This window comes from Thunnus maccoyii, chromosome 20, assembly GCF_910596095.1.
Source record: "Thunnus maccoyii chromosome 20, fThuMac1.1, whole genome shotgun sequence".
Taxonomy (NCBI): domain Eukaryota; kingdom Metazoa; phylum Chordata; class Actinopteri; order Scombriformes; family Scombridae; genus Thunnus; species Thunnus maccoyii.
Genome location: NC_056552.1, coordinates 27770931 through 28059288, shown reverse-complemented (window position 1 = coordinate 28059288; position 288358 = coordinate 27770931). Strand labels below are relative to the sequence as shown.

General features: G+C 39.2%; 3 protein-coding genes and 3 long non-coding RNA genes across 14 annotated transcripts in view; 3 read left to right on the top strand and 3 right to left on the bottom strand.

Annotated features, from left to right (window-relative positions):
• The window catches only part of slc16a3b (solute carrier family 16 member 3b), an 18603-nt gene extending 9621 nt beyond the window's left edge, over positions 1-8982 (top strand). Inside the window, exons 2-6 of the mRNA XM_042396300.1 lie at positions 2027-2282; positions 2362-2505; positions 3371-3972; positions 4416-4596; positions 6482-8982. Coding sequence (XP_042252234.1) covers positions 2060-2282; positions 2362-2505; positions 3371-3972; positions 4416-4596; positions 6482-6804 — 1473 coding nt within the window. The 5' untranslated portion in view covers positions 2027-2059 and the 3' untranslated portion in view covers positions 6805-8982. The remainder of the gene's footprint in view (positions 1-2026; positions 2283-2361; positions 2506-3370; positions 3973-4415; positions 4597-6481) is intronic.
• Positions 8983-11177: 2195 nt separating this feature from the next.
• Positions 11178-46344, bottom strand: csnk1db (casein kinase 1, delta b). Of its 7 annotated transcripts, none has more exons than XM_042396305.1 (10): positions 45848-46344; positions 29449-29559; positions 28906-29054; positions 22521-22749; positions 22188-22358; positions 21916-22064; positions 18838-19006; positions 17317-17450; positions 16754-16824; positions 11178-11439 (listed from the first exon to the last, which is right to left on the bottom strand). In XM_042396305.1, exons 1-9 carry the CDS (start codon positions 45921-45923, stop codon positions 16792-16794), a joined length of 1221 nt encoding a protein of 406 aa, XP_042252239.1. In that variant the 5' UTR covers positions 45924-46344; the 3' UTR covers positions 11178-11439; positions 16754-16791. The 7 variants fall into 7 exon arrangements, with proteins under 7 accessions (XP_042252239.1, XP_042252237.1, XP_042252241.1 ...); XM_042396303.1 differs by having other exon boundaries at positions 16754-16819; XM_042396307.1 differs by lacking the exon at positions 16754-16824 and adding an exon at positions 33225-33318 and having other exon boundaries at positions 45848-45930.
• Positions 46345-132377: 86033 nt separating this feature from the next.
• On the bottom strand, positions 132378-276086 carry rbfox3a (RNA binding fox-1 homolog 3a). 2 transcript variants are annotated; one of them, XM_042396425.1, is made up of 12 exons: positions 276047-276086; positions 268011-268259; positions 225933-226079; positions 195998-196051; positions 191678-191770; positions 187316-187397; positions 182347-182409; positions 154309-154441; positions 147781-147820; positions 147510-147574; positions 135340-135418; positions 132378-132753 (listed from the first exon to the last, which is right to left on the bottom strand). In XM_042396425.1, the coding sequence occupies exons 2-12, from the start codon at positions 268224-268226 to the stop codon at positions 132709-132711; spliced, it is 1017 nt and encodes a 338-aa protein (XP_042252359.1). In that variant the 5' UTR covers positions 268227-268259; positions 276047-276086; the 3' UTR covers positions 132378-132708. The 2 variants fall into 2 exon arrangements, with proteins under 2 accessions (XP_042252359.1, XP_042252361.1); XM_042396427.1 differs by lacking the exon at positions 191678-191770 and having other exon boundaries at positions 182347-182400; positions 187337-187397.
• LOC121886450 lies at positions 138216-141616 on the top strand. The gene is made up of 3 exons (XR_006092737.1): positions 138216-138254; positions 140938-141027; positions 141128-141616. It is a non-coding gene; the product is annotated as an uncharacterized LOC121886450 (long non-coding RNA).
• Positions 252259-257729, bottom strand: LOC121886449. 2 transcript variants are annotated; one of them, XR_006092735.1, is made up of 3 exons: positions 255772-257729; positions 254881-255007; positions 252259-253307 (listed from the first exon to the last, which is right to left on the bottom strand). It is a non-coding gene; the product is annotated as an uncharacterized LOC121886449 (long non-coding RNA). The 2 variants fall into 2 exon arrangements; XR_006092736.1 differs by lacking the exon at positions 254881-255007 and having other exon boundaries at positions 255772-255850; positions 255948-257729.
• LOC121886451 lies at positions 259279-261916 on the top strand. The gene is made up of 4 exons (XR_006092738.1): positions 259279-260620; positions 260707-260772; positions 261058-261123; positions 261252-261916. It is a non-coding gene; the product is annotated as an uncharacterized LOC121886451 (long non-coding RNA).
• Positions 276087-288358: the final 12272 nt, after the last annotated feature.

The window sequence follows — 288358 nt, the reverse complement described above, 5'->3', positions numbered from 1 at the left end:
TCAGATACTTTTAATTTTATTTGTCCAGGTTTGGATATTTCTATCTTTGAGATCATTTCTTCCATCTCAGTACTGTAGCTTCTTGAGAAACTTATTTAGGTTGATTTGCTTCCCAAAATATGAAGACTACAAATAGGCTAACTGTTGACATTGACAATACATGTAAATCTACAAAAAGTGTTAATATTAGCCTACATTATTTATCCAGCTGAAAAACATTTTATAAATGGGAAAAAAGACACAGTGAATGGTGCACAAGCATACCTGATCATTTTTTATATGTTGATTTGCTTCATTTTTGTTGTTTGTCAATACAAACCTATAACCTCCCGCCTCCCACCTCCCCTAAGAGAGACACAAGAGAATAGAACAAGAGAAAAAAAGATAAAGCCCCTGATGATCTTGGCTTAGGCCCAGATCTTTTCAAAACCTAAAAAAAACCTCTGCTAAGTGACAATGATTATAACCATATTTTGATAACGTACAGTAATGCAGAGCAACAATAAGCAACAAGACAAAAATAAAATACAACAATTTGCTAAAATGTTAAGAGATATAGTTTACTCTTGCATTTATCACAAATGGGACTGACTGCAGCATACAATTTGACCCTAGACATATGTATTTGATTAAAGGTATACCATGCAGGATTTGTTGGTTGGTGTTTGTAAACACACAGCATTCAAAGTTGGCCCCTCTTCCCCGGCTAAGTGAGCAAGCAAGAGAGAGAGAGAGCAGTGGTGGTCGAGTGAGCTAGAGAGTGAATGAATGGCGCGAGTGGTGCTGGTGAGAACAAAGCCGTGAATCAGATAAATAATTTGTCATTTTCTGATTGTTTCATGGCAGTTCTAAAGCACAAATAAACATGCCTACACCTCTGCACAATTTTGCACAACCCTACGGGGTGGTGCCACATTGCTAGATTCTGTGTGAATGCAGAGCTTCATCCTGTCCGCTGTGGCCTCTCTGCTCTGCATATGTGTAGCTCAGCCCCACCCTCAGTCAAACAGATGCACAGACCTGCAACTCTTTATACATCCATGACACAGAGACAGAGAGCAGAGCGGAGCAGGGGAGAGAGACAGAGACAGCCATGTAACCTTGTTGCTATGCTACAAGTCCTGATGTCACGATGTTAGGAAAATCCTGCATAGTATACCTTTAACTTCTTAAAACTATTAAACCAGTTATAGATCTAAGAATTGCATCCAAGATGTAATTTATCAGAGATGCCACAATCTTGCTTCCAGACTGATTTAGTAAATAATAATAATTAATTTTTAGAAAGATAAGTAAATATTACATTAAATTAACAATAAGAATAGTAATAGTAATATACAGTAATACAGCAGAAGAAATAAAATGTGTTACTTAAAAAGTTCCTAAATAAACACAGAAAAAATAAGGTCTGTTTTGCTACAAAGAACTGATACTTTGAATGCTAGATTGTGAAAGAATTGTAAAAATAGAATGTATGAATGCCATGTATGAGAGACAAATATGGATTATGTCACCGTACAGGCAGGGGTACATAGCAGAGATGAAAGGAAGCTTCAATTGTCTCAACAAGCTGACAACAAATAACCCTCAGCACTGCAATGAATATATCACATACTTTCCTACAAAACACACACACACTCCTACACACAGTCTTAAAATAGAAGGGCTGGACTGTAAATAAAAATAAAACTTCTCCTACAAACTGTATCCTCAAAACAAGTCTAGTGGATTGTGAATGTGTACAGTAACTTGTTCAAACATCATACTACAGTAACTGAATGACCAATACCTAATGCACTGTACTGCACTGATGAATGTATTTACCACACACACACACACACACACACATTTAGACTATTTAAATAATCATTGACAACCAACAACTATTAACCAACTATAGTAAGGATGAGTACTCTAGGACATGACCACAATATAAAAATAATTCTAAAAATCAACATGAACATATGACATGACAAAGCCATATGAACCAAAGTAACGATTTTTTTTTTTGCTTTTGTATTTATAGCCACTGACCTCAACACAGCAGTCAGAAAGCATCATGGGAGGAGCAGTGGTGGATGAGGGACCTACTGGAGTGAAGGCACCAGACGGTGGCTGGGGTTGGGCCGTGTTGGCTGGCTGCTTTGTCATCACTGGCTTCTCCTACGCTTTTCCCAAGGCTGTCAGTGTCTTCTTCAAAGAGCTGATCAGAGAGTTTGATGTTGGCTACAGCGACACCGCCTGGATATCATCAATACTCCTCGCCATGCTGTATGGCACAGGTAGACAAGGATAATGCATGTCTGCTAATATGGCAGTAAACAGGTGTATACTGTGTACTTATTGGTTGTTTTTTCCTAGGTCCTCTGTGCAGTGTGTTGGTGAACAGGTTTGGCTGTCGACCGGTAATGATGGTTGGAGGGCTCTTTGCCTCGCTGGGAATGATTCTGGCCTCTTTTGCCACTAGCATCATACACATCTACCTCTGTGCTGGAGTTATTACAGGTAGAGTCATAACATATATGCATACATAGGAAATACACAAACATGTAACAAGGATGTAGAAATGTACATGTGATCCATATCCCTTTAGCTAAGTCATATAATGAATAGCTGCTTCTTTTTTATAGCTCCTTTTCTTTAGAATACACAATATTATATATATACTTAATATACTCAATATTGATGAGACAAAACAAAAGGGGTCAATGAAAAAATACCTAATTACAGTGAAAGACATGAATCACCACATGATATAGAGACCATAAAAAACATTTTAGGTGCATATCATAATTGTGATGGTATGGTAAATAAGTGCATTTTATTTATGCATCTACAGATTCAAATTCACCTCCAGAGTTATTTACTTTTATTTACTTATTTACTAGACCCTGTTATCACAAATGTTACAAATTGTATAGACCCCAGAAAGAGTAGTTGTTTTCAAGGAAACAAATAATGGTATACCAAATAAACACTCACTAAATCACTGGAACTAGCACTAAATACAGTAATACTGTACTAAAATTTTTGTGTCTTTTTTTCTGCAATTATTTTGTCAGTTGCTCCAAGAAGTCTTAAGTACTGCACAACAGCAGTGGTAGAATCTGAATAAAAACAGTCAAAATTATGTGTAAGTCTTGTTTTCTATAGCTTTTTAACACATAACAAAACACTGATGAGAAAAGAGGAAAGCGTACAACCTGCTGCTAAAGATTACATCTCTGAAATTCACAAAACAAACTAAACTAAAAAATATATTGGCTTTAGAACACACAGAAGCATTTTACAGTGATGAGGAAGTAATTTATTTAATTCACAAATCTTTGCAAAGTGAATTATTTCTGTAACATTGTCTGTCTCTCATTAGGTCTGGGTCTGGCGTTGAACTTCCAGCCGTCTCTGATAATGCTCAATCGCTACTTCAGTGAGAAACGTCCACTTGCTAATGGCTTGGCGGCAGCCGGCAGCCCTGTGGCACTGTGCTGCCTCTCTCCACTGGGACAGATTCTCCAGTACCAGTATGGCTGGAGAGGGGGTTTCCTCATACTCGGAGGCATGCTGCTCAATTGCTGTGCTTGTGGTGCCCTCATGAGGCCCCTGTTGCCCCCTAAGAAGTCTCAGGAGCTGGAGGAGAGTACTCTCACAGAGGAAGAGAAGCCCCGGCCAAAGAGGAAACTTTTAGACTTCAGCGTATTCAAGGACAGAGGTTTTGTAATCTATACCATTGCAGCATCTATTATGGTGCTGGGCTTGTTTGTGCCCCCTGTGTTTGTGGTCAACTATGCTAAAGAGCTCCACTATGAGGACACTCACTCAGCATTGCTGCTCACCATATTGGGATTTGTTGATATGTTTGCTCGGCCCCTGTCAGGACTGTTAGCAGGCATGAAGTGTGTACGGCCAAGAAGTATCTACCTGTTTAGCTTCGCTATGATCTTCAATGGGTGCACCGACCTAATAGGATCACAGGTAACAATGCAGGCATGGATTCTATATTGCAAGGACAATGAACATGTCTGTACACCCCAAAAAACAACTCCTGTATAAAGGATTTGCTTTTGGATTTACTTCACAAATTCACTACTGTAGAAACCACGTTCATTGCCATCACACAGATCAAGAACTTGACCTGACTGACTCCTTCTCAGAGAAAAAAAAAGGAATTTAATAAATGAAAAGATTTTGTCCTCTAATATATATAACTGGTAAAAAGTAAATGATTGTTGTTACATAGATGTAGGTCAGTTAATTAACATTAACTGTGAATACTGTAGATGAGACCGATTGTATTAGGTTAGATTACTGTATGTCTGTAGCTCTAGTGTCTCCTGATCAACAAGGCCTCTTTGTTCACCTGTATGTCCTCTATAAACCAATTTCATGTTCAGAATACCTTGTCTCTCTCCTTGCAGGCAAACAACTATGCAGGTCTGGTGGTCTTCTGTGCCTTTTTTGGCATGTCATATGGCATGGTGGGAGCGCTACAGTTCGAGGTCCTCATGGCTATCGTAGGGACAGAGAAGTTCTCCAGTGCCATTGGCCTGGTGCTGCTGATGGAAGCTATTGCTGTTCTAGTGGGCCCTCCTGGAGCAGGTCAGAGCATTGGATTTGAACTAGGGATGTTGTGGTTCATGGTTACTGTCTGAGTCCCTTGCAGCAAGCGAGAAAATGTGAATAAGTTGCCGTGAGCCAGTGTCTCTCAAAGTAAAAGAAAAAAAAAGATAAAACAGTAAACATCAGTGTTTATACATAAATCAAATTTTTAGGATACTTTTCACACAGATGTTTGAATTATTGACTATTTAAGTAGTTTCAACTGATTAAAAAAATAAACACCAGATATTTTCAAATAAAAACTAAAAAATAATATCCCTACTAATTCTTGTCCACAAAACACATTTTCACGAAAAGGAATGACTAATGACAGTTAATAATGTTCCATAATGAGTGTCTATACCTGGAATGAGAAATCTTTATGGTAACTCTTTCAAGGAACATAGTTTTGTTTGTTGGCAGCTCTAAACTGGCCTTACAAAACCTGCCCAAATCTCAAGATTTTAGTCCATAAAACATCCACTGACAATTTAGCCTGGCAGATGGAAGACAGTGTAATTAGCAAACCAGTTAATACTAAATCTAACCAACTAAAATGAGCCAGCACTGTATTTTAAAGTCAAACACTTTATTTTGCAAAATCATGATAACCTGCTCTGTCAAGTGGTTGTCCTTTGGAGGGACAAAACATTTGATCAAAATGACAATTTTTGTTGGTGTCATTCAAGTGCTCCTGTATGCATAAAGTAGGCATGCCATTTTGTATCCATCCTTTATAAATGAAGAACTTCTTGGGCCCTATCTTACGCCTGGCGCAAAACGGCACCAAGCGCAGGCGCAAGTGTCTTTGTTAGTTTAAGATCGACACAGATGTCATTTTCCGGTCCAGCGTCCACGTTGTTTAAATAGCAAATGCACTTGTGCCCATCAGAGCGCCCATAGGCGTGTTGGTCTTAGGAGGTATTTATACAGACGGACAACAACAGATCAGACACAGATCGAGTTTCCTGCTGCATCAATACATGATGACATGAGGAACACATGAGGAAATAAATGAGGTGAAAACAATGATTAAACTAACGAAGGAAATCAATCTGCACAGCTTCTAGCTGCTGCCAGTAACAGGATCAGCACCTTGGAGAGCTGATCAAGTCCTGATAACTATGTTAATGATTCTTTACATGAATAAGATGAACATTTAATTTTTGAACACTATTTAACAAATATTCTTTAACATTTTTGAGATTACAGTGATCAGGTTTCCATACTTTCAGCAATTAAAACCCTGCTGATTTGACATGTTACTCCATGACTGAACAAAAAGATTTTAAAGACCAAAGTTGTAATTAAAAAAAATAAACCTTTTCAAAAACCAAACGAAAATACATTTGCAACAAATTAATGAGCAGAATCTTAAACTGGTGGTCTGGGGCTGACCACAGGAGGGTTCAGGAGTAGCAGGGGCCAGTGTGTTTGTTATGGATCGTGCGCTTTCACTTTGTGCATGAGCAGATCCGTTTCCTCTGCAGAGAACCATCCCTTCTGGCAAATGCGCCATCATGATAGCAATCCGCAGGCACACATGGCTCTTAAAGTGAATGGGAGATGACACTCAGATTGGTTTATTGCATGTTACACCGAAAACACACCCATAAGTAATTAGGAGACTATGGACAACCCCTTTGAACCATACGCCTGGCGCATCGACCATTTGGATTTGGATACACCCTAAATGCACTTGCACCATGCGCTTCAGACCGTGCGCTTTAGATCGTTAAAATAGGGCCCCTTGTTATATAGCCATTCAAACCACTTTTAATGTGTAGCCAATGACAAAGACACAAAAAAGCCATGGACTGTGAACTGCAGCTCACATGGTGAGAACCAGTAATGATCATACTAATATTACTGTACTCTCCACCAGGTCGCCTCTTGGATGCCACCAAACAGTACATGTACGTCTTCCTGTTAGCAGGCTGTGAGGTCACACTGTCAGCCATTGTCATCGCCCTGGGTAACTTTTGTATCAGAAGGAAACAGGATGATCCAGAGGCTAAGATGGAGATGGTTGTGACTGCTGCAGAGAAGGAGGGACTGAACCACGGCGTGGAGGGTGAGGAAGATGATGAAGGTGAAAAGGAGCCAAGGGAAAAAGAGAACGGAAAAGCCAGTGCTTTGAACACTGGGGAGGAGATGATAATGGTGGGGGAGGAGGGTGGAGAGGAGACCACTGAGACATCACTATGAAGAATAAGACTAGAGATGAGAAAAGACAAACTGTGCATCAAGAGGCCACACATAAAAAGTACTGATGATGATCTGTGGCAAAGACATGGAGTGAGGAGCCATGCAGAAAGTGAGAGGAGAAGTAGTGTAAGAAAAGATGGCTGATATTGCCCTCTAAATTAAAATCATAGTTTGATATAATGGATACAAGAACTTGTTTAAATCAGATTCTATACATTATTGTTATCCTGGATTTATATGAAGATTGACTTCAGTCGAAATGCTGCAGACAGAATTATTTGGGCATGAAAATGCCCCACTTTACTAGCAAAATTTTTTTTCTGGTAAGATAACTTGTCTATCTACTCAGACACACACAGTATGTGAGGCTATCCTATACTAATTAGTTCATCACCAAAAGGGTGCATTTTAGAACAAAGAAATTGACAGTTTTTTCCCCAGACAGATCCTGTCTTCTCCATTAGGACTTTATATTACTTTCAATTTCCCTAATGATGTCAAAAACTTTGACCAAACCCCCCCCTTTAACTCAAGGTCTACTTACTGACTGTTTCTAGAGCTTTCACCCACATCTCAGAACATAAATGATCGATGATGTCTTCTTACTTTGGCAAGGAGACATATCCCTATTAGAGAAGTTCTATCAGTATGTCTATTAAACTTTGCAGGCCTCAGATGTAAGTGTAAATGTAAGCATAGACACAGTAAAATTACAACAAAGTAGTTAAAAAAAAACAGCAGCAGATTGATCTGTACACAAAGTCTACAGATTGCAATACACACAAAAAGTTTCCATGTATTTTTAAAGAAAGCACCAAAACAAGACGAGAAGCAGATCTCCCCTCATGCACTGCACTACTTATACCCATAAAATATTTGTGAAAAAAAAATTAAGCACTGGCACATTTTACAAAATGACCCACAGATAGACTTTGAACAGAAAACCAATGACAACCTAAGAGAGGAAGGACCTTAAAGGACAAGATTGTCTAAATGGTTCCACATACTGACAGACTGAAAATTTTAAGTGTGGAAATTGTGTCAATTTTAAATTGAACAGAAACCAGAAAATATCATCCTTCCAGTCACAAGTGAGACTAGAAACATGAACAACTTCATCACCTGTAAAACAAAAAATACATGATCAGCTGTCCATGCATTAAAACATATGTTGGTGAAATGGAGTGCTCCGTTAAAGACAGGATGACTGAACACAGAGGACCCTTCAAAAGAGGAGATATAGAACACATATATCATTTGAATTATTTCATTTTTTGTGATGGTATTGTGACTGTATGATGTTTTTTTGCTATTTCTTCATTTTGTTGTGTACTTTTATTTAGAAGTTTCTGTGCTCATGCTTTGGAAGCTGGCCACCAATGTGTCTAGATCTCATTGGATAACTGATAAGGATTCAGCCTTCTTGTAGAGTATATATGTTTTTACACATTCTGTAAATCATGCTGATGATGGCCCTGTGCTGAAATGTGTTCCTTAAATAAAGATTCTTAGTTTTTTTAATAAATGTTATGACAGTGCAGCCCTGTAAGAGAGTCCCCCTGTGATGCTGGGAGTGGATAGCCACCTGTTATCATGACAACTTTGCAAACTCCATTCACTAGCAAGGACAGTGAGATACTCTTAAAAGCTCTGGAAAAAGCTAATAAATGGACCTTGTATTAAGAATATGTCAAATGATAGCTCTCAAGCTCAAGAGAACACTTTCACACTTTCACTTTCAAATGACGTACTTGTTTGTTGCACTGTTTGCTTTACTTATTGAAAGTATTTACTTACACTTTGTGTAACAAGAGAAAAGCTCAAATTCGAATACATGCACCCTGGCAGCTGAACTGCATACTGTAGCAAGTCCCATTTTGTAGTTTGCTCCTTGAGTGCTGTGTGCCACTTTCTGAGACTTCACCTAGTTGCTAGCTAATGTATTTGTCTGTGGGATACTTGAACTTGGATTGTCATCTCAGTGCAGCCTTGTATACTCAGCTGATTAATTATGTCCTACATTGTCTTTAACTGTCCTGTCTACTTAATGCTGCGGCACTGGTACCTGCTGTGTTGTGTGTTACAACTAACATTTAACAAACACTAGAGAGGGAGCATAAGTCCCTTGGCTGAAGAAATGTAGCACACATCTGCTGCACTTACACTATTTTTCTGAGTGGTGTCAAACACAATATAGACACATGCTGCATGTGTTTTGCAAAGATGTTGTCTATGGAGAAAAATGACTCAAAGATTCCCTCCACACATGCTTGAAAACAAAAAAAAACTCTTTGAATAATAATAATGATATGGTTTTCCAAAAAGCAAAAAACAAACAAACAAAAAACGAGTACCTCCTCAAAAATCCTCCAAATGACATCTACTCCTCCCTCAATGAAAAATCCAGAATCTCTCAATATGCAAATATTGTTCATGTCAAAAGTTTAACTGCTAGATATGAGATGTCTCCTTCTTCACTGTTAAGTCCATTGCTTTAAGTATCCACATCACATTTTGGGTAAGTTGGATACTGGATGACGATTGGCTCCAAAGTAGGATGAGTTCAATGTTGTTTTGGCTCTGCGTTTGAGTGGAGGGGGACTTCAAATTTTCCATTCAGCAACAGGCTTACATCCACATGAAATCCATGTGAGATCAGCTGAGCCAATTAGCTTCAGTGTACTATTTCACTGTGAACTGTTGATTGAAGTCCTCAGGTGATCAGTCTTATCTGGAGACAGCAGGGTCAGTTATCAAATAAATACATCTGATTTCCCAGTGTTATGTAAATGGATAAACCAATGAACCAATGAATTCACAGGCACTAAGAAGTCATGGCACAAAAAGGTACAAGGAGTTCATTTATTTACAGTTTAAGTACACAAATACAGTGGCAAATATAAATGTGAGAAAGTAAATCTCGCTGACCTGCTTGCTTACATGATTCAATAGGTGTGGAGTGGCTGATCAAAGAGGCCAAGGGTCAAAATCAAAAACTACTTAGAGAATGAGCAGCAGAAAGAATGAATTACAACAGACCCTTTAAATCTGACAGACTTGGCAGATCATCACAGCCACATGTCTCAGACATACACAGGTTGAGTTAAACTTCCCAACCCCAAAACACTGCGGCTGGAGGAGGTCAACTTTTCTTTTCAACAAAATGTCATTTCAAATATTATTAAAGGGGATTCATAAAGAATGCACTCTCAGTGCCCATGTCTCCGCAGTTTGCAACACCAGTAGAGGGATCACTGAACCTCTGCACAGCACCACTTTCGCGTAATAACTCCATGGCTCCAACGGGGGCAGTGTGATGGGAGATAACACTTAAAGCAGCCTAAACTTGCAGTAGCTAGGTTCCTGGACCAAGCTTAGAAGTCATGTTCAGACCCTTCCCTACATGTCAGTGAAAAAAAAACCAAGAGAAAACATTTACACATCTATATTTCAAGTATTTCACAGCTTCAAAATAATACAAATAAGAAAAATGTTTATCTGTACACAGTGAATAGACATCTGGTAAAATATGTCAGATGACACCCTTGCCCCCTACATAAAATGCACTTCTTTTGTACAACACTAGGAAGGGAGAGGGGCTCATTGGACAGTACACCAGAGCCTAGAGGTGAACAGACAGAACAGCTTGACTAATCAGGGAATTCACAACCTCCTGCATCCGAGATACCAAAGCATATTTTTGGTACTTTCATGGGTTCAACTAGCAGTCAAGCCTTCACACCTGACTTTGGGGACTCACCTCTAAAAACATGCAGAACAGTAGTTTCTTTTTATTTAATACAGATGGCTATAGAATTACTGAAAGGGCCATCATTGGCAGTCAGCTTGATACATCTTACTACAAAAAAGGGAGAAAAGCTGTTTTATTGAAGGCATGAATTAGCAAACAGTGACAGTGATAGGGTCATCAATGACTGTTTTCGCAGAGGAAGGAGGAACCAGCGGCATTAACTGTTTTGTCAGTCAGGCAGTGTCCTAGAAAAGACTGCTGGGTTGCCATGTTTGCCCTGGACAAACCACTGTCCATTTGGTATCTCTCATGCTTAGAAATGGGAGAGATCTGGTGGGGTGGGGACAGTGAGGAGGGTTGTACAAATGTCTCCTGAAAAAGTGGACAGTGAACAGTCCTGAGGTCCAACACTCATAAATGTTTTGGGAGGTCAGACCAAGACACAGAAAGGGGAAGACACAGAAAGGAGAAGAGAGAGAGAGAGAGAGAGAGAGAGAGAGAGAGAGAGAGAGAGAGAGAGAGAGAGAGAGAGAGAGACAGAGAGACAGAGAGAGAGAAAGATAGAAAGAAAGAAAGAAAGAAAGAAAGAAGGAGAGAGAGAGAGAGAGGGAGAGAAAGAGAGAGAGAGAGAGAGAGAGAGAGAGAGAGAGAGAGAGAGAGAGAGAGAGAGAGAGAGAGAGTACAGACCCTTTAAGTCAGTCAGAAAGCAGTTTGAGTCAGAGGCTGGTTTTCAATGGTAGCTGTTACAGTAGTGATTAATAGTGGTGGTGGTTAGTATGTCTGATCACATCTGAGTGAACACGGCTTGGTCCGCCAGGTTGCATTGTGGGGGCTCATCGAGGAGCTAGGGGATGGAGACCAGCAGGCGGTACACCAGACACCATCTAGAGGAAACACAGGACAGGAAATTGGAGGGTCAAACAAACAACCATACATGTGTCATAACTCACTGGCTGCATTAAGCTTCCCAGACACGCTTTCCTATACTGTCACTGCCTCAAGATATACATGTATGTAGACCTAATGCATTTTCAAGCCAATGTCAGCTAAAACATAATATTCATGTTCACCCCATAATCCACATAATCAAAAAACTGCACAATTTCTAAAGACAAAAAGAGCTGCAGGGCAACTAGTTGTAGCTGATTGGGGCTAATAACAATAGCCCAATATTTTCGATAATACTGCTGTGATGACAGGAACAAGCTTTAGCATAAGAAAGGAAATTGCAAAAATGTCTAAAATTGCACCACTGAGGAAAGGTTAAGAGTGTAATTATTAGCGGCAGAGCTGTGATGCAGCTGCAGGAACGTGATATACATGATGTGGTGAAATGAGCTTTACAGACCCGGACATATGGCTGCGGACTTGCACGCGCTTCTATGGATGGCTTTGCTGTCTTTAAACAATCAAACACCGCAAGGGGGTAGGAAACATGTTGCCAAAATGTCAGGACAGCTGTTATATGGACATTGTCAGTATTAAAAAAATAAAGCAATTTGAAGGAAACCAGTAAAAATACTGTTTAGAGGTGATTTGTATGTGACAATCATCCTTGCCTTTTCAGATTTTTTTTTTTTTTTAACCATATGTCACATTTGATAGACATCTGTCAACTCTGGCTAGCCAACATATGACACATATTCCAGCTACTAGTAGCAGTGATAATGCCAGTGCAAACTAAACATAGTTAACTTTAGAGGCAGTGACAAATTATGTCCCCCGGCACCCCAATCTAAACATTAAACAATAATGTTCCACATGTGCGCACTGGAAAACCAGTTGGTGACCTCACAACAGCAAGAGGAGGTTCTTTTGTTGTACAAATGTTAGATTGCGTGCAGACCTCTGAATATGGATGTCACTATTCATGTTTTTTAATGCCCATTCTCCAACCAATCCAAAATACATTTAAGTCATTTAGACTGTACAATAACATGATGGCATGGCTAAAAGGGGAAAACTGTTTAATGGGGACATTATGCTTTTTGTGATTTTTTGTTATTTTCTGTTAATTATAAATTGTTATGATGTTGGATATCTATGCTAAACATGGGGCGCCCTGGAGGCCTAGGTTAAGGCACATACCACATAACTGCAATGTCCATGCTTCGACTCCTGGCCGGGGGACCTGTGTTGCATGCCCTACCCCTCTCTCTCTCTCGCTACATTTCTGTCAAATATAGGCAAAAGCCTGAAAAAATAAAAAAAACATACGTAGAAATGCTCCCTGCAAGTCAAAACCCAGGGCTTCAACCAGATCTTAGTGCTTTGTTTGCAACTTTATTTTCTACCTTCTACCTTACCTTGCCCATAAACGAATGTCCATTCTGTAGCCTTTGTTGCTAAGGTTTTTCAGCGTGTTGTTCATGTTGTCCCCTCTCATATTTCCGATCGGATTTCAGCTTGAACATGAACGGATGTATTTGAGAAGTTGACATTTCGAGTAAAGAACAAGAGAAAGAAGTGAAATTCTACTACTACTGTTTGTTTACTTAGCCTCCCAAGCCACCAGAAGATGGCTGAGACGCAGCTTCTGAAAGCTGGTCAATCAGAACAGAGTGGGCTCATCAGGAGGAGGGCCTTAAAGACAGCTAAAATGGCCTGTTTCAGACAGAGGTTGAACTGAGGGGCTGCGTAAATGGTCAGTATGAGTTAAATAAGGTTTTTTAACTGTAAATGTCATGCAACTGTCATGCAAAGATATTCCAGTTGAGCCCCAAATTAAAAATATAGACCTGGAAATGTGCAGAATATGTCTCCTTTACAGACAGGGAAATAAAAAAATATTACATTTTCCCAGTTCTAATCCTGTGTCCCTGTGTTAATTGTTCAGTTACATCTAACTGAAAATCCTGACCTGTATCTGCATGATTTTATGCATCACACTGCTGCCAAATGATTGGCCGGCTGGATAACTGCATAAATAAATAACCAGGTGTACAGGTGTTCCTAGTAAATTCCTTGGTAAATGTACATCACAGTACAGAATAGGGGTGTCATGATATAGCGGTATTTAAAAAATGAAACATTGATATCATGTTAATGATACACATAACATAATATCATATAAATAATCCAGCGACTCTTAAAACCCCTTAACAATCTGATGGCCTATCCACAGGCTGTCACATCTATGCTATGGACACAACTCTTGTCTTTAAGTGGGTACTCATGCGACACATCTTTGGAAAGCTTTGGAGAGAAAGATTCTTGTGATTTGATTGATGCAAACTATCTCAAGATATAATCACAACAGGAGGTACAATCAATGGCTCTGTCAGACCACCAACAAACAAACAATTACAAAATTCATGCTACTCACCTATGAAGCCTCATATTACTGATGACCATGACTGATGCAACCCTGACAAAAACGGTGTTGTTACATTGGCAAAGGTTCAGTCGATTCAATCCAGTAAAATTTTTAGTCCAAAACACATTATTACATTAAAAAATATCCACTAACGGCTGTTGCATCAAATTAGCTGGCAGATGTCCTAATCTTCCAACATACATACAACAACATCTCCGTCAAAATGCATTGGCATGTAAACATTAGCCCCATCTTGGTATCAAAATGGCAACTGCACTCTGACCTTTTGATCGACACCTCACTTGACCCAATAGGAGCTTCCATGTCCTGTCCACAGCCTTCAATAGCCAATAAGAGTCCATGTTGAAAGGAGGTGCATGCCCCTCTTTTGTAAAGACCGAGCCAATAGGAACAGATTCTGCTGATGACGACGCTCTGAAAATGGCCATATGCTGCTTTATTGCTTTTTATAAAGCCACAACATGGAAATTATGTAAATATAACTAGTTTGCTGTGATTCACTTTTTATATGAACTGCTTTTCCACCATAGCACTTATTTTGACTCTTTTATATGTATAAAGTTTAGTCTCAACAGGGGAACAAAGCACTATAATGTGTTTATGCTTCAGTTACTCTGAAGCAGAGTAACAGGGTAACTTTATTTGGTATCTTTTTTGGAAGATGCCTAGACATACCTGTACAAAAACATGTAAAATATTAATTTTCTGTGGTATTGTTATTAAATTTGAACTTGGACTAGGTAAGGCTCATGACAGCCCTAGTACAGAGGACACTAACTTCAGATTCAGTGTGACTTTAAGGGATAGGTTTGGATTTTTTCATCTTAATACAATATTGACATGTCACAGGTATACTAAAAGAGTTATGGGTTGCTGTAACCATTCCTGCTCTCCATTACTGGCTGTGAAGAGATCCATTTTGTAGAGTGACTACAGTGTAAGTGATGGAGGACAAGATCCACACTGGTGTAAAAATGCATTCTTAAGTTCAACTGAAGCAAATATGAGGTTTCAGTTAGACAAATCAACTGTCTTTGGCCTGGTATGTGTAGGTTTATTGTCAGGCAACAATCTAAACATAGCACAAAACGTAAGGAAATTTGTGTTTGGTAGATTATTTCTTTGTTGTAACAATGCTTCTTGGCAATAAATCTTTTACCATTGGAAAGCCTGTTCATTTCCCTTTAAAATGGTGCCACATTTGTAAGGAACATGCATTTGTGGGATGAGCAGCAGAGCTGAGTATGTGGCTTGAAAAATATGCCAAATCTTCTCTGCCAATGCCAAACAGCTTATTTTGCGGTTTTGAGGTTCTGGTACCTGGGGGTACCAGAACCTCAAAACAACAGTCAATAGTGACAGCAAAATAAGCTGTTTGGCATTGGCAGAGAAGATTTGGCATATTTTTCAAGCCACATACTCAGCTCTGCTGCTCATCCCACAAATGCATGTTCCTTACAAATGTGGCACCATTTAAAAGGGAAATAAACAGGCTTTCCAACAGTATAAGATTTATTGCCAAAAAGTATTGTTACGACAAAGAAATAATCTACCAAACACAAATTTCCTTACTTGTTGTGCTATGTTTACATGCAATTACCAGGACATATCCCTCTACAGCTCAGCAAGGAAATACTGTCAAAGCAAACACAAAGGGATGTTTGTACCAAAAAGACAATCATTCTGGTTGATCTCCATCAAATCTTTAGATGGCACATTTGCCTGTTTTGTCCCGTGTCATGTGCTTTCGTGTTAGTCACTTATCTTGCACTGTCAATAAAAGGTATATTTGCACATAATGAGCAATGTGGATGTTAAGAAGAGATCATCACTTCATGAGATTACAGCCATCAATACATCTCTCAACATACAGCATGTGAATGCTCTATTAAGATAGATTTGAGCAAATCCAAACCTATCTTTTAATCAACATGAACAGAACATGCACTGATTTAAGTTATTTTAGACTCTTTTTTTCTTTTAAAACAACCTTTCCTCCTTCAAAATATAGAGCTCTCTCTTTCAGAAGAACTGGATGACATGTTTTCAGCTATAGACATGAGAAAGTTGTAAGCTGACTTGCAAACGAGTAGCTTCATATCATGCAAGTGTTTGATGTGAAAAAACAGGGAGGCAGAAATCTGCAGGTTAAGTAACATAAGACTGCACCAAGCAAGACTGGAGGGGTGGGTGTAGGTAGGCAAGATTCTTTGGGACACTTTAGCTGTAGGTCTGCTATATGATTGATGTGCCAACAGGGATCAAACCAACAGTGCAAGCAACAAGCCGCAGGCACAGAGCTGATTAAAGGGGCATTCTGTCAATCCTGAGTAGGCAATGACAGAGTTACATTCTTAGGCTATGATGCACTGTGATGCATTATCCACTCCAGTTCTTTGAGGACTGCAGCCTCCTGCTCAGAAAATAATCAGTATCCAACTGTTCAATGAAACTTTGTTAGTACAATGCAGCTACAATGTCACCAACAGCCCAGTAAATGTAGTATTTAATGGCTGTGATGGTATTGTGGCTGTTAAAGCTAAGTCTCATTCACATAGTGGATGTCTGGCTCACTGTTGAACAACTGAGCATCTGCTGTGGTGTTCACCCCTGATTCCAGGTAGAGCTACTTTTGTATTGACATGAACCTGTTAATGTTGCTGATCTGATTTTATACACGCCATGTGTTTTCTTCCTGTGCTCCTTGTCTATTGAGAAAATTTGTCTCAGATAAAATGGCAGACAAAAGGCTGAAGGTGAAACAATCTGGAACCAAGACTGAACACAGCACTCTGAGGCAGCCCAATGTAGAACTGGAACTTGGACCAATGCATCTCTGGTGCTTTGGGGATGGGACTCACCCAGTGTTGCCGCCGTCACACAAGGACGTGGCGAGCGTCTACTTGGCATGATGCTCGTAGGGAATGCTATTCTGAAGTTGGGGGAAGGGAGAGAGAAGGCCCAATATGTCAAGTCAGAACCAACATCATGCACTAACCACAGAACTGGAGAAAACTGGCTGAATAGCAGCACTTCACTTCTCGCTGACAGGAAGCATGAGACTGGTATGCTGTAAAAGCTAAGTATTGAGACTTTCTTTTGCTGTTCTGGATCTTGGCTCTGTGTGAAGTGCTACACAGGTCTACTGTAAATCTTGTAAACAAGCACTCCTTGAGAGTGCCACTCTTGAAGTAGCAAGATACACCATGAAGACAAAGTTTAAAGAACTTTAAAATATAATTGCACCGAATACTGATTACCATTAAGCATGAAAGCACAGCTTCCTCCTGCATATTCAGGAGAGGGCTTGTACTTCAAGCATAGCCTAGGTGGATAGAGTTTAGATTTTTTTCTTTCAGCCCTTGTGTGTGGGTTGGGAGTCACTATAAGAAGGAAGGAGATGTGTCTCAGGGATGTCTTGTACCTGTGAGGTGGACATGCGGGAGGTGTCTTGCCGTCCTGTTAGATCTGAGGATGACACATTGACAGGAGCACCGCGGTGCAGTCGCATGCTGACCTTTCGCTCACGCTCCATACCAGATGCTTGTCGAGGGGAAGCTGGGGAACAGAGACCACGAACTAAGCAAACCATCAGCATCATTTTTGAAGAAATAGATATGATTATAGATTTCACGTATACTTCCCTAATTGCATTAGATTCCTACTGTTTGCTTTGCTTCCAGTGCCTTTTGAGTTTTTTGCTCACATTGTTTTCCCCCTAACAATCAGTCCTCAGACTTAATTCATATAGCACCTTTCAAACAAATCAAATGCATTTAAAAGTGCTTTACAAGCGACTGACAAAATGTAGGATGTTAAAAATGGATTTAGAGACTAATGCAAACCAAAATAAAGTTAAAAGTTAATCGAATAAGACAATAAAAGATGGGTAGTTAAGATAAAAAATATTAAAAGATAATACAAGCAATAAAAATAACATTAAAAACAACATAATGAAATACTACACAAAATAAATAGATTGTAGTAAAACAGTAAAATGTTAATAAAATAAATGATGACAATAAGTATAAATAAAACCATAAAATTATAAAATACTACATAAAAGCCAGACTAAATAGATGGGTTTTTAGATTACGTTTAAAAATATCTATATTTTTAGCTCCTCTCAGATCCTCTGGAAGGCTGTTCCAGTGGCTTGGAGTATAACGGCAGAAAGCAGCATCACCAAATTTCTTGTGGAACTGCTAAAAGAGACGAACCAGTGGATCTGAGGGGCCTTCCTGGTTCATAAACAAAAGGTGTTCTGAGAGTTAGTCTGGTGCAAGGCCATGTAGTGCCTTAAAAACTAATAAAAGAATTTTAAAATCAAAACAAAAACTGACAGGTAACCAGTGTAAAGACTTTAAAATAGGCGTAATGTGTGCTCTCCTTTTGGTCCTAGTCAGCACTTGTGCAGCAAAATTTTGAATTAATTTTAGCTGATTTATTGTATTCTTTGGTAAACCAGAAAGACATTATAACATTACAATAGTCTAACCTGCTAGTTACAAAAGCATGCATCAGTCTATGTTGCTCAGAGAGAGAAATAAGAACGAGAAACAACATAAGACAAAGTGCATTAATGTTTAAAACAAACATCTACATAACTTTTTATTTACAATGACTATATCTAAATACAGTATAAAAACTGAAATCAAGCAACCTGTCAGTTTTTGATACTGCTGGCCTAAGAGTTTTAGTGTCCCTCAACCTGCCAGTGCCACCTTTACAGTAGTAAACAGACCTCAAGATTTCTGAATCCTACACTGAACATCCTACATATCTGGACAAAGCACATCTGTGAACTACTGAATTATAGCCTTGAAGTCCTGAAATTATTAAGTACTTCACACTACACTGATTGTTTTTTAAGCATTTGTTTCACTCCACAACTACTGACCAATGTGGAGTCCCTAGGAGCTGAGGAATGGTGGAGTGAACTGACCTGTGTGTGAGGTGGGTGTCAGCGGGGTGGGTGGGGCTCCATCTTGGGCTCCCCGTGGCCGTCCTGATGCAGCTGGTATTCCTCTGGCCCCTGGGTTCCTGCCATGTCTCAGCCTGTCCTCCCGGTCCCGGCGCTCTCTCTCTGCTTCCTCTGCTGCACGGTTGGCTCCCTTTGAACAACAATAACAATCAGTTAACAAAAACAGGACTAGTAGATAACAGATACAAGGCTGTAACCTTAGATGAAGTTCCTGATCAAAACTAGTAAAGATGCTTATTCTTTTATACCTCTTATGAACATTTACATCAGTCGGACATGACAATCATTGGGTTTTGACATGAACCATGGCCCGAAGGCCCATGGCCACAAAAAGTTACTCTTTGGCCACCAAATATTCCCTTTAGGTGGCCCCCAAGTTTTATCCCCATACTGTGAGCCGTCACCAACACAACTGGGAATCCACATAGGAAGTGAGACGTGAGTGAGCGCGTCCACACCAACTGCGATTTGTGCGTTCAGCTTCTCTGTCCACAGAACCAGCTGTCTGTCAGCAGCAGCTGCTGACCAGCAGCCGGCTTACCTGCCTTCACCAGGCTGACTGACAGCAGAAATTTACTGGAGCAAAACAGTTTCCACATCAGCTCCACAGGAAGTAATCAACATTTTCTGTACTTATTGATTGACTGATTTTATTTCCCCGCCCACCTTGGCAGGTGAGTATGCCTGTAGTGAAACAGGCAAGCTCACAGACAAACTGGGAGCCTTGATTAATCAACGTAGATACCGTTGATAGGTTCAAAAGACATATACAGCGGGATATTTGTATGATTTAAACAGCTGTCTGTGCAGATTACGCTTCACATTTGACACCCTTCTCAACAACAGCTGCCATCTTGCTTTAATACACGGCAGAGTTGTTACTGGGTAATGTGTGCCCTCTGTAAGAGCTTGTAGGCAGATACCTTGCTCCCCCTACTGGTGGCACTGTGGTATTGCATTAGAGCGCTGCATCAAAAGATTTTATAATACAAAAGTTGCAAGTCTCTGCTTACTCTAAAAAGTAAAATATTAAAAGCAGCAGCTCATGTGCATTCATGATCAATTATCCTTTAACTTTATATCCTTAGAAAACCAACAATATATAGTAGGGTCGAAAAGTCTGAGACTACATTGAAAATCTCTAATATTTTCATGTAAACCTGGAAATAATTAGAAAGTTTAGGGTTCAGAAACATTTAAAAACACAAGAAGTAATGACATGTAAAATGGAGAGGAAATATTTATGGTTATGCACTATTTCTAGGTAAGCAAACCTGTGGCACTGACCAACTTAACTTGTTTGTACAAAAGGTCAGATTTCCTTGAAGCATGCGTTCAGATGACTACTCATCAGAGGCTTGTTCAAGTAACTCAACTTGCAGCCAGAGTTCACCTGTTAATAACTATGGCGTTAAAATATAAATATTGTGGAAACCACTTATAGTGATCATCTCTGTCCGGGTCAAACTGATTATTGTTATTGGATAATTATAACCCATTTTGTTTCTTCTTCTTAATTTCTCATGCAGATTACCATCTTATCTACATTTGAATATTTATTACATCAATATAAAATAATGAAATGGGCAGCTTTGCTATTTACTGAATTTTATTGACTTTCAAAAGAAGCCTACAACTGTTTCAAACGCTTGTTTCGCTGCTGCATCTTGGTGGATCATATTGGCACTATGTCATAAGCTTCAAGGTGATTACGTTTTTCCATTGAGAGACAATGACTTTCTTTTTCGCGTCATGTTTTCAACATGCACACAGCACCAGCTCAGGTAACCAGTCCGAAGCGGGAGGGTTGTGCGTTTAGGCTTTGAGGGTGGGGGCCGCAGCAACCCACAGTGAGAAAGTTGAACCAGAATCAATTTTTGGAGAAATGCAACTCGTAACGCTATACAACCCTGCTATGAGGGAAGACAAAAACATTACTGTGAAGAGGGGAGGACATTTCTCTTTATTTGATGTTAAAAGTAAAGTTAAGTTTTGCTGATGGCTTCCTGACTCAGAGAGAGAGAGAGAGAGAGGGCAAGAGGGAGAGAGAAGCAGTGGTCGAGCGAGCTTGAGAGTTCATGAGGAAAGCAATGGTAGTGAGAAAGCTGGTGAATGAGAGGAATAAAACATTATTTTCTGACTGTTTCACAATGGTTACAAATAAACACACCCACAACCCCACACAACCATGCGGAAGTGCACAGCAACGCCTGATAATGCTGCCGCACCCGCTAAGTACATATCATATGTGTATCATGGGAGTAAGGTAAAAAAAAAGAATTACCCTAGTTTAAATTTTTTTTCTATATGTTTTCATGTATAAAAAGACCCCAAATGAAAACTGTAAGCGCACTACTTGTTTAATATAAGCGAATTATTTAAACAGCATTTGTACAGGAATGATTCTGTCCCAAGCTTTTTGATCTATATAAGTGGTTGATCACTGTTACTGTGATCACTATAAGCGGTTTCCACTGTATAAATAAATATGGTTTCTTCTAAATCTTTTCTTTGTCAACTTTTTTTTTTATACGGCATATTCAATTCTGTTCATTTAGTGAATTGTCACTTTTAAGGAAGGCTGTGTTAAATTGCCTTTTATGTGTTGTTTTAACATAAGTTTACATTTGGGCCACCAAATTTAGGGGTTTGGTGGCCCGTGGGGCCAGTGCTTAAAAATATTATTGTCTATCCCTGATCATAACAAAATATATGGTAAAATAACATACCATAAAACCATAAATGGGAGTATTTTTACTAAGATTGTCCCCTGATTACATGCTGTTTGAAAAGATTTCCCATCATAATAAATATAAAACCCTGAGAAAAACTGTATGAAGAAAACATGGAAATTATCAAACGCAAAAATATGGGCAAAATAATTTTAATCCAAAAATATCACTTTTGCAAATTGGAAAAAAAGTACAAAGGTGTCAACACAAGTTACTCCCCATGGATCAAGGCAGGTATCTACAAATACATTAGCATATACTGTAGCTGATGGCTTTGACCCCATACAGTTCAGATATTAGTACTTACAAACTTGAGCATGTTCCAGTCAAATACATAGTCATAAGAGAAGCCCTGTCTGTGGAACAGGTTCCTGAAAAGCTGCCGTAGGTATGAGTAGTCCGGCTTGTCATCAAAGCGCAAGGAGCGACAAAAATTTAGGTAGGTAGCAAATTCAGCTGTGACAAAGAGGGAAAAAACATTTTTCAGCTCAGACTGTGCTTGATTAATATTGGTCAATAGGGAAATATGAAATTAAAAAATTATTTTAAATGATCAAAGCCTAAAAGACGTTGACTTACACGGGTATCCCTTGCAAAGCACCTCAATTGGTGTGGACATTTTCTTCTCACTGATCCGTTCATACTTCTGCCTCTTGGTGGCAGCCTTGAGGCCCTGCCAAGGCAGCGAGCCCAGATTAAAATACATGAGAACGTAGCCAAGGGACTCCAGGTCATCACGCCTTGACTGTTCTGCAGAGAGAGACAAAAGACAAGGGGAAGGATGAAGAGAAGAGGAAAAAAGGGGTCATTATTGCACTCTGAAAAAAAAACAACAACTTCCAATTTACTGTCTAAAACATGCAGTTATGTGTTCATGTCAAAAATGTCTATTCAGAGTGTGTATTTTTGTACCAATCCCCAGATGTGTGTTGATTGAGGCGTAGCGTGCAGTGCCAGTCAGATTCTTGTTCTCGCGGTAGGGGATGTGCTGGTGTGTGCGGGCGTCACGATATTTTTTAGCCAGGCCAAAGTCAATAATGTAGACCAGGTTGCCCTTTTTGCCCAGCCCCATCAGGAAGTTATCAGGCTTCACATCTCTATGTATGAAGTTCTTGGAGTGAATGTACTCAATGCGACTGATCTGCAGTGGAGAAAACAAAACAGATAAAGTAGGTCACCACACCAAGAGCAAGAGCATGTTGCTGCATTCAAGCACTGAGTGAACAGCTGAGCTCTCATCCGTCCCACAGCTCCTTCTGTACACCAATGTTAAGTCACATTTTGGAGGAGGGCAGACTAATGAATTTACTGACTAAACTTGACGACGAAGCGGTTATTCAGAGCAAACCAATGGTTTATTAAGTGTTACTACATTCTTCTTCAAATTTTTTAGTTTTTTTCTTTTCAGGGGTCCAAGCACCTCCTGTTGCCTAACCCTAAACTTAATCCTGCCTGTAGACAATACTACATAAGTGAAATATTAATGCTGCAATACATTTACATTTTCATGAATATCAGACATTACATGTAGGAGATAACTATCAGTTTTCAAGCATCCTAAGCCCTTTAAAAAAGCAATGGCGTGGATGAATAATAATAATAAAGCTGCAAGCAGCGATGATTGGGCCCTTACACCTTCGTGCGCGTATGGTTGCGCCATAGTTCAAAGGCTTTTTATTGTGGGCATACAGATGTGTTCAGGACCAGGCTCTTATCAGACGTTGTATGAACCCGTTAAATGTCACTTCCTATGTGCACTATGTTTGCTAGAGAACACCCACTAATTGTACATCATGTTGTTGTATATCATGTGTAGACCGCACCATGTAAATTCACAAAGAATGGTTAGAGCAGAAGAAAGTTAATGTTTTGGAATGGCCAAGTCAAAGTCCCGACCTTAATCTGATAGAAATGCTGTGGAAGGACCTGAAGCGGGCAGTTCATGCAAAGAAGCCCACCAACATCCCTGAGTTGAGACTGTTCTGTAAGGAGGAATGGGCTAAAATTTCTTCAAACCAATGTGCAGTACTGATAAACAGTTGCCAGAAACATTAGGTTGAAGTTATTGCTGCAAAAGGGGGTCACACCAGTTACTGAAAGAAAGGGTTCACATACTTTTGCCTCACGCAAATATGTAAGATTGGATAATTTTCCTCATAAATTCATGAATATGTTTAATGCTTCTGTCTCTTTTGTTTAACTGGGTTCCCTTTATCAAGTTTTAGGACGTGTAAAAACTGATCACATTATAGGTCATATTTATGCAGAAATAGAGAAAATTCTAAAAGGTTCACAAACTTTCGACCAGCACTGTAGCTGAGGCGTTGAAATCGGCAGTTTTGGAGCGGGAGCTCGACATGACAAATAACAATCATCACCACTGTAATGAACAGACAATGCACGAATATGGACATAGTGAGAGAGGCTGGACTGTCCCCACACATAAAGTGTTTTACACACACTTTAAACCTTGTGTCACAAACAACTCTGAACATAGGCCAACATCAGCCGTCTGCTTGGTCAAGTGTGGTGTAGTAGCATTTTTTTCACCGCAGTTTAACTGCCACAGCTATGCTGGCCTCCAAACAGAGAATGTTAAACCTTCCAGTACATAAACTGATCGCGGATGTGGTCACACGATAGAAGAGCTTGCTCAACATGCCTGAGTGCTACCTGGAGCAACAACAAGCAGTCGCTGCAGCGCTACTGAGTGATGAAGTCAGGTGCATTGCATGTAGCATAGACACTCTGGACCCAGCAGACATCATAGATGCCAGGGACATAGTAAATCTTCTCACACCGCTGAAAAAAGCAACCACCATGCTGTACGATGAGTCTCCATCTACAGTCTCTGTCATTGTGCCCCTAAAGCACATGATAGAACAGGGCATGGGGCACAGTGCAATGAGGACTCTGCCACCATCACCCAAATGAAGAGAGCCATACTGAAGGACTTGACAGACCAATAACAAGGGAAGAAAACAAGTTTCTGCTACAAAGCACTGCACTGGTTCCAGAGCTCGCGCCAGCTAGACGACAGATGGAGGAAGTTTTCAACAGGCTGGAATTGAAATCAACACAGATGCAGAACCAGGAATTTATTTATTTAAATATTCTGTGTGTGTGAGAGACATGATCAGGTAACTTATAAGTTGTGTGTATGACACAGAGAGAGTGTGAGTGAGTGTGACTGTGTGCAGGGTTTGCCCCTGTTGCTTTTGTGAAAAGAAACAAGATAAGACATTTAGGAAGTTTTTTATACCTCTGCATACTTCTACAGAACCCTAGTGAAATAGAAGCGGAAAGAGCAGTGCCAGGCATCTCAACACATTCAGCAGGACAGCCTGAGACAGCCTGGTGATGGCTTGCCATACACAGCACATGGAGCTGCGGAGGAACAATCTCCTCCTTCCAAAAAGACAGCACTCGAAGATCTCATTGGGGAATTTTTTTATTGAAGGAACTGTACAGTGCAATGCCCAACACTGGGATCAAGGCTGAAATTTACTTGTACTGCAAAGAGACCTCTATTTTACTCTCTGACTGTCCTCTCAAGTGGTGGAGAGACAATGCACAGTTTTACCCACTGCTGTCATCCATGGCCAAAGCATATCTCACTGTCCCAGCAACCTCAGTACCAAGCAAGCAAGGATTTTCTATAGCAGGGGACATTGTAAATGCCCAAAGATCCCAGCTTTTATCTGGAAATGTGGACATGCTCATATTCCTCAAGAAAAAAAAGAGAAGCCTGTCTGATGATAAGTGAGTGAGTTTACTTTTTTTGTTTGTTTGTTTGAGTTGAGTTACTTAAAAAACTAAGGTGAAAGTTGATTTACACTAAGAAAATGCCTACTTTCTCTAAGTAGGTAAAAAAACACTGGATGTTCCTGTTCTGGTCTGTGACTAACTGTCTGACTTGAGTTTATGTTTTTGGCACTTTAAAATAAATGCCTGCCTAGCCTACTAGATAGGTAGGTAGGTACGTAGTAGCATAGGGGGTAATAAAAACACTGATGTTCAACGGTGAGTGTGACTTGTTTTGTTTACAAGATCCAGCTCCTGCAATGATACTTTACTTTATTATTTTTATTTCATAAAAGGACTGTTGCATTGTTTTGTTTTGCACTTGTACATAGTTCAATCATTGCCAAAGAGAATTCATGCTAATTTTTTGCACATGCTTAGGTCATGGCTGGCTACTTTTACTTTACTTTATTAAAAGGGGGAAAGCAGAAGCACTAAGTTAAAAGGAAAATTAATTTTATACAAATAAAAAATGCTGTTCACATCAGATTTATTACTTAATATTTTTTGAGTCGTCGTTTTTCTTCATTTTTAAAAAAATATTGTGATAACTATTGTGAACTTTTTATCGTGACTTTTTGGTATTGTTACATCCCTACCGCCAAGTGTAAAAAGGACTGGATGAGTGGTTCTTGAGATATGCGAAGGACAAACATATATACAGACAGACAGACAGGCAGATAGAGATTCCTTCCTTTTGTAGAGAGATGAAGTTCAGCTCATAATTTCCTTAGATAATGCAGTTCAGCTTCCAAATCTAGCAATTCATCTGACATGTCTGCGTTTTCTTACCTTGCAAGGCAGCTGGATTTGCGAGATCATGTCATCACAAGATCACAACATCACATGAGAATCCATCTTCACAGGCTTCAAGTTATGCGCTTGTGTCTGAACCACCAGTGGTTTGAACCAATAAGCATCCTGTGAGGATTCTCACATGATATGCGAATCCAGCTACCTCGCAAGGTAAGATGGTAAAAGACATTGATAGACAGATGGTTCATCCAATCACCTGACAAGTATTTTTTTGAAAGTGCCTACCCTTTACCAAACAGTTTCCAAGGGCGATTTCTCAGATAGTTCTATGTAACAAACCATCTGGTGCATCAGGTTATGCATTTTCAGCAATGCTTTGCAACTCTCAGCTATTTAGGCCAATGCCTGTTCTGTTCCAAAGTGTTTAGCAATTCACCACTCTTTTTGCAACTTAACTCCTTCCACATTTTTCAACGGTGAAAGCTCAATTAGGACATGTGCACTATTACTTTTCTCATTCATACTTTACAAAATATTCAACGTTTTCTGACAATTTTCCTCCATTCAAATGAATAGACGGAATGTTCAAAACTGACACATTTTTACACTTTTTCATGCATTTGAAACTCTTATCTACTCATTCATACTTTCAGCTAGAAACTGCATTCAAACGTCAAGGAATTATTCAACTTTCAAATCTCATTAAAACTTAACCTTTTTTTTTTTTTACCTTTTACATTAATGCGTATTGCGCGGAATGTTAAGATCTACTGTGCTAACTGACATCACTCACTCTAGGTCGAGGCACATTATCATATCTTACTCCCACAGCTTCCACTCTACAAGCACAATTTATACATCAAAATGTAAACAAATCTGTCTCTCATCCAATGTAACTTCGATTGATATAGAACTTGCAGTTTTTGAATAAATCGAGTGTGTCTAATAGTCCCATTGAGTCCAGTGTTATCTGAGCTCTGAAACTCCTTGTCAAAAACAGAGATGATGGTGATATATAAATTATCACAGTTCCTTTATTTTAAATCATACAGACACATATCATACATCCGTTTCACCAGTGAAGTCTCAGATTGCTTTCACCTTTGTATTAATGGCAGCCGCCTTTGTTGAAAATTCCGGCATGTGATGTTGACGAAACAAAAAAGGCGGAACTCAACTGCAAGGGCAGTGCAGCACAGTGTGCACACACTAGAGCTATCTTGTAGTTCATCTTCAAAAAAGGCAGGTGGTTGCAAGTATTTTTTGATTTAATTAATAAATAATCACCACTGTGAGACAAACGTGAAGTATATTGTGAACTTTCCACGCTGTCACTCAGAGACAGAGCAGAGCAGAGCAGCAAAGTAAAGCAGTAACAAACAAGACCGGCTGACCAACACACAATGCAGCATTTAACAACTTAAAAACTCTGAGGTGAATAAAATAACTTGAAATTCAGCCTGCTTTACCTCAAAAACCCTGCATCCACTCAGCGTCTTTTACAAAGATGGCTTTCCCAGTAGCTAATGGTGCAGCAGAGAGGCTGCTCCCCACTGCTGGAGATACAGTATAATGTTAATAACAACACAGTGGAGCACTCCGCCTCCCCCTCATTTTATCATTTTCATACAGGCAGGAGACTGTAAGATGCTTTCAAACTAATTAATTAATTAATGAATACGGTTAAGTTTCGTGTGTTAAACCACCACGACAGTCGGTAACATCCAACAATTAAAAATTGTTGTTACGGGACAGAGTGAACTCAGCAGCTACACACTTCTCCATTCTCTATTTCTCTGTTTAGCGTCTTCAGGTTAGGCTAACTACTACTACTACTCTTCCAGCAGTTGGGGAAACAACAGATGTGACTTTTCTTGGTCTTGACAAGCTGCAGAATTTATTAACTGACACACTGTAGCCCGTACTGTACATTTACTGCCAGACTGACAACTTACTGCTAACCTTTTCCTCTGTTCAGCTCGCATTCACGGACTATTTTCTGCCGCTCTTCCCGTCTGCTACACAAACATATTACGCAATACCCTATTCCTTAACCGAGCTACGCTACAAAGAGTTTCCCAGGCAGCAACACAGAGGCTCTCAAATACTATTGATTTCCGAAAGAATGAATATTTAGCATTATTTTTGGCATTAAAAATATTTTTATGGCCTGGTGGGAGTTCTTGTTGTTACAATCGTAGGAGAAATACTGATTCAGTAAACATTCAGTAAACGCTCAATAAACGTTGAGTACAGTTAGACCTAGCAGTCCCCATTAGGTTGAGTGAGTTCAAAGTTGTGAAAACAAGGGGGGTGTTTTGAATACACCCCCATATTCACAGGTAATTTATTACTCTGTCCCTCCTGCCGCAGGAAATAATGGATTAATCCTGGAAAGCTATTGACGTAGCACTTTTCTCCATATGAAAATAACATGGTGATTATTTGACCAATGAGAATTTGGTTGGAAGAGAATATATCAACCAACTTATAAACCAATCGACCAGGAGACTACAGCCCTAGACATAAGCATAACAGAAAATGATCTAAAAATTCTAGTAGCAACTGAACTGCATGTGTCTCAGTGACATGCCCATATAAACATGGAAGCCTTTTCTGCTGTCATTTTCAGCTGATCAACATTAGTGATACAATCTCAAAGGAGGAAATGGCATGAGTGTGGCCAGTGGTCAGAAGGTAAAAAACGTCTGTGTGGAAAGTGAGTGGGCAGTCTCACCATCTGATCCGCGAGCAGCAAGACTGTCTTCAGACTGAACTTGCGGGAGCAAAAGTTGAAGAGATCCTCCAGGCTGGGACCCAGAAGCTCCATCACCATCACATTGTAGTCACCTTCTGCTCCACACCACTTTATTGTTGGAATGCCCACTAAAAATGCATGGATGGAAAGGCACAATGGTAAGAACACAAATTTATAGTCTCGGACAGGGGTTCTCAACCTTTTAGACATGTTTTGATAGGCATAGCATGCCATGTATTTATCACATTTATTGTACATGGAAGAAGACAGCAGTGGGTGGGAGGGAGGACAGAGAATCAATGAATCCAATTTGGTGGGGGCAAGCAATAATGATCAAGTACCTACAAATATGTATGACAAGAGGAGAAAATAAATCTCATGGACAGAGACATAGAGAGAGGAAATAATGAGGAAATGGTAGCAGAGTGGGGAGCTTAGTGTAGAAGAGGCACACTGGGGCTGAGATGGAGAATAAGAGTCCAATGAGAGAGAAAGATTCCAGCATGTGAGCTGATAAGTCACCTCCTCCTTGCATCATCTTGTAGATCTTGCTCTCTATGTGGAGCTGGGGGTGTTTGGTCTTTACACATTCCAACTTGATGGCAACCTCTTCTCCAACTGAAATATCTGTACCTGGAAATGGACAAATGTCAACACACATTCTGAATTTAAAAGATCTTTTCACCAAATTACAAAAAAATCCATCTTACGAACCTAGTGGCATCTAGCTATATAGAAAGCTTCAACTTTATTTGCCAAGACCTTTGCAATGAAAAATTATCAAAATCTGGAGTTTTCATCAAACGCCCTCGACATGGTGATGTGACTAATTTCTATGTTTAGCCATGAAACAGGAAATTGTTGTAATTCGAATGTACATTGTCCAATCTTCCCAAAACTTCTCATGCTTCATAAGTGTCCCGACCTGAACACATCTGTGTGTCAATATTGAGTCAGTAATAGAGTCACCTACTGGCAACAGTAGGAAGTTACTGGTGCTGTCTAGCAGGTTGAACAGATCCAACTCAAATTTGGTCAGAAGTGCCTTAAGACATTGATGACGATATATGGCGAAGCTTGTGAGTTTTCATTGAACACTGTTGACGTGGTGACGCAGCGAATTTTGATGTTTCGCCATTGCAAAACACACTGTTGTAACTCGACTCCACATTGTCAGATCTTTCCCAAATTTCACATTTGATAAGAGTACTAGTCTGAAGACACATACAGGTCAATACTCAATATTAGTCATAGTGCCACCTACTGGTAACAAGAAGTCAAAAGCTCCATTCTTTTACTAACTACTCCTAGCAGCTTAACCAGATCCACCTAAAATTTGGTCAGCTAAGTTTTAAGACCTTGATGCTAAACAGTGAAGCTTTTGAGTTTTCATCAAAAGCTGTTGCCATGGCAACACATTATTTGCCTGTTTTTGAGGGGCTAGGGATGCGTTAAAACTTACGAAAATTGGCACACACATCAGAGGTCGCGAAACTTTATATAGGTCTTGGGCTTGGGTGTGGCAAAATGGCTCGAGGGCAAAGTCAAGCCTCCACCTTTTAATTTGACATAAATGAACAAAATTTGGTAGGCACAAAAAACAACTATGGGAGATAAAACAATTTACAAAACAAAGATTTCTCAACAACTGATGAAATGACAATTTAATTTATTTATCAAGCAAAAATGCCTAACATTTGCTTGTTTCTGTGATAAGTATTAGGGGCCTCAGGTATCAGATATTTTTTGCCCTCTTAGGCAAAAAATATCTGAGACTTTGAGAATAAAATCAAAATTTCAAGAAGAAAATTTGTAATAATGCGAGATTAAAGTAATGTTTCAAGAAAAAATTGTATTAAAGCAGCAAGCAGCAATGAACACGTTTTCGCACCTCACACTTGTCATAGGGAATAGCAGCTGTGGTATCACTACTGGAGGTCTGTTGACACGGTTCTAAATTGTCAGGATTATGGGACACTGTGTGAATGAATAAAATGTTATTTCCTGTGTACAGTACATGGTGCAGGAGACGATAGGCTATATCAAAATTGTGTGTACATTTGATGATCTATGTGTCATTTCTGCTTCACTTCCCATTGCCCATGGGCAATGCTACATAAGTGAGATATTAAAGCCGCAATACATTTACAAGAGGGCAACATGGATATACACTTTCATGAATATTGGACATTACATGTAGGAGATAACTATCACTTCCAGTGTCCACTATGTGGCCCTAGAAAACACTATGTTGCTGTATCATGTGTAGACCACACCAATTAAATTTCATGTAAATCAGATGATGTTTGTCACGTAAGGCTGATTTCCTGTCAGTAGGTGGAGCTATGACTATGACTCAATCTTGACACGTAGATCTGTTCAGGACTGGACTCTTAACAATCATGAGAAATTCGGGGCAGACTGGACAATGTAAAGCCGAGTTACAGCAACTTTTTGTTTAACAAATTTGTCTGGCACACCATTCCAAGGGCATTCCATGAAAACTTAAGAGATTCACAATTTAGCATCACAAAGGTCTCTAGGTATAACCTTCTAAATTTGAAGTCGCTTCAGTTAAAACTCCAGGAGGAGTTTGTTAAAATACAATGCCTATCAATGGTTTCACTTTGCAAAAAAACACAAAGCAGATTCAAAATGGCTGACTTCCTGTTGAACTTGGAGTATGGCTCCAAGGCTTTTTTTTAAATTCTGGGGATAGTACATCTGCCTACCAAATTTCATACACATACGTCAAATTTAAAAGTGGGGGCTTTGACTTTGAAATTTTGCCACTTCTGATGCAGGTGCAAAGTTTCATGAGTTTTCGAGCACCCCTAACACCTCAAAAATGCTAAAAGTAATTGGGAGGTGCTAAAGAGCTGAAATGCGACACCTAAGCCCAATTTTGATACTACTTGAAACATATATTAGTGCAAACATATATGCAAAGTTTTGTTAGTTTTCATGCATCCTAAAGGCCTCAAACGTGTTTGTTAAATGAAAATTGACATATGAAATCCAAAATGGCTGATTTTCTGTTTGAAAAAATATGTTTTATATTGAGAATGGTGAGAGCATTGCCCATTGGCCCAACCCTGCTTGTCAACTGCATTTATTTGCATCTTTTTTTTTTGACTCAGACGTTGCTTAACCATGTCGTGATATGCTACTTCAGTATACTTTGACAACAAATATTACTGAGACCACTACAGAAAATTGCAGACGAACATTTAATATCTACAAATTTACATTATAGACACTACCACTGCCACTTCCACACTATCCCTGTAACAAACTGGCCACAATTTCACACGCTGAGCCAGCCATATCCTAGGTTTTGAACTAGTCTTGTTTTGTGTAAGCCTATACAAACAAAATATATGCAACAAGATAATATATGGAAATATAAGAATATGAGAATCAGTGTTTCCCCTATGTTGACTGCTGGGGGGGGTCATATGTGGGGGCATATGAATAACTCAAGACAGAGACTCATCAGCCAGACATTTCTCCGCTCTCTGTTAAATAGCGGCTGAGATGCCTAAAATGAGAATTGCTGGTCCACCTTAAAAGTCAGTCCACCTTAAGTGAGCCTGGTCAAGTTAAGCTAATGCGGTTGTTGCTAACTTCGGGGCTAACCCCCTTCAATGGATGAGTATTTTCTTTGTCTTGAGGAGCTGCAGCATTTATTAACTGACACACGGCCTGTACTGTACATTTACTGTCAGATTGACAACTTACTGCTAACCTTTTCCTCTGCTCCACTCATGTTCATGTCACGTTTCTACCGCTCGCTCTCTGTACTCGCTCAACCACACACGCACATTTAAAAAATCCACAGTAATGTAGGGTGTTATAGTGCTTGCACAGTGTGCTAGTGAAAATTATAAGTAGCCCTTTGATATTAATGATCATCTGAAATTTCAGCAGTGGCGCTCATAATTTTGCAGCGGCAGTGCATAGGGGCAACACTGAGAATACAAGTCACATCACACAACCCTCCAACCCCCTCCAACCCCCTTCAAGAACAGCTCTATAAAAAAAACAACAACAAAAAAACAAAAAAAACCAACAAGAAATATATCTGGGAGTTAGGGCTGTGCCATATGACGATATATATCGTGTGATGAAAGGAAAAATGTCTCGTTTTATATTATGCTCTGTCGTTTATTTCATTGTGACGCAAATCACTCTTTACAGCAAAATTTTTCGTCATTTGGAGTCTGTCCATCTTTTGCGCGGATTACACTAATAAATTACTCTTGGCTTTTTACTTGCAAAGCTTTTAGTGCACTTACAGTAACGCAATGAGTGTAGCTGTCAACTCTCCAACTCTCCACTGCTGTCGGTCTCTCCTCTACTGCGCTGCACACACGGAGGGCTCAGCCCAGCCTGCGCTAAGACAGAGGAGAGAAGCAGCGAGGTGGCCACTATAAATGACAGCAAAACGCAGCAGAGACTGTCGTTATTTATGTATGTGCACTTGTTTAATTTCAGCTCAGTGTGAGTATTTCTGCTATGTTTTGCTGTCATTTACGGTCGCGTTACTCTCTGCTCTTTGGCATAAAAATGTCTTCTGCAATGAATTAAGTTCTATCTTATATCATTAGTGCCCGAGCACCGAGTGGTGCAGTTACCATCATGCCTTAGTCACAGGTTGTGAATATTAATTAGGCTGCCAGTCAAAACTGTTTCTGTTCTCAGCCTACACACAGTATTTCAGTTGAATCTTTGAGGTTGTAATTATTTAGAACTTTAGAATAGTTTCTTCAAAAGTTGAAGAGTGGTCCAAATGGATTCAATGAGGGATTTGAATGACTCAGATTTGATAGGCAGCCAGATTCAATATTCAAATCAGATGCAGTAAACAGATTCAATACCAAAGTCAGACTGGATAAAATGCTATCAAACCCCAAGCCTAAATGCAAATCTTTAAAAGAAGTCAGATTTTAACACAATTTCTGCATTATTTGAAAAGGGATGTACTAATGAAGTGCAATGCATTCCTGCCCGTTGTTAGGGCTGTTCTTCATGTTGAACAAGAGGTGCATTATACAAAAAATTGACCTGCCTGTGACCCTATAAATAAATAGATTCCTGCTAAGCATAACATATGACATTTTACTTTCAAAGCAACCCGCTTCATACTATTGAGACTTTTGTCGAAAAAGTACGACTTTATTCTTTTAATATTATGATTTTTTTCTAGTAATATTATGACATTATAACTTAATTCCCAAACTCTGACAGAGGATTATAAATCAGCTTGCTATGTAGAACACAAGACATAATTTAGTGATTATCTCTGATGGTCCCTCTCTTAAAAGCTTTAACACCTTGTGCAACAAAACACTGGATTAGTAATTTGTGCAGTGTTGTCAACTTAGCAACTTTCTTGCTAGATTTGGTGACTTTTAAGATCGTTTTAGCAACCTTTTTTCCAAAAAAGCACCTAACAACAAATACAGCAACATTTTGGGCGAGACTTAACTCATCTCCTTGAAAGGAATCACCAATATTTCTCAGTGAACGCAGTTGTGGCTGTGGCTCTCTGGACTGACTGTGTTCAGTAGATGGGACAGAGCAGCAGCACCTTCAGCTAACCAATCATCAGCCAGACAGAGACTTGAATGAGCTGGGAATGTGTGCAAAGCCACATGTACCTAACAACCACTCACTGATCTGCACTGTTTGATCAGGGAACTCCTTCACCTTTGTTTTTATTCTAAAACAATTTAACTTGTCTTGACTATTTAAGTTGGGTTTTTTTTGGTTTTTTTACCCAATTTTCAATAGAATTTGGTCCAGTGTGTTTTTTTCAAGTTTGACTCCATTTTCTTCACTTTCATTTCTAAATAATCTTTAATATATGTGGTTACATCATGACATCACATATATGCAAATTCGCATGACGTCATTTGGCGACTTTTCAAGGAGGCTTTAGCTACTTCACTGAAAATAGTTGGTAACACTGTGTGTGTTGTAAAACCAGCTTTATTAGTTTCAGCTACACAGTAGGGAAGGGAGTCATGGCAGGCTAGTAGGGTGTAACGGTATGTGTATTTCTCCCGAACTGTTTGGTACATGACTTTCCTCGGATCGGTATGCTCCATTACACAAACAATTACTGCCAAAATAGTTTAATAATCCACTTACTCCAACATACAGAATAATAATTCCAGAGTGCAATTTCCACCAGGAATGTTTGGCAGCGCACCACTTAGCAGTAGTATGCTCATGGATGTATGCTAGCTGGCTTAGCCAAGGTAGCCTGTTACCTTGTAGTGTCGCCGTCAGAAGTCAGTGTAGTGCAGTCAGAATGACAAATGAGAGACCCCTAACACTGACCAAGTGCAACACTATTATTAAAATATGTGCCATTATCTTTGTAGTGAAACAATATTGAATCTCCCCATCCCCCTCCTCTCTCTGTGATGGTCAGTTTTTCTCTCCGCCTTTGAGTGAAGCCATTCAGAACAACTATAAACAAATCTGATTTCTGACATGGTCAGACAGCATGTCATGAGAACCAGTTCTGAGAGAGAAAAATGTAGTTAAAAAGTATGAAAGTAGAAGCAGTGGTTTGGGCCCTCTGATATATAATATTATATGACATCATTAGATTATTAATACTGAAGCATCAGTGTGTAAGCAGCATGTTACTGTTGGAGCTGCTGGAGGTGGAGCCATTTTCTAGCCATTTTATAACTACTTTATACACAGACCACAAATCAGCATAAAACAGCTGTCAGCAGGTGGCCTGACTCCTTGCAAGAAACAGAAAGGTTGGTTTCCTTTTGCAGCACAACTAACCTGTTTCAGTAATAGTTATGACCAATGAGTCATTGTTGGATATTTACATTTTTCAAAATTAAAGACCAAAATGTTATTTTCTACCTTCCATTTTTTTTCTGCTGTACCAAAAATGTACCGAACCATGACCCCAAGACCAAGGTACATACCAAACAGTGAATTTTTTGTACTATTACACCCCTACTGACTAGAGCTCCCTCCTCTCTCAGTGTTTAGTGGCAGTCTAAGGGACTGTTCATCATTTATGAGAGAGAGGGGGGTGGTGCAAAACGGGGGAGGCATGTCAAATAATAAGCACCGGGGAAGGACCTAGGTTACTTATTTTGCCTTAGGGGAGGGACATGTAACTTTGAATGGTAGTATTTTGTATTTATTTTAAATATGTTTTTCTTTTCTTTTTTCCTTTTCGGGAGTCAAAACATTTCTGAGGAAATAAACCATTCAAACTTGCCTTTTCAGTTTGTGTTGGAATGTGAGGGGTTAAATGAAAGAAGCCCCTTTTGTCATCAGAATTTTGCGACTCCACAGTTGCTGGGAAGAAAATGCTGCATTCAGCTCTGTGATTGGTGGCCCAGCTATAATTCTACAGAGGCAAAGTAATTCAAATGACAGTAAAATTCACCAATCATTATCATATCTTCCCTCTTAATTGGTGGGCTTTGTTGTCACTACTTTATGACAAGTTCAGCCCACTGTGCGCTGTGAATGGTTCTGGATCATTACCAAGCTGGTACACCTGTGGTTCCCTGAGTAGGCAGAGTCTGCACACCATTTGACAGTCATCATAGCCAGAATATATGCCAGGTATGCCATGTCACCAAATTTCAGTGGTGAGAGCTGCGTTTACATCACCACAACTACATGGCCGATACAAACACAAACAAGTCAAGAGAGATTGCTAACAGAGAACTGATGAATGTCAGGCTTACATAAATTCATATTGTCAAAAATTACTGTCCATGCTGGCAACTATTTGTCAGCTAGGAAAGCTACCATGGCTTTTGCCCTGTAGGCCAACATTGTTGTTTGTTTTGTCAGCTGACAATTACATGGTTGCTACCGCTAGCTGACAGATTACACTCCATTTAAACAGTTTTCCAGCCTTCGCCGTTACCGCCGTACTGAAATGGCAGACACAATCACAAGCTAGCAGCTAGCAGAGAAAAAAACAGATAAACAAGCTGGGAGTAACCATGGCTAGTGAGGATTATCCATGCCTTTTTCAAGATTAACTTTTACTGAAAGGTTGGAGTTAATTGACAAAGGAAGACCTATACCAGATCTAATTTGGTGTGGAAAACCAAGGCTTTTTTCAACTCCAGGATTTCGTTTTCAAGTAAATTTCATTAATGTGATCATCAAAAGGTAAGTTTCTGAAATCTAACAACAGCCACTGAGCCAACTGATATTATTTTGACTGTTTATTTGGGAAAATGGTTATTAATATGCTAATGTTACTAATGTTGACAGTGTGTGTGTGTGTGTGTGTGTGTGCGTGCGTGTGTGTGTGTAGGCTTATTAAATTTTGTTGGTTTTGGGGGGGTGGGGGGGGGGGGGTGGCTGTCATGCACCTTTATTCTGCTGAAGGGCACACACAGCTTGTGTGATGATGCAATTATCTGTAAGGAGGATTTGCATTTTGCTTAAGAAATTTGCTGTTTGTTTTGGTGATCTTTTGTTCTCTCTATGCTGTTTGCTCATTGCATTAGCTGGACCAAGTTTGCGTCTTATTTTTATTTCAGAACTTGAATTGTCACAGGTACACTTTTGCAATACTATAAGAGGGGATGCAGTAAGTTGGGCTGGTAGTTTGCTTTTTCTCCCAACGAGGGGAGGGGGGGGGGTCAGAGGGTCAAGGTTTAAGAGTCACGGTTCGCTATTAAATGTAAAGGTTGGAAAAGGTCAGTCTTTGCTTTATGGTAGAGGGAGGGTCATGCATTTTCCCCCAGTCACTCAGAGAGGCTCAAGGAAAAATATTTGTAGCTCCGGAGAGGGTCCAAATAAAAAACAAACAAGCAAACAAAGTCACACCCCAGCCACGAACAGTCCCTGATCAATGTTCACAACCTGAAAGTGAGATTAGCAGCATAATATAAGAATGATTAATTCTGAGTACCTGACATATTTAATTAACAGCTATATCTTCTGCACTTCAGGAGCTACTTACTCTAAATGCAGAAGGTCCTGATTAAAAACCCATCAAAACTGATCAGACTGAAATGCTGATACAAATCAAAGAGCAAAAGTGGGGAAAAAAATGAAGATTCTTAAATTGATGGGAATGCAGAATGCCAGTGTCTTGCAACTGACATGCCTAAATGGATTGCATCCATTAATTTCATCATGTCAAAATGTTGTGAAAATGAACTGTTGCCCATGCTTCTCCACCCAGTAAAATGCATAAGAGGCATGTACTAATAGTTAATAGTGCTAATAGTGAATTGTTATAAACAAACTAAAACATAAATTGTACGTAACTGATTCGCCTAACTAGCCACGTATCTTAGAATTTGGCAAATTATGGTAAACTTACTGGCTGAGATGGCAGCCCTTCCTCCCTCTACCAGCAGTACCTCCCAGGCAATAGGGGGGCATTCAGGCAGCTACGCAGCCCTCCCATTCATTTGAATAGGGGGAATCGGGGGTCAACTTTTGCCACAACGCAACCCGATGTCATTCAGCAAGGAGCTGCATTGGCCAACAGTTGATAACTTTCCAGAGTTGTAAAATCATGTCTGTCAGTATTACAAACCAATATGCGGTGTTTTGGCATCTGATGAGCCTTGAAATGAAATTATCTGTAGCTCCAATTCGACTTCCTGGATCATATTTCGTTGTCTCACCGGTACCTCAAACACATCCCCCACCACTGCAGACCCCTGCACTGTTTTTACGAAGGGCTGTTGGGCTGCTGAACGGTCTGATGAAGCAGGCCTAAGAGGGAGGGGGACTGAACAGGATGAATGACTGATGCTGACAGATCAGACTCAGTCTTTTGTCAGAATATTATTTATTTTATTTAGATTTCCAGGAAGATATTAAGTTTATGTAATGATGTTGTTGTAAACATTTTTGTTGCTATTCGATAAACAGTATTTTGTTATTTGTTGTGAAGTTATTTTTTTAATTAAAAAATATTTTAAATAATAAAAAAAAGTATATAAAAAAAAAGCATAAATAAAGTACTGGACCAATAAGGAGTACTAATAAGACTTGTAGTATCAATAAAGTCCTACCAATACCCATCGCTGGTCAAGAAGTTGTGATATGTGTCAAAACTAGCTAGGAAGGACTGTAAACAGAACCACGTTCACATGCATTCACAGTGCCTTACAATGAACTACTCTGCGGAGACTGAAAACATGATTGCTGTTATTAGTCTCTGGAACGGTTCTAAACAAACTAGAGCAGTTACCCACCCAAATCCCCATAGAAACTGTGTCTGCCTCCTGACCACTTAAATCAATTAAATCTACAGCAAACAGAAGAGGAGTTATACCTAAAAGTCTAATAAAAATTAACACCACCACTACAACAGTAAAACAAAATAGGAGGAATTAAAGCTGCAAGCAGTGATGATTGGGCCCTCGCTCCTACGCACGTCGGGGTGTGCCGCAGTCGAACTGCTGTTATTGCAGAGCAACAGGATACAGGAATACATTTACCAGAGGGCACCTGACATGGATATACATTTTCATGAATATTGCATGTAGGAGATAACTAATAACTTCCTGTGTCCGCTATGTGGCACTAGAGAACACCCACTAATTATATGTCATGTTGCTGTATATCATGTGTAGACCACACCATATAATTTTGACGTAAATTGGATGACGTGTCACGTAAGGCCGACTTCCTGTTGTCAGTGGTTGGCGCTATGACTATGACTCAATATTAACATGTAGATGTGTTCAGGCCTGACCTCCTATCAAACGTGAGAAATTTGGGGCAGATTGGACAATGTAAAGCTGAGTTACAACAACATCCTGTTTAATGCCCCAAACATGTTTTGGGAAAAAGTGACCGGCACGCCACACCAAGGGCATTCCATCAAAACTAAAATGTAAGGGGGCACAATTCAGGAAATCTCACGATTCGATTCTGATTTTTGGGATCACAATTCCATTCACAATCGATTTGTGATTCAAAAGGATTCGCGATTCAAAATAGATTTGATTTTTGATTCAAAATCAATTCTCAATACATTGATTGATTTCATTCAAGATTGATGTTTTGAGTAAGTCTTTCCATTTGACTGCAGTAGACACTTTTAAGGGTCTCAAATAAAAAAGATCACACTAAATCAAATGTAAACATTTGCTACTCAATATCAACCCTGAGTAAGATTTCTTTTCCTTTAGTCCACTCAGTCAATAGGAAACCAAGGCGGCCCTAAGACAAAGACTGAAATGAATACTACACAAAAATAAAAATGATTGCAAAGATAAACTGCTAAGTACAAAACTTCAAATAATAACTTAAATTCGTACTTCAAATAACAAAATCAAATTTGATGAAAACTGATCAAAATTGATCAAATTGGTCAAATTGTTCACTGTAAGCAGATGATTATAACCAATTGTTTCTTTTTCTTAATTTCTCATGCAGAGAACTATCTAATTGACATTTGTATATTTGTTACATGAATATAAAGAAATGATATGGCCAGTTTCACTATTTACTGAATTTTATTGACTGTTTCAAAATACAGAACAGCTCTTTAAACGCTTCTTTCACTGCTGCATCTCGGTGGCTGGTTTTTAGCAATTTGTCATAAGCTTCAAGGAGACTGCGTTTTTCATTGAGATAAAATGACTTTCTCATTCCCGTCTTCAGGTAACCAGCTGGCAGGCTGACGAGTTGTGCGTTGTGTGTTAAGCTGCGGGGGTGGGGGCCACAGCAAGAAAGTTGAACCAGAACCAGAGCCATGGACACTTATAAAAGACTATATATATATATATATATATATATATAAAAATAACATAAGAGACAAGTTAAATGTTTTGACTGTTTAAGAATAAAGCCAGCACAATTAAGTAGAAACCTGATCCTTGTAGGTAGAATGGAGAAGTCCTATTAAGAAGGATTGGTGATGAAATGATTTCCTAAACAAGTATATTATATTTCCTTTGCTTATTGTCTGTAACCTCTGGTGTACTGTCTTTGTGTTGTGTATGTGTGTTGTGTATATTGGGTCTGTTTTTGTCCTTCTTCTTTTCTTTCGTAATTAAAAATCTAAATTAAAAAAAAAAAAAGCTGCGGGCGTGGGGGCCGCAGCGAGAAAGTTGAACCAGAACCAACTTTTGGAGAAACACAACCTGTAACGCTGTACAACCTGCCATGACGGAAGACAAAAACATTTCTAGAAAGAGGGGAGGACATTCTCTTTGTTTGACAATATTAAAAGTAAAGTTAGGCTTTCCTGACGGCTTCCCCACTCATTTTAAAAAAAAAGATGAGAGAGAGAGAGAGAGAGAGAGAGAGAGAGAGAGAGAGAGAGAGAGAGAGAGAGAGAGAGAGAGAGAGAGTACAGACCCTTTAAGTCAGTCAGAAAGCAGTTTGAGTCAGAGGCTGGTTTTCAATGGTAGGAGAGGCAGTGGTCAAGCGAGCTAGAGAGTGGATGAGGAGAGGAAGTGCTGGTAACGTTAGTGAGGAAGCGGGTGGATCAGATCAATAAAACGTTATTTTCTGATTTTTTCACAGCGGTTACAAATAAATAAGCCCACGAGCGCAAAAGCCTGTGGAGGTGCGCTGCAATGCCTGGTAATGGTATTGTCCAAAATATGTCCAAAAAATATGTCCAAATGATTGCCTTCACTGCTGAAGGGCAGCTTGTATTCGTTTTTCTGTCAGGTACTCCATGGCTCGCGGCCTCTCCTTGACACACACTTCACTTCCTTCTTGCCACCGGAGTTGGGTCCGTGCGAAAACCTGCGCAGCGTCATTGCGCCATCTATGGGATTTAGTGAGCTAACTCATGTCAGGAAAAAATGGAAAACAGTGTTGTAGCAAGACTGAAAAATGTGAATCGATTCTTGGAATTTCTGAATCAGCAGAGGCAGAATTGCGATTCTTATCTGAATCGATTTTTTTGCATACCCCTACTAAAAAGCTTCGCAATTTAGTATCACAAAGGTGTTTAGATGTAACGTAACAAATTTGAAGTTGCTCGGGTTAAATCTATAGGAGGAGTTTGTTAAAATACAACACCTGTTACCCATTGGGCCCCTGGCACTTTTGTGCTCGGACCCTCATAAATGCAGACTCTTAAACATTAGATCTCTGTTATCTAAAGGTGTATAGTAAACAATCTAATATCGGATTATCATATTGATTTTTTTGTCTTACTGAAACTTGGCTGTGCCATGAAGAATATGTTAGCTTAAATGAATCCACCCCCCCCCCCTCCCCGTCATATTAATTCAGTGAAAACCGCTTATAATGATCACAGTTACAGTGATCAACCAGTTATATGGATCAAAAAGGTCAGGACAGAATTGTTCCTATGCAAATGCTGTGTCCATTTTCGGTCTTGATACATGTATGCACCATGATACATGTATGATATGTACTTAGCAGCTGCAGCACCATTATCAGGCACTGCGGTGCCCCTCCATAGGTTTGAAACCATTAGAAAATAACGTTTTATTCCTGTCATTCACTGGCTTTCCTGCTACCACTGCTTGCTCTACTCATCCACTCTCTAGTTCGCTCGACCACTGCTTTTCAGTCTTGCTACAACACTGTTTTCCATTTTTTCCTGACATGAGTTAGCTCACTAAATCCCATAGATGGCGCAATGACGCTGCGCAGGTTTTCGCACGGACCCAACTCCGGTGGCAAGAAGGAAGTGAAGTGTGTGTCAAGGAGAGGCCGCGAGCCATGGAGTACCTGACAGAAAAACGAATACAAGCTGCCCTTCAGCAGTGAAGGCAATCATTTGGACATATTTTTTGGACATATTTTGGACAATACCATTACCAGGCATTGCAGCGCACCTCCACAGGCTTTTGCGCTCGTGGGCTTATTTATTTGTAACCGCTGTGAAAAAATCAGAAAATAACGTTTTATTGATCTGATCCACCCGCTTCCTCACTAACGTTACCAGCACTTCCTCTCCTCATCCACTCTCTAGCTCGCTTGACCACTGCCTCTCCTACCATTGAAAACCAGCCTCTGACTCAAACTGCTTTCTGACTGACTTAAAGGGTCTGTACTCTCTCTCTCTCTCTCTCTCTCTCTCTCTCTCTCTCTCTCTCTCTCTCTCTCTCTCTCTCTCTCTCTCTCTCTCTCTCTCTCTCTCTCTCTCTCTCTCTCTCTCTCTCTCTCTCTCTCTCTCTCTCTCTCTCTCTCTCTCTCTCTCTCTCTCTCTCTCTCCTTCTTTAAAATAAGTCTTGCTTAGTCGGGCAGAATAATCTTTAAGCAAATAGGAAGGCCTTCTGTAATGCCAGGACCTTCTCATTATAATAATGGAGTCATAACTCCAGTGATCTATGTATTCCTATAACTCTCAGTAGTAACAACTTCATTAAATGATAAAATCCTAACTATTACAGACAAAATTCATCACCTCCTGCCTTCAACCAGCACTGTTTTATCCTCAAACACAGGAACCTTTGAAACAGCTGTAAAACTTGATATAGATTAAGACTGTTTTTCTCCAATCATCCTTATCAAACAACTTTAACGATTTCTGCATGTAAACCATGGCCCTGTCTTTTAGACCCCATCCCCACTAGGCTGCTTAAAGAAGTTTTACCCTTAGTTACCACTTCTTTCCTTGATATGATCCATCTGCCTTTGTCAACGGGCTATGTATCACAGTCCTTTAAAAGTAGCTGTAATTAAACCGCTTCTTAAAAAGCCTACTCTTGGTCCAGGTGTTTTAGCCAATTATAGGCCTATATCTAACCTTCCCTTTCTTCCCAAGATCCTTCAGAAAGCAGTCGCCAATCAGTTGTCTGACTTTCTACATAATAATAGTTTGTTTGAGGATTTTCAGTCAGGATTTAGAGCGCATCATAGCACAGAGACAGCACTGATGAAAGTTACAAATAACCTCCTAATTTCATCGGACAAAGGACTTGCATGACTTGCAATTTTCTGCTACTAAACTCTGACAAACCTGAAATTAATGTGCTTGGCCCTTAACACCTCAGAAACACATTATCCAATGATAAAGCGACTCGAGATGCCATTGCCCTGGCCTCCAGAACCATCATCTGGGAGTCAAAAAGAGGCAGAAGAACTAGCCCACGCATTTGTTACTTCTAAGCTGGATTATTGCATTTCCTTATTATCAGGCTGCCCCAACAAGTCTCTCAAAACTCTCCAGTTAGTCCAGAATGCAGCTGCACCTGAAAACTTATTTTTTAATTCACTGATGCTTAGGCCCAGCAGGGTGGTCAACTTGAAATACACTGGTGGAAACCCTGCAAGTTATCTCTGATATGTTCATAACGCAACACTGTCAAAACACACCTGGGTTGTCAAGGTTAGCTGTATATAGCTGCATGCTATTTGCTATTAACTGCCACCACAGATAGAATCTAATTCTGGGAGATGCTGTAAGTGCACTAACGTGTACTGTTTTTATACCTGGGCTGTCAGACATACCAGTAAGTTGACAATTGTGCAGCTGTTTTAAGGCCACGTCATAATGTCATATCAATTGTATGCCACTAAGATAGCCTTACTAAATACAATTTAGTAAGACTACCTTAATATAATTGGTCCAGTTGACTCCATTTCTAATAGCACATGCATGCAAAGGGCCCTGTGTGAGATGAGCCATTTTTACAGTGTTACCAACTTAGCTACTTTGTCACTAGATTTAGCGACTTTTCAGACCCTTTTATTTACCTTTTTTCTTCTTCAAAAAAGTAGCTTGCAACATATCAAGCGACTTTTTGACTCCTCTCCTTGAACGGAGTTGCCAGTATTGCTCAGTGAATGAGTGCTAATGTGGCTGTCTGGATTGATTGTTCAGTGGGTGGGACAGAGCAGCAGCACGTTCAGTGGACCAATCATCAGCCCGACAGAGTTGTGAATGAGCTGTAAATGTGTGTACTTAATGACCAATCATTGATCCTCACTGTTTTTATTCTAAATGATTTAACTTTACTAAGTTTGATTTTGTTTTGTCAAAATAGACAGTTAACAATAATGAATATATTCCAGTGCATGATCATCTCTCTATTCATGATACTTCAGTTACAAAGTCGATACAACAGCTGGCATAAAGCAGTTTTTTAATATTAGAGGTAAATTTAAATGCACATTGAGGAGCTGCTAAAGAAAATAGCTAATGATATGGCTAGATACAGTCAGTTTAGTTTAACTTAATTTTCTTTTGATTATTAAGTCTTGTATGTATGTAATTACATCATGACGTCATAGACAAGCAAATTAGCACGTGACATCATCTAGAGACATCTAGCTACTTTTCCTGCAGGCTTTAATACTTCTCACTGAAAATAGTTGGCAAAAGTGTCTTTTTATGAGACTATGGCCTTTTGGCCGATAAAGGGGGAGGGGTGAGCGTTTGGTTTCTCGACCATTTGAATTTGCTAGCCGTGTTAACTTGGCTACTGGCAAACAACTGCAATTTTAGGCTGGGTCTGCCTCGATTCAGCTCTGTTCTGGGCACCCCAAAAATCTGCTTAATAACGTTACAGACTAATCTAACCACTAAACATTTATAAAGATGAATCTAGGACAGCAAAACCAGCTAACGCTAAATTCAACTGGTTTTGTATCATATTAACATTTAAACAAACTACACAAGTGTCTTACGTTTCCTGTAATGCCTGCAATAAACACAATTCGGTCAAGGTATTTCAGCTCACTCCACACATTGTCTGGCCATATCTTTTAAGCAGACAGCTCTTGGTAACTTAATTTGGCATAACAGAGGTAAGGAAAAGTAACAGTTAGGTAGCTAATGTTAGCTAACGTCAGCTGCGGTAACCACAAACATGACATGAGCTTACGGATGTCATTTCGACTCGATTGAAATATTTTGAAAGGTTGTTAATAAGGGGTTGGTAACAACTGATTGCTGTGAAGTGAACACGCGGGCAAGTGGAAGATAACATGTTTTACTCACCTAAATAGATGTCCCCGAAAGAGCCACTTCCGATTTTTCTGCCCAGTCTGTATCGGTTCCCCACTCTCAGTTCCATTTCGCGATGGGCTAACGTTATGTCTAATTCTTCGTTTGGACCTTGTTAACGTTGGTTGCCCCGAATGTTCAGCTTTTTGCCTTTTCTCCACGTAAGCTCCGCAAATATTCCAAGTTCCTTAATTGGTTTATGATCCCCTTAATTCACTCTCCACCTTCCCCCAGAATTCCTGATTTCAGTTCCTTCTGTAGAGATCCAAATTTCACCATCCCATTTGTATCTTTCTAGGGAGCGAAGACCTGTAATTTAGATATCGACAAATAGTGTCAAGCGCGTAGTTTATGTTCTTCGTATTTTGGGGGTCATTATTGCCCCAAAACAGAAGGATTAAGACGGATATTAGACTTCACTCCAAATCGTACACAGCTTCACTCCTCGGATTTTTTTCCGCCACCGTGAAAGCTGTTATTTGCAACTGACGTCACTTCCCCTAGCAACAACAGGCAAATATGGAAAAAAAAAAATTCCGTATACGACAGTATAACCTATGTCAACCAAAAGTTTGTCTTTTAAAAATTAGGCTATGCCATTCACATACAGTTACTTGCATATGGGAAATTCGAGTCAGATTTCAAGTCAGATTTACAATTTAACACTCTCATTACATAACACTGTGGCTGCTATAACACAATACATCAGGACTCTTATGCTTGGTGAATTTACTGTTGTATTTTACATACTGTTGGCATTAGCAGTAAAATGGCAGTATATTACCAAATCTCCCTAACTTCAATATAAAATACAAAATGTATGTTCAATTTGTGACAGTTTCTTTAATCATCCGGGCATTATAATAGCCCACATAACTTTTGTCCTAATAAAACAAGACAACATTAGCCTAAGTAACACAATCTGAAAAGGCTTATCAGAGCTATACTGATCATGATGTTTAGGGACAAAGTCCCCAGACATACTAATAACACTATTATTTATTTATTATAAGTTGTATTTAACAGTCATACTATGTTATGCATGATATTGCAACACACACATAAACAGCACTAGACAACACCCAGCCCTACATGACCAAATACAAACCTGTGTCATGCAGGGCTGATTCAAACAAAAATTAAACCTGTCTAGGCCCACATATGAGACAATTTTGTGTTTTGTTACAACATTCATAATCCACAGCATTTACACACACTCCCTCAGCTCAATGTCTTTGAGAAAAAAATACCTGTAACAAAAAATGTACTGTCTGTTGTTGGGCATAACTTAACTAGCATAACTTAATTCAGTATTAGCTGTGAATTTGTTGTTTTCAGGAATTAAAATGACTGGAAAATGACTGATGATTGACTTCATATTATCCATTTAGTGTGATTAATAATTAGGTACTCATTTCATTTTTATATGCTTAAATTCTGTTTAGAATGGCATATCAAGCCAGACAGGAAAATATAGATCCTAAAATCCTTATTCTGTGTACATAAAGTAATTAGAAATCATAATAACTACAAATATATCAATGAACCATGGAAACATATATTGTATCTGCTCAGCTTTCACAGGTAAGGACAAGACATAAGTGAGAAATTGTATAAACTAGTTCAGTACCCATTCAAAACGTGCCTGTTCAGAATGGGCCAATTGCTTAGCCTCCAGCCACTACTTCACTGCATAAAAAATTAATACAGTTGATGTGAGGAGTGAATGTTCATATACACCAATATCATGAAAGAAACTAACATTCTATTATACACAGATGTTATAAATAATAAGTACTATGATAGTAAATAAACGTTCTTTTCTCATTTCAAGTAGTCTAAAAAAAAAGGCTGCATTTAAAAATAAAATAATGTGCATCCTAAAATAAAGTGGGTCGATCATATTGGGCTCTTAGATCGTTCCGATTTGAGTGGGTATGTCTAGTCAGGATGCCTTCTGTTGCTCCTCTGTAAAGGTTAACAAGAACTAGTGATGGGAATTTTGCCTTCTTAAATTTCCTTAAGAAGTATAGTCAGTTTCCTAAAGAAGTATAGTCAGAGATTCTTTCCTTTAATAGAGAGATGTCAATATGAGTTCAGTATGAACAAATTTGATATGGGCACAAGTAAAATATTAAGTTTAACCTACAGCATGCACACATAATGTGCAAACATTTTCACATTGACATATGTCTATATGTACAGAGTGTGCAGGATAATAACTGAATTCAGATAACAAGGACAGACAGACAGAGAGGAGGTCCTACTCTTAACCAAATTAAGTCAGTCCCAGCTCTGTAGCCACACCCACTGATTGGTATTTTTCTGATTGGCTGCATACGGACGAGCCACTCAGATTTTTTCTCATTGGTCATCCATTGGCCAATAAGCATAGCCCTAAGGCAGCTCACATGGCAGACCTGTTGTTCTACAAATTGGATAACGGGGTGGTACATGTGTACCAATGCTCTTCATGGAGTCTGCATGCTGCATTCACATCCTGTAGGAATAATGACTTCACAGTTTAAGACAACCTAATTATGTTCAAAATATTGGAAACAATTCAACACTAGGAATAAAGCTTCTGGTGAAAATACTTTGAGTGAAATATAAATTAATATAAACAGCAAACCAAACAATTTCACTAATTATCCATGTAATGCATTGGAATTAATGAGGGTTTTGATGACAAAGCTAACGTAGTTATGAAGAATGACCAAGGAATCTGTCTGTCTATCTTTGTCAGACCAGTAAATGAACTCAATTCAGTTTTATTAATTTATATAGCACCAAATCATAACAAAGGTTATCTCAGGGCACTTTTCAAATAGAGCAGGTCAAGACCATACTCTTTCATTTACAGAGACCCAACATTCCCCCATGAGCAAGCACTTTGTGACAGCAGCAAGGAACAACTCCCCTTTAATGGGAAGAAACCTCAAGCAGAGCAGCCATCTGCCTTAACCGGTTGGGTTGAGAGAAGAAGACGGGAGAGGGAGAGGGGAGAGAGAGACACACAGAGAAGCATAATAACAACAATAATAACAATAACAATGATAGTAATAATAGAGATATGACTAGTAATAATAATAGCAAGCATGGGAGTTCAGGACATCCACAGGACCACACTGTCCATAATCTGGATTCTGGATTTTACAGGAAGCCAATACAGGGGGTCGAGGTCCCTCATCCTGTGAGATGAGAAAGCACAAAAACTCCGGGGAAGAAGCAAAGTTAGTAACATGCATTAATGGTACATGAATGCATAAAGATGGAGAGGAGGAGGAGGAGGAGGAGGAGGAGGAGAGAGGAGCTCAGTCCATCATGGAAAATCCACCAGCAGTCTAGACCTATAGCAGCATAACTAAGGGCTGGCCCTAGGCAAGCCTAGCCGGCCATAATTATAAACTTTATCAAAAAGGAAAGTTTTAAGCCCACTCTTAAACATAGAGAGGCCCTGTCTCTCATTCTACTTTTGGAGACTGTAGGAACCACAAGTAAGCCTGCATTCTGGAAGCGCAGTGTTCTAGTGGGATACGGGGTACTATAAGCTCTTTAAGATATGATGGTGCCTGACCATTAAAGGCTTTGTAGGTGAGATGAAGGATTTTAAATTCTACTCTAGATTTTACAGGGAGCCAATGCAGTGAAGCTAAAATGGAAGAAATATGATCTCTCTTCCTAGTTGTTGTCAGTACACATGCAGCTGCATTCTGGACCAGCTGGAGAGTCTTTAGAGACTTGTTAGGGCAGCCTGATAATAAGGAATTATGATAATCCAGCCTAGAAGTAACAAATGCGTGGACTAGTTTTTCTGCATCTTTTTGAGACAGGATGTCTGATTTCTGCAATATTATGTAGGTGAAAAAAGACAGTCCTTGAAATTTGTTTTATGTGGTTAAAGGACATATCCTGATCAAAGATAACCAGATTCCTTACCGTAGTGCTGGAGGCCAGGGTAATGCCATCCAGAATAGCTACATCATTAGATAATGTATTTCTAAGGTGTTTAGGGCCAAGCACGATAACTTTGGTTTTGTCTGAGTTTTGTAGCAGAAAACTGAATGAATGAAATAAACAATAAAGGTATACCAACTTTTTCATAAACCCTCAGCTCTGTCATGAAACGTATTTTTTGAGACCAATTCCAAACTGCATGCTTGTTATAATTTGTCTGAAGGTTGGAACACACATTCTGCTTCAACTTAGTGCAGAGCAGAGCAGAGGCTTAATTATCTTACTCTTTTCTTACTCTCACATTACAGCCAGAAAGAATTAAGAGAGAAGCAACATCATCATAATTGTCGAAATTGGTGGGTCCTAAAAGGGGCACTTTGAGCTTCTCTCACAGGCCTTACCTGATCACCATTCATAAATTATTAGTTGATTCACGTATCAGATTGTGGAGAGACAATAGATGTGGCTGGTACTAAACACTGCAGCAGGGAAGCCTGACCCAATTACTACAAACTGTAAGCCTTTAGGCCAAAGCTACAAAAGTAGTCTGTAGTAATAGGGCCAAGCTTATTACTACTATTACAAGATGCCTGGTGACACCAAGATTATGAATGCAAAAATAATCTTGTGATATTTCATATTGATAATTTTTACAGAGGTCATTCTTTGCCTTTCAGATTTGTCATTTTGTCAACTTGTGGGCATGGACATAATTAAAATAGTAAGTGTGTATAGCACAAGCACAAAATGTGGGAACATTTTTGCATTAACATGTCTACAGCATGTACAGGATAATATCAATTTAGATAACAAGAACAGATACAAAAACTAGTAATTCTAAAATGTATAAGATATTAGACACTATAATTCAATTTTACAGATTGAATAGATTGAAGGTCCAAGCAAGTTGTGTTCAATGAACAGGTAGAATAATGTATACATTACATAAAAGCAAATTATGCAGGTAGTACAAAAAAGAATAGGGTAGGGATTTACCATTTTTGCATTAAAATGTCTACAGCGTGTGCAGGATAATATCAATTTAGATAACAAGGACAGATACAAAAACTAGTAACACTAAAATATATAAGACATTAGACACTAGAATTCAATTTAACAGATTGAATAGATTGAAGGTCCGAGCAAGTTGTGTTCAATGAACAGGTAGAATAATTTATATATTACATAAAAGCAAATTATGCAGGTAGTGCAAAAAAGAACAGGGTAGGGATTTACCAGCGGAATCCTGATTATTCAGGAATTTTAAATCTTGGAACAGTCATCCACAAGTAACAATTCACTGATGCTGTGATTTACATCTCCATGGTGACATCTAGTGGATGTTTTGAAAAGTGCAGTAAATTGGTCCAGCAGAAAATTTGCAACTTAAGCGCTTGCTTTTCCAAGTAAGATACAGTCAGTGTCACCATGGACTACAGATATCTAATGACACTGTAGTGAATATTGGAGTGAATATATATATGATATGGACTATCAAACAATCAGCCGCTACTCTTCTGTTCTTGGGAACATTAGGGACTGACATTAGAACTTACCTTCTAATGGAGATTTATCAATAATATTCACACAATATACATACATAGAGATGTGTACTGGCAAAGCATTGCAAAATGGGATTTTGGCAACAATAATCAAGCCTATTGGGATGTAATGTACGTAATCGGGATGTATCCTAAGTTTAGGATAAAATACTGATTAATTTTGTTGCCTTTAAGGATTCAAATGTACTAAGACTGATGGTAAATACAAGTGGTGTGGAGTGATCAGTGGCTGGACCAAATGAAAATATAAGGAGGGTGTAGATTTCTGTGGTCAACATACAATAGAACATTTAAGTAGAGGTAACTGACAGAACTATCACAATTCCTATGATTAAATTTGGGTGTTCCGTTCTCCCTCAGTGTTCTCTCTGTGAGCCTATGTTGAGATAAACAGTCAGCTAAACTCTTAACCATACTATTTCCTCCAAGGAACATTCCAATGTTGTAGTTGGCAGACGTTTATATAGCAAAGTGTGAAAGTGTGATGTGAACTCTCATGCTGAAATCAACAACATCATTGTTGAGGTTGTTGTCATGAAACCACAAGAACTGTAGAACATCCCTCCTGTCATTGTTTTTTACTGTAAAGCTGTAGAATATCTGCTGGATGTCTGCAGTGAGAGCAACTGATTCTTTGCAGAATCTGATGAGGACTCCCAATGAGTTGTTATTCAGATCAGGTCCCGACAGAAGCACATTTTTGAGTGACAGCCCATCAACCTGTGCACTGGAGTTGAAGACCACCTGAATTTGGCTAGGCTTCTGGGGGTAATACACACCAAACATCGGCAGATACCAGCATTCCTGGCCTTCTTACAGAGGTGGTGCCAGCTCTGCATGATTGTTGTTGAATAGTACTGCATAAACTTGATGTAATGAGCTTTCATTTCTGGTTTCTTGTTGAGGGTGCATCTGAGTGACATCAATCGGGCAGGAGATGTCTCAGGGCTGTGAAATGGGAGAGGAGCAACCCAGCTGTTGTTATCATCCTTGACACATTCCTTCTCCATCATCTCCAAGAAGGTCCTGTCCTAAATGTAAGGTACAAGCTGGTTGTCATTTATACCTTGGCAGAAGACAGCTTCTCCTAGCTCTCTTCAGTAGTAGCTTTCACTGGCATAATTTGCATTACAGTCCATGGTATTACTCTCTGAATGCTTCTTAGGCTGTAGTCATTCTTGACCCTGAGGAAACTATCACAAGGGGTGAAACATGTTGGACACCCATGTTCCAAAATGTACGTTTTCAGAGCACTTTCTTCATTGGATTTATGTGTATTACCCAGGCACACGTCGCCCACCAGGGCCATGCAGTAACCTTTACACGAGCTGGTGCTCAAAGTTATAAAAGGGCACATGGAACAAGATTTTAAAACACCATACACCGACACCTGTTGAATTATAGCATCCCATATTCAAACAGAATGTAATATGGAATCTTACAACAAACTGTCCATCATACTATATCATTGTCCCGCACCTGATGAAATAAGAGGGGGGAGACTATGATTTGCTCTTTTTTTGTGTGTGTGTGTGTGTGTTCTGTTGGCACCTATTAAACATCAGAGCCTCACAGAGCCAAAGGCAACATTCTCTGCAGGCACACTGACAGCTGAGATACCTAATGGTATAGACCATTAGACCATAAACTGTGAGGACTAAGATTTTGTCACTGTAAGGGTAAATAAATGGCAGGATTAGCCCAAGGCTTCAACTACTTTTGTCTGGACCACTCAATTTATAATGTTTGACTGAATGGCTTTCAAAAACAAAAACTCCTGAATGGAGAAAAGGCTGCTCCTTTAAAGAGAGAGAGGCCGTGACCAATTCACATAGAAAATGTTTTCTCATGGAACAGATATACTTCCATTTTATTAAATGTATCAATCCAAACTGAATCAGAGACAGTCTCACGGAGACCCATGCATTTTTTTAGGTCTGAGTCTGTTTCTGTCATGTTCAGGGAAGTGTAATCTTAGCAGGTAGCTGTTTAAATCACACAAATATCCCGTTGTATATGTGTTTTCAACTCACTAACCATATGAAATAAATCAATAAATACAAACAATGTTGATTTCTTCCCATGGAGCTGACATGCAAAATATTTTGGTTCAGTAAATTTCTGCTATCAGTCAGCCAGTTTGGCCGGCTGCTGTCCTCTCAGCTCCCCAGGAGCTGCAGCTGACAGATGGCTGCTTCTGTGAACAGAGACGCTTAACGCAGGTCGAGTGAGAAGTGGGGAGGCTGCAGAAAGGCGGGGAGTGTAGATGGACTGTTGTGCTCAGATGAGACGAAATGTTGGTAACACTTCTTTGAAATTTCTTTTAAATCACCCCAAAATTTACCTCAAATTTCATGGTACTTAGGTGATAATTAGCAAGTAACCTCTTTGAAATTTTTTTGACATTACTCCAAAATGTACGTCCAATTTCGTGGTAAGTAGGTGATAATTAGCAAGTAACTTATTTGAAATTTTGTTGAAATTGCCCCCAAATTACCCCAGCATTTACCTTGAATTTCATGGTAAGTAAGTGAGTTGTTGCAACTTAATTTCCAAGTAGTTTCTGTCTAATTTCTGTTGAGCGGACCCCTAAAGTGAAGAGAGTTGTTGCAGTTTAATTTCCAAGTAGTTTCTGCCTAACTTCTGCAGGACAGTAAATTGAAGTATGATTTTTAACCATTTACATTCTCAGCCATTTCTGTATAATTTCAGCAGATCAGTCAAACCTTGTAACAAATTTCCTAAATATCCCTTTTTTAAAAATTGTAGCCACCATAAATTGCTAGTTATCGACAAGTACAACTTCATAATCAAGAATCAAGTTATAAATTGCCCAAGTCCTTGCTCGCTTATTGAGGCCTGATAATAATGTCTTCACACCACTCAACAAATGTCACTTTTATATTTTGAGACAATACATTAACAAAGAAATTAAGTTTATACAAGGTTTCTGATATGAAAACATAGCACTTATGTTGTGCTACTTTTACACCTAAAATAACACTCAATGATGTCTTTAAAAAAGCGTCCAACAACTCCATCGTGTTTTTTGGCCAACCGGTCGTTCCACTTGATGAATCTGAGGTTCATCTTAAGAGCTGGGCCATTCGGTTCCCCCGAAGTGGTAGATGACACCAGGCTCTCTCAATATGTTGTGTATGAGACCCTGTCTGTGATACAGAAAGTGTCGCCTATGGTTGACTTGATAGTGGATGGAACCATCTTGTGACAGTCTTTGATAAGCTCTCCAAAAATCTGTGATAAAAACAAAACTAATAAAAACAAACTACTGAAAATTAAACTAAAGCTAAACCAAATTCAACATGAAATTCAAAAATAGTATAGGATTAACAGGCCAATTCAAAAGAGAAAAATATAATACCTCTACAAAGAGAAAAGACCTCCAGGCCACACAAAACACACACGACAGCTGACTCAGGAAAAATAATAGAAAATATATTTTTAAAGGTGTTCTGTCCTTTTTCATTTTCCTGATAACCTCTTTTTATACATTCAAAGAAACTCTTTAGAAAAAACAAAACTTCTTTGTTTGATGAAAATCTTCAACTCAATTATACTACAAAAAATAAAATTAAAACCAAATGAATGTACAAACAAAATTGCAGTAAATTAGAAATTAAGAAGTATTCAACTCTTAGTGCTCGATACACAAATTAAATGGATCCTCTGTTGGACCAAAATGCACTTATTATCAGTTGTTGTGTTGTTGTTCCTTTAACGTTGTTTGTCAACTTTGAGTTTCTTTATGACATCAGTTGTGGTCAGTTTTTAAGTCTGTCTTGGGCCCAGGAAGAACAAAATAATCTGAGATCTCAGGAAAAATTCAAATAAAATAGAATGCTCCTTAGTTTGGTTCCCTTTGATTTGGGTCCTATTGCCCCCTTGGAACGGCGCATCAGCATGTCAGCATCCCGCCAAGATGAAGATATCCACGGTGGGATAGGATGCCATGCAGAGGACGGAACAAAACTGCATCAGAGCTGAAATGCGGTGCACACGCGCCCGGTAGGATCCTGGCATTGAAGTAACTTATAGTCACATTTTCATGCATTATGACAGTGATTATCAATGCATTATAAAATTAATGTATTACAACTAGGAGAATTATAATACACTGTGATCCTTGCAAAAAAATGTCAGTGAGTGACCTGCAATTATTAAATATTGTGATTATATACCTTGTCATTATAAAATGCTTTATAATGTGTTATGATTATTGTTATGAGTTATGAATATTTTTGAGTGCTTATAACTATGATTATAGAGTGCTTTAAGCAGATTATAACACAATATAAGAATGTTTATAATGCATTATGGACATGGGCTTCATAGAAAGTGTTAATGTTACCTTAAACATTTCTGAACTAAATTCTCTCCCTTTTTTATACATATACATTGCAAATGAATGCACATTTCTGGCCTTTATATTTTATAGTACATACAAATTAGCTTTTGAGCCCATTTCAAATATGCACAAACTGCCATATGTGCTTTCCCAGGGCTACATCAGCAGCTTAGCATGTTGCACTTAGCTTAGCTTCTAGGCCGCAATTAAGCGGTTAGCGACTAAAAAGCTTAGCACCATCAGCTATATTCTCATCAGGTCACACAAACATTATATCCTGACTGAGTTTTTGCTTCACCATACCTTTCAAGGTAAACTAACACATGATTAAATTATTTTGGAACAAAACCTTAATGCTAACCAGATAACCTCAAGTGGCTAACTCACCAGGATAATCCCTTAATTTGGAGGGAAACGCCCTGCTGGAGTCCGGAAGATGTTTTTTCCCACTGTGCAGTTAAGTAGTTTTCTCTCTCTGGCAACAAGCAAGCTCTACTCATCATTTATGTAAATCTCACATTAAAACGCTTTATTTTAATCTTGCCAAATTTACTGACTTTTGGCCACACTCCTGTCTGAATAGCGTGACCTGCAGTAACTGAAGGAAAACTAGATACTTCTCTGTGCTCAGCTGCCTAGCAAGCATCTACCGATGGCCTGTGTGAGGCGTTTAGGGAAGATCGGTAAATTGTAGCGTCTACCAATAGTCTTCATGTGATGCTTGTATACTGTACGTTTATGTTACATAAACGTACAGTAAAATGGAGTGAAAACTCTTACTGAAACAGTTTAGTTGTGCTGCAGTGGAAACTATTACTGACACAGTTTAGTTGCTACAATGGAAACTATTACTGAAACAGTTTAGTCGTGCTGCAGTGGAAAAGTAAAGCAGCCTTTCTGTTTCTTGCAAGGAGTCAGGACATCTGCTGACAGATGTGTTATGCTAATTTATGGTCTAAAGCATCACATGAAGACTATCAATAGACGCCACAATTTACCAATCTTCCCTAAACGCCTCACACAGGCTATCAGTAGAAGCTTGCTAGGCAGCTCCACACAGAGAACCCAGATAGCATACGGAAGTGGGCCACTTCAGGCAATGATACGGCACTGCTGGCCTTCTTCTGGCCCGGACAAAATGGATGTGAGCCTGAAGTGGCCTACATGTAAAATAATAAATATGGCCCAAATATCCCAAAACAAATGTGGGCCATTTTTGGCAAAGGTGTGGTGCTCTTGGCGATGTGTAAACTGGATGTGACCCTAAAGTCACCCATGTGATACATAGTGAATATGGCCCAAATATCACAAAACAAATGTGGGCCACCTTTGGCAAAGATCTGGCCCAGTCGACAATAGTTAATGTGGGTGTAAACCAAAAGTGGCCCACAAATGGTGCATCAAATGTGGCCCGGTTATCTTAAAACATACCAAGGCCAGTTCTGACAAAGATACGGCACAGTAAGCACTGGCTTGACATGATGTGAACCTAAAGTGGCGACACATGATATGGCAAATATGGCCTAAATACTATACAACAAATCTGGCCCACTTTTGGCAATTGTATGGCACAGTCAGCACTGGCTGTCATAGTGTGAGCCTAATGTGGCCCACATTTGAAATGGTAAATATGGCCCAAATATTGCTGAACAGATGTGAGCCTAGTATGGCCCATATTTGAAATGGTGAATATGGCCCAAATATGGTTGAACAGTACTGGGCCACTATAGGTAAAGATGCGGCACAATTAGTGCTGGCTAATCTGGAAGTGAGCTTGAGGTGGCCAACATATGATGCAGCCAATGTGGCCTGGTCATCGTAATACATATCTGGGCTAGTTTAGGCCAAGATATGGCGCACTCAGAACTGGCTAATCTGGATGTGATATATGATATGATGTGATATGATATGATATGATATGATATGACATATGATTTACTGTGGTTCTAAATTAATCATAAAATTTTAGAGGTGAAGCTCAGTGTAGGTGCATACACACCGATAATGTTTATAACTGGGAAGGTGAGATTCACTGGAAATGCTCCTGGAAGATTATTTTTCTACAGCAAAGTGTGCCCTGGCCTCCTCCTCTTATAAACATGGAATTTACTGTTCCATGTTAGTCCAGGGATCATTGTCCTAACAGTCCAGCCACAGTCCCCACCTCTAGTCTAAAACTGGTTTCCACTGCCTTGTTTGGTGCAATTAGGGTTGAACCCCACATGTACCCAACTGAACTGATTAACTGTTGGGGCTGCACAGCTTAAGGCAGCTGTCTTTCCAGTGACACACAAATGCTTTATCCAGGTCCCGGAATTTGCAAACTATGTTGACTGTGGTGCTAGGCCTATTGCTGGCAAACAGGAGTGCATTGCCAAAATGCCACCATTCCATGCAGGATGTGGGCAATATGAATATTAGGAATGTGGGCCAGTTCTTGGGCGGCTGTGGCTCAGGAGGTAGAGCGGGTCGTCCACTAATCGGGAAATCGGTGGTTCAATTCCTGGCTTCTCCAGTCCGCATGTAGATGTATCCTTGGGCAAGATACTTAACCCCAAATTGTTCCTGAAACCCAAATTGCTGTGTGTGAATGACTAGATTTCCTCTGATGGGCAGGTGAATGTGTGTGAATGTGATTCATAGTGTAAAAGTGCTTTGAGTGGTCAGAATACTAGAAAGGTGCTATACAAGTACAGTCCATTTACCATTTGTTTATTTCGTTTGTTCTTGAGGATATCGAATGCGGGCCCAATCAGGGCCAGAATAAAAATGAACTGTGGTCCAGATATGGCCCAGATGTGGTTTATTTGTTTAGTTTTTGGTTTACATGTGGCATTGTTATGGTTTGCTTGTGGCCTGGATCTGGCAAACAGGAGCGGACCGCCCAAGTGCCATCATTCCACACGGTATGTGGGCCACATGAAAGTGTGGGTGTGGGCCGGACATGGGCCACAGCAATTTTGCTAGCTGGGAAGTGTCTAGTTTTCCTTCAGTTACTGCAGGTCACACTACTACTTTTGTGGGGCCAAAAGTGAGTATGTTTGGAAAGAGTAAAATAAGACATTTTAATGTAAGATTTACATAAATGACGGGTATAGCTTGCGTGTTGCCAGAGAGAGAAAAAACTACTTAGCTGCAGAGTGAAAAAAACATCTTCAGGACTCCAGCAGGCGCTTCCCTCCAAATTAAGGGATTATCCTGGTGAGTTAGCCACTCGAGGTTAGCTGGTTAGCATTAAGGTTTTGTTCCAAAATAATTTAATTATGTTATGTGCGTATCTTGAAAGGTATGATGAAGTAAAAATGTCAGTCAGTATATAATGTTTGTGTGATGTGATGAGAAGATAGCTAATGGTGCTTTTTAGCTGCTAACCATTTAGGCTTAATTGTGGCCTAGAAGCTAGGCTAAGTGCAACATGCTAAGGTGCTGATGTAGCCCTGGGAAAGCAGGTAAGGCGGTTTGTGCATATTTGAAATGGCCTTCAAAGCTAATGTGTATGTACTATAAAATATAGATGGCCAGAAATGTGCATTCATTTGCAATGTATATGTACAAAAAAAGGGAGAGAGACAATTTAGTTCAGAAATGTTTATGATAACACTTTCTATGAAGCTCATGTCCATAATGCATTACAAACATTCTTATATTGTGTTATAATCTGCTGAAAGCCCTGTATAATTATAGTTATAAGCACTCATAAATATTCATAACCTTTATAATAATAATCATAACACATTATAAAGCATTTTATGATGACAAGGTATATAATCACAATACTTAATAATTGCAGGTCACTCACTTACATTTTTTTGCAAGGATTACAGTGCATTATAATACTTATAATTGTAATACATTATAATAATTTATAATGCATCAGTAATCACTGTCATAATGCATGAAAATGTGATTACTCTAACACCAGGTCCCACCAGGCGCTTGTGTGATGCGTTTCAGCACCGACGGGGTTTTGCTCTGTCCTCTGCAGGGCATCCTACCCCACCGGGAACGTTTCAGAGGCGGAGTGTTTTGTCTGCAGGGAAGCCATGTGCCTTTTAAATTCAGTTGCACTCCTACTAAAGTAATTACCACAGACTAGTCAAAGCCGAAGGAGCATCTTTAGGCTACCGTAATTACTATAGTAGCAGGGCAACTAAACTGCCTGATTTGGTTAACTTGCTCAGATTTCGTTGATTTGGTCATTTTCCTTGATTTTTGTACTATCGGTAAGTAGGCTACATGGTTTCTTAATTTGTCTCTTTTAATTGTGTTAATTATTGATATAAAATGGGGAGTCTGCACAGGGTGTTTTATTTTGAAAATTGACCGGATGCTCTATGTTACTGTCTGATTGGCCTGAAGAAACCAGAGGGTACATTATAATTTAACTTTAGAATATATTTTATTAATATATAAAACAGAATAACATAACAAGGCTGTACAGTGTGACAGTTTTGATGGCATATGCTATTAAAAATAATTCTGTGTGAAGAGAAATACGCATCCACTCACTGACTTGGATTAAGTTTTTACTAGCAAAACTTTTATTGCACTTAGGGTAACCAGTGTTTCCCGTAGGTTGGCGGGAGGGTTGGGGGTGCACTGAGTAAAAGTTGGGAGACTAAGCAGTCAGACATTTCTCTGTTCTCTATTTCTCTGTTTAGCGTCTTCAGGTTAGGCTAACCCATTGTTGCTCACTTTGGAGCTAACCCCCTTCACTTTTCCAGCATTTGGGGAAACAACAGATGTGACTTCTCTTGGTCTTGACAAGCTGCAACAATTATTAACTGACACACTGTAGTCTGTATTGTACATTTACTGTCAGACTGACAAGTTATTGCTAACCTTTTCCTCTGCTCTGCTCGCATTCACATCACTTTTCTGCTGCCGGCGCTCTCACTCAACCACTCACTCACCCACTACACCACATATTATGCACTGCCGTATTCCTTAAAAGGAGCTACGCTACCAAGAGTTTTCCAGGCAACGACACAGAGGTTAACTCACGTTTTGGAACAGTGCTGCACAGAGGCTCCCAAATGCTATTGATTTCTGAATGAATGGATATTTGGCGTTATTTTTTGCATTAAAAAAATATTTTTTTTGGCCTGGCGAGGGTTCACGTTGCCTGATGAGAGAAAAGCACTGATAATGCATTATAAAATGATAGATATAATACTTTAATTAAAGGCGCAAGCAGCGTTGAACGAGCCCTCGCTCCTTTGCGCACGTCGGGCCACGGCGCAGTCGAAGGGCTTCTGTCATCAAATCTCAACAGTAACAGAGATGAAAACACGTCTTACCTCGATGTCGGTGTGACCAAGTAGGAAGAGCCAAGCTCAAGCAGGCTGTTTTTGTAAGCTTGCATGATGACACGTCATCAGGCCATCACGACGCCCAGTAATCGAGCCACCAGTAGCACCAATCATGTCAATAAAATGGCGTTTTCTGGGACTTTCTGGAAGCTGATGAATCACAAAGCTTGTCTCCAAGGCTCTGGGAATCTGCCTGATTGCACTTCATGTCTCTTGTACGTTTAAATGTACAGTGCCACAAGTACATGCTGGACAAAGACGTGTAACTTTAGTTGTCTGTTATCTAACATTGCATGAAGGAGTTAAATATCATTTCCTGTGTCCACTATATGGTGCTAGAAAACAGGCATTAAATAAACATCATGTTGCTGTATATCAACTGTAGAGCACACCTTGAAAATTTCATGTGAATCAGATGATGTTTGTCATATAAGGCTGACTTGTTCACAGCTGTGTCATCAAAATTGTGCACTTTTAACACTTTTAACCCATATGACCTGGTCAAAGTTTGATTGAAATGTGTACTGTCACAGAACTCTACAGTGTGAGTATTTCACTCGCATTTGTACCTAAAAATAGATATGTGCGAAGTGGAAAAATAATTTACTCGCACACTGTGCGACTGCAAATTACAACCATAAGACTATATGAAATGCTAGACTAACTCTTTTTCTATTATGCTGGACAAGATCCAATGAGAAAAGGTCATTTTTCCACCATGTAAGTGGAAATATGTTTTTCTAGGGACAGTTTTTCCATGATTCTGGGCTATATCTGATGAGAAGGGCTCTTTTTTTCCACCATGAAAAGGGATAGATATTTTTCCATGGAGAAACTTCCAGAACACTGTTTTTGCAGAAGGAACAGTGGAAATAGCCAGAACTGAAGAAAAAAGATTTTCGTCTGTCTATTCTGAAACTCTCCAGACTCATTGTGTTTCTATCATTCTGGACTTGAGCTGATGAGAAAACGCTAATTTTACATGATGTTTTTTTAAGGAGAAGCTCCTAGAACACTGTTATAGAAGAAACAGTGGAAAATGGACAGAAGTGAAGAAGAAAGATTTTTGTTTGTCTATCCTGAGCCTGTCTCCAGAATCACTGTTATTCTATTATTCTGTGCTAGATTTGATGAGACAATGCTATCTTTTCACCATGAAAATGGAAAGGTAATTATCTATGGAGAAGCTCCCAGAACACCGTTTTTACAGCAGAAACAGTGAAAGAAGTTGTGAAGAAATGAGGTTGTTGTCTATCTTTCCTGAAACTATTTCCAGACTCACCCTTTTTCTGTCTTTCTGGACTAGATCTCTTGAGAAAATGCTATTTTTCCACCATGAAAGTGGAAAGATGTTTTCTAGGAAGAAGCTCCCAGAACACTTTTGACAGAAAAAACAGTGGAAAATGGAAAGAAGTGAAGAAGAAAGGTTTTTGTCTGTCTATACTGAATCTCATTCCAGAATCACTATTATGGGATTATAGTATTTGTAGGAATTCGTGCACTCAAATAGCTCTATGATTTTAGGGGGAATTATCAATTATTATTGTGCACAACTCCAACATGAAATTATTAATCCAATGACATAACTCATGTTAGAGTAGGTATAGTAGATGGGTCCACACTTGAAAAGTTCCCATTGGAAGAGAGCTCCTGGTTTATGCTCTCATGCCCTCCTAGGCTTGACCCTCAACTCTTGACTCTACATTCTGAGGTTTCACCTCCTATTGTTCTGAGTCACATCTTCAGACTAGCAAAATGCAAGCTTACCACCGGCAAGGCAGAAAGCAAGAAGACAAAGACAAAAGCAAGAAGAAACCAGCACCCAGCAGCCAGCAACCAGCAAAAAGCAGCAGCCCTCCCCCCAAAAAGCAGCCCAAAAACAAAAACACCTCAGAGTCTCAGATAAGATACTGTTTTAAAGTTTTGGTCTGCCCGCCCAGAAGTCAGTCCCCTCCTGTCCACTGACAGGTGGGTCCAACTCCTGAATATGGTTACTCCATTAGTCAAAGTATTTACAATTCACCAATTGCATGATTCTTAATTTTTCATTTTTGATAGTAGCTTTAGCATTCTGAAAGAGACCCAAACAAAATGGTACTAAACATGATGTTAGTGTTATCAAGGATGATGGAATTATGTTAGTGGTATATTTCTTGGCTTAAAGGCAGTGGAATAAAAGTCTAAGTAAAGCACATTACGACACATATATGATATACACACATATCAACATACAACAATAATTGTCCATAGACAAGTTCTAAAAATACATTTGAAAGTCCATGGGTTTTACAGTCCTCTGTTCTCCTTGATCTGACTGCAAACGGCAGGGGTCCATGCCATTTGAGGGTGTGTGTGTGTGTGTGTCTGTGTCTGTGTGTCTGTGTGTTACATATTGTGCAGCATGTCTTGTGCCTTATGCTGGTTTGCCCAGAGATCAGTTCTTGGGTCAGTCTTTCAAGTCCTGAAAATTAGAGTCCAAAGTGGGATTAAAGTTGGTGCCAGCTCATCTCTGTATGTGACTGGCTCTTAGAGGTGAGTTGTGATAACCAATGGTGGGGATCGTTTATCCAAGTGGTACTATTAATTTACACTGGGGTGTGAATTCGTCTTTCCATCTTGCTGGCTTTTGTAACTTGATCAAAGGTGGTTTGGGTCAGTGCTCTGGTTTGGTGACCATACAGGAGATGTGGGTTCCTTAACTGATCCTTTCTGTTTGCAGAAGGTTGTTTAGATGGTCATGTCAGTGAGGAGTTTCACTTATATAAACATAGCACAAAAAGTAAGGAAATTTGTGTTTGGTAGATTATTTCTTTGTTGTAACAATGCTTCTTGGCAATAAATCTTATACCGTTGGAAAGCCTGTTTATTTCCCTTTTAAATAGTGCCACATTTGTAAGGAACATGCATTTGTGGGATGAGCAGCAGAGCTGAGTATGTGGATTGCGCCCATGAAAAATATGCCAAATCTTCTCTGCCAATGCCAAACAGCTTATTCTGCCATTGACTCTTGTTTGGTGTTTGGTGGATTGGATGATTGAAGTTTGAAGAAACAAGACATATTGGCAATTTAACAATTTATTCATTTAACAAACAGGAGCCTGAGTAGCGTGTGGAAGAACCATACACAGCCACAACAGCCTGGCACCTCCTCCTCGTGCTGGTCAGCAGCCTGGTCACACACTGTTGTGGGATGGCATCCCATTCTTCAACCAGGTACTTCTCTGTGTATCCCAAAACACCTCATGGAATTGCAGTTTTTCTATGATTCTGGTCTGATTTGATGAGAAACCACTAATTTTTCCATCATTAACGTGGAAGGTGTTTTGTTAAGGAGAAGCTCACCAAACACTGTTTCTACAGTAGAAAGTAGTGGAAAGTGGACAGAAGTGAAGGTTTTGTCTGTATACCATGTAATTCTTTATAAAATCAGTTTTTTATATGATTTTGGGATAGATCTGATGAAAAACCATTCATTTTTCCACCATGAAAGTGGGAAGTCTTTTTCTGTGAGATCCTTCCAAAACACTGTTTTTAAGGGAGAAGAAGTGTAAAAAGGGTAGAAGTAATAAAAAGGGTATTTCTCTGTGCATCCCAAAACCAATTGGAATCACTGTTGTGTTGTATGATTTTTGGCTAGATCTGATAAGAAACCACAAATTTTTCCACCATGACAGTGGAAAGGCTTTTTCTAGTAGGTTGCTTCCCAAACACTGTTTTCAAGGTAGAAGACGTGGAAAACGGACAGAAGTGATAGAAAAAGATATTTCTCTGTGTATCCCAAAACAACCTCATGAAATCACTGTTTTTCTATGATTCTGGGCTAAATCTCATGAGAAACCACTAATTTTTCCACCATAAAAGTGGAAAGGTGTTTTGTCAAGGAGAATCTCACAAAATGCTCTTTCTATAGAAGAAACAGTGCAAAATGGACAGAAGTGAAGACAAAGTGGTTTTGTCTGTCTACAGTGAAATTCTTTATAGAATCAGTGTTTTTGTGTAATTTTGGGATAGATCTGCTGAGAAACCACAAATTTTTCCACCAGTAAAGTGGAAAGGTGTTTTGCTAAGAAGAAGATAGGGAGAAGCAACCAACCTCTGAAAGTCTGCTAGAGGATGTGAATACAGCACTACGTACTATCCCTACTAGGACCATAACTGAGACCAATCAGCTGATATACACCACAGCAACAGTGATCCTAGAGATGCTTGGCTACAAGATGAACACCACGAGCCACAAAGAACATTACCCTCCATGGAGAAGGAGGCTGGAGAGAAGTTAGTCAACTCTCAGAGCTACAGAAAGGTGGGGGACAAAAGGGATACCTAGGAAGTACAACCAATTGTCTATACCTGAGGTACTGGAGACTGCCAAGCAAAGGCTAACAGCTCCGGCTACCCGCCTGAGGAGATACACAGGAGAAGCAGAAGCCAGGAGAATATATAGGATGTTCTCCACCGAACCATCCAAAATGTACTCTCAGTGGCAAGGTAATAACATGAGAACAGATCCTCCCAGGGCTGAGACTGAACAATACTGGAAGAGCATATGGGAGAAGGAGGCATCACATAACACCAATGCTCAGTGGCTAGTGGATCTAAGAGCAGACCACCGCAATCTCCCAGAACAAGATCCAGTAACCATTACAATGGCAGACATCCAAGAACAAGTGTCAGGTATGAAGAGCTGATCCACACCACTGGCTAAAGAAACTAACTGCACTCCATCAACACCTGGCAGCACAAATGAACCAACTGCTGATGGATGGGACCCACCCAGAATGGTTAACCCAAGGATGGACAGTCCTGATCATGAAGGACCCCAAGAAGGGCACAATCCCATCCAACTAACAGCCAATAACCTGCCTCTGTACAACATGGAAGCTCCTGTCAGGCATCATAGCGGCTAAGATGAATAGGCACATGGCCCAATACATGAGCAGGGCCCAGAAAGGAATTGGTAGTAATACCAGTAATACCAGCCACTGGTCGATAGAGCGGTCACCCAAGACTGCAAGACCAGGCACCCCAACCTGTGCACCGCCTGGATTGACTACAAGAAAGCCTATGACTCAATGCCACACATGGATACTGGAATGCTTGGAAATGTACAACATCAACAGGACACTAAGAGCCTTCATCAAGAACTCAATGGGGCTGTGGAAAACAACTCTGGAGGCCAACTCAAAGCTAATTGCATAAGTTACCATCAAGTGCGGCATATACCAAGGTGATGCACTATCCTCGCTGCTGTTCTGCATAGGCCAGAACCCCCTCAGCCAGATCATCTCAAGGAGTGGCTACAGGTACTGGTTCAGAAGTGGAACAACCATCAGTCACCTCCTCTACATGGATGACATCAAGCTGTATGCCAGCAATGAGCGAGACATCGACTCACTGATCCACATCACCAGGATCTACAGCAACAACATTAGAATGTCATTCAGACTAGATAAGTGTGGTCGGATGGTATCGAAGAGAGAGAAGATGATCAGAACTGTGGGTGTTGAACTACCAGAAGGCAGCATTGCAGATGTTCAGGACAACTACAAATACCTTGGGATCCTGCAGGCAAATGGGAACCTTGAGGAGGCTGCAAGGAAGTCAGTCACACCTACACAGAGTAAGGCAGGTCCTGAGAAGTCGGCTGAATGGGAAGAACAAGATACGAGCCATCAACATGTACGCCCTGCCAGGCATCAGATACCCCGCTGTTATAGTATAAGTATAAGCTGGCCAAAGGAGGCGATAGAGGCCACTGATATCAAGACAAGGAAGCTCCTCACAATGCATGGAGGGTTTCATCCCAAGTCCAGCACCCTGAGACTGTACACTAAGTGGAACGAGGGAGGCCGAGGACTGGTGAGCGTCAGAGCCACTGTCCAGGACGAAACAACCAAGATCCATTAATACATCAGGAAGGTGGCCCCCAAAGATGAACTGCGAAGTGAATAGCTCAGACAGCAGAAATCTGATGATGCAGAGGAGGAGGAGGAGGTACCATCATGGAGGGACAAGCCCCTACACGGCATGTACCATCGACATATAGAAGAAGTGGCTATCAAGAAATCCTACCAGTGACTGGAAAAGGCTGGACTGAAGGACAGCACAGAAGCACTGATCATGGCAGCACAAGAACAGGCACTTAGTACAAGATCAATAGAGGTGGGATCTACTACACCACCCCAGAGGCAGGCTGTGCAAAGATGCTCCTGAGACAGTTCAGCACATAATAGCAGGGTGTAAGATGCAGGCAGGAACAGCGTAAATGGAATTTACACTACTTTGATCCTTACTGTATCTTTTGTTCACCATTTGTGCTTTGATCTTTACTGTATAAAGTCTTTCCATTTCTTCTGCTCTGGGTCAGTCTACTGTATCAGACCAGTTTTGTGTCAGTAAGCTCACCGCATTTCCGGAATGCTATTAAACCACTTCCACCACAGCAAACTTTGAACAAGGACTTGAGTGAATTTTCTTCAACAGTAGGCTAATGTGAATTAATATGATTTATTAATAGTTTAAATCTCTGTATATGTGTACCAGTGGACTATAGTAACGCTATAACTGTTGTATTGATAATTACTATATATACATGCTGCTTGTCGCTAGGCCCACTCATACCCGTGCATTGTTGCTTGTTTATTTATTTTGGGCCTCAACCTTGGGGTCAGACAAAGGCAGGCCTACATGTAAACTCTGAAGCCTGGCCATGAGGACACCTTTTTCCTTTGTTCCCTGAAACAAAGGAGAAGTGCAAAAACGCTGCTCACAGACTCCATTTCCCATGATGCTTTGCCAGTTCGCACCTAAGTGTGAACTCAGCAGGAAGCCGCAAGCTCTCGTCTCTGATCGGCAGAGACGCATCATCACAACCGGGAGTCACTGCCCCTTTAAGTACCGGCTGATCGAACTGTAAAAAGTAAGAGGTTGTCTGGGCAGAGATTGTATTAGATTTGTGTGTTTTATAAGCTTAGTGCTTGTATTTTTGTTGTGTGTTCACAATCAGACGATGTGCCTTCAGACTACCCCCCATACGCATGCTCTCTGTGGATAAAGCAACCGCTGCTCTGCTCTCACAGTCGAGGCACCAAGAGTCGGCTTTTCCTCCTTCTCCTTCCCCCTCTTGTCACTAACACACACACACACACACCTAAATAATCAGGCACTTTTTATACACATCTGGTGGTCAGACAGTGCCGCTCTGCCCCTTGTTATCTGCCATCCAACACGTGTGTGTTTGAGAAATCAGACACGTGTGCTATTGTTTAACCGGAACGCCAGGGCGACATCTGCTGGTTGGTTCTCATGTTATGTGATGTACATAACATGAGAACCAACCAACCAACTCCCAGGGTCACGCCATGTTGAATCTCATGCAACGTCATCTCGCCAGATCATGTCCACCATCGTAAGGTCACGTGACGTCAGCTGGCCAGATCACGTCGACTATCTTGTCACCCATACACACACCCACATACCCATATACACACAGATATACACGCACACATGCTTTTGCTTACATGTTTTGACCATTACATAGCTGCTGTTTTATGTATGTTGTTTGATTAGTATTAGTTGGTAGTATAGTATTTATTAATTGGAACATTTGTTGACTTTGTTAATTCTTGTGGAGATTAATAAACACTGTTATAGCTTTAAAGAGAAATCTTTTTGTAATTATTGTGCATGTTTATTGTGATAAGTGGCTGACTGAAAAAGTCAGAGCTTGAACCTTCACTATTCACTTGGTGGTGCTGATATCCCAGATATTAGCTCTCATTAGTGAATTAATTGTTTATGAGACTACCTTATTGTTTTGTTATTGCTCCCGGTTTCTGGGTGGTGCCCCGTATTATTAATTAATGTTAATAATTTCTTGATTTTATGATTCATATTATCTCTGATAATTATTAATTATTACTAATAACCAAATGCATTCCTTCCAAATCCAACAGTTGGTGCCCCATGTGAGGCTCCCAATATATCAGCCTTGTCATAATATTTATGCACAATAATTCATAATTAATAATTTTTGAATTATTAGTGATTTTTCAAAAAGTTCGATTTTTGAATTTTTGATTTCTCTAGTGCTCTGCCAAGCATATATACAGAGTGGTTGTGTATGGTATACAGTGTACATTTGTGGTTGTGTTAGCAGAGAGTTGTTAGCATTGCATGCTAGTTGGATAGATATTCACTTTAGTGCTAGAGTCATTACTGAGGTCCTGTTAGGACAGAGATAGGTTGCAGTGTTTTGAATAATCAACTGAGTAAGCCACAGGTCTAACCTGTGCACTTAGCAACGTATAAGCAGTAATCACAATGTTTATAGCCCCTCTAGAGTGTGCCAGAATGAGCTGCCAGAACCCCCACGTGGCTGGAGCTGAAACTCCACAGAGGATGGATGACCCAGACCTGCGGAATGTGGTCGCTTCCCTCGTTTGCCTCTCCATAAAGGAGAGGGACAATTTGGCTAGCTGTAGTCTCAGCTCATATGATGAGATGCTCAAGGAACTGGTGGATTACACCAACAACCGGGCAATGAGCATAAGGCTCAGCTACAGTTAGCCAAAAACCAAAAGCAGCGTAAATCAGGAAGCTGAACTAGCCTGAACGCAGGAAGGCTGATCCAAAGGATCCAGCAAGCCAGTGATGACAGCAGTGATGAGTCCTAGGCTGGCCAGGTAAGTACAGCTGCCAACCCAGCCCGCCAGGGAACTGGGAGCGCTGCCTTGGGCATCGGCTAAGGTCTGCCACTGTCGCCATACACCTCCTCATGAGAGAAACTCAAACTGGTGTGGAAAACAACGGCAAGAGAGGTCCATGTTTTCATGGAAATGCTGCTGGCTGAGAACAGCCAGCGGCTGAGGGAAGGACACGTGTCTAATAGCTGGATTGCTGCCACAAAATGGCCTTGAGCCGGGCCCCACTCCAGGGATCACCTTCCCATGGTCCCTCCTCCAGATGGACTGGATCGGTCCAGTCCCCAAGTCTGCCAGAGGTAACAAATACCTCTTGACATTGCCATTCATGCCATTCTTGCCATTCATGAAGTGGGTTGAGTGCCTCCTGGCGCCCAATGACAGCTGTGATGACAGCTGTCCTGCTGCTGAACCATGTGTTCAGCCGCTGTGGGCTGCCACTCTCCATTGACTCAGACTGAGGCACTCACTTCACTTCGAGTATCATGACCACCATGTTTGAAATCCTGGGAGTGGAAGTCAACTTCCATGTCCCATACCACCTCCAGTCATCAGGTCAGGTTGAGCATGCCAATTGCACTATCATCAGCATGCTGAAGAAATATGTCAGTGGTAGTGGCAAAGATTGGGATGTGAAACTCCCCCTGCTGCTGATGATGGGAGTGACTCCCTGCGAGATGATGACTGGGAGGGAAATGACTCTTCTGCCATAATCAATAACACTTTGCATGCCTTAGGGACACTGTCAGAGATAGTTAGGGATGTTTGTGTAGTTAGGGATCTGATACAGGACTTCCTCAGGGAAATTAGCTCCTCAGTTAGCAGTCTGAGTGGTAGGCAGATACCAGCCTACCTTGTTCCCCTGAGTCTGGTTGAGCAAACCCTCAGATCCACCATGACCACTATTGTACAGTCATCGCAGACCCATCTGGCATACAGTCTTGGCAGTGTAATTCCAATTTGCATAAACCCACAGAACCTAGAGATAGGGTTTATCCTCAACCTCCCAATCACAGAGCAGCAGAATGTGTACCAGTTGAAGTCAGTGCTGAATGTTGGTTTTTGGCAGGACAACACACTGCCCACCTCAAGACACCACCAGCACTTGCCTACCACGATGAGGACTCCTTGCTCTACCTTACTCCCAACCTTAATTTGTGTACCAAAACAAAGGATATCCACTAGATTTGTCCAGGCAATCCTTTCATTTGAGATGTTACTAATTATCTCTGTGGCCTGAGAGCCAGTCCCCTGAACAGAAGTGTCAGGATAGATTGTGTACATATGCAAAAACAATGTTGGACTCTGTAGTTTTCTCTGGGCCCCTGCCAAATCTGACCAGTGATGACATGTCACAATTCAACCGCTGGCTGTCGAAGTGGTGTCCAGCAAAGGGCTTCATAGATAATTGGCAGACTTTCTGGGGAAGACCTGGTCTGATTAGGAGAGACAGCATACATCCCACTTTGGATAGAGCTGCTCTCATATCTAGAAATATAGAGTTTATTAGTAGACCAAAACCATGACAACCCAGAGTTGAGACCAGGGGGCAGAGCTGCAGTCAATTACCAAAGTAAACAGAAGAGGATTCATTCATAAAAATCTAATGAAAATTAAAACCACTACTGCAATAGTACAACAAAATAAGATAATTAAATGTGGACTCTTGAACGTTCCCCCCAGTCATATTAATACTCACATTCCTTGAGACACTGGCCAAGGAGGTGGAATTGCAGCCATTTCCAACTCAAGCCTAATCATCAACCCTAGACCTAAATTTAATCATAACTCATTCGAAAGCCTTATTCTTAGTCTCTCTCACCCAACCTGGAAAACTTTACAGCCAGTTCTATTTGTTATACTGTACTGTTCTCCTGGTCAGTACACACTGGTCTGAATTCCTATCTGAATTCTCAGAGTTTTTATCAAACTTAGTCCTTAGTACAGACAAATTAATTATAGTAGGTGATTTTAATATTCATGTGGACATCGATAATGATAGTCTTGGCACTGCGTTTATCTCATTATTAGATTCAATTGGCTTCTCTCAGTGTGTAAATAAACCCACTCACTCTTCACCACACCCTCGACCTTGTTCTGACTTATGGGATCGCAACTGAACATTTAATAATTTTTCCACAAAATCCTATTTTATCAGACCATTACTTAATAACTTTTGAATTCCTATTACTGGATTACACACCATTAGACAAGTGTCTTCACTAGATGTCTATCCGATAGTGCTGTAGCTAAATTTAAGGAAGCAATTCCATCAGTACTGAATTCAATGCCATGTCTCAATATCACAGAGGACTCTTATGCTAATTTTAGTCCCTCCCAAATTGATAATCTTGTTGATAGTGTCACAGGCTCATTGCGAATAACACTCGACTCCATCGCCCCTTTAAAAAGAAAGATAATAAAACATAAGAAGTTAGCTCCATGGTATAACTCCCAAACCAGCAAATTAAAGCAAACATCGTAAAAATTTGAAAGGATCTGGCGTTCCACCAAAGTGGAAGAATCTCGCTTAGTCTGGCAAGATAGTCTTAGAACATATAGGAAGGCCCTCTGTAATGCCAGAGCCGCCTATTACTCAGCATTAATAGAGGAGAATAAAAACAGCCCATGATTCCATGATTTGTTCAGCTAAACCATCAACCTCTCTCTTAGACCCCATCCCAACTACGTTGCTTAAGGAAGCCTTACCATTAGTTAGCGCTTCTTTACTAGATGTGATCAATCTGTATTTAGTAACAGGATATGTACCACAGTCTTTTAAACTAGCTGTAATTAAACCTCTTCTTAAGAAGCCTTCTCTTGATTCAGGCATTTTAGCCAATTATAGACCTATATCTAATCTTCCCTTTCTCTCTAAGATCCTTGAGAAAGCAGTCTCTAATCAGTTATGTGACTTTCTACATAACAATAGTTTATTTGAGGATTTTCAGTCAGGATTTAGAGTGTATCATAGCACAGAGACAGCACTGGTGAAAATCACAAACGACCTCCTAACTGCATCAGACAAAGGATTTCTCTCCATACTTGTCTTGTTAGATCTTAGTGCCGCATTCGACACAATTGACCATCAAATCCTATTGCAGAGACTGGAACATTTAATTGGCATTAAAGGAACTGCATTAAGCTGGTTTAAGTCCTATTTATCAGACTGATTTCAGTTTGTACACATTAACAATGAATCCTCCATGAAGGCAAAAGTTAGACACAGAGTTCCACAATGTTCTGTGCTTGGACCAGTACTATTCACCTTGTATATGCTTCCTTTAGGTAATATTATTAGGAAACTATCCTGCCAGACTAAGTGAGATTATTCCAGTTTGGTGGAATGCCAGATCCTTTCAAATTTTTAGTTTGCTTTAATTTGCAGGTTTCGGAGTTATACCATGGAGCTAACATCTTATGTTTTATTATCTTCCTTTTTAAAGGGGCGATGAAGTTGAGTGTCATTCGCAATGAGCCTGTGGCACTATCAACAAGATTATCAATTTGGGAGGGACTAAAGTTAACATAAGAGTCCTCTGTAGTATTGAGACATGGCATTGAATTCAGTTCAATTCCTTAAATTTAGCTATGGCACTATCAGGTAGACACCTAATGAAGACATTTTTGTCTAATGATGTGTAATCCAGTAATAGGAATTCAAAAGTTATTAAGTAATGATCTGATAAAATAAGATTTACCGCTTTGAATTCACTGAGCCTCACCTTCAACACTGCAAATAAACTACATTTATTACACATACCGTTTTCACTAAAGGAGGCAGAGGAATAACTAAACATTTGACACACCGAGCAAGAGAGAGCAGGAGATCGAGAGGGAGAGAGAGAAGCCATCGCTAACTGTTTCGCTAAGTTTAGCTATGAGCTAACTGCTGAGCTTAAGATAACTAACAACTGTCGGATTAGTGAGAAAAGTCGGTAAAAGAAGGAGAGCTAAGAGTGCTTGAGTAAAACTAGTGTATGTTTAAATATACAGCAGGTATTTATCCACAGTTGTGAGAAGATAAATGAGCCGGGAGCAGCAAAAACACTATCAGTAACCACAGTCGGCAACCGGAAATGACACAATACGCTTACATGCACGTCAGCACCTCCTCCTCCTCTCCATCTGTATGCATTCATGTACCATCAATGCATGTCACTAACTTGGCTTCTTCCCCGGAGTTTTTTGTGCTTTCTCATCTCGCAGGAAACCTTGGGTTGCAGGCCGAGCCTTCGCGGTCCTTCGCAGTCCTGTTGGTGTCCTTCCCCGGCTATTGCTATTGCTATTGCTACGGTTATTATTATTGTTATGATTGTTGTTATTCTGTCCCACCCCTCTTCTTCTCCCCCTCCCCCTCTCCCTCCCCCCTCTTTTTTTCTCTCTCTCAACTCAACCGGTCAAAGCAGATGGCCGTCCACCAAGAGCTGGGTTCTGCTTGAGGTTTCTACCCGTTAAAGGCGAGTTTTTCCTTACCGCTGTCACCAAGTGCTTGCTCATGGGGGAATTGTTGGGTCTCTGTAAATTAAAGTACGGACTAGACCTGCTCTATGTGAAAAGTGCCCTGAGATGACTTTTGTTGTGAAACTGACCCTACCCATTTAGCCGATTTTACTTTCCCAAATACAGATGTGAAGCGAAACAGAGAAACAAGGGAAAAGAAAAACACACACACACACACACACACCACACACACCACCAGGTTGACATAAATACATTTACATTACTAGGGTATGCCATAGTTGGTTCCAATATTGTTAATTGCTTAGGACAAAGTTCAGTCCTGAGGGGTCCACCATGTCCAAGACTGGGTGCCATATCTTAATAAATCCTTTGACATTGTCATAAAGGGTATAGGTCAGTTTTTCCAGAGGGAGTATTGTTAATACCTCATACCAATCATCCAGTGCAGGGGTGTCCTTAGAAATCCAAAATTTGAGAATGGCCTTCCTTGCTGTATGAGTATTCCAATCAATTTAGCATTGTGGCTGTTCTTTGCACTGTCTACTTTAGCTGCCAAAATACACTGAAGAGGTGATAGTTCCAGATCATGTCCAATCAAGTTAACCAGTTCATCCGTCACTTCTCTCCAAAACTTTTGTATCTTTGAACACTTCCAGAACATGTGTGCATAAGTGCCAATTCCCATTGATTGTGACTATTAGCTGAAGGTACACACATCTCGCTAGCTGGAGCCAGTTCCCCTGAACCTGGAGTGACAGGAAATCGTAGGATGTCAGGAGAAGTCAACAGTAATTGTCAGTAATTCCCCCCTCTAATTGCCTGACGCTCACTAAAGAACACATTCAGCAGTTATCACCATTCAGTAATATCCAATTATGAATAAATTATAGAGCAAACAGAGCTGATGTAATTTGCAGGGACTTTAATTTTCTCCCTCCTTTCTGTGCTGGATTCGCAAATTGGAAAATGGACAGTGTGGGTTTTGGATAGAGCTCAAGCTGTTTGAGGACAAACATGAATGTGTTGCCCTCAGAGTATAAAGCGGTCAAAGTCAAGCAATCCATTATTAACTGTGACTTGTACTTTCAAAAGACTGCTTCTCTCATAAACAGAAAGTGTAACCGGGCAGTAAACTGTAGTACAGGGAAGTGGCAGCAGCATGGTGAGCATGACTGATGACGGACTGTCTGCCTGTATGTTTGTGTGTGTGTGTGGCATCTCTTAATAATGACACCATGAGATGGCTGACACATCTCTGCCTCAGAAGAGACCATTTTAGCGGGGATTTATTTTGTGGAATGAATTACCCAGTATAATTAAAAACCTTAATCTCTTTTTCCCCTCAACAAAACAATTTTGTTCAAACTCAGAGTAGCAAACCAAAATTAATTTACCGCACCACTGAGTAGTATTAATGCCCCCTCCCCCTGCCCCCCATTGCCTCAGCCACCCATCCACATCCTCATCTCTTAGGTTATGTGATATGAGATAATAGGCTGTGTGTTGTAACATGTTCCCATGTTATCATCAGGAGCAGAACAATACACAGAGGATGGTGGGTATTAACTCTAAGAAAGAGTCCTGTGCAGCTATTGTCTGAGTCTTTATGTCTCTGTGTGTGTGTTTGTTGAGCTGAAACTGTGCTAAATCATTAAGGACCATGAAGGAAACAAATCATGCTGCCTTACTGTGTGACTCTGATAGTTATAATTCTCTAGGCTGTATTGTTTTTATAATTTTATCATTAAATTAGTTGATCAGTCAATCAGCCCAAATCAAACAAATATGCCTATCCAAGGATTTTCTTGGTCTTTTGATTCGTAATGGCCCACTCATAAAAGAGTATATGTATTTACAAACTCACTCTCAATGATGTCACACAGGCAAAAACCTACATGTGATTCTTGTTTTTGCATGTGAAGACATTTTTCATGTTTCCATTCAATACACTTAAGGGTTTTGCCAATACACCCTTACTGCCCAAGCACCGACAGTGCGAAGGCCCTATTGGAATTCAAGGAATTATTAGGGCCCGAGCACCGAAATGCGAAGGCCCTCTTGTTCCTGAAGGGATTATTATTATTAGGGCCCGAGCAAGGAAATTCAAGGAATTATTATCCCTCTCCCTGAAGAACAGCATTTTTGAGGGGCTAAAAACTTATGAAATTTTGCACATTTGTCAGAAGTCATGAAAACTTTAATATTTTATGGGTCTTGGGTATGGGCATGGCAAAATGGCTCGACAGCACCCCCTAGAAAATTAAGAAAATTGAGCCCCTCAATATGGATTATCATAGAAGAATGACATTCGGTATGCATATGTATCATGACCAGATGCACCAAAAAGTGAGAGCCTTCCAACAGGAAGTCAGCCATTTTGGATCAAATTTGCAATTTTGATGCTGATTTTGCCATTTCCAGCCCGCATACTTTAACGAACTCCTCCTAGAGATTTGACCCCAGCAACTTCAAATTCAGTCAGTATCATCTATAGACCTTGGAGATGAAAAGTTATCAAAATGGTGAGTTTTCGACATTCCCACAGGGGCGTGGCCGGGTGGTGAATTTCGATCCTTCGCCATGAAAATTGAAATGGCCATAACTCCGGCATACACGATCCTATGAGACCCAAACCTTTTGTGCTTGAAAAGAGTCCCGCCCTGATCAGATCCATGTGTCAATACTGGATCTGGGTCATAGCACCACCTACTGGCAACTGGCAACAGGAAGTTACATGTTTTACACTTTGACGCCATCTGGAACAAACTCCCAGAAAACTGCAGGTCTGCTGCAACTCTCAGTTCTTTTAAATCACAGCTGAAGACTTTTCTGTTTGCCCCTGCCTTTTACTAAACCAAATTTGAGGGTTAATATTTTAAACTGCACTGTAACTTTTATTCTCTTGTTTTATCTGTCTTATTCCCTTTTAGCTTCTTTTTATTTTCAAATTTAACACTTTTTGATTGTTTTTATATGTCTTTTTACTTGTGTTGCTTTTATACTCTGTTTTGATGCCTTTTATGCTCTATGTAAAGCACTTTGAATTGCCTTGTTGTTGAAATGTGCTATACAAATAAACTTGCCTTGCCTTGCCTTGCCTTATATGACAAACATCATCTGATTCACATGAAATTTTCAAGGTTTGGTGTACAGTTGATATACAGCAACATGATGTTTACGTAATGGTTGTTCTCTGGCACCACATAGTGGACACAAGAAATGATATATGACTCCTTCATGCAATGTTCGATAAGAGCCCGGTCCTGAACACATCTGCATGCCTGCAATAAAAGCCCTTCGACTGCCCTGTGCTCCAACATGCGCAAAGGTGCGAGGGCCCAATCATCGCTGCTTGCTCTCCGTGAAGAAAAGCATTTTTGAGGGGATAAAGGTGCTCAAAAACTTATGAGATTTTGCACATTTGTCAGAAGTGGTGAAATATGTTATATTTTGTGAGTCTTGGGCATGGGTGAAGCAAAATGGCTCGATAGCACCCCCTAGAAAATTTCAAATTTGAAGCCCCTCCTTTCAGTTTCATGTAGATGAACAAAATTCGGTAGGCTTATGTAACATGTCCAGACACACAAAAAAGCCTCTTGGAGCCATACCCTAAATTCAACAGGAAGTCAGCCATTTTGAGTTTAATTTCAATTTTTGTGCAGATTTTGCCATTTCCAGGCAGTGTTTTTTTTTTTTTTTTTTAACAAATTCTTCCTAAAGATTTAACCCCACCAACTTCAGATTTTGTCAGTGTCATCTAAAGACCTTTGTGATAAAAAATCTTGGGTTTTCACAGAATGCCCTTGCCGTGGCGACATGGCGACCTGTTTCGCCATGAAACAGGAAGTTGTTGTAACTTTAACGTACATTGTCCAATCTGCCCCAAATTTCTTGTGTTTCATAAGGGTCCCCTCCTGAACATATCTCCGTGTCAATATTGAATCATAGATATTGCGCCACCGAGTGGCAACAGGACGTTACAAGTGCTATACTTTTAAGACCTCTACCCAGCAGGTTGAACACATCTCCTTCAAATTTGGTCACAAAAGCCTTAAGACCTTGATGAAGTTATCTGGTGAAGATTGTGAGTTTTCACTGAAAGCTGTTGCTGTGGCGACGTGGCAAATTTCGATGTTTCCCCACTGCAAAACAAACTGTTGTAACTCGACTCCACATGGTCAGATCTTTCCCAAATTTCACATGTTTGATAAGAGTCCTGGTCTGAAGATGTGTACAGGCCCATATTGACTCATAGCAATGGCACCACCTACTGGCAACAGGAAGTTATAGGCCCCATAGTTTTACTAACTACTCCTAGCAGGTTAAACAGATACACCTAAACTTTGGTTAGCTAAGTTATAAGACATTGATGACACTAAATGGTGAAGCTTTTGAGTTTTCATCAAAAGCTGTTGCCATGGTGACACATTATTCACCATGAAACAGGAAGTTGTGTTCAAGGGGCTTGGGGTGCTCAAAAACTCACAAAACTTGGCGCACATGTCAGAAGGTGTGTATTTAGATGTCTGATATGGTTGTTGGACTTGAGTGTGGCAATAAAATATTTCAAAGTCAAAGCCCCTACCTTTAAATTTGATGTACATGAACGAAATTTGGTAGGCCCGTGAATCATGTCCAGACGCACAAAAAAGCCTCTTGGAGCCATACCCTCAGTCCAACAGGAAGTCAGCCATTTTGAATTTACATTATAATTTTAGCACAGTTTTTGCAATTTGCAGCCATTGTATTTTAACAAACTCCTCCAACAAATTTAACTCGACCAACTTCAAATTTGGTCAGTGTCATTTAAAGACCTTTATGATGAAAAGTTATCAAAATCTTGAGTTTTCATTGAATGTAGTTGCCATGGCGATGCAGTGAACTTCGATGTTTAGCACTGAAGCAGGAAGTTGTAACTTGAATGTACATTGTCCAACAGTACCTTTAAGTTGTAGTTGTCACTTGTGGCCCCTGTGGTTGCTTTTCAAATATACATTTTCTCTCTTAAATGTATGTATGTGTGTGCACGTACCCATAGGTAACAGCAAAAGAGAGAATGCTAGATCACTCTAATCTGGTGTGGGTAATGCTATTGGTTGGAGTGGCCTCCTTAAAATGTCCTGCAAAATTGTGAGGAGAAAAAGGAAAATAGAGTTGTCAGTGTAATGCCAGTATCTAATATTTGACCCTTCAGGCATACTATTTACCAAACTTACGACTCCAATCAGTAACCCTGTGGTGGCCTTGGTTTTCACCACCATTGTCAAAAAAACAGAAAACCCTATTGTCTTGGACAGTGGCGACAGTGGGGATTGTTTATTACACAATAGAAGATGATGCTCCATAAGAGGATCAGTGCTATGAGGTGTACAAGACTGGTTGTCTCTCTGTGTGTCAATGCAGTGTGTGAGTGTGTGTGTGTGTGTGTGTGTGTGTGTGCATGTTGTTTGTGTGTGTGTGTGTGTGTGTGTATTCTGTGTCAGTCTCATGGTGCTTCGGTAGAAAAGGAACAGGGGGAATTTAAGGTGGAGAGGGGGATCGTTTGTTTAGGTAAATGATTGTGTTGGAGACGGACAGCAGTAGTTTGTCTTGTGTCCCTACAGAAATGGCTAACAATGTCCCATCATCCCTCTCTCTCTCTGTGTCTCTTGGACTGGCATCCATGGTCTGTTGAGTAAAGCAGGGAGCCATAGGTCGACTATAAAGGCATTCATTGTGTGTGTGTGTGTGTGTGTGTGTGTGTGTGTGTGTGTGTGTGTGTGTGTGTGTGTGTGTTTGTGTGCGTGTGCACATGTACATAAGAAGCTAAACTAAGCTGACCTTGAGCTAACACTGTGACATTAACATTACATTACATTAGTTGCACCTTTGATCTGAAAATTCTATTAAGGCTAAAAGGGACAGTGTGAAAGTCAATTTTAATAATTTCAGTCAGCTGTCTTTATGCAGATGGGGCTTTAAGCTCTACAAATATGTGGTGGCAGAGCTGCTCTGGAGGAAGACACAGTTTTATTCATTGATTAAACTTCAGTAACCTAAGAATAATGGAAAGAACCAAAAAAAAAGATAATACAACGCAAATGACATCAAACTCCCCAGTGTATCCATGTGAAACTGGGACAAATGCCAGTTCATCACTAATCCATGTGGACCATACAACAGTATATTGGCAGTAACCTGGGATCATGGTTGGATTAGCTGTTAGACGGTGTAATGTAATTGACATAGTTTTATCAACATGATTTATCTGCCACTTGGTGAAATTTGTTTCAGTGATGCAGTAAACCAAAATTTTCGTCATCTTCATGAAAACCATAAGGGGAGCTTGCCATAATATAACATGGTATCCATACTAACCATGCTGTGTGCCACTTAGTGTGTACAGGTCCCACCTGAGTAGGCCTACACTATGTGCCAATTTAGCCCACATTGAATTCATATAGAGCCCACATGGGTATATTGGCTGGGGACAGACGTGTAAGTCCACTGATAACCATTTGCAAGATCACCAGGCAAGCAACATGTTATAGCTCACATTGATAGTATCAAGATTCAAGATTCAAGATCCTTTTATTGTCATTCAGCAATACATCAGTGATGCAAAGCAGAATGAAATTATGAGCATGGTCCCATTAAAAACACAGATAAATAAAAAGAAAAACAGTATATAAAATGTATATGGCTGCTTTGAACATGATAAACTGACTAATCTGCTGTCAACTTGAGCACCTCAGTTTCCACCACAATAAATATGACTGAACTGATTGGAAACCTTAATTGCAGGAAGTGATGTGTGATTTTGGAGCTCTATGAGCTCCAAACATAGGCATCAATTAATATGCAACAAAACCACATTTTTTAATGTTATTTGTTCAAATGCATTATGCAAAGAAAGATAAAAAAAAACCCAACAACAACCTGACATTCTCAAATTTAGATTTTACAGCTTGGCCTTTCTAACATTTAATAAACATGTACACCTCCACATGGTCCAAATAATGACATGCTATAATCAACTGAATAACTATTCAGAAGTACTGTATCATTGTGTCACATGCAGTCCTTGAATTGTATTCAAAAAGTGCTCTGTATTTGAAATCAGCAGCCTGCACAGCATGTACATGCTGCTGTGATGGTGATAGGGTGTTCAATTTAATCAATGAGCAACAAGTCAGCCTATATCTCTCTATATAAAGCAAGGAATTTCTGTCTGTCTGTTTATCTGTCTGTATGTCCGTACATATGTGTGTTTGTCCTTCATGTATCTCAAGAACCGTTCATCCGATCTACTTCATACCCGGTGGATGGATTGCTGGGAAAATGGGGAAGTGCAATGTTGATGTGTGAAGCTGTTTGGAAGAGCAGTTCTCGAGAATATATATGTAAAAATACCTCACAAATTACATTGATAATGTTGAATTGCTTCTTCCTCTGCCCGTGGAGTCAATGATTGGAAATACGGACAGTGCCAGTCTGCCATTGCAACCCACATAGTGTCGTCGGAGGTGGGATTACATGTATAGTGATCATAGAGAATGCATTGAAAACAGAGAGTTTAGAGAGTTAAGCTCTACTCCTGCTCCTCACACTTTGTATGTATGTTCAAGACATAGTGCAGGATGTCTCAGGCATACAGTTCATCCAATCAACTTCAGCTCCAGATATTCTGCGTGTGAGGTGTTTAGGGAGCATCAGTAAACTGTAGCGTCTACCAATAGCCTGCATATGAGGCTTTTACGGAACATGGGTAAATTATAGTGTCCACTGATAGCCTGCTTGTGAGGCGTTTAGGGAACATCGATAAATTGTAGTCTACTGATAGCCTGCATCTCACGCTTTTAGGGAGCAGTGGTAAATTGTAGCGTCTATCAATGGTCTGCATGAGAGGAATTTAGGGCAGAGGCACAACTCTCTCTAGGTATTGAGAAATCAGCCCGTTTCGAACAGGCACATTTTGAACAGGCACTGCACTACCTTATACTAACTGATGATTTTAAGACAAAAAATATTTTATACTTGCATTTTGTTTTGAGAAAACTGCTTTTTGGATTAAGATGCAATTGTGCAAATGGAAGTAAGATTACAGCCTCAGTAAAACAGAGTTCACAGTATGGTAAACTGTGGATCACTGATTCTATTTTACTGATCAGATATGGAATTTGAACAATTTTCTTTAAACTCTAGCAAAAGAGTCTAAATACAGCCATATACACGACAATACTGACTTTATGTCTAGAAATTCAATCATACACATTCACAATATTGAATATATATACAATATATTGTGGCCATTTAAGCACCTATTCTATGGTTTTGATGGAGGATTGTGATGGAAATCTGAAAATAAAAAGCTGACAAAGACCAAGTTGTCTTTTTATCTTTTAATGAAAAACCTTGCAAGGGATCAGCGTACAGTCACAACAGAGTGGAATTACAGTCTGATGTCAGTTACAAAGTGTTCATACATTTATAGACAAGGAGTGTGGGAAACAGTATCAGGATGTGTGTGGGGTCCAGTGCCGGATCTCATCAAAGCTGTCAAACACTTAGGAAAATAACTGTTGCACGTCCAAGATGAAACTACTCCCTATTTGGAGCCAGACCGTGAACAAAACCAAAGATAAGCATAAACTAAATGGTTACATGTTGTTGGGACTACATGTGGACCACAGTTTACCACATGTTTCAAGACTCCAAGAAACCTGAGCCCTGCGGGTTTGCACCCATAGTGTGAAGCTCCACCCATGGATCCAGGTTATCAAAACTAGAGATTCCCCTCTTATCTTTCTCTTTTCTCCACGAGCTGCAGCAGGAGCAGCTCCTTGCTCTCTTTCTCCTTCAGCTGCAGGAGCAGCTGCTTGCTCTTTCACACCTCCAGCAGCTGCTGGAGCAGCTCTCTGCTCTCTTGTGTGGCCTGCTCACAGCAGACACACACAGTCTTCTTTACTGCAGAAGATGCGAGAGCCTGCCTAAGACTCAGAAACTAAGTTTCCTTGTGCCAGCAGCTAACACACAAGTCTGCTGGCCAGTTTAACAAGTACAGGAGCTGCAAAATGGAGTTAGCTTGCTGCTAACTCTACACAAAGGAGTGACCTGGGCCCTCTGCACGACTGGAGTGCTGTCTCCCCAGCAACGCCTGCATCTTTCAGCTTCAGAGCCAAAGCCTTCTCAGCCTGACTCACCCGCGGATTCACCGGCTACAAAGCAGAACGCCACAAAGCATCTCTTCCTTCATGGACTAAGCAAGAATATTTACCTCAAACAATGTACTGTACGTGTATTGATTTGGTCAAGGTTATACATTGAACTGTTGTTGTGATGTCCTTGTTGCTTATAGTCAAGTTACTGCATAGCCACACCGCTAGGGTAATGTTCGCAGGCTCAACACATGTTACATCCAGTAACTAGGCCTTGCATGCAACTAACCTCGTTTTAACCTGGCACTTTTAGCATACAGCAATTGGCCTTGAACAGAGAACCACACTGTTAAGAGGTTAAAACCTAATTTGGCAAACTTTGGTTCAGGCAGCACATGGTCTGGCCTTTTATCTCTGTAGTTCCCTTTATCAGCCAAATTGTCAGCATGCCATGTGCTCAGTCACCAGGTGACTGCAGCCATCTTGCTATTGTCTTCCCTACACACACACACACACACACACACACACACACACACACACACACACACACACACACACACAAACACACACTCACACTTGTATATAGCTACACTTAGCTAGATTAGTATTGTGTGTTGCTTTTACCCTTTGTTAAATAAATGCTTTTGGATATACCTGTTGTCTGTTTTAATGTTGCACAAGAATGAGTTTTGCCAAACCCTGCTCTGTAAAGAACTCCAAATCCTTCAACCATAACTAACTACTGATATGGTGATTTTGTTTATAGTTATTAAATTAATTATTTATCAATGTCCCAAATTCACAGATTAGTACACTTTGAGACTGAATTGGCTATTTTTTTCCCTGAGTCCAGGGTGGTGCCCCATTATTATTAATTCTGATTAATAATTTTATTGATTTTAATAATTAACAATTATCTTTGATGATCATTAATTATTGCTAATAGCCAAACTTGTAGCCACGGCCCAACAATGTTCAAGGTTATACAATATGAGCTTTTCCAAAGTGCAAAGTCTAAAATGGTGTAGAGAATACAAAGTGTTTTTTTTCATTAAAGGATTCTCTCTGAACAGACATTAAAACAGTGTCAAATGTTCATTTTTTCAGGTGAGCTTCCTTATCTAATGATCTTGATACCGTTTCAGAGCCCTCTCCATCATACAAGTATAACGTTCTGATGAAGAAAATATGGAATGTTTATTTTATGGTCATACCATAAAATGTTGAGTCTAGAATAACATCCCTCAAAACCCATGAGTCATAGATTCATAGAAGAGCTTCAAAGGATGTGTATAGTGATATGTGAGTACACTTAAAGTGGAATCAGTTTTACACATCAGAGGCTGTTTACAGGTATTGAGGAGTACTACTTAGGCATATATGAAAATTGAAAAAGTGAGCCACTTGAATCAATGTGAAAATTGAAAAATGTGAGCCCTTTGAGTCAGTTGCGGCTGAAAAATGAAATAAGTTCGAAAAGTTAAATGATCTGGGGCTGTGGAGTTAGAAAGAAGTGAGGCTACATTAACTGCTACCAGCGTAATTTAAAAGAGAATGTAGACTGACTGAAAGTACTTTTTCTGAGTGGGATGATGCAATCCCCTCTTGATGCACCTCTTGTGAACCCAAATGTAGTTGCTCTCATGTTGACAAACTGTCTGAGTGGAGGATAAGTTAAGCCATATATAATCTTGTACATAAGACAAACATCTACAAATTTAATCATGTTTTCCCAACTCAGCAAGTTATATTTTTTTAATATTGGTAATGGTTTTAGAGTAGTGTTGCTAGCTAACGAGGTTTGTTAAACAGTAATTGGTTTGGGAAATGACCATGGAATGCATGTACATCTTAGCCGCTGCTGTTGACATGTAATCTTGAATGAACTTGAAATTTGAAAGATTGAATTTGACCTGGTGACAGACCTTTTTCATCTGAGCCTTGAAAGAAAGTTTGGAATCAATCAGAACTTCCAGGTACTTGTATTCAGATACAACCTGTAGCCTCTCCTCTGAAACAAAGATATCTGGCTTTACACTAGAACTGTTTGTCTTAGTGAAAAACATGCATACAGTTTAAGACACATTTAGTTGCAAACAGCATTGCTTTAACCATGCTGTTAAATGAGCCATGGGGTTTGTGAGTTCATTAGCAACTTGTGTCATGCTACCACCATGTACATAAATCACAGTGTCATCCACATACATTTGGATTTTGGTGTCAGGACATACATCATTGATATATAATGTAAATAGCAATGGGCCCAGGATAGATCCTTGTGGGACACACAGGATAGATCATTGTGGGACACCTGTGGACAGACAAAGGGCAGCTGATTGATGATTCTTTACTCGGACATACTGAGATCAATTTAACAAGTATGATCAATCAATCAATCAATTTTTATTTATATAGCGCCATATCACAACAAAAGTCATCTCAAGGCACTTTTCACATAGAGCAGGTCAAGACCGTACTCTTTAATTTACAGAGACCCAACAATTCCCCCACGAGCAAGCACTTGGCGACAATGGTAAGGAAAAACTCCCCTTAAACGGGTAGAAACCTCAAGCAGAACCTGGCTCTTGGTGGGCAGCCATCTGCTTTGACCGTTTGGGTTGAGAGAGAGAAAGAGAGAGGGAAAGGGGGAGGGGGGACAGAAGAACAACAATCATAACAATAACAATAAGTATAAGTATCAATAGCCAGGGAAGGATGCCATCAGGACTGTGAAGGACTGCAAAGGCTCGGCCCAGAACCCAGGGTTTCCTGTGAGATGAGAAAGCACAAAAAACTCCGGGGAAGAAGCAAAGTTATTGACATGCATTGATGTTACATGAATGCATACAGATGGAGAGGAGGAGGAGGAGAGAGGAGCTCAGTGCATCATGGTAAGTCCCCCAGCAGTCTAGGCCTATAGCAGCATAACTAAGGGCTGATCCAAGGCGAGCCTGGTCGGCCCTTTATCAAAAAGGAAAGTTTTAAGCCTACTCTTAAACATAGAGAGGCTGTCTGCACCCCGGACCGAATCTGGTAGATGGTTCCACAGAAGAGGAGCCTGATAGCTGAAGGCTCCGCCTCCCATTCTACTTTTAAAGACTGTAGGAACCACCAGTAAGCCTGCATTCTGGGAGCGCAGTGTTCTAGTGGGATAATATGGTATTATGAGTTCTTCAAGATATGATGGTGCCTGACCATTAAGGGCTTTGTAAGTTAGGAGAAGGATTTTAAATTCTATTCTAGATTTTACAGGAAGCCACTGTAGCAAAGCTAAAATGGGAGAAATGTGATCTCTTTTTCTAGTTTTAGTCAATACACGTGCAGCTGCATTCTGGACCAGCTGGAAAGTCTTTAGAGACTTGTTAGGCCAGCCTGATAGTAAAGAATTGCAATAATCCAGCCTAGAAGTAACAAATGCGTGAACCAGTTTTTCCGCATCTTTTAGGGACAGGATGTGCCTGATTTTTGCGATATTACGTAAGTGAAAAAAGGCAGTCCTTGAGAATTGATTTATGTGGGAGTTAAAGGACATATCCTGATCAAAGATAACTCCCAGATTCCTTACGGTGGTGCTGCAGGCCAGGGTAATGCCATCCAGAGTAGCTATATCATTAGATAATGTGTTTTTAAGGTGTTTAGGGCCAAGCACAATAACTTCAGTTTTATCTGAATTTAGTGGTAGAAAATTGCAGGTCATCCAGGTCTTTATGTCCTTAAGGCAGGCTTGGAGTTTGTTTAACTGATTGGTTTCATCTGGCTTCATTGATAAGTATAATTGGGTGTCATCTGCATAACAATGAAAATTAATGGAGTGTTTCCTAATAATATTACCTACAAGGTGAATAGAATTGGTCCAAGTGCAGAACCTTGTGGAACTCCATGTCTAACCCTTGCCTTCACGGAGGATTCATCATTAACATGTGCAAACTGAAATCGGTCTGATAAATAGGACTTAAACCACCTTAATGCAGTTCCTTTAATACCAATTAAATGTTCCAGTCTCTGCAAAAGGATTTGATGGTTGATTGTGTCGAATGCGGAACTAAGATCTAACAGGACAAGTATAGAGACAAATCCTTTGTCCGAGGCAGTTAGGAGGTCATTTGTGACTTTCACCAGTGCTGTCTCTGTGCTATGATGCGCTCTAAATCCTGACTGAAAATCCTAAAATAAACTATTGTTATGTAGAAAGTCACATAACTGATTAGAGACTGCTTTCTCAAGGATCTTAGATAGAATTGGAAGGTTAGATATTGGTCTATAATTGGCTAAAACACCTGATTCTATCCATTTAAGTGTATCTGAAGAAAAACTCAAGCTAGATAACTTAGACATTAGAATTCTTTGACAGTATCAAATGCCCTCTTGAGGTCAAGAAACACAGTTCCGACAACACCACCTTTATCCAATAGAGATTTGATTTTTTTTCTTTGAAAAAACAGTTTGCTGTCTCATTTGAATAATTGGCTCTGAAGCCAAATTGAATTGGGTGCAGAGCAAATGAGCTACTATTCAGATGGCAGATGATTTCTTCAGCTACCAGTTTCTCTGCAACCTTTGATACTGTAGGTAGGATGCTACAGTAATTGCAGGTAGAAAGGGAATCTCTCTAGGGGATCTCCTAGAGTGAATATATAACCCTGAAACGCTGTGACCTGAAATAATATGCCCAATGATCTTGCATGTTGTGACTGGAAAGTATGTATGATTAGTTTTACTGCCGGTAACAATTCACTAATCATTTAATAACAACAGGGGGCATCACAAGGACTATAGAAAACTTGGCACTCAGCTTCTGGGTAGACTATATAATGGACTGTGAAGGTTTGTGAAGTAAAATACTGTTCTGATCATAAGATAATAAGATCTGCTCTTATAACATGAATGTAAATATATTTAATGACAGCTTTTTGTTTTACAGAACAAGGACCTGTGTCAGTGGAGGAGTTGTTTGCCACAGGCCTGAAGTCAATCCCACCTACAGGAATGACACCCCGTCCATGCATCACATTTTCACAGCAGTCCATGTATCCCATAGCAAACACCAAATATGAACTTTGATATTCAAAACTCACCAGGTTTTGGATGTCTGTGAAAAGTACAGAGATGAGTGGGAGGTAGAACTAGTTCTACTTAATCTGGCTTTCTTTTAGCTACCTGACCTACCTACCTAGCTACCTTTTTGTGTGAAACTTCCTTTCCACGGTATACAAGTCACAGTTTTACTTTGATGCTTGGTGCAGGTTTCTAAAAACATAACTTTATTGTGACTATAATTTTTTAAATAAACACTACACTGTTTCAAAGGGTTGTCATCTGTACATTTATCAACTCTGTCATAACATCTTAAAACATAATTTCAAGCATTATCTCCATTTAATAATTTTCAGAAATTCACAAAAAGTTGTATATCATTATCCACTTACAGTTGGCTGGAAGCTCTCATTAAAAAGACATGGCCTATTGCTAATGAAAAAAATAAAAAAACAGAATTGCACTGATTGAATTGATTGACTCATGCTCATATTGTAATTATATTTGACTTAAATAAGTACAAATACAAAACATTTTTATGCAGAAAGCCAGAAACCAATAAGCTACCATTATTTTCACTAGTATATCAAACAGTTGCAATTAAAAAGCTGGTCAACAACAGATGCGTTGGGGTGAATTGCACTATACATTGAGGTTAAAAAGAATTTAGTTTAACCTTTTTATACAAACTGAAAAGTGACACAGCTGCTTTGTTTCCATCATTTATGGTGGCACAAAGGTGGAGAAAAATCCTGAAATATATTTTCTTTGAAATATAAGTGGAATATGAAATATTAAGTGACGGTCAGGTCATTGATTTCACATAAAAATATAGGGATGGGGATATGAAAAGTTAATTTAGATGCCATGGAAATAAATCTATACAGTGACTAAGAGGTTTGTTTTCCATTTTTTTGAAGTTTGTGTTAACTACAAAATGCAAAAAATATACCTCTGAGGTAGTGAATAAAGTTAATCAGGAATTCCACCATTCTGTGCCTGTTCCAGAGGTGAACGCATTCATCCAGGTCTGCCTGAAGAACTCTCATGAAACAGAACCCTAGAAGGCACTCGTGCTCATGGGTGCCATTGAAATGACCATGGTCTCTTAGATCGGCAAATAGATCTATCTAGAACTGACCCCTTTGGATGAACAGGATGTTTTGTTCGGATAAAAAATAAAATAAACTCTTCCCATCCACAAATATGATGTAAGCTACTTGTACTTCACTTTAGTTTTAACATTTAATGCCACTTCATAATTACACTCCAGAACATTTTGATGCATACATTTTGCTCATAATACTTATGTTACTTTTGTAACATTTTCAAAACATGACTTTAAGGTATTTTTACATTCTAGCTAATAGCAGGGAGGGTAACAGACAATCAGTGATTTTTATGAAACCCTGCAATAAGCAAAGTATGTTCAACTTTGCTTATTGTGGGTTTTAACATTAAAAGATGAAATATACACTGTTTAGTTTAATTTAAAGATGAAATATACACTGTTTAGTTACATGCCTTTGTTTTCAGAATATTGACCACCGGGACTCTATGCACTGGTTACTCATAGAAGAACCAAACATATGGCTTCTGGCACCAGCATAATCTCTGTGGTGATGATGAAGAGTGCACTGGATGGCAGCTATTGTCCCATTCTATGTTCCACAGTCTGTGCGCAGTCTCATGGGAATAATTCCAACACTTCTAATTGGTTGGTTGGTCCACATTTGAGCCACATGATTCTGCGGGAGAACCCGTCTATAAAGCCAGACATTTCAGTGCCAAACGGTTTTACTGTAATTTGTCATACCCATCTACATGCCACAAGTAATTTGGACCCATAGAATAGTACATGCGTCTAATAAACCTATTACAGATCGACGACATGGTTCCGCATGGGTTCAGTTCATGAAGCATTCGCATTACCATCTCCCTTCTACAGTTTTTCTTTTACTATTGTTAAAACCCAATTTCTGAAACTAGGACCTTCTCTGTCAAAACTTTAAACAAAAAACCAAAAACATATAAACAAAACACAAAATATCTTACATCTCTTGCAAAAGCAAACACTTCATTCAAAACTACATAAACTCCTCTAAAAATTATATTTTTGCATCACAACTTTACACACAAACACCAAATAAATAGCTCTTTCCACATGCCAACTGCACACTGATGTGCTAAGTATAAAACACTATTATCTACAGACTTTGGAATTTTCATTTGTAGTATGCTGTAAATATAGACTATGAAAACAAATGCAATAGGGAAACAAATAAATTTATTTATTCTCAATACTCATATATACTTATAACAGTATCAGACACAATTACTTTAACTGAAGATGACATGAACATAGTTACTGTACTGTAAACAAAATACAGTATATCGCAAATACAGTCCATCCCATCCTCGATGTGCAGCTGTTTCATCCAAAGTTGATGCCACTTCAATAAACAGCCTAGTGTGGATAAACTAACCCTGTTTATGTTGTTGAATATTGTGTTGTCAGTTATGATGTGGTGTTGCAGTTGGTCTGTGCATTAAGTATATTTCATTTGCAATTGTTCACGTTGTATAATGAAAAACCCCATTTTGGGGGGTATTTCCTGATTTCATTGTCTTAAGAAGTGCAATACAATTCTGCATGCTAAAGTCTCCACTTGATCCATCATCCAACTTGTACAAAGAAAATTGAAACAGGAAGTTGAGAGCCAGATACAGAGACAGCTCACCTTCAAAGTAAAAGTTGTGCGTTTTGAAACGTGTTGGCTGCAGCTCAATTTAAGGAGAGCTACATTAAATAAATAAACAAATAGCCTAAATAATGAACATAATTCATTACTTCTTTTACACACTTTGGAGATAAAACTATGTAAAAAAAAGAAGCAGCGGCAGAACCAGCCCGGGGATTTTCAAAGTAAATGCAGCATTGTTACAGAGATGCACTGAGTCGCTGCACATTAACGTTACATAAAGGTGAGTCCAACTTTATGTTTATGGTCTTGTTGTGTGCATGACTTTATTGAGTTAACCTCTCCAACCAAACCCAGTTTAAATTGTTCACCTGCCCACCACCATAGCTAACTGTTAGCTTCAGAGGATAACCAACACTAACAATGCTAATTGATTTGTAGGTAACTAGCTACTTGTTGTAGCTAATAAACAGCTGTTGTATGCTAACGTTACTCGTTTATAATTATGACAAAGAGAATGTGATGATATTGTTGAAATTTGAGGAACTTTAAACAGTGATTATAATTTGCAACCTTTGATTGGATGTAAGACTTAATGTTTCCAAAACTCTGCTTTATTTTGCATAATCCTGAATACAACGTCACTAAGTGTGCATACTGCATACTTAAAAGATTAGTCATTCAGGTGAATGATGTGTTTATTGATAATGTCAGGTATGTTGTGAAGTGACCTACTAATACTAGCAATCTTACCCTGATTCTTCAAGATTCAATACAGTAAGTTGTTCTGGTAGAAGGCTGAGGCTGGCAGAATTTAACTTACTGGAAGTGAAATGTGGCAAAAGAGGGCAAATTCAGACTTCCTTAACCCTATCTGGGCTTCACAAGACCCATATATACTGTCAAGAGAATTATTGAAATTTCAAAGCCTTCCTAATGGAGCATGAGTAGCATTTTTGGAAACAAATTTAACAAGCAGATCACACATTATTATCATACATCATAGATCATACAGCAGGCCTCAAACGGTATAAGTAGTATAATACAACTGGCCTAATATTTCCCACATTTACATAGAACTTTAAACCAGTTTGTCATACAAATCAATTAATCATTCATTCTTAATCATCATTTTTTTTACAGACTCTGTTGTGTGATCAAACATTGTTCAAACTCACAATAGAAGAAGGTCACAAAGTGCCCAGTGATACATTCTACTGTAAAGCATGTTGGATTTTTATGTCACTAAGACTCAGTGAAGTGTTGAAACAATTCAATGTATATGTATATATCATACATACAGTAAGTGATACTATCATACAATTTGGATGTTTTTTTCCCTTACATTGAAACAAGTTTAAATGTCCCTGTCAGACCTAACCTCACTGACCCGCACTGAGACACCAGCTGGTTGCATCTCTGCAGTGAAGCGGGATCAGGGTAACTGCCTCTCTCCTTACTCAATGTACCAGACTCTCCAGGTCACACTGGACAGGCTGTGTAATACATTGTTCAAATTCACATTTCTTAGCATCTTATCACCTATTGTAATACATTACATACAACACATCTGATAACACCTAAGCAATATGATGACATATGATTTGATACAAGGAATTCTGAAAGCAGTCCAACAACCTCACTGTGACTCTACTGAAAATTGAAGACCTAGATATGGTTTTCATATTTTGAGTGTAGCCATGTTAAATGTGCTGTGTTCACAGGATTTGCCTCAAACTGAAATATTAGAATGTAAATGGACAACCTACAGTTCCTTTACAAGACATTTTCAAAATGCTTTAATGTGTTACTGAGCTAATTTAGTGAAAATTCCAAATTACAATAAATTAATTGTGCACTTACTGCAAATGTGTTGCATTTAATTACCACCATGATTCATAACAATACACATCCTTATTTGATTTTAAGGGGGAAAAAATATAGTTTAACGCATTATTTCTTTAAGTTAGTGGGTATTTATAATTCCCTCCACTTATTTAAGACATTTAGCATTTTAATAGGCAACAATGCCTATTTACAATGGCAGAAAGGGGGCACAATACACAAGTAAAATTAACTTTATTTCATGAATTGTTACATTTTTTACTGACAGAATTTGACCATGTTGTGTACTCCATCACTGGTAAATACAAATCCAACAAAACAATACCACAATGATTTATGATGAAGAATTCAATTTATGGGACCAGTATGAGCTACTGTACATGTTTCATGTGTGCACTGTACAAAGATTAACCATCTCTACTAATCATCCACATGAAAAAATGTATTTAATACACTCAGGACTCAAAGTGTCTTGGATTTTTTACTTGTTGTTTACCATTGTTTGTAATGATATCTTGTATCTTGTCATGCTTTGATAAGACATCTGGCATTCAACTATGTGGTGCCTCTCTTGATTGCTGCATTCCTTCAAAAAGGTGGATTGAGCCGGACTGTAATCACTGATTAACAAATGAATCTCAAATTCATTTATTTTTAAATTTCCAATAACTGTAAAGACCCAGCACCATGTGTGTCTAGTCCTTTGCACTGAAAAAAGTATGTTTCACTGTGAAAGCCAGTCTTGGTAGGTACAGTTAGGGACTCAGACAGCAGACATGAAACCCCAGCAAAAGCATACAAGGTGAGCGACACTCCATCTACAGCTGTCTTCCCTGGTGTCTCACAAGCTCTCCACTCTGGTCCTGTGGAAACTCTGTGATAAAAGAATGTCTTAAAAGATGTCTTAAATAAATTAAGCAAATTCGGTGTGAATCTGTTTACTTAAACTTTTACTACACATACCTCCATGTCCCTGAGTGCTGGTACGTCTTGCCAGCCTGTGACAGGTGAGCAAAATGAAGGAAGCCAGTGTGGTGATGCGAGTGAGTAGACCTGAAAAACATGGAGGTAAAATTCCCCCGAAAAAGTCCCAACATATTGTCTGTCTACTCCAGTAGAGCCACATATGTAATGCTAAGTTGTGCACCAGCAAAGGTTTAATAAGGGAACTGTAATACGACTGCTAAAACTGTTCAAGAAAGACTATTTTCACTGTTACACATATTTCTTAGTCCTGTTGTAATTTATCTGCACATTGGATTTGAAATGAAATCATGACTATGAGGTTAATCTTTCCACTTTACCTTGATGGTGTTTACATACACAGATGAACAGTGTAGGAATTGTAGCTGTAGTTTTTACTAACTAAAGTCCTCCAATTCTAGCAGACCAAAGATCATTTGGCCAATTAAAACAAACTTTATCATGATATCTAACATTTGGTGCCAAACTGTCTTCAGTCATTGAGTGTCTGAAGTCTGTAATCTCAGAGGACACTTATATCTCCCCTGGTGATTCTATGTCGGACCTGAACTATAAACTGGACTACTGCCTTTGGTCTGATTTTCAGCAAGTGATACAACTGCCCAGTGGGACTGAGGTCAGGTGAATCACAATGCCAGTGGAGAACATCCCACTGCTGGGTCATAAAAAACTCCCTGGCTGCATTTGCTGTATATTTAGGATCATCCTCCTCCTGCATTGTCCTACAGTTGGCAGACTACTGAAAAAAGTGGGCTACAGTTGCTTCACTATTCACCCAATATGGATGTAAACACAAAAAATTTAAAACCAAGCTTTAAAACTTTAACATATATATGTCTCACAAAACCTGCTGCCGACACCACTGAGTATCAAAACCCTGCAGTGAGGAGGCAGAGGTTATTCAAAACCTTCCAAACTGTCAATCATGGGACCTGAAGCTGAAACTGAGGGAGCTATTCAGTGGACATTTTAACATCAGAAGCATTACTGCAAAGAGCAATCAGCTAACTCATCTTCTGTGTGACTCAAATCTGGACTTTCTCTGTCTGACTGAAACATGGTTGAAACAAACAACTGCTGTGAATGTGTTCATGGTGCCCGGATACCAATGTTTCAGAAGAGACAGACCTGATGGAAGAGGAGGAGGGGTGCTTTTTTATGTGAGAGAAAACATCAAATGTGAGCGTGTGGTTTATAATGCTGGTAACACGTTAGAATATGTTGGGATTAAAATCATGTTATCCCAACAAATGTCTTTTAACATCATAGGCCCCTTTCTGCAGATGACACTTTCTATGATCAACTCACAGAAGTCTTGAAAGAGTGCAATCTCAACAAAGAATTGAAGCTACAACCAGCGTTCATCGGGACCTTGCACTCTGGCCCGTCGGGATAAGATCATTTTGCTTTTTAAAAATGAGGGATATTTATTACAAGTGTAATGGGCTTTTATTTTGAAAGACTGATTGACAGGATGAGAATTTTCTGCAGGGTGAGACATGTCTGTCTTGCTCACACCTGTGTTATCAAAATCATGCAAGTTTTGGGCCCATTCACTTGAATTTCAATTAGTAAATTGAAAACTCTTGATGAGTTTGTGTGTAAAACAAATTGTTTTCCTAATTTTCATCAAGTCTATTTTTAGAAAAGGAAAGAAGGAAGGAAAGACTTTTAACCCACATGACCTGTTCAAAGTTTGATTTGAATGGAGAGTGTAGCAGCCCTTGGTATCAATAAACAGACGTTGAGTTCAACTGGTATGATGACTTTTATTCTTTGAGTACCGTGAAACTAAAACACATAGCAGTGACGTCACTATTTACCTTTTTTCTCTCTTTTAAACTCTATTGGGATGTGCCAACGCACCCGGGAACATGAATACAAACATAATCGGCTCCGCTGGCCACTTACACTCCCACCAAATCGTGTTATGATTAATAACTTCCCAAATAAACAGTTATTCAAATTATGATTTCACAACTGGCCGCAAAGTAACCAGTTAAAATTTTTATGTCTGATCTGAGCGTTTTACACCATAGACTAGATAGATTATTAATCACATTCAAGTAAAAGCACCAGCTTTTAATGGGCCGTTCAATGATTGAGGGTTTTAAAGGACAGTCTTTGTTGTCGCCTTACGCTCTCCAACTTGAACTTTACCTGGCGAAACAATCTGTTGGGTCCCTCTGTGGTTTCCACCACTCGTCCCAAGTGCCTCTGATTTCTTGGAACAGTGTCTTCCTTAATAATGACAATGTCATTCACCTTCAAATTGCGCCGAGGAGCATGCCATTTCTGTCTCAAAGAGAGGTTCAGGAGATATTCCTTTTTCCATCTGCTCCAGAACTGTTCGATTAAAAACTGTACCCGATGCCATCTTTTTGCAGCATACAAGTCGTCTTTTACAAAGTTTCCACGAGGTGGAACTTGACTTCATCAAGATGAGATGGTTTGGGGTTAAGGACTCAAGTGACCTTGGATCATTGATTCCATCAACATTGAGAGGGCGGCTGTTTACAATAAACATTGCTTCATAAAACAGGGTTCTGAGCAATGCGTCATCAAGTCTTCCTGGACACTGGGCAACAGTAACGTCAAGGACACCGCGAATGGTACATATTTGCCGTTCCCAGAAGCCACCTGCATGACTGGCTGAAGGAGCATTAAACCTAAACTCACACTGTTTGTCTGCCAGGAAGGCCTCAAGTGCTCTGATGTCACATTGTTTGAGAGCATCTTTAAAGTCATTGCTGGCACCAACAAATTTTGTACCTTGATCACAGCGGAGTTGAGAAACTGCTCCTCTCAGACCAATAAAGCACCTCAAGGCATTAATAAAGGCATCAGTGGACAAGTCATCAAGCATCTTGATATGGACAGCTCGAGAAGACAGACGTGATGATTAGCCCATATCTCTTGATCTCCTTACGACCAGTCTTTACAGCGAAAGGACCAAAACAATCCATTCCACAAAATGTGAATGGAGCTGAGATTTCACAGCGTTCTTCCGGGAGACTGGACATTTTTTATTCCTCAACTGGTCTTCTTTGCTTACGGCACTGCACAGTTGCTCAACTTGGCAACTGCTTTGCTCTCACCTATTACCCAAAGCCCATTGACCCTGATCTCCATCAATGTTTGATTTCTACCTTGGTGGCAGACCTGGCTGTGAAAGTGGGACAAGATCAACTGGGTGATGTGACCGTCTTTAGGAAGAACAGTAGGATGCTTTTGTGCTTCACTGATGGTTGATCCTTTAAGTCTCCCACCAACACGAAGGAGCCCTTCCTCCAGGATGGGATCAAGACTACAAAGAGGGCTAGATTTTGGAAGACTGGCTCTCTGAGGTTTCCTTTGAAGAACCTTTAGCTCACTCGGAAAAGCCTGCTGCTGCAGTAGCTTAAAAATCTCCTCAGCAGCTCTATTACATTCCACCACACTCACAAGATCCACACACTTAACCTTTGACCTGAGTCTCTTTATCCTTGTGACCACCTTAATGAGTGTGGTCCAGGTAGAGAACCTTTCCAGTCGGCTCAGAATATCTGTATGCCTAGTGATTTCAATTGCAGCTACATGAGCTGACTTTAACTCAGGGTTGCCAACAAGCAGCTCAGTGGAGGGTTTGGTCAATGGGAGCACTTCTGGTTCCCACAGAAATTTGGGCCTGATAACCAGCCAGCTGAAGGGATGTCCGCAGCATAGAGACCCCTAGAAGCGAGGTCAGCAGGGTTTTGTGTTGTGTCAACATAATACCAATTATTTGGATCAGTTTTGTCTCTGATAAGTTGAACTCTATTTGCCACAAACACATGGAACCGTCGTGCCTCGTTATTTATGTACGCCAGCACAACTTGAGAGTCAGTCCAGAAACATTCTTTGTCTATTTTCACCTGAAGCTCTTCCTTTAACATGGCACTCATCCTGGCTGATGTTACTGCAGCTGAGAATTCTAATCTTGGGATGCTTGTGATCCTTGAGGGTGCGACTCTTGATTTAGCCATGACCAGACTACGATGAGTCTCATTCCTGTCATTTTTTAATCTCAGGTAGGAGCACGAGCCATATTACTACTAGCGTCTGAAAAATGGTGTAATTCAGTGCTTACAATATTACCAAAGTTTGGAGGATGATAACATCTGGGTATGGTAATATCCTTTACTGTTTTAAGGCCATTTTTCCACTCCTCCCACAGTGAACACAAGTGCTCAGGGATTGGATCATCCCGTCTGATGCCTTTGTGACACAGCTGCTGTAGGATGCACTTTCCACTCAGAGTAAAGGGGGCCATGAACCCAAGTGGATCATACAGAGAGGCTATGACAGAGAGGAGACCATGACGAGTTGGAGGATGATCTTTTGCATTGATGTTAAAGCTAAAGGAGTCGCTCACCATTGACCACTAAATGCCAAGTACATGTCCTTTATCTCTGGGTTCAGTTTTAAAGGATTCTGCTCTTTCTAAAGGAGGTACACATGAGAGAACATCTTTGTGGTTTGAGTTGAACTTGTGTAATCTTAGACCTGCCTGGTTACACAGCTCCTGTGCCTCAACAATTAATTCTTTGGCCTCTTGAACAGCTGGAACACTGATTAACCCATCATCAATATAAAAATTCCTTTCAACAAAGGCTGATGCTGCAGGATGGACAGTTTTGCATTGCTGAGCCAGATACTTAAGGCCAAAGTTGGCGCATCCAGGTGAGGAGGTGGCACCGAAAAGATGAACTGTCATTTGATATTCCTGTGGTTCAGCCAAATCTTCTAGCATAAAGGTAGAGTCACTCTGAGTGTTAAGAAGAGCATAGGTGAGTATTTCTCTCTGGGGGTCTGTTGTTGAAAACACTAGGACAGGAACCATGCTAGAAGTGGCAGAATCATGTTGAGTCAAGGCATGAGACATAACTTTGTGGACTTCATTATTTACATGGTCTCCTATAGCAACATTACTATATTCTCTGTAGGTGTTATTACATTTTCTCGATGCAGGCAGGTAGGATGACGTCTACCGCAGGTGCTGCAGGTATGTCGCCTTTTACAGTCTTTGGCTGAATGACCTTTTCATAAGCATCCAAAGCACAAATGATGTTCATGAATAAAGGCTCTTTTTTCATCTATAGTTTTTATCACAAAGACTGGGCATCTAGCAACAGCATGTGCTTCATTTCCGCAGAATAAACAAGGCGGCTTTGGCTTTGAGCTTTCCGGTGGTGTTGAGTTAAAGTCTTTTACTTGAGTACTCGTGTTGAATGTTTTGGCTCTCTTTGGCAACCTTTCATCTGATGTTTTCAAATTAAGCATTAAAGGGGAGGCAATAGGATTACAAGCAATTCGGGCTTCTCTCTGCATAAACTCTGAGAAATGTCGAAAGCTTAGATAATCACCAGATCAAACTAATTCTTCGACAACAATTCGATTCCATCTGCGCACTAACCATTCAGGCAATTTCTGCAGAAGTTTGTGATTTTCTTCACAGTCATTGGATGGACAGATGGATGGATTCGATGGATAGGCCTTTAACATGAAGCATAGTTTCACTACACCCTAAGAGAAAGTCTGCAAACTCTTGTAGTGCTCTTGGGTCATTAGCAGCTATTTTAGGCCATTTTGCAAGTCTCTCTCTGAAAGCCCTTTGAACAATAAATGGACTGCCATACCTGTCTTCTAAAACAGCCCAGGCACCTTTATATGCATCCTCTGAGTTCCGATAAAAGAAACCTTCCATTGCTCTGCGTGCCTCTCCTGCTAAATAACTCTTCAAATAAAGCATTTTTTCACTTACTGGGAAGGGCCTCTGGTCAATCAGGGCCATAAAGTATACTTTCCAATCTATAAACTTCAGAGGGTCACCTGAAAATGTTGTTAGCTCTGGGACAGGTAAGCGACTTAAAGCATATGAACTTGCTATTGTCTGAGTCAATATGGTTTCCTGAGCAACACTGGCATTCTCTGGAGTTAACTTTAGAGGTGCTGTATGCTGTGGCTCAAAAGGTGGATTGAGGAAAGGTTGGTATTCAGTGTTTAGGCTGTCCAAAGGAGTTTTGTCAGTCTCCTCAAAATTGTTGTATGCTCTCACACAAGCCTCTGCAACCTTTACTTCACTCTCTGCCTTCAGCTGTTGTAATTTTGATTTTTCCTCTTCTAGCTTTAATTTCCATTCAGTCTCCAGTTTCTCAAGCTTTGCTTGCTCTATCTTGGCTACCAGGTCTGCTTCTGCATCAGCTCGTTTGCTTGATGACATAGAAATGCTGCTAACTTGGTCATCAGATTCTTTAAGAGACTGTGAGACTACTGTTTCAGTGTTGGTCCTCCCAAAGACAGACCCGTACTCGTCTTTATTAAGTTGCTTAATCCTTACTCTCTCCTTTTCCAGACAGTCATTGAAAGTTTTATCAATATTCTCCATTTGTTAATTAACGATGTCGCAAATCTCAGATGATAAGGTGCTGCATGCATCCATTTTCTTGACAACATCTGGAGCACTTGTGTGGTTAAGTTGAATGGGCTCATAACATTGGCACACTTTGTCATGTTTAGCTTTTATGTTTCTTTGGATTTCCTCAAGCTCCTCAGGTGAACAGAGTGTCTTTTAGAGTTTAGCTCTTATTTCTTTAGCAGCCAATCTCCAAGTCTCATATGCCTTGTTAAATGCTTTCTCCTTTTTCTTTAGTTCCTGTTTTTGCAGCTTGGCCCTTTATGTTAATGTTCGCTCATGGGAGCTAGATCTTACTTGTTGAATCTCGGCGCGGTTCTTTATTTCTTCAGAGGGTGCTAACATATTGTTACTTTATGACTGTTTATGGAAAAATAGCTCTAGAGTATACTGTCTGAACTCAAATTTTATGACTTTGGTGGCTTTTAATTTATTTTCAAATACTTTAAACCACCACTCATATCAGACATTTACATCTTTTAGATAACAGTCAAAATAAACCATTTCACAGTAAAAATAGACCTTTGTAAAATTCACTCTCAAGGAAATTCACTATTAAATACCATTGATTTCAAAGTTAAAGTGACTATTGTGAACTTAGATGCACCTTCAACCTTTAACAAGCATTTCAGTTCAAACATTTATGCAGGAAATCGTCAACCATTTGTTTAGATTTTCTTTCAATGTCCATTGTCCTTGTGTGATTGAGGAAGCGAGCGGATGACTTCATATATTTACTTAAACCCGTTCAGTGTCTTTGCAAGTGACTTTACCACTTAGCAACCGAAGGTCTCTCAAAAACGTAGTCTCCATACATCAAAAGCATACATCACAACACGAATAGTATTTTAAAAAAAAACATTACATTTACCACGTTTAACACAGCATAACTATAATTCATTACCACAATTAAAAACACGTTATATTTATTACATTTACGTAAAACCACACTTCAAACATTACCAAAAAAACCCTAATAACGATACCATGAACATAACATGTCAAACCACATACCTCTTTCCAACAACCAAGTGTGCAAATATTGTGGATGAGGATAGTGCCCAAATGTAAACCCGGCCTCGGACAACTGCACTCCGTAAACAAAAACATTTGTACACACATTACATAACGTGTACATTATATACAGCATTACATTTTTAATTTAATTTTACTTGGTTAACTTACTTTGTATCTGCTCTCTCGACCAACAGTATCGACAACCTGCAACCTGTGGCAAACTGGCGTGTGACGTCACTTTTTACCTTTCTTGTCTCTTTTAAACTTTATTGGGGTGTGCCCACCCACCCGGGAACATGAATAAAAACACAATCGGCTCCGCTTGCCACTTACAGAGAGTGTGAGCAAACCCACGCCTTTTTGAACATTTACTGCTTCCACATAGTTTTAGATACAGACTTCATTTGAACTTTAAATGAGTCACGAGACTTTGACCTGCAAATCTTGAATTCACATGTTTTTTCTATCTTTTATTGTTTTTGAGATATTAGAGTGTGAGTTTTAGAGTCTTTTCTTGCTCCTCCTGTGATTTTATAATGAGTGTGTATTGCGGAATGTTTCACAGCACTGAGGGAGTGACATCACCAGGAGCAGTTGGAGCAGTTATTTGGGACCGAGCCCAAAAGGCAGAGGACTATTGTAAAACAGTAGTCCTCGCCTAAGGGCGAGGACCCTATTGTTAGGGCCTGAGCTCCAAAGGGGTGAAGACCCTCTTGTATCTGTTCTGTTTCTTTCTTTCTTTCTTTCTTTCTTTCTTTCTTTCTTTCTTTCTTTCTTTCTTTCTTTCTTTATTAATCCGCCAATTCAACCCTAAATTTGACCCCCTAAACATGCTCAAAAACTCATCAAATTTGCCACGCACATCAGGTCTGGTGAAAAATTTGATAAAATGTAAATATTATCCCCCATAGTGCTAAAAGGTGCTCTATAGCGCCATCTATGTATCTAATATGGCTGCCACGGCCCATAGGAATGTCGTAGAGTGATCGAACCAAAACTCAATTATTTGTCTCATCAAGACCTACAAATCATATGCTGACACCCCTGACCTATATCCAACAGGAAGTCCGTAATATGCCCATCAAAGTACGACTTTGCGCCAATTTTGGACCCCCAAGAAACACTATCTCCTCCTAGGGCATTAAACAAAGTCTGACCACTTTGAAACCTGTATCAATGGATTCGTGACGAAATTTCCTACAAAAAAAATGTGAATTTTAATGTAAGATTTGGCCAAAGTCATGGGATTTATGAGGATATTTCACAAGAACAGTGACATTCTCCTCTCCAACTGAGAGGGAGAGAGAGAGAAGGGGGGGGGGGGGGGGGGGGGGGGGGGGGGGGGTTGAATGGAGCTCAAACTAAAATTTGTAGCTTTGCACTGCAGTTTTTCCTTTATTAGGGCCCAAGCATCTAGCGGTTCGCTCACACTCTCCATTCAAATATATGACTATTTTTCTGTGTCCAGCTGCAGTTACTTATTGTCTCTACACAAAAAAGTAAGCAGTGTTCAGTGCTTACTTTTTTGTCAAGGAGTACATGTGTTCCTAAATGAAAAAAATTAGGAGCACACAGAAATTTAGGAGCACACTGAAAAATGTTCAAGTAACTGTTTATTAAAGGCAACAATTTATCACATACATATTTAAATGCTTTTTGTGTGTGTATGTAAATCAAAATTTATGTTCTCTTTAGGGGTGCTTGGTTATGGCAAAAAGCATGATCACAGTTATTTTTGCTCAATATTGACATCACAGTTAGTTAACACGATTACTTTTTGAATATAATTTTTGGCGATTGCCGATATATGCACATATTTTTTCCCACTTGGCTGAGGAAACTATTACACATGCAGGCATAGATTGTACTAAGTATGATCAAAAAAGACAATAGATGTGGGAAGAACTCAGGAAGACTAGAGTTAGCATTAAAACTTTAATGAACCTGCCAAGTGGGTGGAGTAGCAGTTTTTTGTTTTTTTTAGTTTATTAGACAGACAGGATTGATGTGTAGGATTTAATATTTGGTCTACAGTCCGAAGCGGAGGGTGGCGGTAATGTGCCTAATATGCTATAATTTAGCTATCGTTGAAGCATGTGGCCGTGGCGTGGTGTTAAGTTTTGATGTTTCGCCATGACAGAGGAAATTGCTATAACTTTAGTTCAAGTGCTCCAGTCTGCCCCAAACTTTGCATGTTTGATAAGAGTCCCAGTCTGATCATGTCCTCATGATAATATTCAGACAGTGATGCAAACTGGCTGAATAGCGCCCCCTATGAAATTGCAGCAAAGCAGCCCCAGCAGCGGGCAAAATAGTGGACAAAGGAAGTGATGTTTATCTCCTTCTTGCACTGTCTGAAAACAGCCTGGGTCTGAAGACATCTACATGCCCGTGACAGATGCCCTTCGACTACGCTGCGACTCGTCGTGCACAAAGGTGTGAGGGCCCGTTCAACGCTGCTTGCAGCTTTAATTAACAGCTTGAACTGGGATGATGTACTGTCCTCTGATGATCTGGACTATGGCTGTGATACTTTTACTCACAGAATCAACTCTGTGAGGGAAATATTTAATGTGAGGATACAAATAAAATCTAAAAATAAAAACAATTTACCCCGGTTTACTGAAAATTTTTGGAAACTAATACCATAGGAAGGCAATTAAAACTAGAAGAGACACCGACATGCTGATTTATAAAGGTTTAAGGAACAAAGTTATTCAACAGCTAAGAGAAGCTAAATCTAATTTTTATCTCAATATATTGAATGAGACAAGAGGCAACGGTAAATTGATCTCGAAAAACATTGATAATCTCACAAGGAGGGACCCAAAATGTTTAGGAGATTTTAAACTCAAAGTACAGGTAAAGTTAATTGAAGATCATCTTACTGTTATTTCTGTCTTTAATTGTCTTTAACATTTTTTTTCTTGAGTCTGTATATGAATTAGGAAAAAAAAATTACAAAAACGAAACTGGATATGGTTCCTATAGAGGCTACAGGCCAGGTTTTGGAGCAGTAAAGTAAACAACAAGTAAAACAAAATCATCAGCTCCTTAAAAAGCTCCAAAAGTAGAGATGCTTTCCATTTTGACACCATGTTTGTTAAATCACACAAAAATATTTTAACTTCGCCCATTGCTCATTTAATTAATTTATCTTAACACAGCTCCTTTCCTGATGACTGGAAATGTGTCATTGTCACGCCTATTTTTAAATCTGGAGACCACCTTGAAGCCAGTAACTAAAGACCAATAAGTATACTGCCAGTACTCTCAAAGGTTGCTGAGAAAGTTGTATTTGTATTTGTATTCAAATAAAAGTGGAATGAGGCTTAAAAATCCTGTTTTTGTATTTATTCCGCTTTTAATTTTAGAAATTAGTTGCAATAAGTGTTCATGAATAAACTACCTTACAAAGGAAGTCCCCACACCAGGTCTCAAACTGGAGTCTCCCAGATCATAGACGACTGCGCTACCTACTGAGCTAAAACTTTACTCGTCCACTCATTGCAGGCAGACCTTTGAGTATTTATACACCCATAACAAAGAGACAGCACACCATGTAACATGTAGAAGAACTTCAAAGGTGATTCTTGCTTTGCACTTTTCATTTATTGTCTATTTTTTACAACCTAACTTTGTGGAAAGGAGAAGGGAACAACAAGTGATGGAGAGTCCCTTGGGAACTGGTATTTGGTTTTTTTTTCTTCCCAAAAACAAATAATTTTTAAAATTATTTGTATGAAACAAATATTCATATAAAACTCACTATTTGTGCTTTGCCGAATAATGTATTTGTATTTGGGCATATCCCTAGTATACACATGCAAAAACAGCTGAGTTAGCTGCTGCTAAACTAACAATGGCATTGGAATGGATCACACATCGGCTTGATCAGTCATGTGTGAGTCTTAATGTACAAAGGGTATGTTTTTCTCTAAAACCATGGTACAACCTCCCAAGGCTGATATTCTCATCAAAGGTGAGAGGATTGACATAGTCACTGATTTTAAATATCTTGGTGTGACACTGGATCCAAATTTGAACTTTAACAAGCATGTTAAAAAACAGTTAAAACCATAAAGTACAACTTAGCAAATTTTAGACATATTAGAGACTGTCTCACTTTGGACGCAGCCAATATATTTATGCAAGCTATGATTCTTTCCCATATCTCTTATTGCATCACATGTTGGGGGCAAGCTGGAGAAACAGCCATAAAACCTCTTGAATCCTTATACAAACAAACTCTAAAAACTCTTGACAAAAAGCCAATGCATTTCCATCACTGTAGGGTACTGGAGAAATACAATTTACTGAGTTTTGAGAATTTTAGCTTATTCTCAAATTTGTGCCTAGTTTGTGTGACTTTGTGTACACTCGCTCAGTAAGTTCTATTAGATCCTTCAGAATATTCTCTATACATGATTGTATCATACCATTTCGTTGCACTGCATTTGGACAGTCAGCTGTCTTTGTGAAAGCCACAACTCAGTGGAATGTTCTGCGTGATGAGAGCTGCAGTTCAATCAGTGCATTCAGAACCAGGTTGAAGAGTCTGAAGAAACTGAAGGCTGTTCAGCTCTGTGGCCACTGAGTCTGGATTTGATCTCATGGTCTTCTCAAATAATCTTACTTTTGGTTTGACTGCACATCACATACAACATTCAATGTTCAAGCTCTGATTTCTAAGGGATCTAATTGGTTACAGGTGTTTTCACATATCTTTCTGGGTGCAGGTGATTGATAATTGAGTATGGTATTTTCATTGGCAGTGTTTAGGAAACAACACACACAGGCTTTTAATTTTGATGATGATGTTTGATGATATGTCTAATGTATATAACTGTGTGTAGTTATTTGCAAAAAGTGTGTAGAATTTCAAACTTAGTGTAAAGCATACAATGTGCTTATGGTTTAGCAAACCTGGTCAATAGATAGGTTATATGAATTAGTGGTGTCAGTATTTGTGCCACAGGTACCAGTTTTTGTGTCTTGCAAAATTGCAAAAAGCTGTAAAGTCAACCACATTGTTCTGTATCTAAACATCTGGCCAGGTCAATCTCCTCTTCCATTCTTTCAAACTCAGTTTAAAATTCACACAAGGACACTGCAGAGAGTGGTACACAATAGAAACAGGAAATGACATTGAATTGTCGCCAGGGACTTGGGTTCTGTCCAATCACAAACATGAAGTGTTGTCCAACCTTTTCTGTAATCTGAAATGTTGTTGTGTTTAGTGAAATGTAGTTGTGTTTTGTGAAATGTTGCTGTGTTTTGTGAAATGTTGTATTTTGAGAAATGCTGCTGTGTTTTGTGAAATGTTAATTTCACATTTCACAAAGCAAATTAACATTTGAAATGTTGAAATGTTGTGTTTTGTGAAATGTGTTTTGAGAAATGTTGTTTTGTGAAATTTTTTTGTGTTTTGTGAAATGCTGTTGTGTCTTGTGAAATGTTGTTGTGTGACCCTCAGGGCCACCATAAATATCTGGTTCTGCTTCAGAACTGTCTTAACTTAAAAACTAACTTAAAAACTGTCAATCATGAGCCCAACAATGTTATCAGGTTGCAATGTTCACAGTAGAGTACTCTTTTAACACTCCCTAGATTAGAAACCTTATCCATGAAAAATGCTTTGAAGTAAATATGCTGACACAGATCTCCCTCAGTACTCAGTACTGTTTACAGACACAAGCAAAAGTCTAAGAGCTTATCCAGCAGCTCTCTGGTTGAACTGAGCAAAGTCCTGGACCTCAGACACCGGGAGAGCAGGAGCATATTCGGCCTCATCTCAGGGTTTGTTTGGTCAGGAAAAGAAGAAATCCAGCCCGGTTCTTAAAATAACTACAAGTGTACCTACAATAAATTCATTAGCAAGTAGTGGTAAGTGCTGGATTGAAGCACTGGTAACATTTACTGTATTTAACAGCTGGATGGTATTGATGGCTGACAGCACTCTCTTTGAACTGTGCTGAAGTTGATGTGGATCTAGAACAGTTAACTGTGAAATCCACTCAGAAGTAAGAGAAAAGAGAACGCATACCACTAGAAAGCACATACCACTAGAAGGAGCAATTTATCTGCAGTATATATCATAGAGCATACAGGGAATAACACACACACACATACAGTCAGTAAAATTTGGAAATGTGTCACATATTGTTCATATTATTCTTTATCTACTTTCGAAAGAACCCCATAAAAATCTAAAATATGTAGTTAATTTTAAGTGACACTGTGGCTAATCATTATCTATTCTCTATTAAATTTTTAAGAATAATAATAATAATAATAATAATAATAATAATAATAATAATAATAATAAAGAGCACCTTTTGCTTTTGTTCCTGCAATCTTTCTAATGGTAACTTTAATAGAACTTTTTTTTTGTCCATTAAATGGTAAATGGACTGTATTTATATAGCACCATTCCAGTCTTCTGACCACTCAAAGAGCTTTACACTACATGCCACATTCACCCACTCACACACACATTCATACACTGATGGCAGAAGCTGCCATGCAAAGGTGCCTGCCCATCAGGGAGTTTCTAATCATTCATTCACACACACACACACACACACACACACACACTGATGGCCTTTGATTGCCTTTGGGAGCAATTTGGGGTTCAGTATCTTGCCCAAGGACACTTCGACATGTGGACTGGAGGAGCTGAGGATCGAACTGCCCATCTTCCGATCAGTGGACGACCTGCTCTACCTCCTGAGCCACAGCTGCCATTACTCTGCATTATGTGTGCATAAATAGACTTGTGTCTGCAGATCATGAGTGAAACAACTTTAACTTAACGCATTAACATTACTGAGGAAAGAAATGTTTATTAATAATAATCATGGTAGTAATAACTGTAATAATTGTGATAATAATGCGCCAATATTGTAATAAATAGCATTGTTTTTAAGCACATTGGAAGCATACAGAAATTAAAACCTGAAAAAAAGAAATACAAAAACAACTAAACCCAATACAGTACAAGTGCTGTACAGCTGAAATGTGTTTTAAATGTTTAAATGTTACTTACTTGAGTACAGTACCAGTCACAAGTTTGGACACAAGGTGTGTCCAAACTTTGAACTGGTACTGTAAGTATATGTATATATATATGTATGTACATACATACACACACACACACACACACACACACACACACACACACACACACACACACACACACACACACACACACACACACACACACACGTACACACACAAACATATATATGTGTGTGTATATATATATACACTGAAACTGTTTTGATTGCACAGGTTAAGTGAACCACACATGAAGAGTCTCTTTGTTATTCTAATATACAGTAATACAAGGTTCTGCTATTGGCAGAGAGAAAGGGAGGATCTGTACATAAAGAATACAAAAGCACATTGAAGCCTCAAACAGATAAAACAGACAGACAAATACAACAGTATGGAAGGAAATACATCTTTTTCTTTCTGCCTAACTCACTAGTCACCATTCAAACCTTTGTGCTTTGGGGATCTGCATAGGACAGCAAGGCTGTTGGGGTTTGGGGAGTCACGGGATAGTAAAGGCAACAGTATACTTATAGCAATATTCAAAATTGCCCAAAATAGAGACATGGCTGAAGATGTTGTCACATATAAATTATGGTTATTTCTTGGGAACTTATTACTGTACAATTATTTACACATCATAATGGGGACACATGAGAATTAAAGAGTTAACTGTAACCTAGGTAAATGGAAACTGTCCTTACTAGAATGATGACTGCTTTAGAACAACCTATGTTTGTGTTTTTATTATAAGTGATGAATAGTGGTCCTGAGAATGTTGTGAATACGTAGCTTTAGATGCCTAAACTTAACCAGACCTTTGCCATAGGGATTGCACAACAGAATATGCTAATATGAGTCCCTTTTTTAGCACTAACATAGGTGGTTTTGGAAGGCCTTCCAAACCAGAGAGAATTCCAAACCACATACTTAGGTATGAGGACTGGTAAATAAAGGTGGAAATAGAGGGCTGTGGTGAAGAAATTACATGTGATACTGAGGGATTATATGGACTAGGTTACAGTAGCATTTACATTATGACGACAATATTCCACATCCCGTTCAATTCATTTGATTGGAATCGTTGCTATCTCCAAGTTCCTGCAATGGCTTCATGTTGGGTTTGAGATACTGTGGGTGAATTTTCTCAGTGTGTGTCATTGTTTCCTCAGAGCAATTTGTTACACATCTGTAAGTTTAAACTTGGTGCATAGTACTTATATTTATCCTCATTGAGCCACATCTCACATGATATGAAAGACATATATGTACAATGTGAATGGTTGTTGTGGACTATATGGATTTGAGATGAAATCTTAGGTCAATCTTAACCAACACAGTTTAAAGGATAAGACTGCCAATTTTCTATATTTTTCTTAGTGTCAACAAATGTCATGTGCAGAGCCAAACCAAAAATGAACTCATCCAATTGACAAGTATTGTGTGTATGTTCAAAGCCTGATATATCTTATTCTTCTGTGCTGTGGACATCTGTTGTTGTCTAAAAACTGTTAAAAACACATCAATTAGCATTGCAGCGGGTGAAATTTTCCTTCGGCCCGAAGGTAATGGTTACCGTAGTTTGTTTAGAAACAGCTCTGCAGACTAATAATGGTGATAACAGCATTCCTGCACATGTGCAGTGGTGTCTGCCATAACAAGGAACTTCTCCCCTGAGAGTGACAATCACTTATCACTGTTATTAGTCTTTGAAGCTGTTTTTTAAAAAAACTACAGTAGCCGTTATCCAAGGAGGGTTGAATCAAGGGCAACTGGATTTCTTGGTTATAGATACTTGAATATATTTTGCCTCTCATCCAAGGGGCTTCTTCAGTTCTAACTGACTGGCATGGAGTCCCACGTATTTAACCTCTGTGGGGTCGTTGTCAAGGTCATTGATACCACCTGGTTTATTAGAACTATTGGATCTTGTAATGACAGTTGTTAGAGTCACTGGAGTCTCCTGAGGCCAAATGTAAACAACACTTGTTGGAGGTGTCACATGAGGCCAAATGTGAATGGTTGTTAAGTCTCCTGGGAAGGGATGAAAGGACAGCATTGTAGGTGTGGCATAAGTGGTGTCATAGACCTCCTCTGTTGAGGGATGGTTTCTCTACTTTGATGTAAATAGCCTCTTTCACTCTTCTTTCAAACTCTCTGTCCTCCCTATCCAAAATCTATACATTCTTGTCTTCAAAAGAGTGTCCCTTATCTTTCAGGTGTATGTGAAATGCTGAGTCTTGACCTGAGGAGTTGGCCCTCCTGTGTTGCACCATGCATTTGTTTAATGGTTGTTTAGTTTCGTCTGTGCATTCCTGATTGCATTGGACCACATCAATAGACTACTTTTCTAGTGTTTGGGTGTGTGGTGTTTCTGTCTTATGGCCGGGACACACAGCCTGCGTGAGCATCAACGGCCATGTTAACAGATTAGAGTAGCCACACAGACCATGTGACGCACGGTTGCTTTTCTCAACTCCTGCTCGCTTTCTGTGATATTAGTTCATACTTGGACTCCTGCCTGTTACCTGCTTCCGACGGAGATTTGGTGTTGTTATTTTCCTTTTTTGTCATCAGTTTCTCTCCTAACAGTTAGTTTGGAGGTTTATTTTTTTGGAATTTGGAATTTGGTGTCATCTGGACTTACTTGGAGCGGTGACAGCAGGGGTTTAACTGGTGGAATATAGTCAATTAAAAAAACCTGTCCTGTGTGAGGAGTGTATGTGGCTGACACAGAAGTAGCTCCAACCAGACCCCACCAAGCCACTTGAACCTTACACATAATTATTCATTTTTCATGCTTCTTAACCTTTTTCTATCTAAACTAAATATAAATTAAATTAATAATGATATTAAACATTCTATTATTGATGGCCATTATCAAAGCCAGGCTCTATGTAGAAAGATAGGGCTGGCAGGAGCAGCAGCGCCGCCGCCACAGCAGCAGCAGCAACAGCTGCAGCACCAGCAGCAGCACCAGCACCAGCAACGCTATCTGTGTGGACAATGCAGGCGTGCAAGTGACACAAACGCACACACACTAGGCTGTGTTGCCCAGGCAATATTGTGTTGCTGGGTTTGAAAAACACAGGAATATGGTGTTTGTTAAGAATCGTCATGCTCATTCGTATGGAATGACCATGTTGTTGTGAATATTCTTTTTTTCTTCAACATGTGCAGTGTTGGTGTTCTTCCTGGATCTTGTGGCTGTTTTCACAAAGGTCAGAGGTTAGGGTATCCACAAGCTTTAAGTGCATCCTTCAGGTGTTTGTGCTCCATCTCTTAGGCCTGGGTACTTGTTGGCAGCTCAGTGGTGCAGGGTTCTAATAATTCTTAGCTTATGCTCCAGTGGGTGGTGAGAGTGAAAGAGTAAGTATTGGTGTGTACTACTGTACACACCAAGGAACATGTCACCCAGTGCAGTGGTGTGGTGTTTTTAACAGTTTCTGGACAACAACAGAGGTCTACAGCACAGAGGAATACAATACCCCAGACTTTGAATACACACACAATACTTGTAATTAGGATGAGTTCATTGTTGGTTTGGCTCTGCACATGAGATTTGTTGATAATAATAATAATAATAATAATAATAATAATAATAATAATAATAATAATAATAATAATAATAATAATAATAATAATAATAAATAAAATATATAGAAAATCCCTAGCTGTATCCTTTAACCCAAATAATGTGCCCTGAGCCTAATTAACTTATTTAACAAAAACAAATTTGTAGTGCTGATATACAAAGCAGGACCTTTACTTTTCATTGTTCACAATTTTATATAAACATTACAAGTTTTTGGAACAGAATGATGGTTGAACAATAATGCTGGCTCATTTAAAGGGGACATATTCTACACATTCCCAGGTCTATATTTTTAATCTGGGATATTTTTGCATATTTACAGTTAAAAAAAACTCCACTTACTGAACTCATACTGACCCTTTACACATACCCTCAGTTCAGCCTTTGTCTGTTTTATGTTAACCTTAGGTTTCTGACCATGTTTAACATAGATATCCTACATCATAACAGTATATAAATAACAGAAAATCGCAAAAAGCATAATATCTCCCCTTTAAACAAAATTTTACTAGTTAGCAAAGAAATGCTGCTATGATGCTCTGAGATACCTTTAGACCAACTGCAGATGCATGCACAATAAGGGCTTATGTGGAAAGAATTTGTACCTGTTTTGTACATGTCCTAGTTTGAGCAAGCCTGTGAAAATGTGTTTCTGCAGCAAGTATACTGTGGCCTTTATGGTGGAGGTCAGCGGGTTACGAGGGGAGGTAGGTGTGGTTTTGGCTTATGGGTTGGAGCTGGGGTGCACTAAGGGGACTGAATGAGGTCTGGTTGCTGGGAAGTTTCAGGGAATAGCTGCTTAAGGGCTTGCATCTGAGGTATACACAATATAAAGAAATGGGGAAGTTTTGCAGAAGACCCACATAGGTTTTGGTAGGAAGCTCAAGGATTTTTCATATGGTATGTGTACTGTTGAGCAGGTGAAAAGGGTTGGGTATTTGCTATGGTAAGGGTACTTTTACCTAAAGGCAGGGTTTTCTGGGGAGAATGAGGATGGAAGGTTCAAGCTAACATGATAGCTTGAACCTTAACAGAAGAGTTTTCTCAGGGTTACAGTAATCAGCCATAGAGAATACCATGAAAGCTGCTTCACGCCTTTTTTAAAATTCCTCCAACCAGTAATGGGTGGACATCAGTTATAGTACATGTAAACAGGAAAAAGTCTTTAACCAACAACAGAAAGAACAGAAAAAATCAGAATTAGAAGAAAATGGCAGAGACCAGAGGAAACCTGGATCTCTGCTCAGATTGACATCGTTAGTTGTTTTTCATAAGTTTTTTTGTTTGTTTTCCATAAAGTCCCAGTCTGTTTTTCTTCTGTCGTCATGTTTTTTGCAGTCTTAGTTGTCTCATCCAACTGCAGGCGTGCTATCCCAGTTAAACTGCTCAGCAGTGGATAGCTGTGGGATGGTGGTGGACAGGCATTTGAAAAAAAAGATTATCCACGGGAAGCACCCACACACACTCATTTAGTCTCAGTCTTTGAAGTAGCTTTGAGACATTTGTCCAGAAAACAGCCATGTACTGCATGAACCCTCTGTCCTGTCTACTGTGCCACATGCACTTTGAATGACTGAGAGAGAAATAAATGCAGCAACATGGGAGGTATCACTGCATCCTTTTACACAAAAGCAAAATCTGTTTGACTGAAACACTAAGTCCTAATTCATTTGCAAAGGTAAAATGGATGAGGAAGAAAAAGGGTAGGAGGAGGAGGAGAGGAACAATGAACATTCTTCCTATGATTTTGGTTGCCAAATTTTGTGGCAAGAATTCTCTGACTTCTGCCTTAGATCAATAAAGCCTCCTGAATGTTGTCACAAATCCAGGAGGACCTCAGGTTGCTACACTTTCACCATTACACACTGTTCTCTACAGGAGGTGGACAAAATAATGGAAACACAACATAACAAAGATAGTTCAGAATAACTGAATTGCCACTGTAAAGACAGCTGCACAGGCCAGTAAGTAATCTATCAACTTTAAAAGATAACCAAGCAATTAAAACAAAAACAAATTAAAATATTTATTGATATGTTTAAAATAACTCACAGTACACCAAAAATGAAAATATTTCATTGGTGAAGAATAAGCTGTCATGAGGACCACCATGTTCACAGCCATTTTCAGTATCAGTCTGTGCTGCTTTCATTCAGCTGGCAAGCAAGTCAAGGCTGAAAGATCATTGTTAAAGTTTTCTGTCACATACAATGGAAGCATTTGACATAGGTCAAGATTAAAGAACAACAAGAGAATGAATATTGGCGTGGCATTTATGATGGAAAGCTCTGCAGATAGACATATCTGCATAAATATATGTATATATATATATATATATATATATATATATATATATATATATATATATATATATATATATGTGTGTGTGTGTGTGTGTGTGTGTGTGTAAGGGGTGGCAAATGCCAACTACACCATTAAGGGATGATAAATTTGCAGTTTAATTTGGTATCTACTATTTTTTTTTTAATTGATGTGCTGAAAAATATCCATAATTTAGCAGGATGTGAGCAGAGCTGTTTATCCTTTTCATTAAATACTATTTGATATTTCCTTTATTTTGTACAACCCCTATTCCCTGTACCTCCTTTCTCCTACCAGCACCTTAATAGCGCTAAGATTCAAGGGAGAAAGACATAGAGAGCACAAATAGACAAGGAGAAAAAACTGAAAGAAAAATATTTCAAAAAAGTTCTATTTATCTTTCCCTCCTCCCTCTGCCTTACTCTCTCACACAGTACAGGCTGCTCCCTGTCTCCTTATTCTTATCAAATTTGAAAAGCCTGGCTGAGAAAAATTCTGACTGATCTGGTAATGACTGCACATTTCTGTTTCTCCCACCGGCTTCCCACTGGCTGCAGGGTGCAGGTGTTCCTTTTGAATGCTTCCCTCATTTTTACTTCTAGTTTCCTTTCCTTGCTCTTTCTTTTTTGGCCATGGCATTACAGTCTGTCTGGGTCAGTAGAAGAAGTCCATCATATTATCATAAACGTTTTGCTATATCATTTACATGTGTATATAATTTACAGAGAACAACAACACCTACCTAAAAAGTTTCAGAGTAGTTTTTGAAGTTACATTCAGTAGCTGAACTAAAGGGAAACAAAATCAAATGAATGTCAACAGAAAAAAACATCACACAAGTAGAAACCTCATCATACATTGACAGTGCATTGAATCCTGCATGAAAGTTGAAAATCAAAGGCAAACTTATGCTCAAGAGTTGCAGATCACAAATAGATATATCTATATTCATATAGAAATGTTTTCCTCTTACTAGTAATACAATAAATACATTAGTAAATGGCTACAATTAACTCTCCAACCATGCCTGACAGCATGTTATTAGTACAACATTTAAATATAGAAGGATGTCACAAAGTAGAGATCCATATAAATAGAAAGGTTTAAAGAGACTCTTCATAAAACTTTGTTTTCTCTTGACCCTTTTTCATATAGGGCTTTTTTCCCCATCCCCCTCCCCCTCTGATCTCACCATCCCTCCTTGGTGGTGGGAGCTGAGAGCTGTGTTCAAAGGTGGATGGGAAAGTTTGCCGTGATGCTTTAAAGCATACAGCTCCCATATTTCTAATTTGTATGCTCTCTCAGACTGCATGTTTCACTCACCCCTACCCATCACGATGTACAAAAGCAGTTTACTACACAGCACAGCCACCTCAACCACAACACTACAATGACATGTTTGGTAGTGATGCCAGGGGCTGCCAGGTCTCCTGCAGACATGACCTACTGAACTCTCAGCTCTCACTGAGGACTTCAACTGGGCACATGAAATAATCACATAATTCCCATCCTTTCTTATTTCCATTTGTACAGACCAATGTAGGGACATTCATTTATTTTATTCATATTAGAATTTTTTTTTGAATTTACAAAATGCAGACTACTTAACAAAACCAACCAGAAAAGTAACAACTACACTACTGCAGTCTATTAGTGGAAGACGCAGGCTCAAAAAGCCTTTTATTATCTGAAAACTACTCCATATTTCCATAACGATCACATGTCTGCTGGACCAGCTACCCCCCACCCCCCAATGCATACGCACACATGTGCGCACAGGCACAGACACACAGACAGACATACACACACACCATGTCTGCACCCTCTCCAACACCCCTTTCTGACTCATCAGAGCGTGAGGGGGTTGGAGTGCAGTTGGAGACAATCAGGACGGGGGGGGGGGGGGGGGGGGGGGGGCTGGCATCTCATCACCTCACCTCCCTCTTCAGAATTTCTAAGACACATAACATAAGTTTTTCCTTTTTTTAAACATACCTATTATATTACACACGTACAATATATAATACGTATATACATACATTAGTCTTTGTTCTTTTTGGAAATCATAAACTTAAAAAAGTTTACAAAAATAAAATGTTTTATGGCGACCTGTCTAATTGGTCTCTTCCACTCAGCAAGGCTTGTTTTTCAGGGATAAGAGCCAGCAGGCTCCCCTCCCCCTGGACTACAGGCTCAATGGCTCAGGCCCAGGCCTCAAAACAGGCCCAGAAACATCCTCCGTCCATCCTTTCAGGTGCCTTTCATTCTTGATAGGAGTGCTCCTTTACAAATCTGCTCTTTTTGTATTAGTTGATCTTTTTTTGTGTCCTTCTGTATCCTCATTGTTCTTCTCTTTTTTTAGTTGATGTCCACCCGTACTCATCCCTCTAGACTTTCTTTTATTTACTAAAAAAGAGAGAACAAGCAGGTCAGTGTAAATAAGACATTCATCTACATTGTAGAATGTGGATTTGCTTTTATACAGTATGAATAAATATAAAAAATACTGTTTTCTTTTCACAGTAAAAAGTGAAAACAACTAAAAACTAGAGGAAGGGTTACCATTTACACAGTCTGACATAGACAACATCAAAACAGTTGCACCATTATTATCAATCATTAGAATTGGTATTCACTGAACAAATAGTATTCAATAACTGTACATTGATGATAAATTAATATTTCAGTAATTAGATTTTCTTGTGAAACAATATTATAAAATCACAACGTACATATCAAAAACAATTACAATAACAGCAGTGTATACAGCTTTGATGAGAACAAGTAATGTCTTACTACCTTCACCAGTCAGCAGCAGGGTTTGACAGAGAAGTTTAGCCTGATTTGTTTGTTGACTTGTTAAGAATGAGATCATTTTCAATCAGTGTGGTTAATCTCTTCTGTGATAAGATAATGCAGTGTAATCGTATATGTATTGTAATATTGAACATTAAACTGGATGTCTGTGGGTGGCCCTTACCATGGAGCATTTGAACTATACTCCACTTTGTACTTTATATTATCTTATATTATCACCTTGCAACCCTGTCTCCTAATGAGGAACTGTTTTTAATAAACATATCTGCAAAGTTGCAGAATGCTCCTACTGAATGTACTATACTGTCCAAATGATAATTTGGACAGTATAGTACATTCAAATGATAATTTGGACAGTATAGTAATCAGTTATTTCTGCTAACACCATTGTACATTGTTTTTTAGTCTCTCAGTATGTTTCTCTTTAAAATAAACTCTCTGAGAGACACATTAAAAATATGCATCCTGCATTCTATTCACAGTGTGTACTGATCAGTCAACCCACAGTGTGTTCAGAAACTGAATGACCAGGAGACATTTCAACTGGCAACAATACATTTTTGTAATATATTATATTATTATAGTATGCATTTATTGATATTTTGTTTGTAAATTCATTATTTAATAATCCAGATTATATTAAGAATGTCTTGTATTTTGTAAAAATCATTTAGTAGTCCAAATGTTTTAAAGAAAGAGAGAATTATGTAAATGTTTCTCACATCATAATACTTTCTACCCACTGCACAGGGATCAGCTTAACATGTGACTGAGTGAAAATTATGATAGACAATTTAAATGCCTTTATTGCTGAAAGACAAAAAGACTCAAAAGAGCAATATTTTGGTCTGATCAAACACTTGCTCAATCCTGCTTGCGGATACCTCTTCTTTTCTTGAGCCTCACTGCTCCAAACAGAAATAAGGACATTTGAACAGCTTTCATGTTGGCAGATTGGAACGATTTCCAGTGAAAGCAAGGATGTATGATGTACCCAGTCTTTAACAAAAACTGCATTCTTTTTCTAACCATACTGTTTTTTGTAGCATAAGCCTAGCAACACAGGAACACTGGGACACAGGAAGCAAAATTATATATCCTAACCAAAATATTTGAAATAAACCTTACAGCAACTGGCAAAAACTTATCTGAATGTAGGAAATTTACAAATGTAATTTATGGATGTGAGATTATGTTGGCTCATTTAGAAAATGTTATTAGTTAGCAAAGAGTTTCCAAACTTTGGAGTCATCAATCACAGCCCATAACAGCCTCCTATCGTCTCAGCTTAACAGGCTCACTCTCTCCCAGATGCGTTTCATACCAGGGCCGCTGCAGAGATGGAGCCTCAGAGGGGAAAGAAGGGAGGTGGGATTGGGAAAGGAAGTAGAGAACAGCAGGGGCTGAGTGAAGGGGTGGGGTTGGGGGGGAGGGTAATGTGAGCCCAACTCCCCAACTGCTGCTGGGTCTGAAGTATACACTTGGAGAACAGAGGATGCAAAGGAGAGCCTATCCAAGAGCTGAGCCAAGGTGACAAAAATATTAATCATGTTGGGCAAATAACTCCCGCAGAAATTAATGGGTTGAGGAGCCTGCACCGCAGATCCCCCCCCCCCACCCCCCCCACACACACACACCATCTACCAAATCATTATCCACCTCCACTGTACCCTTCCCTCCATCTCTACAGAATCCCTGCACGAGTCCCTCTCTTCTATTCACCTGCTGTACATCAGTTTAGGTATGTATGCGTGACATCTGCAACTAGCCCATCAGCTCCAACTCCTCGAAGAAAGAACAGAGACAAAGAGCTTTAGAGGTGAGAGATGAGGCAGGCTCATCACTCACGTTTCAAAAGCCAGAGTCTGATCACCTTGAATTACTTCACTGTGTGAGTGGGCATGAGCATCCTTGGGAAGAACAGACAAGGATGAAATTGACAGATGTCTCTTTAAAGAAAAAGTATATTGAGATTTGAGGATAAACAGTTAAACATGATATATATGTTTTCTTAATAGAGACAATGAAACAGAATAACTGCATTCTTTGACACTGGGCTAACAGGAGGATTTTGGTATGCCCAGCACAAATATGCAGCCTGGTACATATTCTTAAGATATTGGCACGTGAATATCAGAGAAAACGATAAAATAAAAAACAGAGGAAAACTTAACACAAAATTTTCAAATATTTAGCAAATACTTAGAGCAAACCACTTATCAAATAATTAGATACATTAGTAGATCATATGTAAAAAAAAAAAACAATTGGAAAAAAATCATGCACAGCATGTATTTAAACACAGAATTTGTTTGGTATTTTTTTCCTATAAAACATTTACCCTAAAAGTCCCTTGATATGTAAACCCATAACTTGAAAAAACCAAAGGAGAGCACAAATTTTAAAAACTGTGAAAACGCAAAAAAAGGGAAAAAAGTATCTGTGGTGAACAGACATGAAAAGCACTCTGGAGATTGCTGATGCAGTTCATCTCACATCTGCACCTTAACTCTGCTTCTGTTTGGAACATTGATCTGATGAGTCCTATGAAAAATATGTGGCCTTTAAATTGGCTCCCCTGTGGCTCCTTTGATAGTAGAAGTCTGTTCTGTTCATAAGTCTGTTGACACAGGCTCTGTCACCCACAATCCCACAGAGGAAAGTCTTTGTGGCTTTCTACTGGAGCCACAGTCCTCATTTACAACACATACTGACTATGGAGGTATACAGAATGTACCACAAAGGTGCAACTAACGCTGAACCTACTGCATATCTCGAAGGCAGTGGACAAAGTACCTTCAAAAATGAAGCAGTTAATAAGAAGACGGGCTAGATGGTGCTTGAAGCTTGGTGATGTAGTGAAAATGTATGTGATTATGAGGTGTTTGTATCGACTGCTCTCTCATGATGATTGTACACCATTATGCATCTATGTTGTGGAGGAGTTGATACCCCTTCAGAGACCTGCTATATAAAAGTGGAGGTGCCACATAGGTAATATGATATCCTCCCCAATTTTGCTGTTTAACAATTTGTCAATGAACAAGTAGGCAAAATTGAACACTACGCAAAAATTTGAGACTGGCGTCCAAAGAAAAACAACAGAATCAGTCATTTCAGCAAGTGCTCCAAAATGACATACTCTATGTTTATGTTCGAGTGACAGTGCCCTCTAGTGGCCGTAGTAATAACACAGGAGCAAATGAATTAACTCAGGTGAGATTATACTAAAGCAACAACATCAGGATGGGTCAAGGTCTAGACCTATTGGCTTTGCACAAAGTCACATAAGATGTTGAAGAAAGTGGTAGGTGCTCATCCACACAATTTTTCCTAATGAGCAACCCGTTTCTAGTGCTTGTGAGTCTGGACACACCCACAGCAGCCACTGAAAGGTAGCAGTGATGGTGTTGCATGATTTGTTTGCTTCCTTTGTGTCTTCAATGTTAGTAATCTTTACAGTTTTGTCTGTTGGTGAGCTTTCTCTCTTCAGCATATCTCATTGTGCTTGAGATATGCTGTCAGGATTTTACAGACTGTTCTCCTGCCTATGTAATTTCATAGAGTTTTATTCAGTACTATTACTTGTCTTCTTGGGAGTTGCTATATGTTGCTCAGTACTGATTTCCAGATTGCCTTAAATTGGAATTATGCTTCTGCAAGGATATACGTAAATGTCTCTGTGACCAGATGATGATTCATGTCCAGGTAAAAAGAATGGAGGAATAGTATTTAAATATATCATCTGTAAAGGGAGGGTTGGAGGAAAAAGAGAAATTTAGTGCACTTCAGTGACACTCACTCTACTATTGTTGTTTCATATTATATATAACAACCTTGAATAGAATTTAATTTTAGTGATGTCATAAAAACAAGAAACAGATTGACAGTTGTTTAAACTTGTGCTCTCCATTTTCCCAATTGAAACAAGCTCAAACTGACAAACTAATGACAATGGCAACAGATAGAATGGTCTTGACCGAGTTCTGGGAGACATAGTTATTTGGGAAACACTTATAGACAGAAGTAGGCCTATTGTTTAAGAAAACACACCTCACATAGTAATGTGACCACAGACATAGGAAGACATCAAATTGGAACTAAACAGACACAGTGGTAAAATCTTTTTCTTGTCATATAAAATGTTGCCATTGACTAACCCCAAACCACTGATATAACTATATAAAAGGAAGAACATATCATTTCTTCTCTTTTGATATGTTTTCTTCTTTTGTAGTATAAGAACCTAATACTAATATCACTCTAAACAATAGACTAATAAATTCTATGCTATTACACTTCTTTCTATGATACATAAGAACGGGCAAATTACTTTGAAAATCACAACCTTAGACAAACATACTTTAAAAAACTATAAAGTGCATGGAAGAGCAATGGATAAAAGAAAACACAAATACCAGAATTTGTATATACATTTATGGTTATGAAAAGCAGTCAATATCCCATCACCACTGAAAGCATGTTCTTTGAGTAAGAGTACCATCTGTACAAACTTCTATTGTAAAATTAAGTTTTGACAAGTATTGATTTTTTCTGCAACCAAATTCATTTGATTTATTACTGTTGTCACAGATGTTATACACTAGACCTTTAAGGATAAAGTCGTCACTTTCATCGTAAGTAATCCATCACCACTCTGGCCCCTGCTTTGGGGGGGCAGAGCAAAATGTGCTGCTGTGCCCCAATAAACCACATTTATATAGGAATATGTAACATACAAGCACAAAACTGACTTAATGGTCCTAAAACTTAGACACAGTGAGGCCCTGTTAAGATTAGATAATAAAGCAGGATCCACCTAAAGGCCCCTCTTCTGTCCTTTATATTGCTTTGTAATGCATATTTCTAAACAAATTTTCAGTTCAACTGGTCCAAATCAAAAGACTTTCGGACTAACCTTTGCTGCATTTCTGTGGATTTTGTCCATCTCTTACTGTGTAGTCTCATTCTGAGAGAATAGCTTCAGGGCCAGAGGGTGAGAATTAAAGTGACTGAGACCTATTTCCATGTATATATCAGCATTATTGTGTTAAGACATCCTTGAAAAAGCATGGTTTCTCATGCCACTGCTTCTCTGATGACACCCAGCTGTTCCTGTCCTTTCCCCCAGAGGATACCACTGTCCTAGCATGCATCTCAGCCTATCTAGTCGACATTTCTGCTGGGATCACAAATCGGCACCTAAAGCTGAACCTGTTCAAGAATGAGGTTCTTGTCTTATCCAGCTGTTCATCACAACCTCAGTGTGCAACTCGGTTTATCCCTGTTACTACCATCAAAGTCTTTAAAGACTCTTGGGGTTATATTAGATGAACACACCTAACACATTGCAGCAGTCTCCTGGTAATTCATTTTGTACAACATCAGGAGGATCTGGCTGTACTTAGTCCTAGCTGTACATAGATCTACCCATCCAAGCGCTGGTCATCTCACGACTGTTCAGTTCAGATGTTTATTGTTCCTTGAGGGGAAATTTAATTTGCAGTAGAGGGCAAAAACACAAACACAACATACAAGAGGACATGGGACATTGATCACAACAGTTACAGCAAACAACCCAAAATAAATAAATAAATAAAGTATCTGTTTGTACAAACCATCAAACCATTGGAATGGTAGCCATAATAAAGTGATGCTGAGCAGTGCAGTCAAGGTAAAACAAGATAGACCACTACTCCTTGTCGCTACTCACGCAGCGCCATCTGGACCACTGTTACTCGCTCCTGGTTGGACTACCGTCATTCACTGTTAAACCTCTGCAGAGGGTTAATTAAGAAACGCCTGAAAACTCAGCTCTTCTGGGAACACCTCAACACTTGAGCCCCTTTAACTTTTTACTTGGGGGGTTGTGTACAGCCATTTCTGTAACTTTCTGAAATGAACAAGCCGACATTCACACCCACTTCATGCAGCGATTGGCTGAGAAAGTAGTCAAGGTTTCATCTTCTCTCTGTAGCTCTTTTTTATTCATGACACAACTATGTCATTTTTCATGTGAAGAGCTGAGTGCAACACAATAATTTCCAGGAGAGACTGTAAGGGGCAGATCTACCGGGGTGGCATGGGGTGGCAGCTGCTAAATAATGCCTTGCCACCCCAGCTGCCAATATATAATTCAAAATTATATATTTAAAAAGTTGTCGCTGGTCAGATATTTACAAGAGCGAAACTCTACTGTCTGAGTGCAAGTAAATGCAACAAGAGATGAAGCCAGCTGCTGCTAGCTGTCCCTGCAGTAGACAGCTACTCTGTTTTCTTCTGGCAGCTTTCTGTGCATCCTCTCCCAATGACTGCTGATGGCTTTCCAGTTTTTTCTTGCAAAATATGTGTGTAGGGTTGCCAACTTCGAGAAGTACAAATGCAGAATGGCCGCAGATGGATAGTGGTGGGGTTGTTTTTTTGAAGCATGTTTTGTTATACTCCTCAGTCTTTGGTCTGAAGAGTAAAACCTCTCATTTTGTAAATAGTAAAAATAATAATGATATCATAATCCTATCAAAAACATGGTGTAGAGGTGATGTACCCACACACTGCCCTCCCAACTACAGAGAGATTATTGCCCCATCCCAGATATTATCTACTGTTAATGAAGGCAGAGACTCAGGAGGACTCATTATATGATACAAGTCAAATTTACACAATTCACTACAAATTCTCAAAATCAGAAAAAAAATATATTTGGCTGAAAATAAAAAGAGATCTTATCCCTACAGAAGAGGATATATATCTAGGTGCTGTGAGTCCCCTTACTTCTCTGATGACATGTTTCCCTGCCTTGAGTCACAAATATGTCATTACCAGGGGCAGGGAAATATAATAATATGAGGTGATTTTAATGCCTGGACTGGTGCACAACCTGAAGTCATCAGTAGTCAAGGAGACAGTTTTATCACCCAGCAAGCTCCTACTATTCACCTACATCTGCTTCCTAGAAACAATTTTGACACTCTGATGAACAGTAATGGGAGGGAGCTGTTATAACTCTGCAGAAGCCTCAGTCTGTATATGGTCAATGGTCAGGTAAGAGGGGACTCTTTGAGAAGGTTCACTTATTGTTCAACTTGTGGCAACAGAACTTTAAATTATATGATCACAGACATGGACCCTTTCTCTTTCAGCACATTCACAGTCAAGCCCCAAACCCCTTTATCAGACCACAACCAAATCACCCTCTTCCTCAAACACAACAATATCACACACGCAAAACCCAGCAAGCTGTTCAACATACCCAGGACATACAGATGGGGCCCAGACAGCACTGGGCAATACAAAGAGGCCAGCAATAGTGAGGAAATTCAATTATTACAAGAAGAATTTATAGAATACCCCTACCCTCCCACTACTGAAGGCATATGTGAGGCTGTCCAAAATATTAATTACATCTTCAAGAGAACAGCAAATAAAGCTAAATTGAAACTACATACAAACAAAAGAAAAACAACAAAAAGAACCATTGGTTTGACAAAGAATGTAAAACCTGAAAAAACAAGTTAGAAAATGATCTAACCTGAAACACAGAGATCCTACAAACAATCATATACACCCTCAGTATTGTGAACCACTCAAGACATATAAAAATACAATCAGAATCAAAAAGATAAACCAAAGTGAGAAACAGCTCTGCCTACTTGAAGAGAGTATAGAGTCTAACTCCTTCTGGGACCAGTGGAACTCAGTCTGTCAGTCTGAGCCTAAGGAGCTGGTCATACAGGACGGAGACATATGGACTCAACATGTTCACACTTTACTTGGGAACAACACTACAATTTGAAAACAAAACTGAAGACCCTCAAAAGCAAAAAAGCATGTGGACCTGATGGGATACTAAATGAAATGCTGAAATACAGCACAGAAAAATTCCAATTGGCTATTCTAAAATTGTTCAACCTAATTCTGAGTGTGGGATATTTTCCTGAGAATCGGAATAATGGTCTTATTACAGCTATATTTAAAAGCGAAGACAGATTTGACCCCCAGAGTTACAGAGGGATATGTGTCAGCAGCTGTATGGGCAAGCTACTCTGCAGCATCATCAACTCCCGTATAGTTGAGTTCCTCGATGAGCACAATGTCCTGCATAAAAGTCAGATTGGATTCATGCCTAACCATCGCACATCTGACCATATCTTCACCCTCACCACTCTCATTAACACACATGTACACCAAAAAAAAAAAAAAAATCATGTTTTATAGATTTCAAAAAGGCCTTTGATTGTATTTGGCATGAAAGGCTCTTTTATTGATTATCAGAGAGTGATAGGTAAAACCTATGATCTAATTAAATCAATTTATTTGAATAACAGGTGTACAATTAAAATTGGAAACAAAAGAATCAGTTACTTCAGACAGTACTGTGGAGTGAAACAGGGCTGCAGTTTGAGACCAACCCTTTTTAACATATATACAAATATATTTGCAGAACAACTGCAAACATCCACAGCTCCTGGTGCAACTCTGCAGGACACAGAGGTCAAATGTCTGATGTTTGCTGATGACCTGGTTCTTCTGTCTCCCTCCAGAGAGGGCTTACAGCAGAGCCTGGATGTCCTTCACAAGTTCAGTCAAACATGGGCCCTAACTGTAAACATCGAGAAGACGAAAATATTGACCTTCCTAAAAATATCCAACTCTCAGAAAAATAAATTCATATTAGGAAATATAGAAAATGAGCATGCAAAACATTATACATATTTAGGCTTGAATATCAGTTCCACTGGACATTTTGGCATGGCTGTGAATGGGCTGAAGGTGAAGGCAAGAAGGGCTTTTTACACCATCAAAAGAAAAATACCAATTGACCTTCCAATTACGACCTGGCTCAAAATTCTAAATTCAGTTATAGGGCTAATAATGTTACATGGTAGTGAAATGTGGGGTCCACTTACCAACCAAGACCTCCCAAAATGGGGAAAACACCCGCTGGCATGCAGAACTGTGCAAAAACATACTTAGGGTCCTATTTTAACGATCTAAAGTGTCTGAAGCGCATGGCGCAATTGCATTTAAGGTGTGTCCAAATCCCCTTTTGCTATTTTAACGGCGGTAAAAATGGTCGCTGCGCCAGGCGCATGGTTCAAAGCGGTTGTCCATAGTCTCCTAATTAATCATGGGTGTGTTTTCGGTGTGACATGCAATAAACCAATCAAAGTATCATCTCCCATTCCCCTTAAAAGCCACATGCACTTGCACCTTGGTGGATTGCGGATTGATGGTGCATTTGCCAAGTAGTAAGAGGAGTAGTAAGAATAAGAGGAAACGGATCTGCTCAAGCACACTGGCCCCTACTGCTCCTGGACCCTCCCGTGGCCCCAGACCATCAGTGTAAGATCCTGATTATTAATTTGTTGCAAATGTATTTTCGATAGGTTTTTGAAAAGGTTGGTTTTTTTAATTACAGCTTTGGTGTCTTTAAAGTTGTTTTGTTCAGTAATGGGGTAACAGGTAAAATCAACAAGGTTTTAATTGCTGAAAGTATGAAAGCCTGATCACTGTACTCTCAAAAATGTTAAAAAAGATTATTTGTTAAATATTGTTCAAAAATAAAATCATTAATTTTAATCATGTAAAGAATCATTAACACAGTTATCAGGACTTGATCAGCTCTCCAAGGTGCTGATCCTGCTGCTGGCAGCAGATAGAGGCTGTCCAGATTTAGTTCCTTCTTAAGTGTAATCATTGTTTTCACCTCATTTACTTCCTCATGTGTTCCTCATGTCCTCAAGTATTGATGCAGCAGGAAAGTCGATCTGTGTCTGATCCATTGTTGTCCGTCTGTTTAAATACCTACGTGTATTGCCACGATTTGGTCAAATAATTAGAAAATTTCATCTGTCATTACTGTGATTAGCTAATTCTGACATGTATTTTTAAAAATATGTTGATGTACACAATAATAATCTTTCACATTGTAATCCTTTTATTTGTAATCTTTTGCATGTTTGTGCACTGCTGCGTGTCCTGTGTGTGTATAACAAGCAGGGTTACACACGTTGTGCACCCGCCTATGTAGGCGCATATTACTGTCTTGATAATATACCCTTAAAATAACAGTGAAACACTGCGCCATTAACTTCACATTAACACTTCTCACCAGGTTTTTGTTGGTCAATAGCGCAATCGCTCTCTGCTGCCTCTAGATAGCAATGCTCCAACAATGCGCGTGACCACACCTCATTTTAAGACCAACACACCCATGGGTGCTCTGATGGGCGCAAGTGCATTTACTATTTGAACAACATAGGCGCTGGTCGGGAAAATGACACCTGCATCGGTCTTAAAATAACAAAGCCACTTGCGTCGCGCATGGCACTGCTTTGTGTAAGATAGGGCCCTTAGAGTTCTCAGACACACAGTCAATAATGCATGCAGGGCAGAGCTTGGTCTATAACCTTTAATAATTAAAATTCAGAGGCCAGCCATCAAATTTTATAAACACCTTCAATCTAGCGACCCCCACTCCTACCAGTACAAAGCCCTTCAGTGCCACAAGTTGAACAAAGATCAGAGTCCCCTCTGCCAGCTGCTGCTGAAGCTCTGCCCACACATACCAAAAACAATCTGGCCCAACCAAATTATCTGAAAACAAAAAGAAAATAATATCAAATATTGGAATGAAACCACAAAATCACAAAGTAAATTAGAATTCTATTTGACCCTAAACAGAGAGTACATGATGGCAGAGTACCTGACCACTGTGACTGATAGGAAAGCTAAGGAAAACACTGACCATGTACAGATTGAGTGGACACAGCCTGGCCATAGAAACAGGCCGTCACAGGCAGAACAGGCTCCCTAGGGAGGCCGGGCTGTGTTCACTTTGTCATAAAAGAGAAATTGAGACAGAATCTCAATTCCTATTATACTGTGACAAATATAAGGATTTGAGAGAGGTTTTTTTTCGAAAAAATAAATCATATATATCCTGGGTTTATCCACCTCCCCGATCCTCAGAAACTGTCCTATCTATGTGGGGAGAAAAGTCAATGTGCATTAATAGCTGCAAAATATGTTAAATCTTGTCATACTCTGAGAGAAACAAGCTCTGTAGTACATGTTTCTGTGTGAGTACATCTGTAAAAAAAATGCCTTTTATTATATTGTATTTAACATTATTGTTGATATTTGGATATTATTGTACAATTATTAAACAATCATCTGTCAGTGTTTATAATTTTCTGTACTGCTTTGGCGATATAGGTTTCTGTTCTGTCATGCCAATAAAGCTTAACTGAATTTGAATTTACTCTCAGAGGTGAAATATTAACACAGCACCAAAATGTATATATTGTCATACTGCCTACTGAGAAAATGCCCAGGACAATGTGCAAATAAATGACTGTACTCACTGAGGAAAAGGTGGATTTGCACCAGACTTTATGTGATGCTCTAAAAGACCTAAATACAACTCTTCACATTGATAAAAACAAAAATTCCCTGGTTGACTATGGAGTTATTCAATCACTGGGCATTTTTCTTTTTTGGTCAAATATGGCATGATGGTGACTTTACACTGCACCAGAAAGAAAAGACAGGTTCCCCTAAATCATATGATATATATTGTCCAGGCGCTTCTATGTAGGTTTTAGAGGGTTAAAGGCTAAACTTAAACAACAAAAACAAAAGTCTCCTATGTACAGTTAACAGATTACATGACAAAATCAAACATGACTGACTGCAGCCTAACTCTGCAAGATGTGCACTGATTTTGTTTTAATAGTTTTTGGACAACAACGGAGATCTAGGGCACCAAAGAATAAGATGTAACAGGCTTGTAAGTGGGATCAATCCATTATTGGTTTTGGTCTTCTAATAGGATTTCTTGACAATAAGAAAAATATCCTTTCAATGAAATGCATCTAAACTTCATAACATATAGGAAGGACTGTTTACATTCCAGGTTTGTCTGAAAATACAATGTAGCATGGACTGTAATGTAGCTTGAGTCTGGCCTCAGCCTCAGTAGCCTGAGGAAACAGTGGGGAAGTTTGAAGGCTGAGTATAAGGGCTTGTCTTAAGAAGTTGCAGACATGTTAAATTAAGGTCATATTTTGTCTGTGTAAAGAAAAAAAAAAGAAGACGTGTGGTTAGACAGGGAGTGGGAGATTTGTCCGATGCATATTTACTGCAACACTGGCCTTATCCTCATTAGAAACAGCAAGAGAGTGAGAGAAAAGACAGTCTACAGACAGACACAACAGTGACAGCAATAGAGCAACTAGTGTGAATGTGTGTGTGTTTGTGTCTATTGAGTCTGGTATATCTTCAAATGAGATCAGTGGTTATTGACTGAACTCTCTTATCTCTAATCTGTTGGGTAAATTGCCTCAGTTGTGGCTTCTCTTCACACTCCCTTTCCTCCTGCACTACGGACTCCCTTTTACGATCCCATCAGATACAGCAGGCACAGATGCTATTTACTGGTGAGAGAGTTTGTATGTGTGTGTCTTTGTGTATGTGTGACTATGAGAGAAGGAGTGAGATTGGTGAATGCTTGAGTGTATTAGGGAGTGTTGTCTGTGTTGCTTTTAGCACATCTCCTAAGCTAAAAGTTTTGAACAGACTGTATTAGCATTGTCAGTCATAAAAGTGGCATGCTGCTAGCCAGAGCAGTAAGATTTCAAATTTCAGCTTCAAAGCTGCAAAGACAATAGATTTCTTTTGTGAGTAATGTGATTATCATTTTGTTTTGCTAAACAATAATTTATATGGAGCTTGTGATCTTCCAATTTGATTCTCCTATACCACCTTTGATATTTTCTCCTGATTGTCAAGTGAGCCTGATGAAGCTCACTCTTCTCCTTGCAATTGGTTGATTAAATATTTTCATTTGGCGCCATGCTTTTTCTGGTGTTTCAAGCCTGTTTCAATGCTTTATGCATTGTCTTCTGGAGAACTTTCAAAAATTGGGTTTCTTAATCTTTTCTTGCCTGTGATCTCATATTTTAATTCCTAAAAAAGTGTCATGTGAATGTGAGCAGCGCAGCAGTTTTGCATTCTATTTTCAAGAGCATGGATTAAGCTTAGGTTAAGCAGGCTCTCTGTTGTCTGAATGACCCTCCAGTACTTGCAGCTGATAGAAAAGAGTTATAATTACACACACTGATCTGAGCATCTATGTGTGCACTGGCTTCACTGCTCTTCTTTTCGTGTTTCTTTCTTCTTCATTGGTCTTGAATTTGAGCTCTGGGTGATGACTCACAGAAAGCTTATCAAACTGAAATAAGTGAGAGATCTTGTGTTTACATTTAGGATCCATCCAATAACACGGTCAGAGGTTGTTTTTGTGGGTGAATTAGAATATCACAAATTGTTGTCTGTCTCTAACTTGTATCCTCAGAGTGAAGATAGATGCCTGGAGAAAGGGAGTAATCAATACTAAGCTACTCCCTAGACCTACACCCATTTCCATTACAGCCAATCTATACCAAATCACTAAAACATTCTCCTGTGAAACTCCTGCAGTAGATCTGAATGCTAACAAAAAAATCAAAGAAAAGTTTTTCTCTTGCATAAAATGGATATGGATTTAGAAGCCTGACACTTTACAGAACAGGGTTGAATGGAAATTGCAGTATTTTGTATTTTAATGAATATTTTTGTGCTTGAGAATTTACAAATAAATACAATGGCTGTATATTGTCCCTCAAATTGTATTCTTGTCAGGATGGAAGCCCCATTCATACCAATAAATTACACAAAAACTCTTCCTAATTGCAGATTTTTGTAGTGATGAACATCTACTTTAATGTAAAAGATCCAATTCAATTGCACTGTGATGTTATAGACTGTGTTCTGTGTTGTAGCTGTCTTTGTGCCTCTCTTACCTCTTTGTTTTGATTCTATGGACCACTTACTATGTGTCTCAGCTGCACTCAATCTCTGTCAGCAGCAGTTTCCTGCAAAAATGCTTAGATAAACCCACAACATGCTTTGCACCAAGTGATTGACAGGTAAAGTTAGTAATGGGCAGGTGACGAGTGGAACATCTAGCAGCTAAAGAGCCAAAGATATTTGGAGACCTACCCTGGTTCCAGACCTGTGAATCACTACTTACATCTCCACAAATGAAATGAGTCTGGTGTTGTGCTAATTGACAGCTGTTTTCCTTGACTGGCGAAACAACCAACCAATGAGAGCTTTGTGTGCAAGATTGAGAATAAGGACATGAACATCCTACATAGCAACCTTCTAAATTCATGTAAGGAGCAACAGAAAAATGTCCTCAAAAATAACGACAAGTGTGGAAGAGAAAGGACACTGGTGTACAGGCTATTCATGTTGTTAGTCTACTTACAGAAATAACAAATTGGCATGTTTCTTTGCAACTGCTATCACAGCTTCCATGTCCACTGAAAATGTGTGTAGTGTGAAGTTGGACCTACATCCATCCCGGTGGACACATTCCAAATGCAAATGCTGCTCTGTGTCTGCTGCATGAGAAAGTAGACACAATAGCCACAACAATTTAAACCTCTGATATGTGGTGGCAGGTTTTGCTGTTTTTCATGCCTCCTAGTAGTCAAAATGCAATTAGTGCAGCATTAACATGAACATGGTAAGAAGTCAAAAATATTTGTCAGTATCCCTCCATATGCATGTAACAAATGTGGGATTATTGCTTATTATGTGCAGGTCATGAGGAGACATGAAACCATAAGAAGCATTGTGTGGAAACAATGTGGCTTTCTCCTTTAAATCCATTCAGCAGTAATGGGATATCTCCTGCCCCTGGCACTATGCCAGCAATCAATTGGCTCTAACACACTGCAGCCCATTTTGCAATGGCTACCACAGCTCTTTCTCCACACCTTGCTTTACATCTCCTCATCTTGCATTCAGGTTCAGTATCACACTCTTCCTCTCACCATCTGGGTTTCATTATGCATCACTTCCTGGTAGGCATTTTGCTGCAGTTACATCTTTTGGGCTGAACAGTTCTGAGTCCCATCATTAAGTCACTCTGAAACTCAGCTCTAGTCATTGGCTCACTTAGAATGGAACCAGTTTTCTTGGGGTGCAATGGCTATATCATTTACTCAATAAATCCAATCTGATATTTGTTGCTCAAACTGAAATTGCACTAAGACTAATTGAAACAATAAAGGTAGTAAAATTATGTGGAATTAAAACTAGCACAGAACGCCACTCCAAGGGAGCTGAGTTACAGACCAACAAGAAAAAGAATGAGGGGACTAAAAGTTTCATGTTCGAAGTGTTTCCCCACATTGACGACTTTTTCCACTACAGACATTTCAATGCAAATACATTCAAGTCAATACAGAGTAACAAAATGTTCTTTTTCAAAATAATACATTACATCAATAAATGACCATGTATACACTCTGTAAATGGGGAAGCAACTTGGGAATGATTCTTGCATTTCAGAGTCGCATTTGTCACCTGGAAGCATTTTGTTTTTAGTTTTCCATGAAGAGGGTGGAGATGGTTATTTAGTGATTTCATTTGTTGTTGTTGTTTTTTTGTTTGTTTGTTTTGCTGGGGAAGGAAAGGGGGCGTGTCTCCCTCTTTTCTAGTAGGGAGTGAAGCGACTGCACCCTCCTCTGTAAAGGCTAGCCTGCAACATCAAAGATGAAAAAGCTCAAATCAGTATTCAATGTAGAACCTTAGTTTATAATATTAATATTAAAATTAACTTCTCTCTTTTGTCCAAAGAAACGTTCCTCCCTTTTTCAACTTGTCTCTTGTTTTATTGAGAGGAATTTTATGCATAAGCTAGTTAGGGAAGATTGTCTTTCTTTTTGACCCTTGTTAGAATTAAGCAATGTATCATAGATTATATTTAAAAAAACATTTTAAAAATCTCCTATGTTGATCTGCTATTTCATGACATGTCCCTGAACATGACATTGAATCCCTAACAGCTCCAGCTAACCCTTGCTCTCACTAATTGCGATAGCCAAGATCTCTCAGTTTGGGCAAAAAGGAGGAAGCCAGCAAGGCACAACCATCACAGTTATTTTGGTGTCACAGTTTTGGAGACATCTCAAGCAAAAAAATCTGAAAAACATACATCTCTTTAAGCTTTAATATCTCTTATTTGGAACAATGATTCTCTGCAAGGCATATCTGCAACTCCAAAACTATTATTTGGCATTTAGAACGCCAAATATTTGTCACCCGGAAGCTCTCCAGTGAACCCACAATCAAATAATAAGAATACACTATTGATTTTAACACTAAAAAATTGGAACCATTACAGCTTGGCCTTTACTGTATATGCAGTAGATCAACCAGATGGGCAATAAGAATTACAATAATTTCAGAAATAAACAAGATGGTTTCCCAATTCTAGGTGTCTGCCTCCTGCTTAGTTGAATAGGGACTGAAGAAAAGCTGGATCTGTATCACTCTCCAGGTTCCAGGTACTGAGGCTGTGATCAGATTATTTGCCAGGCAAGAGCATCAATATTGGAAAATTCCGCAAACCTCCAATTACTTGCAATGACAATATATATATATTTTTTTACTGTCAATATCAACCTTTTAACAATTCTTATTTTAAACTATGGTCAAAATGAGAAATTATTGTTATGAGCATTCAACTAAAAGACTTAGCACTGACAGACATTAGCATTGTAAGAAAATATACAGCCCCTGTGTTGACACAGTAGTGGCAGCAATGTTGAGGACTCCATTAAAAAAAACACATAGGGTCATCTGAAAAAAGTTGAACCTGGCTCTACTTTTATGCTTGGTAACCCAGACCTCCACATATATGAGTTTGAGCTAGACTGGCGGGACCCGATAGAATTACTAATCAATTTGATCCCATCTTTTCTCTTTGTGTAGAAAATAGAACTTAGGACAAGAATCACACAAGGCACAATGAAGAGATTCATTAACATTTAAAGTTTTTCTCATTTAGAAAAGTTGTGGGTAAAATTAGCCACTTATTCACCCATAATTCTACCTTTATCAATCTCATCATTATTACCTCGATCTGAAAAGTTTTGTTTTGCTTGAGGTTACAGTTCAGTATGTGATGCATGATAAAGTTTAACTGAGAATCAGTAATACAAATTTGTAGAGATGGGTTTGGATTACATGTGTGAGGATGGGGAAAAAGGGAGGAGTAATTTGAATAAAAAAGAGAAGAAAGTGTAAAGTAATAGAGAGGAAAACACAGGCCACTGTTTTAATTAAGTAAATGAAGAGGAAATAATGGTTGTAATTAATGAAGGCTTTTAGCTAGCAGCTGCACTAGGGGAGGAAGAGGGGTGTTTGGGGGACAAATAGGGGAGGTGGTGGGGCTTTCGATTTCCATCACCACAAGCATGTCAGCACTCAGCATCAATCCTCATCTTCCTGGAGTTCAAGATGCTGCATTTAGCAACAGCTTCGGTTTGGAACTTTAAATCTTCCTCTCCTTGTTCTTTCCTACTTTTGTGGTCTATCTTTTTCTCTTTCAACTTTAATATGCCATGGCACATCGAAGCATGTACTAGATGGTCCTTAATCTTTGGACAAAATCTCTACCCACACCCATGAAAGAAAACAAATTGTACTTTCTGTTTTCCCCATCATCTGGGGTGCTCTGTTTCTTTCTTTAGAAAGAATATTTTCATCTTTGATGTTAGCTGCAAAGCTAGCTAAAAACAAACATTAACCATTTGACTGTCTCCTCTTGAAAAATGTGAAGAGACTGTTTCCTGTGGGGAAGAATTCTCAGTCTCAGTTGCATTTCAAGCAAAAAGCTTCAGGTCAATGAAACTGAATGGAGAGTTTGAGAATAACGCAAAGTCCCTTTTTCATTTACTGAAGAGGCAAAGATTCATATCAAACATGAAAATGGGTCTCTCAGAGGGAAAGATGATTCATAGGAACAAGAAGTTGAAGAGTAAAATAGGCTCTTTTGTTAAAGATCTTCCTTGACTATTAATAAAACAATTAACAAATGATTGATTTGAGTTATTCATTTATGTTAAATAGTTCAGTTAGTTAAGTAGTTTGTATGAATAGTTCAGTAGACCTTTTCTTGTGTCTCCAGTAAAGTTAAACACCCATGTGTCCAGATGCTGTGTCATATGTTATCAAAGACAATAGTATGAGGATGCTGCACCAGACATAGTTCATATTGATACCTCATACAGTGGCACAATATTCAGACAGTCAGCAGCTAAGAAACAGGGAATAGACTCACCATAGTGCCCACACTGTATGTGGCTGCAGGACCAATTGTATGGTGATATGGGTCTGCTGTTGCATAGACTCTGCCATAACTATAGAAGAGAAGACAGACAATGTTTACTATGATGATATAGCAGAAAACATTAAAACCTACAGTAGCTTCACCAAGATGTTCAACAGACATACAGTACTGTGCAAAAGTTTTAGGCACTTTAGATAAGTTTAAATTCTTATCCATCATGAAATGCCATCAGAGAGGTGTCTGATCACTTCCGAATTTATTCTGCAGCATGACATCGACCCCAAATATACAGCCAGAGTCATAAAGAACTATTTGCAGCGACAAGAAGAGCAAGGAGTCTTGCAACAGATGATATGCCCCCCCCCACAGAGGCATGATCTCAATATCATCGAGTCTGTCTGGGATTACATGGAGATAGAAGCAACTGAGTCACCTAAATCCACAGAAGAACAGAAACTTGTTCTTCAAGATGGTTGAACAACAGACCTGCCAAGAACCTTGAAATATTGTGCACAAGCGTACTGAGGAGAACTGGTGCCATTTTTAAAGGCAAAGTGTGATCACACCAAATACTGATTTGATTTAGTTATTTTCTCTTTGCTGAACTTTGTTTGAAGCTGAAGTGATTAAAACTATACATAGCATTATTTTTGAAAGCATCCTTACTTTAATTTTGGTGCCTAAAACTTTTGCACAGTACTGTATGTATATAGCTTGTAGCTAAACACATGTCTATGGATATATTTCAAAGATCAGGGCATGCATTTATCAAGTCTGACAGTATCGCTTCAGGGCCCAATAGAAGCACAATTGCAGCACAATTGGATAAGGATTTAAATAATTCCCACCTCAAATTAGGACATGAGTTAGAAACTCTGTGAATGTGCCTTGACTACATACAAATTAAGCAATGATTTGATACACTACTCATCTCTTGTATTGTTTGGCTACAACATAAAGGCAAAGCTGGGTCAACTCTCTAAGGGATCCAGGGGAAAATTTGAGCTGATGACTGCTATTGACCCCCTACTTCTCCCCCTATCTTTGAATTGTGTGTGTATCTTGATAACTGTAAGTACCCTTCAGGTACACACAGCAGCACACAGCAGACTACACATGGCAGGATTTTAATATTTTGCCCGAGGCCCTAGAAAATCAAGTATTCCTATAATGTAATACTACCTGTCCCAGGTTTGTGTGTGTCAGTTAGTTTAATTAAACATATATTTATAAAGGGATATGCTCTATGGGACATAATTTAACAACTACTGAAATAATAATGGTTATAAATACAGACTTCGACACTAGGAGCCACTACAAGATGACCATGATGAAGGCCACAAGCCAAGACATGGTCTCACAATAAACTTGTTCTTTAAACTACAAGTGTTCCTGGAGTTTTGACCTCTTCATCCTCTACAAGATGGCCTCAAGCTTTGAAAAATAAATAGAGCTGCATTAAGGCCCTTATCATTTCAGCTTATATTTTGCTTTGGTGGTACATATTACCATATTTGTGCTTAATAAAATTATCAATAAATGATTGCCACACAGTGAACCTGGGGCATATGTCCACTTTGCCCAGTTGGTAATCCAGCCTGCTTTCAAGGATCATGTATCCATAACCAATTATATGTTCTAATACAGTTCCAATTTTGGGTGGAATGATTACATCCCAAACAAGTGGTTTTAATGCTATGAACAAGCTCATGATTATTTTAAATTTTGATTTTATTTTCCCGCAAATATACTGTATGTTATTTACCACCTGCTGGAGGCTCCTGGTAGGTCAGGGCGGCTCTGCATCTGAAGGAGGTTTTTGTTTATGAGGTAGTAGATCAGTATATTCACACTCAGTGACCTTTTGACTTGTTCCCTAAACATAAAATTATATGGATTCTTTGAACCAATACAAATCAAAGGGGAATTTAATCAGTTGGGAAATACTGTTAATTATTTTCCAACTTCCCAACTCAAACCAGACATGAACCTTGTGGATGTTAGCTTTGATTGAATAGGTTGATAATGGATAGAGAGTGCCAACTACAATGAGTATACACAAGACATATAAGGCATTGGGCCATCAATTCTAACTGTGGTCAGAAGGAGAGATCTAGAATCATTTTCCCCTCTCACTCATACTAAAAATTGGCCTATAGGATGACAATGCAATCGGTGTCCCCCTATAAATGTATGTTGTAAAGGTGAGAGTATGTGGTTGCAATGATTTGTTTTACCTGTTTCAATTTATGAGAAAAAGAAGATGAGTATTTAAAGGATTGCAATAAAAGTAATGTCAGCCAGTGAGGGAAAATAGAGAGAAAGATAAGAAAAGAAAAAGGCAGAGTGGTAAGAGTAGATGACTGTAGGGAGAGAAAAATAAGAACATCAAAGAGGACCTATTCTGCTCATTTCCAGCTCTAAATTTTTATGTTTGGACTCCACTAGAATAGTTTTGCATGATTCACTGTTCAAAAACTCCTTATTTATCTACCCTTTATGCAGCTCCTCAGTATACATTGTGTCTCTTTACAGTCCATTTGAGCTCCTGTCTCTTTAAGGCCCCCTCCCAATGAGCCCACTCTGTTCTGATTGGTCAACTTTACGTATCTGAGTTGTGTAAAGTTACTGCTGATGCATATCCAACATTTCCTGCTTTACTGCTTCAATTTAAAATCTTTTCAATGACTAAATAACAGGAGACTTTTATTGTCTATGTGTTCTTCACTGAATTAGCAGAGCTTTGTCAGCACTGCTAAAAACTGGTCAAAACAACAACATATTTGGAGCTGTTTGTTGCGTGGATCAGTTAGAAATAATGAAGGGAGGAATCGTACAAGCAGAAACAGCCACAGTGATGATGATGTCTGATAAAGAGCTGCAGACAACCAGCACACCTCCAACAGGTAAAATATTTATTTACTTAATTTATTTATTTACTTTGCTGTGCTGTGTAATGGAATCATGGCTCTGTGTGACTACCCCCAAAACAATGGAAAAATGCCATAATGTTAGCGGAGTGGAGTAGTGAACTTGCATGCTATGCGTGGAGTAGATGACCATATGTAGAAATATGTCATGAGCCGATGTCAGCTCAGACTGAAATTAGAAAAAGCTGTTGGAAAACAAGTGTTCAGAGCAGTCTAAAGCCGGTGCTTTTTGCGCACAGGGATTACTTCTGCATATGTTTACCTCATTATTTGACACATCGGCCACTTTTAACATGGACATCCAACATTGTGACATATATGTGATATATATATATATATATATATGTATGTCTGAAAATAAGGAAAATATTTAGAAGAAAGGAGGTTGAAAAAGAGGACACAGAGTTGGACAGCAGAAGAAACAAGGACAGAGTTTTGGAGAGAGCTAGTACTATTCTCTGATAGTGTCCCATTCTATAATCTCTTCTTCACCTCCATCTCTCTCCTCTAGGTTCCCCCTAGTTGCCGTCTCCCTCTGTATTTTTCTCTGTCTGTCTCCTGAGACTTATTTACAGTCTTTTCACCAGCACTGGCTTGGAACTAATCCCTTCCCACAACGCCCCTCTCTTTTCCCATTCTTCCCCTCCATCCCCCTTGCTCTGGAGCTACCAAACCGCTTCGTTTAGATTGCCCTTTAAGTGCCTTGTTTGTTGAATTTCTTCTAAAAGTTAAAAGAAGCTAACATAGGTCTGGACGACAAAGATAATAGGTTCCATGGGCACATTACTTTGTGTTAGACTGTGTTTAAGAGGGAGACCTAAAGAAAGGATGGTAGTGGGGGTGGATATGGAGAGTAAAAAAAAGTAATATGATGATAATTAATGATCATCATCACTACAGGAGTGAGTGCCCCAGTAGCAACAAGCCCTGACCCCCCATGTGGTCCCCCTTAAATGCAGTGTCTATTATAGAAACTTATTGTATTGTCACATCTTCATGTTTTGGTGAGCTGAAGAAAATTTTCCACCCTGGTGGACAATAAGGAGATATTTTATTCTGTGCTATTTCCCATTTTTCTTTAAGTTTCCTCAGATGTGTGAAACAGCACCCCTCTGGGTAGCACAAATGGAATTCACTAGAGCTACAAGACAGGTTGTGTTTGGAAAATTAAACGTGCATTAAATATAGGGTCCATACGTGAAGTATAATTAATTTGCATTGTATAATGAGAAACCCCATATTTCGAGGTATTTCCTGATTTCATTGTCTTAAGAAGTGCAGTATAATTCGCCTTGTCCGCTTGTTCCATTATCCAACTTGTACAAGAAAATTGCAACAGGAAGTCGAGGGCTGGAAACAGAGACAGCTCACCTTCAAAGTAAAAGTTGTACGTTTTAGGTATGTTAGCTACAGTTCAATTTAAGGAGAGCTACACTAAATAAGTAAACAAATAGCCTAAATAATGAACATTATTCATAACTTCTTTTACACACTTTGGAGATAAAACTATGTAAAAAAAGAAGCGGAGGCCGTGTAACCAGCCTGGGGATTTTCAAACAAAACGCAGCATGTGTTACAGAGATGCACTGAGCCACTGCACATTAACATTACGTACAGGTGAGTCCAACTTTATGTTTGTGGTCTTGTTGTGTGCATGACTTTATTGTATTAACTTCTCCAGCCATACACAATTGTTTACCTGCCCACCACTGTAGCTAACTTTTAGCTTCAGAGTCCATTGGTATGCCGATGCATAAACTCACCCTATGACTGCACCAGATAACCTGGAAACAGCCAGGGGGAAACTAGCAGCGGGTAAGTAGAGAGCAGAGTAGAGTCCTTCATTCAGACAGTGACACATTTAGGTTGTTTTGACTCCAGTATATTTGATTTGAAATGAAACAATGACTGAAATGAAAGTGCCGACTTGGTTTTAAGTAGTTTTTTTGTGTTTACATCCATATTGGGTGTACGGTGAAGCAACTGCAGCCCCCTTTTTTTAGGTAGTCTGCCAACTGTAGGACAATACTAAATATACAGCAAATGCAGCTGGGGAGTTTTCATGACACAGCAGTGGGATGTTCTCCACTGGCACTGTCATTCACTTGACCTCAGTCCAGCTGAGGAGGTGTGTCATTTGCCGAAAATCAGACCAAAGGCTAAAGTCCAGTTTATAGTTCAGGTCCGACATAGAATCACCAGGGGAAATATAAGTGTCCTCTGGGATCACAGACTTCAGACACACTGTGACTAAAACAGTTTGACACCAAATGTTAGATATCATGATAAAGTTTGTTTTAATTGGCCAAATGATCTTTGGTCTGCTAGAATTGGAGGACTTTAGTTACGAGTAAAAACTAAAACTACAATTCCTACACTGTTCATCTGTGTATGTAAACACCATCAAGGTAAAGTGGAAAGATTAACCTCACAGTCATGATTTCATTTCAAATCCAATGTGCAGATAAATTACAACAGGACTAACAAATATGTGTAACGGTGAAAATAGTCTTTGTTGAACAGTTGTATTCAGTCATATTACAGTTACCTTATTAAATCTTTGCTGGTGCACAACTTAGCATTACATGTGTGGCTCTACTGGAGTAGACAGACAATATGTTGGGACTTTTTCAGGGAATTTTGCCTTCATGTTTTTCAGGTCTACTCACTTGTATCACCACACTGGCTTCCTTCACTTTGTTCACCTGTCACAGGCTGGCAAGATGTACCAGCACTCATGGACATGGAGGTATGTGTAGTAAAAGTTTAAGTAAACAGAGTCACACTTAATTTACTTAAGACACTTAAGACATCTGTTTAACTTAACAAAACATTTTCTTTTATTATAGAGTTTCCAGAGGACCAGAGTAGAGAGCTGGTGAGACACCAGGGAGGACAGCTGTGGATGGAGTGTTGCTCACCTTGAATGTTTTTTCTGGGGTTTCATGTCTGCTGTCTGAGTCCCTAACTGTACCTACCAAGATTGGCTTTCACAGTGAAACACATTATTAGGAACACCTGTGCAATCTAATGCAATCCTATACAACAGCTCTGCCATAATATTGGTACAAAGCCTATACATATTTTGTCCACCTTGAGGGGGTAGACAAAATATTAGGTCAATATTTCAATATAATGCACTCCAGCACACCACCATCACCCACTACAACCTCATGTAAATAAGTAGAATTATCACCATTCTGACAATGTCAACAAAAACTGAAAATGAATTTAATTGAAATCAAACATTGTCTTTTAATGTAGTGGATGATTATAAGAGATGGCTAATCTTTGTACAGTTGATGTACAGCTGTATTAATGCTTCATCACCTTGTTTTTTGTCATATGACCTCTGTCTTTTTCAAAATAAATAAATTAAAAAATATATATATATTTTTGTTGTTGAAATTTTCATCCACTTCTTCCTGCTAATGGGCTATGCACTTCAGTGGCTTATAACAGTCATTACTTTAATATTTTCTTACTTCACCATTCTATAGATAGTGACAAAGAGAATGTGCTGATATTGGTTTATGAAATTTGAGGAACTTTAAACAGTGAATATAATTTGCAACCTTTGATTGGATGCAAGACTTAATGTTTCCAAAACTCTGCTTTATTTTGCATTATCCTGAATGCAACGTCACTAAGTGTGCATACTGTATACTTAAAGGATTAGTCATTTAGGTGAATGATGTGTTTATTGATAATGTCAGGTATGTTGTGAAGTGACCTACTAATACTGGCAATCTTACCCTGATTCTTCAAGATTTATTACAATAAGTTGTTCTGGTAGAAGGCTAAGGCTGGCAGAATTTAACTTACTGTAAGGGAAATGCGGCGAAAGAGCCCAAATTCAGACTTGCTTAACCCTATCTGGGCTTCACCAGACCCATATATATTGTCAAGAGAATTACTGCAATTTCAAAGCCTTCCTAATGGAGCATGAATCGCATTTTTGGAAACAAATTTAACAGGCAGATCACACATTATTAAATGTATCATGGATCATACAGCAGGCCTCAAATGTTGCAAACATCCTTCATTTTCTAATGAATTCTTTCCCATCTCCACTGCCCTACAGAGGATCAACAAGAAGCCTGATCACTGTAATCTCAAAAATGTTATTTGTTAAATACTGTTCAACATTTTAAATCATTAATTTATCATCATACATGGGACTTGATCAGGTCTCCAAGGTGTTGATCCTGCTGCTGGCAGCAACTAGGACCTGTCCAGAGTTCTTTCCTTCTTTAGTTTAACCCTTTGGAGTCGCCGATCACACCGGCGTGATCAAATGACGTGTCTGTTTCAGGACGTCGTAGCATAAAAACAAAGTCACATTAAGTGTTGCTGTCAACTTCTGTCAAAAGTGCTGGCTTGAAACTCTATGCCAGTTTTTGTTTGGTGTTGATAAACCAAGTAAAAACGGAGATACGTTGATATAAAAATCATGTTTACTCATGTGTAAAAGCGTGCGAGATGAGACGGGGCAGACGTCGCATTTATTCTATATCTTCGTCATTTTTTGTCATATGACGAAATGGAAAAAAATGCTCGAATGTGCTGATCGTGCTCCACAGATTCAACATTTCAGGAATAGAGGACTGCCAACTGTGAAGAGCACCTACGGAGGAGAAATGCGGGCGTGAGAGGGAAGCGGGCGAGAGAAGCGGGAGAGAGAGAGAGAGGCGGGAGAGAGAGAGACATATTATATTTGCACTATTTGGGAACCTCATTACACTCTGAGAATGCAAGGCCTGTAATATCGTTCTGTGTCTAATAGTTTACATCAACTATTTTGAAGAGTGGCATAACTAAAAAGTAAAAAACGCCTATTGTTACATCTGCTTTTTGTTGTAAATAGATGTATATAGATTGATTTTATCTTGGTTTTCCCATTATATGTTCACATTTGCAACCTGTGTTTACATTTGCAACCTTTAAAATGCTTTGTTGAACATGTTTGTGTTTCTTATGTTGAAAAAACTACAATTTTCCTGATCGGATTTTATGTATTTTGTGTGTTTTTTGGTCCAATATGATGATATAGTATGTCAAAGTGAAAAAATAATTGTCTGGTCAGATAGGTGATGTTGTGCTGAAAAAAAAGATACCAAACATTGGCATGTTAAACATTTTTTAAAGTGATATATAAAGGCAAATTCAAAAGTATGCAAAAACGGCCAAAATAGCCCAAGACTCCTAAGGGTTAATCATTGTTTTCACCTCATTTATTTCCCCATGTGTTCCTCATGTGTTGATGTAGCAGGAAAGTTGAGCCGTGTCTGATCCATTGTTGATATCCATTTGCTGGGTCTTGACAGACACCCTCAACCTGACGGGTCTGTTTAAATGCCTACATGTATTGCCATGATTTGGACAAATAATTAGACAATTTCATTCGTCATTACTGTCATTATGATGTATTTTTTAAAATATGTTAATGTAGCCTATAAAAATAATCTTTCACATTGTAATCCTTTTATTTGTAATTTTTTTTGCATGTTTGTGTACTGCTGTGTGTCTGTGTGTGTGTAACAAGCAGAGTGTACATGAGTGTGCACTCACCTATGTAGGCGCATATTACTTTCTTGCTAATGTGCCCTTAAAATAACAGTGAAAAACTGCGCCATTGACTTCAGACCAGTTGACCAACAAAAATGTTGGTTGCAGTTGACCAACAAAAATGTTGGTCAACTGCACAATCGCTTTCCGCTGCCTCAAGATAGCAATGTGCCAACAATGCACCTGACCACACCTCATTTTAAGACCAACATACTCATGAGCGCTCAGACGCTGGATGGGAAAAAGACACCTGCGTCAGTCTTGAACAAGCAAAGACACTTGCTTGGTGCTGTTTTGCGCCGGGTGTAAGATAGTGCCCAGTGTCTCTTGGTTCCCTGTCCACCCACTCTGTATAAGACATCTCTTATCCCACAATAAATAAAACTCCTCCACCACACCCACCCCACCACCCTCTGCCTCATCTCCTCTCAAACCCACTTCACTGACCGGACTTTGCCCTAAATCAGGAGAGCTTAAAAAATAGAATGAGAGAGACTCAGTATAAAAGATGAAAAAGGGTGAGAGTGGAGAGGGATACATTACACATCAGCTATGGAGGGAGAACGAATAATGTGAGAGCAAGAAAGAGGGAATGTATGAGAGGAGAAAAAGAAAGGGAATTAAATAAGTCTTGTGGAGAGATGTCCCTCTCACCCGCTCCGCTCTCCTCCACTGCTCTGTTCATAATTCTCCCGAGCTTGCCACTTGCTCCTTGCCTCTGATAAATCTTACATTATCAGAGGCCTACAGGCTCCGGCTGTGGCCGTTTCTTATCGGATCTGACATGCACAATCTCCAAGCACCTTCATACACACTTAGACAGCTATCTTTAGGCTTAACTCAGGTTTTCTGGTAATCCCAAAGCCATCTCACTGTTTACCAGGATAGATCACTGTGATAACCTTAGTTGAACTGCTAGAGTAGATTCAGAGGATCAGATCAAAACACTGTTAACAGCTTGATGACTGACCAAACAGATTACTGAAAAATTGAGTCATCATTCTTACAGGATCCTACCAGGGTCAAGAGTGCTGAGTTTACAATAAAGTGCCACAGTGACACATAATAAAGACCAATAGAGACATCATTATAGGTGAGTGTTTGATGAATATAATATAATTATAACAGACAGAAGAAGGTTTTTTTTACACAATCCATTCCATTCTGGGTTTATAACAGGACTTCTTACAGAGTGCACTAACAGACTAATAAATGGTAATTATTGCTACATATTAATTGAGCACACTGTTAATTAGCTCAGTAAATTCCAAAATCAACATTTCAGTAAGACAGGCTTTTCTTTATCAGGCCTGTTGACTGTCAGTACTTTCCCTGTCAGCACCAAAATGTCACTATGGAAAATTATAGATTTACTGAATTTTATTCTCATTCTAGAGTAATGAACATGATGAAAATGCCAGCCATATTTAAATACTTATCACACCATATGTAATACTTATCACACTTATTTATATCTTACTTTCTTTATTTGGACACCGTTGTAATTAAGAACTCTACCTCTCTCACATGAACATGGTCATGGCCAAACTGGAAAACCCAGAGTAAACTGAGCCAGTTGATAACTGGCCTAATGATACTGGTTATCCAGAATCACCCATAATAGGCTCAGTGAAGACTGGTAGCTCAAATAGAGCCAGACTAAGTTCAACTGATGTTGCAGATCCCTGCTGTACCTCTGTTTCTTGTTTTCATTTTTAATTCTTTAAGCCTCAGAGACCCATGGAGGCGTCTGTACCCTCTGCTGACATTACTGTCAGCATGCTAGCTTGTAAGGAAGGGGGCTAAATAACACTTCAAACTTAGGCTAAATTTTAGCAAGGGAAAAGCTGGCATGGCCATTTTCAATGGTACCCACCTTTACAGACATGCCCATTTTATGCTAATCCCATGCAGTTTTGGGCTAAAACCATGCAGTATAAATGTGTTATTTTAACCTATTCTAAAAATGGTGTATTTGAATGTTTCTAAATAGTCTTAACTGCCTTACCCAACTGCCTAAATTGGGCATGACTGGAAAGCTGAGACTCTTGTGGATTCAATGAGCCCAATTGTATTCATGTGTGATGATGTTAGTAGTGAGACCATTTTTTTTAAAACTTGACCTCACTGTGTAAAATGACCTATTGTGACCTCTAGGATAATCACAGCCTTGTGAAATGGTATAACCACAAACTAGAGACCTAGGGCATTTAGAGGATGTTTGGCTTTCCTAGGTATATTGACAATAATGGGGGGTTTCTGAACAATTTCCAGAACAGAAGTGCTTGCCACCCAATTGCAGAAAAATGCAATTCTTACAGAAATCTCCAAATGTCAGAAGTTTTTAATACCAAATCACAGCACAATTTTTTCTGTGGTGCTCCTCAAGGTCTTGGTGTCTTAATGTGGCATTATGGAGCAATTTTTCACCATTTTTATTAATTATCGAGTGGTCAAAAATGTTTAAATTTTGCACCAAATCTGTGTAACGAATGGTATCACCCCAATAATTGCTGCAACAACTTATGAGACATAACTGAGCATGGGGATGGCCATCATATACTTATATATATACTACATCATATACTATCATATACTTTCAAAATTTGAATAGGCGCCTAACCAAAACACAATGTTTATTATAGATTTATGACTAGAAAAACACGACACGTAGTGCTGAGCTGCATCCAAAATTAATCTTCAGGTTCCAAGCTTTCAGATACTGTATACTACTTCTACTACATATACATATACTGTTGATTGGCAATCTCCCACTAAAGATCCCCCCGCAAAAAAGGAGAAAAAAATTAGTGTATGGTGAGTCTCTAAAGTTAAATACATTTATGAAATGGAGTTTGACATATGTAGATCATTCAGCAGATTACAATTAAAGATTTATATTATTTTATGTTGCTAGTTTCCAAATGGTTGTATTATACTACCAAGGTTGTAGTAGTAGTAGACTAAAACATGTTTATATGCAGCAAACATTTGAGTAGTGTTTTCATCTGGTACAAAAGAGGCCATATATCATATTATATAAAAACAGGAGAATATTCACCCAACACTATCAAAAAAGGCAGAAAACTGTGCACAGCTCATGATGGGTTGAAAATGCTCAGCTTTAAACTTTTTGTCACAGGGATCTTAGAGCTTCTTTTGACACAGTTGACCACACAGTACTTTACAGAGTGGAAAACTGGGTTGGACTCTCACACAGCCCTAAACTGGTTTAAGTCCTGTCTCCAAGACAGGAGTAATGTTGTCTCACTCTCTCTACATGCTTCCCTTAGGTCAAATTTGGCTTCGTCCCTTAATAAATATGCAGACAAATAGACTACCCATGTTACCAAGCAACCACAATCCTGTCCCTGTAAGTTAATTGAATTTATTAATCAGTTACTGTATAAAAGCACTGCTGTTGGAGTTGTTGCTACTATTTTTATAATTGTGAGAAAGTTCAGTTTGTCCTGTTCCCTGAATGATCTACATTACATTGCACATGTCTAGCAAGGGTTAGGGTTAAGGTATGCTTTTAAAGGGGGAAAGGGATACAAACAATTCTTGTTGAGAAAGGTTGAATGTAAAATAAAATCCTCATTATTTAAACCTCCACAGGTTACCTTTAAGTGATCCTCAGAGGGAAAAAGGAAACCAACATACCTGTCACTGTACGCAGCTGCAGCAGTAGCAGCTGGCTGGGCATATCTATATGCTGCATATCCTCCCTGGGGAGAGACAGAAGGATTAAATATTGCCTCAAATTAGGAACACAAGACTGTGACCAAAAGTAAGGTGGAAATACAACAACTGACTTTAGGTGCAGCGCTGGATCAAATGCTTAAGACACCATGCACCACATGATTCTGATTGACAATAGTGAATAACTTTGTGAAGAGTAAAAAAAAATGCATATAAAAAGATGTCAACTTACATATATTTCTGCCCCATAAAAGCCATCCTGGTAGACCACACTGTTGACAGAAGACATCAAACATACTTTTTTTGGTATTTAAGTAAAATGAAATGTTTTAGTTAATAATTTCTTAACTAAACAAGTACAATATGAATGTTCTATCCAGACATTTTGGTGGACTTTCACTTCATCTAAAATGTAATGTGTAGGAGTTGGTGTTTCGGATCTCTGATACACTCCGTGAATGTGGAAATAGATGGCAGTAGACAAGTATCCACCATTCACACGTCTGCTGCAACATCTGAGACATGAAGGTAAGTGTTCCAAAAGTGAGGTTATTGTACTTTTGCACTATACACATTAGATCTGCAAACTATTTTTTGTAACTAGGTGCTTTACTAGATCATAGAGCAGGACAATGAAGAATGTCTCTTTTCTGTAGTATGTTGGCTAGAATTAGTCAGAGGTGAAGTTGCAGTTATTCCTGGTACTTTCTGAGGTATATTAACTTCTGTAATAAAAAGGCCCATCCAAAATTGAAATCCTGGTGCTGTGTCTGCTACTACTTTTTGATAACACAAACTAAACATAGCACAAAAAGTAAGGACATTTGTGTTTGGTAGATTATTTCTTTGTTGTAACAATGCTTCTTAGCAATAAATCTTATACTGTTGGAAAGCCTGCTTATTTCCCTTTTAAATGGTGGCACATTTGTAAGGAACATGCATTTGTGGGATGAGCAGCAGAGTTGAGTATGTGGCTTGCGCCCATGAAAAATATGCCAAATCTTCTCTGCCAATGCCAAAAAGCTTATTTTGCTGTTGCTACTGACTCTTGTTTTGAGCTTCTGGTACCCCAAGGTGGGGGGTGGCCTCCTGGGGGTTTCTGCCAATGCAGAAAGATATTGAGATGAGATTCTGCAACCAGTGGCAATCCCATATCTCCACAGTCTGGGACCGAACTCTATCCTCCAGGATGACAATGCTCGCCCCCACAGAGCAGGGTTTATCAGAGACTACCTCCAGAATTTGGGAGTGGAGAGGATGGAATGGCCTGCCAGCAGTCCTGACCTCAACCCCATTGAACACTTGTGAGATCAGCTTGGGTGCGCTGTTCCTGCCAGAGTGAGCAACACAACCATGTTGGCTGACTTGCGACAAATGCTGGTTGAAGAATGGGATGCCATCCCACAGCAGTGTGTGACCAGGCTGGTGACCAGCATGAGGAGGAGGTGCCAGGCTGTTGTGGCTGTGTATGGTTCTTCAACACGCTACTGAGGCTCCTGTTTGTTAAATAAATAAGTCGTTAAATTGCCAATATGTCTTGTTTCTTCAAACTTCAATCATCCAATTCACCAAACACCAAACAATGTCAATGGTAGAATAAGCTGTTTGGCATTGGCAGAGAAGATTTGGCAAATTTTTCATGGCTGCAAGCTCAGCTCAGCTCTGCTGCTCATCCCACAATTGCATGTTCCTTACAAATGTGCCACAATTTAAGAGGGAAACAAACAGGCTTTCCAACGGTACAAGATTTATTGCCAAGAAAGCATTGTTACAACAAATAAAATAATCTACCAAACACAAATTTCCTTACTTTTTGTAATATGTTTATATACTAATTTACTGATTTTATTCAAAAAACCTCAGGTGACAGTGTTCAGATTTGGTTTATTACACAAATAAAAATACCCCCTTTAGATAGTTTAGAACATCATATTGAATTTCCTTATGTTAAGAAGTAATGAATGTTTATATGGTAACCATGCAATGGTATTTTAAAAACACCTAAGTGTTAAACTTTTGATCTATTAACCTCATAGACAATCATATTTTTATAGTTAAATTAGATAAGTAGTGGTATTGAATTAATGAAGTTTCTTAAGTAATAGGAATGTAGAAATGTAATATGTAATATTACATTACATATTGCATTATAATTATATAATTATATATTATAATAAGAATTTCACATTTTCTTTATTATCAAATAATAGTCCCATTGAATGTTTTATATTATGAAGTAAGAGTTATGTTGAATTTAGTGCTGCTTTAACTCTATTTTACTAAGAGAAGTGTAGATGGTTTGAGAAAGTTGAACTTGACCTTAAAAGTCCCTGAGAAGAAATTAAACATTCATCAGTAATTTGGTGCTCAAACGTTTAAAACGCACCCAAGATTCTGCTTGTTTTGACTAAAATTATAAATAGAAAAGCCTGACTGAGCTCAGTTGAGCTGGTCTCAAGAAAGTCATGAACACAATTCTTATTAAGACGTCTCTTTTCCTTTGTTTTTCGACCAAGTATAAGTGTATTTGAGTCTTTTATTGAAACAAGTACAGTCAGTTTTTGTTTTATTTGTAACATTTCAAGTCTCGAGTACAGTAATTAGGGCCTGAGCACCTAGCAGTGCAAAGGCCCAATTGCAATTGATGGAATTATTATTTTTAGGGCCAGGGCACCTAGCGGTGTGAAGGCCACGCTACATAGTGGACAGGAAGTGATATTTAACTCTTTCATGGAACTTCTGATAAGAGCTTGGTCCTGAACACATTTGCATGCCCGTAATAAAATCTCCCTGACTGCAGCAAACCCCGACGTGCACGAAGGTGTGAGGCTTGATCGTCGCTGCTTGCAGCTTTAATTTGGGCCCAAGCACTGAACGGCGCCAAGGCTCTCTTGTAATTGTAAGGATTATTATTATTCTTCCAAAACAAATGCATTTTTGAGAGCCTAAATGTGCCAGAAGTTGTTAAACTTTTCATACATCAGAAGTGGTGAAAAATGTGATAGATAGATGAACGAAATTTTGTAGGCACATGTATCATGTCCAGACGCACAAAAAAGCCTCTTGGAGCCATGCCCTAAGTCAAGCAGGAAGTCGGCCATTGTGAATATAATGTGCAATTTTGGCGCAGTTTTTGCCATTTCCAGACGTTGTATTTAAACGAACTTCTCCTAGAGCTTTAACCTGACCAACATCAAATTTGGTCAGTGTCATCTCAAGACCTTTGTGATGAAGAGTTATCAAAATCTTGAGATTCTGTTGAACGTCCTTGCCGTGGCAATTCGGCAAAGTTTGATTTTTCGCCGTGAAACAGGAAGTTGTTATAACTTTAATGTGCATTGTCCAATCTGCCCCAAATTTCTCATGCTTCATGAGGGTCCCATCCTGAATACATGTATGTGTCAATATTGAGACATACTCATAGCGCCACCTACTGTCGACAGGAAGTTACATGTTCTGTACTTTTATGAGCTGTACCAAGCAGGATGAACAGATCCATCTGAAATTTGATCAGAAAAGCCTTAAGTCTTTGATGATTCCATATCGTGAAAATGGTGAGTTTTCACTGGACGCCTTTGCTGTGGTGGCACGGTAAATTTCCATGTTTCACCATGAACAAACAAAGTGTTATAACTTGACTCTGCATGATCAGATCTTTTCCAAATTTCCCATGCTTGATAAGGGTCCCGGTCTGAAGGCAAGAACAGGCTCATATTGAGTCATAGTCATAGCGCCACCTACTGGCAAGAGGAAGTCTTAAGCGCCACTCTTTTGATAACTACTCGTAGCAGATTAGTCAGAAACACATAAAAATTGGTCAGCCAAGGTGTAAGACCTTGATGATGATAGCTCCTGAGACTTTTTAGTTTTCATCAAGAGCCGTTGCCATGACAAGACATTGTTTGCCACAAAGTACGAAGCTGTTTTTAAGGGGCTAAACATGCTTGAAAACTCACGAAACTTTGCACACACAACAGGTCTTAAAGTCTGGAGTATTGTATAGGTGGCGGGTATGGGCGTAGCAGAATGGCTGGACAGCCCCTCCCACAACATTTCAACCAAGAAGCCCCCGCGCCACGTTAAAGCTACATGTATGAAAATCGGTACACACATGTAAAATGCCAGGGCACACAAAAAAGTCTCTTGGACCCATAGCTTAAGCCCAACAGGTGCTCAATTTTGGTGATTTTGCATGCCTTGTATTTTAACGAACTCCTCCTACAAAATTTATCATAATGACTTCAAAATAAGTGTGTGTCTGGTTTGTGATCAAAAGTTATTAAAAGATTTAGCTATCGTTGAAGTGTGTGGCCATGGCATGCTGTTGAGTTTTGATGTTTCGCTGTGACAGAGGAAATTGCTATAACTTTAGTGTAAACGCTCCAATCTGCACGAAACTTCACATGTTTGATAAGTGTCCCGGCTTGAACACATTTACATGACAATATTCTGTCAGTGATGCAAACTGGCTCAACAGCGCCATCTACAATATTTCAATAAAGCAGCCCCTGCCCCACGTTAAACCTACATGTATGAAAATTGGTATACACATGTATCATGCCAGGGCACACAAGAAAGTCTCTTGGACCCATAGCTTAAACCCAACAGGAAGTCGGCCATTTTGAATTTACTGTTCAGTTTTTGTGATTTCCATGCCTTGCATTTTAACAAACTCCTCCTACAGAATTCATCATTATGCCTTCAAAATCAGTGTGTGTCATCTAGACTAGTTTGTGATCAAAAGTTATCAAAATCTTGAGTTTTTGCTGCCTTGGGGTGGCAAAGCTGCAAACTGTGATGTTTCACCATGAAGCAGGAAGTTGCTGTAGCTTGAATGTACATTGTCCAACCTGCACCAAATGTCTCATGCTTGATAAGAATCCTGTCCTGAACACATCTACATGTCAATATTGAGTCATAGCCATAGCGCCACCTACTGACAACAGGAAGTCAGCCTTATATGACAAACATCATCTGATTCACATGAAATTTTCAAGGTGTGGTCTACACCTTACAGCAACATGATGTTTGCTTAATAGGTGTTCTCTAGCACCACATAGTGGACACAGGAAATGATATTTAACTCCTTCATGCAATATTCAATAAGAGTCTGGTCCTGAACACATCTGCATGCCCGCAATAAAACCCCTTCGACTGCAGCGCGCCCCAACATGCGTTTTTTGAAGTTTATGCCGCTAAAGACTTGAATATGCTCAGATTAAACTCTATTCGGCACTCAACTAAGATTACAAGAATCCAACCAAAGCCTTAATTCTCCACTCCATCTGAAACAATGCTTTGAAGATGATAGTGACACTTAAACTGGATTTCTGTCTGCTTGCTGAGAGCAATACTGCAACAAGGAGTTAAACTGAAAAGACTCATTCCAGAGCAGCCTGAAATGGCTTGACTCCTCTTCACTGCTGCCTCCACAAGACCTGCCCACAGCCCATGGCTTGATTCGGGCTACCAAACAGAATTGGTGACTCTACACCCTTGCTAAGTAGAGACTAACTCCAACTTGACCCAAAACAACACCAGACCTGCCGAGACAACATCTCTGCAGCAACAAAAATTGTCAACAGTAAGGCAGTAACATGGCTTTGTGATCAAGGGTTGATGTCGAATAACGTTAAAAAATTAAGATGATTTCTTTAGAGGTTTAATTAGCCTTCCCTAAGCATTCCCCTTTGCAATACGTTAGCCTGGTCACACACTTCGAGACACTATTTCTAAACAGTTTTCTTTATTTTATTATCACTTATAGGCCTTATTATTCTTTTTTATTTATTATCTTATGCTTTATCATTTATCCTCAAGACATTTAGCTATTAATAAATGTCTTCATCTATCCTAAGAAGTTGTAGTTGTGGTTTCTTTGAGCACAGCAGACAGAGGTCACTGCTTGGACAAGAACGTACAGTTATGAGACTGATTCATTGATTAAATTGAATAAAGGTAAGTGCTTCCTCCTGGCACTAACAAATTCTAACCAAAAAGAGAGGTGGTGCCCAGATGAGGTTTTATTTCAATAAAAGTATTAATATTCCAACATTATGTTCTTTCAATTTTGACATATTTATTCATTTTTCAAAGGAAAACATTACAAGTAGTTTTATTTTTTAGTTTTAAACAAAAATATCCAAGACATTAATAATAATAATGAAATATAATAATATCACCATACAGTAAATGACTGGTTCAGTAATTCCACATGATCAAACTGCACCATTCATTCATTATTCCTCTCTCAGCCAGCTGCCTTTACCCATCCATCTGCATTTCTTGTCATTCTTTTTTCAACCCTAACACAGTCTCTCAGACATCCATTTTCTTTCTCTCTCTCTGCATGTCTCCCCCTCTATACTAAGTCTCTTGCTCTCTCTGAGGCGGGCCCATTGGAGTGTGCAGGGCAGGTCATAGCAGTCCATTCACAGCAGAATAAAGAATGACACATTAGAAAAAAGAGAGACAAATTCAGCCACTCTGGAATCAAAGAGCAATTTTCTGCTCTATTAGAAGGCCTTTTTGTTTTCCACTCACCATTCTTCTATTACTGCATGCGTGTGTATATGTGAGTATGTATATATTTGTGGATGTGTGTGTGTGTTAGCGATAGCATGTATGTTTGAGTAACGTTTTGAAATAAATTTGTGCAATAGTGTGTTTTCAGTATTGGAGATCTGTCATACAGTGTTTATATGATTATATGTGTCTCAGTCTAAGTCATGTGTGTGTCGTGTGTGTGTCGGACACTCACGCTCCATAGGCAGGAATGGGTGGTGGAGGAGGTGCAGCGCGGAACGTGTTATAGACGGCGCGACCCCTCCCTCTCAAATGGGCCCCTCTATAGGCCACCGCTGCTCCTGTACTGGGGTATGGAAACCCTGTCACTGAGAGACATCCAGACACACAGAGAAAGGAAGAGGTGGGATGAAGCACAATATGTTACAATGCTAAATTTAATATTTTCCTTCACATAGAATCATTTTTAAACATTTAAATGAAATGGCTGCCATTGTGCTGTATTTTTCTTATTGTCAACAATTCCTATGAAAAGGCCCAAATCAACAATGTGTTTGACTCTCTTAATACTCTCTGACTTAACTACCCTGTTGGTGGCACTCATCCCAAAGCCCATGGGTTCTTACTGCTGCTGTACTAAGACAAAAGACAAACATCTTTAAAAATGACTCGCAAATATGTAGTTTAATTTTAAAAAGGCTTAATAATTTTCACCTGGCCATCATAGGTTTTTAGCAAACTTACTCAAAAAGGAGGAAACAGTGCATTTGTTGGGGACTAATTTCAGCTGAAGTTTAAGACATACTGCATTTGGAATATGTGTCTGGGCCAGAGACACAGCTGATGACCTGCTGAGATGACTTGTTTGTAACAAGGTATAAATTACTGCAGGAAACAATGACAAGGAGAAAGATCCTCTCTGCTTTTTAGAAAAAAAACAAAAAAACAAAAAACTAAACATCACGCCCCCACCAATGCAGCCACTTGCATTGTTTTAATGCAGGGCTTTTTTCAGTCCGAATGGGTCAGTTGCTGTAAAATACATGGACAACTGGCCACTTTGTACAAAAGGGCATTGGCCATTAGAAGGTTGTTTTAACAATGATAAACTGAAAGTTGTGAGAGCTGAAGTAGAAGAAAGGGCAAGAAAGTTGAGCAACAATAGAGAAGGCATTAGATTGGCAATTAGTTTATGGCAGGTTGAGATTGACAATAGCAATGTGAATAGAAAGAAGGAAGAAGCAGAAAGGATAGTCGAAAAGTTGAGGGATTTAAAGGAAGTGAATAAGAATGCAAAAATAAGTGAATAAGAGAGTTTGCGAAGAGAAGAACCTGCTATTGCACGTAGATTAGTTAGAAGCCCAAACACTGGTCTTTATCCAAGCCATGCAGTGTTTGAGAAAACAGAAAGCAGCCTTGATTCCTGCTGTGTATAGAGGTAGAATGCAGATACAGACACAGGTGCAGAATATGAGACAGAGAGAGGAGCAGGCTTGAATGAAACTCAGAGAAAAGAAAGAAGGAATATCAAGAAGAGAACCAGAAAAATAATTCTCAGATCAGGCCACTTGAGGTTTTGCTGATGATGCAGAATGGGAGAAAGTAGGCACAAAAATAAAAACACAAAAAAGAGTTAAATTGGCACCAATGTGTTAATGCACATGCAAGAAGGGAAGCATGTCTGTCTAATATTGCCACTTGTAGACAGGGTGAGGATGAGTCTATTGAAGCATATGGGCTCTGACTTAAAAGTGTATGGGCAGCGAATAGTGGTTTGGAAGCAAATGAGGGTCAAGCATTCCAGGATGTCAGCTTTGTCAACAGTCTACTACCTCATTGCACTTGAAAACGGTCATGCTGAATTGGGACACAGCTCTCTTTGCAGATGTGACAACAGCATCAGTGAATGTTGAAAGGCAGAATTGGGACACAGCTCTCTTTGTTGATGTGACAACAGCATCAGTGAATGTTGCAAGGCACCATAAAAACAAAAATATTGGCCAAATATATAATGAAACAGGCTTATTTCACCAGTATTTACACCTTTACTTTTAAAATCATATCACTTAGTCTGGATCGTTTACTTTTGAAAATTTTGCTCAGGGCCTTTGGATTGTTCACAGGAAACAGGAGAGATTTCCACTCTCTTGCCTTGTAGATATTAAATGTTGGAGGACTCAGACTTTTTAGACATGTTGATGGTGAATCATTTGTTTAATAAATACTGTAACTCACAGGCCACTGAAATATATGAATATGGATGACAATTCAAACAAAAAGTGATAGATTGATTGTGTTTCCACAGATTAAAGAAATTTTTCATGGATCTCATTTTTTTGCAGGAATGCATCCAACTGTTTTAACACTGCCTTTTCTAAAATCTTACCCAGAAAAGGCAGGTTTGATATGGGCCTAAAGTTAGTCAAAGCAGAAGGGTCAAGATTGTGCTTTTTGAGGAAAGGCCTGACTAGAGCTGTTTTGAGTGTATCTGGGAAGATGCCTGTCTCTAGAGAGCAGTTTACAAAGTCAAGTACATTGTGAATAAGACTATCAAAACCTCCTAAAAAAAGAAATTGGGAATGGCATCGAGGGAGCAAGGGGAGGATTTCAGCTGTGTAATGATTTTCTGGAGTTCCGGTTCACTAAGTTTAGAAAAGGAACTTAGATTTCCGTGAGAAATACTAGCAGGTTTTTGATTGGTAAAATTATTCACCACACTAGCTAGGATATTAGTAATTTTATTTTCAAGGAAGGATATGAACTCCTTGCATTTTGACTGTGAGGCATGGTCTATTTTATCACTAAGTTGGGAAGGATTTAAAAGGCGATCAATGGTTGAAAATAAAATTCTGGGGATGTTTCCACTGTCACTAATGATCTTAGAGAAATATGCCTGTTTCTCACAGCGTAAACCTTTATTGTAAACACAAATGGATTTTATAAAGATCTCTTGGTGGATTGTTAATTTGCTTTTCCTCCACATTCACTTGGCTCTAAGACATTCCCTCTTTAACAGACGAGGTTGGTCATTGTCCCAAGGTGCTTCCTTAACCTGTGATTTCTTTTTGATTCTCTCAGGTGCCATTACATCGAGAGTTGATCTTAATTTGCAGTTAAAGTGGTTTACTTTTTCATGAATTGATGTGATTTCATCAGAGAGAGGCTGACTACACATGTGGTTCGTGAAGTTAGTGGCTGAAGACAGACTAAAAAGGTGTCCTTTAATGAGGCGCTCAGTATCATTATTTACTAACCCCACGATAGTAATTTTGAGAAATAGGCAGTATAAGCAGATCTGATATATTTATATCAACAATCTTATTAACCACAGTATTCAGACCTCAAGAGATCACTAGGTTTAGTGTGTGGCCACAGTTGTGAGTTGGCTCAGCAGTATGTTGTATAAAATCAAAAGAGTGCAAAAGTTGCAAAAAGTCCATAGCATTGAAGTCTGAGACGTTATCAATGTGCAAATTAAAATCACCAGTTATAAGAATCCTATCATGGTTAGTAAAACAGATTGAAAGTAGTTCAGAGATGTCAGGTAAAAATGAAGCTGTATACTTTGGTGGTCGACAGATAGAAATCAGCGGCACTGAAGTCTGACTTTCCAGTATCATCGCCTGGTATTCAAAAGATGAATAGCTAGGTTCTTGAACTTAAAAATGTCCCAAAAAAATCGATCAAGTGGATCACGGATTGAGTGGATGGTATTCAGCATTTATGATTTATAAGCAGTATAAATATATATGGGAAAGTGGTCTCAAACTTTTGGACCCCGCTGTGTACATACATATCAAGTATATCAAACTTGCTATGTTTCACAGGAGGAATTATAGTTGTTGACAAAGACATTAATGACACCATAAAAATGTCCTTAAATCTGCCTATGTTTACATAAGTGTGTTTTAAACCATTAAAAAAAAAAAAAAAAAAAAAAAAAATATATATATATATATATACATATATATACATATATATACATATATATACATATATATATATATATATATATATATATATATATATATATATATATATATATATATACATATATATATATATATATATATATATATATATATATATATATATATATATATACACACACATATATATATATATATATATACATACATATATACACATACATATATATATATATATATATATATATATATATATACATATATATATATATATATATATATATACACACACATACATATATATATATATATACACACACATATATATATATATATATATATATATATATATATATATATATATATATATATATATATATATTTTTTTTTTTTTTTTAATGGTTTAAAACACACTTATGTAGACATAGGCAGATTTAAGGACATTTTTATGGTGTCATTAATGTCTTTGTCAACAACTATAATTCCTCCTGTGAAACATAGCAAGTTTGATAACACAGTACAACATAGTTGCAAACATACTGTATATATTCAGTCATTTTAAATACATTTATTAACAGTTTTAAACTTGCCTCGTGTGTCATGTGTATAAACAGTTAATAAATTGATACATTCAGTCAGGTCTAAAGTTTAGAAGGTCAGGTTTAAAGTTAGGGGACTCATGATCAATATCATGATGAATGATATTGATCATGAATGATCAAATTTTAGTCCCTATAGTTTCCTTTGGTCTGGCTTTACACAACTTATGTCTTAATATGTCTAGTTCAGGATTTCTTTTACTAGGTTATCGGATGTTTGACAAGGCTTTTTTTCAGTTTTGAACTTTAAAAAATGCATCTCAAGTGAAAGTTTGCTTGTCATATTTATACTGCAGATATAATGTCAGTGACATAGGCTAATTGCTGTTTATGTTTGGGACATGTGGGGCATATTGTATGAGCACAAGTAACATCAATAAATCATAGATGATCAGATGATCATAGATCATTTTTTACCTCACTATGCAACATGAATACTTATTAATTGATGAATGTACTAACATGACAAATACACACACATTGAATCAGAAAATGTTTCCACCATAATTCAGAGAGTTCTATATAGGATGCACATTCATGCTCAGTAAAAATAGTTAGTCTAGTTAACATTTGCTCAGCATTTGTCAGAATCATTAAAGCGTACAAAGAGCACACTTTACTTTAACAAACTCTAAGTATTTATTACTTGGCTGAGTCATCCTCAGAGCAGGCCTGATAACATGAGCCCATGTTCCAGTTTTATTGAGGTTCCAGGTTTTACTTAACAAAGTTATCCAGATAACTCAGTAAACCTGCTTATTGGTTCTTAATATACAGCACACTCAGGAGAAAATACACACTGATTTTGTTGTATAAATCAATTTCCAACATTCTTGGAAAGTAATTAATTGTACAGGAGGGAGACAAATCAGCAAAGTACTTTGCTTTTCTAAAAACAGAAAAATGAATAGATGTATGGCTAAATGAATACACATGCTCAATTTAGGTTTGAATTGCTCAAATGAATAGAGAAATGAAAGATTATATACCACATAATAAACAGAAGTGATTATGCACATGTGGGCTACAAATCTTTTGTAGGATAGGACTGACAATTATATATAAAATATATTTATATATTGATTTCAAACAATTTTACAATGTGTTATAAAGCATTGAAGCATATGAACTGTTTGTACACATGTACAGCAGGGTTCAAACGGTTTATAGATGTGTTTAAAATGACCAAAGACATATCGTTATATATAATTACAAATATGTTATCAAGTATTCATCAACTTATATAACTTCCAACTACATGAAAACATTATTTTATATAAACAATGTATTAATTGTTTACAATAGTTTTATGAATGCTATATAGGGAGGGTTAAAATAAAGCATTATCAAATATTTTTACTTAGAAAGACTCAAGTTCAAACTTCCTTAAAGTGTCTAGACCATACAATATATGTATCATAAAAGCCAAGTAAAGTGAATATTATGTAGAACCTTTTACACTGATCGCCTGTTTAAGTCACCACTCAGGCAGATACCGATGCCTTGAAAAGCATAGGCCTACTATTAAACAGCAAATATACTGTAACATATCCCAAGCACCTATAAACCTCAGAGAGGCCCAAGTTATAGTTGACTACACCTACTGTCTGCAGCCACAGTGAAAAACACAACATGCTCCACTGTAAGTGCTCAAAGACAGAAAAGAAATCCATCTGTTTCTTTCTTTCTCTGTAGGGTGATGGAGAGCCTCCACACACTGCTGTTTGTGCCTCTGTGTACTCTAACTAGTCAGACAACAGCATTAATATGCCACACAGTTGGCAAACAGTCCATTGGTGATATATTCTGGGAAAAAGATCAATTTCCCCCAAGTTGCCCACACCCTCCCTCTTTCGCTTAATATCAAACATACATATACTCATTTTTGTGTGTGTGTGTGTATGTGTGTATATGCATGAGTGAGCATGAGGACATGTGTACGTTGTTGTTGGTGTGACGTATATGAATGCAATCTGATGATGAGCAATGGCTTGTGCATGCTACAGCGGTGTTGTAATAACCCATGAATCATGGCAGGACCTTTGTCTGACAGCCAGCAGGCCCATAAAACAAACAACTACATCCACTGATACACACATGCATAAAGTAATAAACAGAGTGCACTTGAAGGCTGCATAACCACATACACACCTTATCTTGTAATCTGGGCATGTGTGTGATAATAGCTGGAGTCACTTATGATAAGAGTAAATATAGTATATTTATGAAAATGTGTTATTAAAGTGCTTTTTGTATGTGTGATTAAGTAATATGTGATTATCTTATGTGTGTCTTGGCTGTGTGTGTATGTGTATGTGTGTGTGTGTGTGTGTGTGTGTGTTGAGGCCTCACTGTGTTAAATGCACCACATTTCTTCAATATGAGAACAATGACAGAGCACACGGTGTGTGTAACTAATTGGGCTTTAAATAGATCCTCTGAAAATCATAAACCTACATACAACATTACAACACTGGGGTTGCGAAACATTTGAGTGAATTACATTGCTTTTTAGAGAGCAGATATGCTAAAATCTGACAATGATGACATCAACTGGAGTAGCAGAATGAGGTGCAATAAAAGTTTAAGTATTTCAGTAATGGGTGTAGAGCAGTGGCAGCTGGTGACTCAAAAAATCGGGGAGGACAGGAAGAAAACCAACATGGAATCTTACAACAAACCGCATCAAACTATATCATTGTCCCACCTGATGAAATCGGAGGGGTGGGGGGCAATTTTATATGCCAATAAAAGAATTTGCCTCCAAAAACAAAAACCCCTAAGTGGTGAAAAGGCTGCTTCTTTAAAGACATTTAGCATATACATATTGTTTCTAAACAAAGAAGTGCACATTTTAGCTGTGCAGTGGTTCTGAATGTGTCATTTTACCAACAAAGTGAAATTCAAATTTATAGAATTGTTCTATTGTGACAACAGATTTATGTTAATCAAAAACAGACAACATATCACATGATTTACATGTTTTTCTTATGTATTTTCTTAGTATACAGAAATACATAAAGTACTACAAAGCTTATAATGTGATACAGGTTCAGATCAGTACTGAATACAAGAAAGACTGAACACTAAAAACATTCACAGATCTAAAAGTGTAGGTTCACAAAAAGTATTAATGCATGTATCAAATACATGACTCACACACTCTTATCTATGTGCACAACATACTAAATATAGTCTACAAAGCTGACATGTTAACACTTGTTATTCTAGTTACTTAAAGATTATTACTCAACATACGACTCAGCTTAAAAACGAACTGAGGAAACTGTCACAAGCAAGCAGCCAGACCTCCTGCACACTCATTCACTAATCACACAATATCAACAGGTGACTGAACAATGACTCAATTAAAAACTGGATCAATTCTAAATGAATGAGTGAGTCCAGACAGCTCACTGTAACTTCAACAAGCAAACTATCTACAGAACATTATATGATCTCTGCTGCATTCTTGTTAAGGAGATAAATTCACACAACAGCCACACAGAAAGACATTTAACCATCAGAGATGAAATTGGTGACCAAAGAGACAGAAAGAGAGAAGCTGTATCTGACTCACGTTATCTGATGTCGCCTTCTTTCAATCATGGAGATGAAGTATTCATGTCATAACGTCCATTTGTGGCTGTTGGTCATCTTGTTTGTTAGTTAACAGAACTTTGTGGCTAACCAGTTAACCAGTCTGATATCATTAGCAACAATGACAAACAAGCTAACTCTCCTGGTTGTTTCTCCGGTTGCTTCTCTCTCCAGCCTCCTGCCATTGCTGCGCTGCCCAGTCCAGATCCATTCTCCCGTTAACTTAACAACAGTCCTTAACAGTCCTTCCATGGATGTATGAAGAGTCCTTCAGGGCTGCTACAACAAGCCAACTGTTGCATTGGCTAACACAAGGAGCTATCTACTTCTCGCTATCTACTGCTGTTACTCTGCCTTACAGTGGAGAGAAGTGAAGATGAAATGTGGAAACTATCATTGGACCAACGTGATGTCAATATTGCATTCTGGTTGTTGATTGGTTAGGGAGGATGTCCTCCCTTGGAGCATCATTTTACGTGTCTTGGCCAATCATAGATTAGCATGAAAAAAATGAAGTACATTAAATCGATGTAAGAGATCCCGCTCTGAGCAGACACCTGCAGGCACCCGTCCTCCTGATGGATGTATAAAGAGAACTGGATACAGCGTCGGAGGCGGGGCCCCTTCAATCCTATGAAAGGTGCTCAGTGGCGCCAAGCCTCCAGGAACAGCACCAGGCTGTGACGCCAATTGACATAGCGGCCAAACTGTGTAATTACAACGTCATGTGACGCTATTGGGCCCGAAAAGACTTTTTTCCATAGACTTACATTGTGAAAGAGACGTCCGTAAATCAGCGGATAAATTTTTTTGAGCATTTCAACCCCTGCGAAATGACTTGTCTCACTATCAGAATTTGATCCATTCGGTCTGATCACATTTCGAAACAACATTGTTTTATCCCCATTCAAGTTAGCCAGAGGGCTAAACTGTAAGTAAAGTGAAAGCTGCTAGTGAGCTTGCTTGGACTTAATTCTGATAGTGATGATGATGATAAGTCATCTCACGGGGGTTGTGATGCTCAAAATCTGCTGATTTACAGATGTCTCTTTCACAATGTAAGTCTATGGGAAAAAGTCTTTTTGGGCCAGTGTGCATCACGTGACGTTGTAATTACATAGTTTGGCTGCTATGTCAAATTTGCTTCAAAGCCTAGTGCTCTTCCTGTATCCAGTTCTCTTTATACACCCATGGTCCTCCTCTGCCCCCCACTCCCACCACTCTCCCTCACTGCCCCCCACCACCGCTTCACACACACTGCTCTTTCTCCTCCTGCCCTGCAGGTGTCGCTGTTGAAGCATTTTAGCCAGAATTTCAATAATGGATTTTTTCCAAAGAAGAGAGAAAAAATATTTTATAAATAATACTGAGATTTGGTAATAGTTTATTTCAACCAGATATTCTTTTTTATATTTTGATCTCCCTCTTGATCTCCCTCTCTCAAAAAAAAGAGGAGGAGTAACCTCCTCTGTCTCTATGGACCAGCCTCACTGAGTCACACTGACGTCCTACAGGACTACCAACAGGGCTGGCAAAGGTTGAAAACCTGTTTGCAGTCAGGAGAGGTGAGTGCAGACAGGGCCGGACTGGGAAAATCATTCAGGTTGGGAAATATAGCATGAAATATAGCTGCAGTCAGCCCACTTTTTAAGACTTGATTTCCTGCATTCTGGTGAATTTTAGTGCATGTGAATAACAAACTAATGAGCCAACAACTGCTTATTACAATATACTGTTAGGAACCTCAAATAAAACCAAAGGTACGTATCATTAAGGAGGGAGACAACATTACTACTACTACTGTGGCACCAATGCTAATCTATCCACCTTCAAAAAGAAAAAAAAGCAAGAGCATGCCATATCTTTGATGTACCATTATAATACAGCTAAGCACTCTCTCCACCTATTAAAAGAACAGAGCAAGAGCACAATACCCTACTCAGTTTACTGATATTCACCAATCAGAAGTTTGAGTACACCTGTTTAAAACCATTTTTTCCATAGAATTACCCTAAACTGTATACATTTGATTTTTCTAACATGTCTTGTACCTGCAGGTTGCTCTGAAGTAGTGGACTTCTGTACTACTGTGACACCAATGCTACTCTCTCCACCTTCAAAAAGAAAAAAGCAATAGCACAGCACACCGTATCTTTTACTGTACCAATATAATACAGTTAACGACTCTCTTCACCTATTCAAAGAACAGAGCAAGAGCACAATACCCTACTCAGTTTACTGATATACACTACCCATCATAGGTTAAAATAGCCCTTTAACCAATACAAACATTAAATAACATAGAGCTTTAAGTTTCAACAAATTAAAGTAGCCTGAATAGTGTGACAGAAGATGTTGTGTTGTCTCAATAATTTTCAATCATGAGCTCAAAGTATGAACTCGCTGATGGAAATTTTCATCAAAATGAATGAATTTTCAAATAATATAGACCACATTAACTAGACTAGATATGCCAATTATGCCATCATTGTTTTTGAGGAAATCAGAAAGGGAACTACCACTTTTATTGATTGTCCAGTTGCTTGGCTGCTTTAACATTGAGAGGAGACGATGATGACGCATCGGTGACATTAGCTACATTAGCTAGGTAGCAAACGTTAGCTAGCTAGCATATTTATTTGCCTTTCTTTCTTTCTCTCTTTCCCTCTCTGCTCCTGCTAAGTCATTTAGCCACTCTAAATGCACTTGCTGCTAAACAAAACGTGTAACTGCCAACTACTCTCTCTCTCTGTCAAGAGACAGAGAGAGAGAGTAGTTGGGCCAATTAGCAGGCCAGTCCACCGGGAAAAGTCCTGGTGCTCCCAATTGCCAGTCCGGGCCTGAGTGCAGACCAGGCCTCACAACTGGTTGCTTGCTCTTACGAGCCTTCCTTTGTTGCCAAACAGGGATAAATTGTGCCACATCTGCTGACGAAGCTATGCTAGTGCTATCACTAGCAGGCCTGCTGTCCCAGGGCTACAGCTACCTGGAGTGCCCATGACATCTAAAGCCCCTTTTTGACCAAATGTTCCAGGTAGGCTACTTTGGAAAAAGAGGAACTAATCTCAGCAACTAAACTTGGAATTAAAAGTCCCTGTTGTGCAATCCTGTTTGTGTTTCCACTGCATGTAAGGAACCAGGTAGCCATGCTAATTAGACCGATAAGGAATTACAAAATGCTCTCACCTCACTCTCTCTTTTTCTCTCAGTCTTTTCAACAATGAGTCAGGAAGTCGACAACAAATAAGCCTAATGTCCTCCCCTTGTCCTGATATCCATACTAGAGTACTTCCTTGTTTTATGAATGAAATGATACACAAGTTGAAGCAGCCAATGTGTCTGTGTTTGACCAACCAGCGATGGTTAGCCCTACAAACTCCACCCCTTTTTGGGGGGTAAAATTATCTCCCTACGACTTTTAGTTCCTCCAGTAGAGAGGCAGGTAGGGGAACCGAGTTCCTCAAAAGGTTCAGTCCCAGGGGAAAGTTCCTACTGTGGAAACATGTCACTCTTGTAGAGACACCCCATCTACGGCGGAACAGTTAGCACACATCATTGTTATAGCGAGGCTGCGTTAAATGTGGATGGCTGGAGGCTAAGCTAGTAGGCTCGGCTAAGCTCAAAGCTAAGTAAAGAGGGCAGCAATAGGTAACCCACTGATGCTACTTCGCCACTATATCTACCATTTCAGAAAGAAAACTAGCAATCTAGTATGCTGGACTATGTGGACTAAGCACAGAATAACAACGTAGATAATGAGATGAATGAAGAGGTTAGGACAGACTATCAGGGAGGGAGGGAGTGTAGACAGCAATTACCTGTCTCACAGGAGTCACAAAGCAATATCACATATTACATAGTATTTACATTCAAACTGAATTGATAAATGGGGCCACTATTGATCTTTTCATCATCATAAAACCACAGTGCACTAAAATAAAATACACATACTGAAATACATTGATTGTGATGTACAGTTTGAAAGAGAAAAAAAAGAAAAATTAACAATACAATAAAATTAGCTAAAAATGATTACAGCTCTGCTTTGCTGTTAGGCAGCACTTAACCTTTGTTGTGAAATATTTTGCAACTGGAATTCATTTGATTTCAGTTGGTAATGAGTTCCAGAGTTGACAGCCCTTTATAGAGAAGGCTGATTGTCCAAATTTAGATCTACAATGTGGTATTTTACAGTTGCTATTCACCATACTCCTAGTTACCCTGTTACTGTCACGTCTTTGGATATATCTGGAAAGAGGCTCGGGGGATAAACTGTTGATGCATTTGAAAACTAATTTGAGAAAACAAAAATGAGTAAAGCTCTCAAAACTAAGTAGATTGTACTTTTTCAGTATGTGACAGTGATGCCACCAGACTGGCTTTTTGTCCATTATATTCAGTGTCTGATTGTATAAGGATGTGAGGTCTCTGATTGTGGATGGTGATGCTTGAGTCCATACTGTCATACTATATGAAAAATGAGAGAAAATCATAGTGTGCATAAATAACTGAGATGCTTGAGTTGATATGTAGTGCCTGATTAATTTGAAACAATTAAGGTTGGTCTTTACTGTTTTTGAAATCTTCTTTACGTGTATATCAAATTTGAGCTGTGGATCTAAGATAATTCCAAAAAACTTGAAATCACTGACCTCCGTCTTCATTCCGTAACTTGATTTTAAAATTTTCAAGTGAGCCCTGATTTCTAATGGAGAATCACATAGAAACTGTTTTTTTAAAATTCAAGACAAGATGATTATGTTGCAGCCATTGATGGACAACATCCAAGTATGCAGTCAGGATCTCTGCTGCCTTGCTAGGTGACTTGGCTGGTGCATATATGGCCGCGTCATCTGCATAAAGCTGGCAGCTGGCCTCTGGGAAACTTGTAGGCATGTTGTTTATAAACAGACTGAAAAGCAGTGGACCCAGGATTGCAACTTAGGGAATGTCCATTCTGTAGTTTTAAGGGATGACTTGGTCCACTTTCACACACTGCTCTCTAGTTTGAAGATATGACTGAAACCAATCAACTACTTGTTTTGAAAAATTGAATGAAGACAGCTTAGAAAGGAGAGTGTGATGGTTGAGAGTGTCAAATGGCTTTATCAGGTTAAGAAACACTGCCCCCATGATATTACCCCCGTCCAAGGAACGCTTTACATTTTCAATGAAATAACAATTTGCAGTTTCTGTGGAACATTTTGGTCTAAAACCAAACTGTTGTGGATGAAGGAGCTGATTGGTTTCTAGGTGGTCAACTAGCAGTGCTGCCACGACCTTCTCAAGTACCTTTGACAGGACAGGAAGAATAGAAATAGGGATATAGTTGCATATCAGATCATGATCCCCTGCTTTGAAGACTGGTGTGATGACTGCCTTTTTCCAGTTATTTTTGAATTTGCTGGTCCTAATTGATAAGTTGATGAGAGGAGTCACAAGTCTTATTAATACATAGCTATATTTCTTAATGAAACAAGTGTCCAAATTATAAATGTCTTTGGCCTTAGAATCTGATAATTTCTTAATAATTTCTGCAATTTTTGCTTCATTGACCTCTTGGATAAGAAAAGAATCTGGTGATTCTATAGCTTCTGGGTTATTAGTTATAGTTGGGGTATCAAAATTTTATGTCAGTTCCTCTACTGACTGTATGAAACTCATGTGCCATGGTGGCTTTATCTGTGATGGATGTACCATTTATTTCCAGTTCGTTAACACAGGAACCTTGGAACCACTTATTTCCAGTTTCTTAACACAGGAACCTTGGAAACAGCTGTAAAAGCTGATATATATTTAGACTGTTTTTATCCTATTGACCCTCCTGAACTAACTTCAACAACTTCTTCATCTAAACCACCAATCTGAATCAGACCCTATACCAACTAGGCTGCTAAAGGAAGTCTTACCCTTAGTAAGCACTTCTTTACTGGATATGATGAATATGTCTTTGGTAACAGGCTATGTAGCACAGTCCTCTAAAGTAACTGTTATTAAACCTCTTCTTAAGAAGCCTACTCTTGATCTGGTACTTTAGCCAAATATAGATATCTAACCTTCCTTTTCTCTCTAAGATCCTTGAGAAAGCAGTCACCAATCAGTTGTGTGACTTTCTACATAACAATAGTTTATTTGAGGATTTTCAGTCAGGATTTAGAGTGCATCATAGCACAGAGACAGTATTAGTGAAAGTTACAAATGATCTGCATTGGACAAAGGATTTCTCTCTGTATTTGTCTTGTGAGATGTTAGTGCCGCATTTGACACAACTGACCATCACATCCTATTATAGAGACTGGAACATTTAATTGGCATTAAAGGAACTGCATTAAGCTGGTTTATGTCCTATTTATCAGATTGATTTCAGTTTGTACATGTTAAAGATGAATCCTCCACACACGCAAAAGTTAGTCACAGAGTTCCACAAGGTTCTGTACTTGGACCAATGCTATTGACCTTATATATGCTTCCTTTAGGTAATATTATTTGGAAACACTCCATAAATTTACATTGCTATGCAGATGATACACAATTATATTTATCAATGAAGCCAGATGAAACCAATTAGCTAAAGAAACTCCAAGCATGCCTTAAGGACATAAAGACCTGGATGACCTGCAATTTTCTACTACTAAACTCAGATAAAACTGAAGTTATTGTGCTTAGCCCCAAACACCTTAGAAACACATTATCTAATGATATAGATGGCATTACCCTGGCCTCTAGAACCATAATAAGGAATCTGGGAGTTATCTTTGATCAGGATATGTCCTTTAACTCCCACATAAAACAAATTTCAAGGACTGCCTTTTCTCACTTACGTAATATTGCAAAAATCAGGCACATCATGTCTCAAAAACATGCAGAAAAACTAGTCCACACATTTGTTACTTCTAGACTGGATTATTGCAATTCCTTATTATCAGGCTGTCTTAACAAGTATCTAAAGACTCTCCAGCTGGTCCAGAATGCAGCTGCACGTGTACTGACAAAAACTAGAAAAAGAGATCATATTTCTCCCATTTTAGTTTTGCTGCACTGGTTTCCTGTGAAATCCAGAATAGAATTTAAAATCCTTCACCTCACCTACAAAGCCCTTAATGGTCAGGCACCATCATATCTTAAAGAGCCTGTAGTACCCTTTTACCCCACTAAACACTCCTGCCAACACTACACTCCCAGAATGCAGGCTTACTTGTGGTTCCTACAGTCTCCAAAAGTAGAATGGGAGGCAGAGCCTTCAGCTATCATCATCTATCAGGCCCCCCTCCTATGGAACCATCCTCCAGATTCCGTCCGGGGGGCAGACACCCTCTCTACGTTTAAGAGTAAGCTTAAAACTTTCCTTTTTGATAAAGCTTATAGTTAGGGCCAGCCAGGCTTGCCTTGGATCAGCCCTTAGTTATGCTGCTATAGGTCTAGACTGCTGGGGGACTTCCTGTGATGCACTGAGCTCCTCGCTTCTCCTCCTCCTCTCAATCTATATGCATTCATGTACCATTTATGCATGTAACTAACTTGACTTTTTTAGGGTTTTTGTGCTTTCTCGTCTCACAGGAAACTCCCTAGTCCAAGGGATGACAGCGTGGTCCAGCCTTGACGCCTTCTCCGGCCATTATTGCTATTATTATTGCTAGTCATCTATATTATTGTTATTGTTGTTGTTAGTATTGTTGTTGTTATGCTTCCCTGTGTCCCCCCCCCCCCCCCCCCCCCCACCTCCCTCCCTCTTTCTCTCTCAACCCAACTGGTCAAGGCAGATGGCTGCCCATCTAGAGCCCGGTTCTGCTTGAGGTTTCTTCTTGTTAAAGGGGAGTTTTTCCTTGCTGCTATCGCCAATCGCTTTCTAATGTGGGAATTGTTGGGTCTCTGTAAATTGAAGAGTACAGTCTAGACTTACTCTATATGAAAAGTGCCCTGAGATAACTTTTGTTATGATTTGGCATTATATAGATGAAACTGAATTGAATTGAATTTATTATTTTTGTCCAATAAATCACCATATAATTTTGTTTCTATGTGAGGATCAAAACTTTTCATCATATCTTTTAGTTCATCATGAAAATAGAAACGGTGTGATGGTGGGTTATACAGAACAAAAACATTAAAATTCATTTGAGGTGAAAGAATCACATTTAGGGCTAAACACTCAAGAGTGGTGTTCAGTTCTATTTCTCTGCATTTGTACTTCTCGTTGATAAAAAATTAACATCCCCCCACCCCTACCTATATGTCTATCCTTTCTATAGCATACATAACCAGGAATGTCTATCATATTCGCTGCCACATTTCTGTGGAGACAGGTTTTGGTTAAGCAAAGATAGTCCAGGTTTGAATCAGACAGTAGAGTATGAATCTGATTTAAATGTCTGCCAAGAATGCCTTTGGGTTTAGATTTTAAGTCCCATAACACTATGGCATGATTAACAGTCTGGAAAAACAGAGGCTGTTTTTGTTTTTGGGCTGCATGGCACTCAGTTTACCCTGATCCCGTTTCTTGGAGTGTCTCAGCAGTTCCTGCGCCACACCCAGCCCCGGCCTGCAGTTTAGACAGTTTGTGTGTGTCAAATTGAACAGACTCACCAGTCAGGTTGCACTGGGTTGCATGAGAGCAATCTGGTCCATGTGTCTTCTGATGACTGCTATCAGACAATGCTGCCAGATTCTGACTCAGATCCTGCCTTGTCATAAACAGGTGCTGTAGCTCATCTCCAAACGCACCAATCACAGCTTCCAATGCTGTCGCCTCTGTAGCACATTGCCTGCCCTGCGAGATCAGATCCTCCACCATTCAGATATTGGGCACTTGTGCTGGGGTGAACCTGACTGTTTGTTCAATCACTGGTGGTCCGGGATCGAGATGTATATCACCAGCTAGTAGTAGTAGGACCAGTAGGATTCTTGACAAATGCCACATGCCATACTGTGTTGAGAGTTGTGTAGCAGTTTTTGTTTTCTTATTTTTAATCAGTCCCTTTGGTGAGCAGATGGAGTATAGGGCAAGATATCCATTTCCAAATGAGTAAAGTTTTGTTTGATCAACATAGGTTACTAGCCATTTTAGGGTGTGTCCAAGAGGAACCAGTAGGAGCAAACAACAGGTGAACAGCATGCAAACTTTCCCTCGATCAAACAGCTTCAGTTGAAAGATTCTCTCATGCTTGGAGTCATCCTGAGCAGTGTTAAAAACTTCCTGAGAGATGTAGGTCAAGATACCAAGTAGTGACAGAGAGAGTGTTAGAATAAGGAGGATTTGAGTGGAGCCCAACAAACCACTCATGTCCTCAGCAGCCATCTTGGACAAGCACTTCTCTGTTTAGGAGCAGCTGAGATTCTAAAATGAGAATGGCTAGTCCACTTTAAAGGTCAGTCCACCTTCAGTGAGCCTGGTCAGGTGACGCTAACCCATTGTCACTAACTTCGAGGCTAACCCCCTTAACTTTTCCAGCAGTTGGGGAAGCAACAGATAAGTCTTTTCTTTGTCTTAAGAAGCTGCAGCATTTATTAACTGATACACTGCAGCCTATTCTGTACATTTACTGCCAGACTGATAACTTACTGCTAACCTTTTCCTCTGCTCTGCTTGCATTCCCCATCACTTTTCTGGCACTCGCTCTCTGCACTTGCTCAACCACACACTCACTACGCACACACATCATGCACTGCCCTATTCTTTATGGCAGCTACGCTACTCTTATAACAGTACCTTTCACGTAGATGTCCTTTGAAGAATGAGGTGTATTAGAAAAAACACACTTTATTCTCTGCCTACATTTCATACTGTGCATTTTGGATGAACTCACACTGTATAACCTTGGACATGTAGCCACCAAGCCCGTATGCCCATTATTCGTTTTCTTGTTTTTGTCTTGTACAGTGTAGGGAGTAGCTTTGCTTTGAACATGCAATAAGTTCCTCTCGACAGGCTGACAGCTTTGATGACACCTGGCACTGTACCACACATTGCCTCCCTCACTCCTTGTCTATAAAATGCATATACACTTTGTAACTGACACCAGTCTGCAATTACATTCGGTTGTGACTGTATGCTGATCCCTTGCAAGGTTTTTCATTAAAAGACAAAAACACAACTTTGTCACTGTCAGCTTTTTATTTTCAGATTTCCACCAAAGAGGAGAGGGTGGATTTGATGCACTAGTCAATTACTCAAAAAATTCCATGGTAACATAGGGTGTGCATGGTCTCACACATTGTGCGAGTGAAAATCATTAGTAGCCCATTGAGATTATTGATTGTGTGAAACTTTAGCAGTGGTGTTCATAATTCTGTAGCAGAACCAACAGTGGGGAAATGCTGCAAGTGTCTATATGTGTAATTTTTATTTTCTAATTGGTTTATCATCTTAGTCACTTCTATGTTTCATTGCATACACACACACACGCTGAAGCCACAACACAAATGACGGGTGCTAATGTTTAGCAGCATGGCTACAGTGGTAAACCTGTAAACCTATGAAAATTCACTGGTTGCAGACTGAATTACAAAAGGTGGTGTCAACAGCTGCACCAATACACCAATGACAGTGTGCCCATGTGAAAAGAGTCCATCTAATGTCACCCTTACGCATATGTTAAGAAACTTTGAGCCGCTTGCCTTGTTACTTCCCTGCCTGTATTTTGCATTTTAATCTTATTTGTTGTGTTCTGTTGTTTTGGAAAGCTGTGCTGCCAAGCTCTGCATACACTAACTCACATCAGATACACACACACATACACACACACACACAGACACACACACATTGTTCTGCTTTGCATATACTCAATCTAGGACATAGTCAATCAATCTGTATCACATTTCCCTTATTGTCCTTCATGCCCACAGTCTATTTTACCCAAACATACACATAGACACAAAAATCCTCTTTCTGTCTCTCCACTCCACATAGGCCAAGGCTACTATGCAAACTGATCAAAAAACATCAGAGGAAGTCTGATCTCCATTCTCATCAGAGTTTACCCCTTAGACCAAGCTTCAGCATGTGATGTTGTTGGGCCTCAACCATGTGGTCAGACAAAGGCAGGCCTACATGTAAACTCTGAAACCTGACCATGAGGCTTCCTATGTCCTTTAACCCCCGAAACAAAAGAGCAGTGCCAAAATGCTGCTCTCGCAGACTCCATCTCCCATCATGCTTGGCTCAGTTCACACCTTGGTGTTAAATCCAGGAAACTCCAAACTCTCGTCTCTCATTGGCAGAGATGCTCCAACGCCAGAGGATGTCACGGTGATGCAGCACATTACCGCAGCTTTAAGTACTGGCTGCACATCAACACCCATTGCCTTTCCATTGTAACTGCGCCGGAGGAAGCTTTATGAACCCGATTACTAACAGAGGAAATTGTGCACGTGTACCTATTCCCCATTGACTGAAGCTTCTTTCCTCCCTGGATGAGATGAGACTTTGACCCGTGTTCACCTGAACACAACTATCGGATCCGTGAGAAACCGCTGTTTGCAACTCAGCACTCTCACCTAACCCTAACCCTGCAGAGGGAAGAAAAGATTTCTTCACAGAGACGCGGATAACTTCTATGCCCCGCTGTCTACCAAATGAGTTGACTACCCTGAGTTTCTTTGCTGCCCCACTGAGAAACCAGCCGCCGTCAGCCTCGAGGAACTAAGGATGGCACGCTAGTATGTAGTAGTGTGCATATCTGACCACCGATTGGCACCATCTTGCAATTGTTTAACTGGAACACCGCAGTCACATCTGCCAGTTGGTTCTCACGTGATGTGACTTCCTTCCAAAGTCACATCAGCCATCTTGAATCTCGTACACACGAATACACATACACACACATACACCCACAAACACACTCCACACACACATGCTTTTGACATGACATGACCATACATAGCTGCTGTTTTATGTGTGCCGTTTGATTAGTATTAGTTTGTAGTATAGGGTTTGTTAATTGAAAGATTTGTTGATTCTTGTGGAGATTAATAAACACTGTTATAGCTCTAAAGAGAAGTCTTTTGTCATTATTGTGCATGTTTATTGTGATAAGTGGCTGATTGAGAGACTCAGAGCTTGGACTTAAACCTTTACTTTTCACTTGGGGATGCTGATATCCCAGATATTATCTCTCCTAATTGAACTATTTTGTGAATGGAACTACCTTATTGTTTGGTTATTGGTCCTGGTTCCTGGGTGGTACTCCTGATTTTTAAATGTTTGAATAATCTTGCTCCAGCTGTACTCTGTCCAAAACTACTTTCTATCAGTCATCTTTTTCAGTAACAGGGATATATTTTTGGAACGCCCTACCAATAGAAATAAAAATACAAACTGATCTGAAAATGTTTAATGAAAAGGTGAAACACTGGCTGAAACAAAACCAAACCTGTGATCATTGATCAATGATCATGCGCTTGTGCCAGACACATGCACATGGACATGTACACACAGATAGAGGAACAGATACGTGCAGATAAACAAACATACATGCATACTGATACAGACTATGCATGTATGTACATGGACACACGTACCTATAAGTACTATGCACAGAAAACACATCATTGCCATGAATTAGGGAACATACACACACATCCGCAACACATGTAAATTGATTGTTATATGATGTAAATACTGTTGTTATTGAGAATGTCAATGAGAAAGCCTAACCAGGGACAGGGGTCGCAAATTAGCCTTGGCTAGAAGTCCTATATGCAATACATCTGTTTTATTTTAACCTGTTACAATAATTTTTTGCATCGTCCCTGGCAAGTAAACTCATAAATAAATAAAAATAAATTATTAATTAATATAATAATTTCTTGATTTAATAGCAAAATGCACCCATGAAATCCAATAATGTGTGTGTGTGTGTGTGTGTGTGTGCGCGCGCACACGTGTATGCACTTATTTATACAGCCTTTACTTAAGACTGGCCTTTATTTAGGAATTCCCATGGAATATTTAATACTTTATTGTAACGTAATCCTAAGCTTCCTTGTTTTGTGAACTGATGCATTATACACCTTTCTAACAGTTCATATGCATGTGACTTCACTGAAATGTTTTATTATGAAATGGCTGCAATTTGAGTATCATTAAAGCAGCTTAATAAAGAGAAACAGAAAGTTAATGGACCAACCCTGTCTCATAGAAATTACATTGATATTGTACTATATTGCTACAGCAAATATATTTCAAAGGAACTTAATGTTGCCCAGATGTTTTGTTGGGAAACATAGTTAGATACTTTCTGTTTCCCAAGGAGTTGCAAGAACGCTCCTTTTTAAAAAAAATTTAAAAAGTTTTTGTATTGCAAAATTGTATAGATTTGATACGTTTTTGATGTCCATGTACCTGATGAAGAGCCAGTGTTGTTTTTGTATTGTTAACACTTTAATAGGCCTGTTCCAAACACATGTGATGGCTTGGCTTGACTTGGTTTGACTCAGCGCATCAGCCCAGCACGGCAGGGATTTGCATCTCCATTACAACAGGGCTACCTGCTTGAACGTGTGTCTTTAACTGATGATGAACTTGTCTTGAGTTGAAAAGCATGCAGCAGGCTTTATATCATGGCTGTGTCCAGTGGTCAAAGTCGCGGATGTAAAACAGTGGATAAACACATTTCTCTCCTATAAGTTGTAATGGGAAATTTTCTCTCGAGAAAGAGGGCACATGGAGACATAAAGAAAGCATTAAACATTGTTACTTGTTGAAGCAGTTGTAAACACTGTACAATCCATCACATCATCAGTAACAATTATACAAATGTCCACACGCAAACAAAAATACAATCTTGTATTTTTGGAGAGAAAGCATGTTGTTCAGCTGGCCCTTTCCCTAAAGCCAGCCCTTTCTCTAAAGATTGTGAACTCAAACTAGACAGCTTTATACCTCTCCAGAAGCAAAGCTAAAAACAGTCTGGTCCCTAAATGGACACTTCCACAAACCGTTACACCTTCTTACAAACAAGTATGGTCTCTAAAACAGCAGGCTTAAGACAAAGATATCTCTAGCTAACCCCAGAGGTCAGCAAGCAACCCTCAGATAGAAACAGGTTCAAGAGTTCAACTAGCCTAGGAGTAGGATTTCTTCACCAACATGTATCCCCAAAATGACAATGACATTACATCACATTCAGCTGATAACAAACATTGACTCCTTAGTTTGAAAACATTTGTAACATATATACAAAAGATTTATAAAATGATAACCTACTATTCAATTTTCTTTCACAAAGTTCTTCACAATAAAAGCCTTCCATTAGTTTGTCAGTGGAATATGAAGCAGCTCCATTACGACTGAAAGCAATCAAGAAATGATAACTCCTCTTTAACAGGAAGACACCTCAAGCAGCAGCCATCTGCCTTGACCAGTTGGATCTTTTCTTTCAAACAAGTGAAAAGTTAATGAGGTTAAATCTAGCAGTGTTATTTTAAAGAAAGTTGCTGTGAGTTTACTACTTATGAGGAGAACTAGACAGTCTGTGAATGCAAGTCAAGTCAAATAAAATAAAGCAAATAAAGCAGATATCTGAGAGTACAAACAGAAACACAGCAGGGAAACTAAACTTCAAACCACAGAGTTTCAGTTAGAAGCTACAAAAGTACTCAGAGCTGAACACACAAAGACTTTTAAAACAGCTTTCTTTCTGGTCTCCAGCACAGACATACTGTAAGTGGCGCCTCTCTTTGGGGGGGAGAAGCAGGAGAAGGGGGGTCATCACGGGTTGGCCACGATTGGTGATATGTCACCGCAACCTGCTTGGAGGCAGGTTGGGCGTGCATTGGCCCCATTCCGGAGATAGTCCAACTTAGGCACGACTCAGCACAAGTAATAGGTAAGTAGCTGTGTTTAAACTGGTAATGGAAACGCAAATGAACACGGCATGGTTTGACTCGGTGCTGCCAAAAGTGCCAATGGAAAAACCCTATAAATCTCTCTGTTCAGCATTTATAAGAAGATATAAATATTTACAAAATGGTTTGTAACATACTATAAAGGTTTACAGCACACTATAATGTAGTTGTATTATTAAATATTTATATACTGCTTATAAATGCTAAACAGGGGGACTTAAAGTAAAGTGTTATTGTTTTACTTATTCAACATTTAATTGAAACCACAATCTTTCACAATCTTTCCCTCACCTTGAACCATCTGCAGGGTCAAAGTCTTTTGTACCCACCCTCCGCTCTAACCACCTCCCAATGAATTTTGCAGGGTAAACAAAGGTATCACTTTACATTGTTGCAAAATCATCGCCAACATAATCCAGTCAATAACTAAGTTTTTTAACATCCATTTGTTTGGATACAAGGATTCACCGCTACAAATAACGAGTAACACAGTGATACTTTCCCTGTGAAGTGTTTATCATTAACATGTTTTCTTGTAAAAAAAAAATATTAGAAGCCTTGTCACATGTACAGAAGGCCAAGAAATTAGGTTTGTTGAGATGCACTAAAATGTGTGTCCTATTTATTTTGTAATAATTTGTGTCTGAGGCCATTTTTACATTGCTGAAATCCAGGGCTCTGAGGGACAGCAGGGCATCTCAACCTTGTGGAGGTCCAGCTTTTATTTGAGAATTTATAGTATATGTGTGTGTCTGTGAGAGTGTAGCTGTGTGTAACTATGAGTGTCTGGTTGTTTTGGTGCATATCTGAGCGTGAATATACCAGAGAGAATGCACATCTAGGCTTACATTCTTGCATGTGTACCTACATATGGGTATTCATTAAATCGTGAGCATGTGTGTATGTATGTGGAGATCATCCGTCATTCTTTTGAATGGGATTTGTGCACAATAAACCTGTAGCCGAGCCCAGCAATGGAGATGGAGTGCACTGTCAGCTGGCCAGGATTTATGGAGGCCAATTCAGCTGATGGGTGCTGTCTGATAAAGGTGATTAATCGTCCTTACTTGCTTTACATCCTGCTTTGCTCTTGCTCCAAACTAGATTAAATGTAGTCATAATTATTCCAGGAAACACCAATCCCATGCACTTTCGCTTACAGGTGGAAATTTTTCACTTTTCAAACGGTGGAGGTGAGAGGATCGAAGAGAGAGACAGGAGAAAGAGAGAATTAGGAATGGCTAGAAGAATGCAGAAAGTGCAAAAAGCAGGGTGGAGGCTTGCATATAAATTGCACTGTGTGTATGTGTGTCTATGCTGAATGCCGGTAGCCCTGAGCCACAAGAAATATTCATGTAATGAGAAGAAGACAGTATGAACAAAAAGGAAAATGCAAACAGATAATAGGCATGGCTGATTGGCCCTCTTTCCTCTCCATCCATCCATCCGTCCTCCTGGGAGAAAAGGAAGCTGTTTAGGCATGGCAAACTTTAGTGGTGCATTTAAGACAACTCCACACATTAACATCCTATAAATTAGCAAACCAGAGTGAGTATGTGTGAATGCGTGTTTTCTAATACTTGAGGACCAGGGCTGGTTATACAATATTGGGTAACACTTTATTATACACACTATATTAATAAATGGTAAATTGATATTAATCAAACATTAGTTAATAGTTATTTTACTGTTAACAAACAATAAAGTGATAATTAATAATGTTTACTAAAAGTTATTTTATCATTAGTTTATATAATATATAATTAGTTTATAAATTGTATATTGTATCATAGCTGATAAGTGATGATAACAATTACATTCTAATAACATTAGCAAACAGACTTGTTCACAAGTTTATTGTTGCACACATTATAACTTTATATATATAATTTTATATGCTTTATTAAGTATTTGTTGATGATTACCAAATGAATTGTAAACCTTAACGAAACCATCTGTAAAACATCTATAAACATTAACGTTTCATAGTTTGTAACACTTTGTTAATGGTTAATAATTGGTCTGTAAACTTACAACTGATGGTTATAATATTATATTTATTTATTTACATGTCCTTTGTAACAGGTGTTACAAAACTGAGTTTTAGAAAACTTTGTAGTAAACTGACTCCAATAACTCAACTTCTGCTTATATCAAAAGTTCTTGATGATCCACCCAAAGCCGGCGCCAGACAATTATCAGCAGGGGGGCACAGGGTTGTCACGGGTGGGCTCTCCTTTTTACACGGTCATAGATTGGACTTTTTTTTTTTGTAGTGTAACATAAATGAGCCAGATGAATAGCTATCTATACAAAAAAGAAGTAACACAATAAAGTGGAAACTGCTTATAGTGATCACATCTGTCCAGGTCTAATTGATGAGCATTGATTAAGCAGATGATTACTATAACCATTTGTTTTTTATTTTGTCTTTATTTCTCATTGACATTTGCATATTTATTACATGAATATAAAGTAATGAAATGGGCAGCTTCGCTATTTACTGAATTTTACTGACTGTTTCAAAATACAGTACAGCTGTTTAAATGCTGGCTGTTGTTTCACTGCTGCATCTGGTTGGCTGTTTTGATTGAGAGAAAAGTACTGTTTTTTTCTGTCATGATTTCAATGTGCACACAACACCAGCCTCAGGTCACCAGCTAAAAGCAGACGGGTTATCGTGAGGCAACAGATGCATAACAAACATGTATCATATCATGGGAGTACAGTAAAAAAAGAATAGAATTACCGTAGTTTTACATTTTTTTCCATATGTTGTCATGTATGAAAAGACCCAAATGAACACTGTAAGAGGACTACCTGATTACTATAAGTGAATTATTTAAACAGCATATGTATTGGAATGATGCTGTCCTAAGCTTTTTGATCCATATAAAGGGCTGATCACTGTAACTGTGATCACTATTGGCAGTTTCCACTGTAATAACAAATCCAACACTGCATAACCCTTCTTACGAGAGTAGTTACAAACACAAATTGAACTTCCTCACAGAAACTGCAATCATAACATGCCACGGGGGGCCAGAATTCTGTTGAAATAGTAATCAGGTAGTCCTCTTACAGTGTTCATTTGGGTTTTTTCATACATGAAAACATATGGAAAAAATTTTAAAACTATGATAATTCTATTCTTTTTTTTACTGAATGGGTCCTTTAGAGCCAACAAACGTCTCACAACCATACTGCTGCAACTTCACTTTAGGCACGGCCTAGTCCAAACATGCTTTATCCTCTGGATGTGTTTTTTTTATTTTTTTTTTACGGCTAAGCAGCTCAAAGATAGCTGCTTAGCAATAGTTTCCAACTTTCATCTAGCTGCTAGCTACACAGAGCTGCGTTGTGACAGCGTGTATGCGATGTAGCCTAACTTCAGTCACATACAGTAAGAGAGGAAGTTTTCATGAATCTGATAGAGTGGGCATGCTGTCAATCTGCTGACTGACAGACTGGGGGGGGGGGGGCACAAAATCCTAATTGCCCCCCAGTACCCCCTTGTGCCGCCAGCTATGGACCCACCCTGCTACCTTGCCAGTGCAAAACCTCAGTGCCAACCCACAGTGAATGTGGACAAATGCAAAACTAAGGATATGAAAAACAGATATAAAAATTACCCTTAGAACTAATATTGTTGAACATATTCCTGTTTGATTAATTGAAATGTTTTGCTGTGTGAATAATAATTATTATTATTATAATGCCTTAGGTGTGTGAAGCAAAATGTTCAGAGAAGCATTTGAGTCTTTCAGAGCAATTGTTATTATAAGTGATAGGACTGTGCCCATTACTGAAAGAAAGAATGGAAGAAAGAAAGAAAGAAAGACCGAACAGACAGAAAGAAAATGCAAGAATGAAAGAAAGAACAAACGAAGATACAAATGATAACAGAAAGAATGAAAGTTTAGTCCAGATTATTACTTTTTAAGGACTACATGTTCAGTTTGTTTAGGGTTCGAAGGACAAAGAATGAATGTAATTAAAAGTTGAACTAGTGTTAGACTAGTTAGAGTAACACTAATGTGTGTATGTGCCGTTAAACAGGGGGAGCAGTTTTTGTTCAATATGCACCGTGGTCCGAAATTAAGACCCTCCAAGTGCAAAATGCGGGTAGATTTTATGTTCGGTGAGTAAATCTCTATCTGCCACACTGGTGGGTAAATGTTCTTACCAAAATAGTCATGTAATAAAATATCTGTCATGATGGTTCGGTGGAAAATACTCAAATGTGTCTCTATACAGTGTAAACGCACTGTATTTTACATGCGTCTAAACAGTGCTGTGAAACTGTAAGAGCATTTGAGACCGTCTGAAGCAAAGGAGCGCCAGCCACAGACTGTCTTGAGGTCTCCTAGTTTCACCAAGCGGAAAATCTGCCCACATTTTGCAGTTGGCAATACTTTATTATCTCAATGAAATGTACTGAAACTAATGTATATGTGACACAAAAAGGCAATTTTTTTATTTTGGCTGGGAAAAAAATATGCTTGGCTAGTGGATTTTTTCCTCTACCAGTCCCCTTGGCAGGTGAGTCAAAAAGTTAATTTCAAACACTTGTATGTACCTGTAAAGACATGTCTGTATGTATCTCTACATAAACATACACCACAATACACACATACAGGATAGATCCACAGGCAGTGGAGCATAGGACACTGTGATACAGGGTTTGGGTGAGGTCATCTGAGGTTGCTGCTTGGTTGGGTTGGTGGATTGAGGGATACGTGATGGGGTGGAAGGACAGAGGCAGAAAAGCAGGAAGAAAGAGAGAGAGTGAAGGAGAAATAAAAGAGATGGATGGCCTCTCTGTCAGAGCAGTTATTTAGAGGAGTGCTGTAAAGCTGTCTGGGAATGAACAGATTTCAGACTAATGAACAAAAAGAGGAGCAGTTATAGAGCACAGACAGTCTCAGCACTTCTACCAAATGAAACCAAGCTGCCACGACACGCACACACACACGCACACACACACACACACACACACACACACACACACACACACACACACACACACACACATACACACACACACACACACAAATACATTGGTGTAGCCAGGCATGCACATACAGATACATGTAAATCTGTCCTCTGTGTATTTCAGGGTTGATCCAATCCAATGTGGATGCTCAAACATTATGTCTTTCACTCATTACATGGAGGGAAAACAAAGAGAAGGGAAAAAAGATGAAAAAAGAAGAATGGATACGAAGACTGGGCAGTATAAATAAAGATTCTTTATGTTCTTCAATGTATTTTGCTTTTCAGAGCGGTGTGATTCTTTACCTGCATAAAACTCAGGACCATATACTGCTCCAACCACTGGATTCAGCTTCCAGCCTGCACAGGAGACACACACACACACACACACACACACACACACACACTCAGAACAGGGTGAATAGCAGTTAGCATTGCTGCATGAACTTGAATCTGTCTGGAGTTCAAAAACAAACCCTCTCTACAGAATCCCTAAACTATTATCTTTTCTCCTTTAAAATAGAAACTAATAGAATATCCCCCTCACTGCTATATTTGTCCATCAAATGAGGAGTTATACTGCATATGTTCAGTATGTTACATCAACATGTTCAATCTGAACATGTATGTGTTTTAGTAGGATCATGCAACACCTTTGCTGGCTGATTATATCATGTATCTTTCCATAAAACAGAGTTCCATTTATCATTCAAAAGAGTTAACATTGCACTGTTGGGTGCAATGTCTAGTCTGTTGGATATTCATTAGAAAATCACACACATACAAATAATTTCATATGCAACTGTGAAGTGTGGATGTCTCTGAGAAAAAGAGACAACTTATTAGCCACCAGGTTGCTGTTGGTGCCCTAGTCATTGGTTGGTCTGTTATGCATTAGATATGTGCAGTTTGATTTTCTGCATATGCCGATGCAAAATTAAATTATGTGTACATTATGTTAAGTAGCTGCTCTGCTCACCAGCAGTGAAAATTGCGATACTTAAAAGTTTACATTATTCCATACTTCCGTATCTATTGTTATTACCATATTTATATTTCAATTCACTACATTTATCTACTACAACATTTTGATATTTATATCTTGAAATGTATATCTTAAGGTATTACAATTCATTCATTCATTCATTCATTTCTGTTAGGATTACTGAAAAGCAGTGTGCAAAACCAAAATCTACTCACAGTCCACACTTAAACAATTTCATCATAGTTAAAACCACTTCTTCAATCCCTGCTGTTTCCACTCTATCATCCCCACCACCTGCAAATATCCCAATGTCTGAGTCTGCTTCACACCCTTTTCTTAGTCCTTTAGGCTTTAAGAATAGAAAAGATTTAGGTTTCATTCACTTAAATGTGCAAAACATTCTTCAACATGAAAAACTGGATCAACTGAAACAAATCCTGATGTTATCTGAAACATGGTTAAAATGCCTTGTGAGTGACTCTGAGGTTGCAATGGATGAGTACAACCTTTAATAGAATGGACAGAAACTCAAGGGGAGGTGGTGTGGCCATTTACACAAGAGCTTCTTTTACCTGCACTGTTCTTAATTCAGTCACAGTTGATCGTTTTTGGCTCTGAGTGTAAATATTGCACATAATTCAATCACTGTGGTTGCAGTGTACAGACCTTCTGCTTCCTCCTCAGCTATTGATGATGTAGCTGGTCTTTTAGCTCCTTACATAAATTCGGAGATGATCATTTTAGGTGATTTTAATTTAAACTGGCTGAGCTCTGCCTCTGATTATCTAAAAGGAGTTTGTGAAAACTTTAAACTCTAATTACTGCTAATTACAGCTAATGACTGATCCTACCAGGCCAAACTTATGACTTCTCTAAGTCAACTTTAACTGATTTCATTTTAACAGATAGAAATGACAAAATTACTCATTCAGGAGTATTTGAGCTTGATTTTAGTGATCATTGTCCGATATTAGAAATACAAAGAAAAAAAAACAATGCCCTCGCATGGTGATTAGTAGGAACTTTAAATATTTTGTTGAACAAGCCTTCCTGTCTGATCTTTATGAGAGTGACTTTCATGATACTGTTAAAATCCCTGATGTTGATTTAGGTCTTGACCACTTTTGTAAGTCTTTTAACTCTGGGGTCAATAGGCATGCACCCTTTAAAAATATAGGGTGCAGAATAGGTGAAGTCCCTGGTTCTCAGCTGAAATCTCATCCTTGCTGAAAGAGAGAAATAAAGCCTGGGCTCTTGTCAGGCGTAATGTAAGTCTTGTCACTGGCTTACCTTCAGGCGCCTTAGAAATAAATGCACAGCCACAATAAGGAGAGCTAAAGCTAATTATTATTTGCTTCAAATTCCTATTCAAATCCGTCAAAATTTTGGAAGGCAGTGAATTCTCTGAGCTGTAAGTCTTCACTCTCATTTCCTCCTCTCACTTCAGCTGATGAATGCTCAATATCAGATCAAAGAGAGACTTGTGTTGCTTTTAATAAACATTCTTTAGCTGCTGGCAACCTCTTTGGAGAAACTTATACAGGACCCCCTCTACCTACTTCTCTTGACTCTCAGGCAATTATGCGAAATTATTAAATTATGCGACTCCTTTACACAAAAGCAGTGAAATGGCTATGCTTTACAAGTATAGGCCTATCTCTATATTACCATGCCTGGCAAAAATACTAGAATCTCTGGTAAATGACCAACTTAAATCATTTATTTCAGCACATTGTATTTTAAGTACTCACCAATTTGTTTTTAGAGAAAAGCACAGCACTTTTACTACTGCCGCTCTTGTTTTAAATGACATCATTTCAACTTTGGATAATAAGAAACACTGTGCAGGTTTTTTATTGACCTTTCTAAAGCATTTGATACAGTTGATCATGCTTCATAATATTGTTTTTGATGAAGTTGCATGTAATTGGTTCCAGAGTTATCTCAGTGTGTAGCAATAGGATCTGTTAAATCCTGTTCTGATTAGACTTTATATAAATGATTTTGTTCCTGCTATAACTGGATATAATATTAATCTTTATGTTTATGATACTATTTTGTATTGCACTGTGGACACTGTACAGTCTGCTGTACTATCTCTCCAGCACTGTTTTGCTGATTTAGAGGTTGCACTAAAAATTCTTAAGTTAACGCAGACAATTTTATGTTTTTTTTTGCCTGTCCAATTGTTTTTCACTAGAGCCAAAAATATTAATTCCGATAACCACATCATCACAACTAAAAGTAGCACCACTACTGAAAGAGTCATGGTATACAAATACCTTGGCATTTGGATTGATGAGAAGAAACACAATCAAATTTGGTGAGTCAACTAAGGCACAAGATTGGCTTTTTCTTTAGGAATAAATCCTGCTTCCTGCTGCATTGCAAGTTTTTTTAATCAGTTTTAGACTATGGTGACATCTTGTACAGGCATGCTTCGGCTGCGATTTTAAAGCCCCTTGATGCTGTCTACCATTCTGCACTCAGGTTCAATACTGGTGATGCTTATATAACATTTATCATTGCATCCTGTACAAAAAGATTGGGTGGTCCTCTCTCTGTGAGAGGTGGGATTTGCATATATATTTGTTTATTTAAAAGGGCCTTATTGGAAAGCTGCCTTCTTACATTACTTCCATGCTAGTTTGGTCCACTGGACCACATTACACTAGGACTAATGACTGACTTATGACTGACTTATGCTCCATGTCCCTCATGTTCATACAGAGCTGGGAAGAACTGCTTTTGTCTTCTTTGCACCATCAACCTGGATCACACTACAAAGCACTTTAAAAATCAAATCATTGATATCTCTGTCATTTTAAATCCACTATCTCAAACCTTTTAACTTCTGTTTGTAACTGTTTTTAATTGATTTTGTTGTTACTCTATTTATTAATCGTATTTATATGTTTGTTTTAATTGACTGTCTTCTTTCTTGCTCAACGTCATTGTAAATGAGGGCTTCATCCTCAACAATTTTCAAGTTTAAATTAAGACAAATAAAATTATCTTCTGTCATTTGATAAATGTATATTTGGTACTATTTTTATTTTTTATATTTAAAGATGATTTTGCTCCTGATTGGAGATGAAATTACAATTTTGTTGTGAGACAATGATGTAATATCTTGAATCGTCTTTTGCTGTTTTGTTAGCGAACCTTTATAGAGAATGATTATACTTTATGTGTAGTCTTCTTATTTTTAATATGATTTTGACACTTGTTTTTGATACTTTTGTTTATGTGTCAATACTTTGAACTTGGCACCAGGTATTTTGTGTATGGGAATAATCTGCTGAACCACCACTGAAGACAATCAAGAGGATTCAAAAGAACTAAGAGAGAGAGAAAGATGAGTTGGGTGGAATATGTCTGTGTGTTTGTGTGTGTTTGTGTTGGTGGGGCCTGATGACAGTGACGAATGGAAAACCCTTCAGGGCTCATTTACTCTTTCTCTGCACCCTCAGGATGAAGGTGTGTATGTGAAAGAGGTGCTGACATGTCTGGCCATTTAATTCCCTCCCTTGTTCATCCTTCCCCTCCTCCTCTTTCCTTTTTTATACTTTTCATCGTCATTTACTCTGTCATTCTCTACCTCTCTCCCTCCAACCACCACTCTATCATTCAATCCACATGAATGAGCGTTTGCGAGAGAAACACACCCTAAAGGTCCATCTCCCCTTCTTTACCAATGACTCCTGGCTCTTTTTTGTTGGCTCTATTCATTTACCCATTCGCTCATCCTCCTGCTCCTGCTTTAAATCCCCCTCTCCACCTAAAATTTTCCTTTCTCTAGCACTCCCTTTTACCTTTTACCTTTTACTCTTTCTACACAAGTATGAAAAACTTGCACTTTGCTATTTGCATGATATTTCAAACCAAACGGACACCCTCTTTGACAAATATTGATTTCATTAATCAAGTGAACTCTTTTTGAACAGTGAACTCTTTGTATGAAGGCAGAATCTGCCACCTGGCTTGGACTTGTAGCTTTTGGTTTCCTCTCCATTCATAGTGCAAGCTCAGTTGGCAGACTCACAATGATATGTTTTTTTATGATATGTCTTTATTTGTTCTTTTTAAAACTTGTGATTAATATTATCAAAAGGTATGTTGCTTTGTAATGCAGCTAGATCTAAAACTGGCAGTGAAATGGAATGAGGGGCATGAAAACTAGAGGCTAGAGAAAACAGGGGAAATGAATGAGTAGAGAAGAGGACATGAGAGTTTGAGCAATGAAAGGAAAGCAGCAATTAGAAGATACAAAGGAGCTCAGAAGAGATGGATATAAAGCTGAAGTATTACCATTTGTGTAAGGGTTCGCCACCTTTTTGTTGGTCATTACTCTGGCTGTGGCATTGTTGACCTGCCAGCAGACAAGAAAGAGGTTAATGTGAGGGCAGATACACAACAACAACACACACACACACACACACACACACACACACACACACATACACACGCACACACAAACAGCAACCCAGTTTCACATCAAAATGTGTAATAACAGTAATAACCTCAGTGTACTCTCAATTCAGTATTTACAACTTCCAATTCTAGGAAAAACACTAATATTATAAAAACTACAATTCCTTAGAGGCACACCACACAGCTTGATACAAATCAGCACCACAATTGTAGTTCTTCCAGTTTGCAAAGTAGGGTTGGTATGGTCAAAAAACCAATATGTCTACTGAATATATCAAATATCTTGTACAGCTGAACTAGCAATTACACTGCATCTAAATGATCCATATTAAGAAAAAGTAAAGATGTTGGTTTATTTCAGATATAACTTTATTTCTCAGAATCGAAGGAGAAATAATTAAAACTGATGACCTATCTTATTGTTGAGTTATCAAGGACACTTTCATGTTTTTGTGTTGAAAAATGTTATAGACATCATTAAAAGAAAGCCTTAACACAGTGACAGTAAGGAAAATATTTCTGGGTGGCACGTCCTCCGGTTAGCCAATCACAAAGCTTCAAATTCTGGATTTCAAATTCAATTCATCTGGAGCGCTCTAAAATCTACATTTTTTATTGAAAGAACATCATCAAACAGTTACATAAAATAAAACAAATAACATAACAGCTCAGATAACTACACAATGCAAAGACAATGATGCAAACAACATGCAACTATGTGGTTTCAGTGATAGCAGCATCCATGGCAACCACTATAGTATTGATAGAGAGCCTCAAAAAGTCTTCGCAATAACGGACAAACTAAATATCCATTACATTCATTGAACAAAGATTATGAAAATAAAATGCACATTTCTCGCTATAGCTAAGTGTTATCAAAATGCATTTTAATGCTGAAACCATCTTAAATTATTGCATTTCCCACTGAGAATAAATAAAATAATTTTTTCTGTTGGTTTTCTCAGACAGAAACTTGACAGTCACGTGACGTGTATGCAGGCCGATAGAAAACAGTAGGCCAAAAAAAAAGAGGCATCTCACAGTTTTAAAGCCATTATTGTGAAACTAATAGGTTTCTCACTGTGGACCAACATAGGTATTACACATTTTGATGTGAGACTGCGTTGCAAACAAACACGCAAAAACTTTGGACACTGTGGATAATCCACATCATAACCACTCTGCATGCCATACTGGTATTTTATCATTTCCATAAGTGAGGCTACATGCAGTGAGTAAAAGATCTGATGTTGAAATACATTCAACCACATCAGAGAATAAGTGAGGGAATATTAAAAAAAAAGTAAAAACTGGATTGAATGCACATGGATATTGAAATCTTACAAAAGTTTTAAATGATGACCTTTTTGGATGTCTTCTTGTTTCACAATTTCTCAGAATAATCAAGAATAGAGGTAGTGATAACACTTACATCCTGTCTGCTCTATTCAACATTGTACTGTACTGCACATGGCTTTCCACCTTTCCTGGTGAGCCTGATTTAGTGTTTTGGAGGTGTAAAGCTGTCTAGACTTGAGGTTAAAATTGGGCTACATTTGTCTGATGTAGTGACATCTTGTTGACGTTGTCTTTAGGAGGCGGATTTGCAAACCCACAGATACAGTGAGGGCTGCAAAATTCATGTGCAGCCACTGTTAAGTTATTTTAAAAGCAATGTCTCTTCATGATGGCTTTTTTAAGATAGATGGTTTGCCATCTTAATAGTTAGACATGAAGCTTGGGTTACACTTTACAGGTTCTTTATCTCTTAATAATTGCACAATATGGGCCCATAACTCATTTTTACCCAGGGCCACATTTTTACCTGACCCCAAGCATGTTGAGTTAAAACCTGCAGGCAACCTTGTCTCTCTTAGAAATTACATTCATATACTTTTAATTTTGCAACACCAAATATGTTTTAGAGGAAACATAATGCAGTCTGGATAATATTTAACATCATAATGAGGAAACATTGTTAATCAACATATATGACAAGTTGCAAAAATGTTAATATGTCAGTATTTCCTTTATTTTCCAATAATATCCGCTCTTGCAATATAATATCTATTCAACTAAAGCATACTTTAACTTTTTTGTTTGGGCACTCAAAGCTCTTGGTCAAAGTCACGTTCCACTCAAAAAATGATTTTGATTTTTGTTCCTTCACTGTAATGTTTGAGCTTCACTGTGCAGAATGATGTATGTGCAGAATTTGTTTTCACATTCATCTGCTGAGGGGTGAAAGTCTCTTACCTTAAATGTCAGTTTAAGATGTGTACATGTGAGCATGATTGTGACATCACAACTAATTTGGAGCCTATCATTGTCCAGTATGCAACTTAGACAAATGCAATGTGGAAACTTGAAGTCTCCGGTGCACATACGACGAGAATGGCCTTTTCAGTGAAATAGGAGAGATCTTGTGTCCAGCAGTTCAACTTTTGAAACAAAAAATATTTCTAGTATTTTTATGTGGCTTTAAAGGTTCTGTATATAGAAATTGGAAATTCCTTCTCATTAGTGACATCTGTGGCCTTTAAATGAGCTGCAGTCAATCATCCCGGTGCTCGAGTGCTCATGCTCACTTGCTCGGCGCAAGACTATGGCAGGTGATGTCTTTTTTACAATTACATAAAAGATCTCTAACGTTGTGTTTTGCACCCTGTTTCAGCAAAGCATCTTTCACTCCCAGTGAGTCAGCCCGCAAACCGCCAACTTTTTTTTTTTACCAACTGTGTTTACTAAACATCATTAGACTCGGTGAGCTATGGCCAGGGAGCAACGCACTGTGGGCGGGGAGCAACGCGCTGTGGTCAGGCAGCAACTGGCACTGTAGTTTTGTTGTGAAATGTGTGCTTATTATGACTTTTGGACTACCAGCAGGAAAAATAAAAGGGGTAAGATATGTTCTGCTTTTGCTGTGGAACTTGTTTTTTTCTGCTCCTTTATCGAGGAAATAATGTTGCTTTAGCTGTGTGTGCTTGGGAGCGGGCAACTTGTCATTGTGGGGGTGTTTTGTTATGAAATGTGTAGTGGTTGACGGAGGCAGCTAACTTTCTCCTTAGCTGGAGATCTAATATTTGCGAGGTGTTTAACTGGGATAGCACCATTTCTGTTGCGCTGTTGTGTCGTTATGCTGGTCATTTTTTGACGTTAGTAGGAGAGAGAGAGGCAAGGCACTCAGCAGCGTGCAAAAATGTCACTTCTGTTGGAATTTCGTGGAAGATCCGGCCTGGGTCTTTCATATAGAAATCAGTCCACAGGCTGTTACAGACAACCAAAAAAGTTGATGAAGGTCTCATTTTTCACATTACATTACTACCCTCAGTCATTGGCAATAAAAAACAATAAATACATGCAAAAATGGCTTCACAATTCTACATATAGAACCTTTAAACATGTCTGGAGGAGAACTTCAAAGTTAGGGAAAGATGGTGGTCTAGGTTAAATACTGACAAATTCATAAGTGAGTTGAATCATGAGAAAATTGGTAGGCCGTTTTTAAGTTTCTTCAAAAACTTAATTGGGAAAACAAAGTAAGATTGTTATGTAAACTTTTCTAGGGGACAAGGTTACTGCATGTGAGTTTAGTTTCCCAGATGAATAGTTGTCAAGGTTAAGAAAGTCCTGTAATAGAGTTCAAACATTATTATCTTAAAAGTTCCCTATTAGAAGAACTCTAGTCAGTTAAAATAGAAAAATGGAAACAGGAAATCAGAGTGAGCAGACAGATGGGGGAGATTTTTCTCCTGATGCAAGTGAATGGTGACATCAAAATGTGACACTACCAGCTGAGGTTTAAGTTTTAACAAGATGTAAGGCACACTGGCAGACCACTGATCATCACTTGGAGGAAATTAATTGGAATAGTTTCTAACTCAAATAAGAAACACGGTGATCTCATGCACATGCCACAAACACACAACACACATCTCACAAATTCACCATTTGTGTCAAAAACACAGCAACACACTCACACACTGCTGGACGGGTCTATCTCTCTCTTTGTCACAGAACAGGGTTCAGCATGCAGCGTTCAGGGTGCAGCAGGCAGGTGGGAGAGAGGAGATGAATGGAGGAAGAGTGGGAATGTATTGCAGGAAATGTCAGGTAGGCAGAGAAAGGAAAGAGACAGTCAGGGGGAGGAGAAGGAAAATAAACAGGGTGGGGGTGGGAGGTGTAGGGCAGGAGGTAAGGAGACAAAAAGAAAGGCACCTCTATTTTTCGTCCTTCTACGATTGTACCATTTAGTTTCTCCCGTGCACGGTCAGCATCTGTACTTGTTTCAAATGTTACAAACCCAAAGCCCTGCAGTTGCCAGCAGGTGGGGTTGAGAGTCAAGAGACAAAGGATGGTAGTCCAGAAATGAAATGATGAAACAAATGGGGAAAAGAAGAAAGAAGAAAAAAGACACAAAGCACAGATGAGAGAGCTGCAGGTCAGGAGGAGGCCTAGACCTAGAAGCAGAAATCAGAGGGACATCAGGCTGGTAAGACAAAACACTACAAACAGGGCTGGAGTTACAGTAGGAAGGCTGGGAACACAGGACATCATGGAAAAGAACTCTGATTCTAAATTACCACCTTATCACTTTGTGTGTGTGTTTTTCGATTATCTGTTCCCCTTAGCCCCCCTGACTCTACTGCAAATGCACTTACAGAAACAACTGTATCTAATTGAATTAGCAGAGGGATTCAGCCTCCACACACAAAACGCAGTTTGGAACGTGTGTATGTTTACGTGTGTTGTGTGTGTGTGTGTGTGTGTGTGTATGTGTGTTTGTCTGTGTCTGTGTGTGCATATGTTTGTGTGTGTGTTGCTGTAGGGTGCAGTTGTTCTGCTGGTGCACAGAGGCCCTGTGGGAGAGCAGATAAGTGCCATACAATTACAATCTCTATGGCATCAGTCAACCGTGACTCTCTGAGCCCCAGGATGCAGCTCACTCATGAGACCCTGTCTGTGTCTCAGATTGTGCCTGGAGATGCAGCTCACTCAAACAGCCCATATGCGGTAAAACATGCCTCCAAACCCTAAACTGCAAAGCCTCGTCTATCTATGTCACTGAGCTAAAGCAGGCAGAGAGTAAGAGCTTTCTGCTATCATTGATCACTGCCTGGGAAGGGCTTTATGTTAAATGTTCCATTCTACCTGATCAGTGACATTGAACTTACTGCAGTTTAATTCATGAATTCTCAGTAATTTTACTTCATGAACTAAGAGACATATTAGAGCCATGGGTACCTTTTTATTCAGACTTAGTCCTATGGACAAATAAAATAAGATTTCTGTAGTCTTCTGCATCAAGACCTCTAAACTAAACAACACAGCAACCATAAAATAGGCAACAAAAATACCTAAGTTGTAAAATATTGCAGTTTTCCTTAAAGGTTTGTTTAAGTTTAGGGAACACAAAGTAGGAGGGAAAAATCATGGTTTGGGTAAAGAACTAGAGGTTGCTTGTCAGATAGGTTGCACCCAGGTAATGTCTACTGCTGAGACTAAAACCTGTGATTACACTGACGCCAAAGTGGAAGTGAAGCTCTTCTAATGGGCAGATGTTGGTTCCAGAAGACACACAAGCCTCTAGTTTCACAGTAGTAAAACGGTGACTGCAGATAACAATACAGTGGTGTGTGTTCTGGTCCACATCACCTGTCGGGTTATCGTTCTTGATGTGTTATGAATTGCTATGAATTTCTTTTATATGAAGAGACACACAGGCTGACAGTGGCTATAATATTATGATGAGAAAAATATTACTTTCTACTCTTGTGGATAAAGTCACAAGATATAAAATACCGTGAATGACCGTGAAATATCATAGGGATATTTTAAAATATCATAGTGTTGTAAGAGTCTGTGCTTGTTGATAGCATTTTCTAACTGCATAATGTTCTCACTGTTCATGCAGTCCTGTTCAATCATATGACATCCCCTGCTCCTTTCACAGCAGAGAAATATCATAATAATAATAATAATAATGGCGTTCTAGTGTAATGCTTTGTCTATTTAATCTGGGGCCATAATCACAAACCATCCTAAGGCTAAAAGTAGTTCCTAACTGGCTGTGTTATGAAAAACTACAAATAACGGGCAAAACAAGAGTAATACCAAAAACATTTTAGTGCTAAAAGTAGCTCCTAAGTCTAAGAGAAGTTATAGGAAGTCAAGTGGACTCCTGAGTCACTGAGACCTGCTTACAACCAGTCAGCTGCTGCAGGTAATGATCCTCATTGCCTGAGTTTTGGAGATTATAACACACTTTTAAAAGCCTATTTAGATGGCAGTCGTATATTTAAGCCATTTGCCAGAATTATTCATCAAACTAAAAATGCTCTTTAGACTCCAATTTGTTCAACATTCCTTCAAGTGTACATTAAATAATCACCAACTGCAATGAAGAAATAAAGCTGATTTCATGGTCTTTGCTGGATTACCTGGTGAAATTGGTGCTATATAGAATTAACTCATCATCAAGATGAAGATTTGCTTGGTCAGCTGTAAAAACATTTACATTTGGCAGATGCTTTAGTCTAAAGTGACATACAAATGAGGTACAATCCAAGCTACAGTAGATCATGGAGAAGCCTTTGAGAATAAGTGCCTTGACTGCCTACAACAAGTGTGGTCCCTGCTCCCACTGTTTCTGACCTGCTTTGTCATTGTTAAGTTATGGTGTGGAGGCAGAGACTGAACTCTCATTGTATATGCCTGGCAGACACGCCTGTTGCTCCTCTTAGCTTATGTATCCTAGGCCTGTCGTTGCCCTGTAACTCCTCTGCCAGATAATATGTGCAAATGGCACCCAGCGGCATGATCTTGTATGCATATACGGGATACACTGCATTCCGCTGGGCATAAATAACACATAGGCCTGCCCTTGAGAGGGGGAGCAGATAAAAAATACATTTAAAAGTGAGAAGTGGGAGAGAAATTAATCCTTCTGACATTTTGTTGCCACATATGGGTTCGTTCACAGCTCTTCACCCTAATACAAGTAGTCTCCTTTCTTTTATCATGTGTAAATAATTAGTGTTCTAGGGAAAGCGAGGCAACCAGACAAGCACTGAATGTAAACAAAACCTGTTAAAGCGGAAATATGAGTGCTTGCAGAAGGAAACGGTGTGTGGGTTTCCTGAAAGACAAGACAGGGACCTGACATCTGTCTTAGTACATGTCTGTGTTACCTTTTAATGATCATTCTACATCAAAACCTGGCTATCCCATTCACAAATACACTTTCATTTCATTGCTAAATTAAAATTACCTTCATGTTATCTACTATTAATACATAATTTATGTCATAAAGATGAAAAATATGCAGGTTTGTGATAAATTAAACGAAAAAACTTTATGAAGTGTAGTGTATTCTTAGTAAGCAGCTGATCCATTCTGAGCCTCCAGAACAGCTTCACTGCTCCTTGTCATAGATTCTCCAAGTATGTGGAGCTCTACTGGAGAAATGGAACACCATTCTTCCAAAAGATATTCCCTCATTTGGTGTTCTGATGATGGTGGTGGAGAGTGCTGTCTAACATGTTGCTCCAAAATCTCCCTTAAGTGTTCAGTTGTGTTGAGAAAACTTTGGAAGATATCCACATGATTTGTCTATCTCAGAGTGCTGAAGCCTAATAATAGCTTCAACTGAAGTAATTTTTACACAAAATGAAAAAAAAAAAAAGGTTTTGCCCCCTATTTCATACGTTAGAGTTGCCTTAAGAACTATTTGTGGCCAGTATAAACAGGAGAAACTTATCTCTTTCAATGTACTGTACATATGGGCATGTGAGTATTAATTCATCTGTGAGAAACAGTAAGAATCATCCATAGTGCCATCTAATCAAATGCAATCAACTATTTAAACAAAAAGTAATGTAATGCATAATGTGATGCAACGCAGCATCACGGGCTGTAACATATTTATTTCACATATTTCTCCATGCATACATGAAGCAATATTTGTGTTTTAGAATGAATAGTATTCACACAGTTTTTGGTCTGACATTGCTTGTAGAACTTTTGTAATTAGAGGTAATGTTTTTTTTTCTTTCAATTAAAAAAAAAAAAGGTTTATAAGATCATTGTTATACCTTTACTGCTGGTATCATCAGCTCCAAATAATAAATAACACAGTATTATAAACATGAAAGAAAAAAGAAAAGTAGTATATTATTAAATAGAATCAATAAATAAGGGCAATAGAGCAGATAGTGTTATTTATCATTTTTTATGAAACAGACAGTGTTGATTCAGATGATATTATTTGGTATTAGAATATGTGGGAGCAATTCATTGTATGTCACAATGTATGTATGTCACAAAGTATGGCAGGCTTCTAAGGTGTAAGAGCTGCCTGGAAGGAAGTGTCACTGATAGGTTCGTATTTACTATTAGACACAGGAAAAGAGAGCTGTGACAGAGAGAAGAGTGGACTGTGAGAGAAAAGGAGGGCAGGGGACAAATACAATTGGCTGGAAAACCATATGTGCATGTGTGACAGAGTGTTCATGAATATATGATTACAGTTGCACTTACCTTGGAGCCTCGCTCGTTAAAAATAATCTCCACATCTAAAATCTTGCCAAATTGCTGTGGAAGACAAGGAGGGAGAAGGAGCGCAGAGGGTGAAGAGAAAAAACAGAAACAGAAAAGGAGGAAATAATTAGAACAAAGCAAACTACACTGTTCTCTCTCCAACTCTAAAATAAAATTTAAAAAATTACAAAAAAAACACTGCACAGCTCCATACTTGAACACCCTCCCCCTCACAACTTAAAAGGTCAAGCAGTCAATGCTTGGAATTAACAAACTCCTCTTCACCCAATGAGATTAATAACATATCCATTTACTCTTAATGCCGTTTAATGCTGTGTTTGCTCTGTCGTGGTAATAAAGAGGTGTGTATGTGTGTGTATTGGGGACTAGGGCTATGCAGTTTTAATGAACATTATGGCGGTGGATGCAGATGCTATAGCAGTGCAACGCCTCAGCACACATCACTGATCTTAATGATGCCTATCATCTTGCTTTTCATCTACCCTCTCGATAAAAAAATGAGAGTATTTTTAGAGGAGGCAAAGGCTCTCTCTGTTAAAACAGGAAATGGCTCGTATTTTGGAGGGGTGTGAGGGGTGGGCTGAGAGTGAAGGGATAGTCCATCAGGGCTAATGATAAACCATATATTTGTTTATCTGCTCCCGATGCAGACGATCATAGTTATCACCTGCCAAACTTCTCGGTCCCAAGTCATTTGGTGCTTTTAGGTTCTCTCTGATCTAGCTCTTCATGGTCTTGATTTGTTCCATGCTTCATTTTAAGTGGCTAATTAGAGTGAGACTTGGTGCTAGTGGCCATGCCTCCCAGCATCCTAATTTGAGTAGTAAACACCCAAGCAGTGGCTGCTTGTTTTTAGCCTTGTCATGGGCTTGAATGTACAGTAGACATATGGGGATGTCACACATGACAGTCAACGTGTACACCTCTGACACCATAGGGTTACTCCCTTACAACATTAACAGTATGTTTTCTTTAGACCTTCTATCTTCTTCTTAAAATCAGATGTTTGACCGAAAGAAACTTTTTTTCTATTGTCTGCTTTAATGCAACTGACTATAAGCCCTACATGTAAACTAGCCCAACATGGGCCATGACCCATTGAGATACCTTATACATTTCCATCCCATCATGGTTGCTCAAGCTGCTATAGATGACACTGTACTGTACATTAATAAATCTTACACTGTCTAAACAGAAAGCGTTTCATCTGCATTTTTCAGTTGTCTGTCTGATGTGCATCTGACATAATAGATACACTTCTATTTTAATCAATCCACATGGGCCATGGAAAAGTTTTCATTGCACTCACACTATATGGAAGTAACCCTGACCTAAAGTATATTTTTACGGTATTTAAGCATATTTTTAAGGTCTACTTTTTTCCGTTTTAGGCATGTGACTAAAGTAATTGTGTGTTGGGCTCTGAGCACTGCCACAGTGCAAGTGACCTGCATGCGATATTGTGCCTAAACGCATTCTGTGTAGGCACACAAATGGAGCACTAGCTGCTGCTGCTCATCTGCTAATGTGCTGCTCATGCTACGCTTTCTGTGTAGACATGGTGTAAGATATAATATGAAATGCATGAAAAAAGAACTTCTCAGCTTACTTAAAGGACCAGTATGTAGGATTTAGTGGCATCTAGCAGTGAGGTTGCAGATTGCAACCAACTGAATACCCCTCCCTCTCCCCTTCCAAGCGTGTAGGGGAACCTACGGTGGCCACAAAACTGAAAAACGCAAAAGGCTCACTCAAGAGCTAGTGTTTGGTTTTTCTGTTCTGGGCAGACACACAAACGGTGAATCATGGAAGGCTCTGTGAAAGAGGATCCACTCCCTATGTAGATTTAAAGGGCTCATTCTAAGGTAGCAAAAACACAACGATTCTTATTTTCGGGTGATTATACATTAATTAAAACATATTGTATCTGCGGCCTGTGGCAGGCCTACTAGGCCATTCAGCAGGCCAGGGGTCTCATTTACAAGTAGGATCCATACTAAAAGTGTACGTGCGCACAAAAGCTGAAAATGGTGTGTGCCAAAAAATAATCAGATTTATAAAACCATGCGTATGCACGAATGCACTTATATTTCCCTTTATAAATAGTACAATACAATATACACTGTGTTCGTTTATATTTACTCCAAAATCCAGCATACAGGTGTTTAACTAATTTACACAGTGAGTGCAGGTGGTGAAGATGTGGCGGTGAGGTGACTGGAGAAGGCAGAGTGGGTGTGGCAGCCACTGCGGTGTCTCCAGTGCGCTCTCTGCGCTTGACAACACGGCGATATATACGTGATATATGCACAGTATAACGAAATATTAAATATATCTATTAATGCTCTGTCCGGCAAATATTTTTTAGTTACATTTGTTTAAGTTAAGTTATTTGATGTCATCTTGGATTTCTACAATTGATTATAATAATTTTATCAGTTAGTTGATGTGGTTGAGGTGAAAATGAATCAGTATATTCACGCTTAGCTAATATCGGGGAAAGGAAAGCCAGACTTCTGCCACCTGCCACATCCTGACATCATTCATTTCAGCTGCTGCTGTGCTGCTCCACAATCTTTCCTTTGCGCTCCAGGTGAGACAGCGCTGATGAAATGTTGGGCAGACATTAAGATCTGAGTTGGCTTATATCTTTTCAAATTGAAAGATGCTTATGGAATAGTTATGACTCACTACGAGCCCAAGTACAGATAACACTGCTGGTTTGATTGTTTATGATAATGTGGATCTATAATTAATGTTCAGCTGTGTTGCCAATTCCTCCTGTCAAAATGTTCGTACGCATGGGTCAGAGTTCACTTATAGGTGCGCACATTCTCCCATCAAGTTTGTTTTTATAGATCACAACTTTTGCGTGGGAATTGGTGTATGCCTCTTTCAGGTCCTGTTTTGTGCGTACGCAATGGTTATAAATGAGACCCCTGGCCACCAGGAAACGTCCCAGTGCTCCCAATTGCCAGTCTGGGCCCGGGGTTACAGATTTCAATCAGAGAGACAATGAGACACTGCTTTTCAGCCTGTTCAGTTTTTGTAAAATGTCAATTTGAATTATTTCATAATATAGCACCTATGGCCTTAAAGGTGCAGTGTGTAGAATTTAGTGGCATCTAGCGGAACAGACTTGGCAGAAATGGAATATAATATTCATAGGGCATTGTGCTCTTGTTCTGTTCTTTGAATACCTACCTAATAGCTACCAAATTTGAAGTTGCTCAGGCTTCAATGCACAATTTATTCAAAATGGCTGATCTCCTGTTGGACTTAGGGTATAGCTCCAAGAGGCTTTTTTTTTACAGTCTGGAGGTGGTACATCTGCCTAACAAATTTCATAAATCTATGCCCAAATTAAAGGTGGCTTTGAATTTGAAATTTTCTAGGGGGCGTCCTTTAGCCATTTTGCCACACCCATGCCCAAAAGCCATATCCAATATCAAATTACGCTACCTCTGATACAGGTGCAAAGTTTTGTGAGTTTCTGAGCACCCCTTGCACTTCTAAAATGCTAAATGCAATTAGGGAGTGCTGAAGGGCCAAAATGCCACGTCCAAGTCCAGTTTTGATAGTAATTGAGGCATTTATTAGTTTGAACCTATATGCAAAGTTTCGTTAGTTTTCATGCATCCTAAATGTCTCAACTGTGTTTGTAAAATGAAAATTGATGAACTAAATCCAAAATGGCTGACTTTTGATCAGTGAAAAATTGGGAAAAAAATTGTATTATGTTGAGAATGATGAGAGCAAGGAACCCACCAAATTTCATTCAAATCAAAGAAAATTGTTCCAAATGGCCTTGCGTTTGGGGGCGCTATGGAGCCTGCTTGCCATGTCCACGCCCAGTCACTACAGAACTTTCTGACGAGTGTGCCAATTTTTGTGAATTTTCGAGCATCCTAAGCCCCTCAAAAATGCAATGGCATACTATAATAATAATAATAATAATAATAATAATAATAATAATAATAATAATAATAATAATGCCCCTGGCACTTTTGTGCTTGGGCCCTGATAATGATCCCTTCAGAAACAATAGGTTTCTCACACTTTCACTGCTCAGGTCCTAATGAGAACAAAAACAAAAGGGGTCCAGCAGAAACTTGGCTGCTTGCACCCCTAATAATCCTAACAGATACAAAAGGGTTCCAGCAGCTTCACTGATCACACCGGATTAAATCTCCTCTCTATTTTATTTCTGCCACTTTTGATAATGGAAATGATGTTAGGACTTTTTATTTTTAAATGAAATCATGTGGTTTCTGTTTTTCCTTTTGAGTTTCTAAAACGAAAGGCTCAGTTCTGCTTCTTCACTGACAATGATAACAAAAGATAATTCATTTTTTAAAGTACGTTATTTGAGTTGTAAAATAGTAATTATTAGTGTAAAATAGCAGTGATTTTCATCTTTGGTATAAATAACTATCCCTATCAAAAACTCTGCTGTAGGAGCAGGGATGGACTCATGGCTATGTGAAGCAGCACTAACCTTGCCAGGCAGTATGGTAATGCTCAGCCTTGTGCTCCCCATAAGTAGACCTTGAATCAAGTAGTTTATTACAATAAATAAATAAACATGGAGCAGACAGCAGAGCAAAGGCAAGGTCACAGCACCAGCACCAGCCCTGAAGATTAAGGTCCACCAGCAAAACACACATGTTGGATCATATACATGATTTGCACATGTATACATGTTACACATTTATGTTGCAGAACTACACATAATCTAGTGATCAAAAATGAAATAAGTCAAAGAGCATTGTTAATTTTATTACAATAAAAGACTAAATGTTGAAAAAGTGAGACAAATCTGATTTTAGAATCAATACAAGATTTAATAGTGTGTTTCTTTGTGGTGTTTTTCTTTTGTTTTGTGTGTGTGTGTGTGTGGATAGCAAGTTCAGGGCTACAGACAGCACAGATCAGAGCTCTCTCCTTTTGTTTATCTCTGTCTGGGACTCTTGCCCCAGTGAGAGACCGATCCACAGCTCACAGAACAAGTCCTTTACCCTAACTACCTCTGTTTTCTCTCTGCTCACGCTCTGTGCCTCTCCTCCTCCCGGTGGAAAGCTGCATTTAGAGTGTGTGTGTGTTTGTGTGTGTAGGACCCAAGAGGCTGATGAATCATGAAAACTGCATAAAATCCACTTTATTGCCACATACATTGTGTGCATGGTTTTGACTAGGACTGCCCCCTAAAAGTCACTGAGTTGGTGTAAGTTGTTGTCAATCAAGAAGCCCCTGAGTCGACTTGCATTTTGTCAGTTGAATCAAAACAAAGTACATACAGAGTCTTGTCTCTAAATGACCGGATTACATAACTGTGATGGAAACAGAGAGGGATGATGGAAATGAAGGACAGCTTGATGCAGAGTGACTGTGTTCCCTGCTCCGAGCCTTCAGCTCTGGTGTTAAATGCAGTGCAGTTTGAATGCAGTGGTTAAATGCAGTCAGCGCTTTCTGCAGCCAATCAGGAAAGACGCTCTGTGCTGTGCTTACTGAACTAATGAACTAATACCAGGACACACACTTTTTATTTCTCTAACTGTGGAAATCTGATTTTTTCTCATTACAGATGATGAATAATGAGTCTTTTTACCTCTTTTTTTTCTAATAAAAAGAAAAAAAAATGTATGCAGGAATAACACTAAGTTTATACTAAATTTTTTAACTCATTTAACTCATAACTCACCTTTAAAATAACAAAACCTACATCAGAATGCTATTTGTTGATTTCAGCTCAGCATTTAATACAATTTCCCCCTGAAACTGATTGGAAAACTTAGTACTCTGGGCTTGTGTAACATACTGTGCAACGGGATATTGGACTTCCTCACAAACAGACCCCAGACAGTTTGGATTGTTGGTCACACCTCCAACGTTGGTCAACATGGAGAGAACTCTGTTGTGAAGCCTGCGGACAACACCGCCATCATCGGCCGGATTTCAAACAACGATGAGAGTTCATATAAATCGACAATCTTGCAGAATGGTGCACAGAGAACAACCTACTGCTCAATGTCAACAAAACCAAGGAGCTGACAGTTGATTTTATAAAAAAGGAGGCAAAGAAACACACCCCTGTCTACATCAGTGGAGCTGAAGTGGAGCAGGTGAACAGTTTTAAGTTCCTGGGTATCAGCATCACAGAGAACCAGTCATGGACATCACACATCTCCACCCCAGTAACAAAAAGCTCAGAAACAACTGTACTTCTTAAGGAAACTTAAAAAGGCGAAATTCCCATTTCAAGTTCTTGTTAACTTTTACAGAGGAGCAATAGAAAGCATCCTGACTGGAAACATCACAAATTGGCATAGGATATGCATGGCCCAAGACAGGAAGGCTCTTTTTTTGACCCTGAACGCAACACTGCCCTGCGCACTGTGCCGGCCAGGCACGATAGAAGTAGAGAGCGAGTCGAGAGAGAGAGAGAGAGAGAGAGAGAGAGAGAGAGAGAGAGAGAGAGAGAGTAGTTGGCAGTTACACGTTTTGTTTGTTAGCAAGTGCATTTAGAGCGGCTAAATGACTTAGCAGCAAGATGGACAGTGGAAAAAACAGGAAGGGTGGAGCAGAGAGGGAAAGAGAGAAAGAAAGAAAGTTGAATAAACATGCTGGCTAGCTAATGTTTGTGTCATCATTGACCCTTTCAATGTTAAAGCAGCCCAGAAATTGGACAAGCTATAATAAAAGTGGTAGTTCTCTTTCTAATTTCCTCAAAAACAATGATGGCATAATTGTCATATCTAGTCTAGTTAATGTGGTCTATATTATTTGAAAATTCATTCATTTTGGTAAAAATTTCAGTCAGTGAGTTCATACTTTGAGCTCATGATTTAAAATTATTGAGACAACACAGCGTCCTCTGTCACACTATTCAGGCTACTGTAATTTGTTGAAACTTAAAGATCTATGTTATTTAATGTTTGTGTTGGTTAAAGGGCTATTTTAATCTATGATGGGTAGTGTATATCAGTAAACTGAGTAGGGTATTGTGCACTTGCTCTGTTCGAGAGTTGTTAACTGTATTATATTGGTACATTAAAAGATATGGTGTGCTGTGCTATTGCTTTTTTCTTTTTTCCTGGTGGGGGACCCCCAGACCCCCTGCTTAAAAAGTGGCCTGATCGGGGCTATGTTTTGTGCTCTGTTTCCTGGCCTGAATGATTTTCCCAGTTCAGCCCTCCCACCCCAGCCAAGCCTGTTCACCCTGCTGCCATCTGGCAAGACATACAGAAGTATCCGCTGTGGAACCACCAGACTACAGAACAGTTTCTTTTCGTTTTGTGAGTGGCACTGGGGGGCTTTGTTGTTGTGCTGTTGTATGTTTTTTGTCGGGACTACAGATGCAAATTAGCTTCAAGCTAACTCTGGTGCAGTGCATCTTTAATGTTTCAAACTGCACACTGTCCCATTCAATAAATAAATAAATCAAAATCAAAATGATAGCAAAAAAGATCTTGAATCTTGATCTTGAGTCTTGAAAACTTCATCGCAGAGTTGAGACTCCAGACGTCTCCGAAGGTCCAGAGTTGTAGGGCTGAACCGCCAGTGAGATGCAGATTTAAGTTTGCTGGCACAGCCTATCCTCAGGGTGCAGGCCTGTCTTGCTTCAGAGTCAGCCGTGGTGGAGCCTTTGCTCCCAGTTAAGCTCCCAGGCGGCTCCATGGATGCAGTTTAGCTGCCAAGCAGCAGGCCCAACAACAGGGCCTCTTAGCTGGTGTGGCTGTCCTGTGTCAAAGCTGGCTGGTGGAGATCCAAGTCGATGCATCGCTGGCTCTGTTCTTGGTGTCAGTCAGACATGTCTGGTGAGGTGGTCTCTGTTGAGTCCTTGTGATCTTGTGTTGAGTGTTGAATATATTAATCTGGTTACACTACCTCTTTAGTTTGTGTAATAGAAAACAGTTCCCTCAGTTCAACACTGAGGTGCACTGAGACTTAGAGAAAGCTTAAAATGAGTGCAAACCTTAGGCAAACTTTCCTTAAATAAAGAAAAATAAAGGAGACATCCAGAGGAAAAAGAAACTTAACTTCCTAACTGTAGCAGTTAGGAACTACCCAGCAAACATGCCCCTTTGGGACCCACGAGGGGCCACTGCGGGAATAAAATGAGCCCTGCAGGGGCAGCCCACCGTGGGCCCCATTACCGGTGTGAAATACAGGGCACGTGTGGGCCCCACGCTATGGGGCCCAGGTGGTACCCCAGTAGGACCCAAAGTGTGGGCTGAGTGTGGGCTGTCCCACTGGGGTACACTGTGGGCCTGCAACATACCCTAGTGGGCCCAGGTGGGCTGTGTGGGCCCCACTGGGGCTCACTGTGGGCCCCATAGTGTGGGCGTGAAATGCAGGGTATGTGTGGGCCCCACACTATGTGGCCATTGTGGGCCCACAACATGCCCCAGTGGGCCTGGGTGGGCTGTGTGGGCCCCACTGGGGCCCACTGTGGGTTTTCTGTGGCCAAATCCAGTGGGCTTGCCCACAGAAAGCCCACAGAGGGGCCCCAAAGGGCAAAACTGCTGTGGGCCCCACATAGGCTTACCCACATGTGTCCACGTGGGATTGGTGTTGGTTTGCCCTGCCCACACTTCTCCACAGTAAATCCACGCATACCCACAGTGGGCCCGCATGGACATGTTTACTGGGTAGCCTTCAGGCACAGGAGGTGCCCTACGGCTTTATTGACTCAGCCAAGGAAGGCAGAGTTTTGGGTGTGGATAAAGTGTTTTATGCCATAATCCTAATGAATATTAATTCTCTTTGTCCTCTGAGGAAAAACATGGTATGGATATGGTTATGGAGCATGTCTGTGGTCCAAAATGGCAGCTCCTGATTTCTTAAATCCTGATGAACTTTTAGGGGAGTAAATTTTCAATTTTATGCACTAAAATCACATACTTCAATATTTCACTATGGCTAATTGGCTAGTTCTTATTAGTATTGTACAAAACATTCAGAGAAACACAGTTTATGTCATAATAATTCACTCATTCCACACAACATTTCTGATCAATTTGACTGTCAAGACTATAAATGTCTTATACTGTAGAAAACAAAAATAAAAGTATAGGTGATCAATTAGGTGATCATGAATAAAAATGAATGTAGTTCATGAAATAACCCACAGTCTTTAGTGCAGTGAGATTGTTCTGAACATTTTGACATGAAACATTTTGGCATTACTTTATAGGCAAGTGCCTTTAAAATGAAAATTTAAGAAGATATATAAAAATAGAACCCAGAGGGTTAAGGCTTGGCTGGAATAGGAGGTAGACCAATGTTAAGTCAACTGAAGAATGCACTTCAGATTACTGCAGTCTCTAGAGATAAGTGAAGCACAGGGGGGAGTCTCTGTCCATGTTCATGTTAATGTGAGCTACTGTATCTGGTCTTGATTTTGGTTCAAATGACCCAAGGGTCATTTAAATGCTTTTAGTACAGGCATTAATTTATTTTTTATTTATTTAACTTATACTGTCTCTCAAATGGGGTTTTTTGAAAGCACCAGTGTTGATCTAGTCACTGATCAACCCCCACTGCGAGAGTTGCAAAGGTCAGTTCATCTCTTGATTGAGACACTCACCTCCATGTCTCTGTGGAATTTAAGAGAGGTTTTGTCCAGTGGAGTTAAAGAAAACAGAATTTCTTACATGTATTTTGCATTTGTGTTTAAATTTGAAATTATACAGACTGTTTTGGGCATAAATGTCAACTATCTAGTCAACCATCAGATTTCACACACAACTGCGAGACTAAGCGTAAACTGCAAGGTTAAGGGTCAAGCGCCACACACTGAAAATTTTTGGGAGCTAGCCAGTAGCAAACAGTTGGCTAATGTATCATGATCATGGATGTAAAAAAGTGGCTTAATGTGGAAATTCAATCTACAAAATTAAAGAGACATCCACCTTGGAGTTGGAAGGAAGGCAGGTTGTAATGATAGAAGGCCAAGCCAACACTAGCCCTGCAGCTGGGGCCCCGCTGCCATCATCAGTTCAAGGTGGATTGGGTGTGATTGTCAGTGGACAACAACTTCAGGCTCCAGATGACCTCAGAAATGAGAGACCTAATCAAGTACTCCTATAGTTATAGCCTGGCTGTTTGTTTCAGTACAAGAATCGCTCCTTTGTGTCCTCATGACCAGAGTCGCAAATGGCTGGAATACAGTGTGAAGGCAGATGCAGCATTCTGCTATCCCTGTAGAGTGTTGAACAGTACACATGCCCCAGTGGACTCAACTTTCACAGTGAGAGGCTGGCGGGATTGGAACAGATTAGAGTTTTCACAAACACTCAAATTGAAAGGAACATTTAACTTGTGTGTTGAGGTGGAATGAGCATGACAGGTATCAATAGTGGCAAGGATATCTCCACACTCCTTAATGCTGACCACCTAAGTTAAAACTGGTACTATGTGTCTGCTCTTGTTGATGTTGTGGGATTTCTCACTGAGAATCAGATGCCTTTCAGAGGGAGCCTTGATAATGAGGGTATGGCAGAAGGGCAGAGTGGGCTCTTTCTCTCACTTTTGAACCACACAATCAAAAAAGACCATGAGCTTGCTGAAATAATAAGCGCATCCCAGGTAATGCAAGCTATACCAGTCCGGACATACAGAATCTGCACACAGTAATGTGGTTAATGATGTCATCATGGAAGGAATAGACACATTGTGGTATACTATCAGGGTGGATTGGACGAGGGATGCAAAAACATTTCAATTGTCATTTGCTTTGTGTTTGCAACAAACAAAGCAACAGAGCATCTACTCACAATAGCTACAGCCAATGTTGGAGATGCAAACACACTGAGCGACCTAATAATTGAAAACTGGACTTGACACATAAAAAATACTAAATCAGGTATATGACAGGGCGTCTTTAATTGCTGGGAGGCTTGTTGGCATTCAAAAGTTGAAATCCCTATGTGCATTGCTTAAACCACCAACTGCACTTCGTGGTTATCCATGCATTGGCAGCAGAGAAAGCAGTTACTGATTTTCTTGACGTTTGTGAATGCCTGTACAAATTCTTCAGAAAACCTACTGTTGCTGTACAGTATGTGCAATTAAATCAACTACTTGTTCAAAGGTGGACAAGACATTTAGTCACCATCTCTATGACTATCCTGTCTTTTAAGGACATCATATCCTTATTGTCAGATACTAATGTGCCTTCCTGTTTATCGTTTTACATGTGCAAAAGCTGCTAATGTTGTTAGATACCCCTAACAAACTCTTGCAGGCAGAGTACATGGACCTGTTAATGGGGTTGGAACTGGTGGTGAGTGCTGTGGAGCGTGTGAACAAACTCCGCTGTGAGGCCGAATTCAATGAACTGTGGAATCAGGCCAATGATGCTCATGCTACTACTCACGTACCATCAAAATGGAGACGCACAATGAAGGACATGGAACAGTTTGTGGTTTTGGAGACTACAGGACAAAAGGACACTTACAAGATGGAACTACAGAAGCTTTTTTACAGTGTAATTGACACTGTGCTGGGAGAGCTCAAACATTGCTTCAGTGAGCGCAACACACTCATTCACTTGCTGCTTTGAATCCAGAAAATGACACGTTTTTGGATCCCCACTTACTCTAGCACATTGTGTCATTAACAAAATCAACCATGATTGAATGTATGGTTGTGAAGCAATTTATTTATATATATTTTATTTGCACATTTGCAGATGTGAATTTGGCTGCGGGTGAATTTAGCTATTACAGTAATCATCAAATGTTGTTTCTATACTTTCTCTCTTCCTCATCTATCTCTGTTTCAGTGTTTGCAGTTGTCTCCATTAGTCCAAATTAGAGCTGTTTTCCTGAGAAGACAGAGAAGTGTAAATCAGCCTCAGCAAGCTTGCAGACGCAGCGTGGTGCTCTCACAGATGAAGGCTGCACTTTTACAACCAGCTCTAATAAGTCTGCAGAGTCACACTATGATTTGTGTATGTGTTTGTCAGAATGTAACAGTGTAAATACAGAACTAAATAACATCTTTGACTTAATGTTTTAGATAATAATAAATCATTTATGGTGGCATCATTTAAAAGGGATTGAGAAAGAACGAAAGTACAAAACAGATATATATGGAAACAAATGAAAATAAAAAGTTTTCATAATTGTATCTATGCAAAAGTATTCGGATGCTTTGCTCAGAAGCTCTGAACACCTATTCGTTCAGGTTCTTTCTATGAGTCCTAAATGAACACACTATATTCTGTTAAAGTTGCAACCCATTTCAGAGAAATTTGCGGTTTTGTCAGTGCTCTTATCACTGGTTTGAAGTAGGCGAAGTATGCTGATCACCTAGAAGCCAGCAGGTGCTCTACTAACCCCAGCCTGCTGTGACAGGAAGCTTGGATTTGGATTTACCTCCAGAGCTTTGGATTAAACTGCTGAGGAAGAGGGGCAGCAGAGTTGATGTTTGTTTAAGAAATAGAAGACTACATTTCAAACCAGTTCTACCTTCTGTGATTATGCGGACATGCCCTCCTTGTCCAGCAAGTCAGCTAACATTAAGCATGAATGTGCAGCGTCCTGTGCTTCACGGATACATTGTTTACAAAGAGTATTGGAGGGTTTTATGCTCTTTAGACATAAAACCCTCAAGACAAGTGTGCTTGTATGTGATTACCAGTTGTGTCACCCCAGCCACATTACAGTGAAAACTACACTATCCAGACATAGAACCTTGCTATCTTCCCTGTGAAGTTTTCCATGTTATTATTTTGGATGTGTACATCCCTCTTGTGGCATGTGGCAAATGATAAACTCAAATATGAACTCACTGTCTAAAATTTTCACCAAAACGAATTAATTTTCAAATAATATTGACCACATTAACTAGACTAGATATGCCAATTATGCCATCATTGTTTTTGAGGAAATTAGAAAGGGAACTACCACTTTTATTATTAATAGTCCAGTTTCTTGGCTGCTTTAACATTGACAGGGGACAATGATGACGCATCAGTAACATTAACTATGTTAGCTCGGTAGAAAACGTTAGCTAGCTAGCATGTTTATTTACCTTTCTTTCTTTCCCTCTTTCCCTCTCTGCTCCACCTTGCATCTTTTTTCCACTGTCCATCTTGCTGCTAAGTCATTTAGTTACTCTAAATGCACTTGTTGCCAAATGAAACATGTAACTGCCAACTACTACTGTCTCTCTCCGTCTCTCTGTCTCTCTGGACTCGCTCTTTACTTCTACTGTGCCTGGCTATCACAGCGCGTTCAGGGTCAAAAAAAAAAAAAGAAAGAAATCTGCAGCCTGTGGCAGGCCTGCCAGGTCATTTAGCAGGCCAGGCCACCGGGAAAAGTCCTGGTGCTCCTGATTGCCAGTCCGGGCCTGGAGCACACATGTCCCATGCACTTCCCTCCGAGGGTCAGACAATAAAAGAATGTGCTTGACCACAACATACACTCCGCTTGTCTATCCGGGGCCTGCTACAAGCAAATCAGTGGTCTCATGATGCCTGTGAGAAACTTAAGGAATGTTTTGAATGCACTGACTGGACTATCTTCAATAAGGACAATATTGACAGTGCGTCAGATAAAGTAACAAGCTACGTACATATCTGTGTAGACCCCGTAATACCTCGTAAATCTGTTATATGCTTTTCTAATAACAAATCATCAGTTACTATGGATGTTAAAATTGCTTTCATCTGGAAGAAATAAGCAGTTGCCAGTAGGGACAAGGATTTGATTAAAACTGCACAGAGGGACATATATATTATTATATATAATTATATTTATATATTCCCAAGAGAAAACCTGTCCGAAAGCTTAATGACTTAAGATGATAGCCCTGATGCCACATCAGGTCAGTTTTAAAAAAGTCAGGTGCCCAAATGTACATCGAAAGAAGTTTTGCTTGCTGTAATGATTCCCTCTGTTAATACCGGACGTTAAAAGATCCCCTCCTAATGTGCTTTTGTCACACGGCAGAAGTATTGGTTTTATTTGATTCCTCATATTTTATATTTTTTTGTTTGCTGTGCTTTTATTTTGCATGATTTAAGACTGTGTTTAGAATAGTTTAGAATTGCTTACTTTTATGTTTGTTTGCATGCTTTTAGTTTGAATTCTGCCATGTTGAGTTGAGTGTATTGTACTCCCTGCCAATGATTGATAAACTTTTACACCTGTTTGAGCCCTTGTACTTGATAGACTTTACAATAGTCCAATGGGAAAAGAGACTGCAGCCAAAACAGCTAATGACGCACCAGGATGAGAGACTTAACGTTTGGGGTGCAAATAAAGGCCGGGACAAACAACATGGCTGCGCACAAGAGAAGAGAGAAGAGAGAGAAAGGAATCAGGAGCAAAGAACAGAAGAGCATGAGTCTGGAGGGAGGACGGCAGAGGATGGGGAGCGGCAGTTAGCCCTGCCTGCAGTCGAGGTATGATCCAGGTGTGGGTAGCTTGGCCGTGGATAACGTGAGCCTCCCTCTCTCCCTTTGTGTACCTGGGGGCGCACTGTGGTGGAGTCATAGGGGAAGAGGGAGAGAGGGAGAAGAACTGTGGGCTGCCTCACCATGGTGACCTGAGACCATGGGCGGGGTGACACTCCTCAGCCCTCCAAAGCGCTGTTCCCCTCCAGATGGCCAGAGGACGTGCCAGAGAGCCGGAGCAGAGCCCGCGTCATACAGCGTACTATGGCATGGTACACAACGGGCAGAGTTCAAATTCTGCCCAATAAGCGTGACTACAAAGAGAAGAGTACACTTGGGCTTGGTGCAGCGTTGTGTTCGTGAGGGCGAGTTATTGCTGATTGTGTCTTGTGTCTTTAGTGTGCAGCAGTGGCCAGCAGCCTGTGTTGGGTGGCAGCAGCTTCCAAAAGACTGCTGACGAGCCTCCACCACGAGGAAAGGACGGGCTCCTGCTGCTCTGGACTATTCCTCTCCCTCAAATTGGACTGTGTGTTACAACATCAAGGACTCTTACCTGGGTTGGGCTTCTTTGAGTGCATTTGAACATTTTTATAGTTTTAGTATTTCTTTAGTTTTAGCATTTTATAGTTTTAGTACTTTTAGTTCCAATATTTTATAGTTTCATCTACACTTGAGTAATTTGTAGTTTTAGTATATATTTTATTTCAGTATTTATTAGTTTTAGTGTATTTAGAGTTTTATTGTTTTTTAGCCTAATTTTTTAACTTATTGTATTATCCTGGCAATAAATTAATCCTCAATATAGTTCTGTTGTCTTCCTTGGTTGCCATGTGTTGCTCTCCGCCCGATTTTTATCTTAAAAACAAACCACCCCTTCCCTCTATAACACTTTCAATGAAAGTGACGATGGGGAACAAAATCCAGTTATCTTTTTGTGCAAAAATGTATTTAAAAGTTAATCTGAACCTAATATGAGGCTTCAGCAGTCAGAGTTTGTCAAATCAAATGGATATCTTCCAAAGTTACTTTGTTTTTAGTGGAGAATTCCCTTTGTCTTTCCTTGGACAGTGGTTCCCCATTGAGCTGTGGTAGAGGTATAGTAACAAAAAGAGGAAAATTGCCTCTAAAAAGCCTGTAACTTTGAAATATATCAATTTGATTTGACTAATTTGGATGGCTGAAGCCTCATATTAGCTTGAAACAATACTTTAAAATATATTTTTGCATAGAAGGAGGATTTATTTGCCCATCACTTACATTAAAAACGCATTAGGATGGGATCTCTTATGCTGTATTCAGACTAAAATCAACCCTGTGTTAAAACAATGCAAGGGGCTGCGCTGGTGGGGGCGTGCTGTTTAAGGTACTGGTAAGACAATGAAATAAAATCCAGGAAGTCCAGTTGGAGCTACAGATTAATGTATTTAAAGGCTTATCAGACATCAAAATACTGCACAGCGGTTTCTAATACTCACAGACAGGATTTCACTTACCTTGCGAGGCAGATGGATTTGCATGATCACGACATCATGAGATCACACGAGAATCTGTCTTGTCAGGCTTCAAATTATGCGTTTGTTAGTTATACCAATCAGCATTGCAAATCCAGCTGCTTCGCAAGGTTAGACGGTGATAGATGTGATAGAAAGATGGTTCAGCCAATCACCTGCCAAGTATTTTTTTGAAAGTGTCCGCCCTTTTCCAAACAATTTCCATGGACGACTTCATAAGGGAAAGCCGGAAGGCCGAGAAACACCTGGAGATGTTCCACACTCCAAAACCTGAAGAACATCGGAGTGAGCTGGCAAGAAGCAAAGGCCCGGGCCCAGAAGAGAGTGAGATGGAGAGCTGGTGGATGCCCTGTGCCCCTCAATGGGGTAAAGAGGATTAAGTCAAGTAAGTAGGTCTTCATAAGGGTGGTTTGTTACAGTTGTAACAAACTGTTACAGTCGTAACAAACCATCTGGGACGTCAGGTTAGGATTTTACACCTCTGTGTAGTAATCATGGCAGAAACTGTTTTATCTTTTGTTGTGAGATAAATAGTTGAATACGGTGTTCATTTTGCAAAGTAATCCAACAGCAATGTGCACTTGTATGTGGGGGACTAGCCAACGTAGCCAGATGATGCTGTGTCATGGCAGAAGTTGAGCTTGGTTCAACTTTTTTTGCCAGGCAACCCTGCAGTGTTCTCAGCATTGGCATCCCAACTGTGTCAACGCACTGCCCTCATTCAAAGTAATGAATGCCATAGGGCACAGTTCTGACATATTTAAAGACGTACTGCACAGTAGAATGTGTTGTTTGAGCGGTAAACTAAATTTTATGATTGTACTTTGATGAAACACATCAATGCTGGTGTTAATATTGACATTGACACCAAATTTATAAAAATTGGCATTTCATGGGCTGAAAATGGCTCAACCTGTCTTCTGCTGTTGAAAATCAGCCCTGAGAAGGTGGGGCCAATGCTGACATAGAGTCAACCATTTGAGAGGTCTCTACGTCATAGAATTTATATAAATGGTAGAATGATAATGTCCACTCATTTTCAAATATATGCTGGTTGAGAGAGACATTTTTAACTTCAGGAGCTAATGGCAGCTACAGCGGCGCTGGCCTGCTGGAGGGGGTCTCTCCATTAGTGATTGCCTGCGGGGGGAAGCTGATGGCAACCACAAAAACAAAAGAAATCCTCCTTGCATCTCGACCTGCAACACTTCAACTCTCGAGCTGTCTGTTCCTGTGGTTATCAGCTGGTAAAAGCTTGTTTAAAAACACTAAATCGCGGTGTATACGGAGCTCCGCCAAAACCGTCTGTCCTGTCTGTCAGCTGAACCTGTCCGCTGCAGAGCAGCAGCCAATCTGAAACTGAAGCTGTCTGCTCCGCAGCGGACAGCTTCAGCTAACAGCTGACAGGACCTGTCCTCTGTGGAGCAGAGCTGCAGAGCTGCGGTTGGACAGGTTCAATAACGGCTCCGGTTACGCTGTGATTTTAGAAAAAGCTTTTACCAGCTGATAGCAGCGGGAACAGACAGCTAGAGAGTTAAAGAGCTACAGGATGAAATGTGAAATGACTTGTGGCCCGTTTAAATGTTGTTGCGCTGTTTTTCTTCCTGTCATTATTATTATATGTCGCTGAGCAATTTTTGCTCTCCTGCTTAACACAGCCGCGCTCTTTGCCTCAGACCTGGGGGTGCAGTTACACTTTAATGTTATAGAGAAATACTTGAGATTTTAAACCACATTTTCAGGGGCTTTAATGAAAAGTAGCAATACCACGATATAAACTACTCAATTACAATTACAATTAAAAGTCTTTCTTTGAAAATTGTAAGTATTATATTATGTATACATTTTAAACAAAGTAAACAAATAAAAGTATTCACTCTGTGGGCAAAATGGGCCCCATCAGTGTTATATTGTTGTATATTATATAGTTGGATTATTATGACTGAACCATTATTTAATGTTGTAGCTGGTTATGGTGGATAACATTGTATTTTACATGCTCATTATAGTTTGAAAATCTTAATCAGCATAGCAATTAGTACCTACAGCTATCAATTGAACAAAGTTAAGTAAAAAGTGAAATATTCCCTCTGAACTGAGGTGGGGTATAGAAGTATTAAGTGGTATAAATGAAAATATTAATCTTAATTAAAGTACAAGTACTTCAGAATTGTACTTCAGTGCTGTACTTGAATACATGTGCTTAGTTACTTTTCACCACTCTGCAAAACAATAGTGTTGTAAAAATGCCCAAAAAAGGGGAGAAAAAAGACTCTTGAAAGAACCAGCTACATTTGTTTAAACACACCCGGTCACCAGTGGCATGGCATGACTTTTCCACTAGGTGGGGCTAAGGCCATAGGTAGCTCTGTGTATTTTGGCTGTGAACATACGCTGTACAATGTAACGGAGAGCCAGCTGCTGGTGGCTAGCGGCTAAGCTGGCAAGTTTCTAAAAGTTCAGAGTATCTTTTGGTGGCCACTTAGCAAATGCTTTCACTTTACAATTATCACCACAGTACCACAATAATCTGTATACATTTTGCCTGCCTTCCGGAGGTAAATGTTATCCAATAAGGAAGCTGCAGTAGAAAATCACCCAATCTGGATACATTTCTTGGGTCTAAAATTTTCTGCCCCATATCCTGTTATTTTCGACGTGCAGTGTAAACCAATCAGGGGCCATCAGGAAAAGCCAAACACATTACACACATACTGCCATCGGGTGGAGAAAAATACACCCTTCGGTACACTGACAAAGATTGTGGGCAGCACTTTTTCATTGGTCATCGCACGTTTCTGTAATTATGCATGATTTATATGAGAGTAACAACTGAAATATATATACACACACACACACACAGCATAACAAGAACAAAAATGATTTTTCATTAAAATATGTATTTCACAATTGGAATTGCAGAAGGGGAGGCGCCTTAGTGCCCTTAATGGACCACACACCATGGTCATATCTACAAGCTCTTGAAGCTGGGGACTATGTGATGTTAAACTTTCATGATTGCTTGTATATTTTATGAAACTCCTAGGGTTATAGAACCAAAAATATTATATCTCAAAATTGATGACATCACCCAAAATTACAGTGTCCCCTGTGGTGCCTTGATTTAATAGTACATAAAGCAGTAACTTCTATCAGTGACCCTCTCCATTCTAAACATTCTAATTGTCTTAATCAACACAAACACACTGGCACACAGCTCAGCAAAGCTCAGGCTTTCTAACTACCACTCAGTAAAAAATAGCTCCATTGCTGCACTGACATGTTGATATAAAATTAGCAGATTTTTAGATCATAATTACACTTTGCCTCCTCAGAGGTAGAGATGGTTAGAATTGCACCTTATGGAATAATTGGGAAGGCAAATGAGACTGTAGCTGTGAACAGGGCTACCTAGAATGCTGGAAGTCTTGAGAACAGGTGATTAGGCAAGAGTAGGTGTCATTAAAACTCCATTTGCACAAAACCCAACCCCCACTGCTCTCACTCACACACACGTACACACACACACACACACCAACACACACACAGCTAAGGTGGATCATAAGTTTCTGTGTGTATGTGTGTGACACACTGAGTGCACATGTATGTGTGCTGAGTATCTAATGACTCATTTAGGAACCCTACCACTGGGAATGTGACAGTAAGGACCTTCTTGTGGCTGGCTCACTAAGTGCCTGCTTATTAATTAAAACTCAGCTGAGGCTCAGGGGACAGCAGCAGTCCTGCATATCAGCTTGTCAAGTTTCACTATGTGTGGGGCTAAATGGACAGGGTCCTTCAGTGAGTACAGCCCAGCTAGATTTGCTGGCAGATATTTTGGCCAAAAGAAAATCTAAAGAGGCTGATGTGTGGTCAGACTGGGATTTCTTCCCTACTGTTTGAGGGATGTAGAAATCCAAATAGCCCTGAATGTGTGGGTAAATGAGCAGGGTATGTGGGGAGTCTGCAGTCTCAAGGTATTATCTGTGGTGCAGTCCTAGATTACAGATTTCAGCTACATCTACAACTGAATCAGTGAAGTGGTGCTGTTAATGCCAATTATCAGTCTACCATTAAAACCCTCTTCCCCGACCTGGTAATTTCCCTCCAAATGTATTTTTCTAATTGTGAAATAAACTCAAATAAGTTTGGGTAATGAACCCAGTTTTATTTCTTTTGAGGCCATACTTTTTCCACCATGTGTGCTCCTGTTGCTGCAGCTGTACACAGTAATCTGGCTTTATTCCTGTGCCCTAAACTGGACTTCCAGAGGTGTCTGAAGGTGCGTTACGGTGTATTATTGTTCATAATACACAGACTCACAGAGAGCTTGTGGCTGCATCACCTTTGATTGAACTTCTTTATATGGCTTTGCTTAATGCTCTCATATTGCTTTTCTATTACAGCTTTTGCTGAAATGACTCAGAATTCCATTTGCTGTAATGCCCCAGCCATTTCCTTTGTTTGCATTGTGGTGGTAGTAATGGGAGATTGAGCCAGTTGCTCACAAGTCTCATTTTAAGTGAAAGGAGGAGGGTGTCACTTGAACCCATTGTGGTGAAGGCTAAGCCCAGACAGAATCTGGACTGCAATGCCACTGCCCTGCCCACAACCATTAATCCTTAAAGCTGGAACATTAACAGTGAATAAAGAGAAGATGGTGTGTGTGAGAGTGTACACAGCATGCGCCTGTGTGTCTGTGTGAGCCTTTTACATCTGCTAGCAGAAAGCCACCAAACACAGTGGATCAAAACTGCTAAACTGCCTTGCTGAAGTGACAAAACAATTTGTAAAGTCACAAGTGAAGTCAGCATTAGATTCCAAAATTTTCTTTTAACCCTACATCACTGATCATTTCTACTATAGTTTCATTTTAAAAAGAAAAAATACAGAAAGGGAGGAAGTGGATAAAGAAATGTGCCATTAAGTTTTGCCTCAGCCATTAAAGTGAAGATATACTGCCAACTGAATTCCATGAAATTAGTTAAAACTATATATTATAACTTTAATGCTAAAAATCAAGTGTCATATGATAGCTTTCAGTTTTGTGTTAGCGGGAGCAGATCAGGGCTTGAGTGGTGTCAAAATTTTAGTTTATTACAGTCTGGGTATTATTTTCATATAGTTTTATCCAGCATTTCTATTGGTAATAGTAGTATTTTACTTACCAAGTTAGTTGCTGAGGTCTGGAAATACAGTAACATTGCTACAACAAAGTTAGATGTTTATAAAAGTCTATTTTATAAACTGATCTGACATGAGAAGAATCTCTTCATCAACTTAAAAATGGTTTATTGAGTGTTTTGTGATTTTCTTTGTGCATAAGAAATGGTAATTAATTAATCAAATTATTACAATGCTCTTAATAAGGTCAACAATATGTTTGTTTAATTCTCTCTCTCTGTATTCAACTTTGTGTAGATGCCTTCACGTTAATGTCACAACATTCAATTCACACTTGTGTTGTGTTGGAAGTATTGCAGAAATTTTATGGATCTGATCAAAGATTGCCTTTGATACATTTACATAAAACTGACTTGTCGACTTATTCAGTCATGAGACAAACGTAAAAGTGCAGTCACATTTCTGTAACAGTGCATTTCTGAAAGGGTCTTTAGTGAGTGAATGATACTAATACTGATAGGAATGATGGTCAAAACTATAAAAATATATACAACGTTCTAATAAAGCAGAATTATTCTTTAAATTAGAAAACTGTGTTATTAGTATTCTTTGTAATATTCTTTGAATATCAATATATGTACTTTGCATTCTACTTGTACTTTCACGCTATATTCTATTTTTTCAATCATGCTAACTTGAGGAAGAAATGTGCCCTTGTTTTCATGGGAAAAGTTTCCGGACTCTAGTTGCCCCAAGGCTTAATGATTTGGATCTTCAGTCTTTGTGATCCTGTGTTGAAGAGGGCTGAATGACTTCTGAGCATCACTGATTGTAGTGAGAACTACCAGATTCTCTGTCTCTTCTTATTCTCCTCTTCTCATTTCCTATTCTTCTGTTTCCTTCTCTCTCCTAGTCTCTACTCCATCTCTATCTGATGTCATCACTGATTAATTGTGGTGTAATGCTCAGTGCCTCGGAGACCTCACTAAGCCACTGGAGACTGTTGAGAGAAAGCTTAGAGTTCCACTCCTAAAGAATACACACACTTGAACACAAACAGAAATCGAAACACACACAAACACACACACACACACCTATTCCCCACCCATAACTGGAGCTGTCACCCTATACACACCAAATGAGGATAAACTCCCTTTTAACCTCAGTGAGGAATCCCATTAATTGTGTTTTCACTGACAGGCCCTTCCATCTCTGTGCCTTCTCCCCAACATCAAGAGCTCTGAGACTGGGGAAGGCAAGTGGGCCAACATCACTCCTCCTGGAACAAAGTGACTGCAGGAGCAGATGTTCCACTCTATTTTGAGTACCAGGGAGGTGGGTGTTGGTGTTGGAGGAGCAAATCTCCAGCCTCTTATTAGTGTGAATGCTGAAAGCACTGCAGCAAAGCAGCTCTCACATTATGTTATCTTCGATCTTTATTATTTATTGTGTGAGAACTGTGAAGCAGCTCAAACACTATGTGATCTTTGTCCATTATTTGCTATTGTGTGAGAGCTGTAAAACAGCTCGTACACATTATGTGTGTGAGATCTGTGATGCACTTAACAAGCCATAACGCTTCGATGCAAAATTGGATTGACACCAAATTTGGGAGTGTGGTATATACAGCCACATTGCACAGGTGTGTAACATTTGATACAATTCTACCAACAAGGGGCATTACTGTAATATTATAACCTGATATTTCTATAATTCACACACTATGTTATCTTCGCTCTTTGTTGTGTGAGAGCTGCTGAGAAGGAGCAGAGAAGCAGCGAGACGGCGACTATAAATGACAACAAAATGCAGTAGAGACTGTCTTTATTTACGTTATTTACCAAATTTATGTTCACTCTTTTATTTTCAGCTCAGTGTAAGAGAGTCTCTGCTACAGCCACAATGTTAAGTGGGGGCGTCTTTTATTTTTAACTTATTATTATTACTATTATCTTCGCTCTTTATATATTATTATTATTATTATTATCATTATTATCATTATTATCATTATTATCATTATTATTATTATTATTATTATTTATTATTATTGGCGTCTCACAACTTCTGTACGATTTGTCATATTAACTTTGTTTCAATGTCAAAACATACATCTCCATAAGGAGATGATGCTATTACTTTTCTTTATTGTAACATGTTTCAGTGATTTGATAATATTTAAATTTATAATGGAAAGTCTATGGGAGCAATGTTTCAAAGTTCATATCTCAAAAACTAAAAGTGCTAAAGTATTCATACTTCACATACAGATGTCCCATGTGGAAACACTTAACATATTCAAATATGGGACCAATAGCACCACTATGTGGTGAACCGTGAGGCCTATCCAAACAATATTTACAAAATTTGTTCCTTGCATTGTGCCTAGTAGACTGATACAGGCCACATCCATTTGTGCCAAAAGAAAATTCCGTAAAGAAAATTTTTTGTAAACACATCTTTTGCTTCTGTTGGCACATTTTTCATCCTATCCTAACCAAACTTGGTACATACCATATTTAGATGACCCTGAACCAAGATTATCTGTTCATTTTTTGGTATCACTTACTGTTTGTCTGTAATTGGTTACCAAACTTTTGAAGGCATGGCATGATGCACTTAACAAGCCATAATTCTTTAATGCTAATTTGGATTGACACCAAATTTGAGAATGTTGTACATACAGCCACAATGCACAAGTGTGTAACATTTGATTCTACCATCTACAATTCTACCAACAGGACGCACTACTATAATATCATAACTTGATATTTCTATAACTCTGGTATCGTAATGAAATGAATCTTGGTACACAAGTTCTCTGTGTCAATGTGTACAACATACTGAAACATGGCAGCATGGCAACATGGTAGCCCCCACCTTTTGGTCAATATTCCATGGTAAGAAATTCAGTAAAGTTATACAGATGGGGATGCTGAACAAGTCTGTAGTATTTGATACAATTTCACCTGAAGGTGTCACTACAAATTTTTAAAAAATGCTGCTGGTGCAGCAGCAGTGGCAGCAGCTGGCAGTTTGCACCTCTCACACGCAATTTCTTCAGAAATTGCAGAATTCTCTAGTTTTTTAGTTAATTTTCCAAAAGTGCTTAAGTGTTCATACTTCACATACAGGTGTCCCACATGGAAAGGCTTAACATATAGTTCAGTTCACTGAGACTCATTGAACATACTTGCAACCACTTCCAGTGCAAATTTAGTGAGACATTTGAAGCTCTATTTGAAAGCTTGGGGAAGCAGTCAACATTAAATGAGAGAGGCTTCCTTTCATTTCTGTTCCTTTATGCATGCCTACAGCTGTCAGGAGGAAACTGGAAGCAAGAAGCTGCTAACATCTCAGCTGCTGTGTGCTTCATGCTGGACTTTGTTAACATCTCTGCTGCTGTGTGCTTCATGCTGGACTGTGAGTACCTGCTAATATCTCTGCTGTTGTGTGCTTCATGCTGGACTCTGTAGCTGATAATATTTGCTGCTGTTGCTACTGTCGTATTGTTTACTTATTTATCATGGCTTTTTTATGGCAGAGTACTGACATTTCTTACGGTCTCTTTAACATTAATTAAGTCCGATAATGTCCACTGTAAACTCTGCCCAGCTTTGAAACTGACAGTGTTTGTCTAACAGAGACTTTGACTGTTTAGTGGTCACCAGGATTTTAGGTACTGCCTTAAAGGCACACTTTTTCAGGTGGCTTCTGTTATAATGCCACCTCACGAAGCAGCTCTTTAAGATGATATTGTTATGACACGTGCTTGTGTTCAAATCTGTCAAACAACAACAGCACTTCAGATTTTTCTCTGATCTCTGTCATGCCCTCATTCTTTTACTGCTTATGACCTCTGGTAATAGTCATGTTCATCCTGGCCCCCTTAACAATCCCGTTCTCCCAAATACTGCTCTGGCTTCAAACAACATGGGTTTTGCTGATTTTTACACCCGTAATAACATAGGTTTTCTGCGTGTAATGGCAAGAAGTTTATTGCCCAAAATGGATCAGCTCAGAGTATGGGTTTGAAGTAGGGCTGTGTGATATGATGATATATATTGTGTGACAAGAGAAAAATGTCTATCGTTTCATATAATGCTCTATCATTTATATCGTTGTGACGCAAATCACGGCAATATTTTTATCATTTGGAGTCTGTCCATCTTTTGCGCGGATTACATTAATAAATTACTCTTCTTGGCTTTTTACTCGCAAAGCTTTTATTGCACTTACAGTAACATAACGAGTTTAGTTGTTGTCAACTCTCCACCGCTGTCTGTCTCTGCTGCGCTGCACTCATGCCGAGGGCTCAGCCCTGCAGCACTGAGAAAGAGCAGGGGTGAAGGTGTGGCGATTTTTGTTAAAGATCATCTTCAGTGCTCTGTTGCCTTAACTAAATCTATTCCTAAACAATTTGAGTTATTGGTTCTTAACATTAAGTTATCAAACAATTTCTAGTTGGCAGTAGCTGGATGCTATCGCCCTCCTACAGCGCCTGTTTGTACCTTAATGGCCTTAAGCAATACCTTGGGACCTTTTACGAGATTTGAGCTGGTTTTATTGGGCGATCTTAACTGGGACATGCTGAAACCTCCTGATAATGTACTGCAACAATTTGATTCCTTGAATCTTCATCAAATAATAACTCACTTTACAAGATATGATCCTAATATACCCAATAAGGCGGCTCTGATTGATGTGATCTTTAATAACTCGCCACACTTGTACCATTCTTGTGTGTTTTATAATGACATGAGTGATCACTGTTTTATTGCTTGTGTTCGTAAAGGTCATTCTATCAAATTACCTAGTCAGATTAGTAAAAAGAGAGCTCTCAAAAATTCTGACACTCAAGCCTTTTCACATGATCTGGCTAAGGTGGACTGGGACAGGGTTGCCCTGATACCTACTGTGAGTGATGCATGGAATTTTTTTAAAGGCTGTTTTACTGTAGTTATTGACAAGCATGCCTCCATAAAGAAATTACAGATAAAAAATCGTAATATTTTATGACTTTCTCGTGATCTGTTAGTGCTGTTGCAGCAAAAAAACGTTGCTTGGTGCAAATCACGCCAAACTGGATCTTCAGTTGAGAGACTTGCATTTCGCCAAATTCGGAACAAGGCTACACAAGCAGTGCAACAGTTGAAATCCAACTATTTCAAGGAAATATTCATACATAGTGGCTCTAATCTGCAGCTATTTTAGAAAACAGTGAGGCAATTAGAAAATAAATCTTCAGGTTTGCCATTGTTGGTCAAAGTAGATAACGTTTTGGTGACCGATAGAAAATTGTATGGCTGATCTTTTCAATCATCATTTTATAAAGTCTGGGCATGTCTCTGTTTCCTCTAATTTGAGTTGCCTGAGTAAGAGCTGCTTGTACTGTGTATCCAACTAATACCCCTTGTGTAACCTCTTGCTGCACCTGCATCTTGTTTACAGGATTTTCTCTCCAACGCTTTGCGGAAAGAGAGGTTTTGAAAGAAATGCTCTCTTTGGACCCTAAAAAGCCTACTGGGTCAGATGAGTTGGCTCCAATCTTTGTTAAAATAGCAGCTTCAATCATTGCAGCACCATTAACAGACTTTTTTAACCTTTCTATTCGTACTGCTGAATTACCAGCTGACTGGAAGGCAGCAATTGTTCGTCCTCTTTTTAAGGGTGGTGATCAGGCTGACTTTAATTGCTATAGGCCAATATCCATTTTACCTTGTGTATCTAAGCTTTTAGAGAAACTTGTCAACAAGCAGTTAACTCACTATGGTTTTATCAAGTGTGCAGTCAGGTTTTCGCTCAGGCTATGGATGTGTTTCTGCCATTTTGAAAGTTCTATATGACATTACATCTGCACTGGACGCCAAGTAACATTGTGCTGCAATATTTATTGACCTAGCAAAAGCGTTTGACTCTGTGGATCATTCCATTTTATTAAATAAACTAGATAGTATTGGGGTCTCTGGTCACTCATTGGCTTGATTTTCTAACTACCTCTCTAATAGGGTCCAATGTGTAAATTTAGACTTCCATCTCTCTCAGCCCCTCCACATGTCTTTAGGCGTTCTCCAGGGCTGTATACTTGTTCCCACTCTCTTCTCCATATTTATTAATGATGTTCCTTGTGTTGTTAATAATTCCCATATTCATTTATATGCTGATGATTCAATCTTGTATACCACTGGTCCAACTTCCGATGCAGTGATAAAATCACTTCTGGATAGTTTTCTTGAAATACAGCAGGCTTAAAATAACCTCAGTCTATCATTAAACACTGCCAAGACTCAAGTTATGTGGTTTGGTCAGTACTGTGTCCCCTTCCACCTTGAACATTACCACTAAAGATGGAACCATCCTAGAGCAGGAGCAGTTTATAAATACCTAGGAATCCAGCTAGACAGTGCATTGTCCTTCCCTCATCATGTTGCCATGTTGCAGTCTAAGGTCAAAACAAACTTGGTTTTCTATATAGAAATTGTTCCTCGTTTACATCTGCTGCCAAACGCATAATTGTTCAAATGACCATACTTCCCTTGTTTAATTATGGGGATGCAATTTATAGATTGGCTTGAAAAACAACACTTCAAAAGCTTGACACAATTTATCATTCTGCTATTCGATTTGCTATTTGCTCCATTTAAAACACACCACTGTCTTCTGTATTCTCTGGTTAAATGGTCCTCTCTGCATACTTGTCATAACATACACTGGTTTACGCTTATTTATAAAACTCTTCTTGGATACTAACCTCCTTATTTAAGTCATTTATTGCAGCCAATATTTGTGGCCAAGTACAATGCAGTCTTCCTCTTATATTAGAGTAAATGCCTCTAAATCCAACACATCCTTTGGCCTGTTGTCATTCCAGTCTGCTGCTGCTAATGATTGGAATTTGTTACAAAAAACACTAAAACTGGATAAGTTTATCTTAGTCTCTGCTTTTAAGGGCCTACTTATGGATATTTTAATGATACTTGTACTTTTTTTTACTTCTATTTGATTAAAACTTGTATATGTTTTACTTACAGTTGTTTACTTCTGTTTGATTAGTTGTTCTTTTTTTTGTTGTTGTTGTCCCCTGCCCTCCTTCCCCCTTCCAAGTGTCTTCTGGCACTTGCTAGGCCGTCATTGTAAATAAGAAACTGTTCTTAATGTTTTCTTAATTTTTCTCTTCCAGACCTACATGATGGTCCATCATTTAAATAGATGTTGTGCAGCATAAGGTTTCTTGAAACTTTAGGTTTTCAAAGATTACACATATTTCAGATTGAATTACGGGGAAATGTAGACAACAATGTAATCTATATTTCCATTTCATGTAATGGCGCAGCCTTAAAAACACAGTGCCATGAGAGTTAATATTTCACTCAATATCATATGATGTAACTTTCTAGTAGTGCTTGAACAAAGAGGTAAATATTATGTATGTGATGTGTATACAATATGTGGTGATAAATCTACAAAGTCAATTTAAGGGAAAAATCTGTATTAATATACAAATTCTAGCATTAATTAAAATATAAACTATTCTGTGCAAATTAGATCACTGCTAGAATTAAGTGTTCAATGATTTATTAGTTAAAACTGCAAAATACTATCAGTTTCTTAAAGCTATTGTTTCCGATATACAATAGCCCTAATACATAAACAAACAAAAATATATATATGTTGTTTGTCATTGCCTCACAAAATTGTCCATATGTTGCACAAATAACTCAACAGACATGAGCATTTTCTGATGTGCCACTTCTATGGTTAAATTAAGCAGTATCCAGTGTCTGACACTTTGTAATGCAACCAACCATCCAACTTCTTGAGGTGTTGATGCAGTATATCAATGATACTTTTGCTTTTGCCACTGAGAGAGGATTCTTTTTTAATGTACGTTTTTTTCTTTAAATCAAGTTATTACTGCATTGTACTGTATATTTCCCGCAGTATTCTTGTATACTAAATATATCTTTTGCACATTTACAGGAAAGTGAAGCATGGCTATCCACCACTCTGACTTTCCAAGGACCACTTAAGGACATGCCCATGAGATGAAACATTAATAATCCCTGGCTAATTTGGGTTAAGGGGCATACAGAAGTAAAGGTGTAAATTATTTACAATTTTATGGAGCAAGGCTTGCAAGCTAGTTTGAGTTGCACTGCTACACTCATATATGACATTTTTTACTCAGTTCCCTTTACATTAAAATGGTCTCTTTAAGTTGACATGCAGTTTGCTTTTCCACTGCTGTTGCCGCATTGCTCCTTTGCAAAACACTGCTACAAACACTGCTGAGAAGGCGGCAGAAATGTTGCTGCTGCTCATAAAAGCATTTCATAAGCCCCACCTCTCTCCTAGCATCTACTGTACACTCTGATTCCCCTGGAAGGTAAAATTACCGCAGTCACTCTCCATTCTCCTCAGTGATGAGATTGGTGTTTGCTTTCAGGAAGTGACAAGTTCAGAGCCTAGATATCAAACAAGGGCTAATAATACTAAATAGATGCTCTGAAATCCCAAACTTTTTGAATGAATACAGATGGTGGCTCTTTATGTCCATCAGAGGCAACTAAATTGCATTCCAGCTCCATTTTGATGCTAAAGAAGATTCACTGTCGTTGTAGCCAGTGTGTCAAGAGAGCACTGGCTACAATGACATTAATTTTGACTTTCTTTACCTTTACAGTTATGTTACTGAATTTTTCTTCTTTAATTTTTTGTGACTGCATTTGCTACTGTGTTCATGAAAAGTACAGCACTGTAAGGTGAATGATATTCAAGCTTTATACATATGATTGCCCTGCAGTGTTATAAATGGTAACTTAGTACAGTATAGTTGTGTATTTGTGAGTGTATGTGTATGGTGCAGTCATCTCACCCCAAACATTTGCCGAAGGTCAGGGTCTCGGAAACGGAAAGGTATGTTGGAGACGTGTAACCTTTTGGGCTGCTGCTTCTCTGACGAATCACTGGGTTGCAGGTGGAGCTGCTGGGAGCCCTCCGTTTGTGCGACCTCCTCTGCCTGCTGCAGGGAAACACACAGCACACCACAGATCAACTCCTACTGTGATAGGAAGTGAGAGGAAAGGCGCAGGTGAAAGACAAGGTTGTTCAGCTTGATGTCTCACATTGAAAACTAGAAGGAGCTAGAGTGACATGAAAAAACAGATCCTGTACAATAGAGGAGGACTGACTGTACAACATGGCAAAATATTCAGAAAGTGGAGAAGTGTGTGAAGTGACAGACGAGGGGAAGTGGGCATCAAAGACAGGTGTTTAAGACTCCATTTGTATCTTCTGTTTGGCTTTAAATGTTAAGGTCAGGTTTTTATATCATATATACTCATATATACATATGTATGGGGGGTCAGTGTAGCGTAGCTCTGCACAACCACAAGGCCATGTGAGTGTTCACTATAACAAAAAAAAACAGGGCAGTTGTTGGAGTATCTGATTGCTGTGATGGGAGTCTGACTCACATACGCAAGACTGTTTTTTCTCTAATAAATACTCTTTCCTATGTGACCTTTAAGTTCTGATCTCGTAGTTGGAAAGAAAACATCCGTTAGAAAACAAATGATTTATCCTATGGATGTCATATAATTTCCTGAGACTTTGTTTTGCACGACAAACTTTGCACTGAAAAAATCCTGATTCTGATCCTGCTTCTTCAGCAGGTTGAGAGGCATCATCTAGCCTGGTTTTATGAGGACTTGCCCTCTTAATATGCAATTATAAACTGAGACATGTCTGCCTGTACACCACTTTAAATTCGATATAATGTATATTACCACAGCATTAATTCCATTAGTTTAGGAAGAGGCATATTATACTCACCATTCTCTCATTCACTCAACACATTATTTTTTAACTCTAATTAATTCTAGTCTTTTCTTTATTGTACTCCTATTCAATGTTAAGATACTATCAACAAACTCAACACTTTCAGATTTCTTCTAAGGCTGAAAGACTGTTAATGTGAAAATTCTTCAGGAAGTGTTGAGTTTCTTTCATGGTAGCTTAAAGGTATACTATGCATGATTTGTCAGTTGGTGTTTCTGAACACAAAGCATTCAAAGTTGGCCCCTCCTCCCCAGCTTGACACCAGAGTGAGAGAGAGACAGCAGCAGTGGTTGAGCAAGCTAGAGAGTGAGAGGTGCTGGCAAGAGCAAAGCTTTGAATCAGATAAATAAAACATTATTTTCTGATTGTTTCACAGTGGTTATGTTCTAAAGCACAAATTAACATGCCCACACCTCTGCACAGTCCTGTGGTCCACTGTGGCCTCTCTGCTCTGCATGTGTGCAGCTTATCCCCACCCTCAGTCAAGCAGACACACAGACCTGCAGCTCTTTATACATCCATAACACAGAGGCAGAGAGTAGAGCGAAGCAGAGGAGAGAGACGGAGACAGCTATGTAACCTGGTTGTTTTGCTATGAGTCCCGACCTCACACCCTGCACACTGTTATTGGTTGGGGGCTACACACCCACTGCCCAAAGGTTGATGCCCAGAAACATCCCTAACACAGCAAAATAATAAGAAAATGCAGGCAGAGGGCAGGATGTCTGCAGATAAATACAATGCCACACACTTCTAGTGGGTCATAAGTGATGACTGAGAGGAATTATTTTTGTATGAGTCTATACATTGTTTTTTTTTTTGTTTGTTTGTTTGTTTGTTTTTCAGGGAAATCCTGCATAGTATACCTTTAACATTCCCTGCAACACCTAACAATGACTCTTGCTGTACTGATGGAGTTAGTGCTATGAAAATGGACATCATACAGACTTTATCAGGACAACAGGTCAACATGGAGAAAGTTTTGCCTTTGCATTAACTAGGAACAGGAGGCTGGAACAGGATGAAAAAATTTTTTTTTTTTTAAAAAGGATGAGATCCTTTGGCATATTTATTTTGCCCATAATTCACAATCCAGCTTCAGCTTTAGCTTTTTTAGCAATTCTGCTAAAATTTCAAATTTCAGTATTTCACAGTCAAATGATGGTAACTTGTCCTACTGATTGGTTTCTGAATGTCAAGACGGCAAGTCTTATCTAATATCAGCCTGTCAGAGGCAGACACCATAGAAGGCAGAGTGAGAGAAGGAGGAAGGAAACACAAATACAAGTAAGTTGGCATGCTGCAAATAGCTAGGAGCTCCTTTGCTGAAGCTGTGATGGATAATGAATGATAATCCTCATCCCCTAAGTGCTTTTAGTTCAGTTTAGTTTTGTCTGTGTTTGTGTGGTAATCTAAATGAACTGAAAACAATGGTGAGTTGAGAGGAGTCAGTGTGTGGTTGGCGATGGATCAGAGGACGCTTCTTGCGCCCTGCTCCCACCACACAGTTCGAGTAAGAAGACAGTGGGAGATGATAGTCGGCTCACCGGGGTTCATGTAAGACCCCCATCTGTTCTTGAGTGTTGGCAACAGTGTTTAGCAAGTTACTTTAAAACAGTAATCAATTACTATCGCACATTAGTAATTATATTACTTTACTCATTACTAAGCAGCAAAAGTACTGTGTTACATTACTCGTTACTTTCGTTACTCAGCTCCATGAAAGTTGCCTTTAAACAACTAAAAATCTTCCACACCCACACATTGCACATCTTTTGTATTTAACACATGTAGAATCAGAAAATGAGATCTTTGTGGTTTAATTAGCAGGCAGGGATACAGGTTGGAAGGATTTATTGACCATCCAACAGCTAACATTAGCATAGCCTCAGTGACTGTACACAGCACTCCAGAAGTCCCAACCTCCGCTGCACAATTCACACACCCTCCAATTCTCAACTAAACTAGTGTCAGTTGAGTTCTGAATGTAGGTGTACCCGTGGCTAACATTAGAAAGTCATGTAAAAACACATAAAATGAATAAGACAACTTTGGAATCACCATGAGTCACATTTCTCCTCCTCTGGAGCAGTCTGTCAGCTGAATGCAGAGACCACACTGATATTAACCCTCTATTAATCCCAGTAAGCAGGGCTGGACTGGGAAAATCATTCAGACCAGGAAATATAGCATGAAAAAAAGCCCTAGTCAGGCCACTTTTTAAGCGGGGTGTCTGGGGGTCCTCCACTAGTAAAATTTTAGTTACAAAGACTTGATTTCCTGCATTCTGGTGAATTTCAGTGCATGTGAATGACAGACTAATGAGCCAACAACTGCTTAGTACAATATACTGCTATGAACCTCAAATAAAACCAAAGATACATATCATTAAGGAGGGAGATGACACTACTACTACTACTACTGTGGCACCAATGCGACTCTCCACCTTCAAAAAGAAAAAAAAGCAAGAGCACACCATATCTTTTAATGTACCATTATAATAAAGTTAACCACTTTCTCCACCTATTCAAAAAACAGAGCAAGAGCACAATACCCTATTCAGTTTACTGATATTCACCCATCAGAAGTTTGAGTACACCTGTTTAAAACTATTTTTTCCATAAAATTACCCTAAACTGTATACATTTGATTTTTCTAACATGTCTTGTACCTGCAGGTTGCTCTGAAGTAGTGGACTTCTGTACTACTGTGACACCAATGCTACTCTCTCCACCTTCAAAAAGAAAAAAGCAATAGCACAGCACACCATATCTTTTAATGTACCAATATAATACAGTTAACGACTCTCTTCACCTATTCAAAGAACAGAGCAAGAGCACAATACCCTACTCAGTTTACTGATATACACTACCCATCATAGGTTAAAATAGCCCTTTAACCAATACAAACATTAAATAACATAGAGCTTTAAGTTTCAACAAATTAAAGTAGCCTGAATAGTGCAACAGATGTTGTGTTGTCTCAATAATTTTAAATTATGAGCTCAAAGTATGAACTCACTGTCTAAAATTTTCACCAAAATGAATGAATTTTCAAACAATATTGACCATATTAACTAGACAAGATATGCCAATTACACTTTACACTATTACACCATCAATATTTTGAGGAAATTAGAAAGGGAACTACCACTTTTATTATTGATTGTCCAGTTGCTTGGCTGTTTTAACATTGACAGGGGACGATGATGACGATCAGTAACATTAGCTACATTAGCTAGGTAGCAAACGTTAGCTAGCTCGCACTTTTATTTACCTTTCTTTCTTTCTCTCTTTCCCTCTCCGCTCCACCCTTCCTGTTTTTTCCACCATCCATCCTGCTGCTAAGTCATTTAGCTGCTCTAAATGCACTTGCTGCCAAACGATACATGCCAACTACTTTCCCTCTCTCTCTCTCAACTCACTCTCTACTTCTACAATACCTGGCTGGCACAGTGCACAGGGCAGTGTTGGTCCAGGGTCAAAAAAAAAAAAAATTAAAAAAAATTCTGCAGCCTGTGGTGGGCCAGGCCACTGGGAAAAGGTGCTCCCAATTGTCAGTCCAGGCCTGATTAGACCTATACTACAGGGAAACTGATTTTAATCAATTTGGAAATTTGGTTACTATGGTACAATTTGGAGAATCATTCCCATACTTGAATATTAAATTTTGTGAGATTTTGTTTGTGGCACAGCAGTCCCACTAAGATCAAAAGGAATAAATACCAAACAGATGAGTGAGACAAACGGGACGAGATGAGACGAGAAAGATGGGTATCCCCACAGATATCTTGGTTTGACCTTGTATTACTTCTGCCTTTGTAAATTTTTCAGACTGTGCTGGTGTGTTGTCTGCAGTAGGAAGCAAAAACAGAGAGAGAGCCGAGAGAGCTAGTGTTCATAATGAATCAACATAAGGATGAAAGGGATGAAGAAAGAAAGAGTGACAGAGAAAGAGATGGAGATGGCACGATGATGTCAGCTAAACCTGCCCAATCAATGAGAGAGAAGTGCTGAAAGTAGCAGCATTCATACCAAGAGATAGAGAGAAAGAGAGAGGCAGAAGGAGAGTTCAGAGATGCATGCAGGCTTAGTGCTGATTGAAGAGAGAACAGTGAAAATGGAGAGACAGTGAAGTGAGGATAATGGCATTACATCACACACAGACACACACACAAACACACAAAAGCTGAATAGGCAAGGAGCACTCTACTGAACGGGATGCCGCAATAATCCCTGTGTGTGTGTGTGTGTGTGTGTGTGTGTGTGTGTGTGTGTGTTTGTGTGTGTGTGGTCAGGTTTTTGAGCAGCTGTTTGAGAGAGGCAAAAGTAAGGATAAATGCCATGGAAGTGTGACACTTTATAGCCAAAAAATGAAACTTACATAAAGTGATATGAGTATATTATTACATTATTGGCTTCAGTTATTACATTTTTTATAATTCTTTTTAACCCAGCCAATAATGTAATAACTTATTACATTATGCGCAAAAAGTTATTATGTTATTGGTTTTGAAATTTTATTACATTATGGGTAAGTTATTACATTATCGACTTTTATTACATTAAGAATGGAAAAATTATTACATTATTGGCAGTTATTACATTAACAGTAGTAATTACATTATTGGCTGCTACAGGAGCTAAGTGCCTGGGTGAGTGTGCTTTATCATTACAGGGTCCCAATCCTTGGCCATTCCCTGCCATTGGCCAAGGATTGATATGAGCTCTCTGCTGTTCAATTCTCAACTGCACACACACACACACACACACACACACACACACACACACACACACACACACACACACACACCTACTCTCTCTCTAGGAATTGTGACTATATATTTGTGGTACTTGATGGTTAGACTTAACTCAGGCAATTACTCTTATGTCATACAGACGTGGCTGAAATTATTGGTACCTTTGCCTATTATTAAAATAATGCACCATTCGCCCTGAACAGTGTTGAAATTAAAATATATTTTATTATCAATGCATGGCTATGTTTGGTTTGCAGTGGACCAAAACAAAAACGTTGTGAAAATAACTGAATTCATGCTTATTCTATAAAGACATTCTAAAATAGCCTGGACAAAATTATTGGTACCCTTTAGAAGTTGTAAGAAATAACTGATTTGTAGTGATACTTTAAGCAGACTATTGCATTTTAATTAGTATCCCTGGTGTTTTCAATCTTATAATCACACCAACCTCATATTTGCAGAAGAAAATATGAGGCCTTCAAAGAAAAGAACACCATGCCTACCGTGAAACATGGAGGAGGCTCAGTGACGTTTTTGGGTTGGTTTGCTGCTTCAGGCATTGGGTGCCTTGAATCTGTGCAGGGCACAATGAAGTCAGAAGACTATCAAGGTATATTGGAGTGAAACATGCAGCCCAGTGTCAGAAAGCTGTGTCTTAGCCACAGGTCATGGGTCTTCCAGTAGGATAATGACCCCAAGCATAGGCCTACATCAAAAAGCACCCAAGAGTGGATGAGAAGAAAATGTTGGAATCTTCTGATGTGGCCTGCTATGAGTCCTGATCTGAATCCCATTGAACATCTGTGGAAAGATCTGAAACTTGCAGTTGGGAGATGGCAGCCATCAAATCTGAGAGAACTGGAGCAGTTTGAAGAGTGGGCCGAACTACCAGTGGAGAAGTGTAGAAACCTTATCCCGAGTTACAGAAAGCGCTTGACTGCAGTTATTGCCTCCAGAGGCTGTGCTACAAAATATTAAGTTAAGGCTACCAATATTTTTGGCCATGCCATTTTCATTTTTTTATTGCACTAAATAATTTGTTGAGTTGTAAATCAAAAGCAAAGTTTCATTCATGTTCAATGTGAAATAAAAAATGATGGATACCATATACTTCTGTCAGTTTCAACTTAATACAGAGAAAAATTGGGTTTTTTTTAAAAAAGTGAAAGGACATTAATATTTTGGCCATGTCTGTGTAATATAAAATCTATACCTCTTTGAAGATGCTTTGTCCTTGAATACAAAGACTACCATTTGTTTTCATGACAACTGTCTTTAATTAAACGTATTTAAATCACTCTTTCAAGCAAACTGTTTCCACCACACCATTATAGCTATTCAGCACTCTCTCTCTATGTATATATAACAAACCTGACTCCTGAAAGGTTACATGAAAATGTATCACCAAATCAGAATCCTTGCCCCATGGGTATCTGAATACAGCCATGACAAGCTCGACAAAGAGTCTAAACATGAAGCAAATGATATCTATAGTATATTCTTGAAGATGTGTATTTTCTTTCACACGATAATCCACTTGCTTGCCATCTAGGGGTCAATAAAACTTATGATCGTGTCTTGCAATGTTTTCTCTGACCAGGCTAAAAGGGGATGTGCAGCAGCATTGCAAAACATGCCATGTCTGCCAGGTGTCAGATAAACTAAATCAGGCCATCTCTCCATATCCGCTCTATCCAATTCCAGTTGTGGGTGAGCCGTTTGAGTGTGTAATTGTAGACTGTGTTGGTCCTTTTCAACACAAAAGCCAGTAAAAAGTTTGACTATTATGTGCTCCGCAACTCAGTTTTCCGAAGCCATTCCCATGCGTAAGATCACAGCCTCCGCTGTTGTAAAAGCACTGGTGAAGTTTTTTTCCCTATTTGGGATGCCTAAAGTAATACAGACTGATCAGGGATCAAATTTCATGTCTTGAATTTTTGCACAGGTCATGAAACAACTTCTGCTGTTTAAGTGTGTATCTCCTAGAGACCTCAGACTCTTAAATCTATGCTTTGGACTTACTGCCTGGAGTTCAACAAAGACTGGGATGAGGGTGTCTGTCTCCTCCTTTTTGCTGCTCATGAGGTGGTTCAAGAGTCCCAAGGTTCAGCCTGGCAGAGCTGGTGTTCGAGCATACTGTGCAAGGCCCTCTCAAACTTTTGCAAGAAAAACAGCTAGGTGATAGTAAGCAACAAAATTTGCTTGATTATGTCTGTAATTTCCATTTCAAACTTAAATGAGCTTGTGAATAGGCAAAGCAATGTCTTCAACATGTCTTCAGCAGCAGTTTCAGTGGAATGATTTGCTCTAAAGCCAAATTGCATACAATGTAGACCAAAATTGCTTGTGTTAAGAAATGTTGTCAGCTGTTTAATGACAACTTTCTCAGCAAACTTGAGAGTACTGGCAGTATACTTATTGGTCTGTAGTTGCTGTCTTCAAGGTGGTCTCCAGATTTAAAAACAGGCGTGACAATGGCACATTTCCAGTCATCAGGAAAGGAGCTGTGTTTAAAAGACAAGTTAATTAAATGAGCAATAGGGGGAGTTAAAATATCTTTCTGTTTGATTTGACACCATGTTTGATTTGACAAACATGGTGTCAAATTGGAAAGTATCTCTACTTTTGGAGCTTTTTAAGGAGCTGGTGATTTTGTTTACGTGTAACTCATTAGTCTCTACCAGCTCGAAACCTGGCCTGTAGGATCTATAGGAACAATGTCCAGTTTACTTTTTGCAGTTTTTTTTCCTAATTCATATACAGACTCAAGAAAAAAAATAATGAAAGACAGAAGCAACAGTAAAATGATCTTCAATTAACTTTCCCTGTACTTTGAGTTTAAAATCTCCCAAAAATTTTGGGTCCCTCCTTGTGAAATGTTTTTTCCAGATCAATTTACTGTTGCCTCTTGTCTCATTCAATATATTGAGATAAAAATGAGATTTAGCTCCTCTTAGCTCTTGGATAACTTTGTTCCTTAAAGCTTTATAAAATCAGCATGTCAGTGTCTCTTCTAGTTTTAATTGCCTTCCTTAGTGCAGCATCTCTAGATTTCATTAGTTTCCACAAATTTTCAATAAACCACGGTAAATTGTTTTTACTTTTAGATTTTATCTGTATCTTCACAATAAATCTCATAGAGTTGATTCTGTGAGTAAAAGTATCACAGCTATAATCCAGATCACTGGAGGACAGTACATCATCCCAATTCAATCTGTTAATTTCATTGGTAAATTCTTCTTGCTTAACTCTGGGTATGCATTGAAGGATCACTGTCTTAGTTGCTGTGGTCTTAAATCAACTTTTAGTCAGTTTTCTCGCACATAGGGTTAGGTTATGATCTGATAAACCAGTGATTAAATTATAATTTTTAGTTATTCTTCCTGGTTTGTTAGTAAATATCAGATCAATTTGTGTACAGGAGCATTTTGCAATCCTAGTCGGGCCTTTTACTAGTTGTTCTAGTTGGAATTTCTCTGTGATAATTTTTAGTTTTTTCCTCTTAGATTTATCCTCCCAGTTCACATTAAAATCACCCATTAATAATAATAATTGATATTGCACTCTTTCAAGATTTCTGTGAGTTGATCATAGAAAGTGTCATCTGCAGAAGGGGGCCTATAGACACCTATGATGTTAGAAGACATTTGTTGGGATAATATTATTTTTATCCCAACATATTCTAACATGTTACCCGCATTCTAAACCACACGTTCCCATTTGATTTTGTCTCTCACATAGAAAAGCATCCTGCCTCCTCTTCCATCAGGTCTGTCTCTTCTGAAACATAGGTATCTGGGCACTATGAACACATTCGCAGGAGTTGTTTGTTTCAACCATGTTTCGGTCAGACAGAGAAAGTCCAGATTTGAGTCAACAAATGGTTGATGAGTTAGCAAGTGAGGAAGCTCACAATCAGCTAACTCACAAGATGAGTTAGCTGATTGCTCTTTGCAGTAATGCTTCTGATGCCCACCAAATAGCCCCCTCAGTTTCAGCGTCGGGTCCCATAAGACTTTTGCATGATTGACAGTTTGGAGAGTTTTGAATAACTTCTGTCTCCTCACTGCAGGGTTTCGACACGCAGTGGTGTCAGCAGCAGGTTTTGTGAGAGAGACACTGGACCTATCAAGGTTTCCAAAGCCTGGTAGCAAAAAGTTATTCATAGAGACATCATGCCTCGTGTTAACAAAGTTTAGTCTGTTAAGGGAGAAGCCCGGCTCAGAAAGTTGCTGCTCATTCATCACTAGCACCAGAGGAGTCCCGGGCACATCAGCATCAAAGTTCTGCAGCACTCCAGGGGTCACTGGTACAGGATTTAACTGAACATCTCCAGAGAGCAGGATCAGCATGAAAAGGAGACCTGCTACTCTCCGAAATGGGGTGGCAGATGACTGGTTCACTGGATCGGTGATTTGCTCTGGTACCTGGGCTCGTCTGTGCCACAGGACAGAGGAATTGATTGCAAAATATCCCACTAAGCCATGATGAAAACTCACTGTAGGAGTGTCAACTGGCCATGAGCCAGCATTTGTCCCAAGCTTAATCACTTGGTGTCCCACTGTTTTGCCCAAAGCAAACATGATGTTGGTCTGATTAAAGGAATGCAGCCAGTTGTGATAATACCGAAATCTGATTACAGGCCCTGCCAACCACAATATCCACTCAAAAAGGAAGCAGTTGAAGGCATTACACCAGTCTTTAATGCTTTATTAAAGGCAGGTGTAATGGTTCCTTGTGAAAATTCTCCTGTGCGCACACCAATCTTCCCAGTAAAAAAAATCAGGGATGAGGGACAGCCAGATAAATGGCATTTTGTACAAGACTTGCAAAACGTGAATGATGCTGTACAATAACATGCTCCAAATGTCCCTAACTCATATACCATTCTTTCTCAGGTGCCCCCTGAAAGTAAATGGTTTTCAGTGGTCGTCTTCCAGTGCATCCAGACAGTCAGTTTTGGTTTGCATTTTCTTTTAATGGCAAAAACTACACATTCACATGATCGTGTCAAGGGTTTTGTGAATCACATACCATCTACAATGATGCGTTGAAAGAAAGTTTGAGCTCATTAAAATTGTCACCAGGAAGTGCACTGTTGCAATATGTTGATGATTTAATGATCTGTGCTCCAACTCAAGCTCAGTGTGAAAAAGACACAATTGCACTGTTGAAACATTTGGCTAAAGAAGGTCCTAAAGCTAGCTTGTCAAAAGAGCAATTTGTACAACAAGAAGTGACATTTTTGGGTCATGTAATCACATCTGAGGGCAAATCCCTCTCCCCAAAAAGAATAAAAGCAATCCAAAACATTCCAAAACCAGTTACAAAGAAACAAGTCATGTCTTCTTTAGGAATAAGTTCTTTTTGCAGATTGTTCATTCCCAACTATGCTGTCCTCGAGGCCCCCCTGAGCGCAATCACACACAGGCGAGGCCTGCAGGCACACAGTAAGTTGACATGGACTGCTGAAACAGAAAAACCATTTGTTGACTTGAAACTTGCTCTCCAAACAACTCCGATTCTTGGATTACCTGATCCAAGTCGACCTTTCACCCAGACTGTTGACGAAAAGGGAGGATGCATGACTTCAGTGCTGCTTCAGGACCATGGAGGCAGACAGAGACCTGTAGCTTAATTTTCAACTAAACTTGACCCTGTAGCTGCAGGACTTCATATGTGTCTGAGAGCTGTTGCACCTGCAGAAAAAGCTGTGATGGCTTCCAGAGACATAGTGGGGTATTCTGACATAACTTTGCTCGTTCCACATGCTGTTTCACTGATTTTGCTCAATCAGAAAACATCTCACCTTTCTGCAGCAAGATGGCTCCCTTACAACACTGTGTTGCTTGAAATGCCTAACATCACTGTGAAAAGATGTAATGTTCTTAGTCCTGCAACTCCTCTCCCCGCAGAGGGTGATGGAGAAGAACACAACTGTGTTGACACAATAACTGAAGTTTGTTCCCCCAGACCAGATTTGCAAGAAACACCTTCGCAAAATCCAGATGTTGAACTATTCGTGGATGGATCAGCATCACGCAATTCTGACACAGGAAAAAATCAAGTTGGTTTCGCTGTGGTAACTGCACATGACACACTCATTGCTAAACCACTTCCTGATTCACTGTCTGCACAGGCAGCAGAGTTAATAGCTCTCATTGAAGCATGTAAACTGACAAAAAGGACAAAAGATTGAATATCTATACAGACAGTAGATATGTTTTTGGCATTGTGCATGATTTTGGCACAATTTGGAAACACAGAAACTTTTTGACATCATCTGGCAAACCTATTGCACACCACACTCTTGTGTCACAACTGCTGGTTGCTATGCTACTCCCAAAACCGGTTGCTGTGTGTAAATGTGAAGCTCACACTTCTAACACCAACCCAGTTTCACAGGGCAATGCTAGAGCAGATGCAGCTGCGAAGGCCGCAGCACAGCAAGAATTTACAATGTGTGAATTTTTTCTGCAGGATGACTTGACACACCCTCTGCTCCCACAGCAGATTTACAGGAACTCCAGCAGAGAGCTGATCAGACTGAGAAGACTCAGTGGAGAAACAGTGGCTGTGTTTTCAAAGATGGGGTATGGTACGGCCCCAATGAATAACCATGTCTGCCAAAGTCTGTCTTTCCTCACTATGCAAAGTTGAGTCATGGGTTGAACCATGCCTCAAGAGGAGGGATAATGGATGCTATTTCACAACACTGGTTCACAAAGGGTTTTACTAACTATTCCAAAAAATTTTGTCAATCATGTGTTATATGTGCCACAAACAATATTGGCAGAGGTAATCAAACACCACAAGCAGCACACCCTCCACCAGAAAAACCATTTCATCACTTACAGATGGATTTCATTGATCTAACATCAAGTGAAGGAAAGAAATATTGTCTGGTAATTGTTGACATGTTTTCCAAATGGATTGAAGTTTTTCCTACAGAAAAACAAGACACTGGTGCTATTGCTAGAGCTCTTATCACTGAGATTATTCCCAGGTGGGGAATTCCAGGAAGAATCAGCAGTGATAATGGAACACCATTTTCACAAGTGAAAGAAGCACTACCAACTCCAGCCACAGGACCTCTTCATGACCTGCAGTCTGGTGACTTGATAGTGGTAAAAGACTTGAGAATAAGGGCTTGGCGCTCCAAGTGCAAGCGGTGGACGGACGGGCCCATTCCAGATGCTGTTGACCACACAGACGGCAGTAAAGGTCGCCAAAAGTCACCTGGATCCATGCCACTGCAAAAGAGTTCCACCTCCACCAGAGACACCTACAACACAGTAAGTCACCACAGCGCGACTGAGGATTCTACGAGAGTGTTGGCAGATCGCTGCTCTCAGGTGACCAACACAAAAACATCCACTCACAGACCAGGAAAAGAAGTAGAAGTGACAGTATTGGCATACTGTCCGACAAGAGCAGGCCAGGCTTCAACTAAGTGACGTGCTGATTAATAATTAATAATTATCAAAGATAATTATTAATTATTAAAAAATAATAAAATTATTAATTGTAAATTGATTACAATGGGGCACCACCCTGAGATCAGGTACCAAAAGCCAAACTTTAAAAATGTCAACATCTGAGAGACACTAACATTTACAAAGGTGAACAGTGAAGGTTTGAGTCTGAGCACTGACTCTTTCAGCCAGTCTTTACCACAATATGTATGCAAATAATACCAAAACAACTTCTCTTTAAGGTATAACAGAGTTTATTAACATTAGTGGTATCAATTAGCAATCCCTTCAGTAAGCAAACATCTATCACCCAACTACAAATTATCAAGCACAAACAGCTATAAGCAACAAGTAACTGCAAACAGCAAGCAACTATAAACAACAAGCAAGCATATGGCACATGGCAGATGTGTGTGTGTGTGTGTGTGTGTGTGTGTGTGTGTGCGTGTGGGTAGATGCATGTGTGCGTAAGAGAGGAAGGGGAGGCGCAAGATGGCAGACGTGACCCATACATCACGCAAGAATTCAGGTCAGAGAAGGTGACCGTGAGATTTGAGACAATGGCTAATGGCATCTGCCAGCTTTAACAACAGGATAACTTCGGGACAGAGCTGAGCTCTGTTACCTGGTTATCTGCTCACCTAATGTGTGTTAGTAAGAGGAGAGGAAGGTGGAAGCACTGAAAAACAAAAGATCTCAGCGATCATGAGGAGAAGAGGAGTTTTCTTTTATTTCCACAGAGACATGGCAGGCAAATGTACTTATTCACCGGCTGTGTCTGATTTCAACAAATACAATACAATCCATGGTCTCACACACTATGGCAAGCTAACACAAAGTGGTTCAAAGCAGTTGGACACACAAATCAGTTTAGTGTGGTAAACACAACCAAATAAGCAGCAGCAACAACAATACTTCACAGTATCCTCAGCAGCAATAACCAGACTCATGGTCCGTTAACTTCACAAAAAACAGCAATAAAGCTGAAAATAACACACTTTAATATCCTATCTCTGCCCAGATTTAAGTCTCTTACTTGTGTTGCTTAAGGAAGCGAGTAGGGATGGTTTCAGTCCGTCTTTCGGGCCTGGCTCTTATTTATTGACTAATAAAATGATTTCAGTATATTATTATATTATTGGCTCAAGTTATTACATTTTTTATTTTTTTAACCCAGCTAATAATGTAATAACCAGCCAATAATGTAATCACTTATTACATTATGCACAGAAAGTTATTGCATTATAGGTTTAGAAATTGTATTATATTATGGGTAAGTTATTACATTATCGACTTTTATTACATTAAGAATAGAAAAATTATTACATTATTGGCAGTTATTACATTAACGGTAGTTATTACATGATTGGCTGCTACAGTCGCTCGTCTACACACACACACACACGCACAAACACACACACAGATACACACAGTGTGGCCATGGAGTTAGGTGTTGCAGGTCAGATGTATGGTACAGACAGAGGTGTAATTATCCTGTCAGTCCTCCTGCACCTCCACCTCTTCACCTCAACATCCACTGTAGTGAACCTCTGGGCCACAAAACACACTGAAACAGTATTTATACCTGTGTACTATAAAAAGTTATTGTACTTTAGCTCATGTAAGATTTTACCAAAGCCTGCAGTGTTGTTCACATGAAGCAGAAGTCCGTAAAGGTATGGATTTGGGTTTGCAACTGAGAGTTGTACTGAACAACTTATTGTCCAATCTTGCCTCCTAATGTTTATCTACTAATTTGCTTTGCCAAATACGTTTGGGAGGAAATGTAATAGCTGCTTAGAGTACATTCACTTACACAAATTTTTTTCCTAATCAAAGAAGTGAGACATTTTTATGTGGCACAGAAGTCATAGAGAGGTGGTCAGGGTGAACACCAGAGACCAGGGTTCACATCCTGTGTCCACATGTGGTTAGGTTTAGGTTTAGGCTACTGTTTGTTTTGTTTCAATATCAACATGTCAACCTGTCCAGTCTTGTGCTTTGAGACAATGTTGATTTATTTCAATATTCAACCAAAACCACCATCTATGTCTAACCTTAAAGAACAGGTTCACAATTTTTGAAGTCTGACAATAGCCAGATGCCCAAATGAACACTGAAACCGTTTTTCTTTCTGTAATCATTCCTCCTGTGCATTCCTTAGTTGACTTAACACTGGTATACCTCAATCAGCCAAAGTCTGAATTAATGTAAATTAGCTGTCGGTCCTGCTATTGCGCTCTCATCTGCTTGGCAAACCAAACTGCATCCGTGGAATTGCTTGGGAGCGCAGCTGGCCACGCCAGCAGCAACACCTCCAAACCTGCTGAGATGGTCCCAGCTCTACAACCAAGATTCTTTGTCAAGTTTGTTTGTGTTCTTTGGGAGGAGAAGACAAGTGGTCCTGTCTTATTGAAAAGAGCTCAAATTTCAAATTAAGACGTTTCTTTACTTGTTCCCTTCTGTAAGAAGGGTGGTGCCCAGATCAACGAGTTAAAATTTTAATATAAATGTAGTAAAACTCCTATACTAAAAAGACTGTAAATGCGGCAGATGTCGACTTGATATGACTAACTCAGACTGCTGAGGCCTCATATAAACTTCAGATAAACTTTTAAATACATTTTTGCACAAAATGATTGTGTGGATTTTGGCCCCCATCACTTACATTGAAAGCACATTTGAAGGGGATCTTTTAATAGCCAGTATGAAAAGCTAAGAAAATCTATTTCAGTGTCTATATGGGCACCTGACTGTTATTTTAAGAGAGACATACAAAATTGTGAACCGTTTAACTGAGTGTTTTGAGAGCCTGAACAGAACCATAGCCAGAAGCAGATATGAAATATCTAGACAGTAAACAGCAAATTTAGAAAGGTGCAGGACGTAAAGTGGGATTCCCCAGCAGAGGCTCAGATATAAGTGACTGGAACTGTCTGAAGCTTGGTTGTACCTACTGATGATAAACGTAGGTCCAGCCAGTGATTCACTACATTCTTTACATGAAGATGATAAATTTGGCAGTTTCGTATCAGTCATGTGTAAAGAAATCATAAAATCGATAATTGTCCAATTTGTCTACATGCAAGTATGCAATTTAACATAAAAAATGAATTAATAATCAGAGAACATTTACTTGGATTTAAATGGATGAGCTCTTTCAATTAAATTCTTCTGTAAATCAACAACCACTTATAAACTGTCTCAAATGTTTTCCTCCACTTTCTATACAATTAGTACCAAATGACATAGTTCTTCTCAGGAAGTTTCAAGAAATTAAGAAATAATGGACTTGTAAAACCTGCAGTGAGTTTCCAAAACCGTACCATAAAATTGTTTGTCATGCTTTACTTACAGGAAGTTATCTACCGAAACTATTATCTGTGTAATGTCTGTGTATCATACACACACACACACACACACACACAAATATATATCTATATACAGTACTGTGCAAAAGTTTTAGGCACTAAAAGTAAAATGAGGATGCTTTCAAAAACAATGCCCTGAATAGTTTTTATTTATCAATTAACTTAATGCAAAGTTCAGTAAACAGAGGAAACCTAAATGTAATCAATATTTGGTGTGAGCACGCTTTGCTATTAAAACACCACCTTTTCTCCTCGGTACACTTTCACACAGTTTTTCAAGGTAACTTGCAGGTAAATTGTTGTAACCATCCTGGAGGATTTACTATTTACACCATCTCAGGTGCTTCTTCATGTAATCCCAGATTGACTCCATGATGTTGAGATCAGGGCTCTGTGGCGGTCATACCATACCATCTGTTGCAGGACGCATCATTCTTCATGTTGCTGAAAATAGTTCTTTATGACTCTAGCTGTATACTTGGGGTCATTGTTATGTCCTGAATAAAACACGTCCGTCCAAAATATCCCATAGGTGTTCAATTGGGTTGAGATCTGGTGACTGTGAAGGCCATAGCATATGATTCACATCATTTTCATACTCATCAAACCACTCAGTGACCCCTCGTGCCCTATGGATGGGGTCATTGTCATCCCGGAAGACACCACTCCTATCAGGATAGAAATGTCTAAGGGGACAAGTGGACTGAAACCATGCCAGCAAAATGGCCCCCACAGCATAATAAGAACCACCAGATCCCCTCACTGTAGGGGTCAAACATTCAGACTTGTACTGTTTTCTTGGTGTATGCCACACATGCACTCACCCACCTGTACCGGTTTTCCCTTTCTCACCTGTCTGTATATATATATATATATATATATATATATATATATGTGTGTGTGTGTGTATGTATACACAGACAAATTACAGGTGTGAATGCGTGTGAGGAGATCTGGTGGCTCTGTTATGCTGTCGGGGACATATTGCTGGCACTGTTTGGGTCCACTTGTCCCCTTAGAGGGAACGGTCACTGCAATTCAATACAAAGTTATTCTGAGTGATCACCTTTATCTATGATGAAACCTTTCTATCTTGATGGGAGTGGTCTCTTCCAGGATGACAATGCTCCCATCCATAGGGCACGAGGGGTCACTGAATGGTTTGTTGAGTATGAAAATGATGTGAATCATATGCTATGGGCTTTTGGACCGACGTGTTAGACAACGCTCTCCACCACCATCATCAACACACTAAATGAGGGAATATCTCTAGGAAGAATGGTGTTCATCCCTCCAGTAGAGTTCCAGAGACTTGTATAAAATACAGTTAATATAAGAGTTACACAATAGTGACATGTCTTGCCTTGTCTTCGCAGTTTGCATTAGCTAGCTAGCAGGTGGGGGCCAGTCAATGAACAAGTTAGTGGAGACAAGGATTCGTAACTTTCCAAGACAGTAAAAAGAGATCTCCTTGCAGATTAAGAAATGTAATCTATTTGTTCAGATATTTTTTTACACATTAAAACATTTTAATTCATTTGATCAAAATATTTTTACACATTCACACATTTGAATGTATCCATACTAAATGTTTTCACACATTCAGATACAGTGATACACAGCTACAATACATATGACCCTAATTTTATTCCATACTAATGTTCCCATAAGATTTGTTGAGTGACATTTTTCCTTTTGTGTCTTTTGTGTATTAACATCAAAAAGCACATAGAAAACCGATGTTTTATACAGAAATAATACAGCTCATTAACATTACATTGTCATTTACATGGTGAGTCCATTATACAGTATGTGAAATAATCCTATTCAAAGCCAATGCATCATAAATCCCTACATTGAGTAAGTTTCTCTTGTTGATCCCTGTTCCACTGGAATCTTCCATTCTGTGTGTGTGAGTGTGTGTTAGCCCATGGAGCTGACTGTAGTCTTTCATTAAGCTTAGCATGGTATGGAATGGAACAGCTTAAACTGTAAACCTTCCTTTGCCACAGTCAAAGAGCTAAAACCTCTCTGCCTTTCTGACTGTCTTCCTCTCTGGTCGCCATGCCTCCACCATCCATGGTGTGTGAGCAACCACGCAGGAAGAGGAAGTAATTACATTAACATTATCATACATAAGCAGCCCGGGCTTCCTCCACTGTCACCAGGGAAACGGTGAGACTGAGCTGTACAGCTGTAACCAAGACCTTCTTTTGCCAGCTACACACACACATTAGGGTGACCAGATCCCAAAAACCAAATGTGGGACAAAGAATAAAAACTCTGAGAATTGCCTTGCACCAGCTTCACCCACTTATAAAGCTCCTTTACCCCCGGGCCTATAATGGAGGATATCAGATGGGAGCACCACTATATGAGAAGCCACCTAGATACTAAGCACTTGCACATACATGCATACTGTCATGCATGTATATTTATATGCGTGTGTGTCGTGGAACCTCTTGCTTTTCATTTCGGCACCCATGTTGTATTCAGACCAAAGCAGGCAGTGCAGCGAAAACATCAGTCCTCCCATTCATTCGAATGGGGGTAGTGCGTTTAGGTAGCGGGTGTTTTGGTCGCAGCAGCGCCGCACCTGCCTATGGCCGGAAAGTTGATCCAGAGTCAACCTTTGGAGAACCACAACCCGACGCTGCAGTGGCCAATCACAGTCAATCAGACTGATCAGAGCTGTACAACCCTACCATGAGGGAGTACAAAGATGTTACTAGGAAGAGGGGGGGAGATTTCTCTTCGTTTGATAACCCAGACCCCACTAAGCTGCTTGAACCTCACATATTAGTATTTATTTTTCACAATTGAGCACATGCTTCTTAACCCTTTTCTGTCTAAACTTAATATAAACTAAATTTATGATGAAATGATTTTTAACATTTTATTATTGATGGCCATTATCAAAGTCAAACTCTAGTTAGAAAGATAGGGCTGGCAGTAGCAATGCTGCAGCAGCAACGCTGTCTGTGTGGACACCACAGGTGTGCGAGCCGCAGCAGGCTGCAGATTTTTCTTTTTTTTTTTTCCACCCTGAACGCAACACTGCCCTGCGCACTGTGACAGCCAGGCATGATAGAAGTAGAGAGCAAGTCAAGAGAGAGAGAGAGGCCCTGTTTACACTTGGCATTAAAATGCTTCTCAGGTGATCCGATCACAAGTGGACAGCTCTAAGTACAGGTGTGAACGCACCCAAGACGCATTGAGGATGTATTGAGATCCAATCACTCAGACCACAGTCATTCAGCAATGTATATTGTAAACGCAATGCATCCTGGGCCACACTGACGGACAGCCTACTCAACTGACATCCTCTATTTTCCTGCAGACTAGGCACAGGAATTGCACTGCTGCTTCCTGGTCCGTGAACCCTCCGTCCAATGCTGTGTTCAATGTGTTTGATGACATGATAAAGAAATGCATTATTTTGTTTTTCATGTGAATTAAAAAAACTTAATCCAACTCCTGTTTTTTCCTGTTTTTCCCATTCCTCTAACTCGTTTTCCTCTTCAAATCGACAATTGAAATAGAAATTAAACCAAAACCAGAAAATAATTTGTTTTTCACTTGTCTGTCTAAAAAAATATTTCAGAAGCTAAATGTTGCTGGATAGTTTCCTCGGTCCTGTCAAGTTGATAACTAGAGTTTTTAGTTTTGCTGCGCTGCTCGATATAATGAGCTCAGGATTTATCAGGAGGACGGCTGCTTTACTCCAAACAGTATGAATCTGGACTGTGTGTGTAACAGCTGACCTATTGGATGTGTAGAAGAACACAGAACATTAATTAACATTAGACCTTGACCAATGCTGTTGGCATTTCGGGAGATTTAAATAATCAATGAAGTTATGCTGTTGTGCCTCGTGCGTAAATGCGCACAGTGTCTCTCAATGGAGAGATGCAGCTGCGGGGAGATCGCTGCATATAACTCTATATTTGTATATAGTATTTGTGTGTGTTACAACATGGCGCTAGAGCAAATCAATAGGACGGGCATTTGATTTTTGTGAGGGGGTACACAATACATTGTATATTTGTTTATCCCCCCCCCCCCCGATTAAAAATGAGCAAATTTGGTCTTTGCAAACAGAAATGATGTACGTGTTTATTTGCATATAGAGCGGGGAAGTGAGAGCCAATCACAAGTGGTAACTCAAGACACATGAGGAGACAAACATACTTAGAGCTGTCCACTTGTGATTGGATCACCCAAGACGCATGTTAATGCCAGGTGTAAACAGGGCCAGAGAGAGAGAGAGAGAGAGAGAGAGAGAGAGAGAGAAAGAGAGTAGTTGGCAGTTACACGTTTTGTTCGGCAGCAAGCATTTAGAGCAGCTAAATGACTTAGCAGCAAGATGGATGGTGGAAAAAAGAGGAAGGGTGGAGCAGAGAGGGAAAGAGAGAAAACGAAAGGTAAATAAATGTTACCGATACGTCATCATTGTTCCCTGTCAATGTTAAAGCAGCCCAGAAACTGGACAATCAATAATAAAAGTGGTAGTTCCTTTTCTCGTTTCCTCAAAAACATTGATGGCATAATTGGCATATCTAGTCTAGTTAATGTGGTCAATATTGTTTGAAAATTCATTCGTTTTGGTGAAAATTTCAGTCAGTGACTTCATACTTTGAGCTAATAAATAATAGTATTGTCTCCCTCCTTAATGATATGTACCTTTGGTTTTATTTGAGGTTCAGTTTTTTTCTGTGTTGTATTTAGAGTGTGTTGTATTGATCCAATCATCTGTGCTGAACGGATTCCTTCATCTGCCAAGTATGTTGTTCTGACACACAACACCACAGAAAAGCTAGTTGAGTTTTGCAGAAGTGATGACATAAGTCATCTGTCTTTGCTTGTTACTTTCATCAATACTACCTACCTTTGGTGTGAATATAATAGAATATGGGTATTATGGTGGTGGAGGGTCATGCATTTTCCTCCAGTTCTAAATTGACAGGCGCGTGCCTGCTATCAGTAATTAGCATACTACCACACCCCCATTTCTCTATATAAGGAAAGCTCTGTTGGAGTGGTGCAGCAGTGGAGAGAGCTGTCAGTCATTGCAAAGAGGGTTGTAATGGTAAAAATGTAGATCAACTTCACTGCTAGTGAAATGCAAACAATAGTTTCAGAAGTAGGAGCCAGAACAGGCAGATTTGGCTGGTAAACATGTCATTGGCACAACTGTTTGGAGCCTGTGTGAATCCTACATACAGCCTGCATACCTGTTTCATCACTACCATGCAGTGCATCCATAACAAAATAAAAAGTTGGTAAATGTATAGATCTGTAGAATTGATCTAAATAAATCTCTACTGCTGTGCCAGGTGTGAATTGTGTTTCATCTTTGTCCACAACAGTCCGTGATGTAGTGAAAGCAGAGCGTCCCTCCATGTGCCACTATTGAACTGTCAGGCTGTGAGGAACACTGAACAGGCTGCTGGTTAACCAGCTGCATATATCACAGCCTGGGGGGAAATTAATCAGTGTCACATTTCAATACGGAAATTCTAGTATATAAGCTATTGTCATCTAAAAGTGGGAATAGGACAATTTTGATATATTAATAATTTCATTACATTTATGATGATGATGATGATGTATGGATTACAACATCTTTGCTATAAATTTTGTAATTAGTAATAAATTGTGTATTATTAGCAGTTTAACACTTTTAAATATATTTAGACCCAATAATTTTTTAAATAAATGTGGTTCTAATGGTACGGTTTACACTGAATAAATATTGAGTATATCACTTTTTAAGACTGGGATGTTTATGATTTGTGCATACGCATGGTCCAAGGCAGTTCTAAATTTGTTTGCAGAGTAAGAACAAATTCATGTAAGAACATGTTGATGAATCCCGGTTTTTGTGCTTAAAACATTTGTACGCAGTTTAAGCACAGATTTGTGCGTACACACTAGAGATGCACCAATCGATCAGCCACTGATCAAAATCATCATTTTCAGCTGATCCCATGACTGGTGAACGGCCCCGAGCAGTCTCATATAGCTGGTCATATTTTCTGCACATAGCCTATGATTCATGTCGCGCACACAGCAGCACCTGCAGCATGGACAGTGTAGCCACACACACACACACATACATGTCATGCACACAGCCACAGACAGCGTAGCCGCACACACACAAACATGCATGTTATGCATACAGCTTACACGTTTTTCCTATGTATCTTCTTAGTATACAGAAATATATAAAGTACCACAAAGCTTATAATGTGATACAGGTTCAGATCAGTGCACAATACTAGAACGATTGAACACTAAAAACATTCACAGATCTAAAAGTGTAGGTTCACATCAGAAAGTATTAATGCATGTATCATATACATAACTTACACACTCTTATTTATGTGCATGACATACTATATATATATATATATATATATATATATATATAAGCTGACATGTTAACACTAGGGGTGCAACGGATCACAAAGCCCACGGTTCTGATCGTGTCACGGATCGAATCATTTTAAGGATCAAATCAAAAAATAAATACAATTTTGTAACACACTTACAGCAAGGAACAGCAAGGAACTTTTGCCCATGGTCTTAAATGAAAACAACATTTAAGATGTCCAATGTTTAAATAAAATAAAATATATAAAATATTCAGTGCTCAATTATTGCAATATGAGGCATGAAACCTTCCTCTTTTAAACACGGTAGTGAATGAAACAACCTGTGTCCACATCATCAAAACTTGATGATAACTTAGAAACATGAACACACGTCTTGTCCTACAGCTTGTTGAATGAGCCACAAAACTAACATTCACCGGGGAAAAGTGCACCGCTAACGCCAGTTAGTAGCTACATAGCTAATTAGCTGCTCAGCTGCAGCACATTAAACAGCAGGTAAACATACCTGCAAATGTCACTTCGGACCTGTTAGATGCTGGTTTGATCCTCTAAATCCCTGTTAGCGCCACGCTGTCTGTCCATGACTTACAGCAGTTTGTTTACTTTGTCTCAAATGAGACATTAAATTTTGCAATTAAAAAAAAATCCGCAGTTCACATGCATGCCGAACTGTGGGGGGCGATCAGTATGGATCACGGATCAACTACAATCCGTTACACCACTAGTTAACATTTGTTATTCTAGTTACTTTAAGCTTATTACTCAATATACGACTCAGCTTAAAAACCAACTAAAGAAATTGTCACAAGCAAACAGCCAGACCTCCTGCACTCATTCTCTAATCACACAACATCAACAGGCGACTGAACAACTTCTCAATTAAAAACTGGATCAATTCTAAATGAATGAGTCCAGACAGCTCACTGTAACTTCAACAAGCAAACTACCTACAACACATTATATGATCTCTGCTGCATTCTTGTTAAGGAGATAAATTCACACAACAGCCACACAGAGATGAAATTAGCGACCAAAGAGACAGAGAGAGAGAGAAGCTGTATCTGATTCACATTATCTGATGTCTTCTTCTATGTCATGAAGTATTCATGTCATAACGTCCATTTGTGGCTGTTGGTCATCTTGTTTGTTAGTTAACAGAACTTTATGGCTGCTGCTTAACCAGTCTGCTATCATTAGCAGCAATGACAAACAAGCTAACTCTCCTGGTTGTTTCTCCGGTTGCTTCTCTCTCCAGCGCCCCCGGTGGCGTCCTGTCACTGCTGCGACGCACAGTCCCAATCCATTCTCCTGTTAGTTTAAAAGCAGTCCTTAACAGTCCTTCCATGGATGTATAAAGAGTCCTTCAGGCTGCTATAACAAGCTAACTGTTGCATTGGCTAATGCAAGGAGCTATCTACTGTTCGTTATCTACTGCTGCTACTCTGCCTTACAGTGGAGAGAATTGAAATTGAAATCTGGAAACCATCATTGGACCAACACGATGTCAATATTGCATTCTGGTTGTTGATTGGTTAGGGAGGACGTCCTCCCTTGGAGCATCATTTTACGTGTCTTGGCCAATCATAGATTAGCATGAAAAAAATGAAGTATGTTAAATCAATGTAGGAGATCCCGCCCTGCGGAGGACAGCAGGCACCCGTCCTCCTCTGTCCCCCACTCCCCCCACTCTCCCCCACTGCCCCCACATCACCACTTCACACACACACTGTTCTTTCTCCTCCTGCCCTGCAGGTGTTGCTGTTGAAGCATTTTAAACAGAATTTAAATGATGGATTTTTTCCAAAGAAGAGAGAAAAAAATATTTTATAAATAATACTGAGATTTGTTAATTGCTTATTTCAACCAAATATTCTTTTTTATATTTTGATCTCCCTCTTGCCTCGGAAAAAATAGAGGAGGAGCAACCTCCTCTGCCTCTATGGACCAGCCTCCACTGATGCATACACACACAACATGCATGTCGAGTACACAGCGCACAGATAGTGTAGCGACACACACACACACACACACACACACAACATGCACATCACGCACACAGCAGTGGCTGTACAGACAGTACAGCCACACATACATGTCGTTGGTGTAGAAGTTCTTCAGCGTGAGTGAAGAAGACACAAAGCTCGCAATTTGTAATAAGTCCAAAATAAATTGCGGAGGAACAATCTTGGAAACATTTGGAACAACTAACTTAATCAGACACTTAAAAAACCATCACCCTGGTGAACATTCCCACTTTCAAGAAGAAAAATGTAAGTTATTTAAATAGTTAATGAACATTCAATTGAATTTGAAAATTCCATTAAAGAATAGTTAAAATGTTTGTGTATGCTGTCACTTATAGTCAGTGTTGGGTGTAACACGTGACAAAGTAACTGTAACGCAGTAATGTAACGCGTTACTGTTCCTACATTCAGTAATCACATTAGAGTTACTAATCAAAAAATTCTGTTGTAACTTGCGTTACACAGGTTCTTCAATTATCTGCATAAAAAAATAATCAAAGGTGCCTTTCATGCATGCTTGCAGAACAATCGCCTGACCTCTCATGACGTGACTTTGGCTAGAGTTCCGATACACACACACACAACAATGTGTGGGAGTAAGGATAAAAATGGCAGAGTGGTCTACAGCTTTTGAGGGATAGAGGTATGCACATTACTTCAAATTTGTTACACCAAAGGACAAGAATGTGATGGTAAAGTGCAAACTGTGCCCAGGCCAGAAACAACTATCCACTGCTGTGAACACAACATCGACTCTTTCCAAGCACCTGCAAAGGCAACACGTTAACACAAAGCTAGTAGCCAAAGACTCCCGGACCTAGATTGATACTCAAGCTGAGTGTATATCGACCCCAACCAAGCAGCCGAAGCTTGATTTTCAACAGGTAACGTTAACAAAAGCAGAGATGAATTGGCTCGAAGCATCATACATAGTAGAGGAATCTCCGTCTTCCAGAAACATACTCAGCAAAATATGATAACAGGGAATGGATGGCCACCATCATCAGACAGTAAAACTTTTTCTTTTGTATGTCCTCCTTATTAAGATAGCAATTTGCACTGATATGTGGGCGTATGTAAGGTTTAACGTTATATTGGTAAGTGGCAATTACATGACAATGCATCTCAGGGGTTGTCGCGGAGTAATGCAAAAGTAATTTAATGAGTAGTGTAATTAATTACCTTTCACAGGGAGTAATTAAGTAAAGTAATGCATTACTTTTTTTTAAGTAACGAGTACATTACATTTTTTGAGTAATGATCCCAACACTGCTTATAGTTCTTAAAAAGAAATATATAAAGAAAAAAAGGAAATCTTTGTATTTTCTTTCTTATAAAGAAAGAAAATCAGAATCGGTAAAAATCGGAATTGGCAGGTCAGACATTTGAAAAATTGGAATTCAGAATCAGCCAAGAAAATCAGTGCATCTCTAATACACACTGTTTGTGAATGAAGCCCATTGACTGCAGCCTACATTTGTACATCCTGCAAAACCAGAGCCTGAAGCGGCTCCCTGACATCTGTGAGAAACCACTGTGAACTACCTTCAAGGGCGGTGGACAGCCAACGATTCGATATACATGTGGAGGGCATCAGCCTTGATTCTGCTATGATGTAGACTACAATGTGGGCCTTGAAATGCAAATAGTATCTTTAGCATTCACAACTGAGATCTGTCACTTTTTTAGACCAAAGTGGCTTTGTGTGTGTTTCTAAGGTCTAAGTTATAAACAAAGGAGAGAAGAGTGCACTCATAACAGTGATTCAGTGTTTTAATTTTTACATCCTGTAGATAATATTTCAACACATCTCACCTTCTTAAGGGTTTCTGAGTTATGAAAATAACTAAGCTAACACCAGCAAATTTCAAACTGTTTAAACCAACCATGTGTATGTTTTTTTCAGGAACTGACTAATTAATCACTGAAAACTTATTATATGGAGTTACAGTACATGCATGAGATCTCAATAAATGATAAAGCAACATAAAAGTCAACGTGTAGTAGAGTTTGTATAGAGAATAAAGTATGTGCTCCACAACATTATTGATAGATGATGATTTAAAGTGACATTATATTGTAATTTAACAAGATGTCTGATGTCAGTAAACAATAATCATCTTAGCTGGCTGGAAATGTACTATACAGGTTACAGACAGTGTCGTAGTGGAACATAATGTTAAATACCTGATTGTTACAGCAAAACCAGAATTGGTGAACTTTTATAAGTGAAATTATGCATGCCAAAATCCTTAATATATGAAAATCCAGTTTCTCTTTCAGTGACTCAGTTGGTATTTCTATATTGTGGGACACTGTAGAGTTCAAAGTTTTGACAGGACACACATCCTTTGTTGGACTGTTGTTGATGCATATCTACCTGAAAAGACAAAGAAAACAATAAGTAACTTCTGTAAATCTCACACTGGAGTGCTTGGCAGAGTCTTTCCTATAAGTGTTTTTTCAAACCAGTAGATGTCACTGTGCTGCTGAGTTTATAGACCACAACTTCAAATCTTATTTCCCAAAGCTTCATGAGGCTTCATCCACCCATCACTACTTTTATGTCTTATGTAAGGCTCTTGAATCATCTTTATGTTGAAAAGTATAATAAACTTGCTTTGCCTCATCTTGTAATGCACCAGCGTAATAGTTTTCTGGGGAGGGAGATGTTTGAAAATGTATAAATATTAACCTGCAGAAACAGCTGCACACTATGTTACGATAATTTATCCTTGATTGATTTAGAACATAATGATCAGCTGTTACTTCATTTTAACACACTGCAAATGTCCTGTAGGTGGCACATCTCTGGAGCTCCGATATTACAATTTACCATGGCAACAGGTAAAAGGCAGAGCCTCCACACTAATCCAGTGAGGGTAGAAATATTAATGTGTGCGGAGTGTGAACATTTATCTTAAAAAAGATAGCAGTGACAGAACCTGAGTCAGAGCGGGGAAAAGAGTTAATAAGTTAACACAAGGTTTTATTCAGTATTGTCCATTAATTCATCATTTACTAGAATTAAATTTCCTTAATGGATGATAAAGTGGTGGAATTTTACTGTGTATTAGGCTATAGCCCACATGTTTACATATATGTATTCAGCTATAATCAAACACTGGAGGGTCAAAACACTGGAGGCAGCAACTGAAGAGAAAAATATAGTTGAAGATTAAAAATATACAGAGAGATAAAACAGATAATAGATATGTTACATAGAGACATGATTGAAAGCTCCCGGTCTGTGCCAGTAATAATGAGTTTGGGGATTTGCAGTTGAAAAGGCGTTGGGGTTCAAACTGAGAGTAAATGTTTAGAAGTCTATTTGGATCTTGGCTCAACAGCATTCAGTGACTATACTTCAACAGAAGCAAGTAAATGTATTAAGTTTAAACATAGTGCCTGAAATGCCGTTAAAATATGCTAAGACTATAAGCAGCCTATTCACATTCAAATGTATTACTTAATTAATTAATTACCTCGTTATTGGGAGCACCACCTCCTTTTTTGGTTAGGATTTGTCAGTGCCAGGAGGAAGCACTAACTCTTGTTCAATTTAATCAGTGAATCAGTCTCATAATTGTAAATTATTGTCCCAAACAGTGACCTCTGTTTACTGCAGCTCAAACAATCAGCCAACCAATTTTAGGATAAATGAAGACATTTATTAATAGCTAAACATCTTGAGGATACATGATGAAGCATAAGATAATATACAGAAAAAAATAAAAAAAAAGTAAAATAAATAAATAAATAATAAAGCCTATGGTAATAAAAACAGTAAGGAAAATAATTCAGCAAGAGTGGCTTGATGTGTGTGACTCGAGGCTCAATGTATTGCAACGGGGAATGCTAAGGTAAAGCTAATTCAACTACTCTAAAGAAATAATCTTTTAAATTTAACATTATTTGATATCAACAAATCATAAAGCCATGTTATGCCTTACTGTTGACGTGTTTTGTCGTGGGAGAGGTGTCATCTCAGCAGGTACAGAGTTGTTTGGTGTAGCGTCACCAGTGGGAAGTGAAAGAGCCCGGATCAGGCTTTGGACTGTGGGCACGTCCTTGTGGGTGCTGTGTTGAACACCGGTAAGAAGGAGTGAAGTTGTTTCGGGCTGCTCTGAAAGACTCTTTAGGTCAACTTAACTTCTAGTTTGCAGTACTGCTCTCAGAAAATAGGTAGAGGTCAAGTTTCAAGCATTGTTTCAGGCTTTAGTTGGCTTGTAGTAACTTGAGTTGAGTGCCGAATAAAGTTTAATCTGATGGCGTTTACTTCAAAATAAAATACTGTATGTGGAGATACGTGACTTAATGTTACAAATTAAACAAAAACAAACTAACTTGTTCCAGTAGAAGGTTAAATACGCACATACCTGGTTGAAAAACAAATAAAAGAGACGTCTTAAGAATTTTTCTAGAGTTCTTGGAGACCAGCTCAAAGTGGAATCTCTTTGAGGCTCTTTTATAAGTCTAGATAAAAACGGGAAGAGTTTGAATGTGTTTTAAAGGTTTTTGTGCCAAATTGTTAATAAATATTCAATGTCTTTGTTCTCAGGGGACTGTAGGTGTGTCTAATGTCTACAGCCTACATCTTCTGAAGTAAAGGAATTTTTGGGGAAGTCTACGTCTGGTTAACATTAGATTCACAGTCAGTTACCACAGTAACTCAGGGTTAACAAACTCAGAATTTTCACTAAACCCACTTTCTGGAATAACCCCAGGTTTTGTACTCAGTGTGAGTAAACATTCTGCAGGTTTCTTGTCAACATTGATCTCATCCCTTCTGTAAAACTCAACTAGCTTTTCTGTGCTGTTGTGTGTGAGAACAACATTCTTACCTACTGGGTTAGATACTGGTGGCTCTCACTGTGGCAGATGGAGGAATCTGTTCAGTAGATGATCAGATGACAGCTCACTCTAAATACGACACAGAAATTTATACAACCACCATAACAAAACTTACTGGTGTAAGTTTTACTGATCACCCACAAATATAACTTTACTGTCATATTACCTGCTATCATTCACCTGATGTGTTGGCTGACTGTGACTGACATAGCATGCAGTCTGGTGCAGGTTGCTAACTGAAAATATAGTTTATCATGCAGGCTGCTGTCATTAACATACAGTCTATGGTGTCACTAACAAACAGATCTGAACAGCCTGTTGATAATAACGTGTTTGTTCCCTGCTGACCCATATTAAGTGGCATCAGATAAGCTACATCTGTTTACACAAACAGGCCTACGTTAGACGCTAATGCTGGCAAACCCCAGCAATAAAACATAGATGAGATTGCGCACATCCATTGTAATAATGTTAGCCACAAACAATATCTTATACATGACATTAGTGTTTACTTGCCGTTGAAGTTGTCTCGGGGAAAACACTGCAGCATACTGCTCCGTCTGTTAGCTAACGCTAGCATCCCTACTGTGAAATCCAGCTAGTACCAGCTTCAAACCTTAGCTGGTCATTAGCTGGTCTTGCTGGATTTACCTGGTGGGCCAGCTTGTTTAAGCTGGTGTAACTGGTGATCAGCCGGTACAGCAGTTTTGTGTAGCTGGTTGAGAGGTGAGCAGCCAGGTTGGTAGTGCTGGTGTAACTGGTCAGTTGATGGCAGACCAGCATGGCCATGATGGTGTAACTGGTCAGATGGTACAGGCCAGCATGGCCACGCTAGTCTACCTGTTACAAAGAACTTACATTGATAAGAAGTGAAGAACAACTTGATAATCACATTACAGAGTGGATATAATTAGGGATGTCACAAGAATCAATTAATGGATACCATAGACACATAGATACCAAATCAATACCAGTATTTATAAAATGATACTGAACTCAGTTATTATTCTAATATAGCCAGTGTGTGTGTTTAAATGCTGAAACACTTAAAGTTTCAGTCATACCTACAAGATTGCAAACCAAAATGAGGGCACATAATCACACAGCTGTATTTGTTGTTACAGCATCACATTTCATACAGTTCCTCTAATTTGAAATTACTGTTTTTGGGCTGCTTTGCTTTCTACTTGAAGGCTACAGGCCAATATTTAATTTGTAACTCTTATTCTAATGCAGACTGTATAGTTAAATAATGAAACACACAAAGTTTCTGTTCAATTGTTAATGTTTATAAAAAAAGTTTTTAAATAAAGGAGTTTGTCCTGAATGGGATTTCTTGTTTTGGCATGGTATGAAAGTGGGTATTGACAGTAGTGGAACTTCAGAGGTAATTGTAATATGGTGACATCACTAGTATATACTGAAAGTGTCTATAGTATTTTAAGTGTCTGAAAGTATTTTAAGAAATTTTCTATTGTGTTTCTGGTTTGACTGTGAGATACGCCGATTTTGGGTACATAAGATGTGATGAATTTGAATGAATGTGATGGCATTTTCAGGATTCACAGAGAGCAGCTGCGCACACACGCTGTACAGTGTCAGAAACACATACATTTAGGGAAAAAAATATGAAATCAGCAGGTTAACAGGAGTAATTACCAATCAGGAGCACAGCGGGAGAAATGGTTAAAAATACAGAGACTCTCGCCAAAATCTGGAATGTTGCCATGACCTCAGACCTGCATGGCTGGACCATGTATGAAATGCTGGAGGGCTTTTAATATGAAGCTATTTGAAATGAGGGCTATTTGAGACGGATACAGGCAACACTTTATCACTCAGTCAGTCAGTCTTGGACTTTTGTGTTTATAGGAGTGGCAAAAAGAAAATTTGTCTGGACACGAAGAAAGAAAAAAGAAAAGGCTCAAAAAAGAGAAGAGGCAAGAAGATAAAGGCATGTAGAGTGCTGTTTGAAAGTTTGTGAACCCTTTAGAATTTGTTCTATTTCTGCATAAATGTGACCTAAAACATGATCAGATTTCCATTCAAGTCCTAAAACTAGATAAAGAGACATCAGTTAAACAAATGAGACAAAAACCTTACACTTGTTCGTTTATTAAGGATTAAGTTTATTAAGGAAAATGATCCAATGTTACATATCTGTGTGTGGTAAAAGTCTCTGAATCACTAGCATTATCAATTCATTTGAGGGGGAAATTAGAGTCAGGGGTTTCAATCAATGGGATCATAATCAAGTGTGTGCCTTATTTAAAGAAGAGAAATCTGGGTCTTCACTATCAAACTCTAAGCTTCACAACACAGGTTTGTGGAAGTGTGTCATGGCTCAAACAAAGGATATTTCTGAGGACCTTAGAAGAAGAGTTGTTGATGCTCACCAGGCTGGAAAGGTTACAAAACCATTTTCTAAAGAGTTTGGAACACCTTCCTCAGGAGTGGTCAAACAACAAAGATCACACCAAGAGCAGGCATGTAATACTGCGGGAGGTCACAAGGGACCCCACGATAATGTCTAGGAAACTAAAGGTCTCTCTTGCAGTGGCTGCAGTAAATGTTCATGAGTCCACCATCAGGAGAAGATTGAACAGCAATGGTGTGCATGGCAGAGTTGCAAGAAAAAAGCCACTTCTCTCCAAAAAGAAAATTGTTGCCATCTACGGTTAGCTAAAGACCACATGGATAAGCCAGAAGGTGATCGGAACAATGTTCTGTGGATGGATGAGACCAAAGTCAAACTTTTTGGCTTGAATGAGAAGCATTATGTTTGGCAATGAGCAAACACTGCATTCCAGCATAAGAACCTTAACCCATCCGTGAAACATGGTGGTGGCATTATCATGGTTTGGGTCTGCTTTGCTGTCTCTGGACCAGGACAGCTTGCAATCATTGAAGGAGCTATGAGTTCTGAGTTGTACCAGCACATTCTATAGGAAAATGTCAAGGTATCAATATGTGAACTGAGGCTCAACAGAAGGTGGATCATGCAGTAAGACAACAACGCCAAACACACAAGTCGCTCTACCAAAGAATGGTTAGAGCAGAAGAAAGATAATGTTTTGGAATGGCTGAGTCAAAGTCCTGACCTTAATCCTATAGAAATGCCGTGGAATGACCTGAAGCAGGTAGTTCATGCAAAGAAGCCCACCAACATCCCTGAGTTGAGACTGTTCTGCAAGGAGGAATGGGCCAAAATTAAAATAAACAGTTACCGGAAACATTTTTTGAAGTTATTGCTGCAAAAGGGGGTCACACCAGTTACCACCAGCTGAAAGCAAGGGTTCACATACTTTTGCCTCACACAAATATCTGGATCATTTTCCTCAATAAATAAATGAATTTTTTTTTTGTCTCATTAATTTAATTGGGTGCACTTTGTCTAGTTTTAGGACTTCTGTAAATATCTGATCATGTTTTAGGTCATATTTATGCAGAAACAGAGAAAATTCTCAAGGGTTCACAAACTTTCATGCAGCACTGTAAGCCTAAACCAACAGGGAGCATTAACCTCTTACATTAGCCTTTCCCGCGCTTGTATGCTACAGTTGCTAACATGCTAATGTGCCAAATGTAATTAACATCACAACTTTTACAAACTGCATTGCTGCAAGTTGGTAGAGTATTAAAAATACACACACATGCATTTATCTATGATAGATTGCAATAAGTCCTCATTCAGGTGGTAAAACTCTGCATTAACCACATTAGAGACATATCAATTGTAAGACATGTTAACGTGGGCTAGCATGCTAACACGCTAATCGCTGTTAGCACCACACACTACAAACTGCATCAAATTGGTACAGTGTTAAAAATACACACATATTTGCCTTCTGCAAATTGCACTAAATATCAAGTGATATAACTCTGAATTCTGCCAAATAGCCGTGTCTACTTTCCCTCCACGTTATGTCCTACAGTGTTGATTCTGCACAAAAGGCTAAAACTTGAATTTAAACACTGAATAAGAGCCTATTACGTGTCTTTAGTAGAATATAATTCCTTGTAGACTATTAACTTGGAAAACAATCTACAGCCAAAGGATATTCATACAATAACATCATTTCTAATAATTACCCTGTATAGCTCACAATTTATTCATAATATAACAAATTATGAATTAATTATCTAGCCTACTAATGGTTTTTTCATGAATATTTCATAATTAATTAATGATTTATAGATGACTTACAACATATTTGTGATATGTTAACACAGCATTAATTTATCATTTACAGTTAAGTGACAGTACCTTCTTTACAATACAGTCCGTACAGAAGAGTTTTTACAGTAGAGTGACAGTGGGGTCTGTACATAATACTCTACAGAGGAGTTTTAGAGTAGTGACAGTAGAGTCTTTACAGTAGAGTGACAGTTTTAATTAATCATTTACAAAGGTATATTGTTTTGTCTATGATTAGTTCATTATTAACTAATGTATTTATAAATGACTTACTACCGATGTTATTATAAAGTGTTACCCATGGAAATTATAAAAGTCAGTGATTAAAGTTAATACATTTAATGGTACAAGTGTCTTCTTCAATTTAAGCCATTATCTATCATTATCATTTAAGCCATTATCCATCCATTATCTATCTAACATTATCTATGGAGCTGTGATGTTCACATCTGGTGTTATAAAGCAGAACAATACATTTACCAGAACAATACAAATTTAGGCAGTAATAGGCCCAGTTTGGCCTCTGCATTAAAGGGCTAACATTAATAACTTACTCTTCACATCCCCTTTCTAGGAGCACTATTAAAGTACACGATTGGTGTACAGGTCACAGGTGCCAGTAAACACAGCTCCCACTGTTAGTGAGTATAAAGAGGATGTAAAATGATAGCCTTCTGCATTTTGAAAATTGAGTAAATGTTTAATTAATTTCTTTATTTCATTTCAGGTCCATCAACCACCTCTACTCCTGGTGCAGAAAGTGGTCGTATCACCCAAGAAGCAGATAATGCTGGTAAGTTATGTTTAGTTTTTAGTTAAACCTATAGATAACCCTGTTCATTGCTCATATATACAATCTGTCATGTGGGGAGTGTGTAATAGCTGTTTTTAAGGACTGATTCTGGAGCAACATTATGGAGCCATCTCCAAAGCTGCTAGTGTTGAGAAGACATCTTATCTAAAGTCACTTTTTAAGAGCAGATAGCATCAACCTCTTGCTGATTGTCTTGCCAGATTTAATGCTAAGAACGCAAGTAATTTCAATTCAGTCAATTAATTTTATTATTTATTTATATAGCAGGTCCATCAACTTCCACCTCTACTTCCATCTCTGGTGTCATCCAAGAAAGCTCTAACAATGCTGGTAAATTTAGGCCTACATCAACAATAAATCAACAATAAATTAACAATTATTCACAGCTAGGAGCATCCGACATAGGAACATTTCAACTCACTAAACTTAGTTATTTTCTGTGTTAATCTTCCCCATAGGTTTTTATGTACCTATTGAAGTGGAGAACAGTGCCACCATGCCTACCACCACACCTGGCTCTCCAGTTTCTACTCCTCGAGTGGATCCAACTGACTGGCCATCAATCAGTCATCAGTCAGTCAGTTTGTCCAGTTTGAATTATTCTAAAGTGACCCTCTGTGAGCAACAACTAACCTGTACTAACTAATGTACCTACTGTAAGTTACTGGACATGTCCTCAATGATTCATTTCACTTGTTCTACTTCAGATGCTTAATAGCGAAATAATTGAAACACAAAATAAAAATTTTCAATGAATTTTCAACAGTTTTTTTTTTTTTTCAAAATAGCATTAGGTGGTATATTGTAGACAAAGCATAACATACTAAGCGGGTAGATTCCAGTCTGAAAAGTGAAGCCAATGCGGAAGTGCCTTAAACCCAGGCCTGGACTGGTAATCAGGAGCACCGAGATTTCTCCCAGTAGCCTGGCCTGCTAAATGGCCCAGTAGGCCTGCTGCACTTTTTTTTTTTGGACCCTGAACGCAACACTGCCCTGTGTGCTGTGCCAGCCAGGCATGGCAGAAGTAGAGAATGAGTCGAGAGAGAGAGAGAGACAGAGAGAGAGAGAGAGCAGTTGGCAGTTGCCAAGTGGGTAGCAAGAAGTGCCTTACACCCACATTCTTTCTAATGGCCAGCAGGGGGTGACGCTACTGGCAGGTTCATAATTTGAGCTCATAATTTAAAATTATTGAGACAACACAACGTCCTCTGTCACACTATTCAGGCTACTGTAATTTGTTGAAACTTAAAGAACTATGTTATTTAATGTTTGTGTTGGTTAAATGGCTATTTTAACCTATGATGGGTAGTGTATATCAGTAAACTGAGTAGGGTATTGTGCTCTTGCTCTGTTCTTTGAATAGGTGAAGAGAGTCGTTAACTGTATTATATTGGTACATTAAAAGATATGGTGTGCTGTGCTATTGCTTTTTTCTTTTTCAAAGGTGGAGAGAGTAGCATTGGTGCCACAGTAGCACAGAAGCCCACAACTTCAGAGCAACCTGCAGGTACAAGACATGTATGAAAAATCAAATGTATACAGTTTAGGGTAATTTTATGGAAAAATCGTTTTAAACAGCTTAAAGCATATACATATTTAAACTTCTGATGAGTGTATATCAGTAAACTGAATAGGGTATTGTGCTCTTGCTCTGTTCTTTGAATTGGTGGAGAGAGTGGTTAACTGTATTATAATGGTACATTAAAAGATATGGTGTGCTCTCTTTTTTCTTTTTCAAGGTGGAGAGAGTAGCATTGGTGCCACAGTAATAGTAGTACTGTCATCTCCCTCCTTAATGATATGTATCTTTGGTTTTATTTGAGGTTCATAATAGTACATTGTATTAAGCAGTTGATGGCTCATAAGTTTGTTATTCACATGCACTAAAATTCACCAGAATGCAGGAAATCAAGTCTTTGTAACTAAAATTTTCCTAGTGGAGGACCCCCAGACTCCCTGCTTAAAAAGTGGCCTGATCAGGGCTATATTTCACGCAATATTTCCTGGCCTGAATGATTTTCACAGTCTAGCCCTGCTTAAAAATGCATTCTTTCTAATGCAGGTCTAAGGCAGGGGGAGACTCCACTGGTTGAAATAAGAAGTCTTTTTGTATAGAAGTCAATGAGAAAATTACCCTACTTCTCACTTGATTTATTACCCCAGTAAACACTTTCCTAATGGGTTATAGTCTCAATCATTAGTTTCAAGTCGTCTTCAATAGAGTATGATGTTCATTTTGTAAATTATGGTCCCATTTAGAGTAAAATAGACGATAAAACAGGATTTACCTTAGGGCATGGCTACCTTGTGTTTGACAAGGCACTACCACGGCGACAATGTTGATTATGTAACGTAACCATGGTAAAACCCCAGATTCACATAGTGTAGGTGTAACTGCCGCTATTTCACAGTGTGTTTTCAGTTGAAAGTTAAGTGTAACATTTTGGTTAGGGTTAGGGTTGATGTAATTACTTATATGCTGTGAAAAATGCTCATAAAGTCCACGGTTGATACTCAGATCGTTTAGTGACAAACTGGTGTGGTGTTGCCATACCTAGCCGTCCAAGATGGCGGACCTGTTCGTGCATGCGCAACTCACATCCCAGGTTGATCGTGTAGTGACAATGGTCACTTCTGGCTCTAAAAATCAAGTCCAATCCAAGATAGTGACGGTCAAAATCACTGGCGGCCGGTGACTCAAAAAATTGGGGAGGACTTGCAACAATCGCATCAAACTATATCACTGTCCCCCACCTAATGAAATTGGAGGGGTGGGGGGCAATTTTATCTGCCAATAAAACAATCTGCTTTCAAAAACAAAAATCCCTGAGTGGTGAAAAGGCTGCTTCTTTTAAGACATTTAGCATATACATATTGTTTCTAAACAAAGAAGTGCTCATTTTTGCCATGCAGTGGTTCTCAATGTGTCATTTTACCAACAAAGTGAAATTCAGATTCATAGTATTGTTCTATTGTGACAAGAGATTTATGTTCTCATCAAAAACAGACAACATATCACATGATTTACACGTGTTTCCTATGTATCTTCTTAGTATACAGAAATATATAAAGTACCACAAAGCTTATAATGTGATACAGGTACAGATCAGTGCTGAATACTAGAACGATTGAACACTAAAAACATTCACAGATCTAAAAGTGTAGGTTCACAAAAAGTATTAATGCATGTATCAAAAACATGACTCACACACTCTTATCTATGTGCACAACATACTAAATATAGTCTACAAAGCTGACATGTTAACACTTGTTATTCTAGTTACTTAAAGATTATTACTCAACATACGACTCAGCTTAAAAACGAACTGAGGAAACTGTCACAAGCAAGCAGCCAGACCTCCTGCACACTCATTCACTAATCACACATCAACAGGTGACTGAACAACCACTCAGTTAAAAACTTGATCAATTCCAAATGAATGAGTGAGTCCAGACAGCTCACTGTAACTTCAACAAGCAAACTACCTACAACACATTATATGATCTCTGCTGCATTCTTGTTAAGGAGATAAATTCACACAACAGCCACAGAGACATTTAAACATCAGAGATGACCGTTGAGATAGAGAAGCTGTATCTGACTCACGTTATCTGATGTCTTCTTTCTTTCATGGAGATGAAGTATCCATGTCATAACATCCATTTGTTGCTGTTGGTCATCTTGTTTGTTAGTTAACAGAACTTTGTGGCTGCTGCTTAACCAGTCTGATATCATTAGCAACAATGACCAACAAGCTAACTCTCCTGGTTGTTTCTCCGGTTGCTTCTCTCTCCAGCTGCTCTCCGGTGGCGTCCTGCTGCTGCTGCGTCGCACAGTCCAGATCCATTCTCCTGTTAGTTTAACAACAGTCCTTAACAGTCCTCCATGGATGTATAAAGAGTCCTTCAGGCTGCTACAACAAGCTAACTGTTCCGTCTACTGCTCTTTATCTACTGCTGCTACTCTGCCTGACAATGGAGAGAATAGAAGATGAAATCTGGAAACTGTCATTGGACCAACACGATGTCAATATTGCATTCTGGTTGTTGATTGGTTAGGGAGGACGTCCTCCCTTGGAGCGTCATTTTACATGTCTTGGCCAATCATAGATTAGCATGAAAAAAAATGAAGTACATTAAATCAATGTAGGAGATCCCACCCTGCGGAGGACAGCAGGAGCCCGTCCTCCTCTGTCCCCCACTCCCCCCACTCTCCCCCCACTGCCCCCACATCGCCACTTCACACACACACTGTTCTTTCTCCTCTTGCCCTGCAGGTGTCACTGTTGAAGCATTTTAAACAGAATTTAAATGATGGATTTTTTCCAAAGAAGAGAGAAAAAATATTTTGTAAATAATACTGAGATTTGGTAATGGTTTATTTCAACCAAATATTCTTTTTTATATTTTGATCTCCCTCTTGCCTCTCAAAAAATAGAGGAGGAGCAATCTCCTCTACCTCTATGGACCAGCCTCCACTGATACATATATGCATGAGAGTATGCATGTATGTCAAAGTGCTTAGCACTGGTATATGTACATGCAAGTGAAGTATTCACTTTTGGCCTAGGTGACTTCTCATACTACCATACAGGTAGATTATACACAGCTACAGAACCTTCTCTCACCACTGATTGAACCAAGACACACACACAAGCACAACAAGCACATGTACAATATACATCCATGAAGCCAATAGATGCGCAGGAGTTGTAAATATGTACATATGGAAACATTTACATTCAGTACTGAACAATGTTCAGTACTTTGCAATTACCTGAAAACACTAATGCACTGATTGTAACTGTATAAGGCAAAATTTTTGTAGTTGATTACTTCATGATATATAAGGGATTATAAGGGGGTCATTGACATCCAGGGTGTGAATGACATCACCAGTGACAGCTGTGGCAACTTTATCAGTGAAACAAGAAGACCCTGAACAAGAGACTGAATTAACACTGGAAACACACCACATCAGCTGCTGTCTGTGAACATCAGACTAAAACCAGTCTGTGAACATCAGACTATAACCAGTCACTGCATCAACTTGGAAGGGGTCAAAGGTCATCGACCAGAAGACAGTGGACAAAAGGAGAGTCCATCTTTGAACAGAAACAGAGGTTACACAACCACCACTACACTTTGAACACAGATAGCAGCATCATGTACAGGAATTTTAAAAAATCATCACTGAATGCAATTTTTATGATGTTTTTTTGCCGATTTCGATTTTAACACGATATTTTACAAAATCAAGCAGTGGGATATTTTTCTCTATGAAATGCAGTGAAGCAAAATCTCAAAATGGAAATAAGTAAGGTACAATACCTAAGTACAATAATAATTACACCACTCAAATAACTGGCAGTTTGATGAGTTTCAGTTAACCAGTGTAGTACAGAGGTAATTCTACAATATAAACTGTATGTAATCAATCAAAGTGCATCCTTGCAGAGATGTCAGACACACATAATTAACACATTATCAACCTGTCTGACCCAGTTTAACAGTATATTTGTATGACAATAAATGTAGTAAAAGTGTCTTTTAGGTGACGGTGAAAGTGTGTATGGTGTTTTCCTACTTTATCCTCCAGTAACTATGTCTCTTGACAGTTACAGTTACAGCCAGTGATAAACTCCCCACAATAACTGTGAAACTCTCCCAGTTGTGCTGACTGTACTGTGTCTTCTCCTCTCACTGGACTTCACCACTCTGCCATCACTGTCTGTACACTTCCATACCTTCCCAACATGCTCCAGTCTTACTGGCCCTGACAGCTTTAAGGTTCCTCAACTAGAGACAAGTGGTGGTACAGTTAACTATAGTGTGGACATCCTTAGCACTGCTTGCCTGTGTGTGTGTGTGTGTGTGTGTGTGTGTGTGTGTGTGTGTGGACAGGTCTGTGCTGAAATGTGGCTCATTTGTCAGTGACATACAGCCACCAGTCTATCCCTGTGTGTGTGAAGGTATGCTTCATGCATGCATTTGCACACTTGCTTGATCCTACACTGTAGGCCCAAGAGAAGACTAAAAATCCTTTTAAGTGAAATCTATCTGTTCTCTTCTCATTCTTTATATCTTTGGGATCTCATTTGCTTTCTTGTTTCATGCAATTTCAGATTTGAGAGCTTTTATTGGGAGAAAAGGGTAGGGTACTTTTTACTTTTTAAGTTTCAGGTTTCATGTTGTGTGAAGAGTGGCGTCAAAGAAACTTCAGAAAGACAGTCCTAGTGTCAATGAAAGGTTCCCTGCATGCTTCACAGAGTTCCACCCGCCACTACAAGAGCACTTGGGCTGAGCTTAGTGCAGTGAGTGAACTCTCTGTCTCAACTGTACCTCCCAACCTTACAACCTTCAAAGGAGAATAGCACATGAAGGATTGGTGGCTAAAAATACATAAATTAACTTTAATTAATTTTAGACTTCAACATTTGCATCTCATTGCATTCAAAAGTCCAATTTAGCCCACAGCTCTGATTTTATCTCATGGCCTTTGAGTTGGTCACTGATCTGTAAAAGGCCCAGATTTTGAGGAAATAAATATATATACATATATTCACTGACAATTTTTTTGAATTTGAATTATAGATGGAGAATAGGCATTTTGTATGTTATTCAACTAATCATAATAAAAAGGGCCCAACACACTTCTACAACACACAATTCTGCAGCAGCCAGGAGCCATAGCCATAGCTGAAGTAACCTGTTAAGGGGTTGGTATACTCCCTCAGAACAGCTTGTCGGATGGTCGAATAACTTTTCCAACAGGGGCCAACTAGGAGGGTGGGAGTCAGGAGGCTGTGCAGGGCCATTTCTGTAATTGTCCGACATTCATGCAGTGATTGGTCAGCTGTGCAGAAGTGAGAAAGGAGCAGGGTTTTAACTTCCCTCTCTCCTTTCATTCAAGATACAACTATTTCTGTCACTTTTTATGTGAACAAATGAGTGCAACACTATGAATGTCTTCCAGAAGAGTCTTAAAAATGCATGGTTATCCCCGTATTTAAGTTATATCACGTCTCTCCCCTCTCTATGACAGTCTAGGCTTTTGAGTGAACCTGTTCAGAACAACGATAAACGCATTTGGTTTCCAGATGGGATTGATGGGAAAGTGGGATTTGTTGCAGGGCTTTTGTATTGGGTTGCATTGGATTGTCCAGGTGTTCCTAATACATGTGTAAATCTGTGTAAATATTTAGGTGTAGACTCACCGTTACTGTGCTGGCTGTGAGGGCAGAGGTGTTGCTGTCATTTCCCGACTGTTCACTCTGTGTGTGTGTCTGCGTGTACAGTGTCAGGGCATGCTCGGTCACTGTGTTTGGTCCTGTGTAGTCAGTCGGTGGGTGGGTATGGGTTGTGGCATACTCAGCGGGGATCCCATTCTGTGGTGGAGGGGGGTACTGAGCCGGTGGGAAGGGTTGGGCCATGGCTTCGGGGGGAGCTGGGGCCTCTTGGTTACCCTGCATGTATGATAGAGATCCAAGGACAGGAATAAGGAAGAGGAGAAAAAAAACCAAAAGGTTAGCTTCTGTTTGAATATACACAGTCTTTGCACAGAAATTTTATCAATAAGGATTGATTTCTTATTGAATTTGGCATAGTCTGCTGATTTGCTTGTAATGAGTGGATCTGATTCAAGTGTAGCTCAACAAATCTATCTGAAGTGTCATATTATCTCTGATAATAGACTGATAGACCCTTGCTTAATGTAGATTTTTACATTCTAAGCAAAATTAACACACATCTTTTTACTTTATTGTTGTTAATATGTTTTTTTATGCATCCTGAGACCTTTAGGATGTATCAATCTCAGTGAAGGAAAGGGGATTTGTAGCAGCCTAAGAAAAAGGTCTGTTTAATAGTCTTTACTAAGGGCCTAAAAATGAAAGTGGAATTCCACCAGTTTTACACATCATAGTGTTTTTACAGGTTTTGGGGAGCACTACTGCATACTGCAAGTGAAAATAGCCTTTTGTGGCTCCAGAGGGAGCTGTGCAATTGCCACAAATAATGTTACTCGAGTCAGTGTCAGTTTGGGCCTGAAGAGTATAAATTTTAAAAATCTGGGGTTGTAGACCTCTGTAGCCTACTCCTCATCTCTGCTTGAGGCTATTAACATATACAGCTGAATCTCCAACCACAACTGTCAGTGGCTGAGCTGCATTGTGGGTAATGTAGTTGCCAGGTTTAAGGAAGAAGAATACATAGAATAAAAGAAGACAGTGTCCCTGGTTCTGCTGCATCAGTTTTGAAACTGTCCATTGTGAGTCTGACAGTGTTACAGGTGTGCAAAGCTAAATCTGGGATGTGCTATTTTAAGGAAAAACAAGGAATAAAATAATGTAAAACTACTAATATAAATGAAAATTAACAGCTGGAATTGCAGTTCTGTTGGGTACAGAGGTGGTATGGGGGTCCTCACACCGACTCAACTTTCCAAAGAGGTCTTGGCTACCATGCCTGCTCATAATGAATTTTCCTCACTCCCTGTCAGTGAGGCTACAGACACACTCAAAGGGTGGAACTCAGAGCAGCACAGAGAAAATGGCGTAAATCCAAAGAGCCCACTGACCTCAGTGACCATCAGGGTCTCCTAGCATCACTCTCCTCCAGTTTAAAAACTGCTAAGACCATTTACTATCAGAATAAGATATGTGGCACCACAGACACTCGGAAAATGTTCTCTGCTTTTAACTCACTCCTCAATCTGCCTTCTCCTCCGCCCTCCACTCTGCTAACTGCAGACATGTTCGCCTCATTTTTTACTGATAAGTCAGTAACCAGTTCTCTGAGCTTGACCAACTCAGTGTGCAGCTGCCAGCTAACAGGGCAACACTCTCCTCATTCTCCCCTCTGACCGAGGAGTCAGCACAGGAGTCATAAACTGCTGGTTATGGAATCACTATGTTCAGCTAGAGCTGCTAGTCAGTGCTCAGCTCTATCGCTGCTAGATCTGTCAGGTGCCCTTGACACAGTTAACCACCAAATCTTGGGCTTGGTATCTCAAGATCTGCACTACACTGGTTCATGTCCTACCTCTCAGGGAGATATTTTAGAGTTGGAGGGGAAAAGTGTCCAAACTGCACAGCTTATTCACAGGGGTTCCTCAAGGGTCAAGGCTTGGTCCCCTTCTCTTCTCAATATACACCACCTCACTTGGTGCAATAATCTGCTCCCATGGATTCTCATACCATTGCTATGCTGACGATACCCAGCTCTTCCTGTCATTCCAGAAGACCACACAGTCTAAGTTCGGATTTTGTCATGCCTTGTTGATATATCAGCATGGATAAAAGAACGCCACCTTCAACTTAACCTCTCTAAGACCAAGCTCCTTGTCATCCCAGCCAGTCCCTCTATACAACAAGTTATCAGCATCCAGCTCGAATCAACTCAACTCATGATTGATGACCAACTAACCTTTAAGGTTCACATGGCCTCAATTGCTCGGTCATGTCAGTTTGCCCTGTACAACATCAGGAGGATCAGATCCTACCTGTCTCAGCATGCAGCACATCTCTTGGTACAGGCTCTCATAATATCATGCATTGACTACTGCATCTCCTTGCTGGCAGGCCTCCCCACATGTATGTTCAAACCTCTGCAGATGATCCAGAACGCAACGACACGTCTGGTCTTCAACCAGCCCAAAACAGCATGTCACCTCAGTGTTCATATCCCTCAACTGGCACCCAGTTGGTGCCCACATTGAATTCAAAACCCTCACTTACAAAACAGCAACTAAAACAGCTCCCACCTACCTGAACTCCCTCATTCAGGTCTACGTTTCCACTGAAACTACGTTGCCAATGAAAGGCGCCTGGTGCCACCACCGCAACAGGGCCGTAAGTTGCAAGCCAGACTCTTCTCTTCTTCCTTAGTTCCCTGGTGGTTGAATGAGTTACCAAACTCTGTACAATCCACAGAGTCTCTCTCAATCTTTAAAAAAAGACTAAAGACCCAGCTCTTTCACGAACACCTCTACACTTGATGGACTGAAGGGAAAAAATTTAAAAAAAATATTCTTCTATACATTCTATGCACTCTATGTATTGCATCTGTGCACTGCCTGTTGGCACCTACGTCCTATTGGATTCAAACTTAGCTTAATGGCATTTACTCGTGTTGTTCTCTCCTGACTAGATCCCTGCTTGTGTTATATTAGCTTTCAGATGCACATCACTTTGGATAAAAGTGTCTGCTAAATGAAATTGAAATTTGTAAATGAATTGTAACTCTACATATGATTGGCAGTTAAGTTCAATAGAGATATAATGTGGGGATATATGAGATAGACTGGAAAGTGACATGACAAGAATTAAAGGGAAGGAGGCAGAGAAAGGAGGAAGTGATTCTTCAGTGAGTTAGATTAACACCCATGGTTTGTCATAAAATCCCAACAGTGACAAAACTGGGAGAAAACAAGGGAAATAATCAACCTACCCATCTGTCCCTCAACAAACACCATGAGAGATGATCAAATATCAAAATATTACATGTGCTGTGTGTGTGAGCAAGAGAGTGAGAGTGTATCCTTTATATATGGCGGGGAAAATATTGGTTTCATTTGTAGAACAAAAGTCTGTTTGATCACAACATAAACCATGTCACACACCCTACACACACACTCACACTCACACAGGGAATGACAAACATGTAGACCAAAGGAAAGTGATGCAAACTGCATCCCTTATAAGAGATGAGAGAGATCAATTAACTGATACTCTTTTGATGACATGCTCTGTTTTGAAATACATGTTTCTAATACAAGTTAAAATTTTCCCTCTCCTCTCTACTTTTCTCCATTTATTTCTTACTTTCTTCAGTTGCTGTGATTCCCATTCTCTTCCCTGTTAAGGTGAATATCATGCTCTTTCACCCCTGTCCACAATCTCCTTGTAATTTACATGCCTGTCAGATAATCATTTTCTCCAACTGATCTTGATAAATCCATCTGACATATTAGCACCCCACTTTTGTTCTGCACTGCTTCAAAACTTGATGGAAAGTGGCTTAAAATTTTTAAAAATCAACCATTGCAACTTTTTGAGGAGGGACAAGGCTTTGACCTTAGTTGTTTCCAAATGTTTCTCCAATCAATAGCAGTATTGAAGTTGGCTATTCTTATGTATGGAGATTGATGGTGTTGAGCATAACAAAGCAGTTTGCCGATGGCTCACTGACTGCAGCCACGTCGTTCCTGGCAGAGAGTCATTGTCGACTCCCCAGGCAGAGGAGCGTTATGCTCAATTAAGGGTTTACTTAGGCTCACTTCACATACAGATGAAGAAAAAATAAATCTCCAGCAGCAAAGAAGTCAAGTCATCAATAATGAAATGGGACTCATCTTGTGCTTGTTAGAAAGAAGAAATAGGGAGTGCTGCACTGGGTCGAGACCAATAGTGTTGGTAATGTTGAAGTAAAAAATCAGGTGCTCTTCAGGGATAGGGCAAGTAGTCAAGTAAGAATTAAACAAACAAAAGACAGTGTCTGCCCAGCTTCCCTTTAATGAAAGTCCATGGTACTGGTTGGCAGTCGAAAAAACATCCAAAGCACTCTGATTATAAGTTAAAAATCCTTTATTAACCGTATTACTGGTTAGACTGAAGCTAGACAGGAAGCAGCTCTCTATGAACCTTGTATTAAAAACCTGATGTCAATCACTCTTTGTTGTCCACCTCTGAATGATCATGCATATGAAACAGTTTGATTACTTTCTTTTTGGACTGACAGTTCTATTTCATGACCTGTCAGACTTTGTAACAATGTCACTGTGATCTCAGATCTTAGCAATTACTTTAGTAAATACAGTGTTATCCAAACCAATACCGTTAATGGACAAAACTATGAAAATAAGACCCAAATTGTAATAAACTGGAAAAAAATAAGGAGGGAAAAGACATAAGAAGGAAAGCACTACATAATCCAGTAATGTGTGTGTGTTGATATGTTTATCATATTGCACCACTTATCATTTGATGATTGTTATGTACTATCTATTGGTAAATGGACTGTACTTGTATAGCACCTTTCTAATCTTCCAACCACTCAAAGCACTTTTACACCACGACTGGCAGGTGGTGATGCAGCTCACTTTCCTTGTCTGAAAGATGTGTGTGCAACTCAACATGCTGTGGACATGAAGCGGTTCAAAGATAATTTTGTTCAATCCCAGATAGGCTGTGACTTAAAGTTGAATGGCTTTGTAAATACACTGAGACAAAGTCTTAAGTTCCAATCACTGAGGCATTGTGTTCTTAAAATTGCACCAATTTTTTCCTTAGAATTTTCAACTAAGTGTTTTGTCAAGAGGATTATTTGTGATGTGTACATTTTCAGAATGTGCTTGTTCTATTTTGGACCAAAGTAAAACAAAGAAAACAATCTGAAGTTCTCGTTATTTTTAAGTTATTATGCCATGATTTTACCGGTCCGGCCAACTTATAAATAAATTTTCTTCCATGTGGCCCCTGAGCTACAATGAGTTTGACACCCCTGCACTAAACACTGATATTTGAATTGTAACTTTTTGTTATTTTAATAACACAAAATTTGAGTTTGAATGTTCATTCTTAGCCTTGAAAAATTTCCCATTATCCTTATCAAAACATGCTTAAAGTATATAAGATATTTTAACTATATTATAAAATTTTATATTATAAAAACTCCATCTGCTGATGAAGCAGACTATGTGATACTATTTAAAGCTCTGGAAAAAATGATTTATCTGGATCTTTAATTAATTAATTTCTTAGCATTCACTCATTTACCATGCCTCCCATGAAACTGTTCCATTGTGACAGTTTGCATGTTATACTTATTATCCAGGATACCCAGCCATGCTCTCTTCTGATGTCTTGTTCCAGATTTTTAGCTGTAATCTCTGCTGTCTGAAAATCATCTATTTTGTTTGGCCCTTCTGTCCCATTTCACAACTCACAACTTGACTGGCCTCAGTCTGTCAAGCTGTTGATCTTTAAACTGCAACAGTTTGTGGGTCTGTGAGAAATGGTGTTTGATAAAGCACCCTAAAAGCAGAAATACTAAATAAACGATGATTACATCTTTTCATTGTTTTTTATATACCATCCTTCTCTCACAATTCACGTTGTTTAGCAAGATTGTTTTGAGATTGTCCTCCTCCTGAAACAGACCACAGAAGTTCTAGGTTGACACCACCTCTCCACCTCATTTTATTGGTCTAGCTCAGATTTCTCATATTGTTAATCTCGGAGTCTATGCAGGGTGGAGCTGTGGCCCGGGGCGATTCTTGCTTCACTAAAACAAGGAACCTCATCAATAGGCCTCCCTGCCTTGCAGCATTGGTAAAGACCTGAGCTGATATATAGCCTCACATGGTCAATACACACACTGGAGACAAGCACACAAACACACATATACACTAACACTAACACACACACATACCAACAGTGAAGCATGAACAAAGACAGTGACGTTAAAAAATGGTTGGTTTGTGAAGTGAGAGCTGCAGGGAAAATGTTTCACCTGGAAGTTTCTTTTTAATATGCCTAAATGATGAGCTGATGTGTGATACATCTCCCTACATGCATACACACATCGTACATGCACATACACATGGCCACGCTCACACACTGAGCTGGAGATGGTTTTGCTCAGTTGGGGTTAAGGCAGAAAAGAGGGAGCAGGAATGGAGGCTGAGTGAGAGAGAGTTAGAGAGACAGAGGCAGAGTGAGAGAGAGATAGTGTTAGAGTCAGTGAACTTCCATCATCCATCAAAGTGACTGAGGCGCTGACACACTGAGACATCCCCAGATCCTTGTCGACAAATTGCGCTGGTAAATGATTTCTCCTATCAGCTAAATCATACTATCTATCCCTCTCTCCCTCCATCTATCTCTCTGTATCAACCACCTGTCCATCTCTCTCTCTCTCTTGAGTTTATTTCCCCTCGGTTTAGCGGAGCGCCATGTGTGATGTCTGATGGACTCTGGCTCCATTTATACATGAGGCACATGTGTGATGCTTTCGCTCTCTCTCTTTTACACATATATTCGCACACATGCATGGTTGATGGGATGGCATCATGCCAGTTAACTCAACAGTTCAACTCAGTCAACTCAAGCCACCCTGGAAGAAAACAGAAATCACCAGAAAGACAACAGCATTGGTTGTTTGTTCAAACACTTAAAACGATGTTTACACTATTCTGACAAGAAATTGTGATCTTGTTTAACTGTATTCATTCTGTCTGACATCAATCAATCAATCAAGTTTATGATCAAAACACCCTTCTATCAATTACTATCTACAACAGTGGCGGCCGGTGACTCAAAAAATTGGGGAGGACAGGAGGAAAACCAACATGGCATCTTGCAACAAACCACATGAAACTGTATTATTGTCCCCCACCTGATGAAATCGGAGGGCTTTATGCCAATAAAACAATTTGCTTTCAAAAACAAAAACCCCTGAGTGGTGAAAAGGCTGCTTCTTTAAAGACATTTAGCATATACATATTGTTTCTAAACAAAGAAGTGCTCATTTTAGCCGTGCAGTGGTTCTGAATGTGTCATTTTACCAACAAAGTGAAATTCAGATTTATGGTATTGTTCTATTGTGACAAGAGATTTATGTTCTCATCAAAAACAGACAACATATCACATGATTTACACGTGTTTCCTATGTATCTTCTTAGTATACAGAAATATATAAAGTACCACAAAGCTTATAATGTGATACAGGTTCAGATCAGTGCTGAATACTAGAGACTGAACACTAAAAACATTCACAGATCTAAAAGTGTAGGTTCACATCAGAAAGTATTAATACATGTATCAAATACATGACTCACACACTCTTATCTATGTGCACGACATACTAAATATAGTCTACAAAGCTGACATGTTAACACTTGTTATTCTAGTTACTTAAAGATTATTACTCAACATACGACTCAGCTTAAAAAGAACTGAGGAAACTGTCACAAGCAAGCAGCCAGACCTCCTGCACACTCATTCACTAATCACACAACATCAACAGCTGATTGAACAACCACACAATTAAAAACTGGATCAATTCTAAATGAATGAGTGAGTCCAGACAGCTCACTGTAACTGAAACAAGCAAACTACCCACAACACATTATATGATCTCTGCTGCATTCTTGTTAAGGAGATAAATTCACACAACAGCCACAGAGACATTAAAACATCAGAGATGAAATTAGCAACCAAAGAGAGAGAGAGAGAAGCTGTATCCGACTCACATTATCTTCTTTCTTTCATGGAGATGAAGTATCCATGTCATAACATCCATTTGTTGCTGTTGGTCATCTTGTTTGTTAGTTAACATAACTTTGTTGGTTAACCAGTCTGATATCATTAGCAACAATGACAAACAAGCTAACTCTCCTGGTTGTTTCTCCGGTTGCTTCTCTCTCGAGCTGCTCCGGTTGGTGCTGCTGCGCCACACAGTCCAAATCCATTCTCCCGTTAGCTTAACAGTCCTTAACAGTCCTTCCATGGATGTATGAAGAGTCCTTCAGGCTGCTACAACAAGCTAACTGTTGCATTTGCTAACGCAAGGAGCTATCTACTGTTCGTTATGTACTGCTGCTACTCTGCCTTACAGTGGAGAGAATAGAAGATGAAATCTGGAAACTATCATTGGACCAACGCAATGTCAATATTGCATTCTGGTTGTTGATTGGTTAGGGAGGACGTCCTCCCTTGGAGCGTCATTTTACATGTCTTGGCCAGTCATAGATTAGCATGAAAAAAAATGAAGTACATTAAATTGATGTAAGAGATCCCGCCCTGCGGAGGACAGCAGGAGCCCGTCCTCCTCTCTCCCCCACTCTCCCCCACTCCCCCCCACCACCACTTCACACACACTGTTCTCTCTCCTCCTGCCCTGCAAGTGTCGCTGTTGAAGCATTTTAACCAGAATTTCAATAATGGATTTTTTCCAAAGAAGAGAGAAAAAATATTTCGTAAATAATACTGAGATTTGGTAATGGCCTAAAATCAGCCTCCACTGATCTACAACTATAACTGAATGACACTTATTAACACTTTAATGCATTTAATTTAATGCAATATCGAACAAGAAAATGTTACAGAAAAGGCTTTAAACTCAGGGCTAACATTAGCTGGTTAGCCAGGCAGCACTGTTGATTATTTAGGGTTAGGGTTAGAATAAGTAAAGAACACTCACATGTAGCCACTGTTTTAATGTCACTATTTAGCTCTTAACTCTGTAAAAAAATCTCCTTATATCTCATTTTGTAGGATGCATTTCAGTGGTACAGTTTTGTTTTTGTTTTTCTGACAAAGCACAATCATTGACATTTTTTTGCTACAAATAATAGCAAAGGACAACAAGCTACTGCTAATGTTCAGGGTTATAGTTAGAACCATAGATGCTTAAGTCACTTCAGATAGAGAAGCTCTAAGTAAATTACATATTCATTCAAGTCAAACTGTTTTATGGTGTGAGCTGGAATTGGTTATTCATACACAACGGTAATTTGTGACATTTCTGTCTATCTGCAGTCTTGCAGACCTACAGGACACACCCCTGTTACTATATGACACACCCACTTCACTAAACCTCCATCATATACCTGAAGTAATCATGTTTACAGTCTCTCATTCACTCTGTGATAGAGAGCGACAATTAAAAGGTTTGGACTGGAAATGACTTAACCAGTTAGGTCGCAAAATACAAAGTTGTCCAGCTATTAGAGACCTATTTTCAGATTTATAATATTTACTTTGTGACAGAGAGCAACAATCATAGTAAGAAAGTTTGCAGTTGAAAAGGCTTTGAAATTTCTCTAGTGTTACGGAAAGGGGCCTAGCCTTTGGACATTCTTTACTGAGACGTTGAAAATACAGGCAGCTCAAGCTAACCAATCAAAGTTTTTGCATTTTCTATGTGGTAACTCTGTAGCCTCTGTAGGCCCAACTTGGAAATACCAGTACCAGTCAAAAGTTTGGAAACACCTTCCCATTCACTTGAATGAGAAAGTTTGTCTAAACGTTTGACTGATATTGTACCTCTACAGGCATATATGAAAAACCTATTGGTCAAGTTAGATTAATTGAACATCCACCCAGCCAATCACATCCATTTGACAAACCCACCAGGCCAGGGTAGAGTAAACAGTTGAAGTATAGTAAAGTTATGTGTGTGCATTCAGCAACGGTGCTTCTGTTACTCGCTGCTGGCTGTGATAACAGATTAGAGAATAACAAATCAGAGGTATGAAACAGCTATTTAACTAGTTAGTAATGTAGAATTTTCTTTTGTAACTTTGTCTTGTTTTGTGATGTGTCAGCTCAGCCAATATTACTGTGGTCTAGCTTTAATACACAATACAAACTATGGCTCATTCTAACTTAAATTAAATGCAAAACACACATTACTCCCTAACATAAGGCAGGCGCGTCGTATTGTGTATTAAAGCTAGACCACAGTAATATTACTATTTATTATTGATCTTAAAAAGGGTTCAGATGGTTGTAGCTGTGGCAGTTAGCCTGTGAGAGCCAGTTGCTCACTCCCTGCACTCACTATAGCCTCATATCACCTGCTTATTCTCCTGTTAGCTTTGAGGTGGACTTCGAAGGTGGACTTTGAAGAGGGATGGCTTGTTCCCTGTGGCTACTGGAGATGAACTGACGCCTGCTGATACAAAACCTCCTGGACAACTTTTGGTATTTAATTTCCCAATGAAAGACAATTGAAGGTCCCCTTTGGATTCCTATTAAAAGAGACACTTCTTTTTTTTAATTGAAGACAGTTTAGGTTGTACTAGTAAAGAGTCAGAAATGACTCTCTCTGAAGTATAATAAGGATAGCTAAGCTCCAGTACAGCAATTCATACAAATAACTGGATGAAAGTAGTAAACTGCTACCAGACCCTAAATAAATTCTCCTGAGTCTTTACACTCATATGGTCTCAGTAATTATTTTATGGTAAGCTGAAACAGTGGTTACAACTACAGTAGTAGAAAAAATTGTTTAAATGCATGGCATTCATTTTGATTCGGCATGTTGAGACTGGAACAGGGCTTGAAGGTGGGGGGTTGCCGTGCTCATTTCCCACCTCTAGAACCCCCACACTTTTAAAATTGCTGCTCCACCCCTGTGCAGGCAGATGCAGAAGCATAAATTCAGCTTTAATGTGTTGTGGCCACATTAAATTACATCATTCATTGCAAATACTGGAAAGGACCAAACAGAATATTTTTGTGATTACAGTATGATAGTATATGATTAGTATGTAATTACATTTCTTATATTCTTCAAGTGACAAAGCGAATTATATATTTTCAAACTAGTTTTCTAACATTAATATAATATAACCTAATTCGTACTATCTTTTACTTATTTTACTTATTTTTAACTCATTAGTTGACTCTGATAGTATCTTCCTTGTGTCCATTTGTGTCTTTGTTTCGAGACTGAATATACAGTACATTACTGTTTGTAGTAATGCTAAACTAGTGATACTGGATGTTGTCAAGTGTGTCATGTGACACTTTCATACAATTCATATATTTGTGTACATTTTTGTAAAATTCTAAATAAAATACACAGTTCAAACTACTGATTGTTGAACATAAGGTTTGATTTGCAGAATAAATTAATTCATTAATTACTGTTTAGTGTGTTAAACACAGCCAAGCACAGCAAAAGCATCATCAGGTAGTGTAACTGGTTTTAGTCAATTGGTATAACTCACATTTTTACTTAAAATACTTACTCACTGATTTCCAAAAAAAATGGAATATAACTTCAAACCTCTAATGTTGTGTCCTCTATTTTTTAAGGATTTTCTAAGAATTTCATGTTTTTATGAAGAAACATCTGTGTCTCTAACTGAGAAGTCATAACTGATATTAACAAAATGGTCAAAAAGTTATTAGTGTAGAAAAAAGAAATTCTTGAGGTGATGATTGTTTTGGGCAAAATAATTATTCATATCTGTGCACTCACATGTATAAATGATTGAATTCATTATTTTAGTACAGGTCTTCTTGGTTGTTTTCGAAAGCATTGAAAAAGTACTTGTGGTTGAAGAGGCATCTACATGCTTTGCTTTACTGCACAAAACGGGAGAGGGGCGTTCTTCCGGTGCAAAAGATCTAAGTTTCTGCCAAATTCATGTGGTGAATGGTGGAAAAGGCCAATGGGAAAAAAAGCCAACACATTGATTCTCTTCAGTATGATTAAAGGGAAGGGACAGGACATTTTCCTAATTTTGAAAACAAGTAAACAAAAACTCCAAAAGTCTGCAATAACAGATTAATTTTACAAAATGGTCCATCTAGCACCTTTAATGACAAAATAAATACCATCATACTAGAAGTGTTTGTGTGTGTGTCCATATTCAATATCTAAATTAAGATTCAGATAGGACGAAAGATTTACTCTGGGTGAATTGACCTGTGATGCATTAAACAGAGCAGAGGACTAAAACATCAGCAGGGATGTTATGGAGAAACAGAAGGCTTGTTGGCTAATTTACAGATGACTGTTTGTGTGTCTATGTGTGTCAAGATTAGACAGACAAAAATCAGGTTCATTCTTTGAAGACTCATTAAATAGTTCACACATACACACTTGCATGGTGAGTCTGTGTCTATTATTGATTCCCTTCTCTTCAGCTATTTTCCATAGTAGCCCGGGGCTTTTCTCCAGCCCTACTAACCATTACCCAAGCTCTCTGCTGGGCAGAGACGCTTCAGAACCCCCCTCACTACCATCCTCCCTGCCTTCACCCCTGGAGCTACACCTCCCTGTGTGCCTGTGTGTGTGCATGTGTGTGCAGGGTGTAATATATTGTAATGATCTTAGAGTGAGGGGGGGGTTGGCAGAGATGTGATACCAAAAGCACTGAATCAAAATGAAGCCCAGTATTCACCACAGTAACACACATATAAAACAACAAACACTTAAACCACAGACCAGTGTGCATGTGTGTGCATGTGTGCATGTGTCTGTATGTGTGTGTGTACGATCCAGCTGGTGTGACACTGTCTGGGTCTCTTACGCGCTGATCACCACTGCTTTATTGTTCCTGGACACACACATTTTGATGTTATGGCATATCACTGTCAGAAGGGAAGTATTGTCTACAACCTCAAACAGACAAAAAAAAAAGAGCAATGCGTGCACACACACACACACACACACACACACACACACACACACACACACACACACACACAAAGAAACAGCATCCACCAACACTCAGGGATGCTCTTCAAATCAGCACATTCTCTGTATCAAAGGGACTGAGACACTTTACATGTAAAGTGAATGGTTGTATTTAGATGCCTATTAATGTATTAGAAAGTGAGTGAAAAAGCCAGCCACACACACATATACATGCCAATGGCGGCTGGTCAACAGAGGGCGCTGGGGTGCCGCCCCACCACTCCCCACATGAAGAAAAATCACATGGACCTTTATTGAATAAGACTTTAAAAAATTACTTTGAAATATATATATTTTTAAATGAGCAAGGTAAATATTTTAGTTTGTGAGTAAAATGTATAATCTGCAATAAAAATGTAGATTAAAAATGTTCTACATTGTCTAAAGTTACTGATAGGTGACATATTTCCAGCATGGGGGCAAAAATCTTTGCCCATTGACTCTTATACATGCACAGTTCACTCCTCTTCAATAGAAGAGATAGGAGCTTGTTGGGCACATTTGTCCAGCACCCAAATGGCATTTATCTTCAATGCAGCTGATTTACACATTACCAGTACACACTACTAGCAGAGCGCGAGTGGCATGTCGTGGTACATCCAGGTACATCCCCCCCCCCCCCAAAAAAAAAAAACATCTTGTCACATCCTGTCAACAGCTTTTTTGGCCAGACTGTGTAAACATGCCAGAAACTTAATGATTAATATTGTTGTGCACAGCAGACATCAGACAGAAAAGGAGACAGAGGGGGAGAAAAATGGAGGTAGAGAAAGATTGGAGGGAAGGAGAACTTTCCCCAAAATACTGCAGACATTTTGTCAGTAAACAAAAAGTAATGTTGGTTTAGCTGGATTCCACTTTAATTAGGCTGAACATGTTGTCTCACCTAAATTGCTGAGGCAGAGGGAGCCGAAACAAACACCATTGTTGAAGAACAAAGAATAGAAGAAAAAATTAGCCTTCTTTACTTTAGCATGTCACTTTTTCATCTACTCTGTCATTTCAAACAACTACTACAGCACCTCATATTAATCAATAGATTACTTCATGTGTCTTTTGCAGTCAGAGTGTGATTGATTTTCTATTAATCATGTGATTGAGACTAGACCATGTGTTTGTGGGAAGTCCAAATCTGATGTGTTCTAATGTGACACCTACAACCCATTTCCACCTGCTATTTATCTGATAAGCAACAACTTGGTGTGGTTCACATTGTGATCACATCTAATGTGTAAATGACATCTGTGCAGTGGCCACACTCTTCAGGAAACACATGACTGTACAAATGCTTTTTCCAAGTTTTTACACAATATGCAATTACAATATTTTGGCATGAAATAATGAGTAATATGGATGAATCTCAGTAGCTTCAGTCTAAAAATCACTATCATTGACACTCCCATATCAGTGTAACCCCCCCAAGTTTTTTTTTCAATTTTTACTTCCATCAACTCAGACTGCAGCAGCAAACTGTTGTGTGAGTTCATGAGAGCAGCAGCCACGATCTCTCTTATTGCCCTGCTCTTGTCTTTACATTGCACTGTCTTAAAGTACCATACATTTTCAGTATGACAACCAACAATTCCAAAACAGGGGTAAATGCTCCTGTTTGAATTTTTCTATTGCTTCCTGTTGCTAAAGCCTTATCTGCTCTGCTCTTGAACAATCATTGTTGTTTACAATTTCACAAGTTGCAGAAAGCAGGAGATCTGTGTGACTTCAGGATTTATGCTTCGGTTGGCATGTAAGAAAATAGATTCAGTGTTTAGACTGAAACATTTATAGAAGGATGTATTTTATGAGAAACACGTGCATCAGAGAAAACAGTGACAGTGAGGACTGGCCTTTTAATCTCTTGTGAGAGTCTGGAAAGAGAAATGTCAAATTTAAAGAACAAGAACACTGACAAAAACACAGCTACATCAACATCTGAGAAACTGATGTTGATGGAACCTCACTTTTTAAGCTCCCTCTCTTTACCTGTGTGGCTCCATAACCATTTGTCTCATTCATTTTCTTACTGTGACACTGGCTTTTTGATAATGTTTATTAATTAGTGCTGTCTGCTGTCCTGTCAGCCTGACTATTATTTTATTCAGGCACCATTAGGCCATCCCTTCACAAGCCTTGGTCCTTCCGGCTGTACCAACATCACCATTGATACACACACACACACACACACACACACAAACAAACAGTAATCTCAGGCTAAACATGCCCCAGTGGTCTTATAATCATTTAATAATAACATTACATCCTAAAATATGTTATACTGTTATAATATATTATGCAGCATAAAATAGCCTCCATCTGTTCACAGCATAATACAGTCATGAAATTAAACCCTCCCCTGCTAAAAAGATGCTAATTCTCCATTTGCTTTAATTATGGAGAAATGAGCAAGCTGCCTATGCAAAGAAAGAGAAGAAAGATGGAAAATAAGTGAGAATAGAGCAGTACAGGTCTCTATGGAGGAAACAAACACAATATATATCTTTCTATTGTGACTTACTAAACACACACTGCGTTTACTCTGCATCATCATCATTATCATCATCAGCAGCAGCGTGAGGGAGGCTGTGGATCCCCAAACTCACTGACTTTACACTGAGAAGAGTCTCCTACTATGAATATCAGTGTGTGTGACAGTGACCCAGTCCCTATGAGTTATGCACGACTGTGTGAGACATGCTCACACACAAACACACACAACTCTGACAGAGAGGCAACGGAATCTAATTTAACACTCGGCTGAGCAGAGATTGGCCGACACTCCCAGTCCCTCACCGGCCAAGCGGGGACACTCCACGACCCAACTCAGTGTGTGTGTGTGTGTGTGTGTATGTGTGTGTGTGTGTGTGTGTGTGTGTGTGTGTGTGTGTGTATGATGATAGCTATAGAACAAGAAAGCCAGCAAGAGAGAGAACGAGAGAATGAGTGAGTGCGAGAGAATCGTGTTCATGAAGAATTAGTGTGGTGAGGCTGGTGGAGAGGAGAGACTGTTTAGAATTCAGAGTGTGTTGCAGGTCTGCTGGCTGCCAGTTCCCTCTAGGCATGCTACATGATATTCACTAACCCCTGTAACAATGGCAAACATATGTAAATCTGCCTGTGTGCCTGATTCAATCAGATCCCGGCACAAAGCCACTGACACCACTGGTGCCACCCTGTGGAAGAAGACATGTCCAGGGCAGACACACATTCATAAAAATGGAGGAAAGCTCTGCAAGTATTTGAGTTTGTGTGTGTGTGTGTGTGTGTGTGTGTGTGTGTGAGTGTATGTGGATCCATCTTTATTAACACATATTTCATAGATGGCTGCTTGCTTAGGCAGTACAGACAAATGCTAATGCTAGACAAAAGGTACCAGGAGAGTGAAGGGATGCACAACATCTGGGAGAGAAAGATAAAAGTTTAAAGTGTTCCACACTTTAAAAAAAGATTTTGCCTGTTTTAGCCTATACATAATAAGGTATACGTAACACTGCAGTACTAGAAACTAGTGCGTTACACCAATTTCAGGCATCCATTGGATTTGATTCATGTCTGTACAATATGAAAATCAATTTTCACACTCTTGAAAACTTACTAATTATTTCATCATAATGAACAAACAAATCACATTATTGTTGTGAGGTAATACAATGCAGATTTCTCAAATCAAACTGTATGTAATCTGCATTACCAGCCAACAATAATGTAACTTCGACCAAAATGAATGCTGACTTGATGTTCATTGTGACGGATTACACAACTTGAGCAAGTTTCAAGAGTCTAATAGTTGATTTCCATACTGTAAAAAAATAACTGGAAACTAATTCAAAATTCAAAGTGCTATCTGAAACAATTAGAAAAATGCATCCAAAAATCTACAGCTGTAGAATATACAGTGGAAACTGATCAGCCATATGGTCAAGAATGCATGAATTAAAGGCTTGTGTTATTCTGTACTTATTGTCAACAAATCCCAAAGAGACCAACATTACCTTAGTCACACAGGTCACAAAAATATAGTTTTAGCAAATGTTACTCAAACAGGAGGAAACAGTGCATTTTTGGGGACTATTTTTTAGTGGTGGTTGAATCCAGATTTGGTGTTTTGGTAAGTATTTCTGGCAGCAGGATGGTGTTGAGTCAAAATAAACTACAGTGTGTGTTCATTGTAACGAATGAACATATCACTCAGTGCAACAGTTTGGTTCACTGTTGGGTTTGTAATAGTTTCTGGCCGAGGTATAAGATATATCAGGCTTTTTTTACGCATACAATACTTGTTAGTAGAATCAGTTTGTTGTTGTTCTGGGTGTTTTCGTTGATTTATTGACAAAATTGGCAAAATGATTCACATGTGTTGAACACACACACACACACACACACACACACACACACACACACAATATGTAGGTCTCTGATCTCATTATAAGGAAGCAGTGAGAATCAGCAGGATCTTAAGTGTATCATGATCAGAGATAATGGCAGCTGAATAACTACAAGCTACACAGCTACTACACAGCAATCTAAAGGTTCCCCTTTGGGACTCAACCAGATATCATCAGATCTTATGAGCCACCACTCTCATCTCTGTAATGACTGGCTTCATTCTGTTTGAATATACGGTATGTGCACATGCTCAGGTAAATTAAAATGCAAACGTATTTGTTTGCCTTTGGATTTTACTTTTTTTTCTCTGTCTCTATCAGTCTCTGTGTTCTTTAATAAGTGGAAAAGCCTCAGGGGTATTAAACCATAGGATTGTTCTCCAGATAGCATCAGCTGACCTGCCACACACACACACACACACACACACACACACACACACATATATACATACTGTATTGACTATCAGCAATGGCCACTGAATGCCATTAGGCTAAATGATCCTAACCTGGCTATAGAGATAGACTGTGGTCTGCTCAATCAAATGAGAATGCCTTGGACAGGGAGCTCTATCGATAGTGGACAATTGTAGGAGCGCTGATACAGTTGAAAAAGAGAGCAAGGGGAGAAATCGAGCCCTCTGAATCCAAACCATTCAATTGAAGGTGGATAAGGAGGAGAGGCAGCTAATAAGTGTTTTCATTTGCTATGTAGGAATGAGTGAGATAAGCTTGACTATTGAGACTTCTCACCAAGATATTAGGAATGTTCCCGAATATAAATATAATCTTAGGCAAAGTTAAAATAATTGTCTATACTGTTCTGTCTGATTTTGCTCCGCAATGTGTGTATTGGTAAACCAGTTAAGAATGTTCAGTGTTTCTTTACTAGATAGATTAACTGTTGGGAGATTGTAAGTCAACTTTTCTTCAATTTAAAAAATTACAACTTGGTTCTTTGACAAAATAGCCTTAATTCAAGGCCCACTCACTAGTTTTTTCCAGGGCGTTCATCTGTATGGCACTGTCTTAATAGACTGAGCCTTGAGATGACTTTAAATGACCTGAGATGACTTCTGTTGTGATTTGGCGCTATATAAATAAAATTGAATTGAACTAAATTGAGTTTGCTCTGTTGTCTTGGAGATGGTTTAGCTGTCATCAGTATGAAATCGAAGCATACCCTGCCATACCATGCCTTCTCTTCCAAATGAGTTTGACTAACCTGGAGGTTTGTTTTCTGATTGTCTGACTGCTTGTGTTTCTTGACCTGTCAGGCTCACATTTCCAAATCTTCACATTTCTAATTCATCTTTATTATTTGTAACTGAATATTACTGAAATGAAAATTGTATTTTGGAGCTCCTGGTTCAGAGATATTTCAATAGAAAGTTGTACAGTTATCAAAGCTTCTGGCCTACGTCTCCTTAGTAGCCCTACCCTTTAATGGAGAGAGAAGCCCTGCTAAATGTTTGATGCTTTAAGACTATTTCATTGTAAAAGGAACCAGAGCAGAGCGATAACAACACTACATTATTCATAAGAGCCCTGTATCACTGCACTCTTTCTGTCTAAGGCAGAGAGATGGCAAGACAGAGGAAGAGACATGAGAGAGATAGGACAGAGGAAGACTGATGGTCAGTCAGAGAGACTGGGAGAGACTGGGAGAGAAAGACAAAGAGCATGGGAGGGCAGTGGGACTGACAGGGACAACATTACACTTCTACTTACAAATGAACAACCGGTGTAGGAATCAAAATGCATCAATATCAAAGACACCAAACTAAACACCAGAGGCACCAAAAAAAGAGAGCTTGTTTTTTCTGCATCTTGTAATTTCGGCTTTACACAATGCTTGAACCAGTACACTGAAAAGCACCTAGATCCACTCCAACGGACTGGTTAAAAATATACTGTATAAGTAGGGATATAGGAAAAGTAAACTAGGTAATATTCACTAGAGTGAATTCACATATTAGTGACCCCAGGCAACAGGAAATAAAAAGACTTTACTACCAAGGGTTTCTGTAAGGTCAGTAAACTACCTTCTATCTTATCTCAGTGACTGGAGGAGGTAAATGCTGAAAAATATGTTCATGATCACCAGAGAGTTCACCTTTCTTTGGACAGAGCTCTGAACATTTTAGGTTTTGCTCTATTTTCTCACTAACTGTATTGTGTTAAAGGTTCTGCACACCTGTGCAGATGATTGTAGATTCTTGCCACTGGCCTTGTTTCAGCAAAAACCAAGGTGTGACATGATGTCATAGCAATACCCAGCAATGATGGGATTTGAAAAAAATGAACTTTACTGGCTAGGTATATCTGCACGTTTTGATAAATAAAGGCCAGTCCCAGCTAGAGGCCAGGTCTTAATTAATTGTTTTTGTGTTCACCATGGATGCAGTTTTGTTTTTCTTTTTATCATCATTTGTAATCATAAGTCAGAGAAAAATTCAGAAACGCAGCAGTGAGACATATTGCCATTATCTCTTGCCCTCTCTCTCTCTCTAAATCCAATTCAATTCAAAAGGCTTTTCGGTATGAAAGTTTCAAGACCAATGTTGCCAAAGTATCAAAATACAATTTGTTCAAATATTTGGACAGCACAAAATAACAGCAATAATAATATTCTCTTTATCACTTCTCAGCTGATTTAGCTTGATGTGCAAGTTAGTGGCTCCACTCATATAGCCATTTTTTTTTAAGAATGTATCAAATGAGTATGTATAATGTGAAATATGTTGCTCTCAAGGATGAACCCTTATCACCAACTCTGCAGTTCCCCTCACCTCTACAAAGTGTTCCAACATCTTTCAGCTCATTCTTTTGGTTTTATGGCCCAAACCTTTACTGTTTTGGTTCAGTATTCTCCATTACCATTGTTTCCAGAGGCAGTAGGCAGCTGTTTTCAGTCAACAAACCAAACATGAATAAACCAACCTTACACTATCTGCCCAGCACCAAGCAGC

Bases quoted from the DNA above. Each gene is read 5' to 3' on its own strand.
- csnk1db (XM_042396303.1), bottom strand. From the start codon at position 45,923: ATGGAACTGAGAGTGGGGAACCGATACAGACTGGGCAGAAAAATCGGA. The intron at 22,750-28,905 runs GTGAGACTGCCC...TCTCCACTGCAG, and splicing joins TGCTGCTCGCGGATCAGATG to ATCAGTCGCATTGAGTACAT. The intron at 22,359-22,520 runs GTACAAAAATAC...CTCTCTCTGCAG, and splicing joins CAACACACATCTGGGGATTG to AACAGTCAAGGCGTGATGAC.
- rbfox3a (XM_042396425.1), bottom strand. From the start codon at position 268,226: ATGGCCCAACCCTTCCCACCGGCTCAGTACCCCCCTCCACCACAGAAT. The intron at 191,771-195,997 runs GTAAGTGCAACT...TGGCAACTGCAG, and splicing joins TTAACGAGCGAGGCTCCAAG to GGCTTTGGGTTTGTAACATT. The intron at 154,442-182,346 runs GTAAAGAATCAC...GATGTCTCTCAG, and splicing joins TGGTCCTGAGTTTTATGCAG to TGACAGGGTTTCCATACCCC.